The following is a 288,358-nucleotide window of genomic DNA, read 5'->3' as shown; positions in this document are numbered from 1 at the left end:
GTGCCTATACTGAGCACCCACAGGAGGATGTAAGAGAATCATAGAATCACAGAAGCATAGAATGGCTGGGGTTGGAAGGGATGTCAAAGATGATCTATTTCCAGCCCTTTGCTGTATGGGCAGGACTGCCCATGAACCACCGAGCGCTTCTCCCTGCTGACCCACAGCTCACATATGTGGGTCTTAACTTCTGCTCCTCCTTGCTTCAGGAATTTACTTCAGTGCTGAGCCCCTTTGCTGCCAGGAGGACATGCCAAGCCCTAAGCAGCACAGTTTCTGACCTTATTGCTCCACGGATAAGACTGGCTGAGAGAGACACTTCCGTTTTGGAATTGTGAGGCTTTAGTACATGTTTCCACTCACTTTTTTATGAATTCCCAAAACTCCCACACCCTGTGTGACTACTTTAATTGTTGTTAATACAGAGCAGGAAACATAATTGTAACTGGGCTGAGAAGTATTTTCTAATGGCAATATATTTTTGGTCAGGGGGTTCTTTGCTTTTGAAATATATATGTTGTTTTACCAGATTTGTTGATTTACTGCAGTTTGCTTTTTCATAGGCTTTATTAAAAAAAAAAAAACAGTAAACCAATACACAAATTCTAACTTCCAAGTTCTCATGTCAGTGAAAGAGCTGAAACGCCAAAGGTGTATGGCAAGGCTTGTAGTGTTTATCAAACATGAAACAATCTCATCCTAGCCTGTTTCATAATACTGAACTTCTTTGTTTCTTCTTCAGATTGACAACTCCTATTTCTAACTAACCCTGGGCTGCATTAAATCATCACTTAATCAGAGTAATTAATTTGTTTTTGTAGCAAACAGATTTTTTCCTTCATCTTCAGTGTTTCTTCAGTTTGCTGGGATGTTAATATTGTGTGTCTTCAGTTTATTAACAGGTTATCCTTGGACAGACCTAGCATGGAAATAAAGAAATTAGAATTGTAGTTAAACATCTTTACCCTAAATTATCACAGAAAGCATTCAGAAGCTGAAGAGAAGTAGTGCTATTTACTGAAATGTGACTTATTAAAACCTGTAAAAATGCCAGGCCAACCAGATGATTAGAGGGACCTGAGCTGTTGTGATTTTCTTGGCAGTATCACAATTATTAATTAGGAAGGATATACTATTCACTGTGATATAACTCTGCAACTGGAGATAATAGAGTATTTCCACAGTTCACCATCTGAATGCTGTGTCCAGGAAACCATACTAGGTGGTTGGATTGGCACCAGCAGGATGCGGTGATTCAGGCAGCCCAGTGCCAGTGACCAGAAGGAGCTGATGCTGAGTGCTCCCATATGTGGGTTGGTGGAGGGGCATAAATGTCAGGATAGTCACGGCGAGCCAGCAGCCATGCTGAGCCTCACCAACAGGCCAAGTCTCTGCTCGCACAGCACCTGGGAGCCAGCAAGGTGGTAAGAGGAAGCTTGTACTTGGCACACCCGTTTGTTCATGCCAGTTCAAGCCATGACACCGCAGAGTTTTGCTGAAGCTTGGTGCAGTGCCGGTCCATCGTGTTAGGTGGAGAAAAGGCAGATCTTGTGTGTGTTGCTTCATGATGCCTTGGTGCTATCAAACTGGAGTAAACTGATCTGCAGCAGTGTGGCTTTGCTGACCTGTTTGTTTCCAGAGGAGATGGAAGAATAATTGTGGTCACCCGCAGAGCCATTAAGTGGTACACTTAATGCTGCTACTGCTGCTGCTTGCTGTGTGTGTTTTCCTTGCTTGGCTCACCATCACGTCACAGTTATTCATTCCAGACATTGAAATCTTGCCCAGATAGTGGGCATCCTGGCAGGACAAGCAGTCACTGCCTCTCCCATAGCCCTACTACAGGGGGTGACCGGGGACCCCAGGGCATTTGGGGAGTGTTGGGGCTGATTAAAGGTGAAACAGCAGGAAAACACATTTCCCCCTGAAACCTGCGTCAGCACGCAGCTGAAGCAGGTTATAGGCCACCAGCTAGCTGTGTAGCCCATCTGCCCTTAGTGAAGAGACAACAGGGATGCTCCTCATTGCAGTGACGGGAGCAGGCAGGCATGGACATCTCAGGTCATTACTGCAGTCACTGCAGTTTTATCAAAGAATTACTCAATCACAGAATGGCTTAGGTTGGAAGGGCACTAAAGTTGTCAAGCTCCAACCCCTGCCATGGGCAGGGCTGCCCACCAGCTCAGGCTGCCCAGGGCCCCATCCAGCCTGGCCTTGAGCACCTCCAGGGATGGGGCACCACAGCTTCTCTGGGCAATTTATGAATGCATGCTATCTGTTCTTTGAATATCAAGTGTTAAATTGTGTCAAAAGGCTTCCTGGCCTTTAGAAAATAAAAGTAAAAAAAAAAAAAAAAAAAAAATTAAAAAAAAGAAACAAGCAGTTTTCTTGCTTTTAATGAGAGTACTGGTCTTTTTGTGTAGCAGAATAAGAAGAAATCTGAGAACATCTGTAAGTGGTACCCAATGAGTGTTGCTGGGAGCTGCCCAGGCAGAACAGATGAGATCCGCAGCGAGACTGGAGCAGAGCTGAACTGTCTCAGTGGTGCTTAGGGTTACATACACACAGCAACAAATAAAAATGGACTGGTGACTGCTTTCCAGTGCTGAGGGCATGCCTTGTGCTTTCATGGTTTAGTTCCCTTCCCGGCATCCGTGACAAAGAGGGTTGCCTGTCGGATATTCCCTTACATTTAACTGTAAAAAGCTCCCAAAAAGAGTTCTGTTGTCAGCACAATCACAGAATCATAGAACCATAAAATCATAGAATATCCTGAGTTAGAAGGGACCCACAATAATCACCGAGTTCAGCTCCTGCCTCCACACAGGACCACCCAAAATCAGACCATAGGTTTGAGAGGATTGTTCAGACTCTCCTTTAATGCCTGTACTGGTGGCCGTGCCCACAGCCCTGTGCAGCCCGTTCCATGCCCCCCGCCTGTGGTGCAGACCCTTTCCCTGACCCCCAGCTGCCCCTCCCCTGACACAGCTCCATGCCGTTCCCTCGGGCCCTGTCGCTGTCACACAGAGCAGAGCTCAGCGCTGCCCCTCCGCTCCCTGTGAGGAGCTGCAGCCGCCATCAGGCCTCCCCTCAGCTCCTCTGCTCTGGGCTGAGCACAGCAAGGGGCCTCAGCTACTCCTCATACATTTTTCCCTCAGACCCTTCCCCATCTTTGTAGCCCTCCTTTGGATGCTCTCTAACAGCTTTATGTTCTTTTTTTCTACTATAGTGCTCAAAACTGCACACAGTACCCAATGATGCCCTCTTTTTTCAGGCTCCGTACTTCTCTTTGAGGGAAAAACAAAAACAAAAACAAACAAACAAACAAAAAAACCCACAACATTTTGGAACACAACAACGTGTTGCGCAAAGAAATGTGTACCATGCATGTTCTCAGCTTGGCAAGAGTGACCTGCTTTTGTGAGGCAAGAGGTTAAGCCACGGCAAACATAACGTGTGATGGATGGCCAGGGGATATTGTTATTGTTAGCATGTGTGCCTGGCACACAGGGAATCAAGAAATGAAATATCTGATTGGTTGTTTTCATCCTACATCAAAGAAACTTTCCCTTATGTAAACAGAGAATTAGTTTATCCGTATATATTGTCGGTCTCCGCACTGCTACAAAATCAAACAGTGTCCTGCATTCAGGATATTTTTCCTAAGACAGGAGCAACAACAAAAGTGATATATTCAAGTCTGGTGAAATGGACTGTAACATTTGGCGATGCATGCAGGTCTTGGAATATGTGTTTCACCAGACTAAGCAGTGCTGAATATAATTCTTTGAGTTCCCCAACTCACACACATTCAGAAAAAATAAATAGTGGAGTGTTTATTGAGCAACTGTCTTTGCCCCTCAACTCAAAGGAGGCATTGTGCTGTCCACCTGCAGATCTTCTTAACTTTCCTCCTGTTTTCTTCTCTTTTGTAATGATGAAAGCTTTCCCATTTGAAAGGACAGAAAGGCTTTTCTTTTTTATATATATTTTTATTTATTTATTTTTAAACAGCAAATTGCAGACATTAATATATGAAATTTCCAGGCAGGTATAGTTTTAATTTAAAAAATTAAGAGGAGCCTCCATTCTTTGACAGAGTAACCTCCAAGAAGCTGAAATGGTTTAGGTTGGAAGGGACTTTAAAGATGATCTTGTCCCAATCCCTGCCATGGGCAGGGCTGCCCCCCACCAGCTTAGGCTGCCCAGGGCCCCATCCAACCTGGCCTTGAGCGCCTCCAGGGATGGGGCACCACAGCTTCTCTGGGCAGCTGTGCCAGTGCCTCACTGCCCTCCAGGTAAAGAATTTCTTCCTAACATCTAGCCTAAATTTCACCTTTTTTAGTTTAAAGCCATCCCTCCCTTGTTCTATTGCTATCAGACTGTATAAAAAGTTGGTCCCCGTGGGCATCACACAAGAGACTTGTGTGCACCTCCTGCCATTGCAATGTGTTACTCAAGCACAACATTGCTATACATATGCTCATCAGGTCTGTGATACAGCAATGATGTATGGCACTCATATGGTTCTTGCTGCTTTAGTAAACTATCTGGGGAATTACTCAGCTGTACTTTAGTAGCTGTGTTGGTTTAATACAGCTCTTTCATTGAAACTCTCCCTCCTTGTGGCTGTGTTTCCAGTAGAACTAGTGACTACTTTGAGAGGCTCAGAATTAGTCTGTTAAAGACATTTCTTGCAGAAAGGCAGGGCTTAAATGCTCTCGTGGCCATTCCCACTTGATTTTGCTTTACCTCTGATTCCAAGGGAATCTGAGGCTTTGCCACTGGCTGTGGGTGGTAAATATGCTTAGCTAAGCAATCGCTGGGGTAATACAAATCCAGTGAGTCATGCAAAGCTGCTTCTTAAGAAGATCTGAAGTCTTTCAGGCTTCTCTGGCTCATTAAAATTCAAAGTGAATGGGAAGGACCCAGACCTGACTGCTGAATGAGTCGTATGAACTCTTACAACATTTGTTTTGATATCATAAAACCTATAGCCAAAAAGTGATGCTAAATCTCAATTTAGAGCTATTTGTGCGTGTTTGTCCTAATTTCATCTTGTTCACCACAAAAAAAAAAAAAAGAAAAAAAAAAGAAAAAAAAAAAAGGAAATGTTCTCCTACTGTACTATAGCCTGTATGCTCTTCTTGGCCAGAATTCTGCATACAAACTACATACGTTAACTTCAGTCTTATCTACAGGACTGAAAAGTCTGCTGCTTCCATTACTTCTTTTCCTTTTATAGGTGTTAATGTTTCTGGATACACTTTAAAGGACACTTTGCACATGTGTATGGATACTGCTCACCAGTACTGTATTGTAAACCAGGCATGCACTGCAAATTGCACAATACATCACTGCTATTACTAAGCCCCGATAAAATGACTTCTTCTGTGATAAATGTGCTCAAGCCCTTTCATATGTTACTTGAGTAAATGATAAAAGCTGCAGTTAAATTTTAATAGGATATGTTTACAAAGGCATTTTTAACTAATGCCAAAATATACAATCTGTAGTCTGTATTTTTATACACCCTAAGGTGGAGTCTAGGTTATTTTTATGGTAAACATATGGAAACTTGTTTCACTTACTGTTTTTTTTTTTCCAAATAATTTTTTTTTTTCATGAGACTGGGCTTTTTTGTTGATATATTCAGGCTGTTGGAAGAACTAGGAATGGTGGAAGAATCATGACTGAATTTCTCCCCTTTTTAGGGAGAATAAAGGGCTGGCATGAATTCACAGCTTTATTTTGTTTAGAGACAAGTCCTTTCAGAACATATGTGAGCCTTTTTTTCCCTGTCTGGCCCTTAAGCCCACTGCATGGGCAGGTTATCATGATTGTAGCTGAGCGAGTTAGTCTGCAGGTGACACTATTAAGTCAGAAGAAAGTGTTGTCTATCCTAAATGCCTTCCAATGTTACACCTTGATCCTAGCTAATCATGTTGGTGATAGATGAATGTCAATACACAAGTACAGGCAGTGGGATTTATTTATATCTTGATCCTATGCCTTGTGTGGGCGATGAGACTTATGCACCAGTATGAGATTGGAAGACATCTGGCTGCTGGGCTTTACAACCTTTCCTTCCTCATGAGGGAAGGTCCCTGAGCCAGCCATGTACTGAGACTTTGGAGAGATCATATGTATTTTCCTGCTTTTCTTGCCTGTGACAAGAGAGCCCAGTGTAGGACTTAGAAGACTGCCAGACATAGCTGCATTTGAAAGGAGTCTGACCAATCCCTTCCCTTTCTGTGGCCATGAAGCTCTGTGCTTGTGGGCACGTGCTTCCCTTCACACATGGGCATGGTCCCAATGCAGGTAACACTACAACTCATGCATACAATTAAACAAGTATGTGCATGCTTATAGAGTTGAGGCCAAAAATCAGATCATACTGGCTTAGCAAGGGGCAAATCTGACCAGCAGTTTTACCAGCCTTATGACATCACATTTTCTTGACCTATCATGAGTAATATAATTACTGCCCAGGATGAGCAAGGTGTGAAAAATAGGACACGAGAGGAAAGAAATTACAAGGTAGTGACAAGACAGGGAAATTAGTGTTGGATGCAGGTCCAGCATGAGTGAAGTGCAGAGGTCTGGGGAGATGGTTGCAAGTGATGAGAGCTGAGGAGAGGAGGGCTGAGTGACCTGACCAGGTTTAATTTTCCTTCGTGCCAGCAGTCTCCAAGTGAGCTGCCACACTAAGCTGACCTATCAAGTTATGGGGAGAAATGGATAACGCTGGGGGCCTGGGCTTCCTGCCAGTCCTCGATGAGTGAGCTCATGCATACACTATCATCCCTCATGCCCCCATCCCTTCAACTAGTTTCATGCTCACAGGGGCTGGGATGGGGCTCCCCCGAGGTCCTTTTTGGGACGGATACCAGGGATGAAAGTGGGATTACTGGACACAGAAACAAAAAGGCAAGCCCCAAAAGATAAGGGAAGCCTCTAGGCTACTCTTCCCTGGCCCACCACTAACCAATTGTATTAGCTTTATGTGGGGATGGGATGATGGACTTGGCCAGAAAAGATTTCTGCTGTTGCGAAGAAATGGGGGAAAAAGAAGACAATTTTTCAGGCATAAATCATTATTATTATTGCATTTATAGAGTATGTGGCAGTATTTCAGAATATGCATTACATAGACAAAAAAGCATGGGTTTGTAATATACACTTGTGAGCGAACTTTCTTTAATAAGAATGTAAGTATAGTTCTGGTAAGCAAGGACTGAAGTTGTGAAACCCATAACTGAACCTACAGAAATGCTACATATTCTGAGGATCATATCCCTAGGACTGGCCACTTCGCTGTTCTTGACAACAGCATTATTAAGTCCTGGAAGAACTGAACTGAGGAGAGCTACCAGTCTGGTTCCTTGATGAACATAAAACAAGCTGTCCCAAAAGAGACTAAAAATCACAAGCTGAGAGTCATTGCGAGTGAGCTCAGTGTAACTCTAGGGTACCTCCCTTTGCAAAGATGATATCACACAAGTGGGATCCTTTGGTGCAACTCCCACTGGTTAGCTTCATTAGCAACGATTACACACCTGTTAAAAACATCTTATATTGCAGGATGTGGCCCTAAGTGTCACGAAACGAGGCAGGTTGCATGGACAGCCCTGCGTAGTAGAAGTTTTGCAAGCACGTGTTCCAGACAAATGTTGCAATCTCTGTCCACCCATAGGCAGCATGGATGGGATGTCAAACGTGATGAAGCCATAGTACCACTTTATCTCTTGAAAGGGCTGTTGTAATGAGCAGCACAGTCCTTAGTTTGCTATGCAAGTGTAAACATAGCTGTGAACTGGAAAGGGGGCTATGGCCAAACCAAAGGGACGTGTGTGTAGCAGCAGGAAAATACTTACCGTGGAAATGGAAAGTAATGTGGAATTCAAACAGTCAAAGGAATTTTCCCTTGCTGGCATTGTGTCAGCGTCAAGGGGCCCAAGTGAATGCTCAGAACATCACTGTGCTAATGGAAAAGACTTTTGTACCTGGTCGCTGGTACATGAACTCTCATGACCTGGCCAGAAAGGAAAGACTTGAAACAGAATTTTTGCAAACTATTATCTGTACTCTTGTTTCTGAGTTAACAAATGGTATTTGCATTACTCTGAAGATTACTTCAGTGGCACTGAATGGTAAAGATCCATTGCTGTATTTTTTAAAACATACCTATGTCACACTGTGCACCTAAACACTAGTTAAATCACAAAATGCAAACTGTTAAAAATTGTGGAGAGGATCCTAGAAGTTGTCAGTCTATGTGGAGAGATTACACATGTAAACAGTGCAGTGAAGACACCAGATCAAGCCACTGCTTTTCTGTATGGTACTCCCAGTGCTTGACATTAATATTTGCTGAAGCAGCAGTTCCAGGGACATGGCCTTCAGAAATTACAGTGTGGCCAACTTAGTCAAGCTCAGGACTGAGCTTTGTGAATTCCTGCATTCTCATGGACTGTGATATATGTGTGGCAGCTCCAGTTAAAAACAGGAGTCAACCACTCATATTTTTTGCTCTAAAGTGTCTCAGGTTACTCTTTGATATGCTGATTTCAATGCCAGGCACAACACAAACTCGTGTGAATTCTCTTGGATCTTGCAAAGGAGTACATTTCTGTTTTTTTTGTGTATTTTTTTTTCCTGTAGTGCTGAGCTCCCAGTTAGTTACATGAAGAAATTTCATGTGTGTATGTCTGTGGGATTAAGTTTGGGCTGTGTGTAGACTAAATATTCTGGTCTTCAAGAGATCAGAATAAAATGGGAAGTGCATACGTAGAAGTCCAAAAACACAGTGAGTAAATCAAAGGAGCACTGTATTAATATGAAAATTAAAAGATTCTTGAAAGAAAAAAAAAAAAGGTTTTGAATTTGGAGCTTTCCAGTGGACTTTTTCTTCTTTTTGTAAGCTTACAATTTACTGTAATTATTTTGTGTATTGTAAAATTAAGTGATATAAACCCCTTCCAATTGTTTTTCCTTCTGAGGGGCAAGCAGCAGTTTCCAGTAAATGAACAACAATCAACTGCTGAATCATCTCTGTTGAGCAGAGGTTTCAAAACCTGAGCCAGATAATAGCATGAGTGCTGTTGGCACTGTGTTCCTCCTCTCTGACTGATGGAGCCAACCTTGGGCTCACCTTACCTGAGCGTGTGGTTTGTTTGGCTTCAGGATTGCTCTGGCAAGTGAAGATTGCCAGAACCAGCCCCAGGAGGTGAGGAATGAGGGACCTGTGAGTATTTGTCAGTGTGTTCAGTGATGCAGTTTAGTAAATGTTCCCCCCACTTGGCAGCCCCTCTGTCCATATGGTGAAAATATTTAAGAAGACAATTTCAGGCTGGGTTTTCTGCCTTCTGGCTGAGCAGTCAAATAAATAGACCTTGATTTCAGTCCTGTGGTCCCAAAATGAGCAAATATGTTTTGTTTAACAGGAATATAATAATACATAATACAGAAGTATGTGCATTCAAGCCTCTTCCTTTAGTCTGACCTATTTCTAGAAATGAGGGAGGATTCACCTGTCTTGACCTTACACTGTGTCTCGAACACAGCTAATCACACATGCACCTTTATAGACAATGTCCTTCTAGAGCAAGAATAACCCAGTTCTACTATGAGCGCCTAAAATGGACCATAAGATCTAACTGCACAGGGGTATTATCCCCATGACTGTGGCATCTCAGACCCAGTGAGAGGAATCCCATTCTCAGCTGTTGAGAAAGCACGTCAATGTGGAGGTACTTTTGCATCCACTTTGCCTGGGGGTAGCGTGGAAGCTAGAAGCTGGTGTGTGGTGACCCTGTGAAGACCAAAGCAGGGATAGCAGAGGTTCCTGAATTGTGTTCAGAGCTCATGTTTCACCTTGCTTTGTCCCTGTCACCTGGGCACATGCTTGCTGTGGCCTGCTCTCTGACACCATCACCACACCATGGAGACTGCTCTCTCAGAAAGTTCTCGGTCACAGCTGTGAGCTTTTCCAGTAGGTGTGAAATGGCCCTATGTCATCAACATGCTGTTTGTTCCTGCCCACAGTGAGCGGAGACTAAAGTTGTGTGCTCAGCAGTGATGGATGAAAACATCTGGGAAATGGCATCAAAAAGCTTCTACTAGTTCTCCTTTGTCAGTCTTGGTTGGGATAATGGTTTACTGAATCCAGAATCTAACTTTCTGTTGGAAGGTAACTTTTCTCCAGCAACAGTAAAATGTATTTTTATGCAGTCCCCTTTTTTCAGTGTCATCATTGTGAAAAATTGCGTACCTGCAGAAAGACCAGATTTCCTGGTTTCTATCTGTCTTCAAGAGCTGCACTGGGGAGGTCAGAAATGTGGCTGAGAAAAGGAATTTTCCCTTAGAAAGCCTCCTCCAGTGGAATACTAAGGTGTATTTGTTTATTCATTATGATGACACGGTACCTTTACTCAATCTCATTTAAAAGTTAGTTTTTACAAGTTGTTATCCACCCACAAGGCCGGGGCTGATTGGTTTAGATTCAAATTGTACTGTGCTGTACACACCTGTGACTAAACATCAGCAGGTTTTCATAACCAACTTGTCCATGAGTGTCCTGCAGAAGATCAAATGAAAAGAAAGACAACTGATGCAAGTGTGATGGACACCTTGCCATTTCCAATTCATTGGATTGCTTGACGCTTAGGAAAACAGAAAAAGATTGAAGCTGCAATAGCCCAAGTTTAAAACGGTGGAACAGGGATTTCCAGTTGTGGTAGTAAGCAAGCAAAAAAGAGTCATAGTTCCAATGTAACATTATGGGCAGATGTAAAAAAAGGTGAAAAAGGTGACTTCAAAGTATGTGGCTTAAATACAAACACTGAGAAGTGCACGTTACAAAACAAATAAGCAAAGCACAATGAAATGACGTTGGCTACAGGGCTATGGGTCAGCCTGCACATGAAGGTTGTGCAAGAAATGAAGTGTTTAAGTGATGGCAGTGATACGAGAAACACATAAGTACCAACATTTGCTGCTGTAAGCGTTGGAGGGAGGAGCTCAATGGAGCATGTCCTCTCATGTCAGAATTTGAGAGATTGGAGGTTTTTCCTTGGAAATTTTTTCACACTGTATATCAGGATGTTTTTCAAGCTCATCTGTCAAAAATCTGTTTGACATAGAAAAAGTGTGCAAATGTTATATCACCAAATTAGAAACTCCCTCTGCTCTCCACTACTACATTTGTTGGAGGTGATGTGTAAGTTAATGAATTAAAAGAAAGATGTACTAGAACAACAGACATAGACTTTTTACTGATGGGAGGAAGTTTGATTTCACTTACTATACAAAGCAAATAACAACAACAACAAAAAGGAGTTGGCAACAGTGGAGATTAGAGTGAGTGAGAATCACAGCAGTAAAGGTGTTGCTGTCCTTCACACGTGGGAGGTGGTGGCATGAGGAAAGGGAGGTGAAGCTGTTGGACTACAGGAAGAAGAGGTGATGGTGATAAATAAGGATTTAAAACGTGCAGTGGAGATGACCACTGATTTCAGTAATGACTCAGGAGCTGAACGTGTGTGTTTAGACATACGTGACACCACGACATCAGAAGGAAAAATACATATCTGTGAGGGGTGTTGTATGCAATTTCCATGAATTGCAGTAGCAGCCTTACTCATGAATATCATTGACAGAGGTGAATAAAATAAACTTAATGAGTGAAAAAGCCAGCGGGCAGTTCACCGCACCCTTGGAAGCATGCAGCTGGCTTGCTTCACGGGGGAGGAGCATCCTGGGATTGCAGTTTCCATTTCAGTGGCATGGGATCCACACACAGTGGGAAATGGCTGTGGGTTTTGAATAAAGGAACATGTGCTAATGTGACAAGAAAGGCAGCAGAGTATCTCAGGGAGATGTGGACACCTCTCTCACAGTGGCAGAGGAGTGATGAGCATAGGGGTGCCTGACATGCAGAGGTGTGACTTTGTGTAGGCTTAAGGGACCTTTGAGGTTCTCTGATCAATCCACTCCAGTGGTAGCTGGGCCCTAGGGCCTCTTGAAATCAAATGATGTATGGATTGAAGAAGAACTGGAGACAAACCTAAAATCCAGGTGGGGACCTTCTCAATAGCATCTGTTGCAGGGTATGGGACATCCCTCCTGAGATTCTCGAGCTCCTGTTTCCAGCATAGCTGCCCATTTCCTGCCACCACCACTGGCAGATCTGACACCAGAACCAACCACTGAGTGCTTCACTCTGAGTGAGCCCAAGTCAGACTGTCTGAAACAGCCAACTGGAGAGGCATTCTTCTTTTTTTTCACTGTACTCTCTTTTTTGAAACAAAAGTTTGTGCTTCACCATCTTTCAAGGACACAGACCCTATATTAACTACCTGAAAGCAGGCTGTGATGGGGTAGAGATCGGCCTTTTCTCCCAGGTAACAGTGTTACTATGAAATGTAATGGCCTTAAGTTGTGCCACAGGAGGTTCGTGTTGGATATGAGGAAAAACTCAGCAAGAGGAGTGAGGCACAGACTGCCCAGGGAGGTGGTGGAGTCACCGTCCCTGGAGGTGTTCAAGAGCCGTGTGGATGTGGCACTGAGGGACGTGGGCAGTGGGCATGGTAGGGGTGGGCTGATGGTTGGATTAGGTGATCTTAGTGGCCTTTTCCAACCTTAATGATTCTATGGTTCTATATTCTGAGGTTGGAAACAAGAAAACAAAAAAGCTGTAAATAGATAGATAGATAGATAGATAGATAGATAGATAGATAGATAGATAGATAGATAAAATGCTGATTATTTTCCACTCTGAATACTGGAAAGCCTTGAGTGGTGTTTGTTAAAATATATTCTCTCTTGCTACCACAGAAATTCCAATATATTTCCCCATTCATCTGGCAACCACTGTTTATGTCTTCCAGTGTTTCAAAAGAAACTGCAATTAACAAAGCTATTTATGTTCCCAAATAAATTTTTAAAAGTTATGTCATAACATATTTGCTATATCTCCATCATCTGCTTAGTCCAGATTTTTGAAGAACATTTATTTGCTGGGAGTTTATTTTGAAAGATTTCCAAAAGATGTTGTGGTGCTGTCCAGTGGTGCAGAAGCTCATTCTTGCCTAGTGCTTTGGCAGCAGTCTGAGGTAATTCTTCTGCCTTTTTCTGCATTAAGTCACCTTTATCTGATCTGCCCACACATACAAATGGCTCAAGTGTGCCTCTTTAGACCTATCTAGATAGGGATAAACTGCTCCTTGGGTGGAGTACTTGTAGGCATAGCTAGCTTCCTTCTCAGATAGATGTCTCAAATACTTCATCTTTGAAAATTAAAGGCTCCAATTGCCCCATGAGGAGCTGCTCACGTGGGATGTCACCTCCCTGGGTAGCCACCTGCCTGCCCTGATCAGATTGGACAAGTGAAAATAGCTGGGCAAAAGAGGCAGTGGTAGGATTTCAAAGGTAAACAGTGGGAATCACTTGGAAAATACAGTAGTTTCTCTTTCCATTTTTTTCACCTCATCCTCTTGTCAGAGAGCCATGAAGATGTGGTTATTGCAGTGCTACTGCCATGCTGTCCAGGCTGGTGGGTTTTCTAGAAACTCATTTACCTGAGTGAATGAACTGGCAGCATCCAAAGCCTCCAACAGCAAAAACTGATCTCCATTTTGGCAAACTAGTGGAAGAGCTGATGTTCACACCTTGCTCCCTCTTCTGTAGATTCCATAATGACCTATGGGCAAGGTAATGGTGGGCCCTGTAACACCAAGAGGGTCTCATGGAGGCTTTTTCTCTCAGATCCACCCTCACATGAATGTGTTGGGGAGAAAGGAAGTTTTGTTGGCTTATTTTTAATGAGAAATCTAATTCAGTATTAAATAGAATATGTTACAAAGGCAAATTATACTTGCAAGCTGCCCAGAGAAAGAAATGCTGTAGAGGTTCAAAATGCTGTAGAGAAGACGTGAACTTGAAGCACTAAGCCACAATTTGGGAAGGTGGACTTGGGCTGGTTGAGGATGGCTGCACAAAACATAGTTCCAACAAACTACAGCAACACCCAACCAGCGTTAATCCCAACATGGAAAAAAGAAATAAAAAAGGAAAATAAAAGAAAAAAAACATCCCAAGCAGAATAATGTCCCCAGGGCTTTGGCCAGGCATGCTGATATGCTTATTCATCGATCAGCAATTCCTGAACAGATGTCCTCTATCTGAGTGGCTATAGCCCACCTCTTTCCTCCTTTATCATGGCTCAGCACCCCAACAATCTTATTTTTTATTATTTTCCTGCACCATCTAAAAAGAACCACTGCCAGTAGATCCAAATATATTTGCTTTGCATTCACCGCTTGAGGTTCATGGACTGGAGGAGAAAAAAGGGATTTAGGGTCAGATGCATGAGCAGAAGTGAAATGAGCAGAGGTCACACTGCAAAGCAAGACTTTAATGTCAGCAACATCCACATGGTGTGTTGTAGCTCACCAGACCTGGGTTGCCTATACATGGGTGCTGGATGCAGGATGTGTATGGATTCTACTGAAGGGACATCTCCAAGAGTCTTGTGGAAACACTAGCACTTCTCCCCAGTATAGCAGGTGAATTTGAAACCACAAAATGAGCATGAACTGCCTGGGTCTAGCACAGAAACCAGCCAGTCACTGCTGCTGGAATAAAAGCTGTTATGCAGGAAGATGAAAATGCCAAAAATAGCAGAGTTTGGGTAAAGTTTGGGTAAATCTTCATATTTACTTACAGATTTTGTGGGTGTTTGTAAAGCCTCAAGGAGATGCATATGGTCATTTTAAACTTACAGCCATGCTTGCACCATTCAGGATGAGGAACATAGCAAAGAAACTGGGTTTTCTGTGGTTCTGAACACCGATGTTGCTCCTTCCCTCCTTGGCAGTATCTGTGGAAATTGTCAAGAAAGACCAACAATATGGAACTCTTTGTACAAGTGTGTTTTCACCACTCATCCTCTTTCTTCTCTTTAACCTCTCAGATGGGTCTTTTCCAATTTCACCCAAGTCAATTTAATGACTGGCTTTATTTTCCCTTGGCGCTACTGAAGCATGCAAACACTTGACATATTTTACTATTAGAAGGACATGGTGTCCATTCTTAGAGTACCAAGAGAGTTCATTGAAGTACTCCTTTGCAAGGGCTTTCCAAGAAAAAATCACTTATGAGCTAAAAGTAACCCTGGGAAATTTCAAACCAACAGGAAGCAGACAGGAGCACAGACGGAGTGAGAAAGCAGTCAGCACACTGAATGCTCCTGCTTGTAGTGTTGCTCCAGCAGAAGGAAATAGGCTCAGGCTGCAGCAGATCAAAAGAAACAAAGGCCTGGCTAGGCTTCACTCACCATCCCCAGCAAGCTGTATGTATTCAGAAACAGCTAGAAACAGACTATTGTTTTCCTCCTCCAAGTATGAAGTCTCAACCAATTCTCATCTGTGAACTGCAGCATGTAAAAGCTTCCAAAGCAGGGAACAAATTATTTTATTCGAATCAGGGCTAGCAGGTTGTTTCATTGCATGTCATGTTTAGGAAAATACTGTGCGGCAGTGGGAGGAGAAAATACCACTTCAGATGTGCATTTTAACATGGTACTAGCAGCACAGCACATGCATTTGGTGGTAGTAGTGAACTCAACAACCCTAGAGGTGTTCAAGGAAAGTTTAGATGTTGTGTTGAAGGACATAATTTAGTGAAAACTATTGGTGATAGGTGGATGGTTGGACTGGATGTTCTTGTAGGTCTTTTCCAACCTTGATGATTCTATAATTCTATGATTTAGCTGTGTTATGAAGGGAAAAAAATTGTGCATGGTAGTGTTTGTGTAGAAGGGCATCAAGCTTTGTTTTGTGAGTTGTAGTGCTAAGACATCTTCCCAGATTTTTTTTATTTAAATACAAAAGCATAAATATATTGTAATAGCATATCAAGTATATAACCCTTAAGAATAATAGTTTAAAAATATTCCAGTTCCAGTTTGAGTATGTTTTGTTCTGTACATAAAGAGCATCACTGAAAGTACACTGTATTTTTCCATAGGAGTTGGTCTAACTCAGTTTATAGGATAGCTGGTGGTCTTAAAAGATTCAAAGTCAAACTTTAACAGTCACATCCAACAGTATTAACTTTACAACTAATGCAGTCAGAACACTAACTGCTGCTAGACGTGGCTGTACAAGCGCAAATTAAAGCACACTCTAATTTACCCAGAGCTATGCCATATATCATGTTTTATGCTAGTTATCATCAACTAGCCAGTTGTCCAGCACTTTAGATGTTATTACTTCAAGGAGAGGTTGCAGCTGCTCAGTGCCAAAATTGCCAGTTGTACTGGGTTGGGACAGCCATTAAACTCCTGCAGATTGAAGCCAATTTCATTATGAATCATGAATTTTGTGGATTACCACATGCTTGCTTAAAAGGACAAATAGCTTTGCTACTACAAGAATAACAGTCTTGGTGAGATCAAAAGCAAGAAGGAAAAAAAAATGCCTCCAGTCACGAAGAACACTCAAAGCAAGTGGTGGCACAAGGATTATATATTACCCGTGCATGTAGAGCAACGCAAACTGTCATTAAGTGTTCCCAGGAAGGCAGCTGAAGAGAACTGGCAAACTCTTGTAGGCAGTGGAGATACACAGGCCAAGATTTTTTTTAATTTATTTTTTAATGAGAGGTTTTTGTTAAGTTCATTACAACAGCTAGAAGAAGATGTCAGGCTTCCCTTGGACTTTTATGAGCACTTTTGAAAATCAGGGCCAGGGCTTATTATCTGGAGCTTAAGGAATTAGGAACTCAGCAGTAGATGGGAGCAAAAGGTGGCTACTGGTTTTTAGCATAGCCCTGGCAATCAGCCGCTCTGTTTGTCAGTTCTGAAAATCTAGATACTTATGGGAACTTACTCTAACTTACATACATGAGTTTTTGGTAGAGCCATAAACACTGAAATTGTGCACAGTTCAAGAAGTGACAAAGCTCTCAGATATATGGTCTCATTTTTGAGTGGACTCCTGTGGAGCCAGGATTTGGACTCACTGATCCTTACAGGTCCCTTCCAACTTGTGATATTCCGTGATTCTATGATTCTAAATAGCTCATCCCCAAGTATGTGGAAGAAGAAGCTGGAGGAAACAGCTATTTTGACCAAGTGGCAGTATATCCCCAGTGAAGTCTTGATGTGTTTGCAAAGAAACTCAGCTTCCCTCCCCCCAAACCCTGTATTGTACTATTGTTCTGTATTGTCCCTATGTGTCTCTTCAGTTTTAAGGAGCAATACCAGAGTCTCAGTCAGTAGCAATTTTTCTTTCCAGGGTCTGTTTTTAAAAGATACCAAATAAAAAAATTGTCAAATAAGACATTTGACAATTGAGCTAGAGGTTATTTCAAGGCAGTCTTCCAGGCAGTCTTCCAGGCAGTCTTCATGAAGGGTTTTGGGTAGCAAGTTGATGCTGCATGTTGACCCATGAGGGGAGACAGGATGGTGCTTGGTGCTGCATTCAAGGGCCATGGGGTGAGTGTTCAGTGCTATTGTTTGAGATCTTTCATTCTAGCTTTGTTTCATGGCAGATGTCTTTGATTTCGTTGACATTACAAGAGTGTAAGAGTGCTGAGGATTTTAAAACATCACTCATTTTCAGGATGAAGTACTGAGAGACATCTGCTTGCTTTATACAAGGGAGTTGGAGCTGACTTCTGCAAAAATCATGGGGAAAGAGACATGGAACATTGTTAGGAGTTGATGTGAGAGGGAACAAATGCATCCCATGCCTGTGACACGGACTGGGAGACCTCACATATAGCCACATCATCCCTTCTAACTTGTCCCAGGGCTGTGACCATGTCTGAGATAGGCATCTAGCAGGAACTATGTGAGAACAAATTGCTCGGACATCTGAAGAGGTCTAGTGTGTGTTCTGTTGTGCAGTGTGAGGCCAGGCCACACATGGCACTGTGCTGCTGTGCAATGCAGCCTCCGTCAGCTGCAGGGAATGGAAGTCTTTCCTAACCCACTGCCTTCCTAGCTGTGAATAGTTATTTTGATGAAGCCACCATGTAATTTGCACAGGCTGGCCTTGGATTTAACAATTGCAGAGTGCTTAGTCAGCTGAAAATACTGCACTGTCTTGCAGAGAAAATTTTCCTTCAGCAGAGTGTAAAGAGGAGTGAGTGCTTGCGTAGCAGTAAGGGAGTGGATCACAGGAGATAAATGAGCCAGGTGACGCAGTCTCTGTGACGTGGTGCAGTCCCATGACAAGTGGAGAACATGCTAGGTCACAGTTCCACCTCCTTCAGCTCCTGAAAACGCATAGGCCGTGCTTCTCCTCTGTACCTTGGCATGGCCAGGAGGAGCATAGTTCAGTTTCATTTGCAACAGGTGTGACGGGACAGTTCCTCCTCGTGCTCACCCTGCTATAAGCTGCACTGTGGTGGCAGAGCCACCAAGTTCTTGATCCGCTGGCATTGCGCTACCAATATGAACAGTGTAAAATGCACTGAACAAAAACTGAAGATCTATACCATAGCAGGTCTAGAGAAGAGCAGGTCTAGTAGGCCTGCAGGCCTTCTACAGTCACATTCTGACCCCTGGTCGCCCCTGAGCTTGCCCCAAGCCCTCCTGTGCACCCTGGGGCACCTCTGTTCTCCGTTCCTGAATTGAGGTTAACATCAGCAGGTCAGGGGAGGTAGCACCCAGTCCTGGGCTTCTCAGATTAAAAAAAAAAAACAACAACAACAAAAAACAAAACCCAAAAAACAGAGATCTTTTAGAGAGAATCCAGTGGAGGGCGATGAAGATTCTGAGGGGCTGGGAGCATAGGAGGAAAGGTTGAGAGACCTGAGGTTGTTCAGTCTGGAGAAGAGAAGGCTGAGAGAGGATCTCATCACTGTTTATAAATATCTAAAGTGTGGGAGTCAAACTGATGGGGGAAGACTCTGTGCGGTGACGAGCAGTGACAGGACAAGGGGCAATGGGAAGAGGCTGGAAAATTCCGTACTAACACAAGGAAGAACTTTACTATGAGAGTAACAGAGTAACTGGACCAGGCTGCCCAGGGAGGTCGTGTGATCTCCTTCTCTGGAGATATTTAAGACCCATTTTGACACTTTCCTCCGTGACTGCTGTAGGGAGCCTGCTTTAGTAGGGGGTTGGTCTCAATAGTCTCTAGATGTCCTCTCCAGCTCCTACAATTCTGTGATTCTGTGATTCTATGATCACCCGCTGTGATAGTGACCAACATTGACAGCTTCCCACTTTCTGCTTTATAAGGGCAATGCTCGCTTAAAGGAGGTGAGCAGTTTGCAGGCTGGAAGGACAAAGTTCCCTCAGCAGGTGATATGGCTCATCTGGCAGCCCTGAACTTTCCTACAGAGAACACCTCCTACGTGGCTGGGCAGCCAGCCAGGAGCTGCACCCACAAGAGCTCGCCCCATCAGGATGAAAGCAAGCAGCTGGCTGCTGGCATGGTATTTTGACAGGCTGTGGGTTTGGGGTTTTTCCTCCCCTCTTTCTCCCTCTCTTGGAAACAGTTCAGTTTTACCTCATTCTTTCTCTCTCAGCCAGAAGCCTGTCCACATCCTTCCCAATTGTGTTTAAAGCCTTCTCCAACCTGTGAATAAACACAGAAAAAGCTGAAGTCCTAAGGATGGCTACTGATGTCCAATTGTAAAATGAGGTCATCCACCAGGCAGCATTGCTAAATGCTGGCTTGGGCAGCCTTTTTACTCCTGTCCATGATGCTCTCAAAAGCCCAATAGCCTTATCAATGTTACTTATTGCTGTACCGTTGCCCAACATGGAAGTCCTGGGAGGTACAGCAAAGCACTGAAACCTTGGCTTGTTCAGACAGAGGAATGGAGAGCCAGCACATTTGGTGCTCCCTACTCCTCCTTCCACTCCAAGGACAAGGCTGCTCACTGTCCCTAATTCATCCAGGGATCAGGACCTAGGGTGCTAAGCCCCACTTCTGAGTCAAGTCATAAAATGGGTTTATGAGATCCAGAGAGTATTGTAAAAGCTCACACACCCTTGCTTATATTGTATGCATCTGTAAGTAGGTGTTACTTCAGTAACAGCAGCCTTGTAAAGATATCCGACTCTCGCTGCTGTCCTTTGTATGTCCCCTACTGCCCTAGGGGGCCCCAGAGGGGCTCTTTGGTTGCTCACTACTTGTGTAGCTCTTTGGTGAACCCCCAGCAAATGCTGCACACAGAGGATTCCCTCCTTCATTGCCTATGCCAGTATCAGGCAGCTGGGAGAGAGCTAATCCTGGCCGAGGCAGCCACAAACAGTTAGTGCAACTCCAGGCTGGTTTTGAGTGGGCTGCCCCACGTTGGTTTCCAGGGGCACAGCAGGGGAAGGAAGACTACCTAAGGTGCTTGAGGCTGCTCCGCAGTACATTAACCCTGAACGTCTTCATTGCTGGGCTCTTGCATGCCCACCCTCCTTCCGCTCCATAAAAACAAAAACAAAACAACAACAACAACAAAAACCACCAAACCCTCTGGATGTTATTAGTAGTTGGAAACAAGTTTTGTCAGGTTTTAACGATCTTGAGGAGAACAGCTGAACAGATAGGCTGGCAAAGGCACAGCCAATCCTCTCCTTACACATATGCTGCTTCTGCAGATCACTTTCAGTTATGTTTTGAGTCCCCAGGGAATGTGGAGTAGGACTACTGCTGTTCTTAGAGGGGAAAAAACAGACTCCACGTGCTCCAGAGGGGACTTCACTTGCAAAGGCTTGTTCCTGATTTGCCAGAATCTATCACTTTCAAGTTAGTTAATGGCTGATTTAACAGTCAAAGATAATTACTGGATGGGGCTTGCTTTTCCTGTAAAGATTATATTCACTCAGAACCATCTTTTCTGAATACACTTTGCAGACAATAAAATGTTATTGGGACTATTAAGTCCTAAACATTGTTTATCTGCTGCAGTGTTGGGATACAAAGGTGGCAACAGTTCAAATTCCATCAAAGGGCTCAGACTAAACCTGTCCCATTTCACCTGGGATCAAACAGCAGCTTTGTCTGGAGGGACATTCATGTGGCTGGGGTTGGGGAGAACCTCAGTGCCTTGTCCCAGCTAAAAGAGAGAGGATAAGTTTCTTTCACTGATACTAGGGACCAGGATGTCCTCCTTTGTCCCCACTCTCACCCTCTCCAAAGGAGCCTACCATGCTCTATTACAGTTTCCTCTCTCTCTCTCTCTCCACTTTTTTTTTTTTTTTTCTGAAGGACAGGAAAAAAATCTTTTTTTTTTTCTTTTTTTTTTTTGAAACTGGGTCTCGGTTCTTTTCCTTCCTTCCTTCCTTCCTTCCTTCCTTCCTTCCTTCCTTCCTTCCTTCCTTCCTTCCTTCCTTCCTTCCTTCCTTCCTTCCTTCCTTCCTTCCTTCCTTCCTTCCTCCTTTCTTTCTTTTCTTTCTTTTTCTTTCTCCCTCTCTCTCTCCCCCCCTCTTTCGCTCTCACTTTTTAACCCTTACAAACTATTTTGAGGATAGAATTATGAGATTTTTCTCATAATTAGGATGAGATTAACCTTCCCAGGACTAAAATCTCACACAGTATTTGATAATCTCATCCTAACTATAAGCCTATGTACTGCTGTAGATGTGTTTACACTATATTCCCTACACCAATTTTATAGGTCCAACTAATAGATTTTCACATAGTAAGTTTACATCTCTTCTGCCAGGACATCAGTAGATTTATTTTCCAAAATTACTTTAGGCTGATCTCTCTCATATACACCTTTGCCATGTACTTTTGTTTCTGATACTTGGTGTTAGGATACATTCTGACCTTCAGGGAGCTCTCTTTGTGATATGAACTTTGAATTTGTCCAAACACAGTGGTTTATGGAACTAGCATCTCTTGGAGGTGTTGTGCCTCCACTTTAGAAATATAGCAATCTTCAGTCCAAAATTCTCCCAACTGTTAATCCAGTGAACTCACTGTGATTTATAAAGGTGCTTCTAGCAATCCTTGTGTAGGTCTACATTCATGTCATGTGTGTCATTCCTACTGATTTCTTTGGCATATGGGATATGAATGTGGTTTGAGAGTCTTGATTTGACATCCTAACTGAATTTAAAATAAACATATAGCATTTTATTTTATAAAATATAGTATATAAATATAAGTGGCACATATGTATGTACATACGTGCATACGGTGTAGCTTTTTGTTGTTGTCAGTGCTGTGAGATATGCTTATTGTTTTTGTTAAAGATCAAGTTCTCGTGTTTACTCATTCCTATACCCTTTTGCAATGGCTACATATAAACATCTGACTTCGATTAAAAAAATAAAACACGGGAAGAGGTTTTCCCATTTTCTATAGGACCTTTTAGGCTGATTGTATTTCAGTGCCAAATCACATTTTTGGCTAACATGGAAACATTGTCTTTTAGCAGTACATTGAATGAGACTGGCTTTGCTTGAGGGATTAACTGTGCAAACTCAGTTGCCATAAATTTTTGTCTTAACTACTCTTCTTCTTTCAAGGCAACTTGATATACCATGTTTGATATTAGTGCCAAATGGATGAAAGAATTGAACTTCCTTCCAAAATGGTTTTAGTGAAAGAGAAACATTGACTTGATCTATTCTGATAAAAGAAATATGACCAGGAACATTGCCAAGGGCTGACACCTGCAGACACAGATCAGACAAGATGGTAAACTATTTCACTGTCCAAAGCAAGGTCGCTGTGTGCAAGTGCACCTTTTGGGAGTGATCCCTGAAATGCTCTACCAAGTCATGCCCTAAAGTTATTTGGGGATAGTGCTAGACAAACATTAAATTTAGGTCTTCTTCTACTTTAGCAACATAAATGATTGTGTGGCAGGGCCTGATCACACATAAAGATGTTTGGTTTGTCATAATGTTGCATCTTGTGTCCAGTACAGGAGCTAAATTTTCAGCTGGTGGGCAGTGTATGGAGAATTCAAATCAAATTTCCAAAGCTATTTGCTCATCCTTCTTGTGGTGTTCTGCATAAATGTTTGCAGACAATCAGTGCTGTCTGAACTGCTTCCGATACAGGAATACTATTGAATCACAAAAACTATTCATGTTTAGATGGCATATTTGGCTTATCCGTCTAAAAGGGTTAAACACCCACAGTTCACAGAGTCTGTGTGAAAGGCAAGCTGTTAGTGATGTGTATTCTCATGGGTTGCACTGAGTGTGATTTTGCTTGCTGTGCTCTCACTGCAGTATGCATACCTGGCATTACTGGAGCGCCTTTATGAAATAACACTCTTCCCTTGGCCTACAAAGAGAGTTGCTGTTCTCTGTTAGTCACTTCCCTATGGCCAGTATATCCCCAGAAGGTATCTCATTTATCAAGACTCTTTTTTAAAAAAAGGAATATTCCACTGCTTCATTCTTCCATCATACTACTGGTTACTTATAAACACAGAGGTTAAGAAAGAACCAGTTTGACTCTATGTATGTCTAATATAGAATAATTTAGTGTAGATGGCTGCAAGTATTCTCTTCATTCCTGTAGGGAATAAATGGAAATGGAAATTAGTGTGGATAGAGGAACAAACAAACTTATCTTCACTGAATTTATGCAAGAAACCATATGCTTCTGCTCCATCAGAACAGTGAGGTCCAAAGACAGTTTTTAGTAAGAATATGGGGCAACTTCTTTCCAATCCTGAATAGTTTCTAAGTAGAGTTTATTATTATTTCTAAATTGTTTTATTGGAAGTGGTACCAAGAGAACATACTAAGCAGTATGTAACAGTAAGTAACAGACCTCCTGTCATACTTTCCTACTAGCAACCCAGAGCATTTGGACTGCTTACCATCAAGAGATTTCAACTGGGAAATTCAAGAGTTTTACACAATGACTTTATGGCAAGCTGCTGGAAGAGTTCAGTGTTCAAAACCACTGCTTTGGTCAGCAAACTGTACTGTTTAATGGCCATCATTTTTTAAGACAAAACAGAAATTAACCAAAAGCAACATAGGATTCCCTGACTGGGACTTAAGATCTGCCCTATAATGATTATGTATCATATCTACATCTAACTGCTGCAGCTAAATTGCATACTGTGTTTTGCCTCCAGCTCATGTGTCAACACACTTCACAAAGCACTAAATGCAGGAACATTTATCTTCACTTCCACATGGGTCTGTGAAAGTACAACAAATTGAAGTTTTCAAAAGGAAAGGGTCTGCCTCTTCTTCAAATTTAATTATTTTTACAGATAAATTTGAAGGTATGTAAATTTATTTTACTTCCAAAGTAATAACTTCTAAAGAATTCCACATGCTCTCTAAAGTCATACATTTGTAACTGCATGGCCGTGCCACACTATATGGAAGCAACTCCTAGTAATAGCTATTCATGCCAATTGCACACGTGAGAAACATAAAGTATTAGCTCTTATTGTTGTTCTCCTCCTCACTTCACTTCCCACAGCTTGACATTTGTAACTGATTTTTTGTAAGAGTAGATGTACTCTAGGCAGTCTTGGAGCAGTTTCAGCTTTGTCCTCTGTGCCCATGCAGTGCTTCTTGGAAGTGCTCAGACTAAAGTGGGAGGGGAGCTAATCCAGCTGGGGTAGACTCCCTAGCCTGGCATTAGTTAACGCTGGGTTGGATTTCTCAAGGGGTAGTTGTTACTGAAAGGTTTGCAAGACTTACTGTTTCATTTTAATGACAAAAGTGTTCACGGTATTTTTATGACTGTGGTTTCTGATAACTGATTGACCCTTTAGATGTTCTTGGGTTCCACCTGAACTGTCTACCTGAATGGTGAGTCACAGTCTAGTTTCACCTGAGGGCAGACTTATGAAAAGGTCTCTTGTGTGTGTTCTTTCATTTTCAGGTATCACAGTGAGAAAGGAGTTATCACTAGGTTATGTCAAAAGAAAGCCACCATAACCCTCCATAAGATGAACAGTGTGCCTCATGGGTGTAAAAGATTTCCACTCTTTATGAGGAACATGGTGAAAGAAAAGAGACTTGCTTACTAAAGGATTTCTGTACAGTTGTTTGTTTTTTGTTTGTTTCTCCTCTTTAGACATTGAAGCCAGCTTAAGCAATTTTATGAGAGGTAACTTTCCTTGAGACATCACATTGATGGCCCATCTCCTAGGCTGTTGGGTTGCATGTTATTTCATGATGAAATATGACTCTGGTCATAGGGCTTGAAATGATCACTTATTTGACTTCAGCAGAATTTCAGTCAAGTTTCTCACTCTGGACCATTTGGATTTGTGGTCAAGAGAAAAGAACAAAGGTTCCCCCTCAAATAGCTGCAATAATTTTCAATGTCAAGAGCTCTGAAACAAGCAATTCAGAGTACGGGCAAATATGTTTTTGCTTTGCTTTGTTGTAAGGATTTGTGACTTCGTAATCCATTTGATTTGTGATCCTTAACTGAAAGGAAACAGACCATGCAAGCCACATGCTGCTTTTTTTTTTTTTTTTTTTAACTTATCCTGTGAATTGAACATATCTTTGCCACTAGAAGAGCTTGTGATGTGTGTTGTGTGCTGCTCTGACAGATACATCTGTAAAAAATGTGTGTCTAATCTTTGTAACTACAGTTGATTACAATTTATTCCCCTGTCTTGAGGGGGTTTTCAGCCTTTTGAATGCCTAGCTGACAGTTGTCCATGAATGATGCATCAGAGTGGTGATCTATACCCAATTCAAAGACATAGATGTTCAGACACACACACATTTTCTGAGAAAAGTGGATTTTCATGGGACACCAAATCTTATTACCTTGCTGCATCCTTCAGTCTTGTGATAGAAAACATTCCCCACCCCTTTTAACATAGGATTCAGATTCAAGTACAACTCAGATACTCCTGCTGTGTCTTGCTGCCCCAAGCTTGGAAAAGTGGTGAAAGAATGAAACCAGATAACATTTCTACATGTGTATCATGGCTTCTGCTGGTTGCTTTGTGTTGTCCAGATGAATTCCAAGCAGAAGGTCCATGCAACTATGCTCCCAGGAGATGCCACCCATGATGGTATGTCTCCTCTTCCTCCCACTATCAGAAAAAAAAGGGCTTGATCTGTGATTGGATATCTTAATTATTGTCTCTATACTGATTGTCCAGATGTGGCTGGTCTCAGACTGGACAGTAGTGTAGAGTACAGCACTGGCAGGCCAAACCCTGTAAGCACCTTTTTTTTTTTTTCTTCCTTTTTTTTCTTTTATTTTTCCTTTTTAATTTTTTTTCTTTTCTTTTTTAATTAACTAGTGGCTTTCATTATCCCATTTTCAATTTTGTCCACAATAAATTATTGGCTGTAACAAGTGTAAGTCATACAGGTTGTTTCTAAGCTGGTCATGCAATGGCTCCTGATCTCTAGCTGTTCCTCCCCACTGTGGCCAGGGTGTATAAGGTGAGAGAATGCACCCATAGTCTCACATTTCTGAAGTGTCAGGAGCATTACCATGTCCAGTGGTTGTGCTGCAGTTAATACTGTGTGATGCACACCCAAAATACAGAAATACAGCGCTGCAGGCAGAGTTACACAATCTCAAAATAGTACCTGTTAATTGTGAGACTGCCGTTACACTCAGCAGGAAACTAAAGAGTACAACCACTTCCAGAAACAAAACCTGCCCCTTTTCTTGAAATGTCATTCTTTTGAGAGCATGGAAAGAATGAGGATTAAACTGCAATGCCTCTTTAATGACACATCAAATGATGTTGAGCAACACTGAGAGGCTGCCTGCATGTTAAAGCATTACTTTGAATGCTTGGTAGAAATGGTTTATAGAAAGTCTTTCCAGGCATTTGTACAAACAAAGCTCCATTAAATTGCATACCAAACTAAAGCCTTCATTTGGTGAGCAAAGCAAGGAGAATTTAGAGAGATGAGAGAGGCTGTAACAGGCACAAGGAGAAGACAGCAAAAGAAAGGATGAGGAGGTATTTCTTCTTTTCTTTCTATTGCACAGTCCCTCAAGTGCAAGTTCCTGTTGAAGGGTTGTAAATTGTTCCATTGCCACTCTGTAAAAGGTTAAAGCTTAGAATCACAGCACAAGATAGGAACTGTGAGGTTTCCCACTGAGAGAGATTATGGGACCAACCTGATCTCTGACAGTGTCTTATCTCTGAAATATCATGTCACCTCTTGGATTTCCTTGAACTGCATTTTCCTTGAAATGATGTTCACGTAAACGTAAGTGCATCAGCAAACAAGAAAAGAAAAAAAAGCAACAACCCTTTCTGTGTGTTGATGATGACATTTCTAGAAATCAGGAATCTAGCACACCACATGAGATTCTTTACATTGGTTAATTCCATTCATTATGAGAAATGTGTTTATTTTTTGTTGTTCACTCATATCTGACTTTAGTTTTGAGACACTGAGTCTTGCATATTCATCAGCCTCACTGTCATCTAATTTGCATTTTCCAGGGACACATCTGTTGACCCATTGCTCTACCTTTTTTCTGTTAAGAAAGTTAGACTGAGTTTTTGAAGTTCTTCAAAGAAAATACTAGTTTCTGTTTAAAAGCTTGTTGTTTTTGTTTGTCTTTTTCTTTTTCCTAGAAAGCTGGGCAGAACTGATACACTTTTACACAATTATTACATATAATTGTTGTACTACAAGCCCCTTGTACCTTAATGGTCCTGCTAAGTCTTGCTGTGAATATCCATGTAACAGTACCCCACTAGATCCAACTGGAAGGCTCAGCCATGATACATACATAGGGTGGTCAGTGCAGTCCAAGAGGGTAACTAGCACACAACATCACCTGTTCACTGCATTTGGTCATGGGCAACGTGTATGTTAGGAACCACGATTCAGAATTGCTCTCCAAACCATCCCCCTTTAGAATTAGCCACCATACTTGGGGAGCCTAGGGAAAGTATGGGACACCATTATATTTCATGGTGTACAAATGCTAACCATGGCTGGGAGCAAGGCAGGGAGACAAGAGATGGCAGCATTGCTAGGGCAGATAATGGAGTCCCTGAAGCAGTTGGACCTTTTGCCAGCTGTTTGGCAGTCAGCACAGTGGTGGAAGGTTGGAAAGGAACTAGAAAAGAATATGTGTAAATGTTTATGGGAAGTAGTTAATCATGTAGAAAGTATGTCTTCAAGCTGTAGCACTGTGTAGTAATGAGAGAACATGCCATGAGACAGCCATCAGGCAGGGGTTGCATTCCCAGAGTACACTGAGGAAATGGTTGGGCCAGAGACAGGCTGTAGATGAATAAGATCTGACTTGACTCTTGGATTGTAAGACTTGAAGATACTGGTGGTCTTGTGAGACAAGAAGTCTGGAACCTTAAACTCAGAAGACAAATCAGCTTTCTATTTTTAATTTTGGTGTTCTCCTACCTACACACCCAGAGACAGTGCTAGCTCTCCAGTCAAATGTCATACTGTGATGATATACACATCTGGTTGAAGGAGACATAATCATTATCAAAGTTTCTCCTTTACTAGCCTATATATTTTCTTGCCCCAGACTTTGTGATTTTCATACCTGTCTCGATATGCAGTTTATTGATTCCATCTTACCAGATGTCTCTGTATCAATAATCTGTTCTATCTGTTATCTTCCTTGATGGCTATCAGGTCTCAGAAATGTTCCATGAGGCTGACTCCTTTGCACTAAGTTTGCTTCCTTCCTTTGAGAGAAATGCAGAAAACACTAAAAAGTGACTGCTATAAGCATCGTAAGCAGTCTGTTACCAAACACCATCTTAGAAGGCTCAGTTACGGAAATGGAGATGTTGGGTCACACATGCTGCCATTTACCAGATGACAGCGTTGCACAGTTTCAGCAGTTCTATCCCATTTTAAGGCCCACTCTTGGAGCATAGCCTTATGTGGCCTGTGGGAATTACTCCTGAGTGTTGTTTTGGGAGTCAGTAATTGGAGCAGTCATGAAACCCAAAGCAGAGATCTAAGGAAGCTATCTTCTTCGCTACTGGACTCCCAGCAAGCTATGAAGGTCAAAGCCCTTGGTCAGATAAGGACCAGTGGGTGAGCAGGAGCTGCAGATCATTGTGTTCCCAGTCTCTGGACCTTGTAGGCTACTGCCTACATCTTCAATCTACAATCCTTGTAGGCTGTCATACATCTTCAGACGTTGTTTCCAACATTTTCCAGAACAGGGAGGAGTTAATCTCACAAGTGTTTTCTGAGTAGTAAGTGCGTTTGGTCACACTGCGTATCACGTCAGGAGTGGGATATGTTTTCCAAGCTGATTAATTTTCAAAATTTGGACTACAAATAAGATCTACTCTCATCTTTGCATACAAATCCGGATAATTTTTCCTGTTGGTATTATTTTTTTATACTGTGATCAAAGTCATGGACAATAATTAGATTTCTTTATGTTTCTATCTGAATTTACAAATAAAAGAACAACATTAAGAAAATAATCAAAACCTGATTCATTAAATCTGATAAAAAGCACTCGCCAGATCTAAGAAAAAAAACTGTTGAAATCCTCTTGCCTGTTATCCCTTCAGATTTGCTTGTGGAATGCTACATAGCCGCTTGTTTTCTTTTAAATAAACAAACAACCAGAGAACAGACTGCTTCTCTAAATTAGGTTTATCAGTGTTTGTTTGTTTTCCTCCATAGAAATTCAGGACTTGTCCAGACTTGGACCCTTTAACAATGCCCAATATTATATTAGGAGAGATGAGAAAGAGGAACTCAGCTGAGGAACGGATATGCTGTCAGGACTTTCATGGGCTGAGCTATGCTGCCTTGTTTTTGCTTGTCTTTTCCATCAGTACGAAAGAGAATTGCATTAGAAATGAAGACATGATAATGCAATTTTAAAATATGTATTTTAAAATGTAACACTTAAAGTGCTTTGTGCATTGCATGCAAATACATCCCGTTTCCAGCAAGGGAACCATCTAAAACACCTTATCTTGGCTTTCATGCTCTCCCAATTCATTCAAATAACAGGACAATAAAGATACAACATTCCTTGCTTAGAACACCAAAAATTAAACTGTGTTTTTGAGTGTCGTTTCCCCATCCCCAAATATAACACTTATTTTCAATCAGATAAAACACTTCATTCATAATGTATGTAAAGTTCTGTTTTCAAGTTTTCATTTCAGGCAAAATTGGCAGAGGGGAGGCACAAACAAAGAAAGGAAAAAGCAAATCTGTTGGGAAAGCGTTTTGAAACAAGATTACAGGAAAGAGGCAAGACAGAACAGTTTTAAAACAAGTAGAAAAACTGAAAAATATGAAAAGCAGCTTCTGCTTTGTGATGCTGCTGAATGCCTTCTGAATGCTGACATACGTGATTACTTTAAGAAGCCAGCACTTATTCCTGACATGCAAGCCCGTCAGAGCCAAAATAGTAGGGACATTTACAATACCATGATGTAACCTTCTCCTACACTTTGTAAATGTGGTCGCATGTTGCAACTTTCCTTGTTTTATAATAGCTGAGCAGCAATATCCAGTGCACAGTCTGTACTGCAACGTTACAGCTCCTTCCTAGCAGTTCAGGAGGCATTTCGTAACTCGATGAAAAAGATCTGTGTTCACATAGTTATCACCCCATGTCTTCATCTGGGTACAACTTTCGGTTCCTCTATTTTTGCACGCGGAGCTGGCAGGTGCTGTTCCTGTTGCTCTGCGGTGAATGGCAGCCTTGTAGCCAGCCCTGTAAGCCCAGGGCTGCAAACCCCACTTGGCCTCGAGACCCTGTATCCCTGAAGCATCCCCTTCCCACCCAGGCAGGCCCACATGCACCACAGGGCTGGCCCTGGCACTCTACAGTGAACGAGACCTGATAGGAAGTGGCTTTTGCATTTCATCAACCACACATGTGTGGGAGTGAAGGACAAGTGGGGTCCTAGCATGCTCTCTGCCTGCATTCCGGGGCCCTTCCCTGATGTATGGATCTAAGGAAAAAGTATTATGGTAGAACACAAGCAGCCCCATCAGGGAGATGTTCTACCCAGAAATAAGGTGGAGGTGGAATAGCACTATTATAACACTAAACACTATAACGCTAGAAGGGGGAAAACACTATTCCATGCCTTATTTTAGCATCTGGAGATGTAGGGCTTGCTAGCAGGGTGGAAGAGCCCATCTATACTGGCAACTGTGAGCAATTTAAGAGTCAACTGTGTTTCTAAGGGCCCAGAAGTGCTGACTTTACTACTAGGCCTTGTAGATCTGGTTGGGAGCCCTGCAGCTCCAGCAGCACAGTGACTGTTGTATGGCCCCTCTACCATGCTGGACCATGGTCACTCCTGTTCCTTGAGGACATCCCACATCTCTGAGAAGGTGTCAAGGCACAAATTTTGCAGTCCCTTGACTGCAAAAACAGTCTTGCTCACACAGTTGGGTGAAGGAAGGTGCTTTCAGAAGACAGGCAGCCAACAAAAATAACTGTTCTTGTTGTCATGGCATGACCTTGTAATATCAGAGTGAAGGATGTGTTGGGTTGTGGCAAACAAAAGACCAAGACATGCAATAACTGAGGCTGGCAGTGTCTGTAGTGCAGTGTCTGCTTGAAGCAGGGCATCTCCAAGGCTACGTGAGCTTGCAGAGAAGGCATGTCTGTCTTAAGTACTTTGTGACAACACAGGATGAGAGAAAAGGTAAAATCAAAACTCGACAAACCCAGAGGGTTTGGGTTGTATGCATCTTGTTAATGGCTCCTGATTGTTCCCTGCAGCTCTGTTAGTGATAATCCCAGAATTACAGAATTGCAAGGATTGGAAGGGACCTCAAGAGATCATCGAGTCCAACCTTTCAGATAAAGCAAGCAGGACAAAAAAAAGCAACCCTAACTTCGCACAGGTAGGAGTCCAGATGGGTCTTAAAAATCTCCGTATAAGGAGACTCCACAACCTCTCTGGGCAACCAGTTCCAGTGCTCCATCATCTTTACCGTAAAGAAGTTCTTCCGCATGTTTGTATAGAACATCCTATGTTTAAATTTTAGGCCATTACTCCTTATCCTATCACTATGCACCTCTGAAAAGAGCCTGGCCTCATGAATTTGCCTCCCATCTCCCTTCTAATATTTATAAATATTCATCAGACCCCCCCCTTCCCCCCCGCCCCCAATCTTCTTTCCCACAGGCAGAACAGACCCAGGTTACTCAGCCTTTCCTCATACAGGAGATGCTTCAGGCCCTTTATTATCTTTGTGGCCTTCCACTGGACTCCTTCCAGGAGATCTCTGTCTTTTTTGAATTGGGAAGCCCAGAACTGGATACAAGTATTCTACATATGGTCTTACCAGGGCAGAGTAGAGGGGGAGGATCACCTCCCTCTACCTGCTGACCATGCTCTTTTTAATGGAACCCAAGATACTTTTGGCCTTCTTGGTCACAAGTGCACACTGCTGGCTCATGGCCAACTTGTCGTCCACTAGAATACCCAGGTCCTCCTCCACAGAGCTCCTCTCCAGCAAGTCATCCCTTAACCTGTACTGATACATGCAGTTATTCCTCCCCAGGTGCAGACTCTGTACTTGGTCTTGCTAAACTTCATCAGCTTTCTCTCTGCCCACTTCTCCAGCCTGTCCAGGTCTTATTCAATGGTAGCACAGCCTTCCAGTGTGTAAGCCACTCCTTCCAACTTTGTGTCACAAGCAAACTTGCTGAGGGTGGATTTTATCCCCTCATCCAGGATGTTGATGAAGATGTTGAGGAAGACCAGACCCAAAACAAACCCCTGGGGAACACTGCTAGCCTCCAGCCAGATCTCTGAGCTCTGTCAGCCAGCCAGTTCTCAATCCACCTCACTGTCTACTCATCTATCCCACACTTTCTAAGTTTCATAACAAGGATGTTGTGGGAGATGATATCTAACTCCTTGCTGAAGTCAAGGCAAACAACATCCACTGCTCTTTCCACAAAGTAGAGAAGTCAATCCCTGCAGTAAAGAAGCCGCAGAAACACTGCTTGTGGTGACCAGTTCCTTGTCACAGCCATAACCTGGAGAAAGCGTTATGGGAAGAGCTGGGAAGAGTTTCCACCCACCTCTGCTGGTGCGAGAGCAGAGAGCGGGCAGGGCAGCAAAAACTCAGGGAAACCTTACTTCAGCTGGATTCACTGTGTATCCCTTTCCAGTATGAAGAAAACTGGGACAGTAATTGGCGTGGAACAGCATCTTGACTGTGCTAATGACTGTGAATACCATGGGAGATATTAAAGGGCTGCTGTTAAGGTACTACTAATAATTTTCAGAATCATTTCCATTCCTATTCTTCCCCTGACAGCCTGAATCTGCTGTGGGTCCTGTTAAAACTGTTCTGTCTACTAATGGTTTATTGCTTTATTTGATAGGTTGCTTAGGGATGGCAAGGAAGTTTGTGGTTTTTTCCCCTCCTCCCTTTACATAGAGAGAGCATTTTAATATTTCTTGGAGAAAAATGGATGCAATAAAATATGAATGCTTTGGGTCCAATCACACTGCAGTGGAAAGCACTGCCCTGAGAGGCTGTTCTGTTGCTGTGCTCTGAAGAGAACTGGCATCGTTGCCGCTCTGGCTCCTCATAAACATCTCTGTGCTGAAACTAGTGGAAAGATTCACTCATTTAGGAAGGGAAGATGGAGCATATCTGGACCTCTGTGGTCTCCACTGATGTTTTTCTGAATGAATAATTGCTCATGGCCAATCTGGGAAAAGTCACATGGCAGTGGCCAAAATTGCCCAAGCACTGGTGTTACTGCTAGCAGTGTCATTTTAGACTGTGGTCTTCAAAGTTGGGTAAATACAGGAGTGGTAGTAACAACTCCACTGAGAGCTGGTTGTACTGACCCACTGGAGAACAGTCAGTGGTTACACGTTGGTAACGGTATTGCAGCAGGCACCATGAATGTTAACAGCGTTTGAATGAGTATTGGTAAGGTCTGAACAAAGCTCCTTTAAGGGAAATGACAAATTTTCCCATTTCTGAATCACTTGAAGTTGGATCAGGCAGAGAAACAGGGAGGACCACACAAGGAAAGATCATTCTGGCGACTCTAGCTGCTCCTTCTTAGCCATGAACCGGGCTTGGGGGAGCGTCCTTTCTTTGAAGTGTGCAAGTCATCAGATGGGAACTCAGTTGTGGCACTGGGCTCTAGTTGGAGATGCCATAGATTGCTCAAAGAAGGGAAATAAAATTCATGTGTATGAAAGAGGGGAAAGAGCCTTGAGTTTTGGGGGGAGCTGCCTGTGGAAAAGATCCATTCTGAGCCTTCAGTTGCTGGCAAAGCCCCTGCAGGAGAAAGTGGAATTTTCCCTGCATAAGCAACAATGCATATACTTGTTTAAAAGAAAAAAAAATGGGAAGTCAGCAGATGTAGAGTCCTGGTGAGGAAGAAAAGGAGCGTTGTGTCCAGGACATTGGGGAAACTGTTCAAAAACAGTTCATCCTTATGCAAGAAATCATCCCTGTTTGCTTACCAGTGGCAGTGTTAGCTTGAGTTACTGCTGGCTCTGCAGAGGGTAGAGCATGAGAACACGGTTTTGGGACCTGGTCCTAACTTTAAGACGATACCTGGATTCTTGACTGGCACTCTCCTAGGGGCTGGCACTCAGGATGGGGAAAACAAACAAACAGATCTGTTCAAAGGCATGCAGGAGGAATAATTTCTTTTGGAATATCTCTTCTTCCTCAAGGGAACTGGTGCGCTGTAACAGAACAAAATCTCCCTGCAAATGGGAGGAAGTTAAATGGAAGAACTGCATCTGCTAGATTGCTCTTTGCCCTCTGTCAAAAATAGAGAAAGAAAAAAAAGAAAAAGGAAAAAAAAAAGATTAAGGGGAAAAAAAAAAAGAGACTATTGATTCAAGATTTATCAAGTCATAGAAACACAAGAAGGAATAGATACATCTCTTTAGCCTAAAAAGCAGGTATTCATCTGAAAGAGGGGACAGTTGCCTGAAATGGTATTTTAACTTGTTACTACCTCATAGATAATTCCTTCCTCCGTTTCTTCATAATGACATGGCTTTGCTTGGATTCCGAAGATGGGAAATGGGCACTGGAAATGCTCCTGTGGCACAGCAATCCGACCCCAGACCTTGCCATGCAGGTGAGCGGGTTGTACACCAAGGTGAGTGGGAGCCACCTCTCCATGACCATCCCCTTTGACCATATTTAAGCACGGCAATCTCTGCCCAGGTTTTCCAGGAAGGTCAGGTATGGCATCAGCCTGTGTTGCCTTCAGACCCATGTGCAAGTATCTGGATTGGGCTAGGAGGGCCCCAGTGCACAGTGATGTTGAGCTGGAAGGGATTCACTGCTCAGTGGGTTGGATCCTTCCATTTCCCCATCATTCACTTTCAGCTCTATTTACCCATTTCCTTCTCAGCTCCAGTTTTCACACCACGGCCCAAGCACTGGAATATTACATATTACACAGCCAAAACTGTTTTCAGTTCTGGTTCTCCTTGTTCTCCTTACAGTGAAAGAAAACAATAAAGAAGTCCTTTTTGGATATTCAGGCTTCAGAGGAATAGCATTATGACGCATTGATACTCCCATTTTAGGATGTGATGCAGAAAGTCACTGCAAAGCTTTTACATGAGCGAGTGGGACATTTTGTTAGTACATCCTATTTTTCTGCTCATGCAGTGATTTCATTATGCTTGTTATGCTTGTTACATATTATATTTTGTTAAATTCATCATTTTCTTGGAACAGGATGCCCAGGGAGGTGGTGGAGTCACTGTCCCTGGAGGTGTTCAAGAGCCATGTGGAGGTGGCACTGACGGACATCATCAGAGGGCATGGTGGGGATGGGCTGGTGGTTGGACTAGATGATCTTAGTGATCTTTCCAACCTCTATTATTCCATTATTTACATCAGTGTAAATACCAAAAGGCTTAGAGACAGAAGGGAGAAAAACAGTGAGATCTTATGCTTCATCTCAAAAACAGAATTGTTGTCAAACTCTTCCATTCATAAATGAAACTAATCACTCGAAAATCTCAGTTTTCAGAGAGCACATTATGTTGGCCAGTGTATTTTACTTATTTTTCATATCTTTCTGTATTGTGTGGTTTCAGAATACACATCACATGGCACCCATTACAAATGAGATACTAGAAATCTTTCTCAAATATTGTACACAGTGGGTTGAATTTTTAATTCTTCTTGCTTACAGGGACGTCTTTTATTCCCTCTTTAGCATGTTGACCGTTCACATGTCTAGCATATGAAGCCTGTTTGAGTCACATGGCTGCGTGAACACATGTGGTTGAGCTGGTGTTCAGTTTCACACAGGCCAAAAAAAGAAGCATGAGACAAGACAAACTGAGATAGCTGGCATCCGGCAATTCCTTACTATCAAAATTTGGACCATCCTTGAAGAGGGCATCAAAAATACTAACTAGTGCTCTGAACATATGCTCTGGAAAATGGTCTGATTTTTGGACAACTCTTTGTGGAGCCAGGAGTTGAACTCGAACTTTATGGATCCCTTCCAACCTGGGATATTTTGCGATTCTATGAGTGTGTATATGCCTTTTTAGTTCTTGCTTCCTCTTCAATTCCAAGAGGCTAATTCAATAAGAATATGAGAGGTTTCTGAGTCTGGTTCTAGAGTAAGATACTTTCAGAGAGCTTCACAGAGTACTGAACCCTCTAGAGAGTTAGATGTTATGTTTCCATATTGTACAAGCTGCTGATGATTTTGTTCGTTGCCAGGTATGGTCCCACATCACAAGAATGGTGGCCCATAACTTATTCATGGTGAGGGAAATCCTACAAAAAATTTAGCAGAACATTGCCTTGGGGCCAGCATACACAATCACAGAATCAGAATCTGGGTTGGAAGGTACCTTTAAGATCATCTACTTCCAACTGCCCTCCTATAGGCAAGGACACCTCCCTCTAGACCAGGTTGCTCAAAGCCCCATCCAGCCTGCCCTTGTGTGTTTCCAGGGAAGGGACATCCACAACCTCACTGAGCAACCTGTTCAGTGTCTCACCACCTGCACAGTGAAGAATTTCTTCATGATATCTAGTCTAAATCTACCCTCTTCCAGTTTAAAGCCATTTCCCTTCATCCTGTCACTACATGCCCTTATAAAAAGTCCCACCCAAGTTTTCCTGTAGGCCCCCTTCAGATACTGGAAGGCTGCTGTAAAGTCCCACAAGAACCTTCTCTTCTCCATGCTGAAGCGCCCCAACTCTCTCAGCCTGTCCTCATAGGAGAGGTGCTCCCAGCCCTCTGATCATCTTTGTGGCTCTCCTCTGGACCCATTCCAACAGCTCAATGTCCTTGGGGTTCCAGAACTGGGCCCAATACTCCAAGTGGGGTAGAAGGGCAGAATCATCTCCCTCAACCTACTTCTCTTGATGCAACCCAGGATATGGTTGGCCTACTGGCCTGCAAACAAACACTGCCAGCTCACGTTGAGCCTTTCATCAACCAACACCCAAAAATCCTTCTCCTCAGGGCTGCTCTCAAGCCATTCACCACCCAGTCTGTATCTGTGCTTGGAATGGCCGCAACCCAGTTGCAGGACCTTGTACTTGGCCTTGCTGAACTTCATGAAGTTGGTGTGGACCCACCTCTCAAGCCTGTCCAAGTCCCTCTGGATGGCATCCCTTCCCTCTAGTGTGTCAACTGCACCACTCAGCGTGGTGTTGTCTGCAAACTTCATGAGGGTGCACTGGATAACACTGTCCATGTCACCTTCAAAGATGTTAAATAACACTGGTACCAGTACCAATCCCTGAGGAATGCCACTCGTTACTGGTCTCCACTTGGACACTGAGTGTGACCATCCAGCCAATTCCTTACCCAGTGAGTAGTCCATCCATCAAATCAATTTTTCTCCAATTTGGTGACCAGGGTATCATGTGGGAGAGCATCAGATGCTTTGCATAAGTCCAGATAGATGATGTCAGTTACTCTTTCTTTACCCACTGATGCTATAATTCCATCAAAAAAGGCCACCAAGTTTGTCAGGCATGACTTACCCTTGGTGAATCCATGTTGGTTATCACCAATCACCTCATCTCTATTTTTCAGGTGCCTTAGTAGGGCCTTCATAAGGATCTACTCCATGATCTTGCCAGGCACAGAGATGAGAGGTTCTTTATATGATCTTGATCCTGATCTTCACTTACAGCAGGCAGATCTTCTCCAGATTCTTACCTTTGTTTTCTGCAGCTTGAGCAGCGTGGCTAGAGCCCTTGCTGGTGAAGACTGAGGCAGAGAAATCACTGAGTACCTTAAGCTTTCTCTATATCCCTTGTGACCAGGTCTCCATTTTCCTTCTGGAGAAGGCCCGCATCTTCCCTGGCCTTCCTTTTATCACTGATAAACCTGTAGAATTTCTTCTCATTCCCCTTTATGTCTCTGTCTAGATTTAATTCTATCTGGGTTTTAGCTTTCCTGACCTGATTCCTGGCTGCTCATACAGCTTCTTTGTAGTCCTCCCAGGTACCCCATTCCCACTTCCACTCCCTATAGACTTTCTTTTTTGCACTTTAGTAAGTCCGGGAGCATCTTGTTGATCCAGAGGCCTCCTGGCATTCTTGCCTACCTTCCCTTCTCTCGGGATGCACTGCTTCTGGCTTTGGATGAGATGGACTTTGAATACTTACCAGCTTTCTTGGGCCCCACTTCCCCCCAGGACTTTATGCTAAGTCACCCTGTCAAGCAGTTTCCTGAAGAGATCAAAATCTGCTCTCCTGAAGTCCAGAGTAGCAAGCTGGCTGCTAAACCTTGCTTGACACCTTAGGGATCTCAAACTTGAGAAACAGTGCTGAATCTTCCATTAGCCCTCTTGGCACTTAGCATAAGAATAGCTGCCTTAGCTCTGACCAGAGGCAGAAATCGTGACTAATCCTGGACTAATGAGCAGTCACTGAAATCTCCAGGTTTGCAGATAATGCTAAGCAGTTTGAGTGGTCAAATGTCACAGAGACATGTGAAACTCCAGAAGGGCCTCACAAGCTAGTGGACAAAATGTGGCAGATGAAAGTCAGTGTAGATTAATGTAAGGTAACACACTCAAAGAAAAATAACCTAGACAAAGTCTAGATGATGCCAACTTTGAAAATGGTATTTATCAGGAAACAGATTGCAGAATCATCACTGATAGCTCTCTGAAGTGATCACCTCAGTGTGCAGGGACTACCAAAAACATCCAAAAAAATGGCCTGCCATCATGAGGAAGTGTACTGAGGAGAGAGTTTTATTTTGCTGCTGTTGTAATCTCAGTGTACTCTTACGTGAGCCACTGTGTGAAGGGCTGGTCTTCCCTGCTTGAGGACAAGTCAGCAGAGAGAGGTCAAGGGACCTCCTTACAACTCAAGCAAGGCAAGACATTCTTAAGTAGGTAGTAAAAGATGTGAGCAGGATGTTCCCCCCTGCACACCAAACGTAGGGTGTTGGAGGAATACGTGGGGAAGCGACAAGGTTGCTCATTCCATCTCTGAGTTGCGGAATATGGGACTGGGCTGAGCGATACACCATTCACCCTGTTTCCAATGCTCCTATCCTGTACCTGATTGTGGTCAACAGTTGAGCCTACAAATAGGACACAGTAGATGAATATTTCCCAAAATAGCCTCCTGAACATCAAGCCTTTGTGGATTGCAGACTTCCCAAGCCAGAGGAGGTGGTGTCTTTTTTTTTTTTTTTTTTTTTTTTTGAATGAAATTCTATTTTTATTTTTCGTATATATATAAAAGAGTAAAGAGGGCTTTGAAATCAAACTTTGTTATTGGAGGTGACAGGCCAACTATGGGCAGGTGCCAACTGCAACACTTTATTTTGGCTGCCATCTCAAGAGGAAAGCTGGCAGTAGGAAGAGCAGGGAGGCATGTCCAGGAGAAGATGAAGAATTTAGCCAGACTTTCAACAGCCTCTTTGACTCTGGGTGGCTGAGAAAACAGAGCAGTGTTTTCTGTGCGCTCTTACAAAATACCCTTTAATGATTGTCTTCTGGGTCACACTGAGTTGCAGCTTGTACCACTGCACTGACTCAACCCAGTGCAGGATACCAGATTTTGCTTCTGAAGATACAGCGGTGCAGGCTGTGTATTAGCATGGTTGGTTGCTTCTGCTTTTTCTGCTGAGTGAGCAAAGCAAATAACTTCCCTTTAGTCTCTAGGTTTAAGCTAGCATTGACCATGCAAGCAAGAGGTAAATTATCTTTCAGTCTAAGTGAAAAACAAATCTGTGCTTAGGAAAACAGACTGAAAATGAAACTTATACAGACTGAGAGAAAGATCACAGGTTTGTAGCCCAGATGAAAGACACCCAGAGAAGAAAAAAAAAAATCATTGTAGACTATACACTATTTCCTGATAAATAAGTATCTCATCTCAAAAGAATTAACTTAATCAGATCAGATCATTCAAGCAGCTAAAATGCAGCGATATCTTTTTAGGAATATTACCCAAAGCCCAAGAAAACTTTTCTTTTTTGTTTTCTCTTTTTGCCAAGTTCTGTCTCAACTCATGGAATTGCAGATTGCTTTATGCCCTATCATCCTCTACACTGTCAGAATGAGACCATCTGTGGCCAGCACTCACTGGGTTGTACCTAAGCCAGCAGCAGTGGTTGGGGTGAAGGAGGAAGGATGCGGGAGGCTCCTTTTCCTTCACAGGGATCATAAAAGTAAGACTAACGGAAGCTGTCTGCAAGTGTACGGATATGACTGCAGCTACAATGCAAGATGCAGGTCTAGCCTTTCAGCTCCAGACATTTAGAAGGGCATACTCTTAAAAAATAAAAAAAAATGTCCATTTTCTCCAAGTTGTTAACGTGCTGCTACACCAAGATGACAATCCTGAAAGCAAGATCAACAGCCACGTTTTGATAGAAAGATTAAGAAACCTAGGGAAAGTCTCTTTTAAAGCAGCAATTAACATTGCATTTTCCTATTTCTCTAATAGATGATTTAAAGTTAATGGTTTCTTATTTCCTTTTGCTTTTCTGTAACATGGAGGGATGGAGAAGAATACAAGACCAAGATAGGTAGAACAGTAGGTCCACTGTGAGACCGAAGCAGGAACAGGTCAAGCACCAGCAGTCTTCATACACCTGCTCTCTCCTATATTTACCCATAGTTACACATTAATACGCAACGCAATTCAGAACCACCAGTTCTCTTTCTAATTTAAATCTAAACAGAGAACACTGGCATACCTTTAACTTGGTTCAAGGCCATTAGCCTACAAGAGTCTTACAGATTTTTCTCTAAAAGTTCTCCACTGCTCTATTTTATTTATTTATTTATTACTGTTTTTCCCCCATACACTTCCACAGAGATGCAGGCTGGAGGATTTCCTCCCCCCCCACCCTCCCTTACACTCTGTAATATCGAGGTAAAGAAGCACAATACCTTCTTCTCCCTTGTTCAAGAGGTTTTAATAAGGACTCATTTTTAAACCTCTCACACTTTACAACATTTAAATGTACACCAAGCTCCAATAAAAAATAAAGCTTTCTTACAAAGTACATTTTTCCAGTGAATTGTTTTATGGTGTTTTTTTTTTTTTTTCTTTTTGTGCAGTAAAAATAGCTGCTACATAAATCCCTCCTGTTCTCTGAAAAGGAGTCACAGTTATTCCAAAAATAGAATTCATATCTTAATCATACAGGATAAACTGCAGGAAGAAGAGACAAGTCAACTGAAAAAATAAGGCTTGTATATAAATTTTTTTTTTTTTTTTAAAGGACATGCATAGAAGTTGAAAAACATATGCCATTTATAAAGGAAAAAGTTAATTTTATCCATATTAGTATTTTCATTTTCAGTTAAAGAAGAAACCACAAATAGGCCCTTAATGCCCCAGAATATAATATTAGTTTCATGTAAAAATGCCAAAATGCACAAAGAACTGCCAGCTTCAGTCTTAACAAAACACTGAGCTGGCTTCCCACCGCACCCACCCCCCAGTGTCATGTCATTGGCATACCATATGCATGCATACTCAGTATTTATGTTGTCTCTGAGGCCAATTAAATATTTGTCTAGGATATACAACCTTCTGCAAACATGAAATAGCCACTCAATAGGTTTACATTCGTCCTATTTAAAAAAAAAAAAAAAACCACACATACAATTAGTTTAATTTACACTATACAGTATCTGTTAAATAGGAACATTACGTAGTTGCAAAAAGAATCACAGAATATATACAAAACTGAATATTGAAATGGTATGATTTTCCTTCCTTTCTCATGAGGGTTTTTTCATTTTTGAAAGAGTTGCTACATGTGGTTTTGGACACAGAGTGTTCATGTACCTATGCAGCACATTTCTGGAGTAATAATAATAATAATAAAAAAACATGCTTGAGAACAAAACATTAATATCAATTCTTCTTACCGCTCTTTTAAAATAAATTAGTTTTTCTTAAATAATCGCATGATGGATGGAAGCAAGGATGACGGCATGTGAAAAAAGAATCTGAGCCATTGTTCTGCTCCATCACCAGTTTCCTCATCCAACCTTTGGTTTTAAAGCCAACCCATCATTACATGGCAGTGTAAGTAGCCAAAACATTTTATATGGCAGAATAGGTGGTCAAAATGCTTAACCCTAAAGCATTTTTGTGTCATCGTGACAGAGCTGTGATCTGTATCGACTTCCATGCTGCTCAAGTGCCTGACACAGCAACATCTGAAGCCACTGATGAAATAAGGCCACTTCCTTCCAACTTCCCCTGGTTACAAAATCAGTCAAGGTCCTTATTTCATCACAGTTGCACCCATCCGAACAGCCAAAAGAACTGACTGCAGACGGCTCCTGGTCACAGTCCCAACAAGCACTCCCTGCTGGTGCAGCACCAGATGGTTGGGCTCAGTCCTCAGTGTCAGGCTGCACACCCAGCATAGCATGCAGCTCCTCCGCTGTGTACCCCAGCAAGTTCTGCAGGTCGCACACAAAGCGATAGACATAGCGCTTCCCCGAGGTCTTGTGGATGATGTTCTTGTCGTAGTAGTAGCGCAGCCCTCGGCTGAGTTTCTCATAGTTCATTTTTGGCTTGTTTTTCCTCCTTCCCCACCTCCGTGCCACCTGCCAGTGCAAAAAGAAAACAAGTGTAAAGGGTTTCTTCAAGTCACACTTTTCTGTCAGCAGCTGATAAAGGCAGTTATTAAAAGCTCCTTTCAATCAAAACAGTTTACTTGTTTGGGTGTCCCAAACTTGGATAATACAGGAGTTGGTGGCTCAAACCCCAAGATAAGTATGAGCTTCAGGACAAAGTATGTCATACAGGACAAAGTGGTGGTTGCAAATGACAGCAAGAACACTTTCTTGCAGAGGATGGGCCCAAATATCTTTAAGATCAAGCTTAAGTGAAATGTAGTCACCTTTCTCAAACAGGACACAAAGATTTAATTTGCTATTGAGAAGCAAGGGACAGCTTTTTAAATGGAAGTTTAATTCTAAGAAGTTCCTTGGAGTTGATGATTCCCCTTCCCTTCTTGAAATAAAACACGATTTAAAGTCTCCTGAATCCTAATCTTTCAATACAGTAACTTTCCTACTGGAAGCACCAATCAGGAAACAAAGGTATGGTCTCCTCATTTTTCATGACTAAAGCCATGATTTCCCAACAAGTTTAAAAAGCAGCACTATCACATTGGCTGTTTACTAGAAGAGCTGTAATACCTTCAGTGCTCTTTCCCCTGGGAATTCGTGCAATCCCAGACGTTGCTGATTCCACTGTATTCAGTAAGCTAGCCTACAGTATTGCTTAGCCTGTCAAAACATCTAACTTTGTATGCTTTAAGTTTCAAGCTATGCAATGTGTTCTCATTACTATAAGCAAATGCTGATAATCCCAGGGGAGGGGGAGCATCCCACAGCAGTCCTGACCACACAGTAAAGTATTTGCAGATGAAGAGATTTCAGCAAGTGTCTGATCTCACAAATGCTTTATAGTCAAGAGGAGGCCCAGAGATAGCAGATGAGACCCTAAAATCTTTCTGTATACCACAATTAAACACATACCTCATCTGGGTCAGCAAGTTTAAATTCCCATCCGTCTCCAGTCCAACTAATAAATGACTGGCAGGACTTGTCAGTAAGTAACTCCAGCAGGAACTGCCATAGCTGTATAGGTCCACTGCCTGTTAAGAGAGCAGGGGTGGGGACCAGTCATAATTAATAGTTCTGCAAGCTCGTATCACCATCAATATATGCAACCATATTCAGATCACAAGGTTAATCTGGTTATTAGTCCGATTTTTTTTTTTGTCTGTTTTTAAATAGAAGGAAAAAGGCTTTATTGTTAAGATTTTCCCTCTACAAGTCTGTTCATAGATAAGTTAAAATTAAAATTTTTCATGGAAACAATGGATCTGATGCAAGCTATGTCTTCCATTGTTTGTAAGTAGATTCCTCATCCCTCCCTTCCACTCCCTTGGCTTGGCAGACTTTCTAGAGGAAAATCTGGTTTCAACCAGGACTATAGGAACAAGGTCCTAATAGGCAAGCCAACATCTGCAGGAATCCAGAACTAGGGAAGGCTTTGTCCAAGCTTTCCTTTTTTCAAAATAATCAGAAGGTGCATTTGATATTTACAGCATTCTGATGTATCCATGTTTTCCTGCTTTAGACAGATAGTCCCATAAGACTTCCCCTATGTACACTTAAAATTGAAAATCTTCAAGAGTTGTGGACTTCAACCACACTACGAGACACACTTTACAACTACACAACTCTATCAGCACAGATATGCATTTACAGAAAATATTTATGTTGCATGAGTAGTGACCATTTTGCTCCACTACTTACCAGTAAAGCCAGCTAGAATCGCTGCTGGTATAACTGGTTTCCCTTGCTCTACAGGATCGCTTCGATCTTGAATATAGTCTTTAAAAGACATCGTAGGTTTGCTCATACACAAGGACTGGCTACAGTCATCTTCAAAACTCTCATAGGATGGCACACGCTGTAAATCCACTAGTGATGACTGGCTGTTCCAGGACTGCAGCATTGAATCTGAGCTTTCATAGCTTTCTGCACCACTTTCACTAGATTCATGTTCTCTAAGTTTACCTTCATGAGAAAAAAAAAGAAAGAATAATGTTTTTCTTCTCTTTTCAAGCTTGTATACATAAACTATGCAAGGGAGGAAAAGACAAAGAATATGGCCTTGAATCCATTATTGTCATACAGACAGTAACTCACCAGAATTATCTATCAGCAAGTTCAGATTATTTCTTGTGAAATCTTGATTTACTGCACAGTAGTTCACACTAACTGCATCTACTTGGGTTTTAGGGAACAGTGAAAAGTCTTGTTCTGGATTAAGGAGATTTGGTCCTGTGGAGGTCTGGCAGATATCACTCAGGAGATTGGGTTTGGGATAACTGAGGGCTTTAGGGTACCCAGGCATCTGCATACCATAGGGGGTCTGATCCACATTAACAGCTGAAAGAAAAAAAAAATGAAAGAATGAATTAAGTGGTTTTCTCCTTAAACAGACTAATACACCTCAAGAACCCCACAACAGCTGTGCCACTAAGTAGTTTTCCTCTTTAGAAATTTGACAGAGGAGTATTAGATGCTGTGGACCTCCTAGAAAGGCTACTGACATCAGTGATGAGACTCCCATTTACTGTCTCCAAGTCAGACTCCGTTAATCTCCATCTGTATCTTCACACCACAAATACGTATATTGTTTGTTCTTGAAAGACACTGCAAGGCTGCAGAAAAAGCTGGAGAAACTTAAGTGGTTTTGAGGCAGGCCCTCATCATTAAGTGATGCAATAAAGCTAATCTAGAGATCAAACTGTGGTTCATTAAAATATGGCACCAAAAGCACAATCTGAAGGATCTAGCACTTGGTCTCTATGGTTATGCCATACACTGTTAAAAGCTCTGTTATGCTTCCACAGCCTTCAGAAAAGCTAAACATAGCTCCTGCTGCTGCTTTTTGGCTGTTTGCTAGAGGTGGGAGTGGTCACTCTGCTCCACAGATGTAGGCTTTGGCATTCCAAGAGGAAATTTGTTGGTTTTTTTTTTTCCCCCCCATACCCTTTAGTCTTCAAAAGATTTCTGGTATGAGTTAGATGACAAACAATACTAGGAAAAAGAACTGCAGCAATTGAAGTGTTCTCAATGATGCACAGTAAGTATTCTGGTGCCTTTTTCAAAAAAGGATCTGTGACGTTCTTAGAATAAACTTACAATATCTGAAGAGTCAAATTTCTTAAGATACTTACTTAAGGAGTTATTATTGACCCAGTGAGGAACCGAGGTGAGATGAGAGCTCTCCACATACTGATCCTGTGCTTTTTCTTGGCTGTCTGAGAGGTGGAGAAAAAAGAAAGCTTGGTTTTACAGTTCTAAAGATCTGACATGTATAAGAAAGGTTTCTGACTCAAACATTTTAGGGTCATCATTTACATAAGCTTTACTAGCATACTGCATCAAACTCTTTCAGAGGGGAAAAAATACCCCTAAATTGCCCTCAAAATCCCACAAGAACAAACACTAAAAGAAACCTCATGACTTCCAGCACACCTGAAAATCTCCATATGAATGGTATTTTAACAATGAAACAACAATAATTTAAAGATCTTAACATTTGCAACTATAGAGTGTTATGCTCCAAAAGCAAGGGAGCACATGGGTGAACACTGATGATGTTGCTAAAACTCCATATGCAACGAGTTTGGATGCTTTCTAAGGCATCCTTTACATCTCTTCACTGATGAATCTCAGAACACGATATAAAAGGAATAAAACTAGATACCTGTGACTTTGTCAGCAAGTTTTGCCTAACTTCTGGTTGACTACATGTATTTTTAATAAATGAGTATTACAGTAGCCTTAATCTCATTATTTCAATTATTAATGCAAATAAAACATGAATGCAAGAGGTACTTTGCCTGAACACAGAATGACTTCAGCAGATACCTGCATTTGCACTTTGTTATGATGGATGCAGTACTACTTTTAATAATGCTTTCATTAACCACGCTTTACACTTCATCTTGACTTTTGATACGTAACAAAAATCCTTCACAGTGACATTAGCTTTTGAAAGAGTCCTATTTCTGCTTCTGTCAGAAAAGCCTTAGCTTTTTCTGGCTCCATAGATACCTTTTATCATCTGCTCCAGGTGTTCCCACAGAATGTCACCCACATAGTCAGGTGCAAGCTCCAGGAAGCGTTCCTTGCCCAAGTTGCAGAGGTCCTGGCCACTCATAAGAAACTGATGGATGTTCACATTTGCCAAGCTAAATTCATTGGTAGCCCATGAAAGCCACTGGCAAACCTGCTGTTCAGTCCACAGCCAGGGATCTGAAAGACAGAAAGCATCCAGCATTTAGGAGAAATCCTAACATTTGTCAGCTCCTGAAATAGTCTTCATTAAAAGGCAGCGAATGAAAGAAACTTTTAACCCAATTACTTCTGAAGTTTAAGCTTCAGAATGAATGTATTCTTGAACTTAAAGAAAAGCAGCTCTCTATTTTCTTTCTGCATTCACTTCTAATCAGAGATGTCCTCAGCTTCGTCGACTCTCTTATGCTGCCAAAATATGAGCTGTCTATGCACCCATTTTTAATACCAGCAAGTTTACTCCTTCCAAGTCAAGCTGTGCCAGATTCACATAGGATCCATTCTTGTATTCCCTACTGACATCATTCTTTCTCTTTTGAAAGAGCCGCTATTCAGTGTCCTCCTTAGCATCAAAAAAAGACCTTATAAATAGAAAACACTTACTATTTGGTATACCCAGCCGACACTGTTCCTTTGTGAAACCACTGAAAGTATCTTTCAGGGCTTGACTCATCACAGCCTTACTGCACGGGGTTAACAGAGGCAATTCACAGTTGTTGGACTCTACAAGAAAGAATAGGGGGAGGAGGGGAAAAAGGAGATGCATTAGCTTTTAGGCCAGTCAAAGAAGTGGCAGGTTTTTGCTATACCATTTGAAGAATAAGTAAAAGGCTGCTGGAAACTAGGTGTTTTAAAACAAACAAGGTAGATCCATTTTCAAATTAACATATTTTCAACATTATAATCTTTGTAGTGCTGGGTTGATAAAATTGCATCACGCTAAATTAAAGCTTTGCTGCTGTTCATCACATAAATCATTACTGACTCTTCATAGTTGGACAACATGCCTTTGTTTTAGTGAACTTTTACTGTATTTTTTTCTTTAAAGGAAATATGAGACTGCTTATTCCTATTTTCTCATCTATAATTTGACCTCAGACTTTTTTATTATAACTCCAGACAGTCTTAATTTAGTCTGAGAGCTATGCAACTGATAATAGGGTTATGAAGAACTAGCATGCACTACTCAACAATGTGATCCAGTGGACTGTTTCCAACCTTCCCATGTATCCCTCAAATCACCTAAATCAAACAGCTGTGACAGGTCACAAGCTGTCACGCAGTGCCTAAAATAATACAATGAAATCCAAAAACAACATCATCCATAAATTACTAATCCACGTGATTGATTTTTATGTTTGTTAATTGGTTATATTCAAGCTAGATTTGAAATGAAAAATGATTACTATTATGGGTAGAATCATAGAATGGCCTGGGTTCAGAAGAACCTCAAAGACCATCTAATTTCAACTCCTGCTATGCGTAGGGTCACCAACCACGAGATCAGGCTGCCCAGATTTATTTTATGGACAAATTTTGTTTCCACTCCATCTTGTTGAAGAATTCTGATGGGAATGTGCCTCAAATTATTCTGAAAGTGCTCAAAAGATGATTAAAAAAACCCAACCAGATGAACCAACCAGACCACCTGAATGTTTCAGATTAAAAAAGCTTTCAATGGTATTTTGTTTGTGATTGACACTGCTAAGCTAGGGGTAATTTAAGGACACCTGAACCACCTCACTATGGTACTCCTGAATAATATTTGGGAGCCTCTGAAAACTAGCACACAGGTAGCACTTGAAAATTCTGCTATTTGAGAAGCATATAACGGTGACAAGGTATGTGAAGTCAGACTTCAAGTCCATTCAGGAAGATGTGTGGCTCTTCTTGTTTTCCTAGGTCCTGACTAGGTAACAGGCTCCACTTGATCCAGTAAACAGAGCTCAGTGCCAGCCACGTTTTTACTTCTGTTTGTACCACACCCATCCTCAATATCAGTTAAAACCTGCTTTGCTGACCAGAGAAGGTGACTGGCAGTCTTTCATACGTTTTAAGGCTTTTTTTTTTTTTTTAATCCACTTTCCAAGTAGGAAATAAAGGCAGCTTTGGGTAGAATACTGACTTTTTTTGGGAGGGAGGGGGAGTTAGAATAAGCTAGTCAGGGATTTCAGGCAAGGATTTACACAGAACTGTTGGCACGTACTGTCCTAAACACATACACACAAAAACATATATGAACAGTCTCTGTTTTTTAAAATAAGGACTAAAACAAACTCCTAGGGAAAAGAGAAGGGAACAAGCATTCCTGTGTTCTGGGATTTAATGTCAGAGGGTCAAAATAGGAGCTTGCTGAATATTTGCAATGTCTCAACCATAATTAATTTGTAAGTTTAAATATTTATAATTTTTTTTGTTTAAATTTAAATATTTTAAACTGCCTTGAACAAGATCTACATTAATAACAGTTAAGGCTTCTTCTGTGGAGTACCAGTCTATCTTAAACTCACTCCCACTTCCCACTCTTTTTCAGAGCAGGTAACAGCAACTACCAACAGAGCAACTTACATGGTTCAAATCAAATATGTACACAGAAGTCCACGTAATAAAACGAGGTGTTATTTTGTGTTGTTATTTATTTATTGATTGGTTTTTAGGGAAATTATCTGGCACTCAGACCCCACATATTTCTTTCTGACCTATGGATTGGCCCAAGGAACAGAGTTAAAAGTTACCGTAAGAAGTAGAATCAAATCCCGTCGGCACTTCCTGGAGTGTTTGATCTTCATTTAGCGATAAAAAATAGCCAGCAAACAGGGAGTTGGAGCTATCAAAGGTGTCAAACGCTGGTTGCCGCTGCAAAGCAACAGAATAACAGAAGCCCCAACATTAGATTTTTTCCTACAGCAGTGCTGCTAGGAAACCAAACCCAACCACTTCCTAGACTTTGAGATCATGCACAACCACTACGTTGAATCAACTAAGCCGTACCTTTGAAATACTTGAACGCAATCGCAACACGGTTGTTCTGTATTCACATACAAGAAGCCAATGCTCACACCACAGTACTAACTGTGTAGCACATTCTACAAGTCAGGTAAAGCCAAGGAAGGATATTCTAAGCTTTCCTGTGATTGATACTTTTAACAATAGAGAATGCATATATATCTATACACAAACACACACTCTCAGATACGCTCTGAAGAAATCTTAGCATTTCTCCTGTGAAATTCACTAATCACTTGGGATTTTGATGGCAAAAGGGTAAGCGCTGGAGAAGCAATTGGTAGTGCATGACTTACAATAGGTGTATGCAATTTTCAGGAAAAAAAAAAAACACACAACAACACAGAACTGTAGCCTGAAGTACATCACTTCAAGTAATACAGCCAGTTTTAGAAGACTTAAGGACTTCTATGCTTGTGAGTTACATGATTTGGCAGCCACTACATTTTGCAGTCTTCAAGCATTCAGTGAAATACTGCTAATTAAATCGTACAGAAAGAGATAAACATGAGCATAAAGAAAATAGCCCAGGTAAAAACAAATTCTACTCGCATATGGCAGCCTTACAGATACTGGTACATTTTAAAAACTTGCATACTTGACTTGTGCATCCTAGAAACACAGAGTACAACCACTAGAGCTCTCCAGCCTCATAAGGGGAAGGGAGGAAAATGCAAAAGAGGAGAAAATAACTTTAAAAACAACTTATACAGCTTGCCCTTTAGTCACAAGGAAACAGTATCTGTCATATCCAGAAGCAAAAAGAGGTAAAGAGTTGCCCCTGAGATTTTAAAAGCATCTCAAGATAGAAAATTGTTCTGAAAAGCCATAGCAGAAACAGCAGCTATTGCAGCTCAGAGATGTGGAGACTAAGGCATCTTGCAAACACTTCCTTCTTTCATACATGCAGTGGTATACCAGCTTATGCCAAAGCAAAGTACAAAGATGCTTTAGGGCTGTATTCAGGTATGAGGCAAAAGCAACCTGAATCGTGTTTCTGCAACTGCAAGGGTATTTTCATGTACCCACTAACTTTTCTTTTGGTGTCACTATGAGGCTTTCACAAAGAAGAAACAGAAGAAAAAGCTGTGGAAGAACACAATATCATGTCTCTAGGGGTTAACTGGCTTCAGGAATCCCCACCGGGAGCCAGACGGTGGAGACAAATTCTATACAGTCAGTCCAGGTGCCCACCACAGGTACTGGAAAGAGTCAGTGCCAAGCTGTGGAAAAAAAGCTCACAACCACACAAAACAAGCTACTGGCACATTGGGCAACTGTTAATAAAGAATACTTGGTACGCTACAAGATAAAAGCACTGACTCATCGCTCGTACCTAGAAGAAAGGGCAAGTTCTTTCAACATAATCTGGAAACTCCTGCATTTTGTGTAAATAGCTGACCCTTATCCTGAGTCACTGGAAAAAATGCTGTGGCATGTGAATGAGTAAAATCTATACTGTACTAGTTTCATATTTCAAAAAGGTTAGTGTTTAAATAGGTTCTTGTTTTAATGGTAACTAAAGGGAAGGAAAAAAAAAACAAAGTAATGTAGAAATAAACTCTGCTTGCCCTATCAGCCATGCAACCACTTTATGTGGCCTTTCAACATATGTTAAGACTAATTATCACAGAACAAAATAACAACAACAGCAACAAAAAAGCAGCTACAGAGCAGTAGAATCTACATATTGATTTTGACTTAATTATATCACAACTGAACATCTGCTTAAAAACAGCTACTGCGTCCAGATGTACACAGCTGTCAAGTTAGGGGATCTCTTTTGTACCCTACTGTTGTTGCTTGGGCAAGAGAAAAAGTTAAGAGAGGCCATAAAACATCAGGAGTCAGAATACTAAAGATTCACTAAATGATTCTTCAAAACATGTACATTGCTCAAAGTTAATGAGAATTTAAAGTGTCCTCCTAATCCTTGTCTAATTCACATTAATAAATGCTGTGTTAAAAAATGACACTGGAATAAAAACGTAATTGGTGTGAATAAGAGCACAGAAGCACTTAATAAATGGAATCTTTGTAGTTTGCTTCGGTTTCTCTTCAGTTTGTAAGTTCATTTCAAAACAAGGTAACAGAGGCAGCTTATCCACCAATAAAAATATATTGAGTAACTAGCCTTGGTCTCTTACTAAGTGCTGGACTTAGTTGCATGTAATAAGAGAATAACCTCCTTTTTTAATAAAATGCTCTTGAACAAATCAGACTTAACTAGTCACATCAGAGAACAGCACTTCACTACTCTCCTCAAAATAGACATATAAAGGTCAACCATGCTGCCAGCCCTGGGTCCTTTATTTAGGAAAAAAATTTATGAGATCAGAGGGGTTTAGAAGCTGCTCACTCATGAGAGCTCACCTTGAGCATTCCTCTGTACATATTGGAGACAGGAGCTACTTGATCCATGTTTCTGATTGCAAATTCACTCATCTGAAAAACAAGAAGGGTTACGTGAGATGCACTGCTACTGAGAAAGCAAGGATGTTAAGAGGCATCTTACTGCTTTAGCACAGACTGCAGAACAGCTCTGAGTGTGGTAAAGGCAAAGCTGTTTTTGTTCCCTCCCTCCTCCCATGTTGTCTGCATCCCAATCATATACAGCAAAATTCTCATCTTGCTTACACAGCTTTTCCTGGAAGACTTCTCCCAGGAATCAGCACAGTTTTGTGAAACAAGTGCACAAGAGGATGATTAACTTCTAGTACCCTAAGTGAGTGCTTTCAGTAGCTCATCCCATTGGATGGTCATGAAAGCCTTCAGAAGTCCTTTGCCCATCAAGTACCTATTGCTTGCAGTTATTTTGTACCTTCCACCCATTATTTTAAACATGAAGCGTTGTTTACCTTCACTTACTATATTCATGCTTACACACCACAATTCACTTTGGACTTTGCCTTTAAAGAACTGAAGAGAAGCAGCAGTGCTCACTGTAGCACCTTCAGACTGACATTTGCCTTGCTCACTCTTCTCATGAATTACCTCTGAAAACCAGCTCCAAATACCAACAACCTGCTTCCTTCATTAGATACAGCATCTCTGACACGCATTATTTTGCCTATTTTACAAACACTGAATTAGCACACTTAAACTTGAGCCTACTAAAGGCATACAAGTCAAAAAGGGTTCATGCAATAAAACACCCTTCTCAGAGCTGAGACCACCAACAGCACTTTCATGCTGCTCAAGTCAAGGCTATCAAGTTCCTTGTGCCACCAGAAGCAGGGTTGTGTGAGGGCTGTATAACATGTTCTCTTACATATGATTCAAGGAACACCGTGATAAGATCCTTATCCCATGAGAGATCAAATACAATGAATAATGCAGATTTTACTGCCATTGTTCAAGTTTATCACGATGCTATAATTCGGGTGTCGGTAAATGATACCTTATCAGGCTAGACTGTGGCAAGTTGTCTCAACAATTTTCCTTCTACTTTGTCATTGCATTGTGCTGCGTTGTTTTGTTCCACAGAAACTGTCTGAAAACGTGTACTCCTATTTACACAAAGCAACTGAGAGCACTATTATTGCCACAAAATTGTGATTACTAAATACAAGCAATTTCTCTTAAGCCATTTCAATACACACAAAAATCAACATACGATCTTGAACTTGAAAAGAGATGTCAAATTAGAGCTTGAAAAAAAACAAAAAACCACACAAACAACACAACAAATAAACCAAAACCACAAAACAAGTAGAGTTGCTAAAATGACAACACATTCAACATCTGTCCATCTAGCAGAAGAAAAATACCCAACAGCCACATATCCCTTTCATCCTCCTATGTCTGCAATCACTTAAAAGTCAAGAGTCCTCAACCTGAGAGGCCCATTTCAACTTCACAGTTATTAGATGTATGGGGCTTATCACTGAAGCAACATAAATCAGCCTAATATAAAAGGAATAGTCCACTTATCCTTCGTTAATGTTACCCAAAAGTGCAATCCACGGAATGATGGGTTTTACCTCAAATAGCATGTGCTAATATTTGATCTAAATTACACATCTCATTGAGCACCAAAGAATTTCACACAGCGCGAGACTCACTCAGCAAGCATCCTCATTTTTTTCATTAAATTCACCAGTCTAAACAACCATTCATCCTTAATTCAACCAGCCTTCTTTTTTTTTTTTTTAAGCAAACAAATAAAACCTATATATATGGAATTTTTAACGGCCTTTGTAACCTGTACAGGTACATAGGAAAACTATCTGCAAGCCTCAACAATCAGAAGGCATTCATGAGGACACTACACACACTTTCAGTAATCCTAGATCCGATCTCCAGTGAGGGATAGGATTTCTGACAATTTCAGGTGCTACCCAGGCCTTTGCAGGACTCCTCTTTGAGACTTTCCCATTGATTGAGTCTCCCTCTCGGGACATATTCAAGACCCATCTGAACACTCTCCTGTGCGACCTGCTGAAGGAAACCTGCTTTAGCAGGGAGCTGGGCTAGATGGATCTCCAGAGGTCCCTTCCAAGCCCTGCAATTCTGTGATTAGGAGATTCTTCCCTTCCTGATTTTTCTGTTTCCTCAGAAGCACTTTGGGTGCTGAGACAAAAGATCTCCAAGAAGCCCTCACTACCCAGCGTTTCTCATTAACCCAACTCCTTGTATTTCTATGTCAGATTGTTCATTCTGTGGCCTTCTCACAAGGCATGCAGCACTCTGCTCTACCAACAACACAGGAAGATCTGTTTCACTCCGGTTTTCTCCCTCGCTCAGCTCACACCCCTCAGCACAACGAGCCCCCAAACACCTGAGGAGACACCACAGCACCGAGAGGACCGAGCAGCTCCAGCGATGCAGAAAGCTGCAGCTGGTTTTGAGTTGAGTTCAGACAAGACACACGGTGCGCCTGGGCCTGGCTCCCAGCTCCTCAGCAACGCCGATGACTGCTCCCTGCCAGCTCTAATTGGTTTAGCCGGCAGGACACCTTCCTCGCCTCCCCCGCATAGCTGAGTGGGTGAACCAGAACAGGGTCAACAGGATCAGGCACTTATTAACTAATACTCCTGAATTCTGATCGACTCCTTTTCAGTGAGGACCAGGTGCGCGCCCACAGCCGGCACGCCACGATCCCACGGCAAGTCCTGAAAAGCCGACCGACAGACGGATTTCGCTCCCGATCGGTTCGGATACAGCAGCTCCTGGGGGCCCGGCGACAGAGAACCGCTTCGCCTCCTCACGCACACTCTTCTCCCACCTAAAAGTTGGGCGCGGCGACAGCACAGCCCAGCCCTCGGGGTCCCTCCGCAGCCAGTCCGGAGCGCCCTCCGCCCATTAACCCCTTCCCCCCACCGCCGCCAGGTCCCCGCCGCCGCCCGCGGGTGAGATGGGACGGCACGGGGCGAGCACCCCGGCTCACCTGCTCCTCCGCTTCGCAGCGGCGCCGCGCACACGCAATTCTCCCCAAAAAACGGATAAAAGAAAGAGCCGCTGTCTCTCTGGGAACCAAAATATCCTCGATGTGGCACAACCGGCCGACAACAACAGCGGCACAGCCGGCTTGATCCCAGCGGAGAGTCCTGGAGGAGGAGAAAAGGGGCGGGCGGGAGGCGGGCGCCTGCGTGGGCGCTGCCGGCCGTGCCGCTGGCCGCTTCGTATGGCCGTGCCACTCTGTGCCGCGCTGTGCCGTGCTGTGCCGCGCCGCCCGGCCTGCCGGGCGCTTTCAGCGGGCAGGGGCGGGGGCGGCGGCGGGACCGCCCCCCGGAGGGCGGCCTCTGCGTGCGGCCTGCCTCGGCACCGATCTAGGGCGGCAGGCAGCGGGGCGGGACTCGGCCCTGCAGGGGCCTCGCTGGGTCTGGCGAGGCTGCCCCGGGGGCTTGTGAACCCCCCGCTGGTTGTGTGTGTGTCTGTCAGTCTGTCAGCACAAGAGTGAGGTTCCCTCCGGGCAACGGGAGGAGTGTTTGGTTTAACGCTGTTCTCAGAGAAGGGCCTGCGGGATTCTCTGGGGAGTATGGGAAGAGAATAGGATCTTTGGGGTTGTTCAGAAAGGCAGCTTTCTTCCCTTTGCTGTACAGGAGATCACAGAATCACAGAATGGTTTGGGTTGGAAGGGAGCTCAAAGCCCACCCACCCCAACCCCTGCCGTGGGCAGGGCTGCCCTCCACCAGCTCAGCTGCCCAGGGCCCCATCCAACCCGGCCTTGAGCGCCTCCAGGGATGGGGCACCACAGCTTCTCTGGGCAGCTGTGCCAGCGCTTGGCAAATGTTTTTGTATGCTTAATTGATACCTGTCCTCGGGAGGGCTAAGATAGGAGAATCAACCCATGAAATCCCAAGTATCTGTATGACTAGTGTATTTCGTAATAGACTGGGACATTTATTACTTAAAGAAACTCAGCAGTTCTGCCATGTTGCATGTTCTGTAGATGTCTTGGGGACTTTTCGATGACAGGTAACGCCCAAACACCACAGTTGGCTAAGCAGCTCCTCAGACCTCATACAAACTTGGTAGCCCTGGGAGGGTCCCATGGAGCCCCGTGCCACCAACATGCAGGGTGAGCACCACAGCACCTCAGCACTTCCATCCTCCACTCCTCCAGTTCTTCAGTGAGAGTCAGGGACCTAAGCTGCCTTTGCAAAGCTGTTCTTGGAGCTCATTGTTACATGTTGCTTTATTTAAACTAGCTGCCATTTCAAATTATCATGCCGTTGTATCTTTTCTTGTAACAGGAACCAGAAAACTGCTACTCTACAGATTTCCAAAGACCCTCTGCCAGATGACTAAATGATGGTTGTTTATACCGATAAGAACCTGCAGTATCTGACTAGTGGAAGTGAAGCTGACAAGGCCATCTCCTTCTATGCTCTCCATCTACTTCTGGTCACAGGAAAGATCAGACCACAACACTTGGTTTTCTAGTACTTCTTCCAAACCCTTTAGGATGCCTTTTCCTCTCTCTTTAGGACAGTGGCTGGTACTTCTTTCCTTATGGCCAAATGTTACCAGGTGAATTGTGACAGCACGCGTTGAGATTGAATGAAAAGTTTTATGCCAGTAACATTTCTCACTTTGGGAGAGTTCTTATCTAATAAGGCAACATCTGTTATAATCTCAAGGGAAACCATTAAAAACTTTGTGTTGGCTGGATAGCAATTTTAATTATAATACTGACAAAAAACAATTGTGCCACCCTTTATACAGGGGAAACATCTGTCAAAAAGATAAGATGAAAGGCTGGGTGTTACTTATTTCTAGCTAAATTGATGTTCCGGATCCAGAGCAAAATGATTAACTTGGCTTTTTTCCTCTATTCAGATTCTAATTTTTAAAGTAATTCTTATTATATACAATTATTTAATTTCATTACCACTTAGTGTAAAGTTCACTGTTACTCCTTTACAAGTAGTATGCACTTAGTAGGCAGGATCTGGGTTCCATCGGTGTGGAGAAGAGCAGGCTAATGTGGAATCTTGTTGGTGCTTTCAACTACTCAATGGAAGTTTTAGCAAAGAGGTAGCCAGACTCTTCTTAGAGGAGCACAGCTGCAGCAGAGAGCGTGCCAGTTGGATATACAGAAATTAATGCTCCCAGAGCAAGGGAAAGCTGCATCCTTGAATGTCTCTCTGGGCTGGGCTGGTCAAAGCTCTGAGCAGCCTGGCTGAGCCCTGTAGGTAGCCCTGCTTTGAGTAGATTGGGACAGAGACCTACAGAGCTCCTTTCCAACCTGAATTATTCTCTATTGTTCTCTCTATAATCCCACTGTACTACACTTTTTGAAAATGTTTAAGCTAGAGAGTCAAAGATAAGAAAAATAGTTTTTGTTTTGTCTTGAAATAATTCCATAGTGTACCTATGTGTTTAATTCTCTTTTAGGAAGCTTCATCGTCCTCATAATCGCTTTAGTCCTTATCTGTGCTTTTGTGTGCATGTTGATATACCGTCAATGAGAGATGACAGGAGTTCTGCATAACCTAATGCACAATCGTGGTGTCAGCACCAGGCTGTAAACTTTGGAGATGTTTTGTTGAAGACCCACTGATGATGGCTTTCTGTTGTTTTCAGCAATGATATCTCAGAATTAGACAAAAAAATACTCTCTCATACTGAATTAAACACACTTGTTAGCATTTTTAAAAATATTAAGGTACGTGACATCTTGTGCTGAGCACAATGGACCATTATCCAAGGGTATGATTTGTCCCTCCAAGCTGCTGCAGTGCTCATTTGGGAGTTCACTGGAGGAGAGGAGGAAGAACTGAGTGTTGGGGCATCCCAGGGAAGTATTCTCACCGCTGCCAAAACAGAATGGGAATAAGATCCTAAAAATGTAGAGGTTTCAAGCACAAGGAGGGAATGAGAGGTGGCAGGTATGTGGCAGAGCTGCATTGCAGCCAGCACTCCAGCGAAGGTATGACTTACTCCTCCAGAATTTCTCTTGCGACACTGGAGAGGACACTCAGGAGTGAAAACCCTGTCGTGCTTTCAAAGTATGTGCTGTGCACTCATCTGCATTTTGGCTCAGCTCCCGTGACTGAGTGTGTCTGGCGCACGTGTATGCCTCCTGCTCCTCCTGCCCAGCTGCGTGGGCTGAAGCATCTCCAGGTGCCCTGGAGCATGGGTGCCCAATACAGGGCTATGTTTGGTGCCTGGCCACCCCATCCCACTGCAGCCAGCAAGGTGAACAACACCCTCCCTCTGCACTGGGAAGGGGAGGCTGCCTATGTGTGCTTCCACCAAAAACAGTTACCAATGGAATGCCAGCAGGGAGCATCTGTAAGATCACAGCCTCAAGGGTCTCAGGAAGTGACGGCTTTGGAAAGCAGAGACCTGGTTATCTCAGTTTGAAAGAGTGACTTCAAACAACACACTGTTATGGTTGAAACAAAGGATGGAACTCCTTGGCTCTGTGATTCAAATGGAGCTAAACCAAAATATTTATACAGGGCTGGGGGAAGGGCAGTATCAAGCAGTTTTTACATAGGTAATGTGTTCTTCACCTGATGAGGGAGAAGCTGATAAAATAAAAGACCATCAACCATCCCCACTGAAAAGCTCTCCATGCAGTGCCTGGCAAACACACTGTGACCAAGATCATTTCTGCGAAGGCATCTCCGTGAGTCATAAAGTGTAGCAAGTTATTCATGTGTGTCATTATTCTTAGCACATGCAAACCAACACTAGTAATTACCACGGAGAAAAAAAAATACTATGTCAAAGTTCTGTCAGCATGTTTGAGTGGTAACAAAAATTGCTGCATTTCATGTTGCATAAAACTGAAGGAAATTAAATAAACTGCCAGCTCTGCAGTGTATCTCTTGCTTCTCATTTCTTAATCGAGTGAAAATGTTACAAGCATGCCTCAAGTAATGTTGCCAGTGGAAAGAGAGAGATTCCTAACACATGAACTGTATGATGATGGATCATATGACAGAAAAAAATAAACCTTTACCCTTCATACTAAAGCAGAAGATCAGTCACTGAACTAGCTAGTGCTTAAGAGATTGCTCATACCATTTGGTGTGTATTTAATTCATTTCATGCAATTTGAGGCATAAAATAAAAAGCACATGTTAATACTTTAAGGCCAAGTGTATTCAGAAACTAAAGAGCTAATAATTACTTTTGGATGACTGTACTAAAAAAAATACACTTTAGCATCCTTTGGCAGCAGAGCTTTTTTTCCCTGCATTATGCATACTGCTGGTTTCATTTAAAAACTACCTTGCTTGTGTCCAGGCTTATGGTCTTCTTGTTCAGCTCAGGAATAACTGTGAAGTGACCTGCATCACCACATTTTCTCTCTCATCTGGGTAGGCAGAAGTGTACTTCTCTACCTGTTGCTAAGGCAGTATTTTGCATTGTGATTGACATGATTCCTCTTCTCCTTCCCCATCTCCAGAAACATCAGAGTTTTGCTTTGTTTGTTGGTGGCTGTAAAGCTGCATGCTGGTAGCAGTGAGATGCCACAAGCATTTTACAAACTTAAGTTTGTTCCAGGTTTATTGGTAATGACGTTTGTGCTACAGAATATGAAAGACCATTACTAGGAAGCCTGTTTATATTGTCTATTACCATCTCTCAGCCTGCTTCTTTCCCATCTCCTGTCTTCCAGGGCAAATCCCAACAGTTTGCTTTTTTATTTCATCGACTTATTGTTATATAGCAAGAGCACAAGTGAAAAGCTAGGTGCTGGCAGAATTTGTGGAGCAGAAAGGGAGCACGGGATCATGTCTAACTGATTGCTTCTTTCTGACAAAAAAATGCAATGATTGCATCCATGTGTCCTCTTGCTGCATGTTTAATGTCTGCACACATTCTTACAGAAAGAGCAGTGGTGTGTCTTATTGTGATTAGTGAATAAGAGAGATAGCTTGTTTTACACAATATTTTAAAATTATGTATCTGAGCCTGGCTGGTACCACATGCTGAGACCTATAGAAGAAGATGCTGGCCTCCTTCTTGGCTTCAGCAAAAGTTTAGGCACAGAGCACTGTAGTTGGGGTCATGCAGCCTGCTCAGTGCTGAGGATCTCATCTTGATGGGAAGATACCTATTGTGTGGCCTTAACTAGCACCTATGCAAAATCTATATCCCATTTTAACACTATCCTGTTAAAAGACTGTTTGGCTTTCTGTCTCAAGTAATTTAACCTAAATCTCAAAGAAGCAGGAAGAGAAAAGGCAGCTTTAGCCGTAAGGGAGTATATATGTTGTTGTGTCTGTCACTGTGTACATGGGTAGACTTGGAAGCCACTCACGTTTGACTAGCAGACATCTTCACTGTGAAGCACTACTCAGTCCTAGCCAAGCTGGCTAACTTTTGCTTTTTCTTCCCCAGGGGCACGATGTCAAATTAGTCATTTTTATAAGAGAAGAAAGGCTCATAATAGCCACAATGTAGGTTCTCTGGAACTCTGACAAGACAAATTTGCTTTATACAAACAGAAGCAGCAGTTGCTGTATCTGTCTTGTGGTGTCATTTTACTTTGTTTTGTGCTTTGTACAGTGGAGCAGGTGCAATGCCTATGTCTGTTATCAGTGTCTAATATGGCTTAAGCAAACGCTGAATTGCTCATGTTGTCTAGGTGTTGCATGTAGTATTATATTCGTCATCCCGCCCAGTGCTTATCAGAATGCAAAAAAACAACATTTGAGGTGAGTCATTAAGATTCATTAAAGAATATCTGTGTCATAACAGTAAATGAAGTAGAAATATGGAAGGGATGGGTGGGAGTATGTTTAATGTTTGTGGAGGACATACGACATATGCCATATACCAGGAATCTTGAAAATCGTATCGGTTGATTATTACTAGCAGAACAAAAAATGAGCTTAGTTTCATTGATTAACCCTAGTTAGAAAATTCCCCACTTGGAGTTCAAAATACTTAGCTTCTAGGGGAGACTGATTATAGGGTGTAGGGGAAGCAGTGTCAGGCTGGGACCAGGCAACTCATCCCATCTGCAGTTCTGTTCATGGCAGAAGCCTGGGCATGGTGGTTCCCTTGCTCTTTGAGCAGCATCCCAGCGAAACAGATGTTCTCACATGGAGTGGCCGTGTCCCACGTGGCTGTGGCTGTCTGGTCACATGTGAAGCCCAGATGCTGGGAGTGCTCTGCAGGCACTTCATGGCATACGGCATAAAACCCATCTCCTCTGTGCTAGGCTGACACAGAGCAAGGCTGAAATCCATGAGAATCTGTTAGAGCTTGGGCAGTTTTCCCACAGGAACAACAAAATTGGTCTCAAAACTACTCTGTGAATTACATTTTGGAAAAAAAAAAAGAAAAAAAGAAAAAAAAAAACTTAAAAAACAAAGCAAATCTAGCTGTGATTGATCAAACCTTTGCATTCTTTTTGCTTCTGGCTTTTTTATTTTTATTTTTATTTTTTTATGTATTTATTTTAAATTGCCTTTTTGCAAAAGTGGATTTTGGTGGAGCTCTGGACACCAAGCAAAGGAATCTTGTGAGGGTGTACTGTAGACAGTTTTCTCTGCGCACAAATCTCTGTGCAGCTTTTCCCCCACTCTGGGCCAGATGCCCTATTCTCCTCTTACAGCTGAGTGTTCCCATCATTAAGGGGTTGGTCCTGCTGACAGCACTGAGATTTCTGGATTGATGCAGGTGTGAAGTGAATTGCCTAGAGGAGCAACCGTATGAATTTGTTATTTCACTGCCTTTCCCCAGCATTAGAAATCTTCTAGTTGGAAGAGAAGTAAATTGTCCGCTTGATTTTTTTTTTCTCTCTCTCTATTTTTTATTTTTATTTTTTGTATTATAATATCTTTCCTTCATCCCTGTATAAAGCACTTCTCTTTGTTTTTGTTTTGTTTTGTTTTTAACATGGATGATGATTGCACAAAAGGCTTTAAATAAGTTTATATATTCTACTGTGACTTCTACGGTAATCATTCATTTACCTTTTCATCTCCGTCATCCAAGGGATTGTTATCTACAATATGGCTATAACTTTGTGCTTGTATGGAAACTGAACTCTTGGTATGAAAGCTATGCTCTTGGGTCCCATCTAGGCAGTGAACTCCATTGATTTCCATCGGGTTTCTGTAAGCATAATCTGTATTGCTTTTAATGTTCCTAAGTCAACCAAGGAAAAGCTAACTGCGGTGTGGAGTTCTTATCTCAGGGGAACACATGCTTTGGTCATGCAGGAAGCAAACTAAACTGGTTTTAGAAGACAAGGATTGTGGACCCACTTCTAAATTCCTCCTGGGCTCCCTCAGGAACCCAGAGTTTCTGGGAAATCACACTCAGCCTGTACCAAGGTTGGAGGTCAGCAATCATCTTTAAATGCCCTTTCCCTTCTGTTGGGCTCTTCGTGCCTTCCCAGTGTTTGTGCAGCTTGCAGCCCTGCCTTGTTCTGGTTGAGCTGCTGCTGCTGCTGGCAACCTCCAAGCACAGGCAAATCTGCAATGTGAGGATGCTTCCCAAAAGGACCTTGCTGGACTCTCAACTGCAAAGGCCAGCATTTGTGCAGTATGGGCCTCCTATGTGCCTCCTACTGTATAGGTATATATACATATATACATATATATATAAAATAGTTGAGAATTGTGTATAAATTGTTCCATAAGTGCTACGCCTGCTTCCCACATCAAACACTTAACAATTAAAGGTTCCCTCACTTTCTTTGGCCCTCTGTATCCTGTTGTTTTATGCTCCGGTGGAGAGTTTAGTTATTGATAAAGGGATAAAGAGATTCTCAATGAGCCTACTTCACTCCCTTTGCTATTTTCAGGGATTCTGAGGATACCAATATGAATTTAGTTTTTCTAGCTTATTTATTTCATTCGTCTGTCTCTACATGTATACCTTTCTCTTCCCTTGTAAGGAATATGTCCTCGTAGTTTGTTTATCAAATATTTTTTATTTGGGTTCGTTTTTTCTCTGCAAGGATGTATAGTAGTTTGAGATTTGCTCAAGGAAATGAGAGTCACGCAGTCACTCAGCCATTTTTTTGTTCTGGCTTCCTGTTTCCCCCCAGCAACTTTTGAACCTTTTGGTCAGCTTTAATCAACCCTGGGAGGGAGCTCGTGTTCCTATGGGAAATAAAGTTCATATACTTCTCAGAAATAAAAGGCAGCAGTGTAGATAAAAGACACCAGAGCTAGTGCCCCCATGGAGATAAAGGCAGAAACATGGGCTTAACTGTGTTTGTTTCCAGAGAATCACACAAGAAAGAAATGCTATTAAGGAGGACCTTTGATCAGAGCTCACACCTTATGAGGCTAAAGATAAGAGCTTGTAGCTTATTAGATGTGAGATAAGTCACCCTACAACACGAATCACAGCAGCAAGGCATCGTTTGTTCTCCTCTTCGCAGAACTACTTGTTGCTTTGGTAAAATCTAGCATTTTATTTCTACTTAGTGGTTTCTCATCACTACTGAAGCTCTGTCTGAGCCAGCTCTCTTATGGGAATATTTGATGAGATGTGAAAGGAGACTTGGGCTTTTGTTGCTGTTTTATTGTTGACAGAAGAGCTGAATTGCTAGGATCAACCTTAAATTGTTTGCCAAGCCTACAAGTCATGGGGTTGGGTGCCTCCCAGGTTTCATGGGGAGATGCCAAATGGACACGCTCCTGTCCAAACAAGATCAACAGTGGCTGAATGTCACTACTGGCTGAAGGCTATTCAAATGCTATTAATTAGTGAGTTGGCAGTTTCATTTGGGACCTATTTGGCAAATGGCCACTGCCATTGATACTTAGGTTTGCCAAATCTGAGCAGGAATGAGTGAGCAAGAATAGTAAATGGGCACCTATCCATCCCTAGAGAGTGAATTGCATATCTTGTTTCAATTCAGGGAGTTAAATACCTACATTCACTGTTTTTTTTGTTTATTGTGTGCAATTTCTTTGAGTAGTTTGGGAACCTCATGGTGGAAGTGAGGAAAGTGGCAGAGTTCTTTCTGCATTCTTCTTCCTGCTGCGACAGCCTTTCTTCCAGGTTTCAGTGCTTCCTAACCTTCATCTCAAGTTCTTTCCATATTTTCAACATTTCAGTAAGGAGAATTTATCATATATATGTTTGTTACAAAGAGTATACTCCTTACCCAGAAGTGGTGAGATAGAAGATGCATTCTGATTTCTGATATTTGGAAGACTGATAATCAGATAATGATTCTAATTCCATTCTGTGTGCTTAGCAATGTGGAACTTGGAATCTATACATCTTTTGTCTTCAGACTTCCAAATTTGTTTTTTTATTTTTCTCAGATTTCTGACATCTTTTGTAAACAGTAAATTTAAGAGCAAACTTTGTAGAGCTCTTAATCCTAATCTTCCTTATCAACCGCAAAGGCCAAATCACCAGTTACACTCTGTGTTTGCTTCCATCCTCTGGGTCTCAGTTTTCATTTCACTGGCTTGCTTTTGCTCCTAGGGATTCCATGAAACTCTTATCTGTGTCACATTTTGTACAAACAAAGGAATCAATTCCTTTTCCAAAGACCTGACATCCAGCTTAAAGATGGCAGTGAACTACAAGCATGGCTAGAACTTTGTAGTGTTTAATTGGTAGGTTTCAATTCAAGATTTTTGAAGGAGAAGTGAATTAACGTATAGAGGATAACAACTAGTTGTCTAACTCCATTATTTAATGTTTGCTTGTTTCTTTTTTTTTTTGTGTGTGTGTGTGTGTGTGTATGTATGTATGTGTGTGTTTTCACCCTCAGGAAGAAGCCCAGTGGATAGCTTTGTATTTTTCAGGTGGAAGAAGGAACAAAGTCATTTTGGTCTGGAATACAATGGGAGCTCCAGGAGCAGGTGAGAAGGTGCAAAGGCTGGTGTGTAGGAGGGACTAAATGTCATGAGTCAAGTCCCTGGTAAGGGCTGGATGCCTGTGGCTAATGTGATATAGAGCCTTGGGGGAAAAAGGTGGTGAAGTGACAAACCACTAGGATGACTTCAGAGGCAGCAATTTCTGTAGGACTTGAGGTGAAGAATTCAAGAGGAAAGAGGCAGAGAGAAGGCTGCAAATGTTCAAAAGAGAAATGTCCATCTAAAGAATTATGTCTCTTCTCTGCAGGGTAATGGCTAAAAGCCTATAAACAGTTAAATGAAGCCTGTTTTCCTGTGTCTCTCCATGGTGGATTCCTGATTTATTCAAGCTTCATCACATTTCTCTCAGAGGGGACACTGACAAGGTCCCCCTGCCCTACCTAGTTGCTCATTTTCAGGAAGTGTATCAATGTAATTCATTTGAGACCTCCAGTATACTGCCAAATGTGACTGCAGTTGGCTCAGGGTTCAACATTTTTTAAAGGCAAGTGGTCACCTCAAGCATCATGCAATTGATTTTCTTCCAAAAACATGAAAAGAGTAGGAAAATATCTGAATCAACTCAATGATTTTTCGACTTGCCTTAACAAATCAGTCTATGTTTTACTTAAAGACATAGTGCATTTTACTTTACTTTTGTGAATTAAAACATGTCAGAAATGGCTTTTGGTGAACCAGTAGTTAAGAGATAAGCTCTAAGGTATGCTGTTAATGTGCTGTGCTGTTGGCTAATGCTTCAGTTCTTCTGCAGGGACAGCACACTGCTTCAGTCCCAGTCATGATGTCCCTGAGAGGCAGTGCTTGTGAGGAGCAGGTATGTGAAGGGACAGTTTGAATATTTGATAGCACACTCCACAGTACCTGGATGAGCATCTAATTTAGAAACCAAAGCAATAGGCATGCATCTCGAGGGAATAATAAAGTTGGAGTCATTCCTAATTATTGGGATACGGCTCTGTCATCAACTCCTTCTCCAGATACTATTATTTATAGAAATAATTAGTGTGCAGCATTTAAACTTCTGCACAGTTCTTTAATTGGGGGCTGAACTTATGTTTGGCGATCTGGATTCCTATCCTTACTCATCTGCCTATCATTTATAAAGATTATATATCTGGAACGTGACCTGTACATAATTACAATTAATTAACTCACCAGCAGTAATGCTGAAAAACTTGCATTTAAATCAGGGGTTGCATAATTAAAGCAATTAGTTAGAACTGACTATTTGTAATACAGCTTCTTGAAAATATGGAATAATTGCTAATCTTCTAGGCAGAGATGGACAGAACATCAGTTTGGTATTTAATTTTGTAAATATAAATTAAGTGAGGTGGTGCAAGTACGAAATCTGTTTTTTCAAGTTTTCAGATGCTGTGGGCAACCACTGAGATGATGGGCAACCCAAGAGGTTGTCAGGACATGGTCATTTTAGGATATCCCCATGAATCCTTGAGCTATTGACACATTTCCCTCTCTTAGCATTCATCATCTTGATTTATAATCCTTAATTTGTGTGGTCAGGATGGTGCTGCTGGCAGAGTAACAGTCCTTACCACTCCTGAGCATGCTGGGGCTGGTGCTCGTGCCTCAGCAGGGCACTTACTCTATGGTCCCCATGCCTCCTGTAGCCTGCTCTCTGTTCATTACTTATTTCAGAAGGGTGTGAGGGAATCATACACCCACGCCATGCAAACTCACCTCTCTGTCATCATGTGCTCACTGGCCACAGCTGGAGCGATTGTGTCACGTGCAGGAGAAATCAAGGGGAATACATCATCTAGTGCACACATTGAGGAGAAACTGGAACAAACCTCCCCTCCTGCCTCTCCTACATCATCTTGGACTTACAAAAGAGGCACACTTCTCCCAAGCCAGGGCTGCCAGCACTTTGCTTTGAGGTAGATGAACTAGATAGCGCAGCCCTCCCGCCCGGTGTCGGCCTCTGATCCCTACTTCGGGAAACATCCATGACTCAGAGGATGCAAATAGGAGCTGCCTAAGCAAGCCAGCCTCAGGGAGGAGAGCCAGCCCCAAGCCTCCTAGGACAGCGGTCGGGTGTCTTGCTCAATGCCATCATCGGGTGGTGATGGGCGATGTTATCTGCATCTTTCTCAATTCGCCTGCCAAATAAACGTGTCATGATACCATCCAGTATCAATCCAGTGCCTTACAGAGAAAGGGCTGTACTTGGGGGGCATCAGATCCTCCCCCGCCCACTCCCATCCCAGGACTAGGACATCTGAGGCTCTTAAAGGGTTGCTCAAAGAAGCTATGGATGCCCCATCCCTGGAGGTGTGAAAGTTCTGCACACTTAATGCTAGGCACATGCACAAAGACAAGTTGATGGGACCTTGATAGAATGCCTCACTTCTATCCCTGCTTTAGTTCTTTATGCAGTTAAAGCAAGCAGAATGCAAAAGCTCACAATTTGGTGTTCTGTGCAAGGGGAACAGCCGCTAGCCAGTGTGGAGATATTTTTAGGAGCTGATAAAATTATGCTTTTTAGAATACCAATCACAAAAGAGGAAATAAGTTTGCAAAAGACTTCAGGAAAGCATTGCTGTATTTTTAATTATCAGTCCTTTCAATGTTGTCAGCCCCTACCTTAAGCAGTAGGAATAATTGTTGAACTTCCTTCATATTTGATATGGTCATCTTCTAGCTGACAAAACCAGGTTTTTTTTTGGCACCACCATTTATGGACACGATGGTGACATACAAGGGGTAGCAGGCTGCACAGCCACCCCACTGCCTATCCTCCTTCTGCCCATGCTCCCTGAATGTACCCACCAGATTCCCCTCTTGGATCTTCCAGGAGGACTGTGAAATGGGGAGAGGGGGGGTTCATGCTCCTTGCTTTTGTGGGCACCTTGAAAAGTTGTCTCTTTGCACTCCTGTGCAGTGTATGTTGTTATGCTCTGCCCAGCTGTGCCTCTGCTGCTTTGCTGTTATTTTTAAAGGCAAATTGGTGCTCATTAGCAATTATCACAGTAGCAAAGACCCACTTACAGAAGCAGCTTTCTCCAACACCATTTTTTTTTTTAAACAGAAAACAGTACAGAAATGTACTAAAATGCACAAGCCTAAGATTAAAGCATGACTTTATCATCCTTCATACAGTGCAGCTGTGTCAGCTTCTCCTCACTGAATTCGGTCAGTCCATACCAATGGAAGTTCTGGCCCTGTAGAACAAAGCCTACATTTATTTCTCAGGTGCTCTTCGTAATTTTGATTAGTCCTCATGTAATGTGGCCCAGAACAGGACTTACTCAGGTCTTCAGGTAAAGTTATCTCATTTTAGCATGTTTTGACATTACTTTCAGAATCACAAAGAAATGAAAGAGTCAATATTCTTTCAGTGGAAACACTTGTCTTTTCAAGAGTTAAACATGCTGAGAAGACAAGCAAAATATGATGATATCCACAACATGCTCACTGTTCAGTTGATGGCCCATGGGTCAGCACAGGGAGAGATCATGATACTAAGTAGACTCCCAGCGTGCCGTGGAGGTTGTCTTCAGGGCATGTACTTCTCCTGTACATTATGGAAAGAAGCTTGGCTAAAATAAACAGTCCAATTTCCCTAGCCACTTACCCCAAAAAGGAACCTCTGAGATTCTGACTCTATTTGATGTGAACAGTTCAATCAAAGAGAGCCACATTATTCCCCAGAACTCCATGGATCCTCATCAGAAAGGATAATACCAAAGGATAATATTCCCGTGTGTGCAGCTTGCTCAGTGAGGGGATTTGACTCCTTGAAGAATGCTGAGGAATAGTGGTCTGCACAGAGGCTCTGAGAAGATGCCTACATATATGTTCCCTCATCCACACATCCTCTCCTTAGGAAACAGGTCTATGCTGGGTTTGCAAAACCAATGGCACAGGTATGCCACGCATGTAAACACATGCACTGTGGAAAGATTCCCTATGTGGCTGAAGAACGTCCAAGTAGCAAAGTAGCCCCTTTATGTTCTTCAAGTAGTATGAAGGGGCTGCAGTAGCTGCAGAAGACAGGCTCTTTGCCTTAATTTGAAGGAATCATCCTTAAACGAGGAGTGTCCTGCCACTCTAGCAGAGCAATGTATCTGCTTTTATGCCCTATCATTAATAACAGTGAAAATCTAGTGATGGTAGGACAGTACAGAGTGGGAAAGATATATAATGGAGAAAATGAACAGCTCTGAGAGGCTTTCACATTTCTTGAGTTCAGAAGCTTTCCCTTTCCCGGTTGTGTAGTGAAGAACATCTGTTGCAGAAAAGCTGTAACCCTGGAGAATTCCTCCTCATGCTAATAAACTTGGAACTAAGCATTCACTTTTCTACCTTGTAAACATTCTTAACACATCTCTTCTTTGGGATATATACAAACTGTACTGTACTGAAAGGCTGTTATATTTCTGCTGACTGGTTCAGTTCATTGTATTTTTATTTCGCGTTTCACTTGCTTTGGTTGTCATCAAGAAACTTTCAACACAACAATTTTGTTGTTGTTGTAGGTTGTGGATGTTGTGTATGGGTAAGATAGAAGTTAAAGTTGGAATTTTCTAATCAGTCACTGTTCTTTGTTGGTTGCAATCTGGGAGAAGACAAAGCCCAAATGAAAAAGCCTGGTAGATTGATGAGTCAATGTAAGCAGTATCAGATGCTTTTGAATGAAAGACACAGAAGCACCTGGGTGATCTGATGGCATTTACTACTTGTACTTGTGATACATTGATTTGTTAAAGAATATTTAAGAGTTTGATCAGACTTTGGAGACCTTCATCTCATACCCTACTACAGCAGATCTTTGAGATCTTCCATGTGAGCTGAGTTTTCTAAAGGAAACTGTTTTAAAGCTGTGTGTAAATGCTCATTCATGCTTAGCAATGTGTAACTGGATTTAGAACAGTAATCCTGGCAGTGTTTTTCTTTTCCTCTAGAATGCATATTTTCCATTAAGTAGTGTAGCTAATGAGTGTTGCTCCTTGTATGAAGGTTTTTTTCCAAGTTACCAATGAATCACTTTGAGCTGTGACCTTATCTGATCTTGCATGCCTAGTAGGGCTGGGACTAATCAATACTTGGTGCAGTTTCGTCACACAGCCTGTGGGTGCTGCAGGAAGCATTTTGGTGATTAAGCAGTTGACAGTCTTTCTCTCAGCCATTAATGAACCTCTGTCCCATCGAAGCACTAATAAGACTCTGCAGTCTTCTGGAGGGGATAGAAAATTGAGATCTTTGCCACTCATCATTCATAACTATCTGATAGCATTTTTTATGTGTGAGTGGAAGGGTAAGACTGTTCAGCCAGGCAGTTCTGGCTAAGTTCCAGTTTCAGGCATTGTTTTCTGCCTAGCTTCCTTGGTTTTCAACTCAGACTGTTATTCTTCTTCTTTGTTGTTTTTTTTTTTTCTAACCCATGGCGTTAAGTGCTGTCTTGAACACTTCCCAGGCCAGAGCTGGGAGTGCTGCGTGAAAAAGGGTGATGTGATCCTGCTGCCTCTAAACTTTACTGACTATTTGAAATCCTCTCAAAGGTTTCTCTCAGTGAATGTCTGATACAGCTAGCATGGTGTGGAAACATCTGGACAAGGCTAGCTTTTCAGCTTCCTGGGCCGGAAAGACTTCAGCTATTGAGGTGCACAGATGTAGTCTGATCTTCGGTTTGATGTTTAGCTCATAGACAAAAGTAGTTTTTTTTCTTTTTTTCCCCTGTGGCAGCCTCTGAGAATTATTAGTGTTGCTGTTAGAGTACTCTGTAAAATGTAGGGGAGATGTCTGAACTTCTTGTTTGTTTGTCAGTGATACTTGTGAAGACAGCCTGGAAAGCTCCTAGTGTTTGCTGCCCCTGAGTGTAGAAATTGGAGGGATTTAGCAGCTCATCTCCTCTCCTTCTCCCATTTCTGTCTCTCCAGGGTTATTTCTAGTTCAAGCCATTCCTCTGCGCTACAAGGGAATTGGAAATTGGAGAAGGGGCACAAACTTCTTATTTCTGGGAATCACAGAGTTGGTACCTAATCAGGAATATGTGCTACTGAAATGAGCGCTAGGTTTTAGAAGATTCTGTTTCCTCCCACCTATGTAAAACATTCAGGTTATGAAAATCATGGAGATGATTCCTGTGCATCACAGAGGAGGCCGTTCCAATCCCCTCACTCTCTCCTTCCCAGTCCAGCCGCTGGTTTTGCATGGGTTGTTTCTTTGTGGCAAGAAAATTCAGAGTAGGAAGAGAAACTGACTTTTGTCAGTTGTGGTTTGGAGCTGGTCAAAACCAGGTAAACAGAGAAAATCAGAACAAACTAAACCTGTGAGAATTAGACTGGCTTAAGAAGTTGACATTTTTGTGGAGACAATGAAAATCCTAAACTCTTAGCTGAAGTGCGGGCTATGGATGTATGCCTTATCCTGGCTGCAGCCGCACCAAATGGAGCTCATCTCTGCTTCCCCCATCCAAAAATTATTACTTGTCACATCTAGTGGATCTGTTTCTTTGGCAGGACTGTGAAGACTAAAAATGAGCAGGTTACCTCACTCACAAAGTTCTTGCTAACTGGATCTATGCAATCCTGAAGGAAGCCTCTGGAGTCTTTAGCTCTCCAGGAGCTGGAGCATATTTCATCCTGAGCTCAGTGCCTTGACACTTTTATGCCTTAACTTTCCTTAGCAACACCTGGCAGATAAGTTCTGAAAGACAGGTTGCATTTGTGTCTGTCTCAGCTTGGAGAAGGGCTTGCATCATGTCACATACATGGTTGCAGGTACTGCTGCAGCCAGCCCCTTGCGTGCTGTGCTGGGTGAACTTACGTGCCAGCCATCCTCGTGCTTCAGCCTAGCAATCCATCCCCACAGGGTTGGCCTGTTGGGCCTGTTTGGGCACAAGTTGTTTTCACAAGATAATGTCACGTAAAGGGTCCCAATGGAAACTTTTGCCCTTGTGTCTGATATACCACATAAGCACATAAGGATACCCTCCCCCAAAGAGCTGCCAGAGTGAATAGTGTAGGCTGAAAGGAACTGGAAGCCTGGGCTTCCTTCCTTTTGCACTGCACTAACTCAAGGCCTGAACACCACTGGCTATGTAAACTGATGCCCGGCGTTCAGGACCTGCTTTTTCCCGGTATGAACTCTCCTATCGTTTTTAGGCACAGCTTTATTTTTAGATTGGCTTTACCTCAGCTGTAATTACATTTGTACCAATCAAAGTATGTGGTAATGTTCATTGGTCTCTGACTCGTCATTTGGTGTACAAATTAACTGGAAGAGTTGGAAAAAGCAGAATGGCAGGTGTTTCGTGGTAGCATGTCATTGAGGTTTCACCTTCTCTGTAAGGCTACTAAAAGGTTAGGTCCCAAGAGAAGATAAGAACAGCAATGGGCACTTCAGTTACAAAATGGGTGCTGAGGGCCCTTCTGCACCTTCTTGTTTGAGAAGGGGTGCTATGCTGCCGGCCAGGTCTTGGCCCTCTAACAGAAAGCAAGTTTTGAATGCTCCTTTATTAGAGAGTCAGATGCATTTTTTGTAATCAGTGTGGGAGTACAAAATTGTTTTCTGATGAGGAATTGAGTCGAAGTTTGCTGGCATCTCATGTAGTGGCTGTTTATGTGTAAACTTGAAACCCAACCAAGCGAATAGAGTGAAACCATCCAAGGCCTTAAATGTCATCTGGCAGAAAGGAGCTCTGCAAATATCACATTGAGAGAGCACAGAACCAGCTGGCTGCTGCTCGTGCTGAAATGAGTGCTCGACAGACACTTGAAAGCTGCCCATAAAGCCTTCCTAAGTTCACTGATTTTAGCTCCTATAGTCACCATTGCTCAATTGGGGATCATAAGCAAGCATGAAGGATGCTTCTGCTGAGGTGTGGGAAAGAAGGCATGGAAAACAGCAAGAAGTCAACATTTTTAGTGTTCATTTTCCTATGCTTCACAGCAAAGACCTGACTTCTGCTCCCTCTGAAATCAGTCTCACAGTTTTTGCTGATTTTCAGAAGGAGTAGGGTGAAACCAAAGTATAATGACAGGTCACAAAGGCTATATTAAAGAGTGACGCACACTCCCTGAGAAAACAGCTGCGGTGGTTTAAGAGGTTCTTGCCTGCTCTAGTTGTTTTGCTCCTACCCTTCTGATGGATATTTCTGCTCCAAAACAATGCCAAAAATTGAATATAAACCCATGTCTTTTCTGCTTCACAATATTGGTGCAACCCCACGTTCCTGGGAAGGAAACCTGTTGGCAGTTGCAGACAATGGACCAGAGCAAAGTTGCTGGGATGCAGACATGGCTTCTTGCATCTCTGCTGTGGGGTGGCTATCTTCAGCAGAAGGGCGGGACAGCTAGATGAGAATGATAAGAAACCCGCAGAAGCAAGATCTGTCAGATTCTATTGTGAGAGCCTGTCATTATTCATTGTTTCCTTTATTGAATGCAGTTGTGCCCATTCCATGTCTCTATACTTCATTTGACTTAAAAATTAGACCTGAAACACAATGGATTGAACTTGCTGGTCAGGAAGCGTTTATTTTTATACATTAAAAAACAGGAGGCTTTGTTGTTGTAGCAGCAATATCCTGATACGTTTGTTGTGATGATGGAAGAAGGAAGTTTCATTCTGAATTTAGCAAGTCTTACATTAGAAACATATTGCTTTGAGACCATTATGTCTGTAAGTAACGTGCTGAATTTCAGCTGTCACTGGAAAGGATGAGTTTTAAAAGTCACCTTTGAAAGATTATCTTTAAACCAAATCTTACAGAACTTTGGGCTCAGAGAGCTCTATTCTTATCTGTACATATGTGTACAGATATACTTCAGTCCCCCTGATGGAGTTGTATCCCATGTAGCTGTGAAGTTAAACTGGAATTGCAACTTATAGCTACAAGAAAACGTGTATTTGTATTGTGCTTTGGACAGTTTATTAATAGCTCTTGTAGTACGTAGTGTAGCTCTGTCTTCTTTCATTCCTTTTTCTTTCTTTTTTTTTTTCTTTCTTTTTTTTTTTCTGATGCTAATGTAGCTTATAGTTTCTTCAGATGAAACACTTACAGCATTTGGCAAACTGCCCCATGACATTTACCTGGAGTTCTTGCAATCTTCAGTGTCTTTAGTTTTAATGATGAGTGTGTAATTGATCTTACCCAGTCTCAAATGTTTTTATTATATTTTTCATAATGGCTTTTTGGAACTTGGCTATTTATTTACCACAGCAGATCTACGCAATATATAACTCCACATACTTTCTCATATGAAACAACATTAGGGGTTATGGTTATTTGGTCCCCGTAAGGTGTGAGGATCAGAACACCCCAGGACAAAGAGGGAAAAAAGTATTGGAAAAAAAATATTATAAAAGAATTTAGCAAACTGCAAACGGTTCTGTGAATTACTCTTCTTTTGGTGATATGATTAGTTGATTTACAAAAGCATCCAGTTGTTCAGCCTTTCTCTACAAGAGGCATTCATGGATTAAGTTAGCGTAGCCCAAGGAAATTCACTTCAGAGAAAGAGTATGGGGGAGAGGGACTGAGAGATCTCTCTTGGTATTCACATATTAACTCTGCTGTGGGTCCTATCTCAGTGGCAGGCACACCAGCATAAAATGGAAAATCTTAACTTCACGTGAAGAGGGTCCATGCCAGATTATGTCTGGAAAGATACAGTCTACGTTTTACACTACTCTAATTTCATCATGGATCCATTTATACGTACAGGGGGATTTCCTCCAGTTCTCACCAGGATTTTGAAATGATTTCATTACTGTAGTAATCAATATTCAATAAAAAATATAAATATCATGGCTGAATACCTCATCAAATACTATGAAAAACATGAAGATATTCAGACGAATGAATGCCTACATTTAATGAGTTTTCAGCCACGTTATTCACTGAACTATTTTCAGTGGAAAATCAAAGGTTTCAATGCAATTCATTTAGTATTCCCATTTTAACATTTCTTCAAAGTCAACTGCAGCAGAAAACATGAGGCTTGATGTGCTTCAGAGCAGAGTATAAAACAGTTGAGATCTGAAGCAAAAAATCTAAAATGCAACCTTTTAGTACTAAGACCAGTGACATAAGGGCCGTAGTATTTCAGTTTGCTGTCAAAGAAGTGTCTTCATTGCTGACTTAATTTTAGTGTTATTAACTAAAGTTCAGTTTGTTTTGGTTTGGTTTGATTTGGTTTTGCTTGGCTTGGTTTGGTTCACTGTTCTCTTTCTGGCCTCATGTTACTTCATTGTAGGTAAAAGCAGCACCTTATGAAATGAATTTTGGGCTGTTGATTACCTGCTGGTCTTCCACTCAAACATCTATTTGTGCAAAGACCACTGTAAGGTTTAACCTGGGCATCTCTATATTAATTTGAACAACATCATGAATTTTTAATACAATATTATCTCAGCACTCAGGTTAGAGGAGTACCCAGGAAAAAAAAAAAAAAAGTTGCCAAAATTAGCAAGCGAAACTGAGTGCTAGCTGAAACTTTAACCTATTTTTCCTGTAAAGCAACTGAGATTGGTTTAAAAGTTACTAATATGCAAGCAAAGTAGGCCTCCACTGAAAGGCAGCATTTGGGCTACAGGTTTTGCAGGGAAGGACAGTCCCTGAGCTTTTCTTTCAGAACTACTTATTATTGCTTCACTTATTAATGGCTTCACTGAAATTCCCTTTATGGTCAGATTTTGGGGGAATAATAGTATCAAGAAAGAGACAACAGAAGCGACTTTACTTGGTGTAGGGAGCCTGCTTTGTCAGGGGGGTTGGACTCGATGATCTCTGGAGGTCCCTTCCAACCCCTACGATTCTGTGATTCTGTGATTCTGTGACTTCCCATCCTGCCCTTTAAAAATGAAAGTTAAAAGTAAAGTCCACCAATAACAGTTTGTTCTTTGGTAATGAATGGGCTAATGGGATACAGAACTTGGCATGCTGAAACAGTGACTGGTATGAAGATACTATCATAAAAATCACCTAAATCTTGACTTAAAACATATTTAATAGGATCAACAATTTCTCCTGGCCAAAATTTCTTCGTTTATGTAATAACTCTGTGTGCTTTATCCTCCAGGGTTATTTCCACACTCCATTAACAGGCTATAGCAGGTTTTTAAATATCCAACATGGTATGGTGTGTACCTGGGAACAAGGAACAGAAAGTTCTGTTAAAGATTGTATGTACATATGTCATTAAGCTGCATGAGCTTGCCTAAACAATTCACACCATTATCAAGCTGATCTTGGCAAAAAGAAGAGAAAAAGAGATTCAAAAAAGTTACATAACAATCACATATCTCTTTCCTTTTTAAGCATATCTCTGTCTTTTTTAAGCTGTTTCCACTTAACAGAGAGTTTTCGTAAAAACTCAACAAAGTCAATTCCCATGGTCCGGTTAGGAAAGATACTGTTTACACATAGGATGGTAAAACATTGGCTTCAGTTGCCTTATTTTCTGGGAATTTCCTGATATTTATATCTCTGAATATTTAAAAACTTATACTAAAAATGTTTGTTGACAAGAGATAGATAGAACAAGTGTTAAGTTAGAAAGAAAAGTAGAAGAGCAAATAGTGTCTCCTTTTCCAAGCTGCAACAGACCTAATAGCACTGGACTTCAGCAAGAAATCCACCTGTAAAAGGTGAAAAACACCTCCAAACAGCTAATGAACATGTATAGATGATATATTTCTGACTGTACCCAGATTTTTCAGACTTTTTAAGATGGTCAGATGATCCCACCTATTCACTGTGGTTGTGTTTGGGTGCCCAAGTTCCAGCCTGGCTACCTTCCCCTGAGAAATGCACTCACTTTCGCTACTTATTTTTTCACCCTTGTATGCTGCAAACATGGGATTTTTGAAAACAGTTATAGAAATTGAAGGAAACTGCCTCAGCATTTGCACAAATTTTTCACTCAGGAGCTTGACAAGTGTTGAATACGACTCAGATTCCTGGGTAACTGGAAGTTTTAACCTAAGTATTTTTCTCTTGGCAGAAGAAAATTTGTGCTGCCAGAGACCTGCCCTGCCCTGGAGCCATCCAGCACTAGATGCTGGAGCAGGCACATGCTCTCCTTTCTTCCAGTTCATCCTTCCTGCTCCCGGAAGCCAGTTGCACTGGGATTTCCTTATCCAGAGGCCATGTTTGTGTTTTTGTGTTTAACAGCTTGCGGCGGACTTCTCTTACATGAATTGGTCTAATCTTTCCATGTATATTTTTGGCTGCCATTACATCCAATAGTAATAAATTTCACAGTGTAGTTATGCAGTTTGTGAAAGAATATATATATCTTTCCGCTCCTCTCCACATTTTATACTGTGGAACAATGAAAGAATTCTCTGTTTGCCATCTCCCAGTAATTCAGGCTGTCACACTCTCTCTGGAATTAGCAGTGGCATCATCTCTTGAACAAGCTTTTTTTCTTTTTCCTTTTTGCATGGAAGTGAAACTTCTTTATTTCTCCCTGATATCAATTAAAAAAAAAATAGTAATAATCAAAGATGTGAGTTCCACTCTGACATTAACATATCCTGTTTTGGACTACTGTTGCTGATAGGACTATCTTGTGCTTATTCCACAGTGGTGCTGTAATTTGATGAGGTCAGTGCCATTATTTTCCCATGACAGTGTAAATTCTCTCTGTTCCCTTAAATGACATTTCAGAATAACGGCTTTGAAAAGCAAAAAGCAAACTTGATGGGATGTGCTGAGTTAGCTCTTCTGCCAGCCAAGAGAAGAAGGCTCTGGGAGTGAATTGCTTTGTCCAGAGGGGAAGAAGATTCTTCCACTCCTTTCCCACAATTAAGAAACAACTTTTGTTTAGTTACATAATCTATGGCAGAAAGTTGGGCCAGCAAGATTTTGGGTGAAGTAGAACAAAAGGGAAAAAATGACATTTCCCTGCTGACTCAAAACGAAAACCTCCCATTATGTTGGCACTTACTGCCTGACCACCGTGTAATCTGTTTCTGAACTAACTTAAATCAAGATTATCTTTGTGGATTTGTCCCTCACTTACGTATGGGTTCCCGTGTTGAAAATGCATCAGTGTCACAGCTCTCAAACATCAGGAAATAACATTCCCTCATGCTTTTACCTATACTCCTTTGGGACCTATTCTGCTTCCCCCATGGCACTGTTTTCTGTTCCATCTGTATTTTAGGAGAAGCAATTTGTTCCTCCACCTTGTCCTGCAGATGGTGGCTTTCCATCCTCAACTTTGGCTCTGGGTGGGAGAGGGTGGCAGAGACAGTTTGGTGAGACAAGCTTGCATGTGGGTGAAAGGAGGCTCCAGCTGGGACATGTCTCTCCACATGTTCCTGTGCCACTTCATGATCTTGGGAGTAGGACTGGAAACCTTACTGAGCCAAATGCATGTCCTCCTCCTATGCCTGCTACAAAATCTACTCTCTCCCTGTAGAAGCCAGGAAGAAATGATGCCCTAGGGTCTGTTAATTCCTTTTAGCCTAGATATGTCAACTTTAGCAGCTTCAGAACTAGGGGACATCTAACATACAGACTTGCTCTGAGCATGCCCGATGGATTTTGGGGGCATTTCCAGGTGTGCAGAGCACAGGGTTGACTTCGCTGGGTGTAACTAGCATTTATTTATTTATTTACTGTTTGAATTTTTGTTTGATGTCTGACAGTCTTGAGGAACTTTCCAGAATGCACATTGTAAACCATGGTTTTGATCATCTAGGCAGTCAGTTACTTATGTGCCATCATCTACAGAAGCTTTTGATCATGTCTGGAAGTGATTCCTGACTCAGTGAACGTGTGTGTTTCTCTGAAAGAAATCCATGTAAAGATTACCCAACTTTTCTGCTGGAACATCTTCAAAATGGATAGGATCCAGGAGTCATCTTCCTATTTATGAGTAGTTCGTGACAGGGCTTCAGTGAGTTCCCCTGAAGGCACCTCTAACATAACACACAAACCATGAAGGGCAATCTGAAAAACCAATGGGCTGACAGACTCCTCCTGACTGCCCAAATCTTCAGGACAACACTGAGAATCTTTCCACCACCTCCTTTCAGGGAGAAAAGCAGGCTACTGAAACATGCATCATCATGCCAGATAGTGACATACTATCCAAGAAATAGAATGTTTCGGAGGGGAATCCTAGCCCCTGGCTATGTGGATGAGACACCAAGGTTTAGTTGTAAGCATTTTTTGTACAGACATGCTAAAGTTTTTACTATAAAACAAAACCGTGTCAAACAAGTACAGGAAAAAACATATGTGATAGAAGCTGTGAGAGCAATTCCTCTGATTGTTTCAAAAACCTGAGTAGGACTATTTCCAGGTTGTGAGTCGTAGGGCTGCCTGCCGCTTGGGAATATTGTCTTCAATAAAGTATCCAGGTGCAAATTCTGTAGTCTGTTGTTGTGCATTTTAGCACACTGATGACATGATTGTTTGTGTCTTATATACTAGTCTGACAAAAAGATGCAAAATTTCTTTATAGGTTGAAATTTGGGAAGCAGCAAGCAATTTTAATAATGACTTATTTTTTTCTGTTATGTGTAAACATAAAATAAGTATAGATAGATTAAGTATAGATAGCATAGACAAATACAACATTAGGTTTAGGATGTGTAAATTTGCTTTACTGTAACTGGACACTAATATATAAAAATACATGTGTTAATATGCATATACTTACGCACATGTAAGCATGAATTCGTTAGGTGCATTTATATACTAAAGCATTTGGTATCTATCACATTAAACATAGATAAAACATTAGACTTTATTACACTCGGTAATGCTTAATTCATCTATAAGACTTAAATAAATCCCTACACAGCAATATTATAAACAGCAAAGATTGATTTCTGTTTCTGATATGAAAGTCCCTGAGAGGACCAGAGGAGAGATTTTCTTAGTCTCCTTAGATTGCATCTAGTTGTTCTGTTGAAGAAGAAAGAGAAACCATCCCTTATGTGTGCAGCAGAATATAAAATATGTCCCTGCATTCTCCAGTTCACAACTGCAAGTTGCTAATGCAAACTCCCCGAGCCAGTAGTGATGATGGTTCCTCACTCCCCTCTTCCACCCTCACCACACTTGAAGTGCCCTGTGGCAGAGCCATACACATGGAAGTGGCCCATTGTCTGGCACAGTTGTGGAAGGCAAGCTTTTTGTTCCTCTGGACCTCAGCTGTGTTTTTGAGCATTGCTTAATTTCATGCATTAGCCTCCACGAGCACATTGTGAATCTTTGCCACTGTTCTTTCTCTCCTCTATCCTTGCTCTTCCCCCTCCCGCCTCCAAAATCCCTTATTTGCAATTATAGTCATCTTTAGTGAGAAGCAATGGCTTTTTAATTTTCCACAAGAAATGGAAGTGTGCAATTATGCAAAAGCAGCTTTCTTTTAATTCCCCAAAATTTCCGGTACACACTGTAATCAGTCATTTTCTACTGTATTTTTTACTGTCTGAAGCTGTAAGCCCAGCACATTAGAAAACCATAATAAATAATTCAATGATTTCCTTTCAGCTTCATATTCTATTTTGCTGAACATATTTGGAGGTGTAAATGTCTCTCCGGAGGAGGATAATTTTAAGTTTAGTTTTCTAATTAGATTAAGGAAGTGGAGCCTGCCTGTTTTATCTGCAGGCATGAATTCTCGTGCACCGGGGAGATGCTCAGATATCTGTGTAGGTATGTTTAATGTGTTCCACCTAATTGTATTTCCTTTTCACTAAATAAAAAAAAGTTGCAGTGCAATGGGATTCATCTTTCCGTTTCCCATCACCTCCTTGTTTCTGCTTTTAATTGTGTTGCTGCTCCTCACAGTCACAGCAGCGTGTGCTCATACTGCATTTCCATGGAGCAAGCTCCATGCATGCCAGCAGCAGCCCAACATTGGAAGCTGATGTCTGAGAATCATAGAATCATAGAAAGAGTTGGAAGGGACCTCTGAAGGCCATCTAATCCAACACCCCTGCAACAAACAGGGACACCACAGCTAGATCAGCTTGCTCAGAGCTTTATCCAGTCTCTCCTTAAAAGTCTCCAGGGATGGAGCGTCAACCACAGCTCTAAGTTACCACTAGGTAAACTGTTCCAGTGCCTCACCATCTTCACTGTAAAGATTTTTTCCGTATAACCTAAATCTACCCTTTTTGAGCTTGAATCATAAAATCATTAATGTTGGAAAGACCGCTAAGATTGTGTAAACCAAATGTCAGCCCATACCTGTGACTGCTCTAGACAGGGTCATTCAGTGTGATATCTACTCTTTTCTTGAAAACCTCCAGAGATAAAGACTCCACAACCTCACTGGACAGACTATTCCAAAGATTGCTATGTCAGCATGGTGCTTTCAGTACCATGGCTTTGTCCATGTCACCACTGGTGGATTGCTTGACATGGAGTGAATCCACAGATTGCCCATGCATGCCCAACAACTCTTGATTTGTCTTGCTCTGGTTTCTTTGCCTCAGAGAGGGGAAGAAGTGATATCTGCATGAAAGCAAATGTTCTATTCTCTTTATCTTAGGAGTAAAATAGAGGTCATGAGATGGGTCAATCTTTCAAGAAAGCAGCTTTCTTCTTCTTTCTTAAGGAGTTGTGGCTAGCAATTCACTGTGACAAAAGAATGGACTCTGTTTAGCATCTTTTCAGAGGCTTTTTAATGTATTTTGAAGAGATGAATCTGATAATCATTAGAACAAAGATGGCCATGTTTTATATTAAAAAAAAGAGAGAGAGAAAAAACATGGTATCTCCTTGGAAGTACAGTTAGGTTTAGGATTGTATTTTATTTCTTACATAGGCTGAGGGTTCTTGAGTTTGTTTTCAGAGCCTGTATGATGAATTTGTCTTATGTTTTTGAGCTACTTTTTGAAGCCTTAAAAGCTCTAAACCCCATGTCTTTAGAACAATATGAAAATGAAAACCTTCACACAATCTCTTGGTTTCTGAAACTGAAATTTGAAGGGGAGTGGAGAAGTGAGCAAACACTAGTGTGGTTGTAATGAGATTACAAATGTTGGCGGTGATCTCCTATGCATGGCAGGAGAGGTTGTTAGTGTGGGTAGGCATCTTCCACAAGGCAATGCATGTTTATCCCACCGTGCTACTGCAGAAATGAAAAGGGCAAGCATGCCTAGCCCTAGTGCCTACTTCTGCAATTTGTGTTTATATATGTATTCCTTCAGGGGAAATCTGTTCCCATCAAAATGTGCCAAGGTTTATTGGGCTGCACATATTTTCAAATTCCTACTCTCTTTTTTCTCACAGGTGTCATGACACCAACTAGTTCTTTCGGGTTTTAAAACCTAAAGGAGAAAACTGAACTGGCTAGTGATATTAAACATACAGGTGCACGCAGATTACTAATACATGCAAACCAATTCCTTATTTAATTCCATAGTTCCTTTTAGAAACATAACTGTAATGCACACTCAGGCCTGCTTTGTGTTGCCTCTCCCCAGGCCTTCCTGAGCTTTTCTGAGACAAATTAGAACGGTTATTCACAGCACGTGAAGTAGTGAGGAGATCACAGATAGCAGTCAATCTGCACCCTGTACTCATGGGTGAGACTGAGTAGGGCTGAGTAATTCAGTAATGCTTACATTTTCAAGCCTGTGCTATGGGCACTTGAATGACTTCCATCAAAACACAGTAAGCTTATCACTTCTGAGGCTGGATAAACTGCTTTTTGAGGACTAATAAAAACAGAGAAATACAGAATCATATTATCACAGAAACATAGGATCATAGAATGGCATGGATTGGAAAAAACCTTATAGATCATCTAGTTCCAACCCCCTGATCTGGGCAGGGATGCCATGCACTAGATCCCAGGGCCCCATGCAACCTGGCCACGAACATCTTCAGGGGCAAGCAAGGCCTCATACTAACAAATTGTAAAAAAAAAACTAAGCAAGAGCATTTTGGAAATGGTCTCACTTCTACTGCAGATAGAACACTTTTCTTCATAGTATCATGAGGTTACCTGAGGGTTTGAGAACTCAGAAGCTGTTATGAACCTTGGTCTCATAAATTGTTCTGCCCCTCAGAGCTGCTCCACTGCTTGCTCACGTCTTAGCTCTGACAGCACATGCCTTCCCGGATTCACACGGACGTAGCATTAACAGGAGGGCATGGTGTTCCTCAGTCAACCTGGAGATTAATGTGCTCTTTTGGAAAGCACATTTGACTCCCCAGGGCTGCAGAGTGTGTTGTTTCCAGCCCTTTCATTTCCTTGGAAGGCATGGTTGAACACTAATAAGCTGGGCACCTCCACCTGCTATAGTGCTATTTAAGAAATGTTTTTAAATTCCTTTGATGAGGAAACTGAGTCTGTGTTAGTTGTACTCTGAGCATGATTGGCTGGTGGAGCGCTCCAGAGGATTAAGCTCAATTTCTGACACCTATGGAGTTAAAGTGAAAGCTGAAGACACCAGAGAAGAGATGTGCACAAAGCAGAGGGGTACCTAGACATTCCAGATCAGTACAAGAGATGGGCATCCTATCTGGGGATTGTGGAGGAAGGTTTTGTGGGGCCATAAGCTATATGGCCCTTTGTCTTGGGATAGTTTGTGCTGCCCAGACAGGTGGTGGATGCCCCATCCCTGGAGGCATTCAAGACCAGGCTGGATGGAGTTCTGAGCAACTTGGACTAGCTGTAGGTGTCCCTGTTCACTGCAGGGGGGTTGGACCATATGACCCTTAAGGGTCAAACGATTGTATGATTCTACAATTCTATGGTGCAGCTGGCTCTTGAAAGCACTCTGTTTTCTGAGTAAGAGAACTTCCTTTTGGGCTTCACCTTCCCTGTCATGAACCTTTGTATTTCTTAGTTCAGCTCAGGACCAAAACCAGGCATGCAGAAGCACTACAAAAAAAATGCAGCTGGAACATTCTTGGCATGACTTGACATGTGGGAGCATAGAGATGGGGAACCTGATAGGTTTCCAGACTTGCCTTGCTGATTCAAGAAGTGTAAGCAATTGGATAAGCATCTGAACTTTTGTGTGTTTATCTGAACTGAACTCGAACTCCAAGCCACTTCAGAGTTTCCCTAGTGGTGGCTAATAATTACTATGTAGAATGCTTGTTAAAATTAGAAAGTAATATTAATCAAGAATTAATTCATAAACAAAACCCTCCTAGGAATTGTGCTGTACTGGGAGTTTTGGAGATATTCCTCTCAGCTCAGAGTCTAGAAAAACTTCAGATGAGAAAAAAAAATAAAAAAATTGTTAGTTCTCTTAATCTTTAAAGATTGTTGGGACACTACAAAGCTGAAAAGACTGTTGGGGAACTGTGAAGCTGGAAAGAAAGCATATTGTACAAATATATAGATGGCAGCTCTGATTCCAGTTCTTGTATTTCTTTGTATGTCAGCATCAATACTACAAAGTTACCTGTCACAGTGGTGTGAAAGTTAGCTCACATCCAATCATGCTTAAGGTAGAGATATGTTATTAAAACGAGGGTAGCTATTAAAGGCTCATTACTGTGAAAAATGTGTTTAGGATCCCGCCTAGGAACAGTATGATTGGCTTTCTTAGTAAAGTACATTATTTGATTAAATAAATAAAGCCTGTTTGGTGATGTAGGCTTAGTTGTCATTTACTGCCTCCTTAGTGACGTTAAACTTTAACACAATAACAGCTTGGTGAACAGAAAGAACTGTTTCCTCCCACATGGATAAATATTGATCTCAGTGATAAAGAAGAATAAACATTCTGATGGAGTGGTATGAAAGAAATTGAATCTGATACAGGTTTATTTTTACTGAGTAGTAAAAGAGAGTTAGTCTTTCAACTAAGAACAGGGAAGGGCAAGGGAATGGCTTTATCAAAATGGCGTTTACAGGATAATAAATACTCTGACTTCAAACTTTAATATTTGCCAATTGGCCGTGCACAAAAACAACGAGATGGCTGAGGTGAAGTTCTGGTCACAGTCAAATAAGTGGCAGATTTCAGAATAGCCAGATATTTGTAGCTGAAGTACTGTACAGGGGACACTGTGGAGGTCTCATTTGAGCAATCTGCTTTCTTAAGTCCTTTCTCTGACAATATCTTCTCAAAACTAAGTATGCACTTCTCTGCTGTGCTAAACCAGGCTCTGAAATTGATGATGAGCCTGACAATTTAGAAAAGTTTCAATTGCTAAGATACAGTGGACTTTTGTTTATCTGAGCTTGTCTGTATGATTTCTTGGTCCATTTGGATGCCCATTCCATCACCTAGAAAAGATAGCTTTCTGCAGAGCCCCTTTGCTTCACTGAGCTCAACATGAGAAAGCACGGCCAGGGCTCAGCAGCCATGGTAGGAGCAGGGAGAGTGACATGATGGACACGATGGAGTGATGTCCTCTTGTCACATGCCACCTTAGGGTGGTGAAGGAAGATGCAAATGAAAGCCTTGATGTCTTCAGGTTGGAAGAGCAGGTGTGATTTGAATTCTAAAAAAGAGCTAAAGCACCAACCATACCTTCAAGAATGAGGTATATGGACTCTTAGGGGGAGGGAAGTATTTTGAGGGGTGGGAGGTAGGAAGGTATCCATCTGATTGTAAATTGGTGTTCACAGTAACCATGTCAGAGTTAGTCATCTAGGCTCCATCCGCAGTCAATGGGGAAGTTCAGACACCTGTAGAGCATGACTCATCTCCTATTGCACATATCAGATCAGATGAATTGCCTCCTGCTAGTTTCTCTCCACCAGCTGTGAAAGGAGCCCTGTGTGACTTGCTATCTAAGCAGATATCTTACCTGTTGTCACGTAAAGGTAGGACACATGAAAGCCCTGCCTTTGTTTTGGAAGCTAGCCATTGAAGAAATGTTTTACACACTTGCAGAACCAAATCAACAAAGCTCTGATGTGATATTCTTCTCATGTCTTTCTGTGTGATCTTCCAGACAAATCATATCTATCACTTTTCCTAATAGCTCATTTGAATGATGCCTAGTCATACTCATCAAATCTGACTTTCTTCACAGAGCTTGTACTAATCAGTAAAGAGTGTGTGACAGCAGCACACTGCCACACACAATGGTGTGATGCAGACATCTTTTTTTTGTATAGGTCACCCTAGAGCAGGCATGCCCAACACTTGGCCCATGTTGTACACGGCCCGGCCCAGCCTGTCCTGCAGCTGCCAACTGTTTTGCACTATCATGATGGTTCTGCCCCACTAGGGGGCCCAGCCTGGCCCCAATTCCTCTTCACTCAATGTGGTCCAGACAAGTTAAAAGTTTGGACACGCATGCCTTAGGGGAGGGCGCATGGTCCCAGTCCCTTAATATCTTAGCACCTTCTGAGCCTTAATACATTTTTCTTTAATATAAAGATGTTACTTTCCCCTCCTCTACCTCCTGTCTGACTATTCCTCTTGGCTTATGAATGAACTAAGGACAGTTAAGCTTACTGAGGAGCTCCCTTGGCTTTTGGACTCTACTAGCAGCTCTGTTTATCTGCCTTCTTTTCTCCTTACAATTGTGCAGTTAAGAGTCCACAAGCTCCAGGTACCTCTGAACTTCACCTGCTGACTTGTGCCTCCTCCTCACAATGCAGAGAGGTTTTCCAGCCCAGTTACTCTTGGCTCATCAAGAGCTTTCTGACAGTCAGTAAATCACATCACATCCTCTAGTCTTGATTGGAGCTTCTGCTGGCTAATGTCAGATACTTAATGCAAATATTCCATTTCACTATGACATATTAAATGAGGTTTTAATTATTGCTATAGGTAACTGTAGGGCGAGGCTGGAGGGGGCTTTTATGCCTTAGACATGGATCTGTGTGGTAGTAATAATACATGTGCACTCCAGAAGTCCCAGAGGTGATGAACTGAAGAGGGAAACAGTGGCTTGGAATCAGCGGGTCTCTGTATAGCAAACAAGCTCAATGGGATTTGGCCTTGATGGGATTACCTGCCTGCATTTATCTGTGACAGAAGGTGTGTCTCCTGCCTCAAGAAGTTTTTAAATGAAGTTGTTTTTTTTTCATAGCTATTCAAAAGTCAGGCAGAAATGTGCAGAATAAAATAATCACTTCTTGTTCCAGCTTCTGCCTAGCTGAGTCTCATTCTTTCTTAATCCTTCAGATTTCTGTCCCTGGGGGTAAGTTCCCTTTCAAGTGCAGTAAGAATAAGCCATATTTCTGTTCACTTCTTCAGAAGAAAACACCTTTGAATTTTCCTATGAGCTACTCTGTCTACATTATCCATCTCCAGTAAGTCTTTTCTCCTGGATTTCTTGGGATGTACTCAGTTGTCAGAAAAGTGGCATGTTGAACCCCCCACCATGTCTGGCTCCATCCCTGGTGTGAGATTGTGTGAGCCCTGAATGTCCTCTCTTATAGTCAAGTCCAGTTTGCCTCTTCTGTAGAGTCATTAAGGTCACTAGGACAGTGTGGAAATTCCTCACCTATGTCCTCATTGTCAGTAGGAACATTAGGAATGCACATGCAAGTGAAAACAAGATTATAAAACCTAGGGTTGCTTATCAACACTACTGTACCATTACTGACCTGTATCTGAAATGAAAAGGGAGCTTCCTGTGGAGATCATGGATGCTCTTAGTCTCTGGAGCTGTGGTGCAGCACACTGGACTCCATGTGCACTCAATAGGAATCCAGTTCAGCTCAGTGTTACACAGTGCCACACATGATGTCAAAAGGGGAAAAGCAGAAGGCCACAGGAAGTGCCAGATGTAGCTGCCAGGACATCAAGCCTTCATGCTGGTCTTTTGTTCCCCATGTCTGTTTGCCATTTCTTGAGCCTTCATTTGGCACGAGGCAGCCCACCTAGCAAGAAGTTTCCCACTTTCTAGGGCCATGCATAACTTTCCTAGGCTGCAACTCGAGTCTTTTGTTCAGTTTGGGGCTCACTACAAGAAAGACATTGAGGTCCTAGAGAGTGTCCGGAGAAGGGCAGCAGAGCTGTGAGGGATCTGGAGCACAAGTCTTATGGGGTGCTGCTGAGGGATCTGGGGTTGTTCAATCTGGAGAAGAGGAGGCTCAGATAAGACTTTATTGCTTTCTACAACCACCTGAAAGGAGGTTGTGGTGAGGTAGGATTCAGTCTCTTATCCCAGGTAACAGTGATAGGATGAGAGGGAATGGTCTCAAGTTGTGCCAGGGAGGTTCAGGTTGGATGTTAGGAAGAGTTTCTTCTCATAAGGATTAGTGAGGCAGTGGCACAGGCTGCCCAGGGAGGTGGTGAAGTCACTGTCCCTGGAGGTGTTCAAGAACTGTGTGGATGTGGCACTGAGGTTAGTGGGCATGGTGTTGGATGGGTTGCTAGTTGAGCTAGGTGATCTTAGTGATCTTTCCAGCCGTAATGGTTCTGTAGTTCTGTGATTCTGTGATTCCTATACGCAAATATTTTAATTAAAATTCTGTCATTTTCCCCACGTGTCTTGAAAAGATTCTGTCTTGTCTTCCTTCATATTTTCAACATTCAGACAGAAAGCAGCTCTCCTGAACAGCCTCTCCTCTGTCACTGCTGTCACACACTTGTTTCCCTTTGCCTCTATTGCAGGCTTCATCTTTCCCTTTTTGCCTCTTGGGTTTCACATGTCCTGTCTACAATCAGCCTGCTACTGAAGGGCTGTGTGACAGCCTAGATTTCTCTTGTCAAGGGCTTTTATATTCTTTCTTCAGTCACTTCTCTGCTGCTAGGTTGCATTCAGTTATTTTAGCTAGTTTAGCTGAGGTTGCTTTCTGTGTTACAGAAAGATGATTTAGTTCTGCTGAAGCCTGGCAGTGAAACTACACAATAACAGCCTATATTTTTCATCTAGATTCACTTTCTGTGATTTATGGCACCAAGGAGAGCTGGATTTTGTGTCTTGAGGTGCCACTAGAAGATATGTATTATTTCCTGAGTGTTGATGATTGTGGTGAATTATCCCAGTTCTGTTTTAGTGCTGTTGCTTAGAGAGTTTTTAGTATTTATGTGCATAGCTAGCAAAACCAAACCAAACAAACAAAAAAAGCAGTATTTTTTTTTTTTTCCTGAGTTCATGGATCATTCCAAAGTTAGGTTTGCATCCATTTTGGACAGAATCAATTCTTCATCCTCTTTGAAATCTCTGCTAGATTTGACTTTCTTCTGCTCTTTCAGCTGCTCTGTGAAAAAGGTGCCCTGTGCAGTTGCACTGCTCCTGCCCCTTCTCAAGTCTGATAATCAATTTGGCACAGCTGCCTGGCATTTCCAGGGCTTCAGGGGGCCATCTATCCCCAAGGAGTTTATGTTCTCCAGTAGAGGAGATCTGTAGGATTCCTGCCCATAAGGACAACAGGCTAGGAATCACAGTGCTGCTGAAAACACTGAATCAAAGGTTGAGTGCACATAACACTGCAAGTTGAGCAAACCAGCACTGTTCTGAAAGCCTACACTGAAGCATTTACTTGAAGATAAGAGTGAAATTAGTCCTATCTAGTGATATAATCTAGTGTTAAGACTTAACTCCAGACAAGACAAATGTTGTGAAATAAAGTTTGGAGAAATCCATGCCTTTCTTATCTACAGAGTCTTCATGATTTTCTGAAACCTCCAACTCACCTGATTTTGAGGTGCTTTTCTTCTGGATATGCTCTACTTCACTGCTTTGTCATGAAACACCAGGAATTTGGGGGCTGTCTCTGGGCAGTTTCCAAGGCTTTAGAGCCCCTGTGTTTTACAGGCAACCCATGGAGCTTGTGTGGTGCCCTAGTTTTGATGGATAAAGATGACCCTCACACGCTGCCTGCAGCTCAGGGGAGGATGGTCATGTAGTCCCCCTGAGCTCCCCAGTACCCAATGCTTGAAGAGCGCTGTTCGCTGCCCAGTGGATGTGCCTTAAAGAGGCACACTTGTTGCTAATCTGAATCAAGCATCACAGAGTGGCAGAAGACACAAAAATGATGTTTCCTACAGCTGTTCTGGTCTGAGCTCTGTGTAGGCCTGACAAGAGTTGAGTACTCAGAGAAAATGTTATTGAAGCATTTCAAACTGGAGCTCTGTTGAGTTTGCTATTCCACTTTGTATCACGGTATCTGGGCTAGCATGAACTGTAAAAGTGCTGTAAAATGAGGAAGGTAATGACTAAATCTGGGGAAAGAAATGACTTTCCTGGGTTTCTAAAAGAGACAAGATTAGCACATGAGATAGATCTCAAAAGCGTGATTTGGTGCTCTTCCTGATAGTGCTCCTGCTCACAGTCCTCTTGCAAAAAGGTGACCTCAATGGGACCCAATCCTGCTCCTGCTTGCAGTACTGGTAGTCTTGCTCCTGATTCTCATGGTGAGCCCTCAATAAAGCATGCACAGATGAGCAGGCGAGGCTTGCAGAACACAGCATTCTTTAATTCTTCCTAATGGGCTTCCCTTTTCATTTGGTCATTGCTGGAGAAGATGAAACATCTGGAGGAGAAACAAGGGAGCTGGAGAAATAAGTCTGACATAAAGACAGCTGCTTAAAGGCTATGTTAAATCAAAGTAGATTAATTCATTGTGAGTTGTCCACAATGTAGCGATCGAGGAACTTCTCTAAGACTGTCCACAAGTTTCTGTTGGGTGGATTGGCTACAACAAGTAGAGTGGCACAATGTCAAAGGGAAACATGAACTATTTCTCTACTGGAAACCCCTATCCGGTAGCTGATAAAATCTAATTCAACTAATTTTTCCTAAGTTAGGCAAGGATTAGCTATTAAACAAGAGGAACCAAGTAAGAATGACTAACATGTCAAAGTGTGCAGAAGTGAGATCATTTTCCCTGCGTGGATATCTTTTTTTTTTTGTGATTCCTCATCAGGAAACTAGAAGTAAAAACATTTTTTTTTAAGAAACCAAGAACTAAATTGTGATGACATTTCCTCATTTTCAGTTTTCTCAAAAAAATTTATAGTCTGATTATTCACTTGGAGACATATTCATAGCTTTCTTTGCATTCTAGGAAGAAAAAAAATAGATAAATAAATGGAATTTATATTTATACACATATTTTAATATTCATTCACAAACACACACATATTTGTTGACTGACACCACCAGTGTTGTACCTTCACCTTCATTCAGAACACTTCTGCTTTAGTGAGGGAACTAGTCACAGCAGTAATTACCTCTTGTAAATCTAAGGCAGGGTAACCCTCCGTGTTTTCATTAGTCTAGGATTAAAAAAATATTAACCTCCCCCCCCCCACATATATTTTGTAGAAGGGTATGTTGTTTGGAAGTGATTTTAACTTTATAGAGAAAATCAGCTCTAATTTCAGAATTTGTCCAGATGATCTTTGTTAGAAGATACGAAGACTATGCTTCCAATCATTTTCCTTTCTGTAGAATGCTAGATCTCTGTTTCATTTGCTTTCACCTCTTATTTAACCCAAATAGGGGGGAAAAAAAAAAAGCATTCTATCAGTATGTATAGTAATGTCAGTTCTTCTTTCTAAGATGGCAATGATTATTTTCTTCTTTAGCTGGGAAGAGTTATTTGCTACACTCCTGAAAGTCCAGGAGGGAGAGAACCAGCATTTTTCGTATTCATCAGGCTTTGGCAAGCTTCTACCTTCCCTGTGTTGTTTGTTACCTGCATTTATTTCATATATGTCTAGGTAAAAAAAACTTCCTTCAGAAAAATTGAGATAAGAAGCCAGATATTCAGATTTTTCCTATGTGTGCTATGTATCTAAAAAATATGTTTGATTTGGGAGTATGTCTGTTGGCCTTCCAAAGGTCAGTTATATTTCTCATTTGTAATGTAGCGAATATTTTTGAGTTTGCTATGAGCAAAACATCCATTCAAGGCAAATCTCTGACATTAGACACATCTCTCAATGTTTGAAACGTCATGCAGTGAAACCTCATGTGTAATCTTGAATGTGTTGCTGCTACCAAATTTCAGAAGATTTGGCAACAAGATTTTTTGACTTTTCAATGTGAAAAAGATATGGGATCTTTTTTTACTGATTTTTTAAAATGATTAAATGGAAAAAAAAGCATAGTCTGAACTTTTTATCATATTTATTTTTATCATAGCTTTGGATTATACTACTTTTCTCCCTCTTCTTGTTTTGAAGAATTAATTCTAAAGATGGTGTTCTCCCCACGATTGACCATTTTTTTTTCAAGGAAGATGAAGGAGTTGCAGCTGCTATAGGTGATAAACATCTACTCCTCAAACACTTTTGCATACAAGTAACTTGCTGTATCTACATAGCTGCACCAAATGTTATCATAAAATAATTCATATAAACAGAGTTTGCATTATAGACATCTAAATTGTTCTGTTTCTGAGTTCTCTCATGTTTCCCTATCTGTAAATCAGTAATATTGCAGGTATTATTTGATCAGTCTTTTGAAAGCAATGAATTTAAAGCAGTATATATGAACATTTTCACTCAGAGGGCGGTAAAGCACTGGAACAGGTTGCCCAAGGAGGCTGTGGATGCCCAATCCCTGGAGGCATTCAAAGCCAGGCTGGATGTGGCTCTGGGCAGCCTGGTCTGCTGGTTGGCGACCCTGCACATAGCAGGGGAGTTGAAACTGGATGATCATTGTGGTCCTTTTCAACACAGGCCATTCTGTGATTCTGTGATTTTGTTCATTTGTATGTTTTAATGTATTGATGTCAGAGAAGGAATTCTGACCAACGAAATGGATATTTTCAATTTTCCACAAGAAAATGAGATGGAATATTAAAGTAGAAAAGTTGAGAGATTAACTTGGGAAAACAGTAAATGGTTCTTAAAAGGGAGTAATCACACAAAATGAAGAAAGGAGAGGAGAGGAGAAGGAGAGGAGAGGAGAGGAGAGGAGAGGAGAGGAGAGGAGAGGAGAGGAGAGGAGAGGAGAGGAGAGGAGAGGAGAGGAGAGGAGAGGAGAGGAGAGGAGAGGAGAGGAGAGAGAAAAGGAAAAAGGAAAAATGGAAAAAGGAAAAGGGAAAAAAAAGGCGGCTCTGGAGTAACAATGACAAATGCAATTAAAATAGGATTAATTTCACATTTAATTTGACATAAAAAATGTTAAATAAGTTCACTGTTAGCCTGAGAACTTTGTTAATATGATGTCTGAATGGCTGCATACTTCTTTTCTTTTCCTTCAATATATCAAATGTTTGTTGTACTTTTAGACATCTTTTCTGGTTGATTCTCCTGCCAGATTCTCACTTTTCCTCTTGTAAACCAGGAACAGTTCTGCTGATGCAAACAGATTCACACTTCTGAAGTCCTGTATATTTTACTTTGACTCAGCCACACAGAAGTCAACAGGAAAAGCTCACTATCACTAAAGGAGCCAGGATTTCATTCCGGCCTTTTTGTCTTCTTTAAATTCCTGTTTTATATTCTGTAGCAAACATGTAATCTGTAAGTTTTACAAATTGCTGCTGATGGTATATTGTGTACCAGGTTGTTATCCAGTATGTCCCACCGCTTAATCTGCTCAAGAAACAGTTTTGAGTTCAGTGCCCTGTACTTTCTGTGTTCGATATGTTTTGCTATCAATGGCCTTATGTTAGTAGTGTGGTAAGAGAGGTCATTTGGCAGCCCACTGGGATTCCTCTCTGCTATTTGAGAACGGAGTGGGGAAAGAAAGGTTTTTGTTTTCCTTTTGAAGGCACTTTTGAAAACGTCACGACACACTCTTACACTATTCCTTTTTAGCATGCTGTTCGTTAACCTAATGGTTTGGGCTCATAACACAGCCAGCTCATGTATGTTTAGTCATCTGTGAAGGTCACTCATAAATTAAAAGATTCGGGGCTGTAAAATGATACTGCAGTGATTACCCTGGTTTAATTTCTTTTTTTCCCCTTTTCCTATTTATAATGCGCTTAGGATAGTAAGTACTTATAGTGCCACCATCTGGCTGAAGTAGCAGCTGTCTCCACTTTCAGACTGCCTTTAAATGAACATTTCGTTGTTATTAAAACACAAGCCAGCCCTGTGAGATTGCTAACACCCCTTTCTCTTTTTTCTGAGTTGTTGAGAAGCATAACTTGAAGAGAGCAGCCAAAATAACTGGCACTGGAGAGGTATGCATGGCTGATCCATATAGACTATGAATAACCTCGTTTATGCACTTTTTAAACTGTGAATATTAACCTATGTTAATATTTTAAAACTAACAGCTAAGCTGGAGTTCTCAATTTTAAATTTGGTATGTTTTTCTGTTTATTCAATATAAATTTCAGTATGTATTTATACTTTCCAAAAAAGTCTGTTTTTCTCTTTGCTTCACTGATTCAGCCAAGCTGGAAAGTGACATTACATAGTGCAACTGATTTTTCCTGTCTGATTTTTGTTTTTCTACAGTCTAATGCTGCAGTTGTAAATGCTGTTTTAGTAATTATTATAGGATAAAGTATGCAAAATAAGCATCTCATGACTGCCACACCCTGCCACCTCCAGTCAGCCAGATCTTGTGGAAGCCTTGGGACAAACAGAGCAGATTGCCCTTATTGGGTAAGTGTCCTCTGGGCTGCTTGTTAATTCCCCTCATTTCTTCTGCCCGTTTGCTGCCCATGGGTAGTGCAGCTGTGTGTATGTATGGAGGCTCAAATTGGATATTAGGAAACATTTCTTCTCAGCAAGAGTGATGAGGCAGTGGCACAGGCTGCCCAGGGAGGTGGTGCAGACACCGTCCCTGGAGGTGTTCAAGAGCTGTGTGGATGTGGCACTGAAGGATGTGGGCAGTGGGCAGTATTGGTGGTAGGTGGACGATTGGACTAGGTGATTTTGGAGGCTTTTTCTAACCTTAATGATTCTATGCTTCTCTGGTGCCCCACCATTGACAAGAATCAGTCTGTGCTTGCTGCGCTGCCTGGAATTTCAAAAAGTCTCTGCTAGTGTTGCAATGTTCCTGCCTCAGGTTTCAGCCTCTGCACTGCTTTTCAGGCCTCCTCGCTGCCTCTTCCCTGGGTGACCACAGGCATTAACATTTGTGTTGGATCTCTGAAGCTGCTCGGAGACCTTTCCTCAGCTATGGCTGGTTACTTCATGGTGCCTGAGGGCATTGTGGAGTCCAAAAATGAAGTGCACCCACCCCCACACTTTTGCCCAACTAGCAAGCCATTTCCTTCTTCTTTCTTGACTTCCGCCTTCACCATAACTTCCCATACCTCGAGGAGGCAGCAAACCCAGCAGCATAGCCCTGCTTAACTGTTAGACTCCATGCAGCCTGTTGCTTTGGCCTCTTTCCTGCGTGTACGCTTCTGATGCAGGGCCCTGCTGGAGAACTCGACTCCTTGTACACAAAATGTTGGCTACATAGTGGTGAAAAGACCAATTACATGTTGCTTGCTGCTGCTTGAACCTTCAGCCCTTTGCATGGAGCATGGGCTCATGTGATGGTCACTGGAGGATATAGTGGTAAAAGTGGGTAAGGAATCTTGCTTGTTCTTTTATGGGTTTCTTCTCAACAGATATGCTGTGCAGGTGCCACAAGCAATTAAATATTTTATAGGACACTTGTGTTGAACATTGTCAGAGGGGGAGATTTGAGTAATCTCCTGGCCCCAAGGAGTTGTTTCAATTTTAATTGTGCATTTTAGGGTCTACTGAGCTCTGATATTTCAAGTTCTGTGGAAACAGCCAGCACACTGCTATCATTGTGCTCTACTGTTCAGGGCTCGTGGCTGAATTACCTCATGATAGGCCATTTAAGTCTTTTGGCCTCCTTCTTGGCCTCATATTTCAACACAGCACGTGAAAGAGATGAAGAATGAGCTAAAATTCCCTTCCAACTGTTGCAGAGTTATGAGCTATTTCATTTTTCATTCCATATGGTTTTTAGCAACCTTTGGCTTCACTAAAACGATGCAAGTTAGGTGAGGACGGCACAGGGGGAGGGAGTTTCCCCTCTGATGTCAGGGCTTTGACATATTTACCCTCACCTAAAAGACAGTATTTTGCTTCTGTTTGCTGCAAACAAAGGGAAGGTTCCTTCTCCAGCATTTCTCTCCTTCATGCAAGCGTTAATTTTTAAAGTATGTCCCACACATTTCCTTGAAAAGAAAATGCATTGTGACATTTCCCCAGTTGTACAAAAACCTTTACACTGCTAAATGTCAGTCAGCTCTTCATTACAGTAATATTTTCCCAAGGCTTCGGCAGGACTCCGTCAGAACAAGCTGTCTGTTGCAATCAGCCTCTGCTTCCCCAGCCCCACCGCGAACCAGTTAAGAGCTTCAAGGGCACTGCTCACAGCACTCAGAATCTGTCAGATGTGGCACCACCAGGGCTTGTGGATGTTCCACTGCGGCCTCTTCAGCTTCTGAGAAAGCCTTGGGATGCCTGGGATTCCCTGGGAATGGTTCTCCATAGGAAAGTTCCATAAGGCATTCCAATGCAAAACCGAAACCTATTCCCATCCAAATTTAATCTTTTCCTCAACAAACAATGATGCCAAACCCACTGGCACAGAGAGGCAGCCTGCAGCAGAAGATGAGTTGCTTGGCATTCCTGGTGCTCTTCCACAGGCAGGGAGCGGTATTGCTGGTGCCAGTACTGGGTGCAGCTGCAGGAGGAAGCAAAAGTGGCTGGAGATAGCAAACATCCCACAGATCGATGTATATTCCTTAACGTCAGCACAAGCCCTGGGTTGGCTGCAGCCTAGGAGTCGTGCAAGCTTTTGAAGAAAGCAAATTCTGTTGTTGCTGTTCATTTGGGCAAATCTGATGTTTGCCTGTGGATAACCCAGCTCAGAGCTTCCTGGTGTCATGTGTGATTGCATGAATAGCCTGGCACAACTGTTTCTTGCCAGATAAACTTTCACTCCTCCCCCCCACCACATGAATATTAAAACTTTATCTAGAATGGAGGAACGTAGTTCTGTGGCAGCAGTGATAAACATTGCAAAATGGCACACAAGGGGGAGTAAAAATAAATGAATAAATCATTCTTGTGACCGTTTTATCAAATTGTATGTGATGTGTGGACACCACAGCACAGAACATGAGGAGGAAAAGGTAGGATGTGGAGCTGGGACCTCTGACAGCCAGAGTGCTGCCAGACTGGACGTGGAAAAGTCAGCTGGTACACAGTGCCAAGCGTGCCAGAAAATCAGCAGACTCACATGTGAAATATGAAAGAATGGGATTTCACTGCACAGCTAGAGTCTGTAAGGGCAGGGAATTGGCAGAGCCAGTTTAATATGGAGTAAAGAAATATTACCACAAGAAGAATTGGTAGCAGAAGACATGTTTATGTGTGGTCAGTACAGCCTCTGTAGCCTGCTCTCCATAGAGCAAGTCAGCCTAAATACATGAGAAAAGGTGGCTGTATTTAGCTGGAAAACTTTCTTCCATGCTCTCATCTGGAACTGCTTGAAAGCGAAGTACTTAAAGATGAGGAAAGGATGATAGACTTCACTTCTGTTGGGTAATTAAAGGGGAAAAAATCTCAGTACCATAAAAAAGAATGAGATAAATCATGTCATAAAGAAATTTGTTGCTGTGGTAAAGTTTTCCCCTTCCATTAAAAAAAAAAAAGAAAAAAAAAAAAGAAAAAAAGCAAATATAGCTAGGATCAAGAACGATTAGAGCTAACTCTACAGAGAAAATACAAATACAAAAACTATAGCAATCATAGAGGAAGAGTGGAGGAAGAGATAAAGGAGAACACAGGAACAAGATGTGGGTAATTTGTAACTTAGAATCACATTCAAGAAGATTTAGAGAGCCTGTATCCTCCCAGAGGAGCATGTCATGCATGTTTGTCATTGAAACCTTTAATATCAGCTTGACAACTCTTCAATTATATGCATGTAGCTGACTGATAAGATAATATTCTTAACTTTAGTGTGACTTTTTTGTTCCTCAGAAGTACTGTAGTTGATCCTGCGCTAAGAAAAGAAAAGGGAGGAATAAAAATCTCCTGGATCCCTTGAGATGATTGTTTTTTTTTTTTTTTTTTTTTTTTTTTTTTTGTTTTGTTTTTTAAGAGTAAAGCCAGGAAGGCTAACAAAGCAGGAGAGGAGCCTCTCTCTCTGCCTCTCTGCCCCATCTGTGCTTTGCTGTTGGAAAACATTTCTCCAGCTTTGCTATGTACCTTTGCTGCAAAACCTGCCTGCATGTCTGTGGGCTTGTATCTGCACCGTGACAGCCAGACTGCGAAACCCTTGCTCGTGACTTCAGGTCTGGCAGCCTGCTGGCTTTGGTAGGGCTGCTGCCGTTGGGTGCTGGTTTTCAGCATGAGTAATGGTGTCACGATCTGGCCCATAAATTCTGGGTAATTTGCAAAGTGCCTGTCACAAAGTTAACTAAATAGCAATTGCACACTGAAAACTGCTCTGAGCTGTTGCAGAGAGCAGTATTCTCAATTTGCATCTCCAAACAGAATACAACTCTGTTCTTATTTAGTTCAGTGTGTTCCTTTCATTTAAGAGCTTCTGAACTCTGTTCATATTAAGGCAAGGCATGTATTAGCAAAACACAACTCTTGTAGGCATTTTGACCCCTAATGTTTGCAATAGACACACTTGAGCAGAATAATAGATGTTGGAATAGGTGTTAGCGAGTGCAGAAATTACCTCCCATGTTCTTTTGTCGTTTCTGAAATAATTCATTTTGGCACTCTTTGTTCTTTTCTTTGTTTATGCTTGTGTTTTTATTTTTATTTTTTAAGAGAGAGAGAGAATTTCAAGTGACTGATTTTCACTGGCACAATTCCATGGAAGTCAGATTTCTAAGCTGCATGCATTGTTGTTGTTCCTGGTTGTGTTCACATTGTCTGTGTTTGAGCAGACTTCATAGAACATATTTAATTCTTCACTTCCCAGTTTTCCATCCACATGAGAGTACTGAGGACAGAAATCTTTGTGTGCTCCCCCAGGCTGGTGAGCACATGTGGTGAATTACCTGGGCAATTAAATGAATGCACTTGTGTGAATGATGCACACAGAACATTCTTTGAAAACATTCTGTGATCAAAGCAGAGAAAGGAAATAAAAATGAGTATGTTTGCCGAGTACTGAATAAATTAAATGTGAGAGTACTGCAACTAAAAGGCAAAACATATTCTTTGAAAAGCCGTGTGCACTTAATACTCATAACAAAACATCTTCTGTTGTCCTCTTAATGTTCTTATAGTTCCTCGTAAAAGAATTGGAGAATAAATGGAGCCAAGAACCCTGATGTGTATGTTTTCTTCTTCTTCTTCTTCCTCTATTTTTTTTTTTTTTTTCCTTTCCCAACATCTCTTTATGAGTATTTCTGCAATGTTCCAATGCCTAGGCCAATGCCAAATTTGTCTCAGCTCCAGAAGAAGAAGGAGAACCTAGAGGGCTGCCAGGGCATGAAGCTGAACTGTGGACTGGTGATGTACGACACAATGGCACTCCTGGGTATTCAGTTCAGTAAGGCAGGTGACAAGGTGCTGTGCTAGTTACTTTTTGAGAGTTCCAAAGGTTCGGTTAGGAGGCAGAACTACACTGGGAAGTGGGACCTTGCTGGACAGTGAGCCTTCTCCTTGGCTTTACTCATGATACAATCAACTTCACAAAGTCATCAAGCTTCAGTTAAGGAGCACATAAATTGTCCTCTCATCATTGTAGACCACTGCAGCCAAAACACAGACCAGCAGACACAACTGAAATTTCTGCATAAGCTCAGCTATAATAAATAACTCAACAGGTGATTTCTTTGGGGGATGGCATGCTGCTACTGCAGGTGCCATAGTTCTGCATGCGTAGCAATAATTGTTAAGCATATACCATTTCTCGTTAAGTATCTGGAGTGGCATTAAAATGGAAAATTAAAAATGAAGCTAGACTAGGCTTGAAATTGTTGACAGTTTAACTTTTAACCCACAGAATCAACACGAGTTTGCAACCTAGTGTAAATCACTTAATAAGCTTTTGAAGGACTGGAAATTGAGCTTTCATCTTTATACAGCAGTTACAGAATTAGAAATAGTTCCAGTATTCAGTTCAGTATTCAGTTCAGTAGATGCTTATTATGAAATAAATACACTGTGGAATAAAAATATATGTAGTCCTTGTGAAGAAAGTCCCTTTCAGATGCAGGAAAATAATTTTCTCTGGTTGTAAGTGGGAATAGAAAGGGACAAAAAATAGTAGAATTCAGATTATGCATTCAGCTTCAGAAAGGGAAATAAAACCTGGTCTCTTGACTCACTTTAGTACTCTGCTAAGCATGATAAGGCACTAGTCTTGTTTTAACTACAACTTGGCAGGCATCAATTTTTCACAGGAAGTACAGAATTATTCAGCATTTCTTAAAATACTGAGTAGTAAGTTAGGTGAAGAATATGATGCTTGACTATGTGTGGATATGAAATTATGGTCTTGAACAAATATGTGAGTAAAATACAGTAAAAGAAAAAAAAAAAAGCTTCTCTTTTTTCATAAACCACTTTCTGAGTTGGAGGGGTTTCCCACCTTTTAATGTGACCCTGTTCAGTTCTCAATAGATCAGACAATTCTCACAGCACCAGATGGCACATGTTAAGACTTTTTCTGAACATATATTTCAGTTACTACTTCTGACTAATCAGGGAGTTTTCAGATTTATTTAGTGGATTCTAGTATAGTTTGCTCCACTGATTTCAACTAAGTTTCCTTTAAGGTTGTATATTTGGAAATCATTAATTCACAAAATCAGCAAGTTCTACTATTTTTAAGCTATATGCATAAAATGCAATATTTTGCATGGCATTGTCTGTACCTTTGTTATAGTACTATGGCACCATTCAACAGGGTTGTCAAATCTCATGATTTATGCACTGATATTTTTTGGCAGTGAAACACTTTAGACAGAGCTTCAACTTGATTTAAAACTGATGTACTTACCTCAAACCACCATGTGGGGCTGCTTTAGTGTGGAAGTAACTGAAGCAAGCAGGATAAGAGAGGGTAGCAGGGTCAGATGAGATGCTTTCATGAAAGATTCCCCATCAGGAGGAAATGTATGATCTTTTGCACTGCTGTTAATCTTCACATGAATTTGGAAGCCAGGATCCTCTGTGCTCGTTCTTCTGAGCTCCCAGGATCTCCATAAGAATGGGTGGTGGCACAGAAACTGGCTGTAGGGCAGAACTGGTAGGGAATTGCTCGGGGAGATCTGCCACTGAATGCCCACCGCCTTTCCACCAAGTCTGCTGATTCATTTTTCTTGAGCCTTCCAAAAGCTATGTCCTAAATCATAAGAAAAATTTTGTATGATTTGAACATTTTAAAATAAGTTCTTGATTTCTGGGACTCAGTTTTTAATTCTGGATTGCTCAGATCTGAGATTCTAACATTCAGGAGATAAGGGAGGGGTTGAAAGAATCATTGGTGACTGAGTCTTTGCTTCCACTTATACTACCCAGCAGCACAGACTCTAACTACATCAATTAAATTCAAACTTGTTGTGCTACAGTTTCACTAAATACTAGGCGGTGTTTCAAATTATACTATCTAAGGCTCATTATCCAAAGCTAACATGATTTACAACCCACCTTTTACTTTTAAACTAACAAGGCTCTAATTGCTGTGTCCAGACTACACAAGTATGAGAAATTCATCACCTATTGTTCTCAATAGGTATTTAATGTGTTTCAAAATCTGATCATGTTGCCCTCTCAAAAACATTACACTTTGAGTGTATGAATTTCCTTAATTCGCAAAACCACATAGGAAATGTGACAAATGAAATCTTTTTCTCCCTTCCTATGCATTCTCACAGATGGCAGAAATCATCATGTATTTTATTCACAGTACATGAGTATACTTCTTTCTAAAAATACTGCATATTATCTGCAAACTCTGTGATGCTTGCACACTTGCTTTTAGTGCTGTTCAAATGACTTCAAAGAATGAGAGTGGTATTTCAGGACAGGCTACATTTATCAGAGATTTGTTAATGTATTAATTATAGACCCTGGTTTTCTTGGAAAAAAAATGTTAGTAGCACAGGTTCACAGAGGAGCAACATTCTCTGGAAAATAATAGCTTGAATATAGTGTTCCTTTCTCTTCTGTATCACTCAAATGGCTGTAAGAACATTTATTCCTCCAGTGACGAGCTAATAGAAAGCATTTAATGATTCAAGGTGCAAGTGTAGAGCCTTGCACCTAGGAAGGAATAACCACATGCACCAGTACAGGTTGGGGGATGACCAGCTGGAGGGGAGCTCTGCAGAGACAGACCTGGGTGTCCTGGTGGACAACAGGTTGGCCATGAGCCAGCAGTGTGCCCTGGTGCTGAAGAAGGCCAAAGGAATTCTGTGGTGCATTAAAAAGAGCGTGGCCAGCAGGTCAAGAGAGGTGATTCCCCCCCCCCTATTCTGCCCTGGTGAGACCACATCTGGAATACTGTGTCCAGTTCTGGGCTCCCCTGTACAAAAAAGGCAGGGATCTCCTTGAGAGAGTCCAGCAGAGAGCCACAAAGATGATAAAGGGCCTGAAGCATCTCCTGTGAGGAAAGGCTGAGTTATCTGGGTCTGTTCTGCTTGTGGAAAAGAAGACTCAGAGGGGATCTGATCAATGTCTATAAATATCTAAGGTGTGGGAGACAAAGGGACAAGGCTAGACTCTTTTCAGCAGTGCATGGCAGTAGAATAAGGGGAAACGGCCACAAATTGAAGCCTAGGAAATTCTACACAAATGTGCATAGGAATTTCTTCACAGAAAGGGGTGACAGAGCACTGGAACAGGCTGCCCAGAGAGGTTGTGGGCCTCCTTCTCTGGAGGCGTTCAAGACCTCCTGGATGCCTACCTGTGCAATCTGGTCTAGGGAGCCTGCTTTGGCAGGGAGATTGGACTAGATGATCTCTAGAAGTCCCTTCAATCCTTACAATTCTGTGATGTGATAAATATGTGCTGTCTCTTCAAAGTACAAAAGCTGTTTATAATCTCTGACAATAGATACAATGAATAACAGATAAGAAGACACACCATCTCTCCTATTAAATTAGAAGTGGAAAATAAAATATATATTATCACGTTTTCAAAGATGCACTAAATAAGTGAACAATACTATTAACTAGGGTCACTTAGATGGTTAAAGGCTTGGAGTTTCTGGTTGACAGGGAGAGCTGGGACTGTTCTGCCTGCAGAAGGGAAAGCCTGGGGAGATCTTATCCATGTGCATAAATATCTGGTGGAACGTGAGTAGAAGATGAAGTCTGACTTATCTCAGTGAGGCCCAGTGAAAGGACATAAGGTAGGCACAATGTGACATACTGGAAATTCAACATAAACATAAGAAAAACCCTTTTTACTGTTAGGAAGATTAAGCACTGGGAACATGTTGCCCATAGAGACTGTGGAGTCTCCATCTTTGAAGATGCTCAAAACCAAACTGGACATAATCCATAACAACATGGAATCATAGCATTGTAGAATAATTTAGTTTGAAGGGAACCTTAAAAATCATCCAGACTCCCCGGAGCCTTCTACAAGCTGAACTAGTTCAACTGCCCCCACCTTTCTTTGTAGGAGAGGTGCTCCAGCCTTCTGATTATCCTCTGGACTCACTCCAGCAGCTCCACATCTCTCCTGCACTGGGGGCCCCAGGTTTGATTCTGCTATGACCAGAGCTTTGCACTAGAAAATCTCCAGAAGTGCTTTCCGAGGCCACACATCTTGTGGCTTTATCTTTTTAATAAAGAACTGTACCTGTAGAGAGATCACAGTTGAATTTGTGAGGATGTCAGAGGGTGAATATAGGCAGCTCTTTGAACATGAAATATGGATCATTTGGTCTTGCTGCAGGGCTGTGGGAGTGAGAGGGGAATACTTACATTGGAACTAACAACTTTAGAAACCTTCTTCTTCAGGTGAAGCAGAGAGGCTGGGTAAAGTGTTTGTTCTGTTCCCTGCCATTCCCCTAAGGAGAACAGAGCTTTCTCCCAGGATGTTTCTGAATGTATAGCTGCTACCTTCACTCTGACACCAGGATTACTTCATCCACCTTTGTAAGGGAAACTCTTCTTCTACTAGGGTTTGTTTAAGAGAGGGAAAGGGCTTTGGGGTTTTTACTCCCATTTTTCCTATGCTGTTCCTGTAAGTAGATTCCAGCTGGAAATCTGTGTACTGTACCAGGACATGCTCTACACTTTAAGTACTTTGGTCAGACATCAGGCAAATATTCATTAATAAAACTTTACCAATCCTTATTACCTGTCATAGTGAACATACCTGCAGGAAACCATGGCTGACAGGGATCATCACTCTTACTGCATACACAGATGTAGTCTGTTTCTTAATACCCTTTCCCTCAGGATCCAGTTTATGCATTACATTAGATGCTACATATTAGGAGTTCAGTGACCTTACCTCTCCCCTTCCCCTCCAGTCTAGTCTTCTAGCCACTTGAGATCCCAGCCTTTGCTACAATGCTAAATGACAGGACATTTATGTGCACTTGGTAATTTCTGGCCCAGAATTTCCAGTCTCAGAGCAACTACATTAAGCAGCTAATTCTCTTTTTCTTATTACTGCCATCTATTAATAATTGCAGTCTCGAAGAATGAGAACATTCAGTATTTTCCCTAATGCAACACTCTCATTCAATCCAGATTAGATTCCACCCCCCTGCAGTATTTATTTTAAGGTGCAGTAGAGAAAAAAAATATGCATAGAATAAGAGACTGTTTGTTTAAGCATATGGCATATTTGGTGCAGAAATCTTAATTCATGCAGGAGAATTCTTAAAGACTTCTTTGTTATTAAGGTAAACCTTGAACTATTACCAGGCCCTAATCAATCTTGTTCCTGTAGCCTGCCTCCTTTCCACAGTTAGGTACTGGGAAGAGAAGATCTCACTGCAGCAAATCGAAATCTTTCTACCCATCCCACTTGTCAATAACCTGCGTTATAGAATCTTGATTCTTCGTGCTTTGTTTTGACTTTGGTAAAATACCAGATCAAATGCTTTGGGGTCTTCAATCTGCAGTATTTTTCTTTTCCTATTTACTTAGTTTAAGGGTATATAAAATAGGTCTCTAGACACTTCACGAAACATGAAATTTTGCCTGATGTTGCAGGTATTTGCTTTCATAGACATATTGTGTGCCTACAAGCTGTGTTTCCAGCCTAACTACTCCCTTTGCTTCTGTTTGAAAGCTGCTTAAGCACTCCATTCTTCTGATTGTTAGCAATCTCATTCCTTGTTTAAATTTACTCCTGGCAAGTTTATATTTATTTGCTTTTTTGTCAACTCTATTCTTTGCTTCGACAGCTCCAATACATTCCTAATTTGTTTATAGAATGCACTTAAGCCTTCTCCCTCCTAACTCTAACTTTGTTGGACTAAACAAACCAAACTTCCTTGGGCGAAAAGCTGCTCTGTTTGCCATCCTAGTAACCATGCTACACAGCTGCTCTCATTTGAATGCAGGAAAACACACAGCAATGTACTGCAATGTTTGCAGTAGAGAATATGTGATTTTAATACAAAGATGGGAGAATTAATACCTTACTCTTTTCACTGGCTGGGCATTCTGATTGAATTTGTCTTTTTCTGAGCCATATCACAATGTTGGCTCTTTGAACTTACATATACACCTGGGACTTTCTTCTCTCTCCTCTGCCATTTTCAGCTTAGAGCTGCACGACATGCATGCTATTTCCTATTTCCATGGGTATTTTAGATATCTGAGAAGACTGGGGAAAAGTGGGACTCCTGTTTACTTCCATTATGTTTTTTTTTTTTTTTTTTAATAGACAAGTTGAGTTTAGAGCCTTTCTTACATCTAACATAAAGAAAGCCAAGTGGGATGCAGTCTGAAGCCAACTTGCAAATTCTTTGCTCTTCATAATCCTTTGGACACCTGAATTAGGTTAAATACTTCAAAACAGCAAATTAGGTGCATATCTTATATGAAGTACATTAGCATTCAAACACAATCATTCAAGTGACATTGTTCACAAATGTTATTTTAAAAGGCCTCTTGCATATTCTTGGCCACTTTATTTGTCATGACTGTTTTTGGAATGGTTATATTTAACAGAGTGGTCCTTTGGCCTTTAAGTAACACCTAAAAGTTCATGGTTCTTCCCAGAAAGTGCTGCTCTGATCTCAGCACAGCTCTGTTAACTCCACAGCTTGAACAGGTTTTGTTATTTCTGAAGGCTGACATAAATCATATGGAGTCTGGACTGAGTGTGACATGAGACTGGAGAGTGCAGGAGCAATGGTTGAAAAGAGAAGCTTACCTATCCCCGTCATAAACTTAGAAGAAATGTTATCAGAAAGAAATGTAAGCAAAATAAATCATAGCTTTGGTAAAAAAAGAAAAAAAGGCAAAAATAAAGTGCTTAATCTCTTTGCAAATGTGATAGAGGAGCACTTCAGACACAGAGGCAGTGCTGTTAATCCTGCGTACTACAGCATGCACTCAGTAAATGATGCAAGATGAAATAATCTGATTGATAAGGAATTTCTTAGCAATTTAATGGTGTAAGAAGTAGTAAAGAAAAAGAATGAACTGAAACAAGAAACAGCATGAGATAGATGTCTAACCTTGGAAGTGTTAGAAGTCTTCCACTGTTGCCAAGATTTCTAGTTAGCCAAGAAGAGATGTAAACTTGATGTCACACAACCCAAGTGAGTGTGGCTGTATAAATGACTGTGTAATGACCCTGTAAAGTAGCACGCAAAGGGCAGATGCTTTATAGCTACTATACTGTATGCTTGATGCTGTAGATGCTGTACAGTATAGCTAGTTTTCATAATTTTCTCCTCAATCCATTGGTTGAATCTTCTCTGTGAAAGCTCTGGAATAACCATTCAGAGATTCCCAATACATCTAGAATGGCAAGACATCTGAGAATCCCAAGACATCTAGATTCCCAAGACATCTGAGAAGTGGAGCTGTAGCAGTGATGAGTTATGCAGCTCTTCTATAGCAGCCAGGAACAGGGAAAAATCCTTTCTGAAAAGCAGAGAGGTAAAAGGGGTAGTTTGTGCAGGTTCCTTCAGGTTTTATTCTCTGTGGTCTGAAAAATCTACAGAACAGGAACTGGAGATTGGCCTTCTTTATAGAATTCTGTCATGGCAGCTGGTCCGGTATGCAGGACTGTGGAGGCAACAGTTTTATGGGAATAGTTTGCAGCAGGGTAGTGTTTTGCCACTCAACATTTAGAAATACAGTAAAAGACACATACTACTTCTCAGTAAAATTACTGGCACCAACTAGAGAAGATAATTCTACATATGTTGTTTGTGTAGGATTTATTTTCATTCATGGATCTGCTATAACAGTTGTTCTCAATTCAGCTTCAAGACTTTGAATAGTGCAATTTAAAGAAATTAGAAAATATCTTCTGTTTATGCAAATCTTGACTATCCAAACAGCTGAAATCTGTGCTGCTATCCCTGCTGCAGCAGGGATTTAATAAAGCTCCTGGAATGGTGCTCAGGCTGAATCTGTCCATTTTAGTCAGGGAGCCGAAAAAATGGCACAAATTCTTCAAGGATTGACAATAAAGTTTTGATTTGTTTTGCCATTACACTACCTATTCCAGCCATTCCCTGTAAGATACATAAGCTGGGTCTTTCCAAACCAACAACATTCTCAACGTAGTGTAAAAAAAATAAAGCACACACAACAGAAGACCACCACACAAGTAACTTGACTATGGATGACTTGCCATTCTGTTTCTCAAGACTCTCAGTCAGCCCTTCAGTAGTACATGCTGAAATCCATCCTTGTTGTCTTTAAGCATGTGCTCAAAGGCTGTCCTTTATTTGAGCCAGGGACCAGTGCTGTCTGCTCTTTTGGCATGATCAGATCCTGTGAAATCAGAGAAGAGGAGAGCACAGTCTGAGGGATAGGGATTATTTGCTGGAGGATTTACCTCTGTCACCTCCATGTCTTCGAATCAATAAACACTTGAAGCCAAAAAGAAAGAGGCCGTGCAGGAAAACACAGCGTGTGGCACTCGCCCTTCTCAGAGAGGGGAGCAGCAGCTGGCTGAAGCCATGTGAACAAACGAGCTATTTGTGTGGCCGTGTGATCCAAAATGGGAGACACGTGTCACGCTGCGAGTCTGTGGGACTTGGCAGGCACGTGTGAGACGGGAGCTGCGGAGCCTCCTGGGCTTTCCACCACCCTTTAGATCCCTGGCTGTCACATTAATCCTGGTTTAAATCCAACTCCCTTTTCTAGTGATTGACTCCTACATCTTTTTTTCATCTCTCGGAGCAGCCAAGCAGCATCCTGTGCAGCTGAAAGCTATTCAGCTCCGGGATCGGCCTACCAAGCACACACTGCAAGAGAAGCTCATGGCCTTTGGTGGTGGTAATGGCCAAATATGTGTGTAATGTGCTTAGTCTTCACGAGCCCACACAGTGAGAGTCCCTGCTCCTCTCCTGAACTTGGGCGTAACGCTTTCCCTCCGCCATCGGGCAGGCCAGCTCTAGACTAATATTTTCTGCATAGTTAATTATGACAGGACAAGTGCTGTACCCCTGTGGAAATCTGCCATTTGAAAAACTGCCTAAAAATATATCCTACAGTAAATGTTTCTCTGTGTGATTAAGTGTGCATGTGGACCGCACTGCGCAGAGGGTTTCCCAAAAACAAATGTCTTGACTAAATCTTTTGGCAAGGCCTCATTGTTTTTTTAGCAGTTTATCAGCTTTTGTGTTATTTACTAATGGAGGGAATTACTCCGTAATTCCTTTTTAAGCTAAAAATCCCCCAAAGCCCAAAAAGACAGGGAACTGTAAAGGTGAAAAGAGAAGAATGAGGAGAGGCAAAGAGTTTTGTTCTCAGGAAGGAAAACGCTTTCAAGCGTGTTCTTTGGACTACAAAACTCGGGGTCAGCTCTTTGTTTTGCTACAGCCCTCATATACTCTACTGGTATCATGTTTGCTGGACTGTGGGGCCTAATGCACAGACTGGGAATAAGCAAATTCCAGAGCAAAGGGAAGGTGCCCACTATAGGCTACCATTACTAAATGGCAGGACAAGATATTGCACATATGCTGCCATGGAGGCAGCACCGTTGCCCAGACCTACACTGTATAGCGTTGGCACATGGGATGATTTGGAGTCAGCTGCAGAACCCTCACTGTCACATTCTGGTGGATGACCCAGATGAGACCTTCCTTCTCAGTGGGTCTCAGTTCCCTGCTTTCAAAAGAAAACATTACTACTTAATGAGAATGGGTTAATGGGAATGCAGAGTCACCTGTGCTGTGATTGCAGGGAAAGAGAAGGGGAAGGGGAAGGAAAAGGGGAAGGGAAAGAAAGAGGAAGGAAAAAGAGAAGGGAGAAAGGAAGGAAAAAGGGAAGAGAAAGGAAGGAAAAAGGGAAGAGAAAGGAAGGAAAAAGGAAAGGATTGTAGCTGAGGAGCTAGAGCCTCACAGCCTCTTGAGACCTTTCACAGGGTAGCTGAACTGATCTAGTGGCCCCTTGCTCTCAGAAGGGACAGTTCCTTCCCAGTTCCTTCTCTACTCTCCAGCCCATGCAACCTTGCTGCTTGTCTGACCCTGGGCAAGTTGGATTGGATTGCTGCATTCTAGAAAAAATTCAAGATGAGTTTGCTGCAGAACAGGAAAGTGCAAGAGCTCTCTGTGGAGAGTGTGGAGGCCCTGGTCCAGAGCAGGACTGGAGAAGGATTATTCCTTCTGGCAGCCCTGAGCTGCTGGAACAGTCCAAGCAGTGTACTAACCTGCACTGGGAGGCACAAGAGGAGCAGGAGATTTCTACATATGCTGCCATGAACTGGGGCCACGCTCCAACCTGGGAAGTGGGCTCCTGCTGAATATTTGGTTCAGTTTCTTGCAAACACAGGCCATGTTCTGATGTGCTTGATGGCTTGCAGATTTCTCTGGGAGCATATTCTGTAGCTGGCAAAAAGAAACACAAGAAAGGAAGGAAGCAGCATTGACTGCGTTTCAACCCTTGTCTGTTTGCCTCTTCTCTTCCCAAATGTGCAAAGACAACTTGCAATGCCAAAGACACAGTGTGACACAGGGACGAAACGCCACTTGGAGCCACAGAGCAAATTTCAGCATAGACCTTTGTCTTTCCACTTCAGCTGGACTGGTGAAATTTGACAGGCATAAGATGAGCTGTGTGAATGAGAACCCCCCCCTGGCAAAAGCCTGTTCCAGTAAAAGCTCTCCTGGTGTGCCCTGTCTCGGTGTTTCGTGCTGGATTTCTCTGAAGACAAGAAAGGACTATTGCAATTACATCCTCAGAGACAAATTAACACAATTCCACTCTCTGCTCATACAAGACTTGCAATTCTGTGATCTGCCAGGGTTGCAGCATAGTTAATCTTAGAAGCAGAGTTTTATAAAGGTGCTAACTGGTGTTTCATGGAGCCCCTGTGGTGTTTCGCTTTCATACAAGGCCTTATTTGGAGAAATGCTGTGTGAGCATTTAAAGCGGTTCCAATGGTTGTTTGATCAGCCAGAATGGTTCCTTTGGGCAGTATTTTGGAAAAATAATATTTTAAAATGGCACTTTATAAAAATTCCGAGGACATACACTCAGAATTGTTGAATGTCAGCATAATACCGTTTTGAGAAACATTCTTTTCTTTATTTTAAATTGTGACAAGAGAACACAGGAGTTAGAAGGAAACCTAGCCACACAGCATAATACAGTGACACTTTTTAACAGGGTTTCCACAGTTCTCTTTACATCACAGTCCTGTGTTTCTGAGGTGGGGTTTTTTTCATTGAACCCAAGGACATCGCCTTCCAGAAAGAATTATATTACACTTTCATAAGTAGGTGGCACCAGGAGGAAATTGCATGCTCCTTCAGGTTTTACTCATTTGGAGCTTTTGGAAAGGATTCATGAGAAAGACCTTGTTTGTATTCAGTCCCCAGCCTGCTTCACACTTTGGTCCTGTCTGCTCTCGAAGTGGATGCACAAGTGTAATCCTGCAGGCGCCTGTGTGTTTTAGGAAGCATGCTACAGCAGCTCAGAGGATCACACTTTTACTTTTTCCCTGGCTGTGGAGGTTCTATGGAGACAGGGAGAAAAGAGAAGGAAAAGGAAAGGTGGTGGTCGGGGGGCAACAGGATGCTCCTGCTTGTATTCATTAAGTCTCCAATAGTATTTTTTTGCAAGTTGTAAAGGTCTACCTTTGGTGTCCTGGCTGTATTCCAACTTGTGAGATCTTTCCTCCTGACCTCCAGTCCCTCTTCAGTTTCAGCTAAATAAGCTATTCCTCATTTTCTGTCTATTTACCTTTGCTGTATCCTGTCAGGATCAATCTGTGAGGTGTGGAGTCCTCCTGTGATATTCCAAATAGAAAAAGGTAGCGAAAGTCTTTTAGTTCCAGTAAATGTTTTCAAATGATACTTCTCATTCCACTGCTGTAAGAATAGTGGGACAGGAGTTTGCATGGGGTCTGTTCTGCCTACTTGGGTGACCAGGCACTATGTGACACATGCTCCTTTGGCTGGACTCAGAACTTCATCCCAAAGCGCAGAGCATTTAATAAAGTAGTAGTAATGAAAAAGTATATATTTTCTTATGAGAAAATTGGTGTCAACAGCTTAAAAAGATTTAAATGGGATTTTCTGTCATCCAAAAATGCTAGTCACCTCAAGTACTGACATTTCTTTTGACTTCACTAGCAGCAGGCAGCTTTCAGAGCCAAATGGATTTGGGTCCTTAAACTGCTGCTGCTCTGCCTTTGACTGATGATCTGTGCATTTGCTTTAGTGGGCTGTGTGCCATAAGCAGGACAGCTTGCTGGTCTGGGTTGTCCATACACAAGTATGCTGTCACTCCTTGTGCTTTCCAGAGGATGGTGTTTTCTTCTTAACCCTCAGTTCCCCTGAAAGAACACATTGTTGGAGGTAAATCTGGTTTTCTTGTTAAAATCCTTATCACCTTTCTGTTTTACTTCAATTTTTTTGAAGCTCTGAATTGTGTATTTTCTTTTTTTAAATTATTAATGTTATTTTTAAATCAGTGATTGGGTGAGTATCAGCACCCAATTACCAAGAGGCCTCAACTTTGGCTGTTACCAAGCTGGCCTTGGTTGGGAATCTCACCAATGCACCTTAATGCGCCTCACTGACTCCTTGCTTGAGCTATCACGTAGGTGCAGCCTGGTCTCCAGTCCTGCCTCTGGCCCCATCCCCCCCTTTTCCTGATTGGGCTTGCTTGATGAACCTTGAACTCACTTGCCTTCACAGGAACTGTTAATGGATCCAGTTATGAGGCTATGCATACCATTTTCAGATGCCATGGGGTGGTACCCTGTTGGACACAATCTGTATTGGAGTTGCCTTGGCTCTTGGGTCACCCCTCACACTTGCTGCTCCTGGACAGTCAGTAGTGCCATTTCTCCTTCCTACCAAATTATACCAACTTTCACAATTGAGTTATACTGTTATTATTAAGTTAGAAAGAGAAAACTGGAATCAAACTCTGAACCTAATATGAGGTTGAGATCATCTGGATTCAAATACGTATTTCCTCATTCTTCATCTGGGTCTTTCTCTGAAGGTGTTGGTGCCTCTTATTGTTAGTGCCTAAAAACATCTCAAACTGTGAGGGAGTCTTCATACAGGAGCACTTATTTCAAGACTTATTGGATTTTCTTTAGGATTAATCCAAGGCCTGAGACTGAGGATCTTACAGTCTGTAGACACTTTTTCAGAGAACCACTGAACAGCAGTGGATGACCCCTGTCCTACTGATCTTCCAAATCAAAGAGAGAACTTTACCCTTTTCCAAAAAACACCTACCAAAGCTCTTTCAGTACCCTCAGGACTACAAATGGCTTGCTAGTGAAGCTGGCACATTGCCAGTACACCTAGATTGTAGCACAAGCAAGCGTTTTCTAAAGCTTGACACCCAAAGCACAGTAGTACCTTTTTCTAGAGAAACAACCTTCTTACATGGTCACTAGTAGCTGAGGGGACAGGTATAGAACAGCTCAGCTACTTTCGCAAATGACAGATCAGCCATGGTTTGCTTCATAGAGGAGGAAACCCTCTAAGAAACAGTCCTGAAAACTACAAGGACAGTAATATTCAAACAAAACAAAACAAAACAAAACGAGACTATTTTTCTCTTGAAGTCACTGTAAATTGCAAACAGCTCTCAAGGAGCAAGAAACTATTTCGCCTTCAAATACAGATCTTCTGGAATGATCTATGGCAGTCTGTAGGAAAGAGAATTAATGAAAAAACATCCTGCAAAACTTTATCATTGAATATCTATGCTGTCTCCATCCTCTGATCACTAACAAAAAAAGAAATGAGCCCTTACCAGTAAAAGACACAAGACATATGATTCTCCTGGGGAAAGAAATATGGGATCAATTGTACCTGACATTTATTATGCATGGCTGAAAGATGTTCAGGTATCATGGTGTGGTTTCTGGGGTACATCTTCAGAGACATGTCAGAGTATATTCTAAATGTTTTATTTATCAGGAGATACAATGTTTTTAAGTTTCTTACCAACATTATTTGACTAAAATCTTGAAAAGTCTTTAAAAAAACTGTCTTACAGCATTCATATCTGTGTGGGTCATAGACTAAGCTGGGTGAGGATCAGCCATTAGACTGGGTTTGACCATTTTAGGGCTTCTATTGCTGGTGGTTTTTGTTTGTTGGTTGTTTTTGTTGTTGTTGTTTTGTTTTGTTTTGTTTTTGTTTTCTGGTGGTTTTACTTTAGAAGCCAATTTCAATGCACAAATTGAGAGCCAGAGTTCAGACTCTGTCCCCAGCAGAGTGCTTGTGAGTCCACAGAGAATACTGGACTAAATAATTATTGCAATGTCTTTAAAAATATTATTAATGATAAAATTCACAGAATCACAGAATCACAGAATCGTAGGGGTTGGAAGGGACCTCCAGAGATCATCGAGACCAACCCCCCTGCCAAAGCAGGTTCCCTACACCAGGTCGCACAGGTAGGCGTCCAGTCGAGACTTGAATATCTCCAGAGAAGGAGACTCCACAACCCCCCTGGGCAGCCTGTTCCAGTGCTCCGTCACCCTCACCGTGAAGAAGTTCTTACGCACATTCGTGCAAAACTTCCTATGCTGCAGTTTATGTCCGTTTCCCCTCGTCCTGTCTCCACGTACCACTGAAAAGAGACTGGCCTCACCGCTATGGCCGCCACACCTCAGACATTTATAAACCTGGATCAGGTCCCATCTCAGTCGTCTTTTCTCAAGGCTAAACAGACCCAGTTCACTCAGCCTTTCTTCATAGGGGAGATGCTCCAGGCCCTTCACCATCTTTGTGGCCCTCCGCTGGACTCTTTCCAAGAGATCCCTGTCTTTTTTGTACTGGGGAGCCCAGAACTGGACACAGTACTCCAGATGAGGCCTTACCAGGGCAGAGTAGAGGGGGAGGATCACCTCCCTCGACCTGCTGGACACGCTCTTCTTAACGCACCCCAGAATGCCATTGGCCTTTTTGGCCACGAGGGCACACTGCTGGCTCATGGCCAACCTGTCGTCCTCCAGGACGCCCAGGTCCCTCTCTGCAGAGCTCCTCTCCAGCAGCTCATCCCCCAGCCTGTATTGGTGCATGCAATTATTCCTCCCTAGGTGTAAGACCCTACACTTGCTTTTGTTGAACCTCATCCGGTTTCTTACTGCCCAGCTCTCCAGCCTGTCCAGGTCTCGCTGAATGGCAGCACAGCCTTCAGGCGTGTCAGCCAATCCTCCCAACTTCGTATCATCAGCAAACTTGCTGAGGGTGGCCACTATCCCCTCATCAAGGTCATTGATGAAGATGTTGAACAAGACCGGACCCAGCACAGACCCCTGGGGGACACCACTGGTCACAGATCTCCAGCCAGACTCTGCACCACCAACGACGATCCTCTGCGCTCTGCCTGTCAGCCAGTTCTCAACCCACCTCACTGTCCACTCGTCTATCCCACACTTTTATTAAAATTATTTTATTATTTATTATATATTATATATTTTATATATTATTATTATATATTATTTATATATTATATATTATATATATTTATTATATATTTCTTTATTTTATTTATTATTTTATTAAAATTATGCTTTTACACAAATGTTATGTGTATTACAACACAGAAGCAACACTATGGCACATCAAGACCTGTGCACACGGGTCTCAAGGAATGATAAATGAATACTGAGTCCTTTACTTCTAAAATTATGTCTGATCCAAATCAGTAATAGAATACTAAACAAAATGAATAAGGTCTTCACTACATAATTCATCATCATACAGAATACTATCTCCTTTATTGGCAGTAGTAACATGTAAGTTAGGACATATATGTTATATTTCCTGTCCTCCTCCCCACCCAAAGCCGTATACTGAGATTCCTCCAAGCTAAACTCACATATTGAAATTCCCTTTGTTATTCTGTGGATCAGAGCTTGAGGCCATTCTCCAGAGATGTTTTCCTTGAACATCTTACAAGGGTAAGTTAATTCAAGTGTGATTTTATAAATGAAGACAAAATTTTTGTGGTCAGAAAGAGCAACAGTCCAAAGCACATCCCCTTTTATGTGGAGAGTACATCTGTTCATGGGAAATATTAGTACTTTTCCTATCATAATGGTACCTTTAGTGTTCACTTCTAATGCAGAGAAAGAGCTCAACCAAGGTCAATTTAGGCACCTAGTGTCCTAGAATAATGTAGAGGTAGGTGTCATTTAAATGGTGAGGACCCAAATTGATGTTTTTATGTCTTTGTTTGCAACTCAGATGTGTTCCCCATTTATACAAAATCCCTCAGTATAAAATTCAGTCTTTGAATGTTCAGGGTCATACTTTGGCCCAAATGAAGTCAGCAGCAGCTGATAAAGAATAATTCTAAGGCATGATGGTGAAAGATACTTCAGTAAACTGCAAGTCATATCAGGCCACCTGATTATCAGCCTCACCTCTTGCCACATAAATGGAAACAGATGCAAGCAGAGAGATTTCTTACATTTGATCATAAGATTTCCAAATATATTAATTATTTTTAGATAGTGAGTACAGTGACAGTAGGTGTGGAGTCCTCAGTACATGAGATATGTATATCCAGTGCGGGTCCACAAAAGCAATTCAAGGGATGGAACACCTCCCCTGCAAGTACAGGCTGAGAGAGCTGGGGATGTTCAGCCTGGAGAGGAAAAGGCAGTGGGGAGACCTGATAATGGCCTTTCAGTATCTAAAGGGAGTCTGTAGGAAAGAAGGGGACAGATTCTTTAGCAGGGTCTGTTTTAATGGGACAAGGGGAAATGATTTCAAACTAAAAGAGTGGAAATTTAGATTGGACATAAGGATAAGTTTTGTTTTTTTTTTTTACCAAGAGGCTGGTGAGGCAATGGAATATATTGCCCAGAGGGATGGTGGATGTGCTGTCCTTGGAGACACTCAAGGTCAGGCTGAACAGGGCTCTGAGCAACCTGATCTATCTGTTGGTGTCCCTGTTCATTGCAGGGGAGTTGGACTACATGACCTTTAGAACTTCCTTCCAACTCATATGATTCTATGATTCTATAATACTAATCACAAGATTTGGGACCTCCTATTTGCTGCAAAGAATTTCACTCTGTCCAATTCTTGTCCCAGCAGATCCCATCAGGGAAGGGTCTAACATCTCTGGATCTGGCCAGTCAGATTTAGCCCCTTCTGCTGAACACACACTCAAGGACTTGACAACATTTTGAAAAGGCACTGTTTAAAGCTGTCCACAGAAAGAAATTAAACATGTAACACTGATAATGGGAATAACCTTGTAGAGAGTGTGCTTTTTAGTGTCCAGAATGCTTAGAATAATTTACTATTGTATGAAGTGAAGCAGCTGGTTAACTTAAAATATTCCTCTCTTCCACACAAAGGATGACCACAGGAAACAGTTCTAGAAAGTCATTCTCATTCCCCTGTGGCTTGTTTTGCTAAATCGGTTGCAGCAAAAGAGCTGCTCCAAATGGTACATTTTTTCCTGTTTTAGTTTATTTTGTACTTGTTCAGTAAAACAGATTCCAGAAAAGACAGTGTTGTATAATTTTTAATCAGATTTGTTAAAAATAGCTTGGCTGTGGTGAACGGGATGACCAGAGGAAGCTATTTGTTTCCTGTGATCATTCCTCCTCCTTCACCAGCAGCCTTTCAGAAGCGAGCAGAAGTGAAAACATTAACGTTACTTAAAATTCATTGCAAACAGCCAGTGAGGAGCAGGGCTACCACAACTCTCATAAATTACACACAAGCCTGACCCTGCTGGAGGATGTGCTAGTAGTTTGCTGAAGGGCTTTCAGGATTCGGTGCCACCTCCCTGACCACAGTGGCACACAAAATATACAGTGTGGAGATGTCTGGGGGATGCAGGGACCTAGCAGCTTGCTCAGTGACCAACTCTGTCCATCTGGCACAAACTTCTGCAGAGGCCAACCCAGGGAGGAAGGCCTCACCCGCAATGGTTCCTGTCTGCTTCAGAAGGGAACAGTGTTGGTCTTCATGTGGTGATGGCAACCCCTCTTCCTGGATGAAGAAGGCCTAGGGTGGCTGTTGTGGGATCTCAGCTAACATAGCTGTGTGAGCAGCAAAACACCTTTTTTTTTTTCCCCCCCAGCAATGCCATAAAAGGGAAAAACCAAGGAAGGTGCTGTGGAGAACTGTGGTAAAATAATCAGTGGAGCAAGACATACTGGGGCTGAAAGCAGCCATTCCAGCGAAATTCATCTCTGTGAACTGGGAAGCTTCCTCCTATATCCAGAACTTACCATTTTTGTCTTAAAGGACTTTTCTGCGGGTCAGATTTGCCAGATAGCTTGGAAAGCTGCTTCGTGCTCAGTCCGCTTTAATAATAACAACAGCAGCAAAACTTTACAAGATGTTCTTTCCTCTGTGTCTGGCAGGATAAGTGGTTCAGCCAAGGTCTGGCTGTCCAGAGATGGAGCAGGGGAAGGCACGTGGAGGGAGCAGGCCGGGGAGAGCATGGTGGCCGTAACAATTCTTGCTCTAAGCAGGATGTTAACTGGGGCCTGACTGAGGATCCTGGGGAAGAAATTTGCCTCTGGGCTGGGGGTTGCCTGTGCCAGCCAGTCTTTCTCACTGAAAGCACTAAATTAACTCGAAAATTGAGAATTGATTGAAATATTGAGAATAGATACAGAGCCCACCACATCAGAGAAATCACTCTCAAGGAGCAGATTCTGGACAAAACCCAGGATATAAACATCCTTGGAAAAGTCAAAGGAAGGTTTGACGTTCATGTTTTCATCTAGGGGAGGGGGAGAATATCATCCGGTGCCCAGATTGCAGAACTGGGTTTTATTTTTTCCTTTTGGAGGAACTTTCTCTGAAGAATCTTCTTGGAAAAGCACGGTCTGGGAGACAGAGACACCAACATCTTCTCCGCGTCCACCTTTATACATCTCATTTAGAATGAAGAACTGAAATAGCAAATCTTTGGAAATAGTCTGGAAAACATTTTTCTCCCTTGGAGCAGTCTTCTTTGTACATGAGTGTTTAAGCTAAAAAGAAGAGCGGATGTCATTTGAGCTGACTGAAACAAAATAATAACTTCATCGTACTTCTTTCTGAACCATTTTAGCATATCACTGAGAGTGCAAGAGTGTCACAAGATTGGTGTGAAAACAGGAACCATCAACAGGTCTTAGGTAGAGGAGTCTGGGAGGATACGATGACAGCAGACTTTCATGCTGAAATGAGATTTTTTTCCTCCTTGTCTATGCTAACCAAGAAACTTCTAAACATTGCATCAGAATATAAACACATGATCTCCGTGATGTAGGTACTGCTAACACTGCAAACTGCCTCTGCTAATCTTTACTCACATGAGAAGCTCCCATTGAAGATACAAACCACTGGATTTGCTTACTGCAAAGGAGGAAGTGTTTGGGGCTGTGTAAGTCAAGCAGACCAAAGGGAGTTCACTGGACTGGGGCCTGTGGACTTGCACTTTCGAACAAGTCGTGTCACATTTGCCTTTTGGCCAACGAGGAAACAGAATTGGGCCCTCGTTCTTCCTGTTCACATGTTGGGTTTTCACCTTTTCATGTTCCCTCTCCAGGGCAAGCATCTGCTAAATTTAGAATACCTTTTTTAGAATTTCTTTCATGAATACGCACACAAAAATAATTACATTGTAAAAAAGCACAGAAAAACGCAGGCTTTTGAAATGCCATTTGTAAAGCGTTCCAACTATGTGCAACTGGCTCAGTTACTACAGCTCACAATTGCCATCTGAACATCTATTTTTCCAAGCATTTAAGAAAAGTGATGTGTACATTTTTCATGTGTAATTAGGCAGCGTAATGTGATCTCTTGCTGCAGTCAAGCTGCCATGTGCTGTAGCCTCACTGAATAGCTTCCAGATTTCAACCCAATCTCTTCTGTCTAGACTCTACGTTGCTATTTTTTTTTCTCTGAGCTTAAAGCAGACTCCAATATAAAATGCCAAAAACAGAAGGTTTTGTCCCTCTTTCTCATAAAGATGTGGGACAGATCTCAGAGGCCCAGACAAGAGCTGGGTCCCAGACTTTCATAAGACACGTGTCGTCTGAAGCTGACATTAAAGATTGTGCAGGCATTTCAACAGGTCATGCACACGCAGGGAAAAAAAATGCCAAAAAATATGGTTTTCATTAAGAAACAGAGTATTTTTAGAGAGGTGTGGTTCAGTGCAGATGAAAAGGAAAGAAAGAAAAATGAAAGCAGCACAAGAGATCCCAAACTGCAACATTATTTATATTGCTGTTGAAATGCAGTGTGTTCTCTTTATGAAGCTGCTTTTGGGAGTGAAATAATATAGACCCTGCCAGAACCAGGTGCATATCATGTAGATTGTTTATAATTCATGTTAAAGGATAGCAGATTTATACCAGAAAGAACTCTCCAAGGAGACTTTGGAGTTTAAGTGTACTGTCTTAATCTATACATTACCTCCTCAAGAAAGAAGATGACTTTAAAAAAATAAAATAAAATACAGTTTCAGTGAATGTATAAATAGTTCCAGGGAATTTTATCTAGTGTGATATAGTTTAGACTGCTTTTGGTGTTCCCAGCTTTTTATGTGACTCTAAGTTGTTTTATTTCTATGTGAAGAAAATGGAAAAGATCAGAGAGGAAGCATTTCCACCAAAAGATGCTTTTGTGCAATATAAGCAAGAGACTAAGTTTTCTCTGACTTGAGTTTCTGTTGACTTGCCCTTCTGATGTTGCTGCAATTCACATGCTCTTCAATGTTTATTTCTACCCAAAGCAGAAAAAGCTATTGTTTTAGCAGAGACAAAGTTGTAAACATTTCCCATCACTTTTTTTTTTTAATTTTTAATTTCACATTCTCTTTTTAGAAAGCTTATTTTCTCATCTATGCTTTTGTAACAACTCACTTCAAATTTTCTGCTTGCTCTCAAGAAAATGACCGTGATTCCATTGAGAAAGTGCCCTTCCACTTGCTTTTTGTATAAATGGCAGATTGGCTGGAAAAAACAGGAGCATTTTCTCTCATTTCTGAAGGAAAGCGTGCAGTGCCTGCTAAAAATTCCCATGCTTCTGAAGAACCAACTGTTCTTTTCATTAAAAAAAATAATCTGCCTACTTCAGAGAACTTTTCAATATTTTTGCCCATTTTTTCATCATGGTAAAATGTGAAATGCTTGAAATGTTTGAAATGATTGTACAAATACTTTCTGATCCATGCAAAGGGAAACTAAAGCCAAAATCTACCTGTTCTAAATGTAGCTCCCTGTGAAATTGCAAATGATGACAGTAGTCTCTATTAATTCAATGACCGTGAAACTTTTTAAATTATATTTGAAGTCAAGTGAAATAGATGTTGTGTTTTTTTTTCTTCTTATATGTCTGATATCCAAAATACGCACAGGAAGTGGTTTTCTGTTTCAAAGAGCTTTGCAGAAATAAAGCTCAGTAATACTACCACATTTGGCAAAAGAAGAAAAAATGAATCTCTGCCTGGAAGGTCCCTCCTTTACACATGCATAGGGGCCAGTAGGTACTACCTGACATCCACAGAATGGCTGCACAGTGAAAGGAAGAGAAATTCAAAGCCAGGTGCCTTGGCAGAGTCCCAGAATGATGTGCATTTGTGGTGTAGATGCCGTGGTTAGCTATATGCTGCTGCTGAATGGGAATACCAGATTCCCTGCGAACAACCTTCTCTCAGTTTTTCCTTTTAATTTCAATGCTGTACTGATGTGAGGTTTGCCATGGTTCATAAACTAAGGCCTCCTTTCACTAAAACAGGGATTTTCTGAGCTGTAAATCAAGTCAGAATTTTGACACACGGACTGAGGTGAGTCTCTGCAAGCTTTACATTGGCAGCAGGGTTTTTTTACAGAGGATCTGTCCTAGGTTGTATCAATTTCATAAATCTTAAAGCCAGATGGGACCCATTATGATAATCTGCTCTGATGAATGATAGTAAAAGCCATAGGATTTCTTACGGTTGTTCTGTGTCCCTTTCTTGTTATCATCTGGGGCATATTTCTAGAGATTCCTCCTAATATTTTCAAGAACATGGAGGGCCTCGTTCTGATCTTCATTCTCCTCATGGGTGTCACCAAATATATACATGTAAGGCGACGAGAAAAGGCTTTCTTCAGCCTTCATGCAAAACTGTAGTTGCATGAAGAAACTGTCGTCCTTCATGAGCTGCATTGTGACAGACCATTATGTCTGGCACACCTGTGCTACGTGTGCACTTCAATGAAATAAGTCAATTCTTGGTCTGAAGAACCTATTTTCATAGTTTGCTCTAAAAGCACAGTGTCAGAAGCGTATTTCAGAGGAGAGATATACTTCTGAATACTTTGCTTTTTCTAATAAACAGCACATGTGAGCCTGGTCCCATCTTGACCTAGAGACATCTTTCAGTGTTTTTCAGTTAATTCAAGGGCTCAGGTACAAAACTGAGGAAAACATGTTCCTTTGTGGGATAATCCAAACTTTTCTGAGACAATAAGTCAAATAACAATGGGGCTCCAACATGCCATTATTTTTACCTTTGACAGAACAAATAGACTTCACTTTTAACCTAGTCCAAATGTCTACCCTGGATTAAACACGCTAGTCCGATTATTAGAAAAAACATTATCTTCAGGATATTAGGAAAAAAATATACTTGGAAAGTGTGGTGAGGCACTGGAACACACTGCCCAGGGAGGTGGTGGAGTCACCATCCCTGAAGGTGTTCAAGAATGTGTAGATGTGGCACTGAGGGGCACAGTGGGCAATAGTTGTGGTAGGTGGACGGTTGGACTAGATAATCTCAGAGGTCTTTTCCAACCTTAATGATTCTATGATTCTGTGATTCATTTTCCATTGTTCCAAAAGATCACATGTGAAAGAAATGTGAAGCATACTCTGTTTGTGCTGGACAAGACTGAGGGCTGTGGCAGCGGGACACACAGGAAGACTGTCACCAACTTGCTAGTCATGGAGATCTCCATCAAGTTGCTACCTGAGAAACATTTGCGATGGCATGCCTGTACCTACACAGATGGGCCACTTATGTTTCCAGGTGCTGCGGCTCCAAACTGAAAAGAAAGTGGTCTGATTACCATCATCTTCTTTAGCCATGTAACTTCAGCACTGAAAGCGAGGGGCAGGTCTCTCCCTTGGTTGTGGTTCCTTCCTCCAGAGAGTGATTCAGTGTTACGTCCAGGGCTGAGTCATCCTCTGTAGGGGCCTATCCCTTCTCTCTAGTGAGGCACCTGCGCTGGGGCTCAGCCATGCTAAAGAGTGAGCACTGACCTGCCTGTCATCTAAGTACGTGAGATTGCTGGGGGATGCAGGATGTTTTTGTGCTGCTGACAAGAGGTGGGTGGGAAAAACCTGTGTGTCTGCACATGCATATGTTTGCATATATAACTGTACTTGTGGATCTCCTTTTTTTTTTTTTCTGGGGCACTTGTTTTTCTGCCTCTAAGTAGACTTTTGGATATAAGTCTAGTTTTTGGCACATTCAGTGAAGAAATGCTGTAGAAACTTTTTGATCAGACTTGTCTTCATGCATTATTTATCAGCCTTTTATATTTTAACAGTCATCCCAATCTCAATATTTCTGCATGCTGGCTGAATTATTGATTTATAAATAGATGCAAACTTCAGGAGTTATAGCATTTTGTCACCTACCTTTGTCATTCTGGCCTTTGAAACTGCTCCTTTTTTTTTAATTTTTATTTTTAATTTTCACCATGTGGTTGAAGAAGTTAGCAATTCTTACAAAGATGCCCTGCTCAGCATTTTTGTGCTGATTCATTGGATGAGTTCTTGTTCCTTGAATTTAGGCAGTGAGGCAGAGAAATGCCCCTTTAGAGAGGGGAGGAACAATACCTTGGGTAAAATAGGAAAATACACAAATTCTGCCCCCTATACTCCCACTCCAAACTGAGAATCAGTAACAGGCTAAGTTCTGGATACTGAAATGTGGATGGGAAAGTTTATTTGGTGTTTATTCTGGTTTCTCTTGTGCTGATCTTCAGATCTCATGTTTATTTTCAGGTTTTGTTGTCTAGACTGGGACTTATCTACCAAAATAAAGGGAAAAGACCTGATAGTTTCACCATATAATCGAGAGTATTGGAGGGATTCAGGCAGGTATCCCAGTTTTCCCATCAGGCCAGAGCAGACATTTGACATTTTAAAATTTCTTCCATCATTATCAGTGCCATATCAGGCCATATTATAAGTGGCCTTATAAAAACCCCAGTGAAATCTGTGGGCATCTCAAGTCTGGGCCTTTCCTGCTAACGCATTACTTGTGTTTTAATCTCAATTACCACTATAAACAGAATATTTTTTTTACCAAAAATTAAAAATGCAAACAAACAAATAGTTTCCTTTAAGTCAATTGTTTAGAAATGAATGTGAGCTGTTTTAAACTGATACAGCAGTCCTGAATATACTACTGGTGTCGAATATCCTGGAGAACAATATCCTAGTAGTTCACATTCACAGAGACAATCACACAGAATGGCCTGAGTTGGAAGGGACCTCAAGGATCATGAATCTCCAACCCCCCCGACACAAGCAGGGCCACCAACCTCCACATTTAATACTAGACCAGGTTGCCCAGGGCCCCATCCAAGCTGGTCTTGAGCACCTCAAAGGATGCGGCAAATTCCTTATCTAAGCATGCACCTAATGAGATGAGTCCCAGTTTCTCTCATAACAAAGTGTTTTCTTTTACCACCTTAGAGCTTTTAGCAAGAAATGCTCTTTCTTCCCTGATAAAAAATAATTCTCACATAAGAAGGACACTAGTGAGCTCCTCAGAGATGGCCACATTGCTGTCATCCTTTCTGGTACTTGAAAAAAATAATAAATTGTTGCCTGTTAACACCTAGGCAACAGGATTTATCAATATAACTGTCTATCTGTTTTGGTTTAAATGTCATTTTTGCATGAGAGAACCTTTATCAGTGAATGTCATCCAAACCTGTGATAGGTAATATTTTCAAATGTGCTCTCCTTTTTTTGCCAGACTAGTCCATCTTAAATGTTAATTATTTTTTATTTCACTGAGAAAACCAGGTGTTGTAATTGCATTTTGAAGAAAAGAATGCTGAACAGTGTAAAAAATAAAATAATCTTCCCTGCTCTCATCTTGTTTCATTCTGAAAGGAACAGATCATTAATATGTCCTATTTTATTTTTAATATCTATGATAATGAATGTTACTAGCTTTTCACTAACACCCCTTTCATTTGTTCTATTTAATGAACTGAAGTTGATATGCCTCTGAAGTAGATGAGACTTAAAGACACTTTTACAGGTGCTGGAGCTGCAGCAAAAAGCGTGAGCGCTTTCATAGGATCACATCCTGTGTGCAAACCCACATGGTTTTGTGACCTGCCCAAGTACAGCTTATCCTGCTGGCTATTAAGCAGAACAAATCTTAAAACTTCTTCAGCTACTGGTGCATAGGTAATCTGGGTGTTATGGTACATTGATGAAACACGAGATGTATGTGGATCTCTGGTCCAGTTTTTGCCTACTGTGTCACTGCCATTGCCCTCTTGCAGCCTGTGGCACCCAGGTTCACTGACTGGCTCAGCAAGGAGATGACAGGTGTGCTGACATGAGAGACTGCAAGATATCCATGACAATGATAAATGCATTTTCATAGATCCATAGGACTCACAGGAAAAGAGCTGGTAATGTTTTTTTGTCTTCCAGTTGCGAAAATTTTTGATCATTTCAAACCTGTGTTTTGAAAACTGTGTTTGAAGAGTTGGAGAATGATGTGACACCTTGTCCTTTCCATTTCTTATCAGGAGGCAGCATTTGAAGTCCTGGTCTTCACCTGCAGAAGCACCTGGAAGTTTCATTATTCCAGAACTGTGTAAGAGGTATTGCGTAAGGTGCTCTATCACAGAATCATGGAATCATCCAGGTCAGAAAAGAACTTCAAGAACACCAGTCCAACCACCAACCCAACTTAGGATTATAGAATCATAAGATCCCAGAAAATCATGATTTGGAAGGGACCCGCAAGGATCATCGAGTCCAGCTCCTGGCTCCACACAGCACCACCAAAAATTCAAACCACACCTCTGAGAGCCATGTCCCTTGCTGCCAGGGCACGCTGCTGGCCCAGGTCCTACCAGATCCCATCTCTAAACCATGTCCCCATCTCCTATGTTTTGGTGGCTGCTTGCTCGCAGTCTGCTGTCCCTGCCAGTCAGAGTGGCTCAGGGCTTTGCTTTGAAGATGATGAAGAGCTGCTACCCCTCTGTGTCATTCATACTGACAGGAAAGATGCATGGTGTGCCTTCATAGGGTCTCATGCCCCTCTGTCCCCAGGGGAGGGACGGCCCTGTCCCTGCTGGTGATGGTTCTAAGCACCCATCCTAACCCAGTTCCACCAGTGTTTTGGGGAGCCACTCATTTTGGGGCTGCCTTCCTGCAAGACTTATGTTCTCCGAAGAGTTAAGTATATTAGTGCGAGTAATCTCACTCCATTACCTTCTATAAAACAGAATCTGTGATTTCCTCCCTCGTGAGCATTTACCATAGTGCAACAGGCTACTATTTTCATATTCAACTCATTGGTAAGCCATAAAGGCAGCTCACGTTCTTGGCCCTGAAGCACAGAGCCCTGGGGTTGGGACAGTGACTCAGGGCTGTGAGGAAGGCACGGAGCATCAGCATCGCCTCTCAGCCCCATCACATCCCTCCCTCTTCTTTGAAATCGACAAGATTCAGCAATTTACAAGGCTTTTTAAAATCTGAGATGAAGCAATTAAATCTCCAGACTGGAGGATGTGAACCTATAAAGGCCCTTTGCAGAATATCAAAAGAAAGAGTGGATTATATTTAGCAGGTGTGACAGCCCACGCAGGACATTTCATTGCAAAAGGGCCTGACACGAACCAGGAACCAATACTTAAATTAATACAAAACATCTTGGGGGAAAGGTGTTTTCTTTTCTTTTTTAAGCATTAGGAAATCATAACGCTTTCGGGCTTCTTCAAAAGCAAAAGGTCCAACTATACAGCAGTCATCTGGCATGTAAAATAAAAAGAGGGAGGGGATAAAATGGGGAAAGGGGCACCTAGAAATGTTTGGGACAAGATTGGGAGGGGATGTTTTGCTTTTCTGAAGCTGTGGTTTTAACACTCAGTAGGATGCTGTCTGTCTCCAGCAGGGAGGCACTGACTGTGGGGCAGGTGGGGGGAGAGGGTTTGTTCCCTGGCCACAGAGAAAGGACTGGGAGGTGCTGCTGTGGCAGGATCCACTTTTGGGGTGCTCTGTCTCTTTGCTCTGCTGCTCTGAGCTAGGCATGGGCCAGCTTACCTCTTTCGGTCACGATTTAGGCATTCAAAAAGGCACAGTGCAATCCAAAGCCATTATGCTCTCAGAGGGGAAAAGCATGGAGTCTGTATATAGGAGACCCTTTGGCAGGGAGAGAGTTAAAGGTCCTCAGCACCCACCAGCCCTGGTCTAGGCAGTGTCTAAAATCAGACCTAGACCCACTTTATTTTTTTCCTTAAAAACAGGAAATGGAGCCCTGAAGGGTTTTTAGCTGGAGAGGGAGTGAGGAGGGGGTATTGCTCACTCTGCCCATATCCAGCCCTGGGCCTGACCCAGACTTGGGGGTCTCTGTGTGTGTTGTTTTTTTTTTTTTTTTATTTCTCCTTTTTTTTTTTTTTTTCCTATTATTTTGGCAGACTTTTTGGAATGTCTGGGAGCTAAGGGCTTTGCTTCATGGAGCAGAATTCTGAAGCAAGAAAAAGAGAAAGTTATAGACTAAACCACAGAAATGTAAACATGTCTGCAGCTAAAATAACTCCACTTTCATTGAAAACACTCCTCGCTCACAATCAGACTTCTGTGTGCTACGCTCAATAAAACTGCATGCTAATAGCGACCAATTAATACATTATGTAGTTCTGCTTTAAAAACTGAGACGCTTTTAATTTTTTTTTCTACTCTTTTTTTTTTTTTTTTCCCTTTTCTCCTATTTTATTTTATTATCATTATTATTATTATTTTAATTAAGGGAGCACTCGGCTCTCCGCATCTCTCACTGCCTCACCGTGCGCTGACCGCTGCCCGAGGAGCGCCGCGGGGACCGGCAGCGGGCGATGCCCGGAGCGGCGGCGGGGGCCGAGGAGCGCCCGGGGGCGGCCGGGGCAGCGCGGCGGCGGCGGCAGGAGAGGCGCCCCGGTAAGGAGGGAAGGAAACAGTGGGACGGGACGAGGCACATCGCTCGATGATCCCCGGCGTCCGCGGCTCTCCTTGCTCCGTGTGTTGTGTGTTTGTGCTATGTGTGTGTGATGGGAGCGCTCTGCTCCCCGCTCCGGGACGCGTTCGCTCCCCGTCCCCCGCTGAAGGGGCTCTCAGCGCCCGGTTCTCCGCACCGCGCTCCCCCCTTCCTTCTTTTATTTCCCCGCATTCACTTCTTTATTGCACGGCGCTCCCGAGCCCCACTGCTGTCTCTCAGACTTCACGTCGGCTCGTCGCTTGTACTTCTCTTTAAACCCTCCCGGGCCGAGCCCCACAGCCCCGCTCCCCCACCCTCCCCCAGCCCCCCCCGCCGGTCCCGCTCACCTCCAGTTCCTCCCGCCCCCCCCCCGTGCGGAGCGGGGCCGCCCCGGGGGGTGCCGGTGCCCGGTGGGCAGCGCGGGGCCGCCCCGACGGCCGCGGGGGAGCCGGGGAACGCCGAGGAGCAGCGGCTGCGCCGCTCGGCGATTGGAGAAAGAAAGAGGCTCATTGAGCCCGGGGCCAGCGCGATGGGCTGAGCCCGTCCCGACTGAAGTGACTCACTGCACTCCGCCGGCCCCGCGCTCTCGCTCACTCCCTCGCTCGCTCCCGCTGGCGGCGGCCGCCGCCTTCCCCCGGCCCCGGCCCCGTCCCCCGCCGTCCCCGAGCCCGGTAAGTCCTTTCCCTGACCGCGGTGGACGGAGTGTGGGGAGGAGGGTGTTTGAGCGCCGCGAGGCTGCGGGGATGGGCGCTGAGGGGGCGCGGCGCCGCCGTCGGGGCGAAGGGAGCGGGGCGGCGGCGGCCGAGCATCCTCCTGCGGGCGCCCGCTGCGCGCACTCGGACCTCGCCTGCTGCTTCGGGTGGTAAAGCGATAGCACTTTCGTTTTGATGCGTTTGGTTTCAGGCTGGCCGCTCTCTTTTCGGGCGCAAGTCTCCGAAATATCCTCCCTCCCCCTTTTTATTGTTATTATTTTTTCTTCTCGTTCGTTTGTAAATTCTTTCGGCAATTCGCCATTCAGTTAACTAATACCTGTGCGGCCGTCTCAAAAGCTGACGAGCTCTTGGATGTAGGAAAACCTAAAGTTACCTGAGTTGGGCTGATGAGATCAGAGCTGGTTGTGGCACTTTTCCGAGTCAGCGCTTAGGCACAGTGCTCAGATGTCTGTTTTGGTGACCAGATAGGTCACCAGATAGGTTCCCGTAGGCTTTGCAGCGAAGGTAATCTTATTTGCAAAAGTTGAAGTTGTAAGTTCTGGCTAACATAAACTTCCATTCATTGCTGCCTTCACAGAGTGCCCACAGTGTACTTAAAATTGTACTTTTTCCTTTTTTTTTTTTTTTTTTTTTAATAGTTATTTGTATTCGAAGTGACATTCTCCGAATTAACGCTGCTTCAGCTCTGAAGCAATAGTTTGGAAATTACATTCTACCCATGTAATTTTGAGTCCGTTAGAAAAACCAGGATAGGTCTCTGAACTGCACATGGAGAAATGTCACATTCCTTTGGTTTAACCCTTTAACCGCTTCCCCGGTTTCATGGAAACAAGCGAAGTAGACAAAGACAGCATCTCACCAGGGTAGGAAATGGAAGTTTTCATCGGGGTCTGTGCATCACCACCTGTGGGGTTTCAAACACTTCTGAGCTGACATGGAAAGCAAGAAAGAGAAGGGTCCATAACAGATCGCTTGGCAGCTTCTTAATTAAATGAAAAGAAAGAAAGGCTAAATACTTAATGTAGTATTTTGATATTGATTATCTTGTCTATTTTCTAAGTGCTGTCAAAAATAATCAGTGATGCTGTGGGATGAAAGAGTAATGTTGGCTCTTATTTTCTACCATACTTGTGCCAAACAATGGCTGGTGGGATGTGCAAATCTTTGGAAAACTTTGCAAGGAAGATATACCTCCTAAAGCACTTCAGAGCTTAGAGCTTGGGATAGCATCTGTCCCCACCTCCCACAATTGACTCCCCAAAGTTAAACAAATCATACAGTGCTGGATAGAGTTACATGTTGCAGGCACTTTATAAATGATCTGTCAGCAGTAGTCCTAGATGGGATTAGTCAGACTTTTGGTCCTAAGGTGTTACTCTGGCTTACAATTTATGTAGCATTTCATTTCTAAAGATACATTCTAGAAGATATCAGTTGGTCACGTTTCTCTTCCAATGGTTTATAGCAGCATGAGATGCGGGGCTTCTCTTTCTTTTTTTAACTAGGTTTGAGCTCCTTGTCTGGCTGTGACACAGTGTGGCTGCAGGAGCCTGTTGAGCAGTGTCAGTGTTAGGAGCCATGAGCTTGAAGTGAAGATTGCTACAAACTCAGGAGGAGCGTCCCTCATCATGAGCACAATTGTTCCTATGTCAATAGGCAGAAATTGCAGTCACAATTGTTACTGGTATGATTGCACCCCAAACCCCAGTACTTTTGCCTGGGTGCTGTGGATGCCTCTGCTACTTGCTTGCTGAGGGAAAATTTATTTTCTGCGTGCACGTGGAGCTCTGTAAACAAACACCAAATCCCCAGCTGGTTGTTTGTCACCCGCTTGGTTTGAGCAGCATCACATGAGTGAATACCTGGCTACCGATGAGGCAAATCCCTTCCTTTGCACTCCCTACAAAACACCAGAACTTCTCCAGCCAAGCTGGAGGCAAATTGCATTGGTTCTCCTGCTTCAGGGCAGCTCATTTTGACTGCTTAAAGGAGGTTTGCCTATACGAGGGTTTCTCCCCTTGTTTCTATGCCCTCTGCTGAGAATCAAAAATAAAAACCATGAAAGCTTTTGCAGCGCTGTTGGCGTCTGGTAGCTCTGAGAGGATACATGCCACACTTCCTTCCTTTCCTAAACACTCGAGGAGTTATGAGCAGGTAACAATGAAACCACTACAACTGCTTGGATTGAAGCAAATCCTTTCCCTTAAAATATCTACTGCAGGTTATTGGGCTTTGGGGCTGGATTGTTTGGAGTTTTTTGGGGGATTTATTTATTTTTCATTATCAGGAAGATTACCATGTTGTTTTTTTTTTTTTAAGTGGATATATTGTTTTTTTTTTGGGGGGGAGAGGGCATCTGTAAGGTAAAATTGTATTTCTTGCATTGTGGAAAACTGTGGCCTGAACTCTAGGTGGACATTGCTGACAAAGGGTATGGTCAGGGCTTGAAAGAATGACCTGTTGTGCTCTAACACCACTCTGGCTTTCATTGTGCCCACAGCTGTCCACTTTTCTGGCCACTAGAATATATTTGATTTCCCAGCATGGTTCTAGCCATGTACTTTTAGTCAGGCAGGTTTTAGCTGAGCATCATTTTGTCTTTTGGTCAGGCTGAAGGCTGGAGCTGTGAGGATTTGTGTTACTGTGATGGCTTGAAAAGTAATTAAATAAGTAGAGGAAATCTAATACATTTCTTTGACAATGTGGCTGGTAGTTAACTAGTGTAGGTAAAAAAACTGACAGTCTAAAATTACTTTGCTAAATTTAAATGTCAGTAAAAAGTAGGCAATAGAAAAAAATTAAAGGGTATATCTAAATATGGAGCTGCGGACATATCTGTTATATTTAAACTACGTTTTGACCTCTTCTATTTATATGTAGTGGTATGTGTATAATCTGGAGAGCTTGATTGAACGCAAGAAACAGCAATTTCACAATGAAAACCCAAGAGTTTATTCTGCTGTAGATGTAGTGCATGTCCTTGTTAATCGGTGTGTATATAAAAGTTGAAATGTATGCGGTGAGGCATTTTTATGTTGTTTAAGGACTAAAATGATATTTGATCTAGAGTAAACATGCCATTTGCAGAATGTCTACTGCCGTACTTCTGTTGCAGGCGTACCTCCTATTAGTCTCGGTGGCAATTTTTTCTTGGACTGAGCAGGAGAGTGCTCCATAGCATTCATTTTCACAGTCTTACCTTTTCTGTGACACGTTCTGAACACGCTGCTTTTTAATTTTGAAAGCTATGATGGGATGTGGATTGCTCTTGCATGCTGCTTGCATCAGATGAAATCCTTCCTTGGCACAACTTCATTCCACTACGAAAAAAACTTATTCCAGGAACAAAATACATAGTTATGTTTGTTTGATAATGCGTCGTATAAATATTAATTGTCTGCCCTAAGAGAAAACAATAAACATGTGTTTTCATTTTAGCTGCAGATACCAGATGCTTTGATAGACAGTGGGTGGAAGGGAAGGGCCTCAGCTTGCAGCAACACGAGCTGGACGCCGGGGGACCACTGTGTCTGGGAAACTGCTGGTGTGCACCAGGGGCTGGAGAGCCAGGGGTTTGCTGTCGAATTGAGCTCTTCTGTTGTTGTTTGTTTTAACATGTGCGCTGCGTGGTATCCACGTCTCTATTAAAGTGTCTGGATAGCAGTGTTTCTTTCAGCCTTACTGTCTGTTCAGTGATGCTGTGCTGCTGCTGATCCTCCCAGCGTAGGGAAGCCAGGAGACTGCCCGTGTGCTGTGCCATATTGGCAGGACATTGAGAAGCAGCTGCCCTTTTCACAGCGCTGCTCATGCACGTGAACCTCAACTTGTGCTGTGTTTCAGATCTGGGTTTGCCAGGTAGTCTGCAGCTTTGAACTGCACGTACCTCATTAGCTGCTGACTTACCGAAAGAGTTGGCTTGTAGGAAGTGATCAGCACCAGCAGGCTTGCAGCTCTGCAAGTTAAGCAAACACAAGCTTCAATGTGGTTTCAATCAGTGAGAGACACCCAAGTTTTCAAGTTCCAGCAGGAGGTCTGTAATGAAACAGGCTTGTTTTCTTTTCACCTCACAAGGAAACAGCAAGGGGAGAAAAAACCTCTTGGACTTTGCTCAGGGTGACATGACTGGATGGTGACCAAAGGGCTCAGAGAGCATTGTTGCAAATCAGTGAGTGCAGCCTGGGGTCAGCACTACTTCCCTCTCCAGGCAGTGGATGGGCTGTCCTGCAGCACTTGGGCTGCCAGCAGGGAGGTAGCAGCAGCTTTGACTGAGGCAGTGCAGGTGTGAGGGGCTGGGACATGATGTTCTTCCCTGTTAACCTCCCCTCATTCCCAATTACACTGCCTACTGAGCAAGCTTCTTATGATGCTGTCTTCCCCTGGCTGCTGCAAGTGCTCTGTAAGGGTCTATTTTTGCTAATACTCTGCTGCTATCAAATATGTATCAGAATGCAACTCTGTCAATTTCCTACTGCTGAGGATGGTGGGCTAGAAGCAGCAGCTTGCTGTTCTGTAAACTACTTGCAACAAAATGTTGCGCAAAATCTGATTGATGTCTTCTCGTTTGTAAGTCATGTAGGCTTACCAGTTGGAGCTTTTCGTAATGCTTCCTAGCTTTGCACTGAGTTTATTACTTCATTTTTAGCTTATTAAGAATGAATATACACAGTCTATTTGACCTGATTTGACTGAAGCATGCTTTTTCAAGAAGTCCCATACGTTTTTTGTCACTCAGTAGCTGTACTGCATGCAGTTCTTGTGTGATTTGTTTTAGTGTAATTGAGTGTACGTGCAAAAATCATATGGATTCACTGAGCTCCACATGCATCTTCTTTGCGAATTACTCTTCTGTGGTGGCAGAACTTAAATATGACAGTCAAAGAAAATGAAGTCTACACAAATTTCATGGTTTATCATGGTTTACATTTTTATTTCCTGTATAATTAAAAGAATTTAAAGGAATTTAGAAAAATAAAAAGTTCTTCAGTGGTACAGAAGGGAAATCCTGATGCAAAATTCAGCTTTGTAAAAACGCTTTGTCATTATCGAATGAACGCTAATAAATTTAAACCTGGCATTATAAAATTGTTTATAAAAAGAACTGTTCTCTGCAGAGTTCAAAAATTATACACAAAGGATGGATAGTATAACTAAAAAAGTAACATTAATACATTGCATAGCAGCTTGCACTAAGACTAAACTGCAAACTGCTTGGAAAAGAACAAGCTGAATTGCAGGACCCATGTGAATCAGGGATGGCAAAAGTTATCAATCATTTCTCCAAAGAAGCACTGTCACATTGACTGTTCTGACTCTAGTTAACTCTTCAAAGGCTGCCTGTTTTTTTTACACAGGTCTGTGCCTCTGAATTAAAAGCAGGTTAGGAAAAAAAAAAAAAAAAAAGAAAAATAATTTTAAAACAAAGCAAATGCTTTTTCCCCAGTTTCATTACATTTGCCCAAAATATGAAGTTGGGAATTTGGGCCAGTACTCCTCATTCCTTCACCACGTTTATGAACTCTCTGGTATTTTTATGAATTTATAGCAAACAGTCTGTAACATGCTCTGTATCTCTAGCAATCGAGACAAGCCAAATCATCTGTCACCAATATGTATGTCAACATCCTGAAACCACAAAGAGCACCTCTTAGTAGGCACAACCAAGGTTTCATGTCAGTGAAGCAATTCATCACGCTCTCGAAACGAAGAGCACAGAGGAATCTGAGATTTTGGTTCTTGCACTTTCTATGCAGAGAAGTCAAATCTGCTGTGGTGAGCCTGAAAAACTGCTTTGTGGGGTTGGCTTGATTTCACTGAGCTGTAGACATCTAAAATGTAAGCAGTTGTCAGTTTCCTCCCTGGGCTGAGGACAGATCAATTTGCCAATCTGAGACAACCACCTCTGTTTGGGAGAGCCACTGGGAAGCAGCCTCCATCCATCTCTTTTATCATTAGAATAAGACAAGAATGGATTAGTCTTACTGTCTTTCTATTGAGAGTCAGTTCTGTTCTTGAAGGAAATACCCATTGCAGGCTTTTACAGAAATCACCTAATCAGGGCAGAAGGTGATGCAGCCAAAAGATGATACACCTGGGGGTCATCCCTTACCAAGAAAGGTAGCCCTCTCCTCTCCTCTCCTCTCCTCTCCTCTCCTCCCCTCTCCTCTCCTCTCCTCTCCTCTCCTCTCCTCTCCTCTCCTCTCCTCTCCTCTCCTCTCCTCTCCTCTCCTCTCCTCTCCTCTCCTCTCCTCTCCTCTCCTCTCCTCTCCTCTCCTCTCCTCTCCTCTCCTCTCCTCTCCTCTCCTCTCCTCTCCTCTCCTCTCCTCTCCTCCTTTCAGATAACAACACCCCCATGATGTACTGCATATGGTATGGGACAGGCAAACCAATGGGCAGTGGTGCTGCCACCCTCAGAGCTACATCCAGCCCTTTCCTATAATGTGGGTCACAAGTCCCTGTGGGTTTTGGTCCAGCATAGGATTTATGTCCCTCCCTCCTCATTGTGTTGCTTCTGCAGGGCTAAAGAGGAGTGAGAAGTAGTAAAAATCTATTTTGGTCACTGAAGTAAGCAGACATGAGTCAGAACGCTCACTGGGAACAGATCTGCTGGATGAAAAGGTGCCATTTTTACATAGTCACTTCTCTGACCATGCCCTTTAAACTCTTACAAAAATAGAATACTTTCTCTGGCACTTCTCTTGGAAAGCAGAAATGTGAGTGAGAGTGAGGATGTTTGCTGCACTTTGGTCCCTGCTTCAAAACACAATTTGTGTGCGAGTTTTGTAATGCACATGTAACATATGTTTAACACCAGGAAAAATAGAAAGGAGGCATTTGGGTTTTGTGTGGAGGGGATTTGGATTTGGATAGTTTTAACATTTGTAGGGGAAAAGTGTGATTCCCAGTTCCTGTCTGTGAACGGTTGGATGAATTCTGGCGAGCTTTCTGCCCTGATTTCTGGCATCCTCTCTTCCCTGCAGACATACACTTCTGATCAGTAAACTTGTGTGGAGCACAGTGAGGCTCCTTTTGACCGTTGGCTCTGGGCTCCCTTTGGACTGCTCAAAATGAGTGGTCTGAGCTAAAAATGTGCCTGAAACCACACTGACGTAAGCTGGGAGTGTTTATGGACCTGTGAGGTGACAAATCATCGCTGGCAACTGGAGTCCTGGAGTGGTGCTGTTGATGTGCACGTGAGATGAGAGCATGTCCATGCTGGTCAAGTTAACTGAGCTCAGCTCTTCTGGGTCGGCTATGGACCTGCCCCACGGGGCTGCAGGGGACATCAGCTCTCCTCTGTACTGCGTTGCTCACTGGGTAATAAGGGAAACAATTAGCGAAACAAAGGATTTCACAAAAGGTCACCTGCAGCTAAGTAGATGCTACTGAATTTTTGAACTCCTTTCTCATTTTTAATGGGTTGGTAGAAAGCTAGAGCCTGGCTGCTCCAGTGAAACTGAAAACCGGTGGTGCACTTCACCACGTGCTTTTATGGATGTTTGTCAGTCCTGTTGTTCTCCCTCGGACCAGTTAACTCTCCTGAGTAAAAGGAATAAACATGTTTAACTTATTTATCAATTTCAGGTGGTTTTACATGGGAAAAAACACCGAACTATGAATTGTTCTTTCTCCTCCACTCCAGTACAAGTAACGAAGGCATCTGAAAAAATTCTGAATTGGTGTTCAGAGGATGAAATCAACCTTGCTGAAGTTTTTCAGTTGGTTTCTAGGAGGTGCAGAACTGTACAGATGAACAGTTTCTTTCTAATGTTTCCACTGGGTCTGGGAAATGGTATAGTCTTTTCCTTGTGATGGGACTAGTACAGAATTATAAGGCACTGTCTTTTTAGCACAGGAAACAGACTCTGCTTCTTCTCTCGTTAAAATTTCCTTGAACAAAGTCAAATCATTTCCACTTTCTCTGGATGGATTCATCTTTCCTGTGAGTGGAGACTTGGGTCATACACCTGCTTACCTCCTGTTCCTTAGAAGCAAGGGTTCAGTGAAGATTTACTGTCAAGATTTCCTAATTTAGTTCCTCACAGGGCCAAGTAGCTTCTTATTGCAGGGGAATCCTAATTTTTCCATTTAAAATGTGAGTGCTGTTTTGGCTATGATGACATTCACAGCCAAAGCACAGCAGGTTTTATACATCCATTCTTTGTCTTACAGTGAGACAGGTGATGTCAGCAGGCAAGATAAGGGAGGAAAATCACCATAGCGACATGCAAGATTGCTGCTAGTCTGATACAGTAATTGGATGTATAGATGGACTTCCCTCCTCAGCCCTACTCACATTGTCTGATATGGAGCTGAAGTTACCATTGGGAAATTTTAAACTGCTGTTTTTGAGTAGAACTTGTACTTGATAAAGCCCATTGATTTGTTTTCCATCATGGACTGAGCACACAGGTTGCACTTCAGTGTCCAGGACCCCTGTTTCTGCTCATGGGATACTACAAAGGGGTTCAGCTGGTGATGAGCAGGGGTCAGCTCTGCCATACCTGAGTGTTTCTTAACTGCTGCAGACTGAAGATCTACCTACACTTTTAAAAACTATATCTTCTCTTTTGGTGTGCACATGCCTAGCTGTTGTTTGCCTGGGGGGAAGGAGGAATGAATGAAGAACTTAGCTTTTAGGTAAACAAGAAGTTACTGTTGTACTGTTAAAATTACAAGCATTTTAAATTAGGTATTGACAGCAGTTGAGAGCTGGTTCTCAACTATGCTGGCAGGCAACTAGATGTCTACCAGTTCCTAAGGGAAGCCTTATTGCAGGCTGTGAGAATAACTCATTAACCAGTTAGTCTACGGCAGTGCTACTCAACATATGGTCTGTGGGTTGCTGGTGGTCTGGAAGACATTAAAAAGTGGTCTGAGAAATGATTGCACAAGAAAGGCAGAAATAACCCCACAGAGACAGATCCACATTCTCACACCGCTAGCAGACTTGTGCCCATGTCACCAAGCTGCCCTGTGTCAGCAGGCTGTGCTAAGATTTAATTGCTTTAGTCTCCCATTTTGAGCCTAAATGGATGGCATGAAAGGAGAACTTTTGCTTGATCAGGTTGATGCGGAGCAAGTCTTCTCCCATTAAATAGGATGAATGCTTTGTCTCTTCTTTCTCAGATTTTTGAGACATGAGATGGGCTGAGGGATGCTGCTTCTACATCCATGTTGCTAGTAATAATGAATGCTACAGGGAAACGGACGGCGGCAAGCCTATTTCCTTCACAGTGGGAGGAAAGTAGTAATTCAGGAGACCATTAAACTTTAGAAATACCTCTACAAGGTCCCTACAAAGATACACTCCATTTAGATTAAAGTCCCATAGGGCCAATTACCTTGGAAGAACATAAGAACTTAAACAAAAGCTGAGTTAGGTATGCTGCCCACCAATGGATTTGAACAAAAATGGATGCAGTGAGAAAACACTTGTGTATTATGAAAGCAAGAACATTTAGAGTAGCTCTGTGCAATAAGCAACTTTTACTGTTCCCCCAGGATCAGTGTGCACAGGAAATATCTGTGGCATGTTTGCTTTTCCTGGAGATGACAGCAACCCTTTGGCAACCACTTTATAATACGTGTTCAATACTTTTCAAAATGTTGGGCTGTTGTTTTATGAATGTGCTTGATTTCTGGATGCCAGAGCCTTTGTGCTTTGATTTCTATTCCTCCTAACTTGCCCGTTCCTGTTTCAACCCTGGACACTTCTCCTTGAGTGTCATTCTTTAGCTATGATGGTGCCTCCATCTTTCTTAGCAGAAGCACTGGGATGGGGTTTGAGGAAAAAGGGAAGCAAACAGAAGTCATTTATGCTTCTTGTGTGAAAATAACCTCTACTGGATGGCTGTGGGCTCCTGGAGATGGAGAGATGACTTAACACCACGTTGTGGCAGGAGGATTAGTGCAAACAAATTGAAACCCTTTGTTTCAGTCAGTGTTTTCTGTGAGCAGGTAGAGTAATTTTCACAAGAGTGTAGAGCAGAGTCCAGTGCTAGCACTGGGATTAATGTCTGCTGTTGCTTCAGCTGATAGACCACAGATTTAATTGATCAGTTAGCTATTTTCAATCAGACTTGAGCACTGAAGAGCACTAAACTTTCATACAAGGGATCTGGAAAATGAGCCAGTCCTGAGATGCTGTAGTTACAAGTTCCTGAAAGTGTTTACTGATGCAAATTACTGTATGGTTTTGAAAGTGCCTCTTCCATTTAACATTATAAAAGAACTTTCTCAAGAGAAGACATAATAAACAATCTGAGGTCTAATAAATGAACATGCAAGTCTGAATTGTTTTAAAAATACTTCTTGCTTAAATAGGAGTCATTAACATTGTAACTGATAATGAGAAAAATGCTTATGCCATTAGTGGTTTACCACTTTGGTTCCGAAAGGATAAAAACAACTTCATAAAAGAGACCACAGACTGTCCATTTTCAGCCTCAGTGTAGGGTGAATGCTTCAGTGAATATGAAACCCATCATTTAAAATAATATTTTCATATTTATGTTTGGGAAGCATGGTCAGAATGCCCTTTGAGTATGCTGGAGCTCCGTGATGCGTAGCTGTGTGGCTGCAGCAGAAGGGACAGCATTTTGATTGACTCTGGTGTGGTGCTGGAAGTTTCACTGGGGAGAACAAGTCCTTGTCTGGCCCTCCCCCAGTGATGTTGAGGGGCTGGGCAGGTTTATTTGGGCAATTCCTGGTCCTTTCTGTCTTCCCCCGGCATTGCCTGCTGCAAGACAAGTTGGGTTTTTCTATTGGTTGAATCTCAGTCTGAGTTCTGTGAGCTAGTGAAGAAAACAAAAGATTTTAGGTCTCCCCATGGCACTGGAGGGACGTGGTGGCTCAGGAACTGGGTCAGGGGTGATGGTATGACCTCAGTGAACTTGTCCACCAATGCCAGCTGCTCACTCCTTTGAGCATGACTCCTTCCCCTTCTGAATACCTTCTTCCCCTGGACCAGTGCTGGACCAGGCTGGACTCAGTTCCCTGCTCAGGTTGGTGGAAGGACCCTCAACGACTTCAGCCAGGACTGGAGTAAACCCTGGAGAAGATCTGGTGTCCCCTCTCCTGAATGCTGCGTTCAGGACTCAATGTGCTATGTTCTAGCCTTGTCCTTAGCAAGGGCAGCTGGAGGTGGAAGCGTCCTCTCAGACTGTCCCTATAACAAAATTTTACTGATGCTTTGTGTGGTCGTGTTAAATTGACAGAGATGGTTGCGCTTACATAATAATGGAAAGTTTGTCCTGCTCCCTTCAGTAAAATGACTGTTGTGCCATATTCAAAATGAAAATCAATCAAAGAAGGAACACAGCTGGGCAAATGACAAGAGAAACAGAGCTGTGCCAAGGTGAATTTTTATGGAAATGCTCTCTGAACAGTATTTCCATGAAAAGGCAACTTACAGATGTAGACTGTGCTTACATGAAGGAGAGCGTAATGCACCACACCCTGAATCTGGCAAGGTCTATAAACATCTCACATACATAGTTTAGGCAAGAAAGATGTCATACTTAGGACACAAAGGTTTCCTTCTTTACTGCAGTGTAATTGTATTAGCCCCGATATTGGAAGAAAAAAAAAAAAAGCTGTGAGAGAAAAAAATTATGAAAGAAACATTCAAATATAAAGTAAATAAACTATTCCACTGAAAAGGAAATTTTCAGTATCATAGGAAATCTGATGACCTATCAACAGTATCTTAGCTGTGACAGTGACTTGTAAGCCTGTCTGTCAGGCTCTGTGGTGGTCCTCTTTGTGAAGTAGCATGTGTGACTTAATAACTGCAGAAAGTTGTTCCTGTTGATGGCAGTGAGATTTTTCTCATTCACTTTAGTAGAAAAAGAATTAGGGAAGTGATATAAAAAGCAAGCAATGAAAGATGATTGATGTTAGCGTTCAAAAAATGGGAGAGGGGAAAAAAGTAGAACGGTAAAAACATCATCTTACACTTGAAATTGCCACACTTAGATCTACTAAGCCATATTTTCTGGAGGTGTTGTAGGCTTTTCAATGGGCTGTTTTCCAAAGGGCCTGACCAATTTTACTGTAGACTTACTGACTATAAGCGGAACTCTTGCAAAGGTTGATTTTTCAATCTGTTAGTTTTCCCTTGTTTCTGGGATTTTTCATTTCATACCAATCAAGTCTGAAATGTGCTGAGAGAGAAATTCTTGAGACAACATTGGAATTTTTCAGCCTATTCCTGCGTGTCACTTTCTGAAATAAATGGGAATGCATTTTTTAAATTTATGATGGCTTATAACTTGATGTCATTGCTGTTCTAAAAATAATAATCTGAGACTGCTTAACTGACTTGATTGTTTACATTTCCTTTTGACATTTCCAGCAATAAGTTAGAGGTAATAGTATTAAAGCATGTTCTTCTGTCATCCTCTCAGAACTTGTCACTGTCAAATAGAATATGACCATGTATGGGTTTTAAAGATAAAGACAGTTGCCAAAGGCCTTAGTATATTCATAAAGGTCTGCAATAAAGATCCAATTACAGAAAAACAGTGAATTAGGTAGCTCTTGGCTCTGAGAGTTGGGAGCAGAGGTGACTAACTGTTATTTTTAAACGGTATTAGATTTACCAAAAGAAAAGAAAAAGAAAAAAGGGAATATCAGCAGACTAAAATTCTGAGCAGAAATGGTCATGGCTTAAAAAGAATTTGAAGATGTGCTCTATGAGGGGTTGGTAGCTCCCCGGGAAGATCCTTATGGTAAGGCTCCCCAAAGAGGCTGTGGAGTCTCCTTCTATGGAGAAGACCCATCAGGACGCCCATCTGTGCAACCGACCTATTGTAGGCTACCTGCTTTAGCAGGGAGTTGGACTTGATCATTTGAGGCCCCTTCCAACCCATGTGATTCTGTGATACCAAGGCACGTAAGTACCCTCTGTCTGTTAATTTTTGAGCTGAGGATCCACACCTACTGAGCATCTCACAGGTGTGTGTTGCACCTCACAGCAGCAAGCCTTGGTGCAGTAATGAGGTCACCAGCCAGCAGCATCTGGAAGCACATCCCTGCTCACTGGGTGACAGAGGATAGTGCCCATGCTCCCCTCACCAACCTCCCAAGCTGCCATCAGGCCTGTATAATAAATGTAATAAGCCATGGAAAATGCATCAGTAGCACGTGCTGACATTAGTGGAACCCACATGGGGATGGAGAAGGGATCCTGTTACCCCTGCTCAGCTGCTCAACCTTTTAATCCAGCAGGGAACTACATTTTAACCCTTTCAAAGCTCTCCCAGTGAGGAGGGAAAAGGCAAGAAAATGTTCTTCTTTTTCACTGAGGTTTAACCTCAGGTCTGTGTGAGCACAGACAGGCCATGGGGAAACAAATGCAAAAGGCTCAGTGAATATTGCAGATGGCAATGGCTGTCCTGGAGTGAGCGAACATAAAGCCAAGTTCAATCTGCTGCCATTAATAAACTGTTTGTGCTGTGCTCTCATCCTCTGAGATGTCAGAAGAGCATTGGAGTGAATTACAGCCTTCTGTTTATGCTGGGACTGATTATTGTCCCTTGTGAAGTGGAGACACGTTTCACTACATGAAGCCATTCACAGGACATTCTCCTGAAAAGAAGAAAAATCAGTTTATGCCAATGCAGGACTTCCTGCTATCTCTGGTTGCCCCCACAACCGCACACCCACACCCACAGACATGCTCATGCATCGCCTGCTTGACACTAGAAAGGGATATTACGTCTCTGGGTTATTTCCCCAGTGCTTTTGTTTTTCAGCCCACTACAGGAAGGGTTCATAAAGTAAGTATATCCAGAAAGATGTTTTTGTTCCCCACCTTGGGTTTCAGTCCCAAGACTGCCAATTAAATTATCCCATAAATTCTCCATTATAGGTAGTAAAACCTAATTTTAGATTTCCTGCCCACTCTAGTGTCCTGCCTGATTGCTACCAGTTGGATAGAGGCTCAACCTGTTAAGCAGACAATTGCAGTGAACTGTTTCTTTCTGTGCCACATGTGGAAAACTTTTTAATATGTGGCATTTGGTCATAATTCTCTCTGGCTATTTTCTACTTCATAGTTGCTCTAACTTTTTCTTTAGGCTGAAAAGTAGACATCTGTAATTTATTCTTTTGTCAAGAGGTTTTTGTGAGAGAAAAGGTGGTTACTCTGTGGATTAGGAAGTATGTTAACCTCCCTGCCACCACTGAAACAATAGTAGCTTTCAATTAGTTTCTATATAATTCCCATTTAAAAGAAAACTTCTGCATTAATAGAGCTAACGCATTTATGTGTAAGTTGAAAGTATTTCAGGTCATCTGACAAGAAATGCATTCTTTCCCTTCTTGTTCAAATGCAAACATATTATTTAGTTGCAAACAGAGCTCATTTTCTTGAGGTTAGTTTCTGCCAGCCATATTCTCACTGAGGAGCATTTTATTTCACATACAGCCTCACTAAAGATTCCTATTTTATTCTCACTATAAATGACTCCTAGCTTAGTATTTTTCTTCATAAGCTCTAGTGAGGACAAATATTAAGTTAAGTTGTCACCAAAAAAAAAAAGTTTTTATCACATGAAAAAGGCGTAAACATCTGTGAATCAGTACCTTGATCTTTAGGCAAAAGGGTATTTGCATTCAGCGTGGAACAATTCTCCTGTTGAGATATAGGTAGGAATCAAGAATCTGTCTGTAAGGACAACTGGAGCCTAACATTCTCCAAGAAATTAACACCTTTCTTTGGCTTTTGTTGTTAACTTGACAAAATTTCTGTGTTTTGATACTGCAGAGATGCCTGAGTGGGTCTAGCACCTTGCCAAAGCACTGTCTTTTTGTATGTGATTCTCTTTCCTGCCTGAATAAATCGGTGATGTTTTAACAACTCTGTGTCAAATCGGGAACATCCGTGGCAATCAGCAAGGGTTTGTTTTTTTTTTTTCATCTCCAGAGTACAGTGACAGGAAGCTGAAGGCTTTCATTCAAATAGAGGGTGTGGACATTTGCAAAAGGGATTAGTACTGACAGATGTCACGTTGGGGAAGCAAACACTGCTTGTGAGACTAACAACACGTGCTGGACCAGGACTTTCCTCCAAGATGCGACTTTGGTGATCTGTTAGCCTAGTGGGGTAACTAGAACACAGGTGAGCCTTTGGGGGACGATGACAGTACGTGCAGGTAGTGCTGATGTGGATGCACAGTGCTGTAACATAAAAAGCATATGTCCCAGCTGGTAGAAGGGCTGCAGGTGCAGAAAGGGGAAGTTCCACTCACAGAAACAAAATTGTTTTTTTTTTTTTTGCAGTGTATACCAGTTGCCTCTGAGTGCAAAGCAAAGCAACCCCCTGCAGCGGTGCTGCCCAGAGTGGGCTCTCTGATGCTTAATGAAGGATGCTCTCTTTTAGTTTGCCCCTCGGTGAAGGTACAGTGTCTCCCTGATCCAGTTGCTTGCTTCTTTCGCTCTTTATGAAATGCAGCATTTCCCTCATACCCCTGATCAAGTGGGTGGCAGCCCTGCGCACTGCAGAGGTTTGGAACTGGGTGGGCTTTGAGGTCCCTTCCAACCCAAACCATTCTGTGACTTTATGATTCTGTTAAACTGGGGGAAAAGTGTGCAATGATTTCTAAGCTGATGGAAGAAAAGGTCAAGAGACACTCATATACACACGGCGTGATATCGCATGTCTTCTTGTTTTGGGTTGTGTAGTTTGCTCCAGAATTCACCCCCTGTAACAAGGTTGTATTGCTTGATCCCAACTTTAAGTCCCTAGTTATAATGCCTATAAAGAAAACATTGAAATGTAGTCAAAGTTACTGTAACCATTCAGCAACATCTCTGTCTCTGTAGAGACAGAAAAAAAGTCTTTGAAGCGGAGAGTACTTGATTCATCTGTGGGATATAGTTCTGAAACCTAATGTCTAAAATATGAATATTTAGTATCAACTGGCAGAAATGGACTTTTGTCTGTGCCAGATGTTCCAGCTTTCTTGCCTAGTATCTTCCATATCTTTTTGTTGTACTCTGAATTTTTAACTGGGGAGCCGAAAGAAATTAAGATGTGATGTTCAGTCCAGTACCAGAAGGAATTCTACGTTCACTGATTGTACTCAGAACAGTCAGACTTATCTCATTTTCAAATATTAGCTTTATTCATTGAGCTGAGAGTTTTGCTGAATATCCAACATCTTGCATGGGAATGTTCTTAATTCTAGGCATCCGGCTGCAGAATTTGAGCTAGGCTTGTGTCAAGGCTATGTTGTCTTGAATATGCTACTGTTACAAGAAAAAAAAAAATCTCTCTGGTATGCTAAGAAGAGGGGATGTGCTGGGGTTTGCAATTTTAGCATTACAGATTCTTTATTATTAATAGATTAGTGGGGATTTTTCCAAAGACTCCTATGAGTCACAAGAGCTCCTGTTACTAAATTTCATATACTCATTTATTTATACAACTATACATGAGGTCTTTTGGTCTTTTCAGCACAGAAAGAGCCAAAGTACTGTTAAGTGTAAATGCAGTTTATTGAATTCTGAAGATCATAAATATCTCCTTTAACATCTGATTTATCTTGAACTATGTGCATTGAAAGAGGTGTCTCAAAAGGAGGAAAGAAGGGGCATATATTGCTCCTTTGCACAGCTTGTGTATTCATACCCAGAATGAATCTTTGGCAGAAAGTAGTTAGAATTAAACTGTCACCACCAAGGCAGTTTTACTTTATGTACTGAAAGGTTACGTGAGTTTTATAAGTTCATTTATTTTGCTGATTAACAGTCAAATCCCACTCTTGACAAAGTATCCTGTTTTCTTCATCCATGTGGCTTCCCCAAGATGAGCAGAAGAGATAAAGTCTTAGGTGGAGGGAAATGTGAGAAGAACGTTGAGGGAGGAAATTATGTATTCTTCCTTTCCTCTCCCAACACATTTTTCACTGGACTTCATGACAACAATTTGCCTTTGGACTCTGCAGAAGCCATCCAGGCACATCATAGCCATTCAAGACCTCAGCATACCAGTGAGCCAGCTACAGACAAAGTCCTCTGGAGACTTTTCCATGCTGGTTCATGTTGAGCAAAAGGATGTCATCAGCTCAGTGGACTTCTGAGTGCATCTGCTGCTACCAAGCCACCAGCATCACCAAGTTATTTTCCTTTGATCCCCAAGATGCTTCATGGCTATTTTACAGGGCTTTGGCACTGCCATAGTTGGTGTTCACTGCAGGAAGTCACACATTTGGCAGCCCGTCTTCCCCCTCCATTGCCATCATCAATGATTTCAGATGTCTCATGCACCAAACAGCCAGAAAGAGCCTGGAAAACTGATTGGCAGCATAACCAATAAACAGAAAGTACTCAGGCAGAACGTCCAATTTACTGAAATTGTTGAGACCTTGCTAAGTTTTAGACACTGCTTTATACCAAGGTGCTAGTAGAAGAAATCTGTAGCACGTATGGAAAAAGAAGTCAGAGCCAGCTGACTGACCAGTCTACGTTCTGTCAATCTTTCAGCTTCTTCAGGCTGTTTACTCCCTACATAGGAAGTCTGCATTTTTAAGGTTGTATGTGTCAATCTAAATTTGTACGTGTTTCTGCTAAGTGGTTTTACTACATAATTTGTTCCATGCCAAGTGCCAGAAAAATAACAGCTACATTCAAAGCAAAGTTTATGTAAAGCAAGTGGGTAAATGTTATGCATATCATAATAATGTAGGCTAGAGTAATTTTTCTTTACTGAAGTGTAAATGAGCCATTTAAAGTAATTAATGAGTTTGGTTGTTCCTTGGTTTTCATTTTGAGTCTTACTTTTAGCAGATGGGTGCCAAGTAGATTTTGAAAATCTGACCTCTTTCTTCTCTTGACTGGATTAACAAAACCACTTAGAATTAGAAAATAATTGCCAGTACTTCTTGCTTCCATGGCAAAGAACAACATTCTCAGATTTTTTTTAATAGTGTTATCTTTATCTTTTGTTGTTATTTTATTGCTACTGAACTGGAATGATGGGTAGGCATTGTTTTCTTGAAAGCTAAAGGTAGTTAGGGAATGTCCCTATCTCATTTCTTTCAGCTACAGTAATAATAATAATAATAAGTTGAACAGTGAAGAGCATCCTGAATAGCTGAATGACAGTATTGTTCAATGAAAGAAAATCACCGAATCATAGAATCATAGAGTCATAGGGGTTGGTAGGGACCTCTGGAGACCACTGAGTCCAACTTCATGCTAAAGCAGGTTCCCTACAGCAGTTTGGGCAGGAAAAAACATGGTTTTGTTTTCCACAAGCAAATGAAAGTAATGCATTAAGACATCAAGGGGATGATGATAAATATTGTACCTAAAGGCACAAAATACGATAATATTAAAAAAAAAAAAAAGAATTTGGATTCAAATCATAAAAACAATTTGAATACATACCTGTCTGTAGGCAAACATGATGCAAGTTTTTATTTTCTTTTAAAATGGTCTGAACAGGCACAGTTGGCTGTGCACTCTCTAATTGAGACAGAAAACTTCCTGCTGTGTGCAGGTAGTGCAGAGCTACCTTTCTACTATGCTGAGCTATATGGTAACTTCCATCATGTCCTCTGCCATGTTCTCTTTCTATGACCCTACCATAAAGCTATTTTCCAAGATAAGAAAGGATTTTGCAGGTCATACCAGCCTTAATAACCCATGCACGCAATGAACAAATGAGACAGTGTGTGCTGTTGTTACTTTATTCTAGGAAGATAGGATGGGAAAGAGAAGAGAAGAAGGCAGAAAGAAGAGTATTTGGTTATCTCCCTTTATCTTCTGATGTGACAGCTGGCCAATGTGTTATACTCCTTTTCCTTTACTGTTCTCATCCAGGAACATATTTTAAGAAACCATTTGTCTCCTTACTTGTCTCTACAGTGCCTCATATATGTTATGCTTTTGCCCTTTATTTGCATTCTACACGATGTCAGCAGAGACAGACTATATCCTGAGGGCTTGTTAGCTGAGCAGGAAATCTGTCTAAGAAATTACTCCTGGAATGAGTTCTTCCCATGATTATGGAAAATAACAACTATGAGAAGGGTGCACTGTTTACCTGTTAATTCACAAGTGCACACAGGAAGAAAATGCTGGATGAGAGGGTGTCACCCATGTTAATTTCCAACAAGTCTGTAACTGGTATCCAAGGTGATGGTTTAAATCTGTAGTCCCAAATCTGTGAAGGTTCAGTTACCAGAAGTATCATATTTTTCCGTAGTTGAGATGCGAAGAGGGTGCATTTATAGGACAGGAAATTTTCTGTAAGGTGTTCTTTTTCCTGAACCCAAATTACTATTTTTTAACTTATTTGAATAACTTCCTTTATGGTAAAGAGTTTGGGTAGATATATTTATGGGCAGTCCTTTTAGCTATGTTTACCTTTCATTTGTTTCACAGACCTCTACAATAGTGAGTGGGGGTCCACAATTGTGTTTTAGGATATTAAACTTTTTTCCTGTATGCTTCTTAAGCACTGTTGTGAATTTGACCATTGAAAGTGTTGCCCCTGAGCAATTTCTTTGCTTTCCTCCAGAGTTCATGGATTTTACTTCCTCACTGCTCCATGGAAATGCATTTTCAGGGTAAACCATGACAATAGTAAAGCATGGATGTAAAATAGGATTGATCATGTTTGAGATATTCTCCTACATACATTAAAAATAGTGGAGTTACCGTCCCTGGAGGTGTTCAAGAGCCGTGCGGATGTGGCACTGAGGGACATGGTCAGTGGGCATGATAGGGATGGGCTGACGGTTGGACTGGGTGATCCTAGTAGTCTTTTCCAACCTTAATTCCCCTCTGTCTGAGTTTGAGTAAAAACTTTACTCCTGGAGTGAAAAAGACTCTGGTCCATGTGGTTGAAACATGTGGAAAGCAGGACACATGCATATGAGTCTCTGCTACTCTGCTACAGCAAATGTCTAATTATTTATGTACAACATAACATTGCCAAAAGGTGCAGTTAAAAGATCCATTGTGTCTTTGTAAGTCCCATTGCCTGTATCTTGGAGTGTGCTCCTGGGAGTCCAGGGCTGTGATTCAGATACGGGGTGAACCTGCCCCTTCTGGGTGCCAAGCCAGAGCAGCAGCCACTGAGTGGCTTGGGCAGGGGGAAGTTGGCAGGACAGAGGAGAGGAGCCAATACATTCCCGATTTTTGTTTTCTCTTTGTTCCCACAACACCTTTTGGGAGCAGAACTGTTCTACTTTGTTCAAATGTTCTGATAGGGGCAGCTGAAAGAAAGCTGCATTCTTTTTCACTGAAAAATTTCCAAGATGTCATCATCTCTAAATTTGAAAAAGAAGTATCTTGCTTGGAGTAGTTCCCACCAAGAAATAAAAATATCAGCAATCTTCCCATCACCAGACCACATTGTTCTCTACTCTGCTCTGTGGGGTTTCAACATGATCTGCTTGATTTTGATTTCAGAGGATGGGAGACACTTGTATTTTTAGGTAAATATAATTCACTGGACTAGCATACACAGCCAATTCTCTTTGGGCTGTACAGGAATGCTTCCACTGCTTTCAATGTAAGACTTGCTCTTTTCCCTATGGAAGGAGGTTAAGTCAATAATATCCAAGCTGCAAATCTGTTCAAGCTCCCAGGAAACTTCTATGTTGAGACCAGTGCCCATTTTTAGCCCCAGTTTGAGTAACAAAAGGCATCAATTAAAATAAATTAACTTATTTTGTTGCAAGTTTGTATACAGATCAGTTCTTTAGTTAATAGCTAAACAAAAGTATGACTGAGAGGAAAGATGTCTTTACAGCTAGATGAGAAGTGTTTATCTCCTTAAATGACACTTTGTGTTTTCTTTATATTCTGTGGCAAGAATTTCAGTTAAAAAAAAAATAATAATAATTCTAGATTATGGAGAGAAGCTCCCCAGATATAGTGATGAAGATGCTTGAGCCAAGCTAGGAGTTTGGTGACTGTTTTAAAACTCTTTTTCCCCCTTTTTTAAGTAACTCTGATCCTAGCAGAGACATGAAGTTTTGGTGCAGATGGTTATTATACATACTGAAAGGACTGTGTACTTACAATACACTCCATAAGCTATTAAATGCTGTAAAAGCCTGGTGGACTTTATAGTTTGCATCCTGCCATTAGAGTTCCCTCTGAAGTCTGTCAGAAGAACATAATTCCACTCTAATTAAAGCAATTCCCCTTTTCCAAATGTGAAATCAGGCTAATTATGACTAATTATTTCACAAATATAAAGTAGCCCTAATTGTTCCTTAGCCCTGGACCACTACCCCACTTACCCTCAGCTTAGCAGAACCCCTGTGGAGAGCATTTTGTCTTGATTATTCTCCAGCAGGACTATGATATGTAGCCAGAAAAAAAGGGAAGGTGTTGAAGAGCATGTTGCTGTTGTTACCTGTTCGATGATGGTAGAAACGGGCTCCCCAACATCATGGTATGTAGGTCTCCTGCTGCCCACAGACCTCAGAAATGTCAGATCATTGTATTTCAAACCTTTCTGAAAAAAACAGCTCTTTTATCCTCTTGCCTGTCTGCAGTTTAGTTTGGGTCAGATATGTAGACCACTGATACAGTGATGAGAGCTGAGCAGGATCTGAGCCTCTGATCTTTGTGGATCTTGTTGGTGACTGAGTCCATTTGCTCCCTATGAGAAATTTCCTTTGCATGGTCTGAGCTGCTCAAAGATGAAGCACACAAAGAAATGTATACCCGGATCAGCAGATACTCTAGAAGTAAGACTTCAAGTTACTGTTTTTAGAAATTATGGCATACTGCAACAGCAAGCTTCAAAGAAACTGAAAGTTTCAGTACTGACTTGTTTCTTTTTCATCCTAACTATATTTCATTAGAAGGTTGCACAACGATGAGTCAAAGCTTGGGGTGGAAATGTTAGTGATTTAATTTTTTAATTCTACTGAAAAAGCACAGTCATGGCTGTTATAGATCTGTTATTTGACATTTATGCACACCTGGTATCTGAAAATGTGGAAGAAATGGGAACTAGATTTAAAAGAAATATGTTGCATCACTCAGTTAAATTCTTCGAACTTTCAGATTGCTTATTTTTTTCCTATTAGAAGTATGCTCTTTTAAAGAAATGCAAAATTGATGTTTCAGAAAAAAATAAATCTGAATCTGCATTCGAATATGCTGGAAAATATTTGTAATGCTGAAATATGTGGCTTTTTCTAATGGCTAGCAATTTTAAAGATCTCAAATTTGAGAAAAAAATACAATTTTGGTACAAATTTTGGAGCTGTACTAGGGCTTAAAGTACTTATGAAAGCTTATGATAGACAATACCTTTGTTGTGACACTGCATGCCAGTGGCTAGGAGAACTGATGTAGCCACAACAGCCAAATCCCTATTACTTCTACTCCGCTACTAGATGGCAAAAAGGGGTTTTAACATGTAGTCCACAAGAGATGCCTACAATGCCGATTTGGCCCTCAGAAATTAAACACACCCTAAGTTATTATCTATGAGGTTCATATGTTCTCAATATCATGGCATAAGCAAAACTACACACAGCTACAGATGTACCCACATGAATGGGCCTATTTTCACATGAGAAAAGTTCCTGTAGTGTATGGATGTTGTAACAAGCCCATGCAGCGCTGAGCAAAGGATCAAAAGCATGAATGAAAAGGGACCAAAGTTTGCAGAATAGACCAAAATAAATAAATAAATAAATAAAAATAAAAATAAAAAAATCATTGTGGTATTCACCTACCCAGTGGTAAGGTGCAAAGAAAACACATGCATACTCAAAGGTGTGCAGAAAAAGGCCAGTGGACAACTGCAATCTGCAACAGTGGAAATAATGACTAGAAACAAGGGGAAAATATCACCCTGAGAGTTGCCACACACTGGAACAGATGCCCAAAGCAGTAGTGTAATTTTGGCCTATTCATAGCTGGACTAGGCAAGGCCCTGAGCAGCCTACTGTAATTGGTCAGGCCAAATGACTCACAGATCCCATCCAACCTCCCTTTCTCTGTGATTCTCCTGACCAAGTGCTTGTGCATGGTCCACCACATAAACAGAGAGGTGCAGCAGGGAGCAGAGAGCATATGATAGAATCTGGAAGCATTGCTAACTAAATATAGCATCTTGTCGCAGCATGAGGTAGGATTTCCATGTGTGCTCTAGAAGGAGGAGATTAAGTTGGCGCTCTGGAGATGCATTGTGGCATCCTGTGGGAGAGTTTCCATTGGTCAGGAGAAGAAAGGGTTGCCTGGAGGGCAAATAAAGGACCAGTGCTAGAATTTGGACTACATTTAAGTCCTGTCAACAAGGAAGATGTTTGAAAGGTCACAGTTCAATACTACAATTGTTCTGAAAGCCCTTTGCCATCTGGGTTGGTTCTCTTTTGCTAGATCTCCATGCTGGAGCTGGAGCTCACTATATGGGAGACCCCAGGGCAACGCTCTGCTTGCTGTCCCAGTGAATACATCAGGTCTGTTAACAGCATCACTGTAGCTGACACAAAAGCCATGTGTTCAAATTACAGTCAGCACTGTTGATTGTTATTGGAATTGGTCAGAATTAGCACAGAATAGTCAGCAGGGTTTCAGGATAAACAATTTGCAGAAAGTTTGAATAATTTTTGAATGAAATATTTGTCAACTCTTGTTGAGAGTAAGGATGGGAGTTAGATTTTAAAATTCTGAGATTTTATGATGGTTCAAAATCTGACCGTAGAGTCCAAGTTTAGAATAAAATTTAAGTATGTATGCTACACATTTGTTTGGATTTCAGCCAGTCTTTCCCAGAAGTGCAGCCTTAAGCAAGACCCATTAGCATTTTTTTAATGCAACAAATAATTCCCTCTATTTTTTAACTTGCTCTCACCCTCACATTGTACTTTTCCCTCGTTCCTGTTACACCTAGGAACTGTTTACTTTTTTGTTTGTTTGTTTTTTTTTTTGCAATGTTTTTGTATAAAATCTTCCTCATTTCAATGTGTCTACTTCTCACCATTGTTTAGCAGGAGAATTTGAGACAGCATCTGTTGTTTTGGAAAGAGAGAACAAAGTAAAATTTTGGATCATAAAAATATTTAAGGAAGGCTTTCTTGTACTCTAAATAGTTTCAGGTTATGTCTGTTGTGCAAAGAGGTCCAAACGTATGCCTGAACAAAATGAAAGAGAGGATGACCAACTTGGGTTACAATCTGTGTTAAGCTCTTGTGACAAAAGTCACACAAGACCTCATGTAGGTTACGTGAGTTCTATCTACAAGTGATTTGGTGCTGTGTGTTGATTACTAAAGAAATAAGCTCAGGTATAACAAGCATTTTGGCTACCATAAAGTACTACGACTAGTTGAATTTATCTTCCAGATGCTTTCATGTAGCATGGATAAGCTTCTATAGCTTTCCATATTAACGGGGCAATTTGAATGCACAGCTTTCATGTCAGCTGCCGGTCTAGTGAGCCTGATCCCTGCAGGCTCAAATGTAACAGGCTCCAGCCCCAACAGGTTTCTCAGCAATATAAAGTAGCCCAGGTACTTATTAATGCATTTGAACTATTTTATGTCATGCATATGTCTCCCTGCATATATTTCCATTTTCCACTCTAAGGCTTGTGAGGTGTTGAATTGCTAGAAGCACAAGAACCATGTGATGATTTCAGCTGTATGGAGTATGCTGGTATTGTTTAGGGTCATGTGAAGGTGCCAGACGTTAAATACAGTCCCGAGCTTACCATGTACATAAGGGGAAGGTTATACAGGCTTCCTAAGTAATCTGAGTTACTTCTTCCTCTAAAATAGCTACACATTTCTGCCAGTTCTGGAAACAATCGACTTTCTGCATCAGTGTTCTCTATTCAGAGTTGGTGCTTCTTTCAGACACAAACGTGTATGCCCATACAGTAGTTGGAGTCTGATCCTACATGGCTGAAATCTGTGATAGTTTTGCTGTTTACTGTAACGTAAATGGGTCTGGGTCCTGGGCTTTTGCAAACTGTCATGATGGAAGGCATGACAATAAATGTAATAAGATAATAAAATTCGGTCATTTTTCTATAGCAATGTATAAGCCCATCTGTATGCCTCATGTCAATAAAAACAACTAATTACAGAATAACTGGATATAAAGGGCCCCACTGCTTAAGAAAACTCTTTTGTATTCCATTCCCAAACTTCCTTTTGCATCTACTGAAAGTCTAGACTGTAAGCCATATTTATTCCATTAAGTCCTGATTTTGAATTAAAGCAAAACAAGAAAATAACTGTAGCCTTATCTTTGCAAAGGCCTATTCATGTCTTTATACATGGAAAATAGTCCCACTTGCTCTGGGGGAACTGCTTCCAAAGTGCAAGAGGTGGTTGCATCTCTAACACTTTGCCAAGCTTGGACCTCTTGAAATTCTGTTGGAAAAGCACACACGGGTGAGCTACACCTGCCTTAACTCTGTAATCTCCTTTCTTCTACAGCTGGAAGTAAAATGCACAGTGATTTTCAACTTACCCAAGTGCAAAAACCCAGGCGCTGCTTCTGCTGCACTTTTTGCCTGCTATGAAGTCAGGCTCAGTGAGCTAAATACATTTATCTTCGTTCTGTTTTAAAACAGTGTATGAGGCAGGATACTAACATTTCCCATGCAGTGCAGAGAAACACACCAGGAGTTTTCAGCTGAGCGTAGTGTCTTTTCCATGTGACATTTCTTTCTTCACATTACTTTGTCAAATTTGTATTATTGCTTAATACAGGTTTCATACTGTGTTAGGTAACACAGTTAGATCCACAAAGTATTCTTTTTCTAAGCACTTAATTTTAGACTATGCAGATGCATGAGTGACAGGTCCATGCTTCTTCCAGCAAACTACTGCAAAATCCAGATGCTGATAAACTGAGCCTAAAGTTAGATGTTCATTAAGTATTAGCTATTAATAGACATTCTTCAAACAAATTTGAAATAAAAATAGAAACAAAGCTGCCAAGGTCATAAATCAAAGCATTTTTAAAGAGGATCATTGGAACAGGCTGCCCAGAGAGGCAGGTGGTGGAGTCACTTTCTATGGAAATTTTCAAGATCCTCATGGAGACTTTCCTGTGCGATCTGCTGTAGGGAATTGGCTTCAGCTGGGTGGTAGACTCAATGGCCTCCAGAGGTCCCTTGCAATCCCTATGATTCTATGATTCCATGTGGTATCACTTGAAGGTACTTTCTTGCTAAGGATATATAGTATTTCCATTTTTATAATACTATAATGTTTTTATTGATAAAGCAAAACTGAAATTGTAGCAGTCTTCCTGGTATGCGCTTTTGAAGTGTTTTGTGCAGACCAAGTCAATGCTTATTGAATGTCACTCTCTTTCCTAAATACTTCATGCTTATACAGCTGTTCAAATTTTTGTTTTTACTTTCCAACATCTGAAATGGAAGTGCCATCAGTAAAAAGAGAAATTAAACCAAAAGAAAAAAAAGCAAAAAGCACTTTATGCCAAGGATGTATAAGAGAAGTAAAAAGCATTTAGAAATATAAAGGAAAATTTGTCTTAAGAACTTCAAAGCCTCTCCTAAGTTTTGTTCTCTAGTCAAGTAATCTTCTCCATTGGAAGGTGCCTTAATTTACTAATATGCTGAGGAAGCATCAGCACATTTAATTGCACTTTTACTTCTTCAGAATGCTTTAAGAACAGAAAGTAATGTTGCCAGCCAGTCACGTTGTTTGGACTAATGTTGTTTCCACTGAATCCCCTTTGCCATTCTCAGAGTGGGATTTCAAAAGACCAGAAATCCTGCAGAGGATCGTGAAGGCTCAGCTATGCTTCTCCATTGCCCTCTCTGTTGAGTTTTGCTTATCCCTTCACTGATGATTTATCCATTCCCTTTCCTGCTGCTGTCCTATAAGCTGACTCCTCTCTTCTGCTTCTCCAGGAGATGCCCATACATGGCAGGCACCATGAATGCTTCTGAACACTAAGCTGTGCTGGAGAAACCTGCTTCAGACACCTCAGCTGACGGCCTGTTAATGTTGTTTCCCTTTCAGAGGGTGCCCATGGCTAGGTCAGACTTCAGACTTCCTTCTAGAATTTTTCCAAATATAGAGCTATTTTTCATTCTTCTTGAAACACCTTAAGTCCATAAACCAACAAACTGCGTGCCCAAGTCTGTCATGTGTTCTCTGTGACTGATAGAGATGAACGGTACTCTAGCGAGTGGACTGCTCTTTGACTTGCTCTTGAAAAGTCGTCAATCTTGATTTAGGGCTTGATAGGATCATTACTGTCCCTCGAGGCCCACCACTCCCCTGGAGAAATGTGCCCAGAAGATGTCTTCTATGGCTCCCACCCATGAAGGAGTCAATTTAGTGAATCCAGCACAGGGAGCGTCAGAGGGAGGCTCCTCAAGCAGGAGAAATGGTTTGGTGGGTTGTGATTGGGATGTACAGGATGTACAGGATGTACCGACGCTCTGTGATAGCTTCAAAGAGGGTGCTCAGTGGAGCTGTTTTGTGGGCGAATTGCCCAGCACACAAAACTGCCTCTCCTGTTTTCATCACTTGGACCAACAAGAGTACATACACGTAGGAGAGAACAACAGAATGATACTGCTTATTAAAAGCGGTATTTCCTCATAATAAAAAAAAAGTATCCCCCAGAAACCTAGGGGGAGAAAAGGGAGAACAACTTTCCGGTGCAGCTTACTGAACTTTTCTTTCATCCTCAAAGCGAATACTTGCATGCAACAGTTTCAGTGCCAGTACATTCTGTTCCTGAACAGCATATACATTTCTTAAATATGACAACTGAGGAAATTTATAGGATGCTGAGAAAATGTTAGCTAGTCCTTTTTTATTTCTTGCTCATATATTTCTAAGCATTACACTTTGATTCTCTCATAAATCTAGTTTTATATTCTTCAGATTTTACTGTTTTTAACTGTAGCAGGTCAGGACTATAGGCAGAAGAGTGTGAATAATGTGCAATAAATACTGTGCTACTTTAATATACTCAGTAATTACTGAAAGTGCATGGTGTATGTAACTTCTGATTATATAAGCTTAATCAAGTAACTGTTTTCAAAAAGTCTGTGAGGTGTTGACAAAATTTGTTATGCCTTTTAAAAATACTATTGCTTACTCTTATTCAGTATATGCCATCAGTTTGTACCGGATACTTAACTGTGATTGAAAAAATTAATATATCATCTGAACTCTGTGTGATGCAAAACATACTGATTCTCACCTAGCACGTTCCATAGCCTTATTAGAAACAGACTTCTTGGGAACAAAAGCAAAACAGAGGTATCTCAGCAGCTAGAGGGCAGCTAGCACATCCAATCTAATCTTCTATGTATCGTCTGCCCTTCAGTTTCATTTAGCTACTTCTAACCTGCAAAATCTAGGTACAAGAACTGTGTGCTGAATCACAGACTCATGGAATCAAAGAACCACCAAAAGACCTCCAGCATCATCCACTCCAACCATCCACCCACCACCAATATTTTCCCACTTAAACCACGTCCCGTAATACAACATCTAAACGTTTCTTGAATGCCGGTATCCTCATTTCTTTTTCCCAAAGAAATATCCTTAAAGTGCAAGAGTCACTAGCAAAGGAAGGCTTGAAGGAGCTGATAATGTGCACTACAGGAGTTTGCTATGTAATTTGTTATTAGTGAGCTGGATCTCGTTTCACTTTCTAAAAACTACTCTCATTTGCTTTTATCTTTTCTCAAGAGATAGGTTAATTTTCCTTAGCTTGTGACTTCAGCCTCAAGATAGTTTCTCATTAATGCATTTGATAACAGGATGCATATCTTTCCACAGCTGTAATTTTAAGTGGAGGATGGGTTAAAATGTTTGAAAGATACTCATGTTCTAAGGGTGGAATGAATGTTTATTAGAAGTTGCTATTTGTCACTCAGTTTGTTGGAAAGTCATATTTCTGTAAGGTCCATAATAATAATCTGCAGACAGAAACTGTGTGATGGCTACTTTCTGGCCTCGTGTCTTGTTCTTGTGGAGCCAAATAGCGAACACCTTCAGCTAAGCATAGAGTTGTGTTGAGGTTGAATAGCCAAACACAGAAATCTGACAGGACAACTCCAGTGTGAGACAGAAAGGCAGTAAAGTGCATCAAGGAGGAATTTCATTTGATCTGGCAACTTTTCTGGTGAACTCTGCGGTTTTCCACTTGGAGAGCACAAAGTCTTGAATTCATTCGTTGCTCTCCCCTTGGTATCCTGTGCATGTGTATAAGTATCCTGTAACAGGATAAGCATCAGGGAGTAATCATTATCAAACACCCTTGCATGGTATTAAAAAAGACAGTCAAAACCTTGAGCTATGGAAAGTGGTTGATGTAGTTAAAATGTGTCAGACGTGACTCAAAAGTCTCCTTCCTTTCTGACGATATTACTTCATTCATGTTAACCACATTTGTAAGTGGCCTGGACTGAAGAGATAGTGTTTGGGGAATTCCAGACTCTTTTATACACAGTTGGGAGTTTCAGGAATAGCTACTCTGCATTCCACTTTGATATATAATCCTCATTATGGCTTTGAATAAGAACATGGTAATTTGCCAAAAAAATAAATAAAACAAGTTATTGGTCAAAGGCGTACTATATAGGGAGTACTAATAAAAACAAATATTTTTGGCTGTAGTCTAAAGTTTCTACTGTAAATGAGCTAATTTAGGGCTGTATCCTCTCCTGAGATCATGGGTTGGAACTTAAGATAAGCAGTAGCTGCACAGATAGATTTGGGTGGTAGGGTAGAAATGTGCCTTCTCCACAGGCTCCACATTCAGGGGGAAGGAGGGTAGACCATTTGCTGCCTTTTCCCCTTAGGTAGACTGACCTCTCCAAGAAGGGGAGCTCTGTTCATTCATTACGAGATATACTTAACTCCTTGTATGACCAAGTCACAGTTTAACTCCCTAGGAATGTGCTCTGTATCCCAGAAGAAAATCCACTTTCAGTTTTGATGAACTCCAAACATAGACATAGATGACAAAGACACATCTTCAGATGGATGGATTTGTTTGCACCCTTAGATCTTATAGTACTGCTATTAGTGCAGAGCTAACCGTAAACCCAGGCCATCTGGGCCCACCCAAACAGGTGGTGACACATGGCTCATTCTTCAGTTACTGGCTTGCTTATGGTAACAACATAGCTTGTGGTTTTATGGGCAGCTTAAACCACTCCAAGCCCATGAATGGCAGGCAAAGCCCTCAGCTCTCTGCCACTCGCAGCCCAGCATGTGCTCCACACTCCTCACATCACCCTAGGCCCCAGGTATCATGGTGTGCTGTAGCAGGGAGAGTTTGCTGCTGAATGGGGGCCCATCAGAGGGTGTTGTGCTCTTGGATACATCAGGACCCTGCTCTGACTAAGGGACATGGTGTTAATGCTGCACGAAGTTTTCAACCTCTCCTAGTACAGATCTATTAATCCTAATTTACTAAGATAACAATAAATGCCACTTAGAATCATTTCATCCTTTCAGCCAGGCACATCAGAGAGTGCAAAGCACATCCTTCGTAGGTGATCCTGCAAAGGCGAGATGGGTACAAAATGTTTCAGTTGAGTTTGGAAAGCTGTACAAATGTTGATGGACACATCTTTTCATGTTTTAGTTTTCTTGTCCTTTGCTGCTGTTTTTTTATTCATGGTATCCACTTGCAGTCATGAAGTTTTATCCTAACAGCAAATACACACTGACTGCAGATGAATTGCCTTTGACAGCAGTATTTCTTGAATGTAGAAGGATCTTTCTGCAGAGTTTTACTGTTGGTGTTGCTAGACTGCAGAGAGGTCACAACAAAAGAAGCAAGAAAACAACAACTGAAGTGGTTATACTCAGCCACAAGCTAAACATGAAAGTTTTAAGTCTATGTTACACAGCTCTGCTCTGTAATAGTGTATGGTCAATACTGGCCCTGAGTTGGAGGAGTTGTATTTCACAGTCTGTTCATCATAGCCCTGGTTTAAAAACTGAGGTATGAACATCCCATGTCCTCAGTTCTGGGCCTTTTCTTGGTAGGTATGGCTGGATTTTGCTCCTTCTGCCATTTCCCTTCCTGCATGCTGGCAACACCCTTCTGCTCCAGAGTTCTGCACATGCAAACAGAACTGGTGAGTGAACTTTTGGCTCGTCTCTGACAGTTGCAGAAGTCCAATTTATTTCAGTGGATGACAATTTCACCTCTTATCTTTGTAGTATTATTAAGGGACCTAATTTTGATAATGTAGTTATTTAATTACTTAATTTCAATAAGACTCATACAATATGAATAAAATAGCCGTAGCTCTAGGTAAATGATTGCATGCTTTTTCAGGTTTTCATCCCTGAAGCTTCTCCAATCTGTTTGATATATCTAAAGTTTAGCAAGCCTAAATTTGTCTTAAATTCACTATGCAAGAGCTCCCACTCTTAAAAGTCCACGTATGGCATTCATCTGCCTAGGAAGGGAAGCTCTGAGTTAAGGCAGTAGTAACTTGCATTGTTTCTAAACACCAGAAGGAGCAGATTTACATGCCTTTTGGAAATTACAGCCTTTCTCTCACTTAAACAGTCACCAGTGCTAGTAGGACCCAGATGTCCAGAGAAAGATTTCCCGAAAAAAAAAAAGCAACCCAGAAATGGACAGAGTCACACATTGCAAAAGTTATCCAACAGCTGAAAAACATCAGTTTTTACAAAGTATGTGACAAATACAGCTTGCATGACAGTGGGAGAGGGTCTGCAAGTCCTGCTGGCACTCGCTGGGGATAGTCTGCATAACTGCTGACGGATTCACCTCCTGTGAGTAATGGTAAACATCCCAAAGTCATGCCGGTAGAAATTCTCTGCAATGCCACTCGGCATTATTCATCACACCAGCACGTGGATGTGAGTGTGCAGCTTTCCAGTGCTGTGTGCTGTGCATAGCCTTTCATTGTCTCATATTCATGTAGTTGTAATGTGCAGATCCTTTGTCACCTTGGAAGCATGGGTACAGGCATCTTTTGGGACAGACACTGTTCTCCGAGCGGTGCTTTGGCTTTGCTCTCTCTTGTGCAGCTTGTTCTGGGGTAACCACTTAGTATCATCCTTGCTTTCACAGTGCCACCAATCTGGTCCAGCACTTCTGTGTGTGATATTGCCACTAATTTAGCAGTCCTTTTTTTGTGTATTTCCACTGTGTTTGGTACATACACTTATGAGTATATTTTGAATGCTATACCTTTTGCAGGTAAGCATTTTGAGACTTGTTCACCTAACCAGCTGTTGTTTTGGTGAACTTTGATTGGAAAAAGAACCTGTGTTCCATCTGCAAGCAGGAGAATGCATGGCAGGAGTGGATAGCATTGGTGTGGAAATCCAGAGGCGTATGCTGCTTGATAGAGAGAACATTCAATCTCTCAGTACTTTGGCAGTGTATGAATCTGTTAAAAAGTTAATCCTTTTGATACGACTGTAAAAAGGAAAAGCAGTCTAATCACATCTGGTGAACTGTAGAGCCATACATAATTCTGTGCCTTTTTGCATGGCAGAAAGTCAGGAGACCTTGGAGCCTCACTGTTCACTCCTGCGTGGAGTCCGGCAGTGGAAGTGGCACATACAGCTCTGGCTTATTTCCTGCCATAGCACAGCTGATGCAGGAGGACCTTCCTCTCTATAAGTCACAGGAGGTGCTCCTCCGAGCAGAGTTAATGACAGCAATCTGTGACTCCAGCAACTGCAAGGAAACCTGCTCCGTGGCTACGAATATCCTTGCAGAGTTAAGCTCTGGTGAAGAAAAGCACTCAAGTGAACACTTAGCTTTTGGTTTGTGTTAGAATTTCCATGTTTCAGTTCCCTGGAAAGAGATTTCTCCCTAACCCAGACTTCGGTGTCATTTTGGACTTTTGACTTAGAGCCATGCCAGCTAGGGGATACAGGGCAAAATCTGCTGCCACATGCCAGCCCTGTGACAGACTGTCAAATACAAACACCACCAGCGTGAAATTTGGGATGGGGGTAGCGGAGGTTCTGGCAATAAATACCATCTGGCTCAGAAAGTTAGTACCAGATGTCTGGAAGCGTCCAGCTCCAGCCAGTAAAGGTGGAGCTGAAGTAATTAAAATGATATTTCTGATTGGAAAAAGGAAGGAGTACTGTCACGGCTTTTAAACAATGATTTGCAAAAGCAGAAAGGCAAAAATCATGCCTTTTCCAAAATATCTTCTCCTGTAGAGGAGGCATGAATGAATATCCAGAAGAGAAACATGGCTGCCCAGAGTCACATCCAGCCTGGCCTTGAATGCCTCCATGGATGGCGCATCCACAGCCTCCTTGGGCAACCTGTTCCAGTGTGTCACCACCCTCCGTGTGAAAAACTTCCTCCTAACATCAAACCTAAACCTCCCCTGTTCCCCTGTCTCAGTTTAAAACCATTCCCCCTTGTCCTATCACTACCCACCCTCGTAAACTGTTTTCTAGTTTCCTGACTTATTGATCCCAACTTTTTCAGCCCTTAATTAATGTTCTACTTACTGAGCAGTACTTTGCTGTACAATGTATAATTATTCTAACTATATATTGTTGTTATTTAAAATTGTTTTTGTGATCCCTCACCACCTGCACATGCAGACAAACGTCTCCCACCTGCCCCAGCCCGTCTGTTTTATTTCCAGACATGGATAAGGAATCCCAGAAGATGCTCTGAGGTGCTGTTAATTGAGTGGCCGGACCATCTTTGCGGCATTTGTAAATGGACAAAACTTTAGTGAAATGATACATACTTCTGTTAGCACCAGATCTGTCCCAGTCCTGCTATATATGTTTTTACCTTGGGAAGATGAGATTCTGGAAATTCTTGGTATCTCTGATGGTTAATAGTGCTGTGCAGTCACTGCAGGACATACCCCAGAGCTCTTATTTTGGGAAAATCCTCCACTACGGATAAAGACTAATTTTCTGTGAGAATTTTCAGCTGTTTTCTCCTATCTGAAATTTATCCTTCCAGACTATCCGGAAACAGAAGTGTCTTAGGGCTTCAGCTGTGCTGGTTGTTGAGGTGGTCTGGGGAAGGAAAGGTGTTTATCTGCCTATAAAAAGATAAGAGATTTCTATTAAAAATAAATTCTTAAATATAATCATATGACTTTTGTTTCTTTGGTTATGCAGCTGCCTTGGGATCTGAGCTTCTGGTAAACACGTTGGCCTGTTAAAGGACATGATTCAGACTGTCCCAGATCCAGCAGCTCACATCAAGGTTAGTTTCCTGTTTACTGTGAGTCCTCGGATGTTTTGAGAGCGATAAAATTAAAGAATATGTATACATACTGCAAGTCTTCTTGTGTGTTTATAAATTGTACTACTGTGCAGCACCGGGTCTTTTATTCCTTGATATTTGTTATTGCATGAGTCAGTCACGCAGACTTTGTTGCTGACACCTGTTTTAATGTATTCTGAAGTGTGTGGATATTTTGAGGATAGTTTTTTCCAAGCTTAAAAACCCTTGATCATCCTACAATAGTTGATATGCGTAATAAAAAACACCTACTTGGAAAATTCTGAATTCATATTCCCCCTGTTTTGGTCCTTGAAAGCCAGGGGCAGAAGTTAATGGGGAAGGAAAATAAGCACAATGTGAAAAGCCAAAGACAAACAAACATGTCTTTGAAAAAAATCAGGGCCTAGTTCTGTGTAAATCAAAGGAGCACAGACATTGAACTTGTGCTATATAGGCTTACAACCGGATTGCTTTGCTACACTTCAGAAGGCTCTGCATTACTTTTCAGCTCCTTTGTTACTATTTTAACTCTTACTATTATTACTCAGTTCTTTTATCTTTTTTTTTTTTTTTTCTTTTTTTTTTTTTCCCAGAAAAATAGGAGCCTGCTACCTTTAGCAGACATAGCTGGTGATGTGCTGCTATGAATAAGACATCTTTGGATATTGCCTGTAAATAGCACCTGAACCTCACCAACTGGGGGTGGTGCTCTATTTTAGCCTTGCTGTTTTATCATCTAGAGGTTTGGTTTGGAAACTGGCTGCTTCTAGAGGGGAACAGCAATTCATTTCCAGAAGTAAAAAGGATACTCATATAGCAGTGTCTTAAGAAGCAGCCTACATTTATGTATAAAAAATATGATGAAACCGCACGTTTATCATTCATGTGGTCTCTGCCATGTGAGAGCACTGCTGGTAAATAAGATTGCTGTAATCAAAGGGAGAGATCAGCCATGCTAAGCAGGCTGTCAGTGAATAACTTTCTTTTATTTTTTCTTTCTGTCCACCTTTCTGTTTGTCTGTCCTTCCTTGAAGTTACTTTTTCTGCAACAACTTCTTTCATGGAGTTTCTACTCAGCCAGCTGCTATCTACCAGTCAGCATCTCCCTGTAGAAAAGCTTCATTTTTCAACTCATTTTTAACTGAATAAAAATGAAATGTTATTTTAAATAGCTCACTTTCCCGTAGAAAGATAGGGAATAAGAAAAGCCTCTCTGTGTAACTCCCTACGGCATTTTTGGATTGTGTTTAGATACTGGAATGGAGGGCAGCAGTATGAGAGCTCATCCCTTCAGTCTATACAAGTTTTCCAAAACCCAACACCCTCACAGTCTTCTGGCACTTCGTTGTTTTTATATAAACAATCTCTCCACTTCATGTCTCATCACCTGCTTCTCAACCACTAAGAATTCAAACATTTTATGGGGATATAGAACCTCTTCATGCTTTCTAAGTGTCCACACTAATAGTAAGAAAAACACCAGAACGTTAAGAACTCAGTTTCTTGCTTTCTGCCAAAAGTAGGCTTTTGTACTGTTTTGTTTTACAACAGAAGTTAGAGTTTGAGAGAACAAGGTTGAGTATTTGTGCATCTTTCTACAGTGAGTACAGAGAGCTGCACAGAAATCTCTGCAACACTGCTGTGTTCAAGGGAACCTTTAGGAGTCTATTTTCAGTAGGACAGCACACACAAGTTGTTGCCACATTGAGATGGGGTGTGAAGATTCAAGTTACTCAAATGTTCTGCTTGGGATAGGACAACTAGCCAAATAAACCTAAAATCCTTCACATTTCTGTTTATGTAATTACGGTCTGCTTTGATCTAAGCACATTCTAATGTGCCATTCTAATGGCCATTAATGCCATTCGTTTAGACTTTAAAATCAGATGTAAAAACATTCTTAAAAGTAAGCTATGAGAAAGTAGTGTGCAGTGGACAGAGGGAAGACTATTTGGTGTGATGATCTTTTCTGCCTCTAATTGCCATAGTAAGGTTGAACATATGGGGTTCATTGCAGTCTTCCTTGATATAGTTTTGTTTAACTGTACTCCATCACATAAGTTAAATGCTACTCTTTGCTGGTATTTTGTTCCTTGGATAAGCAGACATAACCTCGTTCATGCACATTTAGAGTTGTTACTTTGAAAATTGCTTTCTAGGAGGTGTCTGAATTATTAAGATTTGACAGATTTTTGTTTTTCATTTTTCTTCCTGAACATGTGCAGGAAATGAGTGTGAAAGATGAATGAATATGGTGATATGAATATTCAGAGACATCTTTTTGCAGCAAGAATGATTTAATTTGTATTATGTGAGTTCTCATGTATTCTATTTTGAAAACAGCCTGTTGCACTACCAGAAGGAAATATAATCCAATCTAACAGTTCTTGTGACACATTTCAGAATGGAAAGTTGTATGAGCATGACTTCCCCACCCAGGCAGATCTTGTTCAGTTAGGGGAATATTTGTCCTCATTTTGTTTGGGAGCTTCATTCAGTTTAAACAAATTATTCATAATTGATCTGGTGAACTTGTGTTCCTGTTGCTCCCTAATGCATAGTTATACTAGGGCCATGGTCTTGTTTTATGCCCAGACATAAAGGACAGAAACATTTCATGTGGATAAAAAAAAAAAGGAGGTATATGTTCTGACCCTTAGTCCCAATTTTCAAAATATGGGGAATTTTGACCCTGATCTTCAAGCAGTTCCACACATCTGGTACTTTTGAATGGGATGAAATAATTAAAACTGTTCACATTAATAAAACTGACTATGTGCCCAGCCGTTTGTGGGTTCAAATTCAGCACCTTAATTTAATAAATTTTGACATTGTTAAAGTGTTAAAATAGTACCATTAGTTTGGCTTAATGACAAACTGTTAAAAAAATAGGTTTGTGTTTGATTTAAGGGTAGACAAATAAATTTTTGCTTTCTGGTATCTGCAATTGTAATGAACAAATTATTTTTGGAAAGTCATGTGCATAGTTTATTAGTATAAAGGGATTGGCTGCAGTGCATTCGAGTTAATACCTAAATTTGTGTATCCTCTCACTCTTCTGGAATATGTTTTCTCTCATCAGTCTGAAAGTTGCAGAGGAGTCAGTAGAGAGGACATTTGCAGCCTGCTCTGTCCTCATATCTCACCCTCCCCATGCCATCAAAAGGGGCTGTCATTTTAATTGGGAGCTATAAAATGTTTAAAATTAAGCATTATATTAAGGAATATTTTTGTCTATGCTGTCAGGGAGTCAAGATCCTTCTGTCACCAACAGAAAATTTCAAGCATGATGAAAATAGATCTCCTATATATACTAAGCGTTACTTTAAGAACATTGTTTTTCCTATTATTTGAAATGAGGTACTGCATGGAAATTCTGGATACCACTTTCACCAGGAAAGTGAGTCTTTGTTTATCAGTCTGAACTGTGTCGCTTCTAATAGCCCAGTTTTAGTCACTGAAGCTACATAAGGATCTAGCTGCTTACACTAGCATTAATTAAAACATCTTTGCAAGAGTTACAGCTCATCAAAAGAAAAGTTTTGAAGAAGTCAGTGGCTGGATTGCCTCTTTGAATGGGCAAGACTAATTGTTTTGTATATACATTTTTAAACATTTGTTTTTTTTTTTCTTCTATTGATTCAATTATAGTTTTAGTAACCATAGAAACACTGTGCCAGTCCTATCTCAGATCTGCATTTTGTGTGCAATCATAATCATAGAATCACAGAATGGCCTGGGTTGAAAAGGACCACAATGATCATCCAGTTTCAACCCCCCTGCTATGTGCAGGGTCACCAACCAGCAGACCAGGCTGCCCAGAGCCACATCCAGCCTGGCCTTGAATGCCTGCAAGGATGGGGCATCCACAGCCTCCTTGGGCAACCTGTTCCAGTGTGTCACCACCCTCTGAGTGAAAAACTTCCTCCTAATATCTAACCTAAACCTCCCCTGTCTCAGTTTAAAACCATTCCCCTTTGTCCTATTGCTATCCACCCTCATAAACAGCTGTTCCCCGTCCTGTTTATACGCTCCCTTCAGATACTGGAAGGCCACAATGAGGTCTCCCTGGAGCCTTCTCTTCTCCAAGCTAAAGAAATGATATATGCTTTGTGAATGTTGACTCTTTAATAAAACTTCTGAGTTTTCTTAAGGGTTCTGAGTCTTAACAAGACTTTTCCAGAAGTCTTGTTTGCAAAGACCAAATGCTTACTTGGCTTTAGTTAGCTTGTGCCATGACTGGTAAGGATTTCATTAAACTGTTTCTCAGGAAAAAAAGTTTGTGGTGTTCATTTACTTCTTGTTGGAAGCAGAAGAGTCCAAGTTACAGCAGTATAGGCAAGCAAATTACTACATTTGTTGGGAATTAACTCAGTGCTGGGGTAAATGGGTGTAATTCATTGAAGCAATGTTGATCTAGTGAAAGATTTGGCCTGCCTATACCCAGGTTTTTATGCTCCTTGGTGAACTAAGATTCTGAGATTTAGGATAAAGGAAATGACAATTGAATGGCAACAGCTGAAGAGAGGTGCTTGTGGACTGTATAGCCTTCATCTGCCTGGTAGAACTTGAGAAGAGAATTCTTTATGTGCCAGATAGTTTAATCAAAGAGGACATCCAGCACTTTTAACCAAATTCAGCTGATCTGTATGAGCATCTTTTTTTTTTTTTTTTTTTTTTTTTTTTTGTGTGTTGTGGATGTAACTAGAGATTGTTGCTGCTAGGTTTCAAATTGAGGCCACCAAATCTGAAAGGTGTACGTGATATTACAATGAAATAAAAATCTGGTTTCTCAGAACAAATAAAACAATTACCTCAGAGCTGTTTCTGAAATCTACTCCTGAGTTTATCACTTAGGCGCCTGGGCTACAAATTAGATGTCACATGCATATTTTCAAGCACAGCATCCCATTGGAAGCATTATAAAGTCTGATCTCAGAGCTTCTTTGTTGGCCAAAATGTACGCTGGAATTCAAGTTGTGGCAGGGTAGAGATGCTGCTGGATTAGCTTGGTATGTTGTGTTAGGTTAAATCTGGCTTGTTTCGCTAGTATTATTAATTAAAGAGCATATTCTGGGTCTGATATAATCTGTTATTTTTCCTGGAATTGTAGAATCTCTAAATAGGCTCTAAAATACTGTTATGCTGTGAGTTTTATATGCAAAATACAGTCTTTGCCTGAGTAGGCACAGGGGACAAGAAAGGAAGAAGGATAGTGTTACTATTATTCTCATTTTATTGATTCATAAAGGCCAGGGTTTTCCTCCCATCTCTCTTTGACTAAGCATGAGCCTTGTCTTTGTAGATTCCTTGCACTCCTCAAGCACTGCTTTCATTGCTTATAAAATGATATTTGGGCAAATCAGTTAGGAATGAGAGCATGGAAATCTGAGCAAATAACAAGGAGAAATTTGCCCAAATCACACGTGAAATAAGCTAGTGGCAGCATAGTTGAATAGGCAATCCAAATGGAGTGTATAATCCTACCGTATTATGATATGTCGCCATTGAAGTCAGTTAGATAACATACTCCCACTCTTTTAAAAAATATGGGCTGATATCTGTTGGAAAATAAGCCAGACCTTCTACTGGTATGAATTAGTGATGATCCCATGGATGAAATGCCTGCCATAACCTCTAGCTGAGAGAAGGTGTGCTTAGGCCTACTGTGTCAAGGTGAACAGGCTACTGTGGCTCATCTGGGTTGCAAACTTGCTGCCTGACGTCTGCTTAAGGATGACTGCTGCATGCATGCTCTCCTCTCATGGGTTACAAATGTCTCTCAGTGACAGATATGAAAAGGCATCCCTATCAGCAGTCCATGAAGCTGCTGCTGCTGAGTAGCTGTAAATCCATCCCCTTTGCTTACCCCTCACCGTGTACTTCATTCATTATTCTGGCAAAACTTTAAAAGCTCTTCCCATGCTTTTTTACTGACAGGATAACAACACTGTTCCCATTTCACAGTGCTTCTTTCTAATTATTCTAGCTGGATCACAGTTGTTAAATCTTGTTTGAATGACAGGCATGGTTTAATCTGGATTCTCGTAAAGTAAAGCAAACGAGTTTCTTATGAATGTGGATAACATTCCTCTGCACCAGCACTTATTCACTGAGCCCTCAAACTGCCAGGCTTAAAATCTTGTGTGTTACTTCCACCCTATGTCAGCACACATCATTTACATGTAATAATGCCAGACTCATTGCTGTATTTGAACACTAGAATCTCCTTATATGCAGAAATCATTATTTATTTCTCAGAAGTTTTGAATTCTGTACTGTAGCAGAACGATTGCCATAGAGCTTGCATCAGTATTTTTTTCCCTGAACTCTACCTCCTTCTCTCTGCCTGAGCAAATACCTCCTTGCAAAAGGAAAAGAGATAATGGCTTCTGTGTACTATAATTGATGAACTTTCAGCAATTCGGAGCAAATCCAAGATTGCTGCCAAAAGCCAGATGGAAGGCAGTGTTAATGACATGTTCAAAGAAATGTATATTTTTTGATAGGAGATGGTCTAACGACTTTAATCTCGATTGTTCTGGGGACTAATGGCATGGATAATTCCTTAAGTGAGGCCATTTTTAAACAAAATTTATCTTTTTCATAAGCGGGAAAGAGCAAATTAAAGAGTACCAAATGCATTTTCAATCTGATGTTTTACACTAACCCGTTGGTATGTGGAATTAGATGTATTCAAATCTCACTTCTACAATCAGCTTGCTCAATAAAAGTTTGCACATTTCTACTGCTGATGGATAGAAATATAGAAATCATAAAATGGACAGTCATGGAAACTAGGCCTGGGATAGTAAGCTGAGGGTGGGGAGAAGGCACAAGGAAAAGCTGGGAAGAACAGACCAGATAGTTTGGGACAAGGACAAGGAGGAAACAGAAAGGTAGAGGCCCTCTCTCTTTTCTTCACTCTAAAGCCTGGAGTGAGACTGAGGGCTTGTTTTCTTGCTTGTAAATCTCTCTCAAGCCCACTGACAAAGGAGATACCTCGTTATGCCAGAGTCATCCTGACAGATGGGACCACTCAACTCTATTAGCTCAAGCAATTGTGCTGTGTTTCGTAATTCTGCAGCTAAGAACTGAAGGGAAGGAATGTGAGATGGCCAACTTCAGGGAGCTCCAACAGAATGGTACTTGGGCAGCCTGGGACACCAAAAGGTTGCAGTGACAATCTTCTCCTTCCTTGGCAAGTGGTTACAAGAACCGTCTCACCTGCCCAGCGCTATCACAGATGTTTAGAGATGATCTCCTATTTAGTAAGAAATTACAAATAAATGTTCATTGAATTTGTGTTTTGCCTTGACCTGGACATAAACATTCCAATCAATAGATCATCTTTATTCTTCCTTGAGAGATTGTTCTACAAGGCTCATTATCATTAAATGTTTCTTTGTGTTCATCCGCTCTTCTCTCTTCTTCAACTATTCTTTGTGTATCAGCTCTGTTCAGATTCCAGCTCCCTTAATTTCATAACCCTTTTGCTCCTCACCTTTTTAAAGACGGATATATACAAGGGGAGCTCAAGGGAGGTTGCCAAGCATCCCACAGTCTATCCACATTAGTTCTGGTTACAGTTTCTTTCAGGTGAGGTAAGCCAGGCACCTTTTCCCCCATCAACACTGCAGCTGTGTCTTGCTCTTCTTTCAGCTGTACTTATTGCTTGATCACAAATCATCATGTTGTTATCCTTCCAGTAATGCTTCCTAGAGTTGATAGGCTTATCCCAAAGGCTGGTTGGTTCTCCAGCAGCCCATGGGAAGGGAGATCTACTTCAAACTTGAACATGTCTTTCTCCTGCATACACTATTCAAAAACAAACCTCTCTTCCTCTTTCCTCCCTCTCTCCTTTTCTCTCTCTCTCTCTCTCTCCCCCCCCTTTTTTTTTTCTTTGGAGGTGGAGGAGAGAGTTGTAGTGATTGTTTTTTTTCTGTCTCATATTGCAGGCTTATACCATTCGTATTATATCTGAAATCTCATTTTTTTATTAGCCTCTTTTAATCTCAGGACCCTTTTCAATTATTTCACTAGTCTCAGTGTTGTTCCAGAGTTGACTTTGGAGTGTAATATCTTTCACTGATGTGCTGCTTAATCCACTTCTTTAGATTATTAATACAGACATTACCTCATAAATAGTTATGGGTATTTGATTAGATTCCACCAACTTGCTATTTTATCATTTGCCATAAGTCTTTGCCTGTATTCTGTGTGACATTTTCAGACTCAGTGTACTTTCAAAAGCTTGTTCAAACTCTCTGTGAAAAAATATTTCTTCTGTAGCTCAAATCAGTAGCCAGCATCTCAGTACTTCGAGGGTGTTTCCTTAGGATAAACTTGTTCTGTAACTTAAGCGTATTCTTGGGGCAATTATGTTTATTTATCAGAAATGTGCATCCTTTCTTTTTTGCCCTAGAGAAACAGAAATGGTGAAAGGCAGTGTTGTTCCTGTAAATTGCCAAATAGCCTGCAAAACCCAAATGTTGTCCTGCATAAGAACATAGGATGCTCTGAAAGTAATGCCTCTCATTTATTTCCATGGAAACTACATCAGATACATAGAGCACTGGAATACTGATAGAGCAGAATCTCAGACACAAAACACTGTTTGTCAAAACACAACTATTAGCTCTGCGTTTTCAGCTGTGATGAACAAGAGCCAGCATGGCGCGCTTGTAAAAATCTCTCCAGTGGAGGAGAACCACTATTGCTGTCACCACTGCTGAAACACATCACCCACCGCCTTCAACATTCAGCAAGCATTGATGAATGTCAATGAATGCCATTTTTTCCACATGGAGAAATTCACTTCATACACACTTCCATGTCAGACACCGTTGTGTCAGACTGCCCCTCTGCTGCCATGTGTCACACAACAACATCATGTAATGGGATATTTGTGGGAAGGTTCAACTTCTATTGCCATCCCACCAATATCCGCCTCTGATGTCGTGGGCCAACATAAAATAGGAGCTGTATTTTGTTTTCAGAGCAGCCCTCATATTTCCTACTGCCAGTGATTACCTTGTATCAAAGATAAACTTGCTGTTGGTCATCCTCACCTCCTTGCATAGCAGTAGTGCTCAAAAGGAGGCCGATAAATCTGTGGTGTGCTGAGAGCTTTCTCAGATGAGCATACATAATTGTTTGTCCATACTCTTTTGGTCACATATCAAGATTTTCCAGGAACACAGAAACCTGGCAGATGTCATTGCTGTGAATAACATGTGAGGAATTCTGCAAATGTGAGAATATCATGTCCAGTGCAGATAGCTCTTGGGGTGAGCACTGCATACACTTCTCTGATAGGAGTCATAAAGAGCTAACTGGAGTGTGTAGGCTTAAATCAATGGTAAACTGATGGCAGTAGAGATCTGAATGCACACATGGGCCATAGAGCAAGGATGTTCAACTGGCAGCCCATGGGCTGCATGTGGCCTGCCCCAGCCTGTAATGCAGCCTGTCCCCTGCCCTGTTCCATCATGGCAGCAGCCAGCATGCACCCATCACTCAGCAGTGACCAAACATCAGTGTGCTATTAACTCCATCTGGGCTGAAACCAAGACAAGGAGAGGGAACAGTGCAGTGTTAACTCGAGTTAAGGCAAATAATTGTATGCATTTTGATACATTGGCTAAACACAGTCCTATGAACAGCAAAAAATACATAGCCATACTTTCCATTGTGATTAAAGAATTTGGGAACAAGTTTCAAGATTGCAAAAAATTATCTTTTTTAGTATATTTACTACTCCATTTTCAGTCAGCATAAATACACAACCTGAAAATTTTCAACTGGAATATGTAGAGTTGCAATCAGACATTCAACTCAAAAATCTTACAATTAGTAGACTTTCATAAGCCCTATTTTCAGGGAAAGAAATATCCCTCACTTCACAGTCACATTTTATTCACATTTTTGCTTTTGGGCAGTAAGTATATTTATGAAAAAGTGTTTTCAAGGACAAAGTACAGGAAAACTGAAATTTCATCAGAGATCTTGATGAACATCTGTAGAACTCACTGAGAATTGCAGCCACTGTCACCAAAGACTGATGCATTAGTTTCACAAACACAAAGTCACATATCTCACTAGTTTTATGGTTTTGTTGCTCTCTTTTTTTTTTTTATGTTTTAATAAGAGAACACTAAAAATGAAAATGATTTGTTACTTATATATATTAATTATATTATATATTTTATGAGAACAGCCCCGAAAGTAATACCTCCTATTTTATTTTGTTGGCCCACAATGTCAGATGAAAATGTTGGTGGTATGGCAGTAGAAGTTGAACCTTCCAGCAATAATCCGTTCCATTTTTTTGTCATGTGACAGTTGGCAGTAGAGCGGCAGTCTGGCACAGTAGTATCAGACATAGAAGTGCAAAGATGCAACATTGAATTTCTCCATGTGGAAAAAATGGCATCCATTGACATTCATTAATGCTTGCCAAATGTCGATGGAGACCAAACAGTGGATGTGAACACAGTGAGGTGGTGGATGATGTGTTTCTGGCATGCAGGCTCTTGTTCATTGCTGGCAAAAATGGTGGTGTCTGCATTAGTGCACTGGAAAACAGTTTTTTGAGCTGCATTGGTGCACTGGAATTTTTTTATTTTTTTTTATTTTTTATTTATTTTTTTGTAGCTGAGAGTTTGTTCTATCAAACAGTTTTACTGTGCTCTTCATATTTGATGTAGTTTCCATGGAAATAAATGAGAGGCATTACTTTTGGAGTGACATATGTATATGTGGCCCTAGACAATTCCTCTTCACTCACTACAGCCCAGGGAAGCCAAAAGGTTGGACATCCATGCCGCAGGGAAAGAACTGGAAATGGGAGAGGGCACTTCTCAGACATGTAACTCCTTTTGCCTCTTCATGCTTACTTCTTGGTCACAGGAGGTGAGGTTGCAAACAGTTAACACTTCATACCTGCTGGTGGGGGTGAAATAGAATAAGATGGGAGTACTTTGAAAGGCCAAATGATCGAGACTCTGAAGCTGTGTTAAAACAGGATGCTCACCTAATTGTAGCTGTTTTTGGTTGGTATTTAGTTTAACAGGTCCTGGGTTGTCTTTGTAGAGAATGGGGAAATACCCCTTTAGGAAGAGATGAATTGTCCTTGGTTGGTGCCTCTGTCTTTCTACTCTCCACACAGGGAATCTACAGTGGTTATGTTAAGCACAGGAGGTCTTCTAGAAGCTCATCATTAGATGAACTTAATCCCACCTTATAAAGAGTATCCTTAATGTTTAACACCAGAACTAGGGACATATCCAAGCCTTTCTTAAATGAGCTAGCTCTAAATCTCAATTGGATATAATTACATCCAGATAACATTTTACATAAATGTAGCAATCCTTTGGAAAGTGAGGGGTAGATGACCTGCCACGCAGGAGCAGCCATGTCCCGAACATTAGTATACCTCCCAGTCTCCAAGCTTCCTCTAAAAGGAGCCTGTTCACCTGAGCACTCACAGGGCCCTCCATGGAGAAAATCTGGGACAAGGGCTGCAGAGCACAGTATGAAGCATGGCTGGCACTTACTAGGCATACGGGCCCTAGTCTGGGTCAGTAGAACTTTTCTGCCAACATTTAGATTTAGAGGCCTTCAAAATGACCTCAGAGTGAACAAAAAATTGTTTTAAACTTGAAGTGGAGGCCAACTGAGAGTTCAGATTCATTCAATTACAGAAACTAAGGGAAGCCGCCTACTCCTTAGTTACAGTTTCAGAAAATCTTTCCAATTTCTTCAGAATCGTCCCAGAACTGCAGCCAGTCAGCTAGCAGTGTGAGCCACTGCAGCAGACATCATTAACTCAGACAGAGGAAAATATACTTTCAGATATTACATGCTAATAAAGCTCAAACTAAACAAATTTAGGTAACAGAAGCAATTATATCATTAAACGTTTAACTCCGAGATTGATTTTTAAATTGCTAATAATTCAAACCAAAGCATACACACAGAAAGGAAGGGGGAGGAAGGTAATTTTAACAATTGCATCTAATCAGTGCCTCAGTCTAAAATGCACAGCTATAAATGTCAAGATGCATAAGACCTGATGTAAGAACAGAAGTGGAACCAGAATGAATATGCATTCCTCACTTGACCAGATTCCCCTAATTGGGAGGAAGTCAAACACATGGAGTGGGAGAACTCTATGAGCTGGGCTATCTCCAGAACTCTCTTTAGATACCAGGCTGTGTTTCTGAGAATCCTTTTAAAATCGTCAGGAAGCAGTAGTTTGAGATGCTAATGTTAGGACTGACCTCCTGCTTGCATGAGCCCTAATACATTCTGCTGCCATCACCTCCAAAGGAGTTTAAACTGGATCTTTACTGATCTTTACTTACTCTTTTAGTAAGGGATGGCTATCCACGAAAGCAATAGAGATATTTCTCTCATCTGAAAAAAGAATGTTTTCTATTTCTCTTCGAATTGCACTGGAAGGAAGGGAAACATTTTCATGGGCTGCAGCAGAAAGGCGGTTTGATGAAGATCAGTTCTGTTGGGGTGAATTAGGGTGGGGCAGTCATTCAGCAGTAGGATTGTATTTGTTTTCATAGTTTATGGCGGGGCTGCTCCCTTTGAAAAAGTATAAATCTTAATCAAATGAAACTGATGTGCTGCCATATTTACCCATCTCACTGGTTGTCCTACATCATGTTTTAGCATAGAAGTTACATGACAGAGTTATCCAGGGGTTGCCAGCTGACACAGAAACAAACCCTCATGTTAAATTGCCTGCAGATGTCCTCTTCCAACTCCTGTAAGAAACTTCTACCATTTCTCTCTCTCTTTTTCTCTCTCTCTCTTTCTTTTTTTTTTTTTTTTTTGTTAAATAAAAGCAGCAGAAGAAGGGGGAAAACAATCTCAGTTGAATTTCAGTGCTAGTGCCTCTGTGTTCAGGACAGGAAGCCTTATAAAGGCAATGCAATTAATAGGCAAGCACAACAAAATTCTCTGTAAGGATTTCCATGAACTTTAATGGACCAAATGAATTGTGATTTTTTTTTTAAGTCTGGAGATGAATGAATAATGCCAAGTCTATTTCTGCCAAGGTGGGCTTTTCAGAAGATTCAGACCCGAGGAGGTGAGAAGATCTTTATGTTCTGTTGGGTTTGATTTATTTGATATTAGAATCTAGGGCTTAGAGTTTTGACTCGGCATCCCTTTTGTTTTCATATTGATCTAAAGAAATCAGGATTTTATCTGAGGGTCTTAACTTCTTGTTCTGTTTGGCAGAAATCTCTGAGTAGGTTGTGACATTCTTGAAAACATTCACTGTTTTCATTTACATAATTAGGAATTTTTGTTTTGTTTTCATTGTATGAATTTACTGAAGTTTGTGAACTTTTTGCCTGGCAGTCTCTCTTGGTTAGGGAAATCACAGAATGTTGTTTCTTTTTCCTGGCTGAAGGAGTATAGGCTATTCATGCATACAGTTTTAAAATATGCTTTCTGTGAGTGCTTACGTGCTCCTCTTTCAATGTGATATTTCTGGATGATTAGCCTAGCCAAAAGCAATCAAAAAAGGTTAATGCAGAGCAGAGCTCCCATTTAAACACCTACATGAAGTATCAGCCCTTCAAAAGCTGCTAGTGCCAAACAGCTCCTACTTGGAACAATGGAAGCTGGAGAGTGCCGACAGCTTCCGAAAATCTGGCCTCAGAGATCTTCAAAAGAGATTGATTAACAGTTCCAGCAAAGTTCTTTTTCTGTGCTTGAATAGATCTGTGTGGAGAATATTTCCTGCGCTTGAAGTGTGCACAGCTGTTCCAGGTAACTCACAGAGGGAAGTTCTTTCTGGAAAGATAGAATTCCATGTAGATAGGTGACTAGGTAGGGAAGCAGGCAGCATTTTCCCCAAGTTTGCCTCAAGAGAGCTTTGGCCATGAGTGCTGGGCTTTGCTGGGCAGGTAGTAGGAATGTGGTGTAGAGCTACCTCTGTAACTCCCCCACATGGATGCTTTTTGCCAGCAAGAAGACAAAAGTAGTTTTCCCAGTTGCTTTAAACTGCTTCGGAAGTGACATAAACAAAACCAGAAAAGGCCACTCTTACATTACTGAAATAGGGATGTCCAGATGGGAAAATTATAGTAGTAATATAACTCTTGTGTTCTAACTTCACGTCCTGTAACTTCCATGTGTGGGCAAAGGAGATAAATTTGCTCTCTGCAGCTACACATGCACTTCTTTCTTCTGATTTAGTTTGGAATATTTTGATTTTCCCTCTGGGATGATGGACTGGGGCCCACAAGAAAAGTAAGATTAGAAATTAATGTTTTGGGAACTGTATTTCTGAACAAAGTTATCTTTGTGGCTTTCTGAAACATTTTTTTTTTTTTTTTTTAAATTCTACCTCTCACAACTCAACAACCGTGTTCGTTTTTTTTTTTTTTTTTTTTAAGCGTGGCATGCTCCAAATAAAAGAACAATAGGATTGCCCTAAAATCATGGAAGATTAGTTCTGAAAATCAAATAACAGGTTTAGACTGCTGTTACTTTTTAAACATGGCAAACAGGTAGGGGACCAATATGCTTGCAAGTGACCTAAGTCTTCCTTTCCAGTGGTGATCTGTATTCTTTTGAAAAGCTAATAAAAGTAGTGTATGAAAGAAATTCCTGGGGCACTTCAGAACTCACCCTCCTAGGGAGAGGGCCAGATGTGCCGGTTAATAACCTAGTAAGCATTCAAAGCAAGGGCAGTAACCGCTTGGTATCACCTAAGCCAGACATTCCGTGTAGATGCAATGCAATATCGCATACTGGTCACATTCACAGCAGAGCTGGAAAACATGTGCAGTCTTATTAAAGGGGGAAAAAACTGGAAGAGAAAAGGAGGGGACACAGAGAACCAAAAAGAGACAATGTGTCTGTCCTGAAAAGCAGTGAAGTAGCAGACGCACTCCTCCACATGTGCATTAGTCTGTCAGCGTCAATTCTGTTCTCCAGATGTTGGGGTGGATCCTATGGCAGCAACCATGAAGGGAAAAGCTTTTAAAAGAAATCATATTTCAATGGTGAAATTAACATTACCAGATTTTTCAAATGCAATCACCAGTGTAATTTTTCAGAATGCTTTAGGAGAATGGTTACTTCGAGATTTAATGCTTTTCACAGAATTCATTGCCAGTGCCTCTTCAGAGCTTACATATCTGAAACTCATCACTTTAAGTACTATCACACTGCCTTAGAGTCAGAGAACATGCAAACTTTTCTCAAATAAGTTAACTGGACTGAAAATTATTTGAGGAGGAGGTCCCAGAATTCCCACCCCTCAGCATCAAACCCTTTTAGAGCTTTGGCCATTGAATCTAAATGAAGCTTATGTAAAGTAAAAGCACATATATTTGGAGCAGCAATCAGAATACATCAGCATCAAAAAAGGTTGTTTTTTCTTTTTTTAAAATCCCAAATTTGCTTTCCGAGGCAGAGCAGAGAAATAAATTACTTATGGCATTTATGGTGTATTTGTAACTTGAAACTGATGGCTTCGCGTTACTGGGCGCAATGTGTGCAGCATATAAACAAACGCCGCACAAAAAGACGAGTCCCAGCTTTGTCTCTCTGACATTTCGCCTCCATGACCGGGATCCCTCACCGAACGCCACACGTGTGTTTATGCTGAGCTGGTGTTTATATTGAGCACAGCTCAGCCCAGTGCTGCAGTGTTGGGCTTGCTCATGGTAGGAGCATGGTGGCCAAGGAGAGAGCAATGAGCTGGGGAAGGAGACAGCATGCACGCCTGGTCAGCCACGGCCACTGCACAGGGAAAGGAGGGCATCCGTGAATAAACATTTATTCAGATATGTTAAACATTATGGTTGTTATTTTGTCTGTAAACTTTTCATGAGGCCTTAGGAATGCAACATTTACGTAAAAAAGACTGTGATGTTCAAATATGGCTAAACCTCAGGCTCATGTCTGATAGATAAGGTATCGTTGATCTTCCAGCTATCACAGAAAGCAGAAGGTGTGGGTATGTGAAAACAGAGTGGGTTTGTGATTCTGTTGCAAGTAGAAACAAGGTGGTTTTTATATCAATGTTAGTACAGTGCAACTGGGAAGCAGTCAGGATGTTTTCATACATCATTATGATTTCAGTAAAACTGTAAAATTATGAAGACAGCGGGTGTATCTTTTCCCATGTTGGAATATAATCAGCAGAGCAAGTATTGCAAGAATCTCAGAATCACGGTACAGTTTGAGTTGGAAGGGAACTCAAAGCCCACCCACCCCAACACCTGACATGAGCAGGGCTGCCCCCCACCAACTCAGGCTGCCCAGGGCCCCATCCAACCTGGCCTTGAGCGCCTCCAGGGAGGGCACCACAGCTTCTCTGGGCAGCTGTGCCAGCGCCTCACCACACTCTGAGGGAAACACTTCCCCCTGACATCTAAGCTAAATTTCCCCTCCTTTAGTGTAAAACCATTTCCCTTTGTCCTATCACTATCTACCCTTGTAAAATGTTGAGAGCCATTTCACCAAAATTATGACGCTCAGGTGTAGATTTGTTTGTGGCCTTTCACTCTTGAGTCTGATCTTGTTTCTGTAATGAATCTCAAAAGTCAGTGCTTTTCTGCTGTTTGCTCTTGATTGTGTTGAACAGTTCATGAAAAAGTGCAGCATCAACTAACTGGTGTGAAATGTTCTTTTTTCTGACATAGCCAAAGTGAAGCAGAGCACCCATCATAACAAAGTTGACTGAGGTCCTGCACACATTGGAGACACATTGGTGTCACATTAGTGGCTCAATACTCCCTGCTTGGTAGCCACTCCATGAGATATCTTCTCTTGAAGAAGAAAATGTGACCAAGCAAACATGCTGCCTCACTAAATGACCAAAGTGGAGAGCATCTAAGTTGCCAGAGGACATCTGTCCATGGTTTATGGCACAGTTAACATTTTGAATAACATTTCTGTCATCCAGCAGTAGACCTACATTGCCTCAATTTGAGTTCAGCAGTCAAGGAGCTGAATGTTATCTCATCTCAGACACCCACTAACCTCGTGGACTCCCCTTGGCTCTGTGCACATGCGTTGGAGCAGGTTAGGCTGAGGGCTGTCATGACGCTGTGGGTGAAAGCTTTCAAAGCAAAGCAGGCCATCATCACACACTGCAGTTCGTCAGAGTAAGAGCCTTGGAGCCGGCCGGGTGTGATTCATCCATCCCAGCAAGGTCTCTGAGGCAATTTGACATTATTCGGGCTGATATCATTAATTAATGAGGGCTGAATGTTATTCTTAGACACTGGATTGAGTATTGGGTAGAGAAGCCTATGAAAGAGCTCTTTGATTTTGGAAAATTCCTATGACACTGTCAAATTTGCTAACAAAATTAAATCATCTGCCAACTTTCCAAGCTAAGGAGCACATCCCTTCTGGAGGCCTGACTTGAGTCTCGTCAGTGCCTTCTCTGGATCAAGGGATTATTTAATTTATAATAGTGTCAAATGAAAATGATAGATGGGCTCCAAAAACTACTCATATTAAATCTTTCAGGCAGTCTTTGGAGAAAGTGTTTCTGTTTGTTTGCTTCAGTCCAGACATTATCCGCCCCCACCTTTGTTTTGCTGTTTTAGCTTAATGTGCTCAGGGCGGAAGCCAGCCAAAAACAGAGTTTTTCACGGACTGGGGGTGGGTGATTGAGTTTTGCCTGGACTCTACTCCTCTATCAGAGTCCTCTTAACAAGGCTATGGCTAGCTCAGAGCCTGGGCTTGAATCCAACCCTGGTGTGGTGAGGTTTGGGTGCCAAAAAATGTCGGCATTTGTTTCTGTGTGGATGAGGAAAGCATCCCCCCTTGCCCCATCTTTACCATCCCAGGGACTGATCTCTTCCCTCCATGGAGCCACTGTTTGTCTCACAGCCCCCACATGTGGCCTGGCCTAGTGAAGCCTCGGCTCCAGCAGTAGATGCATAAATATGACAGTGTCATTCTTCTGCAGCCCCAGCCCCAGCAGCACAATGCACACATGGATCCCATTGTAGTGCTTGTAGTGCTGCGAGGGGAGGAGGGTGATGGGGCCACCAGGAGGTTACCCCCCACCCATCTGTCTGCAGAATGCTCTTTGAGTAAACCAGAAAGTTCCTGAGCACAGCTGAGTTCTTAGGGCTGTTTGCTTTTGTTGCCTTGGTTTTCAGGCAAGGAGATGGCACATGAGGCTGCACAGTCAGCCTGGGTGATCATGTTTTGATGGGTAGTTGCTGCACTGAGCACACTGCTTTGTGGTTGAATCAGTCTGCGTAATAGCCGAGGTAAGAGTTCTTTGGATAGTGGAGTTAATTGTGTAAACAGTTGTTCATATGAGGTGTGGATCAGGTTATTCTTCCAGCTGCAGCATACTGTGATCAGGGCAGCAGATGCACACATGCACACACATTGGTAAGAGTGAACCATCTGAAGACTTACATGAATGCAACATACATAGGCTTGCCACTGGGGAAAATCAAACGAACAAACAAAACCAGTTGTATTTTGTGGTGATTACACTAGATTTGATATAGTACCTTACGATCAGAAGCAGAAAGACCTGCATTAGTTGAATCTTCCATTTGATTTCATATGGACTGTGTCCATGAGCCAGTTTGCAACCTATAATTCTGGCTGCAGGAATGGGGATTTTTTTCAGTGACTTGTTTTAGATATCTACTCTAGAGGCATCCTTAAAACATTTTGCTTCCTTTGCCAAGATCAACAGTTGAGGTGCTGGAACAAACTGATAAATTAAATAGCAACAAGTTACACAGCTCTGATGGTATTAATCCAGGAGCTGTGGAAGGCCTGAAGAATGAAGTGCCTGAGCTGCTAACAACGAAAATGTAGGCATGCAAGGGAAACAGAGAACTTGAGAGTGAGTGTCTGTGTATGCACTTTTTAAAACAAACACTAAAGCAATGCTGGGAAGCCCCACTGAGTCTTACTGTAGGGCAAAAATAACACCTATGCAGCCGCAATAATAAACGATGGTGAAGTTATAAATAGACCTCCTGTATCAAATATAGAAAAGACACCAAGTGGGATGTATTTTTTAAAGGAAAATTGGAAGTCTTCATTGTACTAGAATTTTTAGAATGTGCATCTGTGCATCAAAAAAAAAAAAAAAAAAAGATTTTGGAAGAACAGTTTAATTTTAAAGAAAAGCTTAAAGTTTCTTGTCAAGGAAAAAAAGTGACATTTAGTCACCCATTCAAAATATATATAGGAAAGAGAAAATAAGAAAATAATAGTAAAGACTGAGTTTGAAACTTGTAACCCAGAGTCAGCAGCAGAATGTTTCAAATTGCATCTTAAATGCTGCATTAATACATTTAGTAATGAGCTGGAGGCAAGGGCCCTCTAAAATTTGAGATGATGCACGTGTTTACGTATTTTTTAGGCTATTCAAGACTAAGCTGAAGGAACCACTGGATTTGTCACTAAGCCAAGTAGAAAGTACCGTGCTATGACAAATGAATATGAAAATGTATATGGAAAGGTAACATAGGTAGGAAAAGAATGTTCCACTGAATATAGAATAAGATTAAATATACTGAATACCTCTTTTGAAGCATGCTGCATTAATCTTCTTCAATGCTGAAAACTGGTCTCCTTCACTTATCTGTTTCTAATTTATGATGTAATATAAACCTGCATCCCATGACAATTATTCTTCAATAACCTAAAGTTATTTGACAGAAAATACTGAGGTCCAGGTACACTTGTATTCTGTCTGCACCAACCACAGATCCACTTGGTGCAGTTGCTGATAAATGGCAATTATGCTAATTAATACCATATCCTGCCATTGTTTCTGTTATGATGGAACTCTGTGCTTGTGACTGAACATGATGACTGAGATGGATACAGGATTAATGTGAGTCCTGGTACTTCTCCACAGAATCATAATTAATGCTGTTGCTTCTGTTGGTTTTGGTATCAGTGCCTTTTTTGAGATAGCTGCATAAAATATTTTTCAATTGGCTTACATGTACAGTCTCTCACAATATAAAATTCACAGAATCATAGTGTCATTTAGATTTGAAAAGATTTTCAAGGTCATCAAGTCCAACCATAAACCTGAGTCTCATGACTAAATCGTTTTCTCATGGCAGCAGATTTACATCTCTTTTGTATTAAGAAAAGTGAGAGAAGTTCAGTGCTTTCAGGAATACAGAAATAGAATATGAGAAAGAAATTCAGAATACATAGAGACATATACAGAAATGCACTCTAAAAAACTCCTGGCCAAGGAGATGTCATATTTTTTTTCTGCAACTATAACAAATAACATACCTGGACACAGGGATTTCCTTGGAAAAATGATCTCAGTGAACTTTGAGGTCATCTGAAGCCTCTACAAGGTACTGTACTATTCTGTGAACTTCTTACCTGGGCCTCACATCTGTGTTTAAATGTGGATGGAAGAGAGGGTTCTGCAGGCCCTGGGGACTGTCAGTAAATTTTAATAAGGACAATGATACTGAGCAAAAGGAAGTTGGATGAACATCTTTCCTGGATTGCCAGCACCTTCAGGCATGGCCTTGAAAACCACTTGCAAGATGAAAGAATACTTTGGTCTCTGTCCCTCTAGGAAATTTTTTTTTTTACAGTGAAGACTGCTAACATGGGTGTTAACCTGAGCTTGCTTGGGTGTTACCTGAGGTGTGGTCAGTGTGGTTTTTATTGGGACATGAACTAAAACCACCACTAAATAACCACCTGTCTGCTAGGCACAGATTCTTCTTGTTCCCCAGCTGAGCTGGATATAAAATGTAATGTGGATGACCAAATTCCTATTTACAGCTTCCTCAGCTCTTCCATGCTCTCGAATATATCTTTACTTGGGTAACTACATTAAGCAGTAGCAACACATTTCTTTCAGAGTTTCCATTAGTATCAGTTTGTGGGTATGGAGCCAAGTCCAGTTCTCATTTACGTCAGTGAAATTCCCATGCTCTTTGAATTCCCTCAGACCAAGGAGCTGGTGTGGATGTACTAACTGCATTTTGTAGAAAGTATTTTGTGCCTTACCATCTCCCATGAAGTCTGTCTTCCTGATGTCCTGTAGGTTGATGAAACCCCCTCTAATTTAAATGTCATCTCTTCATGTCAAAATTACTTTATGTCACTAAGGTTGAGATTCATCTCACCTAACTTTAGTTGTCTGAAAGCTAAACCTATCTTCAGAGTGATATTCAGAGACTATTCAATCCCACTTTAAAATAGATTGCAAAGGAGGCAATTTTAGCCGAGATATCTAACTTTGTGGAAGCTAAATTTAGGTAACAATAATCTCATTGAAGGATTTGCATGCACTGATGTTTTTTGATTCTGTAATAAAAAGATGCTTTCATGGACACAAAGAATCTCCTTAACTTAAAAGAAAAATTGCATGTCAACTTTTTAACACTGGATCACATGGGGAAAAACAGAAATCTACCATGTATGTTTCAAACTGCTGTCTTGGGTAGTTTCAGCCCAGCTAAAGGTATCAGAGATACAGGGATTAGCAATTTGGATTTACAAATTAGCAATCAATCAAGTAAGTAAGTAAGTAAGTTGTTTCTGGTAGTGTAGGAGGGAAAACTCATTTCATAGCCTCATGGACCTATGACAGAATTTTGTAACTCTGTTTTGTATGTTATTTTTCTTTCACCAACACCTGTAGGAGTACAGGTTATTTTAATAGCATATTTAAACTCATATCTTTTGGAATTTGCTGTAATATTTTGCTTTAATGCATTTTCTCAGCTTTGCTTTATCTAAAAATTAAATGCATGCTAATCTTTCTCCGTCCCAGAGTGCGATCCTTTTAAATGGGTTCAAATCTACAACCCTATTACCCAAGTTGATGGTATCATTCCTAGCTAGGATCCATGTGCCTCTTACAGATTTTATTTTTCACTTACAAGGACGCATATATTTCTCAGTTATTTGCACCATATGGTGAATAAGTTAAATTTATAATGCAGTTTTTATCATGAGGGAATCCCTGAGTGCTTTTCAAACTATTTTTATAGGAGACTCTTCACTCATCATTGAAATTGAGCCAGTTCTGGGGTAAGGCACAGCAACCAGTCAGTGAGAATTGGAGCCTCCTGCACTTGTGAAAAATTGGGAGAGTGTTGTAAAATGTCAATATTTTTCATGACATTGGTCATGGGGGAAAGGTCCTCAGTATGAATAAATTAATATTTTGGCTTTGCTGGTGCCTGTAGAATTGCCATCATTTCTACTCATAGCAAAACATGCCCTGTGTGAGAATGTTTCTTACTCTGAAACCTTGCTGTTATTCAAAAGCCACTTTAATCCGATTTCCCATTGTCTATCAGGAAGCAGCTTTCAGTAAGACTATCCGAAGTTGTCTGGAAGGGAACCAGAGCTACTAGTGCCCAGTCCTTGTCCCAGCTGCTCGCTGATCTCCTCAGGCCTTCTGCAGAGCAATATGCTGTAGCTGGTGCAAGTTCTGCAGCCTTTTCACTTCAGGATGATAGAAAAGAAAAATGCCTTCTCCTTGGCTTGTCCTCATACCCAAGATTGGGAAGAGCTAACAAACTACAGGTAAAACAGGTAAAGAGCTACAAGATAGATGAATAAATTAAAAAATAAACAAATGCTGTGTTAAATTTGTAGGATGAATAATTCATGGCCATCTTGGATACCTAAAATTAGAAATCATAATTTTCTGCCATTTCTTACAGACAGATGCAATTAGAGATTATCCTTCTGTTTTTGAAAGGAAATTCCCTTCCCATGCCGTTAAAAGTCTCTCTTAAAATCTGTGGGGTGTTTGTTTGAGTCAGAGCCATAGGATCTGACCCAATATGCATCACTGTTACAAATATAGCACTCTTTGTCTGAGGGAAATCTCACACTGAATGAATCAAACAGCATCTCCAAAACAATGCTTTTTGTCTTTAAGATGTGCAAATTCTCATGATCTTGTAAGTATATACTTTAACTGAAGGCTCTCCAAAACAGGTTCAATCTGAACTCTAAGAACTGCTAATACAGGACTTTCCACTGCATCTGAGAGTATGTGCTGAAAAGTACTCTAAATACGCTAAAAATGAGAACCATGACATCATGGGTGGAGTCGTGTGGAAGAGAGTCTGTGTCTTACAGCAGTTTTTCCAGGAAACTGGACAGTGGGCTTGTACTTTCAGATATTTTATTAGATATTGCTGATGATCTCGATGAGCAGAGCAGGCTGTTTCTGGTGGGTGAGGTTCAGATAGTGCCTAGCCCCACTATTATGTACTTTTGTGTGGCTCACATGTGGCTTTTAATGAGATGGTTTTTAATGAGAAATCAATTCTGGAGGTGCTGGCTGTAACAGTAGCACTGGTTTTGGCATGGTAGACACAGGAAATGTCTTCCTAGAGGGAAAAATCTATCAGGCTCAACAAGGGGTAGCATCTCTACTGTCTGTCTCACTCTGCATGCAACTATTAACTTCAGTCCATTATTACCTCTCTGAAAGACACACAATTTTGGCTCAAATTTCATGTAGATATGAAAGACGAAGATCAGCCTGACCCATGTCTAAGTTTCAATGTATGGCATGTCATCTTCCTTCCTGCTCTAAAGCTCTGAGAAGGTTTTCTGAAACGTTTCACTGATATGAGCATGAGATTGGTTTCCTTCTAGTTATTTTTGTTTTGTTTTGTGAAGTGTGAGGATTAAAAAAAGGAAAGAATCTGTAATTAGATAACTTCTACTTATGCCAGTATTCATTTTTAATGATTTTTTATTTTCATGTAGGAAATGAGCAATTAATTTTCAAATAGTTTGTTGGTTGCAGTACTCTAAATTTTAGTAGTGTGAAGCATTACAATGCTTCTGTATGTGATCTGTAAACACAACTCCTTCACAAATGTTTATAGGTTATCTTTTATATGAGGAAACAAAATACGAGAAATCATTTAAAAAGGAATGAATGTATGAATATTGCAATTTCTTTAGCTGTAAATCACCAAACACACAGTCAATAAATGTTGTACTTTAATAAACAACAAATGTTGTACTTAATGAAAACAACTTCACAGTTCTTAGTATATGTTCAATAAGATCTCACAGGAAAGGATAGTCATAGTAGTCAAACCTACTGAAATAATTCCAGTTTGCTTTCTTAGGTACTGGCTAATCCTCACAAAACCACAAAATGGCCAAACAACGGAGCAGGCAGTCCCATGGAGAGGTTGCCAAGCCTGTGCCTGCCCCAGGTGAGGAGCAGCAAAGATGATCAGGCTTGTTAAAGGAACCCATGCTCCAACAAAGGAGCTCAGCACCAGTGCAAGCACAGAGCCCAGAGTATGACCACAGTTTGGAGGAATGTCCCAACGCTGCCCCTAACCAGCATTTTAAATATCACTTTCCTTGGCCCAAAGACCTGATGTGAAGATGTGGGATAGGGGATGTAATACTTCCTTTGCAGGACAGCAGGGGAACACTGGGCAATGCTGAGTGGCCATGCCAAGAGAAAAGGTCCCATGGTCCAGGCTGTTTTCAAGCAAACGTTTCACAGAATCACAGAATCACAGAATGGCCTGAGTTGGAAGGGACCTCAAGGATCATGAATCTCCAACCTCCCTCCCACATGCAGGGCCACCAACCTCCCTATTTCATACTAGACCAGGCTGCCCAGGGCCCCATCCAGTCTGCCCTTGAACGCCTCTAAGGACGGGACATCCACAACCTCTCTGGGCAGCCTGTTCCAGCACCTCACCACTCTCATAGTAAAGAACTTCCCCCTGACATCAACCTAAGTCTTCCCTCCTTCAACTTAAAACCATCTCCCCTTGTCCTGCTTTTATCTACCCTTTCAAAGAGTTGATTCCCCTCCTGTTTATAGGCTCACTTTAGGTACTGAAAGGCTGTGATAAGGTCACCTCCCAGCCTTTTTTCCTCCAGGCTGAACAAGCTCCCTCCCTCAACATCCCAGTTTCTTCAGGGAGAAGTGGCTTAACTTTAAATGAATCTTCTTCTCTTGTATCATGTAAGGACAGGAAAAAACATTCTTGCAGCAGGTTTGCTTGCCATTCTTTAACATCAGGGATTTGAACACATATCTTACTCTCTGCAGGAAATTATTCAAATGACATAGTCACAGGAAAGCTTAGGATGTGGTGGAGAGCAAGGCAGCATGGAAGGGGAAACACATTTTCTCCTGTTGAGATTGAGCCACTGTCTTGTGCAGGGTTTATGGAGCCAGAAGACTGGATTTAATGACTGTCAGCACATCTTGCAAAAATCATCAGCATCAGTAGGTACTGATTCCCAAAGATAAAATTTTGCAACCAGTTCTACATGAACAGACTGATGCAGATGTGAGTGCAATATCAGAACTAGGCAATAAAAAATTCTGCCACTAAGAAATGAGGAAAAAGTGTATATTTCATAGGGTAAAATTTTCTTCAGTGTAACTTAAGACATATTTTGGCATTTTTACTACCTGAAACTACATCTTACATCCATGTTTAAACATACAAGTAGAAGTAACTTCATATTCAGAGTGAAATGTTGTTAGATGTTCTGGTGATCCTTGTCCTGTTTGAAACTGGGCTGCCTGTATATCACATCTTGGTAGGTGACTCCAGAGGGAGAAGGAGGAGTCCACTGTCTTCAAGGAGAGCAAGTATGACTAGTTCAGAGCTTTCACATAGCTAGCATAAGCAGAAATGTATCCTCTGCTTCAACTCAGATTTAGCCTTGTAGGCCAAAAATTTCAAAACTGCCAAGCTTACTTTCAACATTCAGGCTGCTTTTTAAATGTTTCCTTTTCACATACACTTGCGTTTTGGCTGCTATTTATCATTTAAAATTGTTTCCTATCAAACATGAAATGCTGTGAGTAGCTAGGATGAAGTATAGTCTCTAAGGAAGATGGTGACAAAATTCCCCTGGCTTCTATGGAGACAGGATTTAACCATTACTATTTTTTTTTAAAACTATATGTATATATTCTTATTGATTATGAACTGCATCATTTGTTGTCATTTTGACAGAATTTAGTGCCAGGTGAAAGTATATATTATTGTTAGCTTTGTAAAAGGAAATGAAATAATCACTTGCAAGCATAATTAGTCCATTGAAAAAAAATGGCTGCATTAAGGTGTTAAAAACAGGAGACAGTACAGCCATCAGGAGATAACAAGAAAAATTCGTGAGCTGGGTTCTTCATAATAAGGTAAACAATTTGAGTAGTTTTAAACAAACTTCAAGCTCCAGTTACTGTCAGTTATTTTCATCTGCAGTTGTACATGAGCATTACATTTTCTATTTTTTTCTTTATTTTCTACACATTTGTATGCTCTTAGATGTAACTCACATATTGCATAGAATCAATGCATCCAGGCTGTGGTTTGCTCACAAACTGTGAATTCACTATACTAGTCTGTAAATTTCAAACTGTATTACCAGTCCACTCTGAATTTCCTGTAGTACATTTTCTGAATGAACAGATAAAACTGCATAAGCTACAGGCCCATAAAAAGGTCTTTTAGTGAAGTGATCCTTCAGTAGAGAACTTCCATGAACAAAAGACACAGTGGGAAGATGCTGGTATGCTTAGTTTTCAAAGCACTGTGGTGCTGCCATAATTTTATGTCACTGACTTCAAAATGTGTCAAATGGAAAAATTAAATCACGTATATTTTTAAAAAAATGTAGGATGGCTGGTGAAAGGTAATTATTGCTCAAGTATGGTGGAACACATAGCCTTTACTGGTAATTCCTTTTCTGCCCTGAAAAGTAACTAATGGTGCAATGTTTTAAGAGAGTTTGGGTAAAATCCTATTTTAACTATCAGTGGATATTGAAGACAAAGACCTCCATAAGTGATTAAAAGTGAGCTTGTGGAGTGTCAAAATGCCAAACAGTTAACATTTTTTGAAGTATGCAAATATTGCACCAATGCCTATATTAATCTAAGTATTTTGGCACATAAATGAAACAGCATTAACATGAGGAATACATTATACAACTGCAGTAATCACTGAGATTCTATAACATCTTGATGACCTTCCAAATTCCAGCTGATGTAAACTTTGTTAAGCTTGTAGTAGCGATGATGTAATTTGCCTTGTAAACAGCTTGAGAGAGTTGGATGAAAAACAAGAACCTTGGCACTTGAGGTTTTTTAAACAAGACACCAAAAAATGTATACACAGAAAAGTTACATATCTCAGATATTTTTTTTTAATTTTTTTTTCTGGGATTAATCTCACCTAACTTAAAGACATCTGTAATATCTGCACTCAAACTATTTATCTGAAGCTCCCTTCAGATGCATACTCCTCTCCAATGGGAAGGAAGTAGCCATTTCTAAAGGCAAACATCATCTAAGTTGGAAGTTGTCATTAAAAATTAACCAGAAAAATGAATCATACAGTCCTAATTCCCCCGGAAACTGCTCTGGAAATAGTGTCCCATTGAGAAAGGAAACATCTGGAAGAGGCTTAGAGGCTTTTAGGACGAGATAAGGGGAGAGAAGGATTCCTCTCGTGCTTGACTGCTGTAGAAGTGGAGCTGTCCAGCAGCCCAGGCACAAGAAACCGAATTGTCTTTGGGGTATGGAAGCTGCACTGCCTGGCTGACAGCAGAAATGCACATGTTGGAAAGTTTTACCTTTTCTGTCCATCAGCAAGGGAACACTGTGCTTGCATGCTTTGCAGCTGCAGCTAATATCACTTTTGAAGCCTCCTTGTTTGCAGGAGTTAAGAAAGTACTGAATGTGTCTGACATCATCCACAAATGTTAAACACAAGTGGAGCTGGGTCGACGGAAGTTCTTCTTTGAAACTTTCTTTTGAAACATGGCAGTCTTCAAAGCTGGCTTACATACCCTGTGCTGTGATACACAGCCTTTTGTTTTGCATAAGTGTTTGTTTTAATGAGGTAGTGCAATGCAGCTCATCAAAATCAAAAACATATGATGCACCCTAGGCAAGAGAAAGGCAATAACTATACAGATTTTTGAAGAGGGCTAGTCATACCACAGGCTACCATTATAACAGAAAAAACAACAAGAATTTTAATAAAGCTGTCTGGCCAAATATATTAATTTAAATTGAATGGCTTTTTCTGATATTATAGCTGTGAGGCACAATGTTCTACTGGCAAGCATCTTCAAAACCTTTTTTAGAAGATTTGCTTCAAATTATTTCTGTGCACCAGATCTTGATGGTATGTACATTTGGGAGTCTAACCAAAGGAAAAGCTTTTGATTAAATCAATGACCTTTCCTGAAGGTTGAATGAAATGAAGATTGTAATACAAAAAGCTGCCTCCTCCAAATTGTGTGTTTTTTCAAAATATTTACTCTAAGCTCTCCTCCGTTAAGTTTCCTGTAACTTTTTCACATATATTCATATCCTTGTGCCAGCACAGAAATATACTTTCTCATTAGCCAATCCGTTTAGATAAATTCTAGTTATTTTCATGATCTCTTTCCCAAGTGGTTTTGCTAACCACCAGTTTCCTTTCTTTGCCGGAGAAGACTTCTGGGTGCTGTTTATTCTTGGATACATGGTCTTTTTAGTGCTCATGCTTTGCTTCAGTTCTTCAAAACCTGTGAATTTTTGTTTCCCTTGACTAATTGCATCTTTTCCCACTTGGCGAATTTGGGAAGTTTTCCTACTGATGTGGGAGACGAATGAGTGTGATCATTCCTTAAAATTATTTTCTGTGTTGATTTCATTTGAAAAAATAATTTTATATTAACTTTGCAGATTTCTTTGCATTTTATTGTTATTCCCATGAGGCTGAGCTCTGGGAACACACTGAAACTGACAACTGTGAAACATCCTCCCCATCCGTCAATGACAGTGAAAGTCTAGGAAAGGAGACCAACAGCTTCTGTGATAGCAGGCTGCTTCTATTAGATTAGGCTTGCTACAGAGCCATCAGAAATTCACCAAAAGGCATAGACTCAATATCTGCACAAAGCTAGTGGAAGAAGATCACTTCTCTACTAACCTGGGCAGCCTCATCTTCAGGTGGTTGTGGTGCAACTTACAGACAACCATGCACAGCTTGAACTCGTTCCTTAGGAATTCTTCTGATTCTGTATGAGGTGGATGCTGTTTCTTTGCGATCCAAATTGTCTTATACAGCAAATAAATAAATAAATTCAGTGATCCCTTTAGGGTAAAGCTCTTTTTTGTCCTGTGCATGTCTGATGCACTATAAATGACCTCATCAGGATTTGATCATCTGGCTTGACAATGATAGTTCATATCTTATTTTAGAACAGAAAGTCAGTCCCTGCAACATAGTTTTTAGAAATGCATTTTATTGTTTTTATTTCCAGCATGATAACTGTTTTTCTCCATGTTCTTTCCATAATTTGGAACCATAAAACTGATTTAAAACAATTATGATAAAATCAATTAACGAGACAACTTATTGAGAACATTTTCCCCATCCTTTCTGAATCACATGCTATATTATGTTTCACTTTCAAAAAGCTGACAGGCATTTCTGTCCCCTTATAGGAGACAACAGTAGTTCTTCAAAGTGTAAGGCATTAGGAATTTGCTTTCTCTTATAAGACATCATCTCTTCCTCTAAATATGGAAGGTATGAAAATTGCTAATGAAAATAGTAACTATCATTATTTTATTGTACTAATAGCTCCACTGTTCTGAAACATGAAGCTGAATACAAAATTGTGATAAGTCCAAAAATACTCACTCCAACTCAATGGACCAAAAAGTCTTAATCTATAATCAAATTATATGTTCAAGACTAGTGCAGTTAGCTGCACTTGTACATGAGTAGCACAGGGCCCTAATCACATGCATACAATTATGTCTAGCTAAGAGAATTTCAAACAGAAACTTTTCTTCTGAAGTAGTTCTATGCTTTAGCATGATCAGTATTGTTTCTTTAGGACAACCAGCTAAACAGTGATTTCCTAAAATGAACTGTTTGTTTCTTTTTGATGCTGAAGTAACCTACTACAGCTACAAAGACTACTTCTGTGAAATTGTTCACTTACCCGAATTCTTCTCTGAGTTTTTAACTCTACTCTTTGTCACCAAATCTGGAATGGTTGGAGTTTAGCAAAGCCATTTTTCTGTCTTATATATAAGCTTGAGTACCTCATTTGCTTTTCTGTGAGCACTGGAGGATGTCCAAGCCTGTGTCAGATTTGGTTATTTTCCAGCAAAACTTTCTCATTTATAAACTAGTTTTTTATGAAACAGAGATGTATTTTTCTTTTACCTCTGGCTGTAGCCCTCCCAGGGCCAGATCTAGAGAGGTGCTGGTGCTTCAGAGCAGCCTTTGGCAGCACAGCCTAGGACTCAGCCCACAACATGATAGCCCTTTCATCTCTACTGGGAGGTTAAGAGGCAATAAGCTACAGCTGATTGATTGGTGTGCTCTGATATCATCTCTGAATCACCTTGTGGCAGGACAATCTACTTTATTCAGCTGATCCTTTAACTTACGCAGGGAGTATGTTTGTAACTTTAGGTAGGAGGGCAGTCTAATTCTAGTTCCATTCCCTCAGGTTTTCTGCCTGGTTTTCTAGAAACTTTCTTAATAACAGTTGACGTTCCTTTAGTTCATAGTATGAGTTGTTTTTTCTTCTGCCTTTTTTTTTTTTTTTTTTTTTTTTTTTTGCATTTACTAGTTGTACCCTACATTTTTACTGGCATTTGGCTACTGACCTTGAATTCAGGAAATTAAGTACATGCTTGACTTTGAGGATATGCTTATATTTTGCTAATTTTAATGGCATTAATTAAGCACATGCTTAAAGTGAAACCTAAAATCAACTGTCCTTCTTGAATGAGGATATTCTCCTGAGTCAGACTCTGCATACAGGGCTTTAGAATAGATCTTTGAATACACTAGACATGTTGGGTGCTTTCAGAATTGGTTAATCTGATGAAAGAATTCATTTTAAAATAGTAAAAAACCCACAAGTTTCCTTCACTTTCAGTCTCTTCAGACTGCTTCCTCAATATCCTTGTCAGCTTCTTGTGCTGCAAGAGCATTTGCTTGAAAAGTTTTCTAGTCTTACAGCCGTAAAGTTGAGATGCTCACTTGTAACAAGCATGGTAATGAGAGCCTGAGAGCTCCCTGAAATGCCTGAAACCGTGAGTTGGAGAACAGTGTTTGGGTGAATGATAAATTCCCAGCCAAATCCAAACAGGATTTCCTGCTCCATCTGAATACACCTAAGTCCATAGAATCCAGTGGGATTCACCTTAGGCTACTGACAAAGCTAGCTGATGTCATAAGGAGATTCCTCTCAACAGTTTTTCAGTCATCTTGGGAATCTGGAGAGGTCCCTATTGACTGTAAGCTGGCAAACATTGTCCCAGGTTTCAAGAAAGGCAGACCTGTCAGTTTCATTCATGCACCTGATAAAATTATAGAGAAGATTATTCTGTGATTCAGTGAAAAACACATGGAAGATAATGCAGTCATTAGTAATAACCAACACAGGTTCACAAAGGGAAAGTCCCGTTTAACGAACTTAAGTTCCTTTTATGCCGAAATTACCCATCTAGTTGACCAAGGGAAACCAGTAGATGTGGTTGTTTTATTCATTTTTTGTTTTGATTTTAGCAAAGCTTTTGATACTGTTTCTCACAGTATTCTTCTGGACAAAATATCCAGCATACAGCTAGAGAAGTACATAATCTGAAGGATGAACAATATGATGGGTCACGCTCAAAGAGTTGCAGGATTATTTTGGGCCAATGGCTAATTGTGTTCTACAGGGCTCCATTTTAAGGCTGTTTCTTTTCAGTGTTTTCAGAAACGAGCTGGATGCAGGAGTTAAATGCACACTAAGTAAGTTTGCAGATATTTAATTAGGGGAAGCTGTTGTCTCCTTCGAGAGTGGAGAGGCCTTATAGAGAAATGTCAGTAGATTACAGTGCTGAGAAATCACCAACCATATGAAGTTTGACAAGAGCAAGTGCCAGATTCTGCACCTGGGACAGTGTAACCTTGGGTATATGTACAGATTGGGATATGAGAAGCTGAAGAGCAGCACCATGAAACAGGTCTGGTGCTTTTGGTTGATGACAAGTTGAATATGAAAATATGAATCAACAGTGTTCCCTAGTGATAACAATGGTAATGGGAGGACGGTTGGACTAGATGATCTTGTAGGTCCTTTCCAACCTTGTGATTCTATGATTCTATTCTGTGATTCTAACTTGCTGAGGGTGGACTCGATTGAATCATCCAGGTCACTGATGAAGATGTTGAACAAAGCTGAAACTACCACTGACTCCTGGGTAACACCACTGGTTACAGGCGTCTGTGCTACTGATCACAACCCTCTGAGGTCTGCCGTCAGCCAATTCTCAATCCATCTCACTGTCCACTCATCTATCCCGCATTTTCTAAGTTTCATTATAAGGATGCTGTGCGAGACAGTGTGAAATGCCTTGCTGAAGTCAATGTACACAACATCCACTGCTCTCCTTGCATCTACCCACCCAGAGATGACATCGTATAAGGCTATTCGGTTGATCAAATATGATTTCCCCTTAATGAATCCATATTGACTTCTCCTGATAACCTTCTTCTCTTTCAACTGCTTGGAGGTGGCATCCAGAGCAAGTTGCTCCATTAACTTTCCAGGGATGGAGGTGAGGCTGACTGGCCTGTAGTTTCCCAGTTCATTGTTCTTGCTCTTTTTGAAGTCGGGAGTGATATTGGCTAATCCTTCAAACGAAAGCTCACAAATAGCAGATAGATACTTTGTTAAGCACTGAACACACTGAAATCATTATCCTAACTGAAGAGTCAATGCTATTGACTACTTTTGCACGGTCTTCAAAACTAACAACTTGACTTAACATGTATGAATCTAGCTTTTCATAATACATAGAGTTATGTTGTTTGGTACAGAAAGCCTGACAAGCTAAATAATTTGTTTTTGACCTTGGTAGAGCTAACATATTATTTTATTTGCTAACCTCTTCAATTTTATTTCTTAGGAGAATTTCTAGAATGGCATCTTAGCAACAACAGACTTGCTGTAACTCTTGCATTTTTTATTTTTCTAATAGGAGTACAAGCCAGAAAAATATTCCACTTCTTGGCAATTGATTAGAACCATTTACTGTAGTTTTTGACACTGCAATTATATGATTTTGTGTCAAATAGCACATTCCAAATTCTTTCCTCATGGAGAGAACTGTGGTGCTGGCAATATCTGGATGGACTTGCTTGGATCTTACTTCTTATATTGGCAGATAAACAGCTTTAGTTCTGCATATGCTTGGCTTGAACAAATCCTACATAAATATAACTTCCAGAGAAATTAATTCTTTTATAACATTATTCATGTGCGCTATTTATTCTCCAATGGCAAACAAAGCTTCCCCAACTCCCAGATCTGAAGACACTGTTGTCCAGGTATGCAGACCTTGGAGGAGCTTATGGCTGAAGGTCTTGATCCAGAAAAACATCTGAGCAAATATTATATCATAGTTGAGTTGCTTATTATTTCTTCTGTCCCAGTTTGTCTAAGACACAAATAGCAAATAAGAGATCAAATAACTTAATGATGAAGCTTGTGTCTGGCTGGTGACAGCTTCTGTTGGTGGAGAATATAGGTGAACAGAAGTGCTATGCCTGGATATATGCTGGGCTACTGCCTAAAAGGAAGGATTTTACCCTCCTTGAGAATCTTTGAAAATATTAATTTTTCCTTCCTTTCCTTTCATGACAAGTGCCATGAAAACAAAGTGTTGAAACCACTTTAAATATCTGCTTGAGAGAATGTCCAATGTTTTCATAGTCTGCTGTCATTTTTGTTCCAGCCAAAACTATTCACCAAGTGTGACCTGAACTAGTAAATGGCTTCAGCTGTCCCAAAACCACATTCTTTGGCAAATAACTAGATGCCAGTAAATAAATATAGTTTCCCCAAACTGTAATGGAAATGTCCCATATGGTAAATCTTTACAAGACTGGAACTCAAGCTTGGCCTTTCAGGGGAACAAATACTGTGCCTGAGTGCTATGGTATATTAAACTACATGGTTATCTTGGTTGTCTAAGATACCTTGTCTAACCAGTGAAGTAAGTTGATATACCACTTAATTCCTTATGAAGTACTGGCACTAACGGTAGTGTCAGCAGCTCAGTATGGAAAGATCAATTCATTTAACTAGGACTGTTTTAAAAATGGTTTTTAATTATTATTATCATTTATATTTCTTATTCAATATAGAAAAGTCTCATTAATAGAGAAACAAATAATTGAACCTAATTACTGGAAAACTGTGCAATATTAACAAAGAAAACACAAGTTTTTGTTATTTTGCAGTCTAAGGAGAATTTGTTACTTTCCTTTTCTCTTTTCTACTTCCCTTTTTCTTTTTTCTTAATGCCAGATCATTAAGAAAGTGACACTGGCATGAAAAGTGACACTGGCATGAATAACATTTCTTCTCCCCTAATAGCACATTTTGCCATTTAGAAGCCAAGCAAAACATTCAGATTGACTGTCAATCCTCGGTTGTTAAAACAGAACTGTGTTTGGGACATTTGGGACATTAGCTACAACTTCATAGGTGAAAAGAGGATCACCTCTTCATCAAAGTAGCCACTCATTGCAGGGACAGATTTGAGGGATAATCTGAAACAGGTTTTCCTCAAGCAGATCCTGTTCGAATTTCATAAGGAAACAGAGCTCTCTGTCCATTCAGTAGAATGTAGAGACCTAGAGACAACCAGTTTTCCACAAGGTTGTGTAGCTCAGCAGGGAAATGAGGAAGAGATTTCTGAAGTCCTGTGCCCACTGAGGGAAAGGCAAGGCAAGCATTTTGTGCTGCAGTGGGTACATTTTGTATTGCATCTTACTGCCTGACACACCTTGCATGGACCCAGACTGGTTGTGGCATCCTCACTCTGGCACAGCATCTATGGCTAACTGGAAGGCACAGAGTCCTTCACAGCTGAGAGGAAGTGCAAGGGGACAAGAATGCAAAGAAAACCAAACCACCTTAATGCCACAACTTCTTTTTGAGAAATATGATATAGTACTTTATATGGCCTTCTTTTAAGAAGGAACTAATTCTATAGACCAGTCATGGTACATTGTGGGAAATACTGGCCTAATTCTAGGTTAAATGTTTATCTTTCAGTTGGTACAGTCTTCTGATAGGATGGAGATGAGGAAGCAGACTACCCATGTAGTTGAGTGCCATGAATTAGAAACATTTGGCATCTTCTAGGGCTAGGCTCAAAGTAAAAGATCCTTTTAGAATAAGTGCTTCATTCTAGAGGACTAATGCTGCATACAAAATCTCATTTCTGTTTTACTGGATCTCAGCTAATTGGGAATCGTTGTTGGAAAAGTCATGGGCCACCAAGGTAATGTAACACACATGTTTTAGCAAGTTTTTCACACATGTCTGGCAAGCCTTTCATAGCAGGAGAAATCCTTACGGATTCTTTTCTGGGCCTTAAAGCCTTAAATCATACATCAAATCCTATCAGTTATCAATTCCTCTCCCCCTTCCCCTTCTGTTCATTTTCAGTTATTTTTATGTCTTGAAACATGCCCTTTGAAACTCAAAATTTCCAGCTTGCAAGGAACTGTGATAATGTATAATTTTGTTTAATTCTCAGTGGATTGAAACCTTTGTGCTACTGAGGGAGAAGGAGTTTTCCCATACATGTCAGTGAAAGCAAGACATTGCCTTTATTTTTCTTAAAACACTTGATAACCAACAAAGTACTTTAGACATGGGGAGTAAAATGTGATGATGAAAAACCCCAGGTCTGTAAAAACTCAGAGTTACAATTATCTTGTCAATTAACTATGTATGGGTTGAAGTTTTTTGTTGTTGTTTTTTCTTTTTTCCAAAGTTATAAACATTTTATGCCGACAGTTTTTATCCATTAAAGTAATTGAGATTTTTTTCTCTTTTTCTTGCCAGTGTATTTAGTCCCCAAGTGAAAACACATTATTTAATCATTGCCAAGTTCTTTGATTTCACTGTAGTACTTTCAAGATAATCATCTCATTTTCTTTTAGGTTTTTGCAAATGTCTTGTTTTCTAAATGAATTGAGTTTTAGAAATGTGGTTATATAGAATTCAGATCAGGTAGGACTTTATCAGTGTGGTATTTCTTGGCTATTGGTGTTTGTTATCGAGCTTTACATTGGTACTGTGTAAAAGAGTCACATTTCATTCTGGTAGTAAAAAGTTTTTTCATAAATTGCTTAAATAATGCCGAAGAGAGTTGCCAACAGGCCATTCTAGAGTCATCAAGTTTGCAGACAAAAGTATTTTGTACAACCCAAGCAATTCTGCAGAACCTTTACTGCCAGTAAGGGGTAAAGCTTTAACACGCTGGGTCTAATAGAAGAGAGGAATGAGAGTTTTCAGTGCTAGATAAATAAATGAGCTGTTTGTAGCACATAATCATGCCATGCTCTGAGGCTTGTCTTCTACTCCTCAAGAAAACACATGAAACTGTACTTTCCACAGGCTTCTTTGATTGTTATTTCCTCTCAACATGTTCTGTTCTTCAAAAAGGTGGTAAATATTTTTAGAGTAACTGTACAGTTGAGATTCAAAATAAACCAGTGTTAGTTAACAGATATATTTTTTGTCTCATCAGGCATATGGTATTACTGAGACATAGAGAGAGGCAGAAATATCAGACAGTTCTAGAAATATGAGCATTTTATCCTTTTTGGACCAAGCATCCTAGCCTTGGGGAATTCCTGGAAGACATACTATCACATTTCCTGAGTACTTAATTTTTTTATTTTTTATTTTTTATTTTTTTAAATCTCCTTGCAAAATAATTATTCTTGTGCAGTGATGCTCCCTGTATTTAAAAGAGCTAGTTAAATGTGCCTTTTTGTTCTAGACAACATGTGAAACTAAAAAAGAAAAAAAAAGAAGAATTTAAAAGTGCAATTGAATGCTTTTATTGTATATACATGAAGAATACATCTAGTGTTTGGAAATAGTGATAGGTATGGTATCTCCTGCTACTCCAATTTCTCCTTCATGTTTTTGACAAAATAAGAGGAGTCCTGGAGGAGTGTAGCTACTGCACTGCTCCATCAGCTCCAACCCCATTGCTCTTCTACCTGTGGCACCAGGCTAAGGGTCCCTCCTTCAGTCATCTCCATCTCAGTGCTAGATATCGTGAGATTCCTGATATGGATTGAAATAATATATGAACATATCAAAGTTTTCTTTATGCATCTATTGTTTCTTTTACCTGTCCTTCCCCACTGTTGAAGAATTCACGTTTGTCTTGAAGGCAATTGTCTAAGTGGAAAGAGGTTGATTGATGCTGGGGAAAAACATTCATGAAGGATTTAGGTTTTTTGCTGTTGTTCAAATCCTAAGCTACTCCTGAGTTCATGATTCGCATAAAAATCCTGAGGTTTCTATTTATGTCTGTATGTCTGTTGGGAATGGAGAATATTCCTGCATGTGTACATGTATCTCAAGGTGGCCAAAGGGTGGCAGTTTTCAGTTATTAAGAATGATCTGGATTAGCCTCAGTCTTTCTGGGTCACTAAGTTTCAAAAACAGAGATTTCACATCTGTTTCTTGTTCACAGCTACTAACAAAGAAGTACAATACCGAAAGAGTCCCAGTTTTAGAAGCGTGTCTGGTCCTTAAAGGAACTCAACTGGTTACTTAGAGGGAGAGAGAAAAAAAGCACAGTTATGCCTCCTATTCAAATTTACAGATTAGGCAAAAGCCTGGAGGTGAAAGGTCAAATAAAACAGTTGAAAGCATTCTCTATAGACTTCCTGGTTGTGGAGTGAAAAAAAAGAGCACACAGTCCTCCAAAGCATGCTATAAACACCAGAACAGTGTGAGAGACACGTTAATAGGTTCCATTCTTGATGAAAATCTCAGAACAGCTTCACTAATATGGTGTAGAAATCCAATATGCCAGATGTATTTGCTTGGTTCAGTGCCCTTCAATCTGGGGATAGCAAGACCTCGAAGGACAATATTCTGCAATAACCAGCTCAAAGTATTGTGTATTTTAGTTATAATTATCTAAAACACTTGGAAAAAAATGATGAAAAATGGTGGCCTTCGCCCTCACAGTTATTTCTTTTTTTCCTTGCAGAGAATTTGCTTTTTTGAAGTGTTTTCTTTGCACTGTGTTACCAGCGTCACACAATCAGCTTTGAATTAGATAATAGAAAACAAATAGTTTTCATATTGGTAGCAGCTTTCAGTCAAAAGTTTCAGCAGACTTTAATTGTTAATCCATATAGAGCTCCTTTGGCATGTAGCAGTATGATTATTAACATTACAGAGACGGGAAAATTTGGGAACATTCAAAGGACAGCTAGGGTGAGATTAATCTCATGTAAGCACAATTATCCAAAAGTTCATGTCTCAGGTAATCATGCAGATTCCCACTGTAGACAGTAGAGAGTGAGAGTGTGATTGATCTCACCTTTTAAGTAGATGTTGCAAGTTGCTGTTCTAGGTGAAACTGAAAGACGTAATGAAGAAAATTGTATTGAAGGCTGCAGAAGATGTCGAGGACAATTGATCTGGGCACCCACATTTAAGATGGGTGAAGTTTGAGGAAATGAATCCTAGCAGCAGACAGTGATTTGATTCCTTGTCTGCAAATATGTATATCAGCACTTCCCTGCCTGGCTAGGCTGCTGTGAAGTACACATGTTGGATATTACAGGAAACTCCAGTGTCAGAATATTATTGAGCATGCCAGTGTAGAGGAGAAAAGGCTCTGGGGAGACTTCATTACAGCCTCCCAGTATTTAAAGGGAGATTATAAACAAGAGGGAAATCAACATTTTACAAGGGTAGATAGTGATAGGACAACGGGGAGTGGTTTTAAACTAAAGGAAGAGAGGTTTAGATTAGATGTTAGGGGAAAGTTTTTCACTGAGAGGGCAGTGAGGCGTTGGCACAGCTGCCCAGAGAAGCTGTGGTGCCCCATCCCTGGAGGCGCCAAAGGCCAGGTTGGATGGGGCCCTGGGCAGCCTGAGCTGGTGGGGGGCAGCCCTGCCCACAGCAGGGGTTGGGGCTGGGTGGTCTTTGAGGCCTCTTCCAACCTCAACCATTCTATGATTCTATAAAATGTAATTCACGTAAACAGAGTTCCTATTTCTTTCATCTCCTGCTCCTGTGGTACTTTTCATGTATAGAGTAAAGCCGGTCTCCAAAGGATGATCAGAAAGGATAAAGTGATCAAAGGGTGACATAGTTATAAAAAATATTTTGGGTGATGCAAGATGAAATAGCTTGAGACACAGTTACAGACTCAGAGGTGGTCTTTGACTTTCAATTTGAAAACCTCCAACATTTTGTTTCTGTAGAAATGAGCTCACTGGAATACAGTTGTTGCTATTGTTCCATGGGTTGCAAAACAAAACAAAACAACAAACAAAGAAACAAAAAAACACCGCAAAAGACCAAACTTCTTCAAGTCAGGATCTCTTCCAGCTTTTCACCTCAGCGAGCAGACAAAGACAGTTCATTGCTCTGAGAGCGGTGGAACAAGAAACCCACCGAAACGAGGGTAAGGGAAGACGTGAAAGGACAAACTGACTGAAAGATGCGTATAGTGCATGGAGTGACTGAAGGAAGCAAAGAAAGTGTGAAGAATTGCAGTTGTAACCAGCCCTGAGAGCAAACTCGATGATGGGTACCACCGTAGCAGGAAGAGATCTACTTTCTTTGCCCTCGTTTTTATCCGAAGAAGTCACTGCAAGAGTCTGGAAGGAGCTGCGTGCACACCGTGTCACTGGGATCAAACGAGGCAGGCGGCGAGCCCCGAGCTCTTGTTCTCGGGGCACCGAGCACCCTCTAGTGACCGCTGCGGCCGTGCTCGGTGCTGGTGAGAGATCTCTCCTCCCCCGCCATGCCAGAGCTGACCTTAGGGCAGCAGGAGGCGTGAGAGCTTGGAAGAGACGCCGAAGGAAAGGGTGCTTCTTTATGGGATACGTGCCGTGTTGCCCCAGTGGCCAGACAGTGTTAATATTAGCAAATCAGCTTTATGCGGGGAAAGGAGGAGAGTTTCCCCTCCGTGATCAGATTTACTGACATTTTCTTTAGTCAGCTGAAAGTTGTGAACTAGAGGGTGGAAGTCCCAGTGCAAAGTGTGGTGAAAATTTGGTAAGAGCTTATTTGGTCCTCGCACACCAAGCAAAGCATGGCCAAGCTGAACGGAATATTTGGAGCTACATTTAAGCAGAAAACTGTTTTTTTTTTTTAGAGAAGATCTTTGTAGATGTATCTTCATGTGCCATGAAGTAGTGTTAATTTCTCTCAATTTCTTTAAATCTACTATGAAAAAAACTGCAGTGCAGTGTCTTTTATTGAACTGAAGTTTTTTGACTTGTAGCCTGGTTCAGCCAAAATAGGACCTCCTTTTTACCTTGATATTGATAAAAGGATCAGAGCTTGCTTTTCCTCTCCTCTCCTCTCCTCTCCTCTCCTCTCCTCTCCTCTCCTCTCCTCTCCTCTTCCTCTCCTCTCCTCTCCTCTCCTCTCCTCTCCTCTCCTCTCCTCTCCTCTCCTCTCCTCTCCTCTCCTCTCCTCTCCTCTCCTCTCCTCTCCTCTCCTCTCCTCTCCTCTCCTCTCCTCTTCCTCTCCTCTCCTCTCCTCTCCTCTCCTCTCCTCTCCTCTCCTCTCCTCTCCTCTCCTCTCCTCTCCTCTCCTCCTTCTCCTCTCCTCTCCTCTCCTCTCCTCTCCTCTCCTCTCCTGTTTTTATTACCCACATCTGCACGTGCTTAGTGTGCCGAATGAGATGAATGTGTCTTCACATCACCCAGCAGAATTTAAAGAGAGATATTTATAATGTAAATCTGTACAGTTATAGGGACATAAGCCATGTTATTAGCAGTACTAACAACATTTGAGAAAGTGAAAAGGAAAAAAGCTGTCCAGGCAGACTGCTGAACAGAAAATGGGAAAGTAAGAGATCTAGTGGCTTTTGTGAGGATGTTAGAGGTCTCCTCTAGCCTCTTGGTCAACCAGGTTCAGGAGTCACATTCTTGGTTTACCTCCCAGACAGCAAGATGGATTGCAGAGCTGTCTATATAGGGAATGCTGTGATACATTTCCTACATCCTAACTCTAGTAGATATGATATTAAAAAAAAAAAAAAAAAAAAAAAAAAGAGGATAGATTGTTCTAAAAGTTAATAAGATTGTTTCTAATAGCATGATAAATGGTTTCTTCAGAAATATTTTCTTGTCTTTTAGGTGAGTGCACACATTCTGGACATACTTCTTGTACTAGTGCTAAAGGCTATAACAAGCACAGCAGCTTGTTCCAGCAGTTGTAAATTTTCTCTGGAAATTCATCTTTTTTTAGGACCTAGTCAAATAATTTATTTTGCATGGTGAGATCAAATCTATCTTTTGTCTCCAGTGTAGAAACACTCATCTTTAAAAATGGAGCACTTTAATCCTGAAGGTCGAAGGCACTTAAAGCAGCGTTTAAGCCTGTCAGTATCTTTGAAAGAACTGAAGCACAGCTATAACTTTAAAGCATGTTTAAAAATCCTGTTTTGATCAAATAACATAAGCACATATGTAGTGCCAAGGAGATAAGGTATTGTTTTGCTGTTCTGTGGTTTCTAGATGCAAGCTTGAATGTAAGAGAAAATTTCATCAGAAAGTAGCCCAGACAAATTGGGGCGAAAAGCTTGAGAGCAAAGTTATGGAGGGAAGCAGTGTTATGTGGCTTATGTGGCTTTTTGTACTCTTTGATACTTTTTGTATTATTGTGTTTTCATTCAGTCTGTTGACAAAGACACATTTTTTCAAACTCACACAACATTATTTCAGACAATAGCATGTACTTGCCTAACATAACAAAAGCATATTTTCTTTCTAGTTAGCCTTAACAAAATGCAGAAAAGAGAAAAATAATGGAAGTGTTTATATTATTTTTCGTTTGTAACTGAATGATGGTGATTTGATTTTCCTATTCTTACAATACCAAGGCTTTGCCTTGCAATTGGATTGACATTAAATGTAAGCCCTCAGAAATCTGCCTGTGGGTATTAGCATGAAAGTCAAATAAACTTCATTGAATTCTTTGGAACAGAATGTATGCCAGTTTAAAATGCCAAAATCCTTACTGGACTGTAGGCTCTGTAAAACTCATGTACTGAGAATAACAGAGCTCAGCAGAGTCTGATATTACCTGCTGTATGCTTCCAAAAGCCCTACAGAAATCAACAAGAAGTTTGTCTATATGGAGACAGGATGGAGAAGAATCATTACTAAATGCTGCTTGTGAATGAATTTGGTAAATCCCACCCACTGGAGGGATGGATACTTCAAGGATATACTTAAGAAAAAAAAAAATAAATATATATATGTATCAGGGGTTTAACTAGAGTGTAAGTCACCCAACTGGAACATTATACAACACTCTGAAATTTCAAGAAAAAGGCTCTAATCTTTGGCTGCCTCACTCATTGTTTGGAGATGAAAAGGGAGGAAATCAACATCCCCATGAAATACAATTACTGTAAATTGTTTTCTTTTTTGCTATTCATAATGAAAATAGGAAAGTTACCAGAAGTTTCTGACTAAGTCAATGGATGAGGGCCTCAAGAAGACAGTCAGCAGTGCAACTCCGGATTTTTATATGAATAACTCATAAAGAACAGAAATTATTCACAGTGGTGCTGTGAATTGTTCTGAATGGACGAGAAGTCACCTTTGCAATGGAGGAAACCAGAGCTCATTGAAGTGAACAATTAAAATCATGCTAGACTTTTACAGGGGATTGATCCTTTGATATCTCAGGACCCAGAGTGGGGAGTAAAAATAGGGTATCTGCTGCCTCCACTTTCTCTGCATCAAGAGGATGCTAGGTTAGATGTCAGGAGGAAATTCTTTCCCTGGAAGGTGGTGAGGCGCTGGCACAGCTGCCCAGAGAAGCTGTGGTGCCCCATCCCTGGAGGCGCTCAAGGTCAGGTTGGATGGGGCCCTGGGCAGCCTGAGCTGGTGGGGGGCAGCCCTGTCCACAGCAAGGGTTGAGATGGCATGGGCTTTAGCCCACGCTGTTCTATGGGTCTCCAATTCTGTGCTGGAGACTTCCTCAGCCTCTTGGGCTGGCTGAGGAGGCCTCAAGACTTCAAGCCTTGTGAGGCAGCTGGAGATAGAGGCTCAGCTCTGTGACACACTGCCAGGACTGAAATAAGGACTTCCCAGGAGGAGCTCTGCCAGATCCTAGTTGCTCCAGTCCTGTGTTGCTCAGTAGTACAAGCACAACAGCTGGGTCCTGGGATTTCCTGGTATGTGGTCCCCATGGGACCATTCCCATCAGCAAGGGTGGATGGAGGAGCTTCTCCTCTGCCCTGCCTCACTTGAGTGGAGCAGCACCTGAAGGGTCAAGGCCTGAGGGCCAGAGTCTGGGAGTTCACCTACAACAGGTGCTGCTCTGGAGAAACATCTTCTTTGGGTCAGCATAGGAGGAAAAGATTGACCTGGGGCTCATGCTACTACCATTGTCAGTATGTACCATTTGGAAAAAGTTCATTTGAAATACCACAGTCATGGCCAGGTACAGAAAAATGCTCGTTTCCATTTTTCTGAAGGAGCAGAAGAGGAAGGCACTACTAAATAATGCCAGCCTCTACTAAATAATGCCATTAAATATTGTCACTATTTTTTACTCTTTTTTGACCACAACAGGGCAGAAAGCACATGCCTGCTACAGTGGGAATTTTATATACCAGGCTGTGGTGCTCTCAAACAATGTGTCCGATGTTCTGATGTTATTACAGCAAGTATTGAGAAATCAGAAGCTGGTTACAGTCAGACGGGCTTTAAAAACTGCAAGATTATTGAAGAAGGAATATATTCTTACTTTTTAATTTTTTTTTTTTTTCAGTTTTAGAGAGTTCTATTCTCAAACTTTTATCATCCAAAGTGTTGCAAGGTTTACAAGAGTGGAAGAATTATGCCAGCGCTGGGTCTTTTCATGGCGTCTAATACCATGAAAACACTTTTCCTTTCTAATTCCCAACCTCTTTCTTTTTGTTTTAAGAGCTCAGCACTCCTAAGCAAGGGCCTAGGACAGTGATGTTGTGTTATTTGCACAGCTGGGAATTTTGGGGTGCCCTGTGTATGCCAAGAGCTATCTAAGGACAAACAATTATGAACCACAGTGTAAAATGTTACTATCATGCTCAAACCAGGAAGGGAATTGACAGTGAAACCATCTCATTTTCTAGCAGGAAAAGCTATAAACTAACAAACGGAAGAGTGTGAAAAATTTAAGACTGTTTAAGGCATTCAGACATTTGCTTTAGAAATGCATGTTTTTCTGTGACTTCCTTTCCTTGGTGAGAAAGAGGTATCAAAAAGAAATTATTGTTGCCAATCTCTTGCTTCTTCTCTAAGAACAAAAGTGCTAAACCTGATAGGCTGGAAAGCATCCGTAGCCCAAGAACCTAAGCATGAGGTTGATGGACAAATATAGATGCGGTGTAAGCTGGCCAGGCTGCATTAACATATTTGGAGATACACCCGCTTATACCCAGTCAGGCTGCGGCCCTGAATCAGCAATTCCCCAGTGAGCAGACTGCATGAAACCAATGCTGAACGTGGCCCATTTCATCTGACATCTGCATCCTGCCTCGGAGCAACGTGTCGCACTTATTGCACATCAGATCACACCTGCCCAGGCAGTCACAGGCAGTGGACTTTTTTTGTTAGGAAAAAAAAAAAAGATTTTTAGTCACATATCATCAAGAAAAACAACATTGTTTTAGGACTCTTATCTCTTCACTCCCAAATATCCTGTTTCTTCGAGCTGCAGTGGCCAGGACCAATAGAAACCTCTTCCTGCCATTGGCTGACTTCATTTCCCAGAGTTAGCACAATCTCATCCGCTCTAAACAACCTCATCAAAACTTCTTTCTGGTCAGAGCGAAGCAATAATTATTATTAGCAATTATTAGCGATCAATAATCTTGATCACATTATGGCAAGCACTATTAAGGTAAGAAAGGGGTACCTTTTTCATTGGAATTTTTTTCAGTAGCATTTTCTTTGGTTTCCTTTATCAACCTAGATAAGTTAGAATTGGGCAACACCCCCACTGCCACAATAGAGGACAACAAGATTTCCTTTGTACTGCCTAGTAAATTTCCTTTTTCCTACTCCAACCATCCGCAAGGCTTAAAAACTTCAAACTCGGAAAAAAAATTGGGTTTTTTAAATTCACTGTTCAGTGCTGTGGATTGCATATGCGAAGCCCTTTTATGAGAGCTTCTGAAATTTCTTGTAGGTACCATTCTGACAACTTGGATGTGTTTGCAGACTGACAGAAGGGGAGAGGGTGTGTGCTGAAAGGAAAAAAAGGGTTCCTAAGATTGCTAGACTTTTGGATACTTTTAAATGTTTCTCTTGTTGATGGGGACACAAATACTAGCAAATGGGAACCAGAGGCACCAGCTCTTCTTTCCGTGTCCTGCAGATGTGCTTTTCTAGAAACTCTAGCCTGGTACTCAGGACTTTTCGTAAGGTTATTTTAATGGTGATGTTAAGATCTCATGGGCGTGTTCTTTTTCTTTAAAATTTTCGGATAATAAAATTCTCATGCTGACTTATAAATTTCTCTTGGTGCATGTTTTATGTGTTTGGTTTTCTGCTTGTTTGTTTAATTTTGATTTTTGGGAATGGCTTTGCTGAGTTTTTCAGGTTGTTTCACTTAGAAAGTGGATTCAGTCTATCCGTCTATCTATTGAGTTTTTGCTTTTCTCTGTGTCGCAGTAGATGTCAGTTACATCTATTACATCTAATAACTGATTAATTGCAAAATTATAACTGTAACTAAATGTTTTGTGATAGTGAAACTAATTTTGTATAAAGAGCAAAAGAGATTGTGAGGTACAGCGAGGGCTCAGCAGCGTTGCATTATCAAATTCGGGATCAAGGTATTTGTTTTCTTCATGGTATTGTCTATTTTTGTACTTTTCTAATAATGCCAGAGTTTTTGTGAGAGATACAAAGTAGTGGTGGTGCTGGTTATAGGTAAGCAGAGCTGCAGTTAGATTTCTTGGTAATTTCTGCCTAGTTGTTGGTATTTAAAGATCACTGAATGCTTTTTGTTATATTTATCAAAATCTGAAAGTCTTACCTGTTGACAGTGTGGTTAAGAAATACAATGAGCCTTCTCTTTTTCCAATCACTGATGCTTTGGAGAGGGTATCTGTAGAGACAAAGATCTGAATCCGTTTTGCACTGCTGACCAGTATCTGTTACATGCAATGTAGCTTCTGAACCGGCTGAATTCCCTTTGGTTTTGCTGCACTTTTCAGTGCATTTTCAGACATGAGAGGATCAGGCTCTCTTTGAAATCTTGAGGCTCAGGAGGCAAGTTTTGCATTGCTGAGAGAAAGGGGTATGTGCTGAGACAGTAATGTGGTTTTTGGTGTTTATTAAACAGAGTGTGCTTTCGATGCTGATGGGAGAATTTTCTTCAAAACTGATAGTACAGTGAGATTAGATGTTATATATGCTTTGAAGAGCTTTTATTATTTATTTTTGCTCACTTTTTCTATGATTACATTATAATAGGGTAAGTGGTCGTGAAGAATATCTCATCCTTACTATTTCACCTCCACCTAATGCTTAGAGTGATGAGAAGATGCCATGTGCAGCTGTATATTGTGCAGCCTGTCAGTGTAATGCAGGCAGCAAAGCCTCCTGAGTGGGAAAATGCATGTTTTTGTCTCCTCGTCTGAGAATGCAAGCCCTGCAGAGGGAAATCTACACCCCACAACACTGTGGATTTTAGCACTTAAGAGGTAGGGAAGGGCTTATATTCTGAAGCAAGAATTTTATTTATGAGTGTAAAATGTAAAATTACTGGACAGAAATGACAGGTGCTTTGTACTCTAGGTGCAGGAAATGTACTCTGACATGAGGCTAAGCCAGTCCAAAGAGATTCAATTCCTCTTCTATGCTGGGTACATAAAGAAATTATTCAACTGAGAAGTTTCTGAAGTAAAGAAATTGCATTCAAAGGCCAAAAGGGTGCTTGTGCTTGTGCTAAGTATTTTGTAATGCGATTCAGTTATGTTTTTTGCCATTTCAAAATAATGGCCCATGCTGCCTGCCATGTCAGCAGCACCAGGCTACAGCCAGGGGAGGTAGAAAGCCTTCTGTGGGAGCTCTGTGAGGAAGCTCGCTTTCCTCTTTAGGGAAGCTGTGGAATCATTCAATGTGAAAAGAAAACTGGGCTGTGGTTGTTCATAACCAGATAGAAATTGCTCTCAACATGCATACGTGCAAAGCTGACCTGCCAGTTTGATTCATTCTTCTGTCACAAACCTGCAGCCAGACCTGCAGGACTCATGAGAAATTGGACTGGCTTAATAGGGGCTTTCCCAGGAGATGTACCTTTCCTCAACCCCTGGCCTCTTCTGCTGCTTGTCTCTCCTGGAGGTTGAGATTTCTAATACATTCACTTCCGTCTATCTGCTGCATTAAATTTAATCACTGTGATGCTTTTTTTGGCATTCAAAGGCCAAAATGTTTTTTCAAGGAGGAAAGGTCTCCCAGCCGTGAGGATTTCAGTGCCGATGTGACATGTACTCTTCTGGCACCTGGCAGATACGTGCAGAAGCACAGTTATGCATAGCCCTGAAGCTGAAGGCTGTCGAATCAACACAATACTGCTAATTATAAGCATCCCACTTGTTACAGTAAATACCATGTTAGAAAATATCAAGGACTTCTGAATAAGACATGTCTTTTTTTTTTTTTTTCCCCTAGGATTTTCTTTTCTTTTTTTTTTTCTAGGATTGAGCAGAAATAAAAATATCTATCCTGAAGGTCATTTTATGTTGTTTTGTTTGTTTGTTTTTAATTTTTTTTTTTCCCTATATTTTTTTCCCATTATCCCATAGTGAAGGAAAGAGCATGATGTAGAAAAATACAACTGGAATCATAATTTCTTGCCGTGTACCAAACCTTGTTAAATTTCTTTACCTTGCACTAATTCTTATAAAAACTGTTCAGTAAATTATCATGACTTTGCAATGACTTATTGATTACACTTGTGGATATTTCTTTTACTCTAATTTAATTATAAATATGTGAATGTTCCCTTTCCATTAGGAATTTTCTAATGTAGTGCTTGCATGGAAGCTATGATTTCTGGGAGAAAAAAAAAAAATTGTATATTTGATAAAGGGCAGGAGAATCATTGTGACTCTGAAGACCTGAGAATATATGGATGTATTTGTATAGTTTGTATTGTTGTATGGATATATGAATGAATAAAGCAGTATATATATATATAATATATATGTACATATATAGTGGCAAGATAATTTGTGAGAAATATTACAAAAAATTGTAAGTTAGTCTGTGCTTCTCTCTATAGCATTTTTCTCTCATTTTCTTACAGAAAAATTAAGTACTCTCATATATTTCTACATCCAAGGAAAACTACAGTCAGTTAAAAAAAATCTGTTCTTGGCATATCCGAGTCTTTGTTTAGAGAGCTGCATCTGCACTGAGGCCAGTAGAACTAATACAGCAATTTGTACTTCTGCTCCTTGCATAAAATTAATTAATTAATTCATTAGTTGAAGATTGTTCTGTTTTTTTTTTTTGTTGTTTGTTTGTTTGTTTGTTTGTTTTGGGGGGTTATTGTTGTTTTTTTTTTCATTATTCAGTTAGCAAATAATTCACTTTAAAGCTGAAAATTGGTTTTGGAGTGACAACCTTCTTAAAGTCAAGTGCACACCTAAGAGCTACGGTGAATCAGAAATACGAGCAGAAAGAGTGCCTTAAGTCATTTAAACTGATCTTACTTTATTCAGAGTTTCCACTAGTTTCAAGATGTTCATAGAATCAGAAAATCATTAAGTGTGGAAAAGACCACCAAGATCATCTAGTCCAACTGTCTGTATTTCACAGCAATAAAGACAGTAGAATCAGACCTATACTAATTTCCAGTATTAAAACATTATTTCTGACTCAAATATAGAATTTCAATTAAGAAATAGACATAAAAGAACAAAAAAAAAGATATTTTGAGGACTTTTGTTTTATTTTCTTTTGCTCTTAATCATCAGTCATTTAACTCAAGCTGATTTGTGGCTTCATATGCCAAAACTAACTCCAGTATAGGGATCTTGCTTTCCAGAAGTAAGTCCCCAGGCAAGGAACAACAGCTGGAAAATGCGTATGTTTGACTGTCTGGGTTGGTTTGTTTACTTGTTTTTTCTTAACAAGAACTATATTATCTCTTAACAAAATGTTTTTCAGCAAGGTCCATGAGTTACAAAAGGCCTTTCAGAAATAGCCTTTAAAGAATCAAGTGTTCTTGGAGAATGACTTGCTGAAAGATAAATAGAGAAGTATTTTTAACAAGTGTCTGTGCCAAAAGAAGATATTTATTTTCCAAGTGACAGTTTGTAATCCAGTTAAAATATATAATGTTGTTCCCTTGCAAGGAAATAGATTTCTTAATGCAATTTTCTACATCAAGCCAGCAGAATTATTTTGAAAATCAATAAAGTAGAGAAAAGAAAACGAAAATTGAATGTGTATTACTTGCATTACCAACTTAAAGAAAGTTGATGGGATTTAATAGGGTGTATCACATTTAGTGATAAGTCAGTCAAGTCAGAAAAAAACTTTGCATTGACTGCAACATGACTTCTATCAAATTTACCATTAACTAGTTAAAAAATAATTTCCTTTGTTGGATAATTACACAGTAGAGAAATACCAGCATTTTTTCACATCAGTTGTGAAAAGTCTGGAGTCTGACCAAATGAGCATGTGTTCTGTTTGTCATCCCGCTGTCCTTAATATATGTTTGTGTATTATGGAAGAAATATTGCCTGTGTTCAAAACACAGACAAAAATGCAGAAACTCTAAAATGCTTGTATGAAAAAAGAATCAATCCTTTCCTTAAAGGATGTATGTGCCTTTATGTTTGCAGGGTTTATTTTAATGTTGAACCAAGCCTGCCTGAGGTTGGATAGTAGTTTTCTAGTTGTTCCTTGACTCACCTAAAATCACCTACCTTTTAAAAGGGGGACTACGTAAACAAATCATCACAGTGAACAGAGAGAGAAGTTGTTTCAGGAAATCTGCTTCTAATATGAATCTGTATCAGGATTAGAAACCTGTATTACAAGGAAGCTCTCTCTCTCCCTGTCATGCATCCTTAGGTACACAGCTGCTCATTTTTACTACACAGTCATCCTATTAGAACCATTAATAACTGGTAAATACTGATTAATAACCAGTAAATATTGGTAATGTTTGTGTTGTTGTTGTTTTTTTTTTAATACAGTATTAAGATCAGTGATTACTACCATTGGTAACTATCCTTTACAAATATTATTTGTTTCAAAGTAAAATTAATTAAATGAAAATAACATTATAAATATCATTGAACTTCAAATAATTAAAAAGAATGATGAAGAACAGCGCTTTTTCAGTGGCTAGGCTGAGGGAGACTTCAAGTGATCATCCAACAGGCCACACACAGAGTTGGTGGATTCACCATCTCTGGAGGTGCTCAAGAGCCGTGTGGATGTGGCACTGAAGGACATCGTCAGTGGGCGTGGTGGAGATGAGCTGGTGGTTGGACTAGATCTTCAACCATAAAGATTCTGTGATCCTATGTACAATGAACCAGACAAATGATCTTTCAAACATATTTTGGGAATTAATGAATGAAAGGAAGGCATGGGATGCAGTGTCTCCCTTCACTTGCAGCCTGTTTATTTGGGATGTACACTGCAACCCATGGGTAGGAAGTGGTGTCACTAGGCTGGTGTTAACCCCTTCGCACTAGGAAAAGATCCAACTTGCTGAGTGAGACACATGTGGCCTGGTTATGCAGTGCTTGATAGATGGTAAGGAAATATGACGACAAATTACAAAGATTGGGTATATGCAAATACCTGAAGGAAGAGGTGGTGAGTGACTATTTATGGCAAGTGGCCAAACTCTTTAAAACTACCTGACTTAAGAGAAATCAGAGAGCATGAAATAGTGCTCTAAATGGGAAAAGCTGCAGGCATTTGGGCTTGCACTCCTCTTCCTTAGCTGCTAAGGGCTGTACTCACACTTGGACAGAGAAATGCTTTGTGTGACAAATCCCTAATTACATCTGTGCGGCAAGAAACAAGTGGCAGCATACAAATTCTAGACAGAAGGTTTTGCATAACCTCAGTGCTAGCCCATAAGATTTTTTTAAACCTCATTCTTTAGAGCTGAAAAACATCTTTTTTTAGACTATGTGTTTATTAGCTTGATAAACAGTAAAATGCTGCCACAGCAATTACCTTGATGATAAAGAGTCTGTAGACAGATACTTCCTGCATTCATTTCCTGCCAAGATAAGTTGCCAAAATCAGGGACTACCAATACAGGAAATGCTTTCAATAGGAACTTCCTATCTGTTAATATGTAATTCACTGAGAAGATCTAAGCCCCTCTCGCTTGATATAAAGGTAATATTTCACCTTTGCTGTTCAAACATTTAAGCCACATTACAACAGATCAGTTTGTGTAAAAATTTAGGACGAATGCTTTTACTTGGACTATTAAATATATTTATGTATATACATTCCATTCAATAGTATAAAAGATGATCCTGCATTTGCCACCTGCAAATTGAGGTGGTTCAACATACATTATCATTCTGTCAGGCTAAGAGCAAGAAGCTTTTCCCAGTCTTCGTCTTGTTGCTTGCATCCTTTCCCTATTTGTATGCATGATCAAATAAAATTTATGTTTCACTAGTGCTTGAGGTGTACTTCTCCAAAAAATAGCGTGTTCTGGGTATATTAAAGAGTCATGACCGTCTCTTGCAATCCAAAGACATATATATATTTTACTAAAATAATTGAAATGGAAATTTTGCCTCACTGTACACAGAAATAAAACCACGGCTAGGCTGTACATTAGAACTTCTGGTAAGAAAAGGAGAAACCTGGAACGAAAGAAAAGCAAACAATGCCATAAAACCTCCACAGCTAACTGTAACGTCAAGGTAATTGCTTTTGGGCACATGAATAGAATGAATGAGGATTTTGGAAACCTTGAGTGAAATTGGCCAAAATGAAGTCCAAATTATTTGGCCGGTGGCTTGACTGGGGCCAGGCTTTCACCCAAGTTATTCATGACCTCAGCCCAAATATTGTGCATTGTTCTGCCAATGACTCCTGTGGAGTCATGCCAAGTTTCTGCCACTGTGACTGAGATCAGTATCTTGGCCTTTCCCTATAGAGCTGAGAAGTGCTTTGCTATTGTGGCTTTGGATATATCATGCCTTTTCATCTTTGAAGAATAGACAAACATTCAGTTATCCCCTTAAATTAGTGTGGGAGGGACAGATATTTAGCTTTGCGTTGTGGTCTAAACGGCTGGCAATCAGAGTGGATTTACAAACTCTTTCAAAGAACACCGTGAAGGTGTTGCTTGGAATACTGGCTTTTGGACATGAGAGCTGGTCCTGTTTGGTCCTGACCCAAAAGCCTGGTTCCTAAAAATGGGTTCTTCTCATTGAATCTAGAGTTGATAAGCAACTTCTAGGAGGCCATGGGTGAAGAAGCTCTAGGAAGTTGCCCCTTGACTTTAGCTTAACAGCAGTGCTGGGGAAGTAGATGTTCCATCCTGAAAGGAATGTCCCTAGTACATGATTAGCCAGCTCTTATCTACTTGCATACATTTTTATTATTGTTAGTCTTTGGCGTATTCACATCAGCTTCCCTCATGCATAAGGTATTCCCGTGGAAAGTTCTCATTTTTTTCACTAATCAAATCAACTCACTAATGTAATAGCCAGACACATTTTTCGCATGGTTTCCATGCAGCCATTACCTTGTAAAAAATTTTCCTGTGATTTGTCATCAAGGCACAGTTGCATGTACCGTTTTCATGGAATTCAGAATCTGATTGTTTAGTCTACACAAAGGGGGAAAGAAGAGGGGGATCCTGTGCCTTTAATGTTGTTTATAACGGTTGGACAGAGCTTGTCAGGTGAAGGTTAATTGCTCTCCAGTTAAAGCAGTTCTCTGCACAGATGGGTTATCAGGGCTGAACACACGTTACAAGATTAATCTCATTTCCGACAAGACTTCCCTTTCCTTCAACTGATTTTTGCTCAGCCATTGGACCTCTCACCAGCCGTTAAAAGCAGGGTGGGTTACCTCTGGGATATTAATGCTTGTGTGCAGTGAAACAATACAAAGTGTGTGTCATATCGGTAGGGAACATCTTTAGGAGACAGCACATTTCACTGCTGTTCTGAAGGTCGAGATTCATAAACAACAGAAACAATCAGGAACATTTATATTAACCCACTTAATGAACACAAATTCCAGCTGAATCATCTGTAGTCTTCCTTTTTCATGTCTGCTCTACTCTAAATATGGCATTTTTTAAGTTCCAAAACTGTGTTCTTGTTGAAAGCTTAGTCAACAAAATAGCTGCTTGTGAGATGTGGAACCCAAGTCTATCTATGCTTGTGTCAGGTCAGTTAACTGATAGATGCAGTCACTTCCTTAATGCTTGTTTCAGCAAGAGGAAATTTAACATGGTAGCCACTTGAAGAAATTCAAACTTCATGTTTTGTTGTTGTTGTTGAACTCTACATCAAACCTGTTGAATTTTCATTTTTCCCTAAGCTGAAGTAAACCAGAACTGGACCCACTACATTCAATGGGCTGCAGAAGCATGAGATGGACGTAAAGTGAATATAAATGTCCTTAATAAAATATTGCCTTATTAACCAAGTATGCAGCAGGTCTGCCAGTCCAATGGTGTCCTGAGCAATTGGGTGGAGTTAGTTCAAGGAGGCTATGGTATGAACACCAGTGTATCACTAGAGTGTTGAGTCTATTTTCAGAAGTTCTGATACAACCAAAATATCACAACTTGGCAAAAGTCTCTGACTGCCAAGTTTCTTCCATGCTGATTTAGTCAGTAAATTCTAAAACACTAAACAAGTATTCAAGGCAACAAACAGGGTAGCTCTTATGCTTCCTCAGAGTTTCCTGTTCTGGCTTAGGATCAGCACAGTCCTATCTGTTTAAGGCACAGAGTCTCTCCCACTGATTTCAGTAAGCTTTGGATTAGGCTCTGTAAAGGGTCACAGGCAGCACGGCATTCATCTATAATGGTCATTATAGATGTGAACCATTAGACAATACGAATGCATGCCAAACTGAGAGCATTGGAGCTATTCCAAATATGTTTTAGATTAAAAACTTGCCTACCTGCAGGGCTCTGCAATGGAGATGTGATGGACCCCACTTACTTTTTATTGAACAAATTAGATGGGACATTAGGACAGAGGTGTTTGCAGCATGTACAGTCAGAGAGGTTAAATACTAATGAGCATTACGTACAGGGAGACATCAAAAGATCATGTTATTTCTTCCAGTCTAGAGTCAATATACATAGGTAACTCTGACTGTAGTGTGTCCTATTTATATCATATTTCCATGGAAATGAGGACGGATACAAAGAGCACGATGTCACAATTTAATAGAGCAAATACAATTTTTTCAGCATAGTCACCATCATTAGTCAATTCACATGGATCGGCTGACTGAGATGCTCTTCATTTCATGGTGTGAAAGCTGTTCATGTTTGTCCAGAATGTGACTTGCCTTTCACATTGTTGTCACCACTTCTGAAACACATCATTCATCACCTCATTGTGCTCATATCCACTCCTTGGTCCCCAGTACAATTCAGTAAGAGCCAATTAATGTCTGTGGGTGCCGTTTTCTCTGCATGGAGAAATTTAGTAATACACCTTTGCTTCATATGCACTTCTATGTCTACCATCTCTTTTTCAGACTGCCCCTCTGCTGCCATCTGACACACGGCAACAAAATGGAATAGGATACTGGCAGGAAGGTTCAGTCTTTACTGCCATACCTCTGACATCATGGGCCAACATGATAAAATAGGAAGGATTGCTTTTGGAGCAGTTCTTGTGTATAAAGATAGTTCTTTTGTCATAAGAACTATTCTATCTTTAAAACTGACAATTTCTTATCTATTTTAGTCATAAAAGTAGTCTAATGACTACGAGATTAAAAATAATTTTTCCCTTGATTTAGAATTTGCAGGTTCTAAGGAAACGTACTCGCTGCAGTTATAGAGCTGAAATGAATGGTAGACAGGAATTTAACCTCTGGTGATCAGCTTCAGAAACTGTTCATATGCAGAGCCAAAGAAATTCAAGTGGATTCTCTTACTGGTCCAAATAAGATAGGAAAAGTACTTAGTAAATCTCCACAATTTCAATGGCTTCTTTCTGCCAGAGCAGGCAAGTTTAGCAGAAAGTTTTTAAATGGACCAAGTTGAAATTTTCCAAAAAGAGGTCCTATGGGTTAAGTTGTTAAATCTCTGCTTAGACTCCCAAATAAGGCTCTCCATTTTGCAAGGTGGTGAACAACTGAAGAGTTCCCCGTACTATTCTGTTTTGTAGAAGCATACAAAAGCATTGGATGGATTTTTGAAGGTGAAATACTTCCTCATGATTTAAAAGTGCCCTTGTGCCAGTTACCTTTTGGTTACCTGTGTGGGGAAAACAAACAATACCTTCTTAATCAATACTGCAAGTAAAAAAAGGAGAAATTGAAAGTGTTCATAACTTCTTTCCTAAAAAAAGACTTTGGTTAGTAAAATAATGTAATTGAAAAGCTAAAGAAAGAGATGAATTTAGAGGCTTTGCTGTACTCTTCTTCCTCTTACCTTACTCCCAACCTGTAAACTTTAACAGTTGAAATGAAACAAAGCTGAGGTTTTCCCAATCCTCTCCTGTATTTTCCTTCCCACCTTTACTATACTGAAATGGAGGCTGTTTTTACCTTGCAGGTTAATAACTCTTGTCCATGTTAAACTCTTCGGAACTTTCTTTTGATGATTTTACATTAGATTTTTATTTGCATAAATATCAGTGACATTAATTCAGATTAAAAAAATGCCACTAACACAATGCATATTGAGGATTTGACAACTACAATTATTAGAATAGCTGTTTAAAATATTTTGAAGTATAGCATGATCTTTACAATTATGTGTGAACTGTTGAACTTCAAGTTATTCTGAATGTATTCTTTCTCCATAACAGTGCCAAATCCTTTCCAATTAGCATGAATGTTACGTCCGAGCTGTCCTCATATTCACTTATTTTTCCCACCTGCATCACATATTGAATCTGACCTTTTAGAATCCAGACTAGAGCAGATTCAATCCCAAGTGTATTTCTCTTCTGAGTCTTCATAGGCTTCATAGTTTTCCTCTTTCCTAGAGGTTTTGTTTGGCCTTGACCTCTGTAAGTCTTAGCTGCCTCTCAAAGGATGCAACTCTTGCCAACTCTCACAATTTTTATCAGGAGTCTTGTGATACTTAGTGGTTTTCCTAAAGGCCAGTTTCTTATGCTTGAAGAACTCAGTTTCCATTTCTATTTACAAAAGACTCTTTGGTTCTAAAGATTCTACCCTAAGGGCTTGATCCAAAATACATTACTTTTAAATACTCCATATTTCTGGATCCTGACTTAAAAACTTCAAATGCTTCTGTGTGACAGAGCTGAACTCAACACAGAGCAGAGACCCTGCAGAAGAACTGCACGCACCATTTAGATAATTCTTACCCATTTTGAAGAGGGCTACACATATTGTTGCTACCACATAGGTGTTGTCCGGGCCTTGTGAGCAAAAGTAGATCTCAAGAAAAGCAAGAACCTTGCTTAAGATTTGAGTGCAGATGAACTCTCACTAACCTGGAATTTTATGGTGTACTTTTTAATTAAAAAAGTAATGAGCAGAACACATTTCTTATCATGTTTCTAGTTTCTAAACTAGTACCCAGATGGATTCTTACCATCATTTGTCCTGTACTCGGTCTTACTCCTGAAACTGTAATTACATAACACTGAAAGTTCAACCTATTAGATAAATATATTTTCTGTATTATAATTGACAAAGCCTTCAGCCTTCTTTAAGTCAGAAAATACCTAATGTTCATAATATCACAGGTAGATATAATGCATCTCTCTATAGTAGTGACAATTTTCCCTCCAAATATTTGAATTTATAGAACTTGAAGGCTTTTGTGTGACACTGGAGAGGACTGATTAAAGGGGCTGGTAAATTGCTTGAGAATGGTCATGATGAGGTGGGGTGCCTGTGAAACCAGAGGTTTTGTTTTCCTATTCTTTCTGACTGCTCTGCTGTTCCTTTCATTTGTGAAAAGAGGAGGACTCCAAGAAATACGTAAGGTTCAATAAGACCAGGAAAAGCTCTGCAAAAGGTTCTATATGAAAGTTTAAATGTGGAAGTAGAGAGCAGTGATACACAATGTTTAAGTTAAGGTAACAGTAAGGAATTTACATCAGCTTAAATTCATGACATCTCAGGGAATAGTATATGCTATGTTTTTCACCTTTTAATCTGCTTTTAAACTTCATTATTCACATTTTAAAGAGCTTGTCTTGTTCTCAAACCATCGGGCAACTATTTTATTTTATTTTTTATTTATTTTTATTTTTATTTTTATTTTATTTTAATTCATTTCATTTCATTTTACTTAATTCTGAATTGAAAACTAGCAGTCTTAGTTTTTTCAGCTGACCCCAGAATTTTGGTTCAAATGAACCCAAGGTTCAGAAAGATCATGAAATTTGGCAACTACTGCTGTTTAAAAGGAAGCTTGATGAATACTCAGAATTAACTTTTAAAATCTTAGTTAGATAAGATAAACCAAATGGGATTGGGATGATGCTGAAAAGGAACTAGTAACTTTGATAATGGCACTAAAAATGAATGCTCAGCAGAAGCCGGAACAATGCACTTTCATCCAAAGTAATTTACAAATGACTGTATAACCAACAGCAACAATAATAGTGAGTGGAGATCAATGCTCATAAAAACGCAATAGAAGGTGGGAAAACAAAATCTGCCAAGGACATAATTTCAGTCCTAAAGTATCCTATGGAGGATAAACTGATTTCTTGAAACTGTCAGTTGGTTTAGCATAAAGAGGGTACTAGGAGGAAAGAAAAATAAAATCACTACCACCTCTGCTCTGTGAAACTGCTGTAGTTTTCAGGAAAGTTGTGTCAAGATAAAGATGAGCACTTCTCTACCTGTTACAGAGTGCCTTATGCCTAGCAAATGGCAGATACCTGGCTGTCCTAAGGAAGTAATGCCTCTGTGGAAATACTCAGGAAGGACTCCTCAGTTTGTAAATGTGAATGCATTCTCTTTATTATACATAGTTTAGCAAAAGATTATTTGCAAACTCAGCTGGCTCAGAAAAAACTGCACTGTCTTGTCACTAAAATATCCAAACAGAGCCTGCATGAAAAAATGCATTCAAACACTGTGTTTTTCTAAGCTATATCTTCTGTATTTGCTGTAGCATGAATGTTTAATATCTATGCATTCTATTTCAGTCTTTACCCAATGTGTTGGCTAAATGTTAATTCTACCTTCTTTTGGATGATGAAAGAATTTTAATGCAGAAGCTTGCAAGGGAAATATCCAATTCTCTGATCTTCAACGTCACATTTTTTTTCTCCTTTCTCTGTTAGTTTTCCTTCTTAATTCACTTTCTAAACATTCTACAGCCTATGGTTTTGCTAACCAAGTGTCAAAAGATATCTCTTAGATAAAATGAATTATGTTTTAAAGTTAGATTTATACACTGCTGCAAAAAAAAAAACACCCTCCTAAAGAGATGAATGTTTCATCTCTATATGGAATCATAGAATCATTTATGTTGGAAAAGAACTCTAAGGTCATCAATCTGTTTTCTTTGCTTTATGTAACCCTCAATTTCTCCCAAGTTCTAAACACATTTCCAAAGGATAGAGTTGGTTTCACACTGTCTCCTACATCTTCACACAATTATCCTACACTTCTTTCCACCAGAAACGCAGTTTATCTAACTGTATATTTAGGTCTTGATGAAAAGCTTTTAAGAATAGCTTATAGATGAAAAATCTTTCCATCAGAATAATGAAAGCATAGAAGAAAAACAAACAAACAAAACCCACATAGTCCAGTACTCTTTTTATGTGCATGATCAGCAGCTTGCTAATTACTCGGTGTTTCTGGCAAAGTACAGGACGTATTGTCTGTGTTAATTCCCATGTTGTAAGGCAAGTGGGAACAGAGAGTTATGTAGCAGGGATGAATCAGAGCAAGTTCTGTACGCACATGATCTGGAGGCTAATGATTAGAGCAGAACACTAGAGAGGAGTATTCCTCTATTAAATCCACACATCTTTGAAAAATTCAGTGTGACCTGGAAAAACAACTATGTGTTTAAAAAAAACAAACAAACAAACAAAAAAAACCCAGTTGCATTTGATTTCCAGGTTCCCATCCTGTGATTTTCGGAGTTTTTCTGTTTCCCATTGAACCAGTATCAGACTGCTAGCTCTTGTTGACAAATAGTTCCATTAACATCAGTAGGAGTGCTCATGTAAGAGATCAGCACGGAATGCAAAATTTTGAGCTACTGAGTTTTGAAATGAGTAATGTTGTTTGCTTTTCAGGAATTGATGATCTTGCTAACACCTAGTAAGTATTGTGAGAGCTAGGAAAATATCCTCAAGGACTGAACTAGAAATACACAATCAGAAACTCTGAACTTGGAAAACTTCTTATATAAGAAGTGAATTTTTAAATAATGGATTTTAAAGCTAATTTTTCTGTGTAAAAAAATGTAATACTTAGTGTACTCAATGTAGAAACGCTATTTGCAGAGAAAAGTAGAATACAAGATGTTGTAGGAATGTAAAATGTTTCTAGCAAACCTTTTCCCTACAGTTGTGACTGAAATCCAAAGCTTTAGAGGGCAATAAACAACTTTAAAACATGCCTGGTCAGTGATGAAATACTCAACATGAGGAAGCAAAAATCTTCCTGAAGCCTTAGATCTGTTTTCCATATTCTTACAAAAGAGTTGATTTATAAAGTTCTGTTTTAGATTTCAGCCTTACTGAAAGTACCTCATAAGAAAAACGTTCAGAAAACTTATTCAGAAGAACCACTGTTCTCTTACTAAGACCAACTATCTATTTTGATAATTTCCAATGAAGCAAAATTAGTTTACAACAAGCAGTTTAAAATTGGTGTTAAAAATCCTCAGCTGTTTGTATTTGGGCTAGCTGCACAATTACAGTCACTTTCAACATCTGTGTAGATCAAGCACAGATATGTGAGGCTAGGCACCTAATGTGTACTGAGCATTGTAATTAGTAACCTGGCTTGTAAATGTACTGAGCACCTACAGCTACAAAATCCTCATTAACTGTATGTATTCCAGGTGAACTGAATGATATATGAAAAGAAAACCCAAATACTCTAAGACTTTCCTTGATCAAAGTCCAGTCTTCAGTATTCAGGATTTCAGAGGGGGAAAAAAAAAAAAAAAAGCATAAAAAGCCCACCTTTTTGCTCTCATATCAAGTGCTTTTATTGACTTGCTGTTGCCTTTGGCTAACCTCAACTGTTGGCAGGTCCTGACATTATCAAAAGCCAAGCCTCAACATTGCAAAAGGGTAGGAAGATTCTCTACATGATGAGTGAGAGTTGTCCTCTCTTTGATGGGATGTGCTGCATTAAGGAATTTGCTCCATTAGGAGCATGCAGGGATATTCCCTCTCAGTCTGAATAGACTTCTATAGATGAGAGAGATTGGGACTGAGAGGAGAACGCAGGGGGCACTGTGAGTACCACACACTGCATTCTCTCCATCCTGTTTTCCTCACAGTGAGGTCCAGAGGTGGCTCTAGTCAGTTCAGGTGCATCTAAAATAGGAGGGATCTATCCAGGTCCCCCTTGCCGCCTTGATGTTGGCAAAGATAGGGAGACAAAGCAGCTGCAGGAGCCAGGACAGGAATGAGTCACGTCTATGGTTTTAGCTAGGTTTGTTCCAATTTGTGCTGAAGTGCTCTTTGCTCTTCCCTCTTCCTTAGTCTTTTCGCTACCACTCATTTATTTATTTATTTATTTATTTGCCAGCATTGCAGAGTATCTTTTCATTTCTTTATTACCTGTTGTGTATCGCACTCAGATTGAGAAATAACCTTTGGCATAAATGTGACAGTCATGTTGGTCGCTCTATGCACTTAACTAGAGTTTTGTACCCATGTCCCTCCCCTGTTAGTTGCAAATATTTTCCTTTCCTGTGTTGCATCTAGTTCTGCAATAACATTTGTAGTTAGTAAATACTATTGAAGCATTTGAAATATTCTTTTTTGCTCCAGTACCATGGAAGTTTAAAAGTCCACAGTAGGAAGTCGTCACACTGTGGTATAAGTCTTGCTCTGTATCTTATTCTTTGTGGAGTACATTTATAATAGAATCATAGAAGTTGGAAGGGACCTCACAGCCCATCCACCCCAACCCCTGCCGTGGGCAGGGCTGCCCCCCACCAGCTCAGGCTTCCCAGACCCCACCCAACCTGGCCTTGAGCGCTTCCAGGGATGGGGCATCACAGCTTCTTTGGGTAGCTGTGCCAAGGCCTCACTGTCCTGTCAGTGAAGAACTTTCCCCTAACCTGAACCTCTCCTTCTTGTCCTATCTATGATAAGATCTTGCTGACATATGGTAGTGTTATGGATTGTAGGTGATTGGAAACTCTGTATTTCTGCATCTTTTATTGGCTAAAGAAAGAAAGGAACCACATTTTTTTTTTCTCCCGTAAAAGCAGTGTCTCTCTTCCCAAAGATTTGAGAACCAGTCAGATTCAGGATCTGGAGAAATGTGATCCAGTTTTCCTGCTGATTGCACAATTTTTTCTTTCTAGCATAATTGTCATGGACAAGAAGACAAAAATAATTCTTTCCTTACTTTTATTCCTTCTTTCTTCTCTTACATCCATGACAAACCATATACTGAACCAGGATTTTAAAATGTCATTTGTGACATTTATCACTGGCTTTTATCATATGTGTCTCGATGAGTGACAGATATTGTACCTGTAGGAGTTTAATTTAGGGGTTTTCTTGGTTTACTGAATACCAGGAACTTTGAAGATTGTTCAGGTCAGCCAGGAACTTAATCAACATGATTTTCTGGTTTTCTCTTCATATAGACTGACATGTATCATTTTGCCTTATTTAGTCCATACTTTATTTTTTATTGGATTGCAGGGAAGCATAAATGGTATCTGTTTACATTCCTTACTGATTCAGCTTGAAAGTATGACCATGTATGGCTTGAGTAGTCTATAAAAGGAGATGGTAGTTTCTGGCTCTCAGACATATAAAGGTGTTCCTGGAAGCTCAAAACCCAGAGTGCAAATCAGTTAGCCTTCTGGACGATTTTGAAACCTCAAATCCTTTGAAATAGTTGGCAACATGCCTATTGCATATTTACAGTTACACAACTCTTCCCCTCTGAGACTTTTAAAAGTTCCTCCTTCCTTTTTATCTTCAAGTCCCTTGGCAGCATCAAAACAGCTTTTCTCCCTCTCTTCTCTCTCCAGCCCTTCCCCTTCCAACTCTCACTCTCCTTGGTATGGTACATTGTTCTTTGGAAATTAGTTGTTTTGAGTTCACACTTTATTTTCCTGCTGTTTTTCTGGGAAGCTGGATGTGACACAAAAGATACGGGAGCAGCTTGTAGGAAATGGGTTTGTTTGGGGAAACAATAAAAGAGTAACAGCCTGCATACCTCTCTTGTTTGTATGTTTGAAGATATACCGTAGAGTATATGGAGATATTTTTGGGGTCATTCTTCAGTACAGTTGGAAAAAAAAAAAATTAAATTCAGAACTTTTCCTTTAGCATAGCCTAAGCTTTCCTCTAAACAGCTTCATTTCTTATAGTAATGCATATTAGACACCTCATTTTATTAGTGAGGTATAAAGGAAAGCATCTTGATATTTTCTCTTGCTGTACTAAATGTGTAGTTCCGTGTTCTGCATTTTAGATTGTCTTCACTGGAGTTAACTTTCTTAGTTCACATCTCATCAGTGGCAGCAGGTGGTCTTTTCAGTCCTCTTGGAGCTAATGTTAGTGTCATAGAAAACTAAAGTCAATATAAGAACTGAATGGCAATGGTTTTATTTAGTATGAGGAATAGTGCTGCTAATTGCTAACTTAGAAAAGATGCTGCTACAGGGAAAAAAAATGCAGTATTTTTTCTTGTTGCCAAATCAGATATTGCTACATATATTTCCCTTTTCTTCTTCACACGTACAGTTTAAAATATCCCATAACCTTCTTCTTCTGCATGCCTGATGGAGCAGAAAACATCATACGGAGACATGAGTGAAGTTAGAGGTTACCCATAAAAAAAAAAAAAGAGAGAGAGAGAGAAAGAAAAGAAAAAGAAGAAGAAAAAGAAAAGAAAAAGAAAGAAAAAGAAAAAGAAAAAGAAAAAGAAAAAGAAAAAGAAAAAGAAAAAGAAAAAGAAAAAGAAAAAGAAAAAGAAAAAGAAAAAGAAAAAGAAAAAGAAAAAGAAAAAGAAAAAGATTTTTTTGAAAATAGTTATTTAAATGTTCTACTTTTGTATTGGCAATTTTCTTTATAATCAAACTACTTAAGAGCCGTAATGACTTCAATTAACCATACCAGACTCTTTGAGTGAACACGTAGTTCTTAAGGTAAAATGACAATATACAGCTTTATACTGGTTCAGCAAAGCAGGTTGAATATGCTTAAATCTAAGCACATGCTTAACTTTGTCATTATTTTGCTAAGTACTTTCCTGTGTTAGTCTTTGCAAATGTAGAAGTGTCTTAATACTTTGACATTCAACCCCATGTTAATTTCATTAGTCATGTTTTGTGGCAAATGACTAAAATAATATGCACTGAATTATGAACCAATATATTCATTATAAACAATTATAGGAAGGTATGTTAGGCTATACTCTATAAAGGTTATCATGACGGGAAGCCATATTTTATATACTCAGTGGGCATACTTGAAAAGTTCATTCTGAATTTAGAAAGATTACCCATCTGGGCAGTACTCCGTATGCTATTAAAATGGGGAGTACAACGAGTACTATGAGAGGCATAAAATACTACAAATGAGTATATTCACCGTATACACAGAAGATCCAGGATAAAATGTGGCTGTGGAAAAGGAAGGGAAGCTAATGTAAGCAAAGGACTTCTCTGTTACAGTGTTGTGCAGAAGTGGAGAAAACTCTTGATATAGTAACTTCTAAAAAAGTGATAGCAATTCGCATTTTAATTTCATTTATCTAGTGGGGAAAAGTCACTCAAAAATTTCATATCCAAATGTATCAGTACATTTGGAAGTAAATGAAAGCATTATTATAAGAAAAGTCACTTAAGTGGTATTTTTTTGCAGAAGCAAAAAACACATACGCATGTGGATAAGCAAAGTACAAAAGTGGAGTATGGGAAAGGGATGGGTCACCCAGAAGTTCAGCTCATGGCCCTCATCCAAGTGTTATTTCCCCAGTGTCACTAGGCATTCATAAAAAACAAAGGTTTGTCAGAAAGGAAACTAATTGGGATACCCTTTTCAGTTTTGTCCCTACTGTTTAATTCATTCATCAGTACTTTATTTGTAAGGTATTTCTCATCGCTTTCCTGATGAGCTTGTCTGTGGTATACAATACACCTTCAAGAAAACTATTTTAAATCCTAGATGGTGATGATGATGATTCATAGACTGAGCATGGGATTATCTAATAATTGTATACAGAACCTTTTGTTTATACATATAAAGGGCATATATAATTATATATACAAATATATCAACCCACCACGGTTAACAAATATTAAACTTAGTATAAGTGCAATATGTAATTTTGTAGTTTTGGCTAAGTGGTAGGAAAAAGAGCTGCAAATACTACCATCTTGTTATAACACCAGAGAGATATTTGAATAAGGCAGGAAAAAAAAAAAAGAAAGAAAGAAAGAAAAAAAAGAAAGAGTGGTATTTTTATTCTAAGAGTTTTCTGAATAAAGTTGCTAAAATCAGAGTACCAGGGCAGTTACTGTGTTCAAGCAAAGCCTTCAGTTCTAGACACATGACTGACTGTGATAGACACACAGTAATTCTTCAAGATATTAATCCAGAATTCATACTGTAAGGGCTACCTGTGATGCCAAAGATATAGGAAACACAGAAAAGGTAGGACAGGTTGTCTGGAATGGAATCGCTATCTTGTTTTATGCAGATGTTTTGGCCCAATACTCTTCCCCTTCATCATTCTGGTCTATCGGCAAATGGTCAAAGCAGGTGTTGCATGCAACTTCAGTTCACTTCCCACTGGATTTTGGGCCATTTCACAAATTTGCCACCTGTTTTGCCAAAAAACTTGTTGCATTAAAGATTCCTGAGAAAGACAAAACAAAACAAAACAAAACAAAACAAAACAAAACAAAACAAAACAAAACAAATGTTTATGGTTACTTTTTTGTTTGTTTTGTTTTAACGAAGTAGAAGTTTGCCTGCTTCTTCACATCAAGAAAGTCTTCCAGAAAACCAGAGTAGAGGCAATAGGCTAAACACTGTGCTGAGGCAGAAATGGAAAGGAGATTTATATGTGAGTTTTCACAGATTTATGGCCTCTTTGGAGCCCTAGAAGTTAACAACCAAGCTTGAAGGAGGAAAAAACGTAAAGTTTTCAGAGTTCATAATTGACAATACTATCAAGATGAAAAGGGAGAAAAGTCTATTGTATTGGCTGAAAAAAAACATAGTTATTCAAACCTCAGTGTTAAAGCTCTTTGCAAGGATGGAAGTGCTAAAATAAGCATACAAAGCTGCAATTTTTTAAACGTGTGTGAATACAGTATACAATCTGCAGGATGCAATTGTGTTTTTAGCACTGATGAATTAAGGTTCACATAATCATTGAGAAATACATTGAGGAATAGGTTGCTCAGAAAGTAATGCCTCCATGGAAACTATAGCAGATACAAAGAACACAATAACACTGTTTAAAACAGCAAATTCTCAGCTACGAACCAAATAGTTGTCACCATTAGTCATGCATTTTCACTAGCAATGAACAAGAGCTTGCGTGCTGCGCTCATAAGAATCTGCACCAGTGGAGGTGACCCACTTTTTCACAGCTGCTATGATGATGTTGCAAGGAAAATGTTGCCCATACAGTCCATCTTTCATTGTCCTGAAAAAGGGAAACCAGAAGGTGCCAAGTTTAGACTATATGGTGGGTGTGGTAAGACAGTCCAGCCAAGACTAGCCACATGTTCTACTGTCTTCAGATAGGTATGGGGCCTGACGTTATTGTGTTGCAAGAGAAAGGTTTCTTCTTCTCCAACCTAACCAGAAGTTTGAGCCTTCAGCTTAGTCAGTGTCACGGTGCAGTGGTCAGAATTGATGGTTTGTCCAGGAAATCCAGAAGGATCACCTCTATCTGATCCCCAGAGACAGAGCACATCACTTTAACCACTGAGGTCTGTATCTTGAGCTTGTTCTTTGTAGGCAACTTTTCATGTCACCGCTCCATGGATTATCATTTTGACTCCAGCTCATAGTGATGACATGACGCTTTTTCACTGGTAATGATGTGATCCAGAATTCTATCATTTTCAGCCTATTACTTTTCAAATATTGGTTCAATACATCCTGACAAACTTACGTACAGTGTTCTTTCTGCTCCTGTGTGAGTATTCATGGTAGTCACCTGGTGCAAACTTTGCAGTATTCCAGCATTGCCATCATCATCTCCAACACACCGATGCTGATATTCAGCTCCATACACAGTTCTCTGGTCATAATCTGCTGATTCATGCAGATGAGCTGATTGAGACACTCTTCATTTCATTGTGTGGCAGCTGCTCATGGTCATTTGGAACATGGTATGTTTTTCACACTGCCATCACTGCTGCTGAAATGCACCACCCAGTGCACACATCCACTGTTTGATATCCACAAATGTTCAGTAACCATGCTGGTACCTACGATGTACATAGGCCACTGAAATAAGAAAGGAATTAGCACTTTCTTTTTTGTCTGAAATATTTCAGGTCTGATATGTGAACCCTTTTGTGTGGGGAGTAATTTTTGTACTCTGACCACTGTTCAGCAGTTGTTTTTGCATAGAGAATGTGTTTGTCTTTGTAGCAACAGAACATAAAGTCATGGATCTCAAACCACCAAAGAGTTCTGACAGCATTAACGTGGGACTAAACCATTTGCAAGCTGCAGCACCAGGTTTCTGAACATCAAAACTACCAATGTAGCACCATCATCTTTCAAGTTCTGCAATATCACTCTGCAGAGGAAAAAAAAAGAACTGCTGTACTTGCTTTATAGCATCATATGGTTTGCTTCATTCCCTAAGCTTTTTCATACCATCTTGTGAATTTTGAAGTCAGCTTTCACTTAGAGGCCTGGTGCTGTTGTTCACTGTGAGCACTAGTGTTGCTACCTCAAGACCGACCCTGCTAGGATGTTGGTTTGAAGGCACTCAGATGTTGTATGTGCACTAAACTAGGTGCAGGGTACAGAGTTTTATCATTGCATTTGAACAAGCCCCCTGCCCTGCTTTGATTTATAGTATCCAGGGCATGTGACTTGTATGAAATAGTTTCCTGTTTCCATTTATTTACTCTTGTTTTGTGGTTAAACTGTATATTTGCTCTTTACTCTCGGATTAAAATGGGAGGTAAAATAATTGATTGTGAAATGGCAACTCATTAAATGAGATGCTTATAGATTATTCCTGATCTCTGAAGGGTAATGATTCATCAACTCTTGATATGGTAATTTTTCCATGAGGGGTGTAGGGATGTCCCAGATATGACATTGAGCTTCACATGAGGAAGATGTGTCTTCTAAAGCAAGACAACTTTTTATCATTTTTACCAGAGCTTTCCCACCTGCAGTAGTGGAGCAGTAATTGTTTCTTGTTTTATGAAACACTTGGAGACCTGGATGTGAATGGTTTGTGCTACAAATATTGCCCAATGAAGAAAGCTGATGACAAAAATAGAGTTTGCTGATATTTAGGAATGACAATCTGTATATTTCAAAAACATAAGAAAGCACTACACTCTACATTTGAATTTATAATATCTCAAAATCTGTTCATTAATACAAAAAACATGAAACTTTTGGGCTTAGCCATGATGGCTTTGTTCACATTGTTATTTCTAGTGAAGCCAGGAGAATGATTTACACAAAGAGGGCTGCACAGTCACTCCTTACACATCTGTGATTGTTTCCCAGAAATAAATCTAGCCTGCAAGTTCATACCATCATTTTGATGGATGCTTGCTTATTCCTTTTTTTCAAGGGGAATGCAGCAGTGGCTTTCCTTTGCTTCCAAACATTCTTTGTATTTGTCTCACTGAGAGGTGAAGATACCAGATAGCGGCAGCACCTAGCCTGTGTTTGGATTACCCCAGACTATCCAAGTGCTCGTTGCAAATAAGTGGAGGATGTTAACTGAGCTGCAATAAGATTCTGATGGGTGGAGGTGAGGACAACATCTGTCTTTCTTATCTTGTACTTGCCAAGGCTTTCTGTTGTTCCTGAACTCTCTCATGAATATAATATGTGGATTTTTGTCTGATCTAATGAATCCAAGACTTAGAGATTTAGAAGGAAAACATATTCCAGATGTGTGCTGCAATTCCTGACTCAGGTGACTGCATTTTAAATAGTAACCTTTTCCAGTATATTCCACACACCATATTGAATATCTCTCAAAGCCACTTCTTATACAAACACTCAGAATAGAGCGGTAAGAGCATCAAGATTAATAAGCTATGGCAAGACTAAAACATCAGTCATTTGTCTTTTGTTTCACTGATTATTGCTTGATGCAATGAATCAGAGGCTCAAACAATTGACCTTGAAGCAGGGCTGCAAATTTATTCTAGGTGCCCTTTAGCAGTTCAGCCACAGCTTGCTTTATCATGCAGTGATGCTTGTTACAGATGTGAGTGCAGTGAAGTTTCAGGCTGGATGACCGCCCACTGCTCTGCAAGATTCTGGTGTCCAGCCTTCCATGTGATGTCTATTCCAACATGGAAATGACATTCCTCGCCTGTTTGAAATTAGGCTTTCTCTCCAGATAAACAGCCTCCTAGAGCATCAGAAGACGTAGTCTGTGGTAGAACAGAAGAATAGCAAGCAAGATTAGTGAATGTCTGAGCAAGCTGGTGAAGTCTGGAGTGATTATGCCAAGGTGCATACCATGTGCTGTCTTGCACACTTTCACTTGTTCTCTTTTTCAGTTACAATTGCATTACAATGCATTTTAATGACAAATATTATCAAGTATACAAAGGATACAGAGTGCAACCAGGCATGGAAACACTTAATAACGTTAATTACATGATCTTAATCAAAACAGTCTTTCTTCAGAAAATACAGGTTCTTCCAAATGTAAATGTTTAGCAGAAACTTGATTGGAATTTTCTGGGAAAGTGGTGAAGCTAATCATTTCAATAATGCTGAAGCATCTTCTTCTGATAAATATTTTGATAAACCTTTCCATGTTGATCATTTCTTTCAATTGTACAATTAGTATATAAGAAGTATCTGTAACGAGAGCTTTGTATTTACAATTTCATATTAGAGTGTTTTAACATCTGCAAAGCACACTTCTATACCTTTGAATCCATCCTTTCAATAAATGTTTTGGTGAAAGTTTTCATATAACAGCATTTTGTCTAATTTAAAATGAAATTCCAATATCAGTCAGAATTCCTCACTGATGGGAGAATTCATTTATCTGACCAGCTGTGGATATCCGACATACACAAGGAAACAGCCTGTGTCTGAGAGGGTTGTGGCTTTGTTTACAGATGCATGATCGTGAAATCCGATTAGAGAAAGTAAAAGTTGCTTACATTAATGAGGAGAAATATTACAAAATCAGTGTACAAACAAACAAACAAACAAAAAACCCTATACATGTGCACAGACATACTGAAGATCTAAAGTTCTTGATTGCAGCATTACTGCATGTCCCTTGCAGTCAGGGCTAACAGTTCCATTTTGGAGCATGGGAGAGATGGCTACACAAGGAGGAAATGCCTTTTACTATCTGCAGCATCTCTCAGCTGTCTCTTAGTAGACAAAGTGGTTGGCTTTATATTTGTGATTCATCAAGCACCATCCTCTTACTGTGCTGTACTGAGCAGCCAAAGATCCTGCTGTTTTGTGGCCAATATTCTCAAACAGACTGGTGTACTATGGTCTGCTTTGATTTCAACAATGCTGGGCAGTAAGTTCTTGATTTCCAATGTCCTTAAAGCATTTTTTTGAGCAGCAAGTCACTTGATAGATTTTTGCATAGGCATTGAGCATAAAAATGATCTACTAATATTCTAATAATACTAATAGGGATCAACTGAATATTCTTAGATATTCATACATATACACATATATACAGTGGCTGTGCTTCATGGAGATACGACTGCCACACAATGACTGCAAATGTTCATGTCTAAAAGGAAAGCATACTTTATAGCATGAAGGTATGCAAATGTTTTTCATGCACAAGCAGGCATGTTTCCTCGTCAGAATTAACTTGAGAAAAAGCACTGCCATGTTAGAATGTCCCTCAAATTCTGTTTAAACTCTTGCAGTATTTTTTCCACTGTAACTCTTATCGTGAGCAGATTACGATAAACTTCATTATCTCCTTTGCACACCTCATTATCTCCTTTAACCATTCCTTAATTTTGATCAAACTGTAGGAAAAAATATATATATATCTTTGCCCTTAGCTCCTGACATTGTGTATAAAGGACAATCAGTTTGCATGTACTTCTCATGATGGGAACTACTTCAATCACATTTCCTGTAACTTCGTGCTTTTAGGCCAAGTAATCTTGTATTTGATTAAGTAAACACCTTTGTCCTAATGACTTCATGCCTACTTAAAAGGCGTTGCTGTACCTATTGTTTTACAGATTTGTCAGTCTGTTATATTTTTTTTACTTATCAGTGAACTATAAGTCAAAACTAAATAAAGACATTTTGTTCTTTTATCATTTATGCAGTCTGGCAGAGAAGGTTTTGTACAAGAGATTAAAAAAAAAAAAAGCCTTAGTGAAGGAACAGATTTTCATGTTTTGCTAGAGTTGTCATGAGAGGAAGTATTCAGAAAAAAGAAAGATGAAGTAAAGAAAATCTGTGTCCAATATTGACCTCAGATAACATTAGAAGTGGTTCTACTTCATAGACTTTCATGGAAGTCCTCCCCACCTGCAACTACAAGCAGTCTGTGTGGATTTCTTCATATCACATTACCCCAGAAACTGATTACTAGAGGTGAAAGACAAGACTACATTTCTGAGATGTCATGAGAATAATGACATCTGCCCCATCCAGTACTGAAATTATTCCCATAAAGGTGCAGAACTTGGCAAGATTGAAAAGAGCTTTATCATGAATCTGTTTTGTAACTGTTTTGCTTTATCCCACTTAATGCTTGATGTTGTCAAACTGTTCCAGTAACAGCAGTAGCTATGGATGAGGAAAAAAAAAAAAAAAAAAAAAAAAAGATTAACATGCAAATGTTTAACGAAGAGCATTTACTAGAAATAAATTGGCATCCATATATATAACATAGTCAGTATTATTGTCTTTGTCTGTGTTTATATACGTCCAGATCATGCAGCTATTCTTCTTGATGATAAATGCTGACAAATTGATATTATATTTGATCCAGGCATTAGCATTTAGGATTACAGCAGAAAGTGCATTTCTAAGTCCCTGTATTTAAGAATGAAATATCCATTCTGCCTTTTATCATCCATTTGGAAAACTAGTTTGCTGTTAGAGTCTTCGTTTTTTGGCTTATGTAGGGTTAAGACTTGAAGGCTTTAATTAGTAAAGAGAAATGAAGGACAGATCAGATGAAATGATGCATATCAGGAGTAGCTGAATTTTATTTTTTACCTGTTTTTTGGAATATGGAATTATGTCAGTTGTCATACATTCTTATATAGTTGAGAAGTGTTTCACGTGATGCTATTTCTATGCTTTGCCACAGTATGTGAGGCTATATCAGGTTTTATTAACCTGTAATTTTTAGCATCACTGTGTCTTGCAAGATCAGTGAATTCAGAAATTCCTAGGCCAGACATCTTCATTTTTAAAATCACTAGGAGGTAAGAAGTCAGCAGTTAACAACTTTCAACACACAGCTCCAATCCATGCATTGCAGAAAACTTCTCCCTGTGCATAGGGATGTGCAAAGAACACATATGTCACCCCATTGCTCTTGCTGGTAAATTTACAGGGCTTGACTGCATTTGCATGAGAGATCAGTAGGCATGATCATCTGCATCCTGGCTGACAGGAGGAGCAGCAGAACAGACGGTAAACACAGTTACTATGTTTCCTACAGTGAAATATCTATCTCAATGTGCAAGAAGAGCAAAAAGATAGTTATGGAGGAAGTAAGGCTAATTCTAATTTAGACGACACTCTCTAGCCATGCAGGAACCTCAACATTATGCAAAAGCACAGTTGACCAAGGCAGCCTTCTTTAATGTGCACAAGGGAGAGGTATTACCTGTCCTAGTGTCCTTCAAGACTGCCAGCAAAGATCAGAGAGAACTTGAAGAAAAACATCAGAAATTCTCACTATCATAAGAAATGCAATAAGGAGATATTCACATCGGAACAAACCCAATGGCACGCAAAGTTGGCAGAAACTCAGTTATTCCTATAGGGCCTTTACAGAGCAGCCATCGTACCCTAACTGATAGCTAACAGGATGGAATACAGTGTACTGTTAAATCAGAGCACAACTCTATCTAGCTAATTGAAATTTACTTTGTGTATAGCAAGACATTTTTTCCTGAAGTGTTAAGTCTGAGTCCTTTTCCTGGCTTCATTTATGTTTGTCTTGTTTTTTGACAGTTTTTTAGATATTCACATAATCCGTATTAATTGGGTTCGTACTTTTGATGTTCACTGTCCTCAGAAAGTTAAACTGTGTGCACTTTCCTTTTTTTGTGCAATATAACATGTATCCTTATAACAGACAATATTTACAGTCACTAGTAATGTCAATAAATAGCAACCCCATATGTTTTAGTTTACACTTGTGACTATCCTAAGTATTCCTAAATTTACTTACATTGGATGGCCTCAGGTCAAATAGGAACAAGAATAAAATTGCTTCATTTCACTTGTGTGATAATGGTAAGAAATGTATGTATTATTCAGTGCTTGATGCCTACTATTTTAAAATGCCTTTTAGTATGTAGTATACAGAGTGGAATAATATCCTATATTTGCAATTTGTACCTGCTTTCTCCTGTATAATTCACACCTAGCTGTGTCTTGGCATCCCATCCAGGTAGGAATTTTGGCCTCAGTCCCAGAGGAAGGAAGAGGAGCTCCCCATGAGTCAGCAAGTCTCAGATTCTGGCCATCTCATGCTGATGTCAGCTGGCAACCATAATTAGAGCTGGCCCTCCACATCCATACCTGAGATGTGAGGGGCCTGAGCTATTTTCCCTGTCCTCTCTATCCCACCTCCCTATTGCTATTCCCAAGCATTTAGATGAGTATGTGTTTGCCTCTCCTCTGCTGTTAGCAGAAGATGCCAGGTATGAGGCATGCTGTCCTTCCCTGATGTGTATCTGGCACCGTGAGTCCTCACATCTGCCAGCAGCAAGGGCACACCTAAAAAGTAACAGTTACCAAGCAAACAATTGTTACTCTTCTCATGAGGTAAATGAACATTACTTTTCTTGATAGATAGTATATGCCCTGAAACGCTGACACACTGAATTCTCTTGTTTGCAGGAAGCATTATCAGTGGTGAGTGAAGACCAGTCCTTGTTTGAGTGTGCCTACGGATCGCCCCACCTTGCAAAGACAGAGATGACGGCCTCCTCCTCCAGCGAATATGGGCAGACATCAAAGATGAGCCCACGCGTTCCCCAGCAGGACTGGTTATCACAGCCCCCAGCCAGAGTCACCATCAAGATGGAGTGTAACCCAAACCAGGTTAATGGGTCAAGGTAATAACCCCACTGTTACCATTACTGATGTACTTTTTTATTGCAGAATGATAGAATGATTTAGGTTGGAGGGGACCCTTAAGATCATTTAGTTCCAACCTCCCTGTTATAGGCAGGGACACCTCCCTCTAGACCTTTCAAATATGATGCACAGCAGTTTGGCAACTTCATCTCCCAGTTCCCTCAGAACCTGTGCATGGACCGCATTGAGTCCTATGGACATGTGCACCTTCAGATTCTTTATATGGTCTCGATCCTGATCTTCACTTACAGCAGGCATATCTTCTTTCTCCGGGTTCTTACCTCTGCTTTCTGCAGCTTGGGCAGTGTGGCTAGAGCCTTTGTCAGTGATAACTGAGGCAGAGAGCCTACTCTTGTGAGCTTGTGCAGTATCTTTCTGTGTTCCCTCTGTGGATAATTTAGGATGTGAACTTACACTGTACACTAGGTGAAAGAGCATATACAAAAGTTAGGAAAATGTGCCTGTGATGTGATTTTGGGCAGCTACTTTGATCCATCATGGAGTATGTGATCTTACACTCAACTGAAGTTGTCAAAATACAATGGTTTGGTCTGTTGCTCTTCCTTTAAATATAACCAAATAGAGAAACGTAGAAAGTAAATTCTTGCAATGGCAGGGGGAAATAATTATTGATTTTTACTCTTATATTTATTGCCAATACAGTGCTGCAAAGTGTAATCATAGAGGTGGATTTTAGAAGTGCTTGCAATGAAGAAACACCATATGTATGGAGGCAATAGAGGAGTAAAAGGAATAAGAAAATAAATTACTGAGCTTAGTAGGCAATAGTCACAGCATGTAAATGTGTTCACATCTATTTTGTAGATGTCACTGTCATGGAGAATTGCATGGATTAAGTTGAAAAAGTAATGCATGTGCTTTCGTGGATATTGACTGGTGGCTCTCCCAAGCATAAGACCAAGCACTCTTTTTTTTCCCTTCTGAAAAAGCACAGTGCATTTTCTTTTACAAGGAAACTATCCAAGCATGTGCTTTCCTGTCAAAAATGCCTGACTGTCTAAACAGTTTTCCTTTGGTGTTCCTGAAGGGCAGAGGTCCAGAATACTCAACAATTGCTGGTGATGTAACAGTGAAGACCATGTTTCACATCACTGTCACAAACACCAGCCTACTAATCCCATCTCCTAGCACCAGCTGTTTAGAAAAAACCTCAGCCATAGGCACTGTGGTTACTGTTCATGTTTGCTGTGCTAATGTCATGAGGACCATGAAGCAGAACAAAGTGATTTGACAACTTATCACACTTCACTTTTTACTATTAAGGATGGAAATTGTGCCAAAGTAAAATCAGACTTTCCAGTGAATAGACAGACTTGAGATACAGAGAAATAAATGGTGAACTGAAATCACCAAGGATTAAGGAATTCTTGTGAACCTGTGTATAACGAATCACTCTTAGTGAGGTGTTTTTTGTTGTGTTGTTTTTTTGTTTTGTTTATATGTGTGTGCTAAGCAAGTGCACAGATATGATGACAAATTGTATATTGATTCAAAATTAGTTTCATCTGCTTCCTAAACTTACTTCTGAATATTTCTTCTAAGATTTACATAATACGACTGTTCACAGTTTTTCTCAATGTAAAGTTCACAAGGTGCATTAGGGCAGTGTTAATTGTTGGGGTAATAATTCATAAAGTATACATAATACATAACATGATTCTGTGATATTATGACAAGTGAAGTCAGTCAGCTGTAAACTGCTGTTTCCACATACCCCTAAATCTTAAGGAAGAGCCTAGATCATACAGATCCACTTGAAATCTTTGATCAGTCACATTTTAAATGCAGCAGCAAATTTTGCATTTGCTGTCCTGAAATATGCAACTATCCCGAATAGTGGCAGAACTGTCTTGAATCACAAGTATGTTCCTGTGACAGCTCAAGTACAATTGTAGGCAGTAATATTATCTTTTATTAGGCTGGGGGTCACCCAAGTCCTGTCTCACAGTTCAGAGAGGTCTAAAAGTGTTGTGGATGGATGTGCTGCTGGGCATGGAACTAGAAGAGATCCTGCGCTTGGTGCCATGCTGTCACTGGATAAAAACAGAAATAAACCAAGGTGTTAGGAATAGCAGTATAGCCACCAGAGCAGAGCACTCAACTGAGAACTGAAAAAGCTCCCCGTCCATTGCCTGAACCTACAGCTCATGTGGTGCTGCCTGCCTGGTGGCACGGCTTCAGCAGGGGAAAGAGGGTGGGCTTCTGTTCAGTGTGTTACAGTCTGGTGGCTGGCTGGGGTCATGCTCAGGCTGAGAAGGCTTGCCAGCTGTTTCTCCTCAAAGGTATGTTCACCTTGTATGTGGACACAAAATACTCTCCATTACATGGTATAATAGTGATAGGACAAGGGGGAATGACTATAAACTAAAGGAGGGGAGATTTAGGGGAGATATTAGGAGGAAATTCTTTCCTCAGAGGATGGTGAGGTGCTGGCACAGCTGCCCAGACAATCTGTGGTGCCCCATCCCTGGAGGCATTCAGTGCCAGGTTGGATGGGGCTCTGGGCAGCCCGTGTTGGTGGGGGGCAGCCCTGCCCACTACAGGGATTGAGGTTTGATGATCTTTAAGGTTCTCTCCAATCCTAGCCATTCTATGATTTTATGACTCGTCGTTAAGCATGATTTTGATTCATACTTTTCTAGTAAAACAAGTATAAAGAGCTATGGTGACATTCACAAGTTGTTATGACATCTAAAACTCTAGAGACACACTTTAGCACCATCCCAACCACCTTTGCAGCTTGTGAGAAATTTTTTCTTAAAAAAAAAAAAAAAAAAAAAAAAGATAAAAAGATGCAGTGTTGTGCTCTTCCTCTCCCCTCTCTCTCCCCCCCAAAATAATATATTTTTATGTATATATATATATATATATATATATACACACACACACATATATGCATATTTATTTTATTTATATTTATTTATACTAGGGCTATCTACCTTATCATTAGGACTTAGTCTTTAATGTAAATTATCCGAACAGTGCATGAAGACTAAGTTCCTCATTTTTGTCCGAACAGCCTCACTTAGAGGTGCTTAATATGGCCATCATTAGAAAGTGAGCAGCTCAGTGGTGACCACTGCTTCCCAACGTGAAGCAGCACATGAGTTGACACAAGGGTTGCTCTGCATAAGAGGACATGCAAGCTGTACTCTTAACTACAAAATATTCTTGTTTAGAAGAGTTGTTTTCTAAAGGGCATGTTATGGTTGACTATGGAAAAAACCTTTTTACAGTAAGGGTAGTGGAACAGGTTGCCTAGAAAGGTGGCGGATGCCCCTCCAAGGGCAGCTTGGATGGGGCTCTGAGCAACCTGATGTAGCTATAGGTGATCCTGTTCATTGCAGGGGAGTTGGACCAGATGGCCTTTAAAGGTTCCTTCAAACTCAAATGATTCTATGATTCTGTGATATAATGAAAATAAATGCAATTATTTCTATATTAATTATAAATAAATCACAGCATCGAAAGCAGGATTTCATGTATTAGTCTTGGATTCAGCAGCCTCCCCAGCTGACAGAACAATGCAGAATTGATAACTGGAGAAAACCAGGAAAACTCATACTTCACTGCAATTTCCAAGACATTTTATTGAAAAAAAAAAAAAAGTCAAAAGTCATTTATAGACCAAGGATAAGAATAGATAAATGGAAGAAAAAAAAAAAAATCACGCATACACTGAATGCTTACACTTAAGATGCAAATAAAAAATAAAAACATACTACATGATTTCTTCTGAAACCTATCATTCTGCAAGGCCTAACATGACTGAAAATAAAATCTTAATATTTTAGTTTTAATGGATAATTAATATTATCAAGAAAAAACAGAAATATGGTGTGACATTTCTCATATACACATACATATGTTCAGAAACTCCTATGTGCATCTGTTACGCGTATTGTTATAATGCTTTAGGAATTGTTATGTTTCTTAGTATGTGAAATTCCTGTCAACTGTAGGAAAAAAGTGTGTGTCACTCAAGCCTTGCATTCAATGAATTTACTTACTGGTAACATATTATTCCTAAATAATTATATCAAATATTATGATCTTATATTGATTAGGACTACCAATACTGAAGACACTGCAGTTCAGTGCAATATATTTATCATTTATAAATCTGAAAATCATTTATTCCTTCCACAAGTGCCTTCTTGCTTTTGCCATGTGTATGTTGGTGCTTCACTGCTTTCCTGGCAGATCATATGCTGTTTGTCAGCAGATTATCTGCCTTCCCCACCTTGATCATTTCTTTCCTTAAATTAAATTCTCAAGCCCCAAAATTGCTATCTCTAGGATCTCTGAAGTTCCTCCATAATTGTCTTCCAGTGTATGAGCTTGAGTCTGAATAACACTGTGCACAGAGGATACAAAACAGTGTGCCAGGCCCCACAGAGTAGCAACTAGAGAATGGTTCATTTCATGATTTTTTGCTGCCCAACTCTCGTTTCCCTCTCTGTTAGGCCGCTTCCTGACCATATATTCTGCTGTCTGGAACAGGATATAAAGTTTTAGGAGCATACTGGACCTCTTACACATCAACAATTTAGTACCCACTCAAGGCAGAAATGTACTCACTCTGCTCAGACTCTACCCAGATGTACTTAGGCTGTAATTGCTCAACATTAAATCTCAAGTCATAATGGCCTCAGAACTGGTGCTCCTGTGAATACTGAAGAAAATAACTTCAGAATGAAATTAAAGGGTTATTTCCAGTGCAGAGGGATTAACTACACAAATTTGCTGCACAGCACCTGAAAATATAGCCTAAAGGCCTACCTTAAATTAAATAGAGCAAGAAAAGTTTAAATTAAAGCTGTCACTTACCTTGCTGTTGTTGCATTTATAATGTAGATTGTCACACATAGTATCAAATTCAGTTTCTTCAAATCCATTATGCTGGTTCAGACCTTATATTTCCTTCAGGTACATAAATCTAATGAGACCTTTTGTGCCACCATATAATCACTCCTTCACCTGAATGTAATAATATTGTTTCCAGCTGTTCAGTAGTGCTCTTGAGTTAGACCAGAAGATTCACCCTGCTATAGTAAGGCACCATAACATATATCTGGAGATTGCCTATGTCACAGTGTTACTTACTTTACTGTTTATTATTCTTTATATATTTTATCAAATTAAGAATAACCAATTTTATTACAGTGAATGAATTCAACTTGTATTATGCATTTAGGGTGAAATTCACTTACGTAGAAATCTCTCATGAGGCCTTGGATACAACATTTAAGTCTGTGAATTACTCAGTGGGTTCTGACAAACCTTACCCATATATTCCCACCATCCCCTGGGTGGGGATACGCAAATGTAGCTTGGAAGTTCTACATTTACTGGTAGGTAATCCTTCTTTTTTAAGAGAGTCTGGAGTGGAACATAGGGTCTTATTCAGACCTCAGATAAATTTTACTTGCCATGAGCAGTGTGATGATTTCATTGAAAAAGCATTTTAAATGTTAGCTACAGTGAAAGCACAGCAAAAATTCTCTAATGCAGAAGTTTCAAAGAAATGCCAAAAATAATTAGTTGTCATTAAGATTTAATCATGTGCAAAATGTTGTTTTAAGTGCTACCAATTGTTGCTTGAAAAGCATTTAAAAATGAAATTATCACTTAATATATCTTTTCTGCTGGCTCTTTTGGGAAATACCATTTTTCTTTGAGTGTTAGTGTTCTGTATTTTCATCAAACAGCCTCTGAACTACCTCTATTGAGTGCATGTGACATCCAGGAGGAATTTTAGAGTCCAGAGTGGCCTCTTGTTATTTCTTTCCCTCTTGCCCCCTCTTGATGTAAGCTCTCCTAAATGGTAGCTATTTCATGCTATATAAACAAGCAAATCAGAATGAGTAGCACGTGAGGTACCTTGCATAGTCTAGTTATGTGCCAGCTTACTTGCCCAGTCACAAAGGACATCTGTTCATCTATATAGAGTTCTGCATTGCCAGCATGACAGGACCATCCCACTCCCGGAGAGCAGGCCGATGTCCTTTAAGCTACGTAAGGCACATCTGCATTACGCTCTAGTCTGTGGGATGATACTGATGGCTTTAGTTTGAGCATTTGCACACCCTTTGTACATCTAGCACATCAAGAAACAGGGTTGATCTGCAATAATTATTTTAACATTACTTGTTTTTCAAGGGCATGGCTTTTTCCACAGCTGGAGCACAATGCTGAAGTGGAGGCTCAGTGCCATCCCATCCACATCTGGTTGGATAACATACACATGCATTTTTGGTAAACCTCAGCTCAGACTAAACAAGCAGGGTCCAAAACCCATGGCAGTCAATGGGATTCTCTCCTTGGGCTCAACAAGGATTGAGTCAGCCCCTGTGTCAGTCCACAGCAAAGCTGGGAGATCTTTGCTGTGCTTTCCTAATACTCTTATTGGAGCTGCCTATATACAGTAACATTTATCTTGTATGAAAAGACGTGGTGTTAGTTATCTCAGTCTTACCATCTTTTTTCCCACTGACTGGGTGGTTGGTGGCTGCCTACCAGACTGGAAAAACTTCATGATCTTCTTCATGCAGGGCTTTATGTGCAGCTACCCTAAGAGGTACCTCTTCACTCTGAAAATCCACTGGCTTAACAGTAGTGTGTCTATGTGTGTGTGCATGGTTTGGCTTTATTCTTGAGGCAAACGTGTTGCCAAGGAAAAAAATAACCCCCCTCTTCACTATCACAGCTACCTGTTAGAAGTTTTTTGAGGGCATTCTGAGCTGACAGGAGCTGGTTTTAAGAAGCTTTTCACCCTGGGGTAACGTCAGTTAATTGGAGTGGCTCTATTTTGGATTGACCACTGATGCTTAAGCTGTGTGCTCAAACTTAGGAGTTTAAGAGGGAGATGAGGAAAGCCAAAATTTCCGAAGTGCTAAGCAACCAAAAGCTCTCATATGGGCAGTGAAATATAAAATTAGTCTTCAAACATTGACATAGGACCTCACGAAAGTTATAGTCACCGTCATTATTTATGACTGTTCCTATCATTACGGCTTTATTTCCAGTACAGTATTTACTGTGTTTAGAGCATTTAGAGACAGTGGTTGTGGTGTTCCCCCATGCTGGCACAGTACAGGCTCTGACAGTAAATAGGTTGTCTCTGAACCAGCGTGTTTGGAAATAACTCTTCTCCATTAACAGCTATTTGGTTTTGATCAGGGTAGGATCAGTGAGGGTGCTCAGAATTTGAAGCTTGGTAACAGCATTTTCAAGACAAAACAGAATGTGAGTAGGAAAAAGAAAAGCGGACGATCTTCTCTGACTATGCATTTCACACCCACCAGCCTCACAGCCCAATAACACTAATCATGAAAATCAGCAGACATTCCACAGACACGGGGGATTATGTTTTCCATACAAGATGTCATTTCTGCTTATGCTTGGCATGCTCTACTTTGCTAACTTTCTATATGATCCCTGCCCACAAAAGAAGGCACATGCGGCTTGGGAAGGGCCCTGTCTCCCGGTATTTCATATTTTATGAAACCACAAATACAACAGTCTTACAAGCTCTTGAAATGAAATACAATTTGAGAAATGTAATCCATTACCATTATAATAGAATTTCTATAAAAATAATAAAAGAAAAACAAGAGAAAATAGGCCCTGAAAGTTATAGGCCAACTGGGAAGTCATTGTGGCTTTGGCCGAGCTATCGCCATATCAGAATTCAACGTTCTCCCAGGCAGCAATCTAATTGTAAATTATGTACATAAGGAACATCATTTCTTAGCTTTGGCTTTTAGTGACCCCATTCCCTTCTTTCCCTTTCTTCACTCCAACCTCACACATAAGAAATATTGAAGTGTTTGCACTAATGGAGGAATGACAACGTGCAGTCAAACTTAAACCAGCTGTTTCCCCCCACTGTGAGCACTAAGAGCCGAGCTGGTAATATTTATAGCTTGACTGGCCTCTAGTGAGCCAGACGCTGACTGCCTTAATTTGCCATGATGGCCTTAAGGCTTGAAGCAGCTGTGGGCTGCAAGATAGCTGGGAAAGTCATGCAAAAACAGAAACAACAGGGAAAAAAAAAAAAAAAAACCCACATTAAAAAAGATTGCTTCAATTAGCAAAAGTTATTGTTAGATTGAAAATGAACTGCTGCTGCATATACAACTCAATAAACAAGCATGTTTTGTTTTGCTTACAGAAAGCCAACAAAGTGCACATGCTGGCACGTGGTGTTTGCTTTCTTCTTTTGTTGAAGAAAAGAACAAGGCACTCTACAGGGGACCCCTTAGGGATCCAGGGTCTGTGTAACCCTGAGCACTTCAAGGCCTGGGGAAGGCCCACAGTGGTACTGACCCTCTTCTGAATCCTGCAGTGGGTGTTAGTGTGGGACTGCCAAGCACAGGCTCTCTACAACCCTGGTTTGTTGAGACCCTGTTTGGTTGCCCCCACATAGCCCAGCATGGAGCAGTGCGCCTCCATGAATATGTTGCCCCAGGAGGACTTCAGTTTTTCTTTATTTCTTTTGTTTTTGTAGGATTGCATTTGACACTAACCTTCTAGCAAAGATAAACAGACTGTCACCATGGCTTCAGCATCAGCTTTAGCCAGCTTTAGTGGGCAGCGCTGATCCTGGGGGGCTTCTCTCTCTTCCACCCTCACCATCCCCTTCCTGTGGATGAGCACTCCCTTTCACATGGCCACCCCAACAGGGAGGGGGAGTGATTTAAGCCATAGTCAGGCACTAAGTTATTCATCCATCCACCCTTCTACCCTCCCATTTATTTGCTTATTTGTGTGTGTGCTAGGAAGCAGCTCACTAGCACACTGAGCAGTTGAGTGAGGCCTTGTGTGTGCACCCCAGGGATGCTTTGACCTACATGTGTTTTTGTTGTTTTTTTTTTCCCCGCATTTTCATGTCTGCTATGCCCTAGTCCTCTCTTTTGGCTTTACCAAAGGGATACTGACAGGATCCCTCTTTATGTGTGGCTGTGATGACAGATCTCAGCAGATGGGAATCCCACTGATTCTTAAAAATGGAAGTGGAAGTGTACAGGCACAGGAGGGAGAGTGTAGGGCTGCAGGTGTGTCACTCTTTGACTTGGCATTCTGGACTGAAGTATATGAGATGAGTATTATGGAACAACAACGTACCTCAAAGTAACAAGTCCCAGGGATTTGGGTATCTCTCCATGGACCATTTTCCCAGTGATGACTCATTTTGGAGGGAAAGCACTGGCCAATTTCACTACAGCTAGAGCAGCTGCAGTGAGTGGACATGAGCCTGAGAATGCTTTGCAATATGCTCTGTATGAACTGACCTTATGTGGTATCATTTTGGCTAACTATGAATTTATATATGTTGGCCTTAATTCCATTCCATTCCTTTAAATCTGGCTTTCTGCAGCTCCCTCTTTTCTTTGTATGTATGGAATGGCGACACTATAGCTTTTCTGGGGACATTCCTTTCTTTCTCAGAATGCTGGCATTAAAAAATGGCTGAGGAGGGAAAACAGAAAAGTCTGTTCCTGTAGGACAGTGTCAGTGTTAGTCTGCAGAAGAAAAATTTATGGTAGCTCAGCATCTCCTCTGACCTGACCAGTCCAAGGCTGATCAGAGGACCACACATGGAAATCTCTTTGAAGATGTTTATATGCACCTCTATTCTTCTGAGATCACTTTTCTGTGAGTAACTCTATAAAGAAGTTATCCAAGCTGTGGTTATTAAATTAACTTAGACACTGTGTAGATATTTAGAATACACAATTTTTCTCATCTCTGAAATTTGAAAATGCTAGAAACAGGGATTTATGTTATAGGAATGTAACAGATTATGTAAATTTTGCTGGTTCCTCGTCTTTTTTTTCTTATACCGTTTTAAATATGTATATGTATATAAATATGCGTTTTAAAACAACACAGGTGTTTTATGTCACATGGGGAAAATAGTAGCAAAGTGAAGAGGAAAAAATGTGTTTCATACACTTATTTATGAACTTGTGTATGCTTTCATCAGTCAGTGGTTGGCAAAATGCCAATCATCTTGAGTGGGAGAGAGTGCTAAATTTGAACACCTTGATTTTAAGTAACCCTGAATGAAGGCAAAGCTTCCAGATCTGGAACCCATGGAGAAATACCTTTTTTTTTTGACAAACATTTATCAGCAATCAGAGCTGACTCAGCTCTAGACTGGATAAAGTGCTTTTGGGTAGCACGACTGTAGCCTTTACAGTTTCTTTTCTTATTATTTGGGTAAATTCCAGGTATAACATAGTATGTTTGCAAAGGGTAAAAATAACGTGCAGCTGTGAAGAAAAACATCTCAGGTTTCATTTCAGACCTGGAGCCAGGGATGAATCACTGCAGAACTGCACCCTTTGCACTGGGCACAGGTTCTGAAAAGCTGCTTTTCCACTGCCCCTGCTCCCCCAGTGGCTCAGAAATACAGCAAGCTCACAGAATGTCCTAAAAAAAAAAAAAAAAAAAAAAAAAAAAAGCCTTTGAAGACAATCATTCTTTTGTTCTTCTGGGCACTAAAACACAATTTTCTAATGTCTACTTGTATTTTCAATTTTGCTTTCTATGCCAGCTCCAGCCACCAGAATTGAGCCCTGGCTAAGTGGTACACATAAGCACGCTCAATTTGAATTACCCAAGTAGTTGTGTTAGCTCCTACAGAGCTTACATGCTTCAAGTTAAGCACAGAAGGTTTGCTGAATTGGGGATCTTTTTGTCCACCCAGTACACCAACAGGGCAAAACTCTTGATTGTTTCCTTCTGGGTTTTAATGAAAAATTATAATCCATTTATGATCTTCTACCCCACCCTCTCTCTGTTTATATTCATATTGGGGAACCAGCTCTGCAGCCCTGTCAGGCTGCCAAAAGCTGTCTGCTGCTACTGGATATTTCACATCACTTACTGCTCTGTGTTTACAAGAGTGTTTTTAATGCGCAATTACCCATGGAAGTGGTGTAGGCTAGTACTGATACTGTATTTTACATCAGCAGCAGGATTTTGATATGTCTTTATCCCATGTTCCTTTTCATGGAGAAAAGAAAACCATTAAAAAAAGAAATTGTGCTAGTAAGACCAAAGGATGATGTTAGCTCTCTGCTTCCAAAAAACAAGTCACTGAGTGGGCCAAACTTCTCTTTTTTTCTTTGTAACATAACTGACATTGGGAATCAGGATAGATATTGCGTAGGTATAAAGGAGAGGAGTTGGCCAATGACTCTGAGTATATGATTTAGCCTGCAGACTAACTCACGCATAGATGCCATTTCTGTTTGCTAACGGTAAACAGAAAAAGCCAACATTTTAGTCACAAGCAATCATCTCAAAAGCTCACTTTCAATATGTTTATGTCTGAAAGAGAACTTGTTTTGTTTTGCTTAGCTCTGTTTTGACAGAAATAAGTGGCATCCCAGAATTATATTTATAGGTATGTAGAGGGATAGAAAAATTAAACCTGAGAGAATAATGCTGAAGTATTCTCATTCTATGGAGGAAACCTAAATCCACAACCACTCAGTGACAGGCAAGCCATGTGCTGACTGTATTTTCCCTTGTGGTTATTATTCAGTTCTGTAGCTGACTGAGTAATTGTAGGATCTTTACAAAAGGCAGATTTCATATGTAGTATGTTAAGCAGCACCCAAAATATTTTGTATCTGAAAGAGGTATGTGCAGCCAACATTTCCCAGGCAACATTCAGAGCCCTGTTCCTTCTCTTAGAGAAAATGACAGTACCTCTGGAATGATTTCTGTGATATATATATTTTTAACTGAACACCATTGGCACTTTTTTTTGTTGTTTTGTGTTGGAGGTGGTGGTCAGTTGGCTGTTGTTTTTTTTTTATATATATATATATACACCTTAACAAAACATGGTAAAATGAATAATAACACTGCTTGGAAAAAGATATATGCTTAAAATGTATTTGCATTGTTTAAGATGTATACTAAATCTTTTCAGCTTCCAAAACGTTAGTTATTTTTGAAACAGACATGTGGAACAATTATAGCCGCATTAGTTCCTGACTGATGGCAGTTCTGAGCAGTCAATACAACTAAGTCACTTAAGCATGGGATAAATTACATGCCGCATCCTTTTGCTGTGTGTTAAGCAGACAGTAGGCTGAACTGTACCTTTCTTTTCCTCTTTTGTTCTCAAACATTAGATTAATTCTTCTGGGAAAGTGCCTATTGTCTGACCACTGATTGGCTTTCAGTGACACTGCTGCCTGATGCTTTCAGCAAGAGATGGGGCTTCCAAGCAAAGGAGAGCAAGAGGCTCTTGTTGAAATGCATTTGGAGCCGGTAATGATGGCAGTTCCTGAAGCACCCTTCCAGGAGTCTGGGTTCTTGGAGGGTGTCTCGATTCTCTGGACGGCATATTAGTTAATTTGCAAGGAATTGAAATGAAGCATAGCAATCTAACTTACTGCCGGAGTAGTACAACCACAGTGCAATTTCAGCAGTTAAATGGCAGAAGTAAATGAAAGGCTGTTAGTAATATACTATCAATAAAGAAACTCAAGCCCAAGTAACACCATTCTTCCACTGCCAAACAACCTCTTTTCATTTAAAGGTATTCCCCATGGCTCTGTTCGTTCTTTTGATTTTTGTAACAATTTTTCTCTCTCTGATGGAACACATTGTAGACATTAAATTAAGGGACAAATATGTCTCTGTCTGCCAGAAAGAAAACTGTGATGCAATTAAAATGCCATTAGGGAACCCTCTGTGGGATATTAAAGCTAGAGACTCTATTCAGAAAGAAAAGCCAAAATTAAAGAGGTGTCTGGTTGCAGATCCTCTGCAGATTTCCCTTTCTTAACTATCGTACCATAGAGACTGTACTAGTCAGGAGCTGAAAGGTTTTTCCAGTCATGTGTGTGGTATTTTGAATCATGGCGTTGGTAAATGTTTCTTTTTCTGTGGGCTGTGCGCAGAAATATGTCTACATTGCTTTACATAAAGTGCAACAAAGTGTGGCTCACATGAAACAGTGACAGTAGTGGAGTTGGAAAGCTGTCCAAGGCTAATGACAGCTAGTTGTATTCTTTTTTTATCTGATGCATTAAGTGCACCTCTATGTTTTGCTGAGTTGTCTGTGAGATGCTTGGAGAGAGAAGCACAGCTATTTGCAGTCGTGATGCTCAGCAGCAACATGAACAAGCCTTTGTTCTAGCCCTGTCTCTGGAAATAAATCATTTGTATCTATAGGTTTGGAGACAAGGTGACAAGTCTTAAAATAAAAATAAATATACTGTCTGTGGAGATTGGTCATTTTTTTCTGAAGCAGCTAAAGGAATCAGCAGAGTCATTGGGTAGTAGGCTCTGAGTTTTTCAATGACAACAAATTCCTGATGCTCCAGTCTCTTTTTTTTTTCCCATCTCACTCAGCCTTGCAGAGGATATTAGTAGGGACTGGAATAATAATCAAAGTACACCTCTCTCTTCTTTGTCTAGGAATTCACCTGATGACTGCAGCGTGGCAAAAGGAGGGAAAATGGTTAGTGGTTCAGACAATGTTGGGATGAACTATGGAAGCTACATGGAAGAGAAGCACATTCCGCCTCCAAATATGACTACCAATGAACGAAGAGTTATTGTGCCAGCAGGTTAGACTCTCTATTCAAAAATTTTCAAGCAAACAAATGCATTTCCCAAGAGAAATCTTCTAATCTCATTTAAGTAGATTTGAGAAAGAGGCAATGTGATACAGGGTATCAGGAAGAGCCATAATTTCTCAGGGTTAAGAAAATGATCTGGGAAATACCACAGTGAAGCTACCTCCTCAACCTGTTCTTCCTGTTTCAGAGGCAGAGCTGGCTATTTACAGGCACTCAGATCCCATACAATCATTCTCACCTAAAACAAGCAAAATGACAATGCCATTTTTCTATGCTAATACATTGTAATACATTGTAATAAGCAAACAGACTACTCCATTGCAATATGAGAGCATAATTGAGAAATTCTTGTTTCTGGTGGCAAGCTTGGTAATAGGGCTCAGTAGTTAGTTGAACTCCTGTGCACCTTGTCTTCCACACAAACCTCTTCTGGAAGGGCTGTTGCTTAGGTCTGCAAAATAGCATGCATATTTCTGAAGTCCGAGCACTAGACCGTCATGACATATACGAGTGTCCAATAACCACTGGAAATATGCAGCACAGACTCAAGATCTGCAGCCTGCAAACACAAGGGAATGTTTTGCTACTGGTTCCTCTCTAACTGAGATGTGCCTCTCTGAAATATTGCTGCTACTATTATGTTGCTTAATAGTCTTGCAGTTTTTCAGTTGTTAAGATATGCAAGAGTCCTAACTGTGGCCAATTTTGCAAGCTGTGATTATTTCAGTTATTTGTCAAGATGTGAGTGGACAAATATGTTGAAGGTATCCTCTGTGATGGTGTTGACAGTTCTTTTCTGAAGCACAGCAGAGTGATGCACTGAATAATGAAATGTCCGAACTAACTAGACGGAGACCACACTTAAGTCTCATGGCAGATGAAAAGCAAAAGCAAACATTTGTCTTCTTGCAGGCTGGTACTTTTTTCAGCTTTTTAGTAACCTTCAGCATGGTTACCTCAGCAAGAACTTTTTTTTTTTTTTTTTTTTTTGTGTGTGCGTGTGTGTGTGTGTGTGTGTGTGCGTGTGTGTGTGTGTGTATTCCTGGAACTGTGTTTTGAGGTGAATTTGAATGAGATTCAAGGAACAAGATGATCACAGCTACAGCCTTGCTATTTTGAGATCTCTACAAGAAATATATGGGTAAAAATCATGGACTCATAAAATTTCAGGGGTTGGAAGGATCCTTAACCCCCCTCCTAAAGCAGGTGCATTACAATAGGTCACATATGTTTCGTTCAACTATTATATAGGCAGTGTACAACTTACGTGTTAATCTTTAGGAATAAAAAAGCAATATTCACATTTCCTTCTCCATTAACTTCCCAGTTATGATAAATAAGAGACATTTAAAAATTATAGGCATAATGAAAATCTTTTGGTAAGATTCCCAATGTTTGGTTTGCTTCAACCCAACGTGAATTTTGCTGGAGTTCTCTGCTATAGGTATCAGTGATCTCAAGCAGACCCCAAGGAGTCAGACTTAGTTCCTTCTAGTTTGCTACTCATTTCATACCAGATGGAGGGGTCCTCTTAAATCAATTCTGGTGCATTTGGGAGAGTGGAGAAAGCCTCTGAACCTCTAGAGAATCAAGTACTCTGACTTTTAAAGACTTAAAATTCCAAGAGAAGCATCAGAAAAGCAGAGGCACTCATGAGTTGAAGGATTGGGAATGAGCAGCATCATGACAGTCTCTGAATAGTATCTAGCCCATGGAAAGACATGTATCACAAAAGACATAGTATGGCACTAAATTTATGCCACAAATAAACTATTTATGCTATCTTTCAAGACTCAGACACTTCACAGACTTTCATGCAATGGACTATAGCCATTTGACAATGGAGCCTCTGTGTGCTCCATGTCTCCTCGGCTCTTACCTTTCCTCAGCAAAAAGTAGAAAATCTTCATGTCAGGAGCTGTCTTACATTATGAAGATGTGTATTGCAGATCTTTAGGGACCTTCAGGTTGGTGTGGGCTTACTCTAAGTCATGGGAGTAGCAAAAAGTAGAATGGAAGAGGTAGAAAAGGAGGGCTTTAAGGACAAAAACACAGCTTCAAGTTAAAATCAGGGATTCATACATGACTTTCAAAAAGACATCTGCACTAGTTCTTGTTTTCCTTCCCCAGATGGTATTGCCAGTACATCAAGTAGTAAGGAAAAACCTACTTAAATGTAGCAACATATAGCAAAACAACACAACAGTCTATGAAAGTGTGGAATATTTTAATATGACCCACTGTAGTGTATGAAAGTAATAGCCAAATCTGAGTGCTTGCTTAGCCTATGCCCAAGAAACAGTAAAATTAATTTGAGTGAAAATTTCTTCTGAATAAAGATACAAATTGAACTGAAAGCTTAGAAAATTGTTTGGACACAGGTTGTAGTATTGCTAATCTCCTGTCTCTCCAGTTTGGACTACAGTCTTTCTGCATTGATCCAGTAAATCACAACTCTCCCCTCCCCAGCTAATTGTATTCTTTGTGATAACACTAGATCCTACGTTATGGAGCACAGACCATGTACGTCAGTGGCTGGAGTGGGCAGTGAAGGAGTATGGTCTTCCAGACGTGGACATCTTGTTGTTCCAGAACATTGATGGGAAAGAGTTATGTAAAATGACCAAAGATGACTTCCAGAGACTCACACCAAGCTACAATGCAGATATCCTCCTGTCACACCTACACTACCTCAGAGAGAGTAAGATAGTTTTCTGTCATTATGGTAGTGCCTACGATCAATCTGTGGTTGATATTTTAGATCTTAACCCAGTAGATTTTCAGATGTCTCTGTTCCTAATGTTGATCTTTAAAATATAGCAGGAAGCTCCAATCCAAAGCCTCTTGATTTTGAAGGAAAGATTCCCATTGATTTCAGTTGGCTTTCATTCATGCTTGTGGGAGATAAAGAGTTGGGCAATGTTTCTAAATTTTTATCTGAGACAAAATTGAAATTAAACTCCAGCATATTCATCAGAAAGAAAATCAAATGGGATTCAGTGCTAATGTTTTTTCTGGTCACATACTCATTTCTTTCCATTTTAACAATGATAATGCTAGCAATTGATTTATATTGATTTATAAAGCAAATTCCAGGCATGATTCTAAGGATTGACAGCAGTTTGTTTTGCTCTGAATAGATTAAGCAAAATTTTACTGAACTGAATGTTTTGTAAATTTATGGGAATAAAAATCTAAAAAAGGAAAAAAAAAACAGTAAAAAAACAAACAAACAACAAAAAAACAGTCCCTGAGGTCCAAATGCAAAGTGTTTGTAGTGTAAGGCTAACATTTCAAAGGAAAAGAGGGGACTAGTGAATTCCTGATTTGTGTACTTTCATCTAAGCTTGAGGAAATTTTGCGTGTTTGCCTCAGTTTAAAGGTTTTAAAGTGAATTTGGTATTAAAACAAACAAACAAACAAAAAAGCATTGCAACACCAGTGCGGTGCAGTCTTCTCCACACGCACATTGTCAATAATCAGCCAGAAATATTCTGCATTCATAATGTTGAATAAATTAATGCCGCAGTTTAAGCTATCAGTCTAAGCTATAGCACACACACCTCCCTGTAAATTGCAGACAGAAACTGACTGTTGGTAGATTCACTTTCAAACAATCCTCTATGGGAAAATATGGTTTTAAAAGATAATTCTCAATTTTTTTTTCATTTCGGTGTTGCTTTTTGTTTTGTTTTGTAGCTCCTCTTCCACATTTGACTTCAGATGATGTTGATAAGGCCTTACAAAACTCTCCACGGTTAATGCATGCTAGAAACACAGGTAATGCTGGCACTGCTCCCATTGCGATAGGTCATATTCTGAAAGCACAGGATTCCTGTTTATGGTTTGCTTGCTCAAAGTGGAAATAGTAAACCAGGAGGGAGATGAGCACGTCCTCTCCTTGTTGTGTGCACGAGTTTTACGCACAGACACACAGAAAAATGGTGGGATCATGTAGGGCCAGATGGTGCAGAATGGTTTCCCCATTGATAATTTCTCATGTCCTATAAGCTAATGGGGCCCGTGACACGTGTTAACCTGTAAGCTCTGAAAACTTTTTTTCTCACTCTGTCTCATTTTACTGTCAGATCTATACCATGGATCCCAAAAAGATAGTTGGGGCTGAAAAGTGCTTCATTGTTTTTCTATGTGCTCTGGCTGCTTCCCCCTCACATGCATTATATATTGTATACTTAAGTAAAACTCTTGTTATTTAGGCAGTTAGCCCATCTCATTTATCAGTCCTCATGTGAGGTTTGTGTTGGGATCTCTACTAAGTCCGATCTGAATGTAAAATGATTTTTGTTAATATTCATCCTTCTGTTACGTAAGTCGGCCCAGACAAGTATGGAGCACAGGTAGAAGAACAATACAACACAGGCCTCAAAAGTGTGTCTATCGAAATGTGGCTTACAATATTTATGAAAATATTTCAAACTAAATTTTATCTTGCTGTAGCAGTTCTGTAACAGAGGATGGCATGGAACTGCACATGTAGTGCAGTATACGTATATATAGAGTTATTTGGAATACTGCGTGATCATGCCTGAGGGTATTAGTTACCTACAGTGACCAGAAATAACAATTATTTATGATAAATGAAAAAGATAATACAAAGGATAATGCAAAAAAAATAAGAAAACCTTATTTTCATATTTCATTTATTTTTTCACTGTAGTAAAAAGCAGCAAGTTTCCTAGAAAAATTAACTAGGTCAGATGATCTCCCACTGAGATTAGATGTTTGCCATTTGACATAAAGTCGTACTGTGGGCTATGGGCCTCCGCAAACCCCACCAAATGCAAAAGAAAAATTTCCATTGACTTTGATGAGGTTCGGAATAAGCCTTAAGCCCTTTTTAAAAATAGATAGTATCCATAGTCTTTTCCATCTTTGGTTTCCCAGATTCTAATTTGCCAAGCAGTTTCCACATAGAGTTATCCAAATGTTGTTCAGCAGTTCCATGTGTTATCTTTTTCTACATGTGTGCACTGACAATGCTATTCTAAAATTCACTTCACCAAAATGAGATTGCCTGCATTTGTGCCATTGGGAATATGAATTATAATATCATGCTGATCATGACCTTAAGAAAAATATATTGTTCTATTGGCATAAGAGCTTTGGAGTGGGATTTTCAAAAGACCCCAAAGGTGTTAGGAACAAGCTCCTCTCAAAGTCGTTGGTAACTTCCTTGTGACCCTTTTCACATTCCTAGAAATGGGCATTAGAGGTATGTTGATGTAGTTCAGGCAATTTCAATTCCCTAGATAAGTTTGATACCATTTTATATTATCAACTTCAATATTTTTAATGGGGTTTCTGAGAGTCTAGCCCAAAGACCACCAAGGTCTGTGAGAAGATTGCCACTGACATGAATAGGATTTGGCCCAGGGCTGCAGTCTCTGCTGTATGAACTTGTTCAGAAAGTCATCCATGAATAAAGAGAAGGAAAAGTAGTTTTATTTCAGAAGATACAGAACAGCCTGCACACATGGTCAAGATGTGTAGGGAGGGCAGAAGGGATTTACTGAATTTGATTCTCTTTCCCCCTTAACATTGATTTTCACAGAATTTATCCAGTAATTTGAGTGGATTTACACAAGTGCAAAAACTATCAGAAGTCATATAACATTCCTAATGTATAAAATATTTATTCATAGTCTTTATTCAGATATACTAGAAGAGGGAATTATTGATATTAGTGGAATCAGAGACCGTGAAAATGAATCTTCAGATGTTATGTCTTCTTTCTCCTTAGGAGGTGCCACTTTTATTTTTCCAAATACATCAGTTTACCCAGAAGCAACACAAAGAATAACAACGAGGCCAGGTATGAACAATGACAACTTTTTGTACTATTCATTTAATCTCTCGAACCATCTCTTTCTTTTACTCCTTCTGTTTTCTCTTATAAATGATAAACTAAATTATGAATACATACACATGTACACAATTATATATATTTGACTACATATATAACATTGTGTAAAGTAAGATAGTTAAGTAGAAAAAGTTTACGAAGTCTGTGTCTTCCACTTTCCTCTGTCTTTGAAGCAATGCTTTCTAGTATTCAAAGCAAAAGAGGATAGTAAGACTGGAGTTGTGCTCTGCTGCATGATCCCAATGCTGCGTGATAATACCAGTGCAGTCACTTTCAATGTGCTTCACCTCCCTGTCTGTAAAAGGAAGCAATAACATCCTCCTTAATAACTAGAAATCTATTCAGAAAAAGTACTTCAAAGATGCTGTATACATACGTCTTCTGCTGTCTACTTTTTTTTATGTTTGATATATCTGATCATGAATTTGGGAGTTTAAATAAATCAAAACAAACCACAAAAAAATTTTCTCAATGCTGAGAAGTGTGAGGTCCATTGAAATATTATGGGTGTGCTGGTTTGTGAAAGGCTAAAGGGAATAATTAAAAAGATGAGGACATTGCAGTGAAGTTAAAAACTTTCTTTGCATCACCCTTCACAACTAATGATGTTGGAAAACTCCCTGACCTGGACATTTGTTTTTCCAGTAATAAGAACAAAGTATTGTAAAACACTGAAAGGAGTTGGAACAAAATACTGAATTTAAAGGAAACCCACTACTGAGCCAGAGGCAAGCATCCAAGTGTTCTGAAGGGACATACACTAGAATTGACTGAGCTATTTTGAAAAGATACTTTCTCTCATTAGAAACTTTTTAATAGGAAATATTTAATCAATGTCTTAACAATGCTGCATGGTATAATTCAGGAAAGATACACTAGTAACTTTGTTTTACAATTTATATACATGTGTATATGCATGTCTATAGATTTGTTAATTGATGAATTAAAAAGAGGGAGACACCTACTATACTGTTAAGTGAATAAATCCACCCTGCTTAATTTATAGGAAAATAAACTCTTCTACTACATTTATTCATCAATTAAATTGCCCTAGTGAATGAAAAAGAGACCACCAATCCAATTTGTATATTTGGCATCAGACTTTTATAAGGAATTTACCAAGATATCCCACAACTATTTACAATAAGGGTTAAGTTAGCAAATTGTAAGAAATAAAATATTTTCACAGATCAAGAACTGGCCAATTAACCTGATAGGAAGTCTTAAAAAAAGCTTAAATTATGGGTGCTTTAGCATTCTCTGCTATGGTAGCTATTAATAATGGGAAAAAGGACACAATCAAATGTACTTGGAGATAGCATAAGATTTTGACGTTACTTAAACTTTAAGATTCTTCTGCAAAATCCCTGTGAAGAAGCCCAGAGGTCTTATTTGAGATAAATGAATTCAGAATATGCTAATAGCTGAAAATACAAGATAAATACAGTGTAATGCACAGATTATTTGTGTATCTTATTGATCTCAAATTAATCCCCTTCAATCGCGAAAGAAGAGCTAACCATAAGCAACTTTATTTATGGCACAGTGAAAGCCAGTGCTCTAGTTGCTGTCTGAAGTGAAAAGAGTAAACATGTGAAAGAGCAAAGTGGAGGGCCATATGGGAAATCTGACTGTGCCCTTAAATAAAACAGAACTATGGCCTTGTATGGAAAGCTACATTAATCATCCCTTATCAAAAAGGCTATTTGCAGCATTAGATGGTGCTTAGAGTAAGACATGGGAATATGGAAAATCTTTTGAGCCTGCTGAAAGATATAAAAGTTTGTTCAACTTAGGATCTGAGGATGAGGAAAAATGATATATTTATATATCACAGATTGCCTGCTTTACTTGCTTCTCAGTATTAGAAAAAAGAATTTCAGAAATGTTACAGATATTTTCAATAAACATGAGACTGTATCCTTCATGGTCACAGGTTATTATAGCACTTAGAAACTTTGAATTGCTCAGAGGAATCTGGAATAGAGATGAGAAGACAGAGCACAGATAGAAACTTCACTGTAGTTATGCAATACAGTTCTGGACGTCCAGAGTTGTCAGTAGTTTCCAATGAAATTGAATATGTAATGTGTGACCAGGTGGACCTTGGTGTCCATTAGCAAATAAACATAACACCTGAGAGTCTGTTGTGAAAGAATACTGCTTTGTAGGTATGATTTCAGTGGTGTTAGACAGAAATTGTTTTTTCTATACATGAAAAATTATATTTTCCATACTTGTTTCATCCTGACTTGTGATGGAAAATAAAATAGCAGTTTTCTTCGAAGAAAAAAGTGTTTTAAAAAACATCCCATATCAGATATGTGGAACTCCTTCAGTTCAGCATCTTTAGCCAGGTAAAAAATCCTGACATCTACAAAATAAAATGCTTTATGATAAAATTAAAAGCACCTTCCTGTATTGACAATTTATTGTGGAATTTGTAGTTTGGGTAGAGAGTGTCTTTATTATTCTGTGCAAACTGGTATATCCTAACTAAATATTTTCTGCAATAAATCATCATACAATTTTGAAAGTATTATATTATCTTTTATAATAGAGTTTTGGCAAATGTCTTTAAGGTCAGAATTTTCATTCATTCATTCAGAAATATTTTTGCAGGAATTCAGTTTTCTGTCAAGAAACTATTTTGCTAAATTGTTCTTTGGCCTTTCGTGTTAAACATCATGTTTCAACTAGATGGCAAAATAAGCTTTTCCATAATAAAGTTCCTTTCATGGAAGAGCAATTGAGAGAGATTCTGGGGACAAGTACCTGATGACACAAAAAAGGTCAAAAATGAGAGTGATGGGTGGGGGAGATACAAACAAGATTAAATGGCAATTAGCCAAATCCTGAGATGCAATTTTGGAGAAGGTAATCAAGTATTACCATTGTTGAAGCACCACAATAGCAAATAGGAAATGAGCAAGGCTCATAATAAATTGTAATGACAAAGACATATTTCTTCAGTCACCTTTACAACAGAACATGACGTTTCAGCAAGCTAGAAGTAATACAGTGAAGCTATCAAGAGCTCAGAAAGACCTAATATGGGTTTGTCTACATGTGTCATCAAACAGAATTATTCCCATCAAAGATCTGACAAAGATAAGAACATGTTGTACTAACATCCCATGAATATGAGCAGATCTGCTTATCTAGGATAGCAACATGTTTATCAAGGCACAATAATGAATGAAGAATGAAGTTGGAATGTTGTGCTATTTCAAGGAAGGCTGATAACAGAATTTTTCTTTTAATTGAGAGGATGTAGACAGAAAAACGTCTTATGATGTGTTGCATTAAAAGGCAAAATTTTTTCACAGTACTAAATTTATACCAAATTTATTTCAGGGCTGTACTTGCCACTGAGTACAAGTAGGCAGCATCACACAGCCCTCTCAGTGTATAGATCTCTAATTATTTGAAGACCCTGGAGGAGAGGAGAGGAGAGGTGAAGAAAGGAGAGGAGAGGAGAGGAGAGGAGAGGAGAGGAGAGGAGAGGAGAGGAGAGGAGAGGAGAGGAGAGGAGAGGAGAGGAGAGGAGAGGAGAGGAGAGGAGAGGAGAGGAGAGGAGAGGAGAGGAGAGGAGATTGTGAGAGTACATATCTTCTGTGTGATCCTTTTTTTCCATATTTGTAGCCTTTTGGGCCAGGAAATGAAAACTGGAAGAAACAGAATAGTTTTTTTGTAATTTTGCTAGTATCTCCCCTAGCTGCTCTGAAAGCAGAAATCTGGCAAGGAAAGACAGGAGTGTGCAAGATACTTGTTGAAACTCAGGGCTGACAGAAGAACACAGTTCTGCAATCGGCACCATGGCTGAGCCATCCCTTTCTGTACAGATTGAGCTTGGAAAACTCTGAAAAGTTGACACAAGTCCTTCTGAATTTCTGAAAGTTTTCAGTCCATGAGTCCAGCTGCATTAATAGCAAGTCTTGATCTGATCCTGGCTGGGACATCTGCATCTTAAGATTCACCTTCACACCAGTTTTCTGCTCAGAAATGAGTGCCTGTGCAAGTCAATTTTCTCCAAGTTTCTGAAAGAGACTTTGGAATAGTCCTCAAGAAATACAAGATAAAAGGATACCAGTTATTTAAATGCAGTACAAAGATAAAATGCGCATGTCAGCAACAGTGAAGTTTTTGAATTGTAAGCTTCCAGGAAATGATGAGGCTGGTAGTGCCAGTCTGCTTCTTAAGCCAAACAGACTAAATAAATTAAGAACAGTTTGGTTGTGAATTTCACATTACATTTTATTTCCATTCAATATTCCTGCTTAGAGTTCTTGAAAATGGGCAGAGAGCTCAACAATCTGGTGTGCACAGAGCCAGTCTGGGACTGTTTCTTTACTTCCCAACTGGTTTAATTTACAGTCATTTCTAAAATAAAGCACAAGCACTGTTAACAATCAGATCATCTACACCAATTTAGTTCTACGAGGAGGGTATGGCTATCTTGCTGGGATTCTGGACAGGCTACATAAGTCTATGGTCTTGGCAGCAATTTCAGGTGGTATGTTTAAGCCAGACGTAGAAAAGCACAGGCAGCTGCAAAAGATTTCAAAGGGTAAAATGAATGTCTGACTTTACTTCATATAGTTTATGAAAAAAGCTTTTATGTTCAAGGTTCTTCATTTTTATACACTAAACCATTTAACTGAAATAGAAGTAATGAGTAAGTTTTAAAAAAAGGGGGGAGGGGAAAGGCAAGTGAGAATTTAGTAGTAAAATTTAGTATAAAATTAGTAGCTGGTCCCAAGAAACAGGAAGGTATATCTTTTCATAAGAGATACAAGAATATGTATACAGATCTATACTTCATATTGAAGCATGTTCAGTATTTTCACATTCTATGTTTCTAGAGATCTATGATGCTACTGGGATGTGGAAAGGAAGGTGAATGAAATTATTACAAGTTTGAAATAACAAGTGAAAGAGAAAGAAGTGAAAATGATAAAGTGCAGCAATCAGTTACCCCACAAATCTCGATTCTGAATAATGAGAATTAGACCAGACAGAGGGAAAAGAGGACTTGCAAGCATGAAGAATAGCATTAAGGAAAAAGATAATAAAGTGTATTACAATAGTGACAGCTAGTAAGAACACTAAGAACATGTCACAGTGATTTAGACAAAACTATGCCTTTGCAGTCTCACATGTCCCCGCAGAAAAAGGAACTCTCAAATTCAACCTATAAACTTTGATTAATCTCAAGGGATAACAGCAACAGACTACTAGCTGTAGTAGTAAAGTAAGGCAAAGTAAATTGGCTGAAGTCTACCTTAAAAGAAAATACTGTTACATACACAAACTGGAAGGGAATGTTACAAAGTTTACTCTTGATCTGAGTTCTGACCTTTTGGGAGACTTTTCCCACAAGGCTCAAACATGAATTGTCCATAGTGCACTGTGTATGTCATTCCTTGGTGTCCTTGGCTGAGGAAGGTGTCACAGGCAATACCCAACACTCATATACATTTAGATATAGCAACAAGTTAGTTCATTATAGTAAGTAGATTGATAATTCATAATGATGATGAGTCACAGTGATTAGTTAAGTTGTTAAATCTTAACATAAATCAGGTACCTTTAAAGATTAAAGTTTCACTCACCAACCAGCAAAGTGAGTAAGGATCTCTTGACTTCAAGGAGTAATCTTGAGAGGCATCCCAGCTCAAGGGATCACTGCCATCAGCCTGCTGTTTCAGCAAGGAAAGCTCAGATTATGATCTCTTGACTGCTATATTTATAAGACAAAGTGATTGGCTTGCAGTCAGACTTGGAATCTTATCACATTGCTTTCAATCTCTTGATATAAATTGTTATTTCTCCATGAGGGATTTCAACAGGTCTAGGACTGTACTCCCTTCATTCGTGGTCATGGCCGTGAGCACCCACTTGGTATTCTATTATCAATGAGTTGTCCAGTTCAGAGAACAGTCACACTGAAGTCTACTACGAATCACAATCCTGAGCAACACTCATGTCGTATATGGAAGTTGTGCATACCTATAACAGAAGGTAACTAAAGGTAGTCCAAGTGCTATGGACTCTATAGAGTATTTATGCCAGATATTTAAGAGTACTTCAGACATCTGAAAAAAATAGGCACCTCCAAAGAGCTATACAGAGAGCAGTGTGGTACTGTTATAATTAGAAATGATAAAGACAATGAAGAGTTTAACAAGGAGTATCCTTCCAATTTCTGTAATTTTTCTAATCCAGAGTTCTCTAGAAATTTGCCCCTAATGGACAGATAACATTTTATGCCATATCTGCATGAAGAATGGTATTTTTCCTTTTCAGATTTACCTTATGAGCAAGCGAGGAGATCAGCATGGACGAGTCACACCCATCCCACTCAGTCAAAAGGTAAAAATCATTTTCATGTGTCCCACTTGTGGGCCCAATACACGTCTACTGCAATCTGCGTAATCTCTAAAGTGAACTTCAGAGCTATCTCAGGATCTACTTCAGCTTTCAGCTCTGAGGGACTTTTACTTGTGCCTGGCAAACCTGTTAGTTGCATGTAGGCAATGCTGGTGAAGTTACTGGGGCAGCCGTAACTTCCGTGATTGCAGGCTACATCAGGCCCATGACCAGATAGTCTTAAAAAGATAAATCCTACTCTTGTGAGCAGCAGAAGTCCCTGGCCTGGGGTCTATCACAGGTTTAGTGACAATCTTTCAGACTGAAAAAGTAACTACATGGATTTCTCCATTTTCAGCTACTCAGCCATCATCCTCAACAGTGCCCAAAACAGAAGACCAGCGTCCTCAGCTAGGTGGGTGTTATTTTGTTTGAATTTTGTGATGGGGTTTGTTGGACACATTCAGGTCATCTTTCTCCTACCAACCAGAAGCCATTTGCAAGATCTGATTCAGAGCACTAATGAGATTTCCAGCCAGTGACAAGAAAATCCCCAGACATGTGTGAGCTTCCTGTATGGCTGTATCTTAAATGGAGGCTCCCAGAGCTAGTAAAATTTGCTTTTAGTAATGCTTAATGGTAATGACAACCTTTCAGAGTGAAAAAACTGTTAAATTACCTATATTCAGTTTATGTACAAAGGTAGAAAGTAAGAAAGCCAAAAGACTTATTCTCTGCAGTAGTTGAAATAATGACAACTGAAAAGTGTGCATAAACAAAGAGATGAAAATGGACTGCAATACAGAAATCTATTTGTATTTTTCATCCCAAACTCCTGAAATTAAACAGGAAAAATAGAAGGATTATCAATCTATTGGAAAACTGTGAAGAGAAAGTCGAGGTTTGTAGGAATGTAGGCTAGTTGTTTAGCAAGATAGGTTCACTTTGTCATTTCAAACCAGTTAATTCATGGGTAGGACTTAATCCTACATTGTGAAACTATCTAACTGTCTTGGACAGATAGTTAGAAAGCACTACATTCTGAGTCAATGATGTCTTTTGCTAACAGCAAAAATGTAGAATTATGACAGAGAAGTTTTGGAGGATATTCTTAGCTCAGAATTCTCTGTACCAGTTTTTATCACATGGATTTCAAATCATGATTCTGTTTTTTGTTACAACTAAATAAAACTCTGTGAAGGACTACACCTCCTTAACTTACATGCATGCTGCCTGGGAAGTACTGTACTTCTTATTGCCCAGATAGCATTTTATCTAATCTGGCCTCCCAGCCATGGGAATCCTTCAAGAAGTATATTGGTGATTTATGTAAGTCCTTGAGACCATTTAATGCAAGCATGTGAGCTTCACAGATTATTTAAACGTGTAAGGAATGTAAGCTGATTATCTTCTTGACCGTAACTGGATGATTGAGAGCAATTGTCTAGAGACAAGACAGCCCAATGACATTATTGCTCTGCTTCAGGTTGTGCTTATCAGCCATAACTTTGGCTTTCCTACTTTCCTACAGTCATTCCTATTTCAATTCAGGTTGAATTCAGATTGAATTTCCACAGGGAATCCCATGAGGAAAGCACTGAGATGTTTTGGAATTTGGAAAACCCTAATCACAAGTTTAGTACAGGAGATCCCTCACTGGACTGTAATGATGAAGAAGAGCCAACACAGCCACTTTGCATGGGTTCAGATATGCCCTCTCCACTTTCTTTTGGAGGCTGTTTTGGCACAGAAAAACCTAGCAATGATATGGAGAAAACAAATGTAGCCCCACAAGATAGGAGGTCTCTGTTCTTTGAGGAGGAACACCTCTTCACCCATCTATGCCACATTTAGCACTAGGTCTCTGGCCTGTGGGCCCTAGCACATTACAAGGGTAGATAGTCCCAGAGGGTGTCTTGTTTAAATAGGAATCAGAATACTTCTAGACCAGCTTTACAGTGTGTCTGAACATGTACTTGTGCACACTTATACAGAGAATGAAAAGGAAATATACATCCCTTGCAACTGTTTGCTTGCACACCCAATTTTAAGAGAAAACCTGCAAATATTGTGATGCAGAGATAGAAGCCACTTTCCTCAGTGTTGGATCTGCTTTTCAGGTGGCACTTTCTGACTCCTACAAGATTAAAAATGACGCCTAAAATATATGACGTTGTTACATGATTTTAAATCTTTCTTTACAATTTTGTAGATCCTTATCAGATTCTTGGACCGACCAGCAGCCGTCTTGCAAATCCAGGTGAGGTGGGGTTTTGCTGATTTATAAGAGTTTTTCTTCTCTAATAGCATCCCCACTCCTATTTAAAGGCCGGACTCTGAAGTTGATGTGACAAATTTTACTACTCTTTAGTATGACTCACTGAGAGCTGATGATACGTAACACATTGAAGGTTTCTAAATTACTTAAGGATGGGACTAAACTCACACATTAAAGCACATAAATTCCAGTGTCATAGAGTAACTGTCTAGATAGGACTTAGGTGTCTTAGTTGCCATTATATTCATTGGGATATAGTTACTGTAGCTCTGAGTAGAGAGCTATTAATCTCATCCTAGAATATATGGTTATATTTAGTCAGTCAGATGTCTCGTCACATTTTACCAAATATATCAATAGGAATTCACTTCAGTTGGTTAAACACTGGGAGTTTTCTTAGGTGCTGTCCTTCAGGAAGCCCTCAAGAATAGCATGAGTTTTTTACCAGGCTGTATCATGCATGTCCTAGATTCTGTAATCCACAATCCAATGACATGCTGACCTTGACCTGTACAATATTTTGGGCTGCATAACAGAAGTCAGCAAAAACATATAGGGAAAAATTGGAAAGCAGTATTTATTTGCAAAGAATAATTGGGTTAGACACCTCAGAAATGGTTTCTCGTGATAAAAAGGTGGTAACTAGGTGCATTGTGAGCTGGTCCTTGTAGTGTATTTTAGCTGAAAATGGATAAACTTCCTGATGAGTTAATAAAACTGATTATGAACTGGACAGATTTCACTGTTGTTTCTCTGAGTCTGCAGGACGAATTGTGGTTATACATCAGTGTTATCTGCCACAATACATTTGTGCCACTTCCTTTTTCCCTTTCTTTAATACTCAAAGGGCACAGCGTTACTTGTTCCACATTATAGATCTCTTCAACTCTGAGCAACAATGTCTGATCTCACAACAATTTTATTGCCTTTCCAAGCATGAATTTACTGAAATACTGCTACATTTCCTTTCATTTTGTCCCAAGTGACAGCAGCCATGGTTCTAGATTAGATTACTTTCTAGACAGTTTAGCATTGCACAGGAAAGCAGCTAAATATTAAGAATGGCTTTTTCCAAATGGCCTCAGGAGGTGGATTTCCAAGTGACATTGACCTTAATTGGTTGTGAGGGCTTACCTCCCTTTAATTTGTATGTCTCAGGCTTTTACAGTTTTACCAAGTGTGCATTTGGTCGCCTTCATTACTCTGGAAGACACTAAAGTGCTCTGTATTGGGGTACATTTTTAGCATTTGGGTATGGCATTTCTACACACCATCATTCCTGTGTTTTAACATGTTTTGAGTGTTTATAAATTGGTGAAATTAATCTCTCATTAAAAGGAAATTGACAGCAACCATTTATTTTCTTAGGACTATATATTACATTTGGAAGGCAAGTGTTTATGTTAGAACATATGTTGGATTGCTTATTCAAAAATTTGTGCGTTGTCCTGTGCTGAACTGTTTATTGATTTTCAAAGGCTAATCCCCTTGTTATGTTTCGTGTATTAAAACTTGCATGCCTTGCTCATACCACAGATTCTTTTGTTTGTTTGTTTATTTAATGCATGTTAATGGAACAGAAGAAATTCATTAAGGGCAGTTTGGATAAGTATAATTTAAATGAATATGGGTTTCAGTTGCATTGAAGTATAAACTGCTAATGGATTTCAGATGCTAATCTATCTTGATATTATAATTTACCACTATAAGCTTTGTAAAGAAAAGCTTGTTTATTATATCCACATTTCTGGTTTGGAAAAATGAAAATAAGAAAGAAAGAAAGAAAGAAAGAAAGAAAGAAAGAAAGAAAGAAAGAAAGAAAGAAAGAAAGAAAGAAAGAAAGAAAGAAAGAAAGAAAGAAAGAAAGAAAGAAAGAAAGAAAGAAACCAAATCTTGGTTAGAGATGTACTTAGAAGTTAGGACTTGCAAGCTGGTTGGCAAATTCTGCTGACATTGTGCTTGTGAAACAGATTGCCTTGCAAGCTGCTTCAGCTGTGTTTTGCATCATTTCAGTGCTGCTTTATTAAGAAATGCTAAGCTTCTAGCATGAATATCAGTGGCAAGGCCCTTCACAATTGCCTTTTGATGGCATAAAATGGTTAAACTTTGTTCCTATAACCAGGCAACACTCTTCTGCAAAATTGCCAGCAGACTGATTATTTTCCTTTAAACACAAAATTGGCGGAGGAAGGAGAAAAACAAAAAATAAAAACATTTAATGTATTAGGTTCAGTAATCATTTAAATTCTTGTTTGACAAAGAATGATTATGAGAATATGTTTTATGGACCTTTTCACTGTTCTTGCAAATGTTTTGCCCTATGGTTGTATGCAGTGCAACAGCAAGCTAATAAGTTTCCGTTCTGCATTTCCCCAAATGCTGCAAATGGGTGATATGGTTTGGCATGTGTCCAGCTTTCTCTAAACTTCTCCATTTTGTGTAGGCTTATTCCATAGCAGAGAACATTTAGTTACAACATAATGCTGTGAGAACAAGCAAAATATTACGCAAGTGAAAGCTGTTTGTCCTGAACTTTAGAGATTAGTTTCCTAAACGAGTGCTGTATGATTTCCCCATCAATTGTCTACAATGAATGACATTAAGTAACCATTAAATTTCCCTGTAATGGCATTCTACCACCCAGATGAGGGAAAACATGACACATAACCATTATCTCTGCTCTTTAGGATTTCATGAGATAGGCTGGGAGAGGGGGGACTAGTTCAATTAAGAAGCAGGAACTGATATTGCAATGTTTCCTAATAGGGTTCTGTGTGGGAGCCTGAAAGAATCGTGTCTTAGCTTTATTAGTCATTATTCCTGACATTTTCACTTTGTTTCCCTCCACAGGGAGTGGGCAGATACAGCTATGGCAGTTCCTACTGGAGCTTCTCTCAGACAGCTCCAACTCCAACTGCATCACCTGGGAAGGCACCAACGGAGAGTTCAAGATGACCGACCCTGACGAAGTGGCTCGGCGTTGGGGAGAGAGGAAAAGCAAACCTAACATGAACTATGACAAACTCAGCCGTGCACTTCGCTACTACTATGATAAAAATATTATGACTAAAGTTCATGGTAAACGCTATGCCTACAAATTTGATTTCCACGGAATCGCTCAGGCCCTCCAGCCTCACCCCCCGGAATCATCCATGTACAAATACCCATCAGACCTACCCTACATGAGTTCCTACCACGCACACCCCCAGAAGATGAACTTTGTAGCTCCCCACCCCCCTGCTTTGCCTGTAACTTCATCCAGCTTTTTTGCTGCCCCTAATCCATACTGGAATTCACCAACTGGAGGTATTTACCCCAATACAAGGCTGCCAGCTGCTCATATGCCTTCTCATCTTGGCACCTACTACTAAGTGGGAAAAGAAAGAAACACCAGAAAAAGCAATAACACTGCTCACTGGGATACAGTCCCCGATGAATTGCAATGAACTCTATCAGAGTACATGAATTAAAAGTGCCTAAAGAGACAGGTGAAGGTTTGGCTGGGAGAAAAAAACATTAAAAGTAAATTTTAAAATGACTCTTTGCAGTAGGGATTTAAAGAAGATATTCAAGAAGTATTAAGATACTAAAATGTAATGTATATGGGCATCGACTCTGTGGACCAAACAACAATGGACTGTTGTAGGTAAAAGCATGAAATGATAAGGAAAACCTATGAAAGCTAGTGGTCTTAAAAAGTTGATAAGCTTATGGGTAAAGTTTGTTATCTTGCTAATGCAAAACCTGGGACTATACTACAGCAATATAAGGATAAGTCTATAGTGACCTAACATACAATATATGAATCATTACAAAAGAGGGAGAAAAGGGATTAAAAAGGAAAAAAAAAAAAACAACAACCACCTACCTGTGTTTTAAAAATAGAAACATATCAAAATAGACTCATTTAGTGTGGAAGCTGATTTGGACTATGACAGCATTGTTTTGATTAAAATCAAATGCATTCCATTCATCAGAGCGTTATCTGCTACTCAAACTGTGAAGACAACCCAAACTTTAGGATTCCTTGACAGTATTACGAGAACCCTGAGCCAAACATTGGAAATGAGAATGTGCAGAAGGGAAAGTGTATGACTGTAGATCAGAGGCCTGCACCTGACAGAGGAAGCGGAAAGGAGACGGAGGAGGACAAAAGGTGGTGAGAATGGGAGGAAATAAACTTCTTTACCAGTAGAGACTGAAGAGACTGAAAAATTAGTAGTGTTGGGACTATGAAGAAATACTTGTTTGGACTTGTGAAACATTTTGCTCAGTATCATACCATTCCCAGTATTACAGGAGAAACAGACTTGTTTTTATAGTAATTAAAAAAAAAAAATGGAAAAAGGGAAAAGCAGAAGAAGTCAGAAATCAGAATATGCATCTCTTTTTTTTAAAAAAAAGTAAAACTGGAATTGTATTTGATATTTAAAAGTTAACCAGTTAGAACCTCATCATTATTAGGGGGGTTTCTTTTCTATTGGCTAAAGCAAGAGACAACCCCTGACTGCCAAAATCAGAAATCATCTAAGTATTTTTGTTAGGCGGGCGCCAGTTTTTCTTTATTGAGTCGCGAACGCTGTGCGTTTGTCAGAATGAAGTATACAAGTCAATGTTATTTTTTCCTTTTTATATAATTATTATATAACTTATGCATTTATACACTACGAGTTGATCTCGGCCAACCAAAGACACAAAAAGGGACAATCAAAAATATTGTGGCCTTGAATTTTAACTCTGTATGCTTAATGTTTACATTATGAATATATTAGTACTTAGAATGCAGAATGTATGTAATAAAATAAGCTTGGCCTAGCATGGCAATTCAGATTGACACTGTAGTTTGCATTCGCATTTGCATTTTTAGTACTTGACACGCCTATCAGATCTTCTTCCCACTAAGTTAAAAGGCATTTTGTTTTAAAATTTTGTTTCATTAAATCTGTTAGATGTAGGACCAAATAACAATGCTTAGCATAAATTAAATGTGGACAGATGCTACGTATCTTCTTTTCCAGAAAATTCTACAGAAATGTTTGCAGCCCTTTGTAACAGTGCCTTGCCATTCCTGTCCTAAGCTTCTTTCGCCCAGAGATTGCAACCATTCCCAATTCTTTGACATCTTCATGGCCAAGATTATAAATGAATCTAAAGCAGGCCTCTAAGGAAGAATCCTGTCACCCAGAAATTATTTTATGTTGCCGCCAGATTATGCAGCATAATCTCAACCTGAGATGTATCTTCATACTGACACGTATGTTGAATTACTATGCCCCCTTCCTATTAATACATACTGTATCATTATTAGTAAATAAAATGAATAATGAATAACTTCCATTATTCCTTACTTTAGGCTGGAGTGTATAGTAGTTTGTTAATTTGTCATTGCAATCCATTTTGGCTGTTTACAAAGGGCAGGATGTTTTCTTTCTGTTCTAAATTTAGAAGCTTCCCATATTGTACCCTCAGCCCCAAAACTACATCTGATGCCTAATGCCATGGCTCCCATTTTTTTTGCAACACCTGCTGAAGGTGCAGAATTAGCACTAACATTTACAAGTAGCTTTCCACAGAAGGCCATGCTTACTGCAGAGACCCACATCAGCTCACACCTTCCAGTATTTCCCTTTCTTTGGTTGTTCTTTTGTCTCTTTTTAAGACAAAATGGATGTGGTTTCAGGTTTAATAGCAAATGTTCTTCATATCCATTTTGGGGAGTAGTAATTAGTGCTGTGCGATGGGAGCCAATTGCAAGACTCCCGTCTTATGGGTGTTTTGGTGGCAGTTATAAACACAGGGTTATATTACTAATGTTTGACACCAGAGCAGTGGCTGTGTAAGCCTTGTAATGGTTGGGGAAATAAGTACTGTAAGCTTGTATCTCTTAAAAAATCAAAACTCATGGAAAGGTTAGAAAAACTGATTTATTGGAAAAGGTTAGTCACTCACTATTTTAAAAAGTTATGGTAGGCACACCTACATGCTGACTATAACAATAATAGTTTGTCTTTCAGTAGAAATATATCTACAGATGCTTGCAATCTACTTTATGTGTACTTTTAACTCAAAAAAAATGGTAAGTGCATTGTTGAATCATGTCTACATTAAACACTTTAAAATACAGATTAAAGAACCATTTTTGTTTAGATTGGCTAGAACTTGCCTGGAGGCCTCCAAGTCATCTCCAGCGCTTGCAGAGTAGTGCATGGGATTTCCAGATAATGCTGCCCAGCTGCTGATATACACAAGAACAACATCCTAACATGGAAAGACAGGGTGCAAGCCCTCACTGCAGCAGGAATGGAGTCATAGCAGGTGTGCGTGATGAAGTCCTCTCACAAGGAAAAGCAATATCCAACAGCAGGCCATGACAAATTTGTCCTGGACAGCCATCTTAGTGGTACACCTCTCCCCAGGGATGGCTCACAGCATTCCACGAGCCTTGGAACACCTGGATTTTTCAACTCGCAGGATGAAGAGGAGAGTGAAGGATGGAGAGCCCTTATTGCTGCTAGAGAATTAGGTTGAAGCAGGTGGTTCTGCTGCCCAGGGGCAGCAGCTGTCTTGTTGGGTCTGTCTGCTGTGGGGCAAGAACCAGCCCATTGTCCAGAGGTGTTAGCTGAAGCAAAACAGGCAGTGGACCCGTGGCAGTATCTCTGCTGCTCACTGCCTGCTAGTTTGAGCCCAGCACAGCCAAAATCAGCCTCAGGAAAGCTGAACTCTGCCATAGAAAACATTCACATGAGTCTCAGCTGGCCCCCAAGACCTTGGCTGAAGGTTCTGTCTGCCTGTCTAAGCACATGGACGCGTGGACAGCATGACTTCGATGGGTCCCTGTTTGTACAAGTTGGTCACGCTGATGTCTTTGTTTAAATTAGGACTCCTTTTAAAGCAGTACAGCACTATGTGAACTACTATGAAAGTAGCAGCTTTATTTTTCCCGAACTTAAGTTTAATGTGTGTACTTATTTTTCTCTAAGAAATATGCTCTTGTCTGAGAAGCTGCACTGTAACATGGAACATGAAATTGAGATAAGAAGCTGAAAAGAAGCTCAAATCTCACCTTCCTTTATCAAGACATTCCACAATATTGAATCGGATTTAGTGAATATACTAAAAATGTCTTTAAAGGATGTATTTTATAACACCTGTATTGGGACTTGTAAGACCAACACAGATTTTCTCAGAGGTCAAGATGGCACCACACCAATCACATTGAATGCCTTCATTCCTCTCACTTTCCATGTTTAGAAGAGTCCACCCTGGGTACCTCAAATACCACCTGCTTTTTAAACTACCCACAGAAATACAGAGATCATCAGCAATGTAGACTTTCTTCTACAACTGCTCTTGCTCAAACTGTTTCTTAGACCAGTTAATAACTAATTTTAAAATATTTTTTAAAATACAAATACATTAAAGAAAGGTGAAACAAAAAAAAAGCAATAGAGTTTGTACTATATTTCTAATGATCCCATGATATTTTTCTATGGCATCTTCTCAAGTTTTGATTAGAAAAGGGGAATGGCCTGGAGAGTAACCTGAATCACTGGTAAGTTGGAATAGCACCTCATCTGTCCAAAGGACATCGTTAACTCATGCTTGAATTTTAAGTGCCTCCTGAAATAATCCTGATGCAGTGCAAGTGCTTAGCTCCCTGTCTGGCCTTTGGAGTGATCCTTTGGATGTTTTCACTGCAAATCCTACCAGTCTTTGGGACCTATGTTAAGAAGACTAGACACTACCATAGAGGCTTATGGTGCACTGAAGCCAGTCCTTGCACTTCTCTGGGACTTTGCTGAGCATCAGCAAAATGAGTCCTTTAATGAGTAATAGATAACAACACATAATGGAAAACAAAAACAAAAACAAAACAAACAAACAAACAACAGCTCCACTTTTCTTGATAAAGGATATTTCTTCTCTTTTGTCCCTCACTGAAATTGTCACCTTCTTGCTGTGTTGGGCTGTTCAGAGAACTCTCAGCTGAGAATTGAACTCAGCTAAAATCTTTCAGTTTGTAGGGCTCGGAGGAAGCCATCCTTCAGAAGCTGAAGTTAGGGAGGCAAAGGCTAAGGAGGCCAAGAAGCGTCTTCTTTTGTTAATCAACACTGTGTCTGTCCCTCCATAATAAGCACTGCATATAAACACATCTTGTTAAGTTACGTAGCTCTCAGCTATGCACTTCCTCATACTTCTCACTTTCTGGTCATGTCTTGACTTCTGTGAAGACTGTAGGAGTGGGATCTCACCTTGATTTCAGCAAGAGGAGAAAGGAAAATGAGGTATGAGTAAGTCACACTTCTTCAGAAAGTATGTGAGGTTGCTCAAAAGGATGCACTGGCTCCCTGCAGGTTTCCGGGTTCCAGCTGCAGCCTCCAAAGAAGGCTCCACTTCTACCCATTAGGCATCATGGCCACTCCTTCAAGCACTAACCACAGAGGCTACATCAGACTCAGTAAGAGACTTGCTTGGAGAACTGGATCACTTCACTAACAGGATGTCTTTTCAGGCTGCTGGCCTCCAAGAACTATATGTCTTTTCTGCATTCTGCTGCCAGTGGCACGCAGAGCCAAGTATTGGTTGAGCAAGGGGTAAACTGGTTACACTTTAGGCCATGTGTAATGTGGAAAATTGTTTCAAAACTTAATGACCTCCATTGTTTAAAAAGACATACCTTTTCAGGAAAACAAAATAAAGTATTCAAGTTGGTTTTATGAGATGTACATTTACATCACTGGATTGAGGATTTCTAAAAACCAGACAGAAAATGTCTTGGACTGTTCACTAGAATATTTGGCTGTATATATTTTACAAAAGGATAAGGTGTGGAATAGTTCTCTATGAATGTTCTTAGAATAAATAGTGTGAATGTTTACTCAGGTAATCCTATATGTCTCCCTCACTATTACAGTTATTTTCTATTGTACATTTATTAATGTTTCCTTTATGCTCTTCTCACTTGAAAATGTCTCAGCTACACGGTATTATTTCTACTCATTCCTTTAACATAAAGGGTAATACATTTAATTGTGAAAAAGTTTTGATATTTTCCTGCTATTTTTCCCTTTTGCATTTTCTTGTGATTAAGCTCCCCATGCATCACACCCCAGAGTTCTTAGCCTCCTCATTGTTTACAGCTTTGTATTATTTGTAGTTTGTTATCTCACTCACTCTGTTTGACTGGATACTATCCAAGCTTAGACATATTTCACTTCACAAACCTATCCCTCTTTTTCTCTGATAATTGCTAATTCCTTTCTCTTTCTGACTCTGCTCATGAACAGATCTTATATATCCTCCTGTCTAAGCAGTTTCCATCTATGACTGACTGGCTGCCATGTCCATCCTACTGGAGTCCCTGCCCCTTCTCCCAGCTAAGAAATTAATGTGTTGAAAGATCTTCTCTGAACAACTAAAAGATCTCTTCAGCTCTGAATAGACTTTCACTTTCTTCCCTACTTAAAGTAGTTTCTTTCTCACAGACAAAAATCTTCTCTTCCTCAGATATGTCTATCAACACACCACTAGGAAGGTTTTTCCAAATAATTGTTGTGAACTAGCTGCAGGTATTTCACCACCTCATTTTTGCCCATCTGTGTAGTGTTTATTTTGGCCTTGTTCTTTTTGTGTCCTGGTGTGGTTGGAAGCTGCTTCAGGCAGAAAACTCATACTTACTGATCACACAGCAGTGTGTTGCTGGTTAAGACTACATAATCATGTGTAAAGTTGCCAATGAAAGTTCCTATACACTCCCAATTTTCCTCATGATGAAAGTGTCATTTGTCTCTGCTGGAAACTTCAAAGCTATTCTGCAGACAATGAAGGTAAAATTCTTAAAGCTGGCACAAGCACTTAGGCTAAATGACTTTCAAGGACCTTTTAGACTTCAAAGCAAGCTAAACGGGTTTCAACTTGTATATACATCTTTCATTTAATTCTTCCACATATTTTTGCACAATTAATTACCAGTTTGTACCAGAAACAAGCCATGTAGACCTCTTGATCAACTGATACATCAGCACAGGACAGCACAGGACTGCAGCACTTCGGAGGGATCTGCATCTTCCTGGAAAGATATTGAAGATGTTATGAAGTTCTCCAGTACATCTGCAACAACACTTACTAACTAAATTTTAAATTAATGTCCCATTTTTGGAGAGTGGGGAGGTATGTTCAACTGCATTACAGTAGCTGAAATACAAGGGGAAGTAAGAATAGGGGTAAGTAAAGCCGATCATTCATTTTATGGATGAATCCTCCACCTCATGCTGTGTAGTTCCCAGAAATACTAGTGTGATACATCAATATATTGTGGTTTCCTGAGGTGGGAATAGCATTCAGATGACCCAGCCATGAGGCGAATGCTCTTGTGCTGAATATGATAAATACATATCATGACTAACAGATGCTGCTTTGAAGTGCTCTTTTCTTTAAATACACAAGAAAAATAGATGCTGGACGATGGGCTGTATTATATACCAAGACTAGCAGAACATTTTCCATTTCAGTGCTTTCTGCATGGAGAGAGGGATTGCTTTTCTCTTTTAATGTACTCTAAGGACAAACCTAGGAAATGTGTAGAAGGTCATTGTGATGGACTCATATCCTGACACAGATAGACAGGTCACAGCCTGGATCCCAAGGGGACTGATGTATCTGCTGTTGTCCTGAATGAATGCTGGTTTTGATTTTGGAAAACTTATAAGTAACTCTGTATAACAGTAGAACAGTGGCAAGTGAGTTTTAAACTTCCCACCATGAGTTTCCAAGAAAAAAGACAGAAAATCAAGACTAAAGCACGTAGCACACAGCTTTTGGAGCACAGCAGCACCAGGGAAGGGCTTGAATATAAAAAACAAGTATGAAAATAAAGGTCTTTCCCTCAGCTGTTTCGGAAAAATTAAAGAAGAAGGCAGCAGAAACGAGGGCATACAACTAAGGATGCATGGGAATGATAGATGAAGCTATTGTCAGTGGCTTGGAAAGGGGAAGGAAAAACAGAAGTGAGAGGCAGAAATCAAGAGGGAAATAAGAAAGAGTGTTATGAAGTGCTGTCAAAGTGGGTAGCAAAGCGACATGGCACTATCCTCTTTATTAGGAGTTTATTGAGGAAGTATAAGTAAAATGTTTAAGACTTTCTTGGAAGGATTACTTACAGAGTGTTAAACTTGATTTAATGATGTCAACATCAGAGGCTCTGCCATGTACATACAGCCAAAGAGGGAATTCCATATGATAGGGGATACCAGAAAGGCTTCAATAATACCTGGGAAAGCCCAAGCAAGTTATTCTTCTGTATAGGAATAATGAGTAAGGAATAGATGTGAGGACTATGGGGGGGGGGGGGGGGGAAGGGGGCAGCAACTGGATATAAGGAAGCTAGCAGAAACATAGATCAAAGTGAAAGCAAAGGAGACCATAGACTGTAGTGAATTCAGAGTTCAGGAGAACAAAAAAGTCTTAAAGGGAAGATAATGTCAGGCTTAATTCCAAATTCTGAATCCAAAAGGAATGCTGGAGGGGTACTGTGCTGTCTGATGCAGTAGGAGGAGGCAAGTTAATGCATCTGCGCCAAAATAACAACTGAAGCCAACTGAGCTGAAGAGTCAATTGAGTTTGTAAATGTTCATTTCTCTTTTTACAGTTCCCACTTTAGTATATTTTCAGCTAATGTTTCATTATAATTTCCACAAACATTTCATGTCACAAATTCATTACAATGTAGACTGCACACTGAACAGCTGTAAAATAGCCTTGCCAATGCTGATAATTTACACTGGGAATGTAATATCCAATTCCAATCACTGATGAGTGCTATGCAAAATGAACTAACCAGCATTTTTCATTTCTGTAACAACTTACCTCAACAATTAAATGTATTGCAATGCTAAATTTACAGTATATAATAAATCATTCCAGACTATATAAAAGCATCAGACAATATATCTCTGTTGTTGTTGTTGTAGTTGTTTTTTGTCGTAAGTTGTACAAAATGCTAGCTTAGCACTCTGTAAAAGATGTTGTTCATCCTTGTTATTTTAGTTGCATTAAAAAAAATACTAGAAATTCAGCACTGTGTCTCCCGCTGTGTGCCGGATCCAACATTTTCTCCCTTACTACTATATGCAGATCACAATGAAAAGTTTTAGCATAGTAGCCTGTGAGTTGTGTAACAATATATGCTTTAACATTTTTTTGCTGTACTATTGTAACTACTGGAATAGTTTGATACAGAGTTGAGATGTAGTTGGTAGTCCTAGCTAGCATTGCACTTCCATATCTATGTGATTCCTTCTTCTACTTTGATAAATGCTGAGATGTTTGCGGTTCAACCATCTTCTTCTGGAAAATGTCTAGTAATTGTAATTATGGTGTAGAGAATCATTGGGCTCTAACTCTCATTTTGTCTTCATTTTTGGCACAGTACAACACAGAAGTAGATAAATGGGAAGACGCAACACAGTTTTATTTAATCAGAATACCTGGCAAAAGTAGTTAATTGTCAGGTGATGAGGTTTCCAAAAGGTTTCCAAATCAGCTTACGGCCTCAATTCCGATAGACTTGCAATGGGATTTCTGTCTCTCAGTCTCTCATGTTGCAGAAAACCTTCTTCAGTTAATTATTTAACAAAGCCATGTTCATCCTGGTGAATTTGGAACTGAGTTTATAGCACTGAGAGCAACCCTACAGTTTCAGTTAGCAAAGGCAGCTGCCAGAAGGTAAAATGCCATCATACAAAATGATCCCTAATAAAGAGAAAATTGTTCACCAAAACACTTCTTAGAACTTTTTGATCTCATGAGGGTGAGGAAGAAAGGTTCTTGGAAAGATGCTGAAAAGAAAAAGAGCTGGGCAGCAATGTGGATTTTAGATTGTGTTCGAATGCTCTTGATTATTAAGTCTACAGTCTTGTTCTGACACCTGTGTGTTGCTGTGCAAATGTGAACTTTTCTTCCCAGTAACATCCTCCCACACAGGCAAAAATACAGGTCTTATGGCTCTTGGATGCCAGTAAAAAATGCTGTACATCTTCAAACCCATCACATGGAGCCTCCTATGGCTTTCAAGGCAATAGCAGCCAACAGGTGACTGGGTAGTCACCTACATCTGGGCAAAAACAGACAGACTGTGAAGCCGCTCATCAGTTTTCTGAACAATAACATAATATGAGATGCTAAGGAAGGCCTGGATACTTGTTTAATTGTCTGACTGACAAGTGATCTGGGCAAGGATGTGATTCCTGGTTGTCCATACAGAGAACAGAAGCACCTAACTGGTCTTGCTTGGTTTGTGCAATTAGCCATATAGTGAGGCACGTGGAGACTCCCAGGCTTTGTCCCCTGCACCTTCTGGAGAAAGAGGTGACCTGAACTTTTTCTAGGATTGATATGCTGTGTTTGACTGTTGAAAAAGTCACAGGAGTGAGTGCATGCTGGGCTTAGCCTTTAACTACATGCCTCCACTTCAACCCTCCCTTATGTTATATAGTGACTGAGTCAGCTCCTTCAAATCCCCCTGTCCCTTAGCTCATGCTCTGAGATCCAGTAACCATGGCTGCAGCGGCAGCTGGGCAGCCCTGACTGAACCATCCCTACAGGTAAAGCTACTTACAGAGCTGTAAAGCACTGCAAAGCATTGCACATTTTTTCTCTTCATCAAAGACAAGTTTACAAGACATTACTGGTGTCATTTCTTGTATCCCTGCTCAGGCAGCGGTATTAAAGGTCTAGGGAATTTGCCAGTGGTCAACAGGTCACAGCTACCTCAGCCTCCCACCCAAAACTATTGCAGCACCATCTCCCAAGTTGCTTGGCACACTGCTCCGCTCTGTGTTTACATGGTTTGTCTTGTCCCTTCCGGCTGGAGATGACTGTGCTGCCCGTGGTTACCTTCAGCAGCTGCTGTTCCTTGTATTGACCACAGGCAAGCACCAGTGGCTGTGCAGGGAAAAGTAGCCCTCGACAGCCTGGCTCCCAACCTGTACACTGTTTTTGTACACAGCAGCAGGCTTCAGCACCTTCTTGGTTTCCCTGACTGTAGTGCCATTTAGAAATCATCCTGAGAAAAAAAGCAAAACAGAGAGAGAGAGAATGAGCAGCGTTTCACATCCTCATTCTCTGGTCCAACCATGGTGCTCCCACAGAGGACAGAAGTGTTGGTGGGACTGGCCTGGCATCCTGTCATGGTCTACACTGCCCACTGCCATCCAGCAGCCATTGTGTTCTTCCTATGCTGGGGCTCTTCTCCTCCTCTTCTTCATCAGAGGATCTTTTCACAGTAAGCTCTCTTTGTGTGTGAAGCCATACCTCCCCTGGTAAAGCTGCACAAAACCTCTCCCCACATCCTTGTCTTCCCCACAGCAGTGTTCTCCTGTACAGTGCTGTAGTACTGAAAGATGTGTTTTGCTAAGGCTGCAGTGCTGACCCTGCTCCCTACAGGCAACTGAAGGCCAAACACAGCTGTATGAGAGAGGAGGTGAGGGCAGCATGGGCCAGCTAGGCCTGCACTGTGCCTGCTCCGTTGCCATGGCATGACTTTATGCTGCTCCTCTGTCACACCACAGGTAAAATCCTGCTATTCTGTCTGGGAAGTGCTTGCAGCTTCCCCATCCCCTGGGAAGCTCCCATCCCACTATGGACTGGTGGTCCTCACCCAACAGTCACCTCCTGTTGCTGCAGCATTTCATCCCTGGGGCACTGGGTAGAGAGCAGTGAATGCCACACTGTCCCATGTATCGCAGGACATCATATTTGACATGAAAGCCAGCCCTGGTTTGTCTCCCCAGACTTCTGCAATAGCAAGGCACCCCAGAAACCATGCACCCCTGACTCTGCTTTACACATGCATCAGCTGCAGCATCAGCTTGCTCCTCTGGGAACAAAATCCTGGCAGCAAAACAGTCACTTTGCTCAAATGTGTCGAAGCATATTCACCTGTCAAGGCATATTCCTCTTTTCCCCAAAAGATGGCACTAGGATTCACCAAAAGCGAGCTACTCAGTACCCTAAATATTTTAATGTCTGTGAAAAATGCTACTGGGACCCTCCACTGTAGAGCTCATGTTTTTCCTTCTTAACCAAGAGACAATATCTCCAGAGTGTGCAACCACCTCCAGAGTGGAATCCTACAGGGCCCTCACATTATGGGCTAAAATAACAGCATGAAAAAAGAATTGTCACCTGCTGAGAAGATCAAGAGGAGGGGGTATTCTGCTAGGAAGAAAACACTGCCACATAAACATCCTAGTTTTTTTTTTTTTTTTTTTTTTTTAATCTAAGACAACAAGAAAACAAATGTACAATACTGGAATTAATCTTCTTGTATACTGACACGATCTATTGTAGTAAAATTAACATCATTAGGATTTTTACTGAGAAGTTAATTATTTTTTCTTTCTGGCAGCACAGCCTATAAACATATGAATATGGAATTTGCCTGGTAATTCAGGCACAGCTTTAAGTTTTTTTTAATGCAAATGTTTCTACATAATGATCATTATAGAAATATTTTCATGATTAAAAGAATAAAACTAATGGAAGGAGATTATTTCTTCTAGCAATTCTTATCACATACTGAAGACAGCTTTTTGACTGTCAGTGAAACAAAAGATTTTTGCCTAAAAAAAAAACAAAACTCCATTCTGAGATAATGGACTTCTTGTATTCATTAACATCTCTAATAGAGCTACCACCTGAACAGCTGGGATTTTTATTTTCATTAAAGAAAATGATAAGATCATAGCTCTATAAATGAAAACAAGTTAAAGTGTGCAGATGAAGGGTTTCTAAAGAAGGCAAAATTCCAAAGCTGAAAGTGCTGCCTCAGTGTGTTTGAAAACAGAGAGTGCCTTCCCAAAGAGGCTCAGCAATTTGGGTACCTCAGCAGCCTCCAAGGATCCTAGATCCTAGATGATTATTGTTCATTAGAAGTTGCAATTTCAGCAGTGACACTTCCTGCAGGATTATCTTCTTTCTTGTTTTTTTTTTGTTTGTTTGCTTTGAAAATACTTGTGTCTTATGAAAGATACCCATGTTTTTCCAGGTTTTTGGTCCAGAGGTACCATATACTCATTCCTACTGTAAGCAGCCAGAAAGTTATCTCTGTTTCTTGCATGTTCCTCTCAACAAAACATGATTAAAAAGAAAAATGTAAAGACCCAACCTAACCAACTAGGGAGAGATGAGGTCCTTGCAATGCCATAGAACTATAGAATGGCCTGGGTTGAAAAGGACCACAATGATCATCTAGTTTCAACACTCCTGCTATGTGCAGGGTCACCAACCACCAGACCAGGCTGCCCAGAGCCACATCCAGCCTGGCCTTGAATGCCTCCAGGGATGGGGCATCCACAGCCTCCTTGGGCAACCTGTTCCAGTGCGTCACCACCCTCTGTGTGAAAAACTTCCTCCTAATACCTAACCTAAACCTCTCCTGCCTTAGTTTAAAACCATTCCCCTTTGTCCTATAACTATCCACCCTCACAAACAGCCATTCCCCCTCCTGTTTACGCATTCCCTTCAAGTACAGGAAGGGTGCGCTTATTATTCTAACAGCATAAACTTGGAGGTAACAGTTGAGTATGTTGCCATCCCTGAGCATTAGTTTATGTTCTTATTGAACTGCTGTCTCCTTTTGCTGTGCTTAGCAATACACTTTTTGCTATTCATGTATTTGGGTAGCAAGCTGGTCTGTACAGAGATCTACAAATTGTCATGCACTATTTTAGCATAGCTGGTCATAAAATAGCAAAGTGGGAACACGACATGAGAGAGGGCAGATCTCAGCTGGATCACAGAATCACAGGATCGCTTCTGAAGCCCTTTTGCAGGACAGTAGTTCACTGCCCTTGGGAGACCCTGAGAATAAAGCAAAACAAAACAGAACAAGTATTATAAGTGGAGCCTGAGTGTGGAAACGAGCTGTTTAAAGAGTAACTATTTAGGAAGTTTTGGAACAAAAGGCTAGGTGTGGGCAAATTGGGTGCTCTTAAATGTGCTGTCACTAGATGGTGCGGTGGGTTAGAGCAATCCCCTCTTTGCCAGAGATCCTGTCTTGAGTGTGTTTCAGGCCTGGGGTTTGGCTGGACTGAGTGTGTTCAGAGCACTGTAGTCTTTGGGTCGGGATGGAGGTGCTGTGAGAAGAGGTGTTCAGCTGTGTGCTCCACCTCCGTTTCTCTCACTTTCATTAACAGAAGCATTGTCCAGAAATTACAATAAAAGCAAAGCTAATTATCAAAATAAATCATCCCTGAGAAGGCAGGAGCTAACTTCTAGTGCCAAAATAGACAGTCAAGCTTAGCTGCAGGGACTGTCTCCCTGTATCTTATAGGCTTAAGTCCAGGTCTCACTGACACAAATGGGGTGATGGATGCAGAGGTCAGCACATGCACACGTGCATCACCATGCTGGGTCACTGATGCTTTGTCTGGCAAGGACTGAGCCATCATCGTGGGCGTCAGCTATGCTTGCTGATGTCAACAGCAGCAAATGGGATTCAGAGCTGGGCAGGATGGCTTGGCACCCTGCAGGCAAGAGGCTTTAATGTGGTTTCTTGGGTGTAACTGAAAGCAGCTTTTGGCCCAGGGGAACAAATATTTCTTGCCTTTGTGTATGCTCTGATTTTTGCAATCATGCAGTTAAAATATGTGTTCTGGAGAGCAGTAATTAATGCAGTATATGGTTTAGTTACTTCAGAAATCATTAAGTACGGTTATTCAAGGCCTGATTGCTCCCTTTCTGAATAGATTTTTTTTTCTGTCATCAACACATGCTGGCAGCATGCTGGGGGGCAGAACAAAGACTTCTAGGACTGTCCTCTTGGGCTACTTCAGCAGTTTTGATTATCTTCCGCTACTCCAAGAAATACTCTGAGTGCAATTTAAATCTATTGGCAGCTGGCCTGTTCTTCCAAGTGACAGTGATTATGGCAAGAGGGAATGGCCTCAAGTTGTACCATGGGAAGCTCAGGTTGGTTATTAGGAAGAATTTATTCTCAGAAGAGTGGTGACACATTGGAATAGTCACCATCCATGGAGGTGTTCAGGAAAAGGGTAGATGTCCACTGAGGAACACGGTGTGGAGTAGTCACAGGCAAGGGTTAATGATTGGACTAGATGATCTTATTGGGTATTTCCAACTTTAATGATTCTTTGATTCCATGATTCTATCTAGGTGTTTGATACTTATTTAATTTTTAGGCCATTCTTCAGTTATGTGCACTGATGGTCAAAACTGGGAGATGGTGAGAAAGCAAAAGGTGTCTGCAGGGGTTCCAGATGAAGCTGAGCTCATGAAGAAATTAAAAGAAAATAAGAGGCATTAAAATGAGTGAATAAGGCTTTGAGAACAATCACTTCATAACAGTTTTTACTAAATGTCTCTTTCTGTGGTTCTTACAAAATAAACTTTATCTTCCCAGAAAAGTAAAAATTTCTTTAGAACAAGAAGAAGGTTTTAAAAGCCTGTTAAAAAAAAAAAAAAAAAGATGTTGAAACGATGGAGGGAAAAAAGAAAAGATCTGTGAGGGAAATATCTGTAAGATAATGATCATAGTAAAATAATTATGAGCTTGATTTCACCTTCAGGAATGCTGCAGCAGGAATTTGAGATTTTTTTTATCATTCATGAAGAGGAACAAAACCTAAACAATTGTCTCAGGAATATTTTTATACAAACAAACAAAACAAGTCTGGTTTGATGTGATTCCTGGATTCACAGTTCTGAGGAAGGTAGGCACCAGTTACTCTTTTTGTTTGACCTCCTGCATCAGCAGAAGCCCCATCCATCTACTCCTGTAATGATCTTGATGCCAGGGAGATTCTTCTTATTTGAATGAGTATGCAGACCAAAGTAAAAGAATTTTCTCACTTTTCAACAGTTTTAGTGTGAATGTGTGGTTCTGAGCTTTCAGACACTATTGTGTTCGTTCCTTTTCAGTTACTTTATTTGTTTCCTGCTTGAAGCAAATATTATGCACCCCTTGTAAGTGCCCATCTTTCAGTCAGAGAATAAGAAATGATCCCATTGCTGAGGTGACTCATGAACCTCGTGGATACTGAATCACCATTGTGATGGAGGGAACATGTGGTGTGTAAAGTAAAGGCTGGAACATTTTCAGCCAAAACATTCAGAAAATACTGGTATCTATTAAAGAAATCACGGGAAGGGAAGAGGAGCAGCTTGTGAATGGTCATTTACAAGTAAAAGGACTAGGCTAACAATTCTCAAATGCTCTTGGCTAACACCCTTACTGTAGACCATACATTTTGTGCAACCCCAAAGCCAGTGAGTACACAGAAAACACAGCTGAATGTTGTCTGCCTTTAGTTCAAAATCACTCCTCAGCAGTCCTCCTTCAAGTTTGGACACCACTTGGCTAAACTATTATTTGCTGTAGTACTACGACTGCCAAAAAAAGTGGTACATTACCATACACCACATACATCCCTACAATCCATTTGTGCCCTGAAAATGAGACTCTGTTGTCCTTGCTGTTCCCAGGAGCAGGCCACTGTCAGCAGCACTGGCTCCTGGGGCAGAGATGGTGTCAAGCTGTCATGGGTTCTCCCTCTTCAGAGTGTCTGCACTTGTCCAGGCTGAGGAGGAGCAAAAGTGGTCCTCAGTAGCTCTCGGGCAGACTCATCCCCTGATTGGGCATAGGTCAGTGGGATGCCTGTTGTACATGATTAGCGTAGTGGCTGAGCTTGGAGGCAGCATTGTGTTGTGACTAACACTGAACACCCAACATTGAGTTTGCTTTTGGGGGTAGAGTAAAATACAGATACCCTGCAGGGGCTTTTGAAACCCCACTCTTGAGCAATCTGGACAAGGCCACATGGGAAGCACTCTGAGATTGTAGGAGATGTATCACAGATCCCAGAACAGGCACTCATGTCAGATTCTTTATGAGTTAAAGGTAAATCCTATTCAAGAGGCATTTATTTTTTCCCATGTAAAGGTACCTCAGGATGGTTGTTTTGTTCAGAGTTGGATGCATGATATTATTTTGTTGTTGCTTGAACTGTCTTGAACACTGTTCCAGAGCTGTACTCGATTGTGTACATGTTAATAGAGAAGCCTTTGTCAAGGACATTGTGCAAACACATTTCCACAAGATATTATTGTCTGGACACATGAGCAAATATTTGCCTAAAAAGTGTAATTGACTATTGTTCAAGAACTGCCACCTGCCCCCTGGTTTTCTGGCACTCTTGTAGAAAGGACTATGCTTACAGCATTGCCTTCAGCCAACATTTTAATGGGAGCCAACTCTCAACCAGCAATTAAGTAAACATCCAGCTTGCTGCTTTTTTTTTTATCTTTTCCCCAAGCCTGCACAGCCTTTTTATAATAAAGGAACTGTTAGGAAGAAAAAGAGAAAAGGCAACTAGTTTTGCCTCAGCAACAGCACTTTAGAAAGTTATATATGTGGGGAGTTGTAGTCTAATATGACGGGCATGCTGGCGTAGTCATGGACAAGACCAAGCAGCAACACAAAGGATAAGTTCATCTGTGTTGTAAAATTCATTGTGTCAGCTGAAGCTATGAGAAGTGATGACAGTCACGATGCCAGGGGATGGATGGACAAAAGGAGACTGTGCAGCTGTCCTGTTATATGTGGCGCATGACATGCCAGGTGGCTTGAGCAGAAGTCTGCAACCTCCTTTTGTATCTCCAGCAAACCTAACCCAAAATAAATTACTTCAAAGACAAATACTTGTCCATTCATCCTAATCTTAAAAATAATCTTAAAAGTCTATCCAGAGATGTTTTTTGGAGAGCAACACTCTGTTTTAAAGTATAATTCTGAATATTTCTGTCTGACAATCATGAAGTTGAATATTTTGATAGTTGTCATTGCCATCTCATCTTGTTTGAAGTTCAACTGATTTGACGGGAATTCACCAAAATATTTGATCAACTAAAAGGAAAATTCTTCTCACTTAAAAACTTTTGTCAAAATGGTTTCATCCAGTTATACTCATGGTAACAGTATGTTGGTCCCAACTATTGGTTTTAGTTGTTGGGTTCTGGGTTTGTCTGTTTTTCTTTCATGTTTATATCATCTTTATTTCAAATTCCTTCTCTCTAAAGAAGTGATGTTACAGCTGGTCCAAGTTGTGCCACTAGTTTTGTGGAGGTATTGACTGATTAGGAATATACAATTACACTAGATGCATTCCCTTTGAATTTGCTCAGTGTAATAAGACACTTTGCTGTTAGCAGAAATTAGTATTTCTTATTCAGTCTATCAGATTTTCCAGCTGACTGGCCACTGCAATCTTGGCTGTTGCAATTCAGCTGATTTCAAAGCTCAGTCCTGGATACTCTTCAGTTGTTTCTTCCTCTCAGACCTCTACTACCTGCTGAAATTCTCCTGTCTTTTCAGAACTTCACCAGAATCATCCTAATCTTGAGCCCTGTGCTTCCACTTGCTTTTATCTCATTTCAGAAAATACAACTTGTGAAATGCTGACTTAAATAAAGCCTGACTGCACCTCTGAAAGTTTGACTTTGCCCTTGCACTCTTTCTTCTCTATTAAGTCATAGCAATCAGTTATCCAGAGACGTGATCTGTGCCCTACATTATACACACAAGGTTTTGTCATATCTCTGTGCCCATACATCCCTCTGTTCTCCATCCTTGCTCACGAAGTGCAATTATCAGGTAAGAGACAGATGGATCTGAGGATGTCAAGAATAAGACAGGATATTTGTGTTTGCACCCAAGGCCCTTAACTCTCTTCATATTTTCCCTTTGATCTGTCCCTGTACTTGTATTATGGTAACCATCAATGCTGTTGACAAGAAGAGTAAAATAATGTTGCCAAAATCTCCCCAAAATAGCCTCCTCTCCACCACTAAAGAAGGCCTGTTTCAACACCAGCTGTCAACTGCCCACAGCAGGAAATGCTTCCTCCGGTGTGTTTTCCTCCTGAGGGACTGTTAACTCTGAAACATGCCATTGTGCAGAGCATGGATTCAATACACAAAAGGCTAAAAACTGCACAGCATCCTGTCCTTGCTATTCATAAAGTGAAGTCCTTCTCTCACTCTGTGTCATGGTGAGAGGCCAAAAAGAAAAATGCTAGTGCCTAGTTCAGTACCATAGTTGTAGCATATTAATATCCCCAAAGGCTGAATCCTATACTGAAGGTGAGCATGCTGAAAGCAGAGAAACAGAGAGCTGATTTGCCCATTCCTGCCAGGGAACAGGAGGAAATGAGATGCTGAACTATTTCCCTGCAGGAGGACTATCAGATCTTCTAAGCTGAATGGAAGAGAGGTGCTGAAGATTTACAGTGACTTCTGATCTAACTGGATGTTCTTTAAGGTTCCTTCCAACCTAATCCATTCTATGATAGCAACTGCCTCTGCCACCCACACATTGCTCACCTTTGGAAAAAAATGTCATGACTGTCCTTCACCATGCATGTGGCTTTGCCGGTGTTAGAGCTAAAAGATTGGTACAGCAAAGGTCTTGGCAATGTCTCTGCTGTCCAACCCTTGTGAAAAAGGGAACAGAGGTAAGTGAAGGTGGGCCACAGGGAACTGCTGCTGAACTGTCAAGGGTGTGAGTGGGGTAAAACCAAGAAATGTCTCCTCCTGCTACCTTTAGACTGGAGCTTAGCCTTAGTCAATGTTGAGGCACCAGCACACAGCATTCTGGTATGCCATGCCCTCTCTCAAGCCAAGGTAAATCCAAGAGAGTGTTTGTTGGCAGCTCGGGAGCCAGGGGAGTCTTCTGCAAAGGTCTAGCTGATGAAAGAGGAAATCATATCTTGATGCATGCCAAGATTATAATTGGGGGGATATGCGCAACTGGGAAAAACCTAGACTTTTCTTCATCTCTCATGAGGAAATTGAGAAGCTCTGTAGCCAAATATCTGTTGGGAGAATCAAGAGGAAGCAGAGGTGTTTATTCTCCGAAGGAAATGGGAGGGCTCAGCTCCTCAACAGTGACATTATCTGCGTGCAGGGCATGCTCAGGGCGATATGCCTGCAGTGACTCTCATCCTGTTGCCCTTATGAAACAGGAAATTACCATCCAAACCTGCACCCAGTTTGTGGACACGGCCTGATTCCCAGTCCTGATGATGCCCACACCGTGCTGAACTTTAGGGAGTCACAATCCGTAATTTTTTTTTTACAATGTCACTGCTTCAAAGACCACACATTTCTCTCTGTGCATATATGAGAATTTCTTCTCAGTCATGTTCTCTGCAGCTGTCTTATTTAGCTTTTCCTGCTGACTGAAAGTCTGATTCCAATCTGGAGAAAAAATAAAAACTATCATAAATGCTCTGTGCGTATCTCACCTATCCTCTTCTTCAGGTTAATGGAAACAGATCTGTGAATTTAGTGAACAGTGCTGCCCAGGCTGTTCGATTATCCACAGTTTATTTT

General features: G+C 40.6%; 2 protein-coding genes and 1 long non-coding RNA gene across 9 annotated transcripts; 2 read left to right on the top strand and 1 right to left on the bottom strand.

The window, feature by feature from the left end:
- Nucleotides 1-41,290: 41,290 nt before the first annotated feature.
- ETS2 (ETS proto-oncogene 2, transcription factor) lies at nucleotides 41,291-55,706 on the bottom strand. 2 transcript variants are annotated; one of them, XM_010723612.3, is made up of 10 exons: nucleotides 55,427-55,706; nucleotides 52,411-52,482; nucleotides 49,767-49,887; nucleotides 47,635-47,754; nucleotides 47,011-47,211; nucleotides 46,128-46,211; nucleotides 45,091-45,333; nucleotides 44,695-44,958; nucleotides 43,909-44,027; nucleotides 41,291-42,969 (listed from the first exon to the last, which is right to left on the bottom strand). In XM_010723612.3, the coding sequence occupies exons 2-10, from the start codon at nucleotides 52,480-52,482 to the stop codon at nucleotides 42,754-42,756; spliced, it is 1,440 nt and encodes a 479-aa protein (XP_010721914.1). In that variant the 5' UTR covers nucleotides 55,427-55,706; the 3' UTR covers nucleotides 41,291-42,753. The 2 variants fall into 2 exon arrangements, with proteins under 2 accessions (XP_010721914.1, XP_085064612.1); XM_085208486.1 differs by lacking the exon at nucleotides 55,427-55,706 and adding an exon at nucleotides 53,438-54,456.
- Nucleotides 55,707-55,751: 45 nt separating this feature from the next.
- LOC146545550 (uncharacterized) lies at nucleotides 55,752-59,298 on the top strand. The gene is made up of 3 exons (XR_014879573.1): nucleotides 55,752-55,907; nucleotides 56,736-57,012; nucleotides 57,880-59,298. It is a non-coding gene; the product is annotated as an uncharacterized LOC146545550 (long non-coding RNA).
- A 68,154-nt stretch (nucleotides 59,299-127,452) lies between these two features.
- ERG (ETS transcription factor ERG) lies at nucleotides 127,453-270,281 on the top strand. 6 transcript variants are annotated; one of them, XM_085208466.1, is made up of 11 exons: nucleotides 127,453-127,833; nucleotides 162,689-162,776; nucleotides 236,539-236,756; nucleotides 250,252-250,403; nucleotides 252,913-253,116; nucleotides 254,115-254,195; nucleotides 256,177-256,248; nucleotides 262,609-262,674; nucleotides 263,030-263,086; nucleotides 264,884-264,931; nucleotides 267,800-270,281. In XM_085208466.1, the coding sequence occupies exons 2-11, from the start codon at nucleotides 162,738-162,740 to the stop codon at nucleotides 268,318-268,320; spliced, it is 1,458 nt and encodes a 485-aa protein (XP_085064592.1). In that variant the 5' UTR covers nucleotides 127,453-127,833; nucleotides 162,689-162,737; the 3' UTR covers nucleotides 268,321-270,281. The 6 variants fall into 6 exon arrangements, with proteins under 6 accessions (XP_085064592.1, XP_085064607.1, XP_085064582.1 ...); XM_085208456.1 differs by lacking the exon at nucleotides 127,453-127,833 and adding an exon at nucleotides 128,324-128,541; XM_010723576.4 differs by lacking the exon at nucleotides 127,453-127,833 and adding an exon at nucleotides 143,869-143,985.
- The last annotated feature ends 18,077 nt before the right edge of the window (nucleotides 270,282-288,358 follow it).

This window comes from Meleagris gallopavo, chromosome 1 (assembly GCF_905368555.1).
Source record: "Meleagris gallopavo chromosome 1, MGAL_WU_HG_1.1, whole genome shotgun sequence".
NCBI lineage: Eukaryota > Metazoa > Chordata > Aves > Galliformes > Phasianidae > Meleagris > Meleagris gallopavo.
This window is presented reverse-complemented; position numbering and strand designations above follow the sequence as displayed.

What these genes read in the sequence shown, in the direction of transcription:
- ERG (XM_085208466.1), top strand. Translation starts at nt 162,738, where the DNA reads ATGATTCAGACTGTCCCAGATCCAGCAGCTCACATCAAG. An exon ending in AAGAATAACAACGAGGCCAG is followed by an intron (nt 256,249 to 262,608) that starts GTATGAACAATG and finishes TTTCCTTTTCAG; the next exon opens with ATTTACCTTATGAGCAAGCG. An exon ending in CAGCCGTCTTGCAAATCCAG is followed by an intron (nt 264,932 to 267,799) that starts GTGAGGTGGGGT and finishes TTCCCTCCACAG; the next exon opens with GGAGTGGGCAGATACAGCTA.
- ETS2 (XM_010723612.3), bottom strand. Translation starts at nt 52,482, where the DNA reads ATGAGTGAATTTGCAATCAGAAACATGGATCAAGTAGCTCCTGTCTCC. An exon ending in ATTTGATTCTACTTCTTACG is followed by an intron (nt 47,755 to 49,766) that starts GTAACTTTTAAC and finishes TCTTTCTTGTAG; the next exon opens with AGTCCAACAACTGTGAATTG. An exon ending in GATTCTAGCTGGCTTTACTG is followed by an intron (nt 44,028 to 44,694) that starts GTAAGTAGTGGA and finishes CTCTCTTAACAG; the next exon opens with GCAGTGGACCTATACAGCTA.